Raw genomic sequence first — 203,404 nt, forward strand, 5'->3', positions numbered from 1 at the left:
AATGTTAAATGAAAGTATATTAACACTGATTTAAAATATGTAGACAGTCCTCGTTAAACATACAGTAAGAGAGTGAAATAAACGTGCATGTACTCGCCTACAACTTGCTGATTGTTACAAAGGAATCAAATCACATTCCTACTAGGCCTTTATAATATAAAGTGTGACCAAGCGAGGAGAGACAATTAGTCTGTGATTTCTCTCTCTCCCCTTCTGACAATGGCAAGCTAATTAAACTCCTGGCATTTCATATTCATGACTAATTAGCTAAACGAGATGGCAGCTCCAAAGTGGGCTGCTCTTAATTAAGCCAGAGAATTTGAGTTACACCTTGGTGCGGAGGTGTGTGTCTGTATGTACGTTTATTGTGTGTGTGTTTGTGCGTCTGTGTGCTTACATCTCGGCAATATTCACCTTGTCTTGTGCCCTGGCATTTTCCAAGACGCGGACCCATGTCTCAGCGGAGGCAGAGGGTAAAGGTCATTTAATGCTGCCTGCACTGTACAGTACACACCGTACGTGTCGTTCCATAGTGTCTCCAGTCCTATTTAGTGCCTCTGATTATCAGGGTGGTATTGTACAGTAACTTCTTTTACACAACAGCTTAAGGGATAAACTGTGGGAAACTTTCGCATCTATAGCAATTGCTATTGCTGCCTTACACTGCAGCATTGTGAAACACCTTTTAGGAGCAGTGAACACAATAGTTATAAAATAGAGTTAACTATACAGCTTAGTAGAACAAAAATAAACTCGAAAGAGTTGCTGCTGCTGGGCTGTGGTGGTTGAAGCTGTCTTCTATTACATGTGACAGATGTGTTACTAATACACCACAGAAGTTCAAGAATAGCTTCACCACAATGCCCAGCCAGCACAACCACGTCAATCTGATGCATCTTCACAACTTTGCCTGCAGGTAGTGTTACACCCACTAAAAACTGTGTTACAGCCATGATAAGCATGACAATAAGTAACTACTGAGGACATTTACAGCATTTGGCGCCGAAGTTTCAATCATGTGATTGTCTGACAGTTTTCACAAGAGAAGATATCGCAGCTAAATCTCTGCTGCTGTGCTAACAGAGATCAGACATCAGTATTGTTGAGGACGAGGTGAGCCTTGCATCTGCATCCAGGTGCTAGTTAGCTTAGCTTAGCACAAAGACTGGAAACAGGGGATAACAACTCATCTGACACTGTCTAATGGTAACATTCGTCTTGCAGCACCTCAAAAATCTTGTTTGAATCACACAAAAAACAAACAAACAAAAAAACAAACAAAAAAAACCATGACAATTTGTTGTTTTACAGTTTTTGTTTATGGGTTATGTAACTTCATGGAATCTCAGCTGGTTGCCTAGCAACTGCTCAATACAACAGACAGGCCCATAACCTTCAGTAAAACAGCAAATGGTCATTTTAACATGTCCATTGTTTTTTGTCACATATTTTTGAACTATTCCTTTACAGTTGTGGGATGTAATCACACAGCTGACTGTTGTTTTTTCTGTGCTTATATCACTCTGTCTCCATTAAGTGTGGTCCTCTGTGCCTGTGTGCCTGTATTAATTTGGTGTATTAGGGTTTATATGCCTGTATCCCTGCGGCAGGGTCCAACATGGCCATTAAATCTGAAAAGAAAGCCACTATTCTGTCAGCTCCACAACAGGATAAACACCTCCCTCAGGCCTCAGTCTGCTCCCCACACAGCACGGCTTAGGCGCACTGTTCAACCACCAGCTCCCATTTAGTCATACTGCATACTGCGTCTTTTTGGGTTGACTGTCCCCGACACGCACGCACGCACGCGCGCGCACACACACACACACACGCACGTATAGCATAAGGACTTCTACAATTATTTAGTGTATTGTTCAGATGAGAGAGTGGGCTGGATAAAATGAGATTAAAATCATGATTTCTTTTTTAGCTTACCAGTGTGTACTCCTTTGTTTTATATAACTATATTTATGTGTGCTTGCTTGTGTGTGTGATCTTTACTCTGTGGTGTAAGAGGCAGAGATCTAGAGAAGAGAGGAAAGAAGAAGAGAAAGGTGAATAAAGAATAAGACGAGAAAGGACAGGTACGTACAACTTTTCTCTCCCCCGCTCAGATTCTCTCAACCTCAGCCAGAAAATCCTCTTTCACTCTTTACAAGATTCCCAAATCCTGGATAAATCCACAGCAAGACATTAGTGCACTGCAAACCCCTCTCTGACTTTACAGAGATTTGCATCCTTCAAAGCTCTCAAAGCCTGTCTTCTTTCATGTGGTCCTGTTGGACAGATGCTGAACTACACGGCTGTGAAAATGGCACGAGCCCAATACCTATGTATGCATCAGAGCTGACACAGGTACTAAAAGCCATGGAGGTATTATTTCGTATATTTTACCTTTAATTAATTACAAATCATGCATGGGTGACCACAGGTGACCATTTTGCAAAGCATATCATAATATTTAAGAGTGAGTTTTCATGCTGTGGTACAAATATTAATGGGAAATTTACTTGAGACATCTGTACAAATGAATCTTTAGACAGCTTTGTTGTTTGTTTTTTTACATTATCACAGTGTGATGATGGGTGAAGGCAGGCACTGAGTAGAAGGAAACACCAGCATGTGTGATTTAGAGGAATTGTTTGTCATTTTGGGAAATCTGATTATTTATTTCCTTGTCGAGTAACTTAGGTTGGGTGTCTTACTCTGATTCTTTTTTGTCCTTATGCTAAGCTAAGGAGGACAAGATACCATATGTGGGTGCTGTCTTCTCACTAGGCAACATGCTTTTAGCCACCAGGAATGGGATGTAGATTTCCATCCACTGAATAAAGGACACTAAGCCCATTTGCAGTCTTTCTTTGTATCAGAGTATCTCTGCATCAATTCCAACAATCTTTAAAGCATAACGTGGCCTCCTCTTGTGTCCCTTTGAACCCAGGTGTGTTACCTAATGAATGAAACCTTCCAGGGGTCCCCTGTAATGAAAGGGGCCTGAGCAGGAGAGCTGTAAATAGTCAAAATTATAAAACCACACACTTCCTTAATAAAGAAGACTCATTTGGAGTTTTATGGGGATTACAAGGACAGTGCTTCCCCTTCTCCCTTTCTTTTATGTCATTAGCATGGCCACACACACACACACACACACACACACACACACACACACACACACACACACACACACACACACACACACACACACACACACACACACACACACAAACATGGAGCTTCCACTCATAATAAATAAATCTAAATTCATGTGGGTGTATACTCTGTAATATTATTACACCACAAAACTAGACTACTTGTGTGTTGGTGTGAATGTGTGTATATGTGTGCCTTTGCATGTGTTTGTGTTTGAGTGAAGGATACCATCTGTCAAAGGCTATTGGCTGCTGAGGCTGGCAGGCTTTAATCCACTTGTTTCTGCAGTGCGTAGATTAGTAACAGGTTAATGGATAGGCTGCCAATGTGGCACGCGCACACACACACACACACACACACACACACACACACACACACACACGCAAACACATGCACAACAGACTTTTTGGCAATACCACTAAGACAATCAAGGTCCAATAAAAGAGGCAGTTTTATAGAGAAGGACACCTTGAACGTCCCAGAGGAGACAAGCAACACACTAACAATGACAAAACACTAAGAGACACACCAGTCAAATCAAGCTAATTAAATTAGTGAAATGGCAAATTAACCCTTAAACTGTTTGAAAACTGATAAACACACATCCTTATGCTTTACACACTGCGCAGAACATTCTATTTAATCAGCATCTGATTACACTTACGTCCTCCTCTTTCACTCCCCATCAGATGGAGAGAGAGACAAGGCCTCAAAGAACAGAAAATCTCAGTGGTGATCAAATGTCTTGTCTCACTATGTCAGCAGCATTTCTTATGCTTGTACTGTAGCAGCACACAACCTGGCAAATAACTCCCATGGAGAGACGAATGCAGAATGTCTCGCATTCGCCAGTGAAAAAACATCTTTTTGCATTTTGTGAACACTGGCAGTGAACACTGCTGCAAGTTTTTGGAAATGTTTTCTTTCCTGTATCCGTGTGTATCTTTGTATGTATATTTTTCTGATTTTCACTGACATTGAGTGACAATGGTATATCACAACATTCAGCAAAAAACAATATAGGCACTGTACAATGACATCAATATGGGAGGGTTATCCATTTTAGTCCAATACTGCAGCTGTGTCCACAATTCACAATTCATCAAGATGTCCGTTTTAGAGTCAGATGCAGGTCTAATAAGACACGGTTGTTTTCTGAGCAGATGTGGGCAGTAGGGAATCTGCACATGATGACAGGTAACCAATAATATCCATGATATGTGCATGAGTGCGCCAGCCTCACCACAGCCATGCCAGCACATTTCTGACATTTTGTTCTTCACTTAATAGTTCACAGTGGAGAGACCTTGGAAAAACCTGACCTTTAAAAGTGAAACATACTGTTTGGAAATACCAACAATAAAGCATAAATATTACCTCTGTCTTGCTAAGCTAAGCAGCTAAACAGGGTTATGTTAGAATGAAACACATCTTACATCATGTATAGAGTAGTGCCCATTATCCATATACTGAAACTAGAACTAAGTAGCTTTATGCTGGATGACAAAACAAGAACAGGCTGTTTATCTATGTCCCTGTCTTCTTCATGCACTGGCCTCATCAATTGGTCATGATGCTAACATTTTGCCAGGGACACATAGCTTTACCCTCAGCCTTCGAGCATTATATCATGTATGTAACAACAAATATTTAAACCGCCTTTTGCAGGGTTCATGATTAAGAACAAGTCAGCTTGAAGCATTAAAAAGTCCTCCAGACACGGGGCTTTCTACCAAGTCATGGAGCTAACACTAGCTTAATTAGCTGGCTAACTAGCGGCAATTGTCATTTCAGCTGGCAAAATCGATGGTCGCCGGCTGGAAATGAGAAGCCTGCTTTTTTCTACCGCTGTGTGAAATCCAGGACCCAGTGTTTCAAACATGACTATGAATGCTGAGAGGTAAATGTTGCCACAGTTGACATTGTAAACAGAAATGGTAATTCAGGGAGTCACTACATGGTGTGGCCACAGGACCTCTAATTATGAGGGATAACACGCCGCTTGTGGTGTTTCTGTCACATGTGCAGACACACATGCAAACTCTGACACATCGCATATCTAAATATATCCTCAGTGATATGACAGTCATCGATCAATGGCAGGCTCTCCATCCACCCCTCACTGAGGAATGCAGCCAGCACAGGAATGCCTTTGTTGTCAACAGTACAGTGGGAGGAAACCTCACAGCTGCGTGTGGAAACTAAGACAAAAAAACATGCACCAGACCTAACAATATTGAATACATCAGAGCAAATACAGAGGCAGGAACAAAGTGGAGACAGAGGTGCCGTGGAGACGAAGTGAAGGCGGAGGATCAGTAGAGCAGCGCAGAGTGAATTTACTGAGGGACTTTGTGCCAACATTTCTCCCCTAATAAAGAGCATGTTCTCCTTCTGCCTCTCACTGCAGGCTTAGAGAGACCGGCTTTATTGGTTCATATCTGACTGACTGCTGCAGCCACAGGGGGAGTGAATGTGTGTGCGTATGTGTGTGTGTGTGTGTGTGTGTGTGTGTGTGTGTGTGTGTGAAGTTGATGGTCTGCATTTGCACAATATTGAACCCTCACTATATCAAACCTTTCATACGACTTGATGGAGTGGGAGCAAAAGCCCCAAGGACAGATATACACATGGCAATAAAGTAGCTTACTTTTTCAGTTAATTTTATGGCATCTTTGACATAATAGGGGCCAAGGAGGTGAAACTGGCTTAGTTTAAGGTTTGGGCTTAAGGAATTTCTCCTTTAGTATCCCAGTTGACTTCCTGCCGTGAGATTTGTTTAATTAAGTGGGTACTGGAGGCTTTGTGACCGACAACCAGTGGGGAAATAAAAGGAAACCCGTACACACAGGCACCTACCTGGGCTGTGCTGTTTGTGATGTGTTTGTTCTCAGTGTCTCTGCAGACTCCTGATGGCAGTCCCATAACCTGAGTGACAAAAAGATGGACAGACAATCAAGCAAGGCTTGACGTTTAAACTCCGGGGCAGCACCTGGATTGTTGTCAGTTTTGAGGTCAGTAGTTGGACATTAAATGAGGGGGCTTCGCTGCTCTCAGTTTCATCCTGTTTGCTTCTCTTTCCTGCTGTATCTGCTCTAGACAGTCTTTTCAGTCCACTTTGCCATCAAGCGTAATGTCACACTTTACTTTCCGGCATTCTTCTTTTTCATGCTGATTTACTTTTTCCAATTATCAGCACCTGAGTGGAGGAAGGGCTTTCTTCAGTGTGGTTGTGCTTCTGCAAGTGTGTATGTGTATGTATACATGTACGTGTGTCCATTCAAGCATCCTCACCTCCCTCCTCTGTATCACCACTGAAACTGATGTGCAACCATGGGGAAAATTAATTTCTTAGTACGTGAATCTCCTCTCCAACCTGCTTTCTACCTCCCTTGTCCAGTAACAGCTTCCATCTTCGCTACATGTGCATACAGAACTCATTCTTTCTCCGTACTCCATTTGTCAACAGCCTTTGCCGCTCTGTCTTGCATCATTTCTATCCTTAACCTCCATTGCTATTCACCCGCAGTCTCACCTGGCTGCATACATCAAGCTGGCTTTAAAACCCTCTTTTCCGGAGAGCTGGCTGGCTTTATTCGCCCTATCTCTGATGAAATTTGCAGGCTGTCAGGAGACTTGAGCAGGAAAGTCAAACACCAATCTGGCAAGCGTGTCCTTTCTACGGGAGCACATTTAAGATTTTCCCCAGGCACATACAGACTGATTGGATCTTTTGGTGTGCGGTAAGTCCTGCATGCAGATGATATACACAAACACACCCACACACATAAGCTACAGATGAGCTCACCACAGGCAAACTGGACCTGTCTTTGCTGCATTTGGTCTTACACATTCCCAAACTTTCTTTTCAACAAGCGCCTCTAGCAAATAAACCCAACACAAAATAATAAAGGTATCTCAATCAGATCAATTCAGTTTTATTACAGTGGTTCATTCATAATCTTGGCACAGCCTTGTTAGAGAATACTAAAGCTTTCAGTGCTAAGACTTGCCCCCTTTCTTTGTCTTAAGCATTTATTTCGTGTAAAAATTCCTCACTACTGAATACAGTTGAAACCAATGTGACTCTAAGCTTTTTTTTTTTTTTTTTTAACCAAATTATAAACCTCTAACACATTTATAGTCAAGAGGGGGTCTGTTTTAATCCCTCCAGAAAGTATGTCAGGTGGAGTATCAGTTTAAAATTGGCTTTCACCTGGACTAAAAAAGTACACGTCCTGCGTAGTGAGGACCAAAATAAAACATGATTCATTGTGAAACCAGACATTGTGAAAAACGCAGCAAGACTTGAGCAGCAAATCGATTGGGAGTTCTCTCGAGGACAAGCCAGTGCAGGAACTATCCATCGACACAGTGGGAAGTATTGAGTTTCTCACTTCACCACAGGGACTTTATCTTCCTCTGCTATCAGAAAGGAAACTCTCCAATAAGACGCACAAACTCGGTGTCCACCCCCATCTCTTCTCTGCAATTGTCGATCCTGCTGAATCCCTTTCAGTCTCTCTCATTTCTCACCTCCTTGTACTGCTTTTATCTTTTTCCTCTGTTCCAACCAAACTCACTCCTATTCATCAACTCTGCTGGTTGGGTCTTGGCGGTGTGCCATGAGAAGATCTGACCCACCGATCCACTTTCACCCATTTTCCCACAGTATCTCAGGAGTAGACACTTCACTCTTGTCTCAGTCTGCAACTGAACATATCTACAACTCCTATTTCAAAAAAGTTGGGACGGTTTTTCAAAGTGTTCCTGAGCCCATGTAGTAACATCCTTTATACAGTCATGTGTTCACAGAGTGGTGAACCTCGCTCCATCCTTACTTGTGACCAACTGAGCCTTTCATACCCAGTAATGATCCTAACACCTGTTACCAATGAACCTGTTTACCTGTGTAATGTTCAAACAGGTGTTTTTGAGCATTCCACAACTTTCCCAGTCTTTTGTTGCTCCTGTCCCAACTTCTTTGAAATGTGTTGCTGCCATCAAATTTAGAATAAGCATTACAAAAATCAATGAAGCTGATGAGGTCAATCATTAAATATACTGTTTTTTATGCTGTTATCAATTGCATATATGTCAAGTGGAATTATCAAATTATCAAAATCTCTTTTTTGCATTTTAGGCAGCGTCCCAACTTTTTTGGAATTGGGGTTGTATCTGAAGAGTGTTTCAGGTGCCGCCTAACTTCTGAAGATCACTGAGGCATTCAGCGGCCAGTATGGTGCAGCTGTGTTGCCATGCGATATCTTGAAACCTGCCCATGTACTGCACATCTATCCTTCTGTAAACACTACCGCTCTTGCTGTTTCACACTCAAACAGCTTTTGGTTAAAACAATAATTGTCTGTGTAGTTCGATGAGCTGACCATGACACTAAACCTCAATGCTCTGGATTAAAGTGTCCACCCACATGCCAGCAGAAGAAACGAAGACCAAAAATTCACAAAGTCTACAGATTCAGATGGCTAAACAATACATACATTCTACGCATAAGCATGCACAGATACAAGCACGCATATACATACATCCACACGCCCGCTTACATTCATTTCCATAACAGCGGCATAATCGCTGACATACATCTCCGACTGGTTTAATTACTCACAGTAATTAGCCAGAGGCAGGAGCTACCAACGATGCTCTTCTCTCTCTGTCTCACCTCTCTCTTCCTCTGTCTGGATCTTTCTCTCTCAAGTGCTTTCTGGCAGTGTGTATGTGAACCAGCATGCCAGTGTTGTATATAGAGTAGCACACTACTGCATTTTTTATATCATGACCAGTGACTGGCATCACTTAGCCCGCTTTAAGAGTTTATTCAAACGGTAATGTGACCCTATGAACCCCACAGGTACCCTTTTTTAAACTCTCTCATCCCCAAAACCCCCCAGCTGTGATTTCTTTGTTTTCGATTCCTCACCCAGACAATGTTTTGAGGATTTTTTTTTTTTTACCAAACCCTCATCACATCGATACAAGCAAACCCTCTTCCTCCCTCTCTGTTCAGTCTGCTAATTGAATTTGCAGCTGACTTTTAATTAAGAGCAGGGCTGATTTACATAAAGTCGGATCATTTGCATATGGTTGGCTGCCCCTCCCCCCTACATGTCTGAGTGCCTGGCACAGAGCCAAGAGCAGGGGTGGAAACTGACATCAGAGAGAGAAATAAGGCGGGAGGAAGGGACGGATGGAGGAGGAGAAGGTGAGGTGTCTGCCAACAAAGGAGAAGAGAAACAGCAGATGGGGGAAGGAGGAGACAAATGGGGGCAAACAACAACTCATGCCATGAGTGGGGGAGCAAGCGAGGTAGACACGCACACACAGTCACACACGTGCGCATACACAAAAAACAAATGTATGCACAACACGATCACCTACATGCATGCGCACACACGGCATCACAGCGGCACAAATATCTCCACAGATTTTGCAATCAACTTACCTAATTAATAAATTATTAAATAATTAAAAATGGAGGGATGCATGCTTAATAGTTATACTCATGTTACAAACAGGTGTTAATTGGTGGCACGTTGGGTCTATGCAGATGAGCTGGGCGGACTCGATAACAAGATATGGCGATGAGGTGTAATGCAGTGTATTTGTTGACTAACACCTGGGCAGCGGGACGCGGCAAGAGAACATGCACTCATATTAGTGTCTGTCTGTCGAAGTTCACATGGTAAAGACATACACAACTCAGCTTCTAGGTTAGCATTTGATATGGCAATCCACTTCCAAGCACGTCCTTTCCCCAAATGTGCTGTTACACTACTCATGCATTCACACCAGGATGAGTATTTGTCAAAATGTTTCCTGTCCAAAGGGCTTGCTCTGCTTTGATAGGTCATACCCATCACACTGTGCCAGGTCCGACCGCTAAGCATGTCTATATATATATCAATACCCATCCCATAATGCCTAGAGTGGTGTGTCTGTCTATCCAGCAATGCTGTTTGAGGCTAGATAACATACTTGAATCTGCAGTGCAATCAGAGTGTCAAAGCTGTTAAACATTGAAACAGCAGGCATGGAGTAATCTGGAGCATGTGCACAAGTTGATATAGTGAGTGTGTAAAACTTATGCTTTCGAGCAGACATACTGTATCCCCATAATCTGTATAACACTAAAACCTAAATTAGAAATACACTTCTACAGACACACAGCCATGTAGGCAAACCAACACAGGTTCTTTCCCTCTCTGAGTCGCCTGACTTCATTAGTATCCAGAAAGAATGCAGCTCATTAATGAATGTCATTAAGGCAGCCGGTGAAGCGCTGGGTGGCTGCCAACAGGACGACTGCTGGGTGGCATGTAGGGAGGGGACGAGCGGCGTCCAGTGCGAGTAGAGATGCAGCTGCTGCTCCCCCGGCTGCTCCCAGGGGAGATGGAGAGAGTTTGGAGAAAAGGAGTATGAGAATGTGGGGGCCTCAACTTATGAGTTGAGGGCACGGGTGTCCTTGAGGGTCAGGGGCCGTGGGTGCTGCAGCCGTGTGCCATCTTAATACTGCGGAAGATGGGGGCTGACAGACGCCATTTTGGAGGAGCGATGTATCGAGTCGCCATTTTGAAGTGGTCTGCATGGGGAAAATGGGAATTAATAAAAAAACAGCCTCAGATCATTCAAACATCTGAGCCACAGAGAGGCTGAGTGATTGACAGTGTCACGTCACATGACTGCAGGAGCGGTCAGTTTGACCTCGGATGAGCAACTGACTCCCTTCTTTTCCCAAACAAACAGAAAAGGAGCTTTTAGCTTTATCTTTTTTGTTTCTAACATGAGACAAAGACACCATCACTTTCTTTTGCATCTCAAAACTAATATCTAACACTTGAGAACAGAGCAAATATCCTCATGCTGGAGTCTGTGTTTTGGGTGTTTTCATTCTGAGTAATCTCAAATGCAGTGAAGCGTTTGTCTTGTTCTTGTTCATTCAACCAAACATCAAATCTTTTTTTACTCTTAAACAGTAAACCTACCGACATCAGCACTTTCACACTTGCAAACAATCACTGATAGACTGCTGCGGTAAATTAAAAGGGAACTATTTCTTCATAGAAAAAATGCGCACATCCAAAATGTCACCGACAAACTAAGAAACACAACTCCCTTTTAGACATGACAACTGTGCGTCTATAAAGTCACCCTTGATTTTCATGTTAATGGAATAAACCCATTAAAACTATAGCCGATTTCATTTCACACTAGTTTGTTAGCTCTGCTGCTCCAGTACCTCAGGACGCTGATGACGTCTGCCCACCCTCACGCTGATCTTAGGCCTTGTCTCGAGCTCAGGACCCATCTTCTCCCATCTCCTCTTACTAAAGAAGAAAACACTGACTTATGCATTCAAGTTAATTAGTGCTAATCAGCCATGCACTGACCAAGCAGACGGCCATTGATTTCAGAGGCTAATCAAGGAAAAGCTTAATGGCATGGCAATTAAAGAGCTCCAGTGTATGAATTACACCTGTGATTAAATGGTATGGGGATCCAGTGCCGGAGAAAATCATCTTAAGGGTGGTTTCCACACATACGGAGGATATTAGCTGATGAATTCACGCAGTCTGGTTGCTCATCTTATGCTTGTCTGCAGGCTGGGTCTGTACAATGTATTGATGGGGGAAAAAAACTGTAGTTAAAAGGAAAAGTTTAATAATAATACAAAAAAGTAAAAAAAAGAAAATCTGAGAATGTATATATTTACAACTTTAACCTTTATTTCTTTAAAATAAGATAAAGAAAAATTTGTTATTATCAATAATACAAGTACAAAAAATGCATCAGAACACAGAAGAATATACAGGACAGAGCATGACAGTGACAGCTTAGGGAATTATATATGGTTCAAACAGATAAAGATCCTTGGCATATTATGGAAAATAGAAGTAAACATGGATGGTCAATGGGAGATTAGATTTCTTTTCCAGATAAATATGGGGAAAGGATTGAAAAATGCCTAAATGTAGCTCAACAAACCTTCTCTTTCCAGTTTCAGCAAACATGCTAGCAAACGTTCCTCAATAAATAAGGCACTATGATGGGCCCAAAAGCAGAAAAAGTATGTGTCTGCGTGTGAATAATCTGAATAAGTGGACCACAACGGATGACAAACTTTCACATTTTATATCGTGCATAAATACTTATTCATCTTAAATCACTCTTAAGATATTTCTATTAATAAACAATGACATTTATTACTGGAAATTAAAAAGACGTCAAGGACCTGACATCTAACACGAACATTTAACAGTTAAAGCAAAAACACAGCTTGTGACAAAAAAAAAAAAGATAAACTCAAACATACAATGTGCTATTTGATAACCTTTTTTTGTTTGGATATGAGCAGAGGATTGAATGAGGCTGCATCACACAGACAGTGTGCTATGACTGTGTGTGTGTGTGTCACATGTTAGCAAAGTGCTACCCAGCACCCTTCCAACATGTTTGTCAATGACAGACTATGTAGTGATCAAGTGCAATAATGAATATCATCACTTCCCACATAGGTTGATACAGCTGTGTGCATAGAGACAGGAAACTGTGCTTCTGTTATGGCATGAATTCTTCTAAGCACTGCTAAAAACGACATCAAACTTGAAAAAAGTAAAAGTGGACGAGATTAACATGTTACTAATTAAGGCAGTTCTGGCACTGACAGATATTAAGTATCAGTCCGTTCTGTTTGGCAGATGCTTAATGTTTGGCACCACAAGTAAAACCACAAAGGTTAACAGTGAGATCTGAAAGCAGGTAAAAAAAAAAAAAAAAAATCAAGCTGCAGCACATTACAAAGAATCAAACTTCTCTTCACTCTCTTTGTCAGCAATCGTGAGAGGATAGTGTTTGTTAATGAGGCCATAAACTGATGTGAACAGTCCATTCAGCCACCAAAAGTCACTGAAAATAAAGTCCCTCTGGCAAGCTTTTAAGTTTCTATCCCACCTGTGAGAAGGAGATGGATGGAGTGGAGGGTTGGAGCGGTGGGAAGACTGTCAATGAAGGTCAAAGTCTCATAGCAAATGAATTACACCCTGCTGAGGTCAACTGCAGGGGGGCAGGTAGCATCTACATCTCATGGGCAGCAAGATGATGTTCTGGGATACCGTTGGCATGAGCCACCACTGTGTTATTCTCATTGAGGCGCCTCACGCGATACATTTCATAGTGGATGCTGCTGGTGATGTCCTTGATGTTCTGCATATGGGTCCTAAAAGAGAAACGCACATACACACCCATAAGAAAGCAGCAGAGGGGATGGACAAACCTTCACACCTTACTTTCTGCTGAAAGGAAAATGTTTGTCTGAGAGATCTCAAAATCCTGCTAGTCTATGAGTGTACACACGTTTGAAATTAAAAATATCAAATATTATATAATATTCTTTCATGTCATTTTTAAGATTTCTAAACAAGGTAATCGAACTTTTCTGTGGAACAACCATATCAGATGCAAATTAAAGCAGAGCATTTTTATACATCATGAAACATGTTTGGAGGTGATCTTAAAACACAAACTAACACAGCGACACAAGGCTGCATGAAAGCATTTAAGACAAGGATGTATACTGAGACAAAATTCCCTCACCTGATGAGGAGATCCCGTAAATAGGCAAACTCACAGTGGGCTATGTTCTCAACTAAAGGAGAGAGGAACGTTATAAGTTATCAAGAAAATTTGAAAGTGAGCTAAAACAGGAGACAGTCGGTATGACTGGTGAAAAAAGAACCAAAAGACAGACAGTAGGACAGCTGTGAGCTTGCTTGCTTGTTTTGCTGCTATAGAGTTTCCTAAACAACCCACTAGGTGGAGTCAGTGATCTCAGTCTGATGTTCTTGTACACACACAGATACCAAATGATGTCTCAACACCCAGATACCCTCAACAAATGCAGATCTCTGTTGCTAACTTCATCGACATACAATCCTTCTGAAATGAGATAAGAAATTCTGTCAGATGTGTGTGCGTGTGTGTGTCTACACAGCACACTCTACAGGAAATGAAACTTCCTTAATGAGACATTTGATAGAGGGGTGGTGCCTCCTGTCTGGAGTGGATAACATAATTAAATATTGAAAGACGAGTCCTGTAGTAAGAATGGGTGTTAACAAAGCACAGCACTGTACTGATACAACTGATAAAGCTAAATGGCAACAACAGAAGAACAAACCACACAGACAGTTGTAAATCTATTAGGTTTTCCACCAGGTTTTATACATTGGAACAAACACAACTACACCCATAAAGTCTTCCCCTCTTGAGTGTATCTTATTCCCTATGTGAGCATCCACAGTGTGTCCTTTGTGATGCAAATGGGGACGTGAGGGGTGGGGGAGCCAAGTAAACAAATCAGGCCTCATCAGACAGACTATGGTTGCTGGAGGGCTGAGTCAGCTGCATGGCACACGACTCCAGTCTGAAATCTGAATGTAGCATTGTTTTATTGACTGGCCAAGCCAGTGAGGTCTTCATCCATCTCCCTTTCGTCATTTCTAGGTCAGTTATGTTCATCCTGATTCTGTCCTGAAAGGGTCTTTCAAGACAAATTTAAATAGAACAAAGAAACAGAACTGAAATAGGAGGAAAGAAGGGGAGAGAGACTTGTACCTTCAATGGTTCCCCACTTGGTTTTCCTCCCCAGCAGCCTCCTGCCATTGACCTGGTACTCCTGGTCACTGCCCACCACAGCAAATGGAATCATCTCCTGCTCACAGATTGAGGGTCAACAGACAATGGAGTCAGAAATTAGTCCAGTTAAGTACATTACAAAGGACTCTGAATGGAGTGTGGATGGCAGCACTCTGTGGAAAGGCATGTCTGTGCATAAATAAGGATAAGAGAGTCACAGCTCCTGCCAGATATATCTGCTAGTGTCATATCTACTTTGAAATGATCCCCTCACCCTGATCTTCTCGTTGATCATTCTGTCCTCGGCATCCTCGTCAAATTCTTTCTGCGGGTACACGTCAATCCCGTTGGCTCGCAGCTCTTCCCTGATCTAGTGAGAGCGTGTTCAAACATGAAGAGAAACAAAACAAACTTTTAGCCTGCCACAGTTTTGAAAGGATACAAGCTAAGGCTTTTAATTGCAGGAGTAATTAGGCAGACATGCTTGATGCAGTCTTAAGAGACATCAAACAAATGCACCCAAATCTGCACAGTGTACGGATTAAAGTGGTATTAAGGCTAATCTGCCTTCTAATCTACTCCAAAAGTTTCGGCTTAGTCGTTAATTGCTCTCTGTGTACAAACAAAGCAGAAAACCTCACAAGATGGATGGCTATGCATAAACCCGTGCACCTGTCATGTACATATGCAAAGACACACACAAAGCAAAGCATGCACACATAGAACCAGGGGGAGTTTAACCTCCTCATTGCTAACGAGAGGAAGGGAAATCCTGAAATCCTTGAAGATACTGCCAATAAAAACATACAAATGAACGGCTGCAGCCTTAATTAACTGTGTAGAGGAAGCGTACAAAGTAGAGGGTGAAGAGTGGGACAGAAATACAGAGATGCTCTTGCTGGAAAGTACCAATGTTACTGACTATCTAGAGAGCAACAGCAGAGTGCAGAATGAGCCACCAAAGAAAACCACAGGCACTTATCCAATCTCTGTTTACTGTACCACAAACAAGAAAAAAGGAAGCATGAAGAGGGTGACAAAAATAAGATGTTTCTGATGTTAATCTAAGGAACTGAATGTGAGAAAAATGAGAACATTTAGATAAAAGATTAGAGAAACTTGTTTAAGAAAAAAAATTAAAAAAGGAAAGGGAGCCATAAAGATGTTACCTTCTTTTTGAAGAAGTCCCTCTCTTCCAGGGTGAGTGTATCTGCCTTGGCAATGACTGGGACGATGTTGACCACCTTACTGAGACGTCTCATGAATTCTACATCAAGAGGCCGCAGACTGAGAAGGAAAGAGACGGCATAAGAGAACGAGAGAGGCAGAGGGGAAACAGACATCTGATGTACAAACATGAACGGGAAACTGAATTACATGATGTGTCACACGAAACTCTTCCACCAGGGGGCAGATGTTCCTCACAACTGTCCCACATGGAGGAACCACTGAACCCACTAACATACAGCATTTACAGTTCCAACTGTTGCAGCCATGTCATACTCATACTATACAATGTGTGTGAACAGCTGCTTGATGGGGTTCAAAGGATTTGTGGTGGTTTTGAAGAGGTCAGGTCTTTCCCGCAGTTTGACAAGAGCATCAGCATGTGGTTACAGCAGTGGATTCTGGCCTGGCCAACAACGCTTAACAACAACACATGACAAAGACTGGCCGTTGTCAACAAGGAGTCTTGTGCACTCATGCAAGAGGTTAGTGAAAAAGACAAAAGTGCAAAATTGATTGCGTGCTCCCAGACACCCGCGCAGACTCTCAGTCTCTCTCATCCTTCCTGCCTCTCTCCCATTAGACTTTTTTAGGCAAACCCTGAGCAGCTGCTGGCCAGCCCATGTGACATCTGCAGTGTTGGATCAACATGAAACGTTGCTGGATGGGGCACAGAGACAGGGGGCCATTTCACACCAGCCCCCTGCCTGAGTAAAGACAGGCCATGACACAAAAGCGCAGCACTTGAATGGTGCTCTATGGTCAACTGTGTGTCTTTGTGTGTGTGCTGAAGCAAGGCCGACAATCCACAGCTGCTCAACGTTTTCCCAAGACCGGCCGCTGCACTCCACTAGAGTTACACAAATGCAAAAGCTGTAAAATGCGCGGAGAATCTATCACTTGATGGTGTGTGTGTGCACCCTGGCCCCAATTTCTTCGGCTGGTATACCCCGAACAGTGAGAGGCTGAATCAACACAGTGTGGACAGAAATGGCAGTTTAAGCACACAGCCAGATGTGTGTGTCTGTTAAGACATCCAGAGGAAACAGTGGACACTGGGCTGCTTCAGGGCCTGGCAAGAGTAGCCCATCTTTGCAGTGTGAGTGTGCATGTGTTCTGGGATATGCTACATCATGGTGAGCAGAAATGGCTGTTTATTATCAGAGGTAAGAAAGTGAAGAGGTGTTTCACATTACTTTACGCTGAAAATAAAAATCTGTACCAATATATGATCAGTAAGCACATGCTCAACAGACTGTTACTGCCAGTAACAATGGCAGTTGTTGTTCCAGTTGATGTATTTCTATTGCATTGTCACCAAAAGGGTAATTCAGGACAAGTCAACCTTTGTTATTAAATGACTTGACTGATAACCAGTCACCATTTGTTTTAAATTCAGTTTGTCTGGGGGGGTGTTTTCCTGCTGAGAGTTTGATGAGAAGATTGATAACAACTTCATACACCAAACATGAAGCTATTGCCAGGGCTGGCTAACTTATCTTAGCACAAAAACTGCAGGAGGAAAGAGCTAGAGCCTGGCTCTGTCAGGCAAGCTGTCGTAGTCTGAGTTTCTGACTTTGAGTAGGACTCTGAAGCAGTTTTCACATGAGTGATTCCCTGTTTTGTTTAGTTTCTCACCACAGGTGGCTGTAATGCGCCAACAAACAAACACAGCAATATGCCAACAAAGGCTGGGAAGAAGCCTGCAAGCTAGTGAACAAATATAAACAACACAGGGTTTGAAATACTTAAAACATCAGCTTTGCAAATATTTTATGAAGAAGGAATCCATCTAATGTTCTTTTTTATCGAAGGGTAATTGACGGCAGTGCTGATATCATTCTTAGGGTTGTTGTGTCCGGCACTGACAAAGAAGGACACATTAATATTCAGGCTTTCTTAGCTCTGTGTGTGTGTGTGTGTGTGTGTGTGTGTGTGTGTGTGTGTGTGTGTGTGTGTGTGTGTGTGTGTGTGTGTGTGTGTGTGTGTGTGTGTGTGTGTGTGTGTTTGTTTTCCATCTTAACTGAAGTGCACGTACATGCGCTCATGTGTTTATATTTAACTGCGTTTGCCTGCATCCTTACCAGTGTCCGGTTGGGGGGATGAAGTATATGCAGCAGTGGACTCTGGAGTCTGGAATCCTTTTCTTCCTGTTGATGTTGATCTCCTCCTGCAGGTATGCCTCATACTGGTCATTAATGAACTTCATGATGGGCTGCCAGCTAGACCACAGCAGTGATGAATTGAGGGAATGATGTGGGAGGAGATGGACAGACAAAAGAGGAAAGGAGACAGCAGCACAGAGGTGGAAAAGGAAGAGAAATGGTAGATTGATAAGAGTGACAGAACAGGAAAAGGAAATGTAAGACAACAGGAAAAGTAAAGAGACAGGGAGGGTTACAATCTGGTTAGACACAATTTAAATCTTGCTGTTCATGCAGTCTGTGTAATGATGGCAGAATTGCAGCATACCAGTTCTCATTGTTGATCTGGTCTCCAAAGCCTGGTGTGTCAATGACTGTCAGCTTCATTCTCACTCCCTTCTCCTCAATGTCTGCACACAGAGAAACACACAAGGTCAGCCAGAGCTAGCACACAGCATACTATGCATACCCTGCTAACCCTATCGCCAAAAACACCCTGAGCACATTATAAACACCTTAACCTTGATTATGCAGTTGCATTGCCTACAGCAAATTTGAAAACTGGGCTGTTTTTTGGAGGCAAAGGACACAGTATACTCGAAGATTGTTTCACCCAGTAATTAAAGAGAACTGGAATTTCTGAAAATACGAGCCTGATTCCAAACAAGTTGTGATGCTGTACAAAACATAAATAAAGCAGAACATGATCATTTGCTCATCCTTTCTGACATACTCTCAACTGAAAACAGATATAAAACAGAAGGGGCGAGTTCCATACCATGACTGATGGACTTTATTTCGATTGTTTTGGGGATCTTCTCCTGGGCCGTGGCCAGCACTGACTTGCGGCTGACTTTAGACTTGAACAGTGTGTTCATCAGGGTGGACTTTCCCAGGCCGCTCTGTCCTGTAAGCAAGAACACAGTCAGAGAGGCAGAGAGAAAGACACACACACCTTAAAAAGTTAGAAAAAATCTTACAATCTTCTACAGCGACCGCTTATGCTGCTGGTACCTCACAGTCTACACACTGTAGCAATCGTGCCATAATAAACCCAAACAAGCTTCAGTGATTATTTTTCATGACAGCTTTAAAACTCCCGGCTGTCAGCAGTCGGGTCGAGGCAGTGACAGGCTGCAGGTGTCTGTCTGCACAAACTCTGCCAGTAAAGCCATCGGTACGCATGACAAACCAAACACACCATCAAGAAGACAGATTGGACCAATACCTAAACCGTTTCTTCTCTAGGGCACTTGGGAGGCTTGGATTCATGTGCACAGAGTGACCAGAAATAAAGAATCCTCTGTAATGCAATAAATCCCGTAGAAAGACTTTTTAACTCAGGATGACTGAGTCAGAAATGAGAAAGAATGGAGTGTAAATATAAAAACTATTGTACCCCTTTTATACACACTTTTAAATAAACTATATGATAGCATGAATGGTTGCTGATAATTACAATAAAGTGCGTCTTTAGGTTTGTATTGCAGCTGAATGATAAAATACTCTCCACCTGGACAAGACAGGCAACTTTACCATAACAAGACTCCTCATTTGTTGATGATTATCAACTGTCTGTTTATATGGATGGGACCATCTGTGACCCCTGCACAACACGCTACCATCATCACAGATTAATGGAGAGGAGCTTGGAGGAGCCCACTGGGCTGTGAACACTCACAGTTCAACTTCAGGTTAAGTCAACGTCAAGACCTTTACTGATTTATGGAGATGCATGTCCAAGCAGTCAGCAGCACACGTCACATGTGAATGTGGGTCTTATTAACCAGTACGAAAGCCAATAGCTGCAGATTATAATGGAGAAAATTCATACTTCATAGAAGAACTGGCCATCACTATCACATATAAAGCTTTGGCAGCATTGATGCCACAGCTTCCACCATTTCTGCAACAGCTGTATGTCACAAGGTTTCTCGGGCCAAAACTCTCTCACTAACAACCGTCAGAACAAGTATGTGACGCTGAAGTCCCACGCTTGCTTATAATGGTACGTCACAGAGGTGCAGATTTTGTTTAAAACTGGGATAAATCTTGTGACAGCCTGTTTTAATGAGGAGGAACAGATAAAATTATTAGCAAACAAAAAACAACTAAACATCTTCCTAATACTGATACTGATCATGACCACCCAAAGTGTTCCATTGACCAGTGAATCATTTTTGCAAACAAAGAGGCTTATCCATGTCTTTGTCATCATCCTTCTTCTGTATTTTGCACCCAATGTTACCACATAAAAAAACAACAAGAGACTCCACCTGAGTACATTGCTTTTGCTGTTTGTCAAATGCTACTACAGCACTTACATCAAATCTCTGAAGAACTCTCTTAAACGTAAAGATATCAACCCAATCATCAAATTTTAAGAGGCATCACTCCTTCTGCACTCTCTCTTTCTAAGTGGCGGAATATAATTTAACATAGATAAAAAAGAAAACCACATGGAAACCAAGTTTGTTTAGTTTTGTTTACCATTGTCTCTGCAAATTTACACAACTCAATCTCAACCCCGAGGCGGCTTCATAAGCAAGATTTTTTTTTTTTTGAAGATGAAGCACAGACCAAACAGCGCTACATCATCCAGAGACACACAGTAAGGCGGCGGCGTGGGTTTTACCGTGGCCTGTCTACTGTTGAGCTGTGTGTGTGTCTGTGTGTGTGTGTAATTAGCTCCTGTTTTAAAGGTGTCTGATCACAGTGATGAGGGCTCAGTGAAAAAGAGAGTTTTAAGCCCTGCTGTGTGTGCCTGCTTATTAAAGTACGTTTGAGGCCTCCATTTTCTGTCAAAACCTGATTAGAGAGCAAGCTGTAACAGCTGACTGAAGATGTTTTGAGATACACATACATTTAAGTGTAATGGTAAACAGGTAAATACTACATGTAAAACGGACTCCTAAAATGGTCTGTACTTAATGACAAGGATCAGGAAATGAGAGAAAAAAAAAAAAAAAAAATCATCCTCATGATTAAAAACTTTTCACTGTACAGTATGTTATTATGCATGCAGCCTAGTCATGTCAGGTTTTCAGTGCAATCCCTTGCACTTGAGCTAGTGTAGAACATGCACTGCTTACCCACAACCATAATGTTGAGCTCGAAACCCTGCTTCATGGCCTTCCTCCTCATCTGCTCCAGAATGGCGTCAATGCCCACATAACTAAAGTCCACCGCAGGGCCCCCGGCCTTCTCCCCGTACAGGCTACCCATGGCTGGGGACACGATTGCATCCGGCACCACCGCCTCAGACATGGCACTGCTGCTGTAACTGGGAATCACCTCTGGCCCTGATTTGAAAGCGAAAAAGAGAGAGAAGGTAAGAGGAAATGAGATGAGGTGTAATATGAAGGGATTCAGGCTATGAAGGGAATGGAGGTGGAGAGAGGGGGCGGATAACGTCTGATTAGCAATGGTGAGAACATGAAAAACTAGTAAAGTAAGTAAGACAAGGAAGTGCATGGTAAAGTTTCATACTAGAAAACATCCACAAGACAATAAGCAACTGAGATCATAAGAAAACACAACCTCAACAAGCAACAACTCACAGTGGTAAACTGTCAAGCTGCTCAAGAGTCTCCAGGTTGTTACTGGTCCCTGCCAAGACATAGTCTGATACAGGACCACCATAAAACTGTGCAACTATGCTTTTACTCATCTCTGTATAGATCAAACAAACAACATATAATGTGGGAGTGAGCTTTAGAGGTTCTGTCTAAAAGACACGCTCAGACTGAGGCTTCCAGTCTTTATGTGAAGCTAAGCTAACATGCTGCTGGTTTCAGTCTTACAACTAACAGACAGACACAAGAATGGCATAAATCTTCTCATCTTACTCTCACTAAGAAAAAAAAGGAATACACATATTTCCCAAAATGTTGGATTCATTTAATTATCAGCAAAATCGGTAAACTGTCCGCTCATCAGTACTTTGGTTGCAGCTGCTGGAGAACTGGAGCCTAAGTGGGAGATAAATCTGCTGAGTTGTCTGCTTTTTAATCAAAAAACACACACAAACCTGTTAAAAACTCCTCTCTAACACAGACTTTGAAACAGAGGCGATGGCTGGCCTCATGCCAACAAAGCTTTTTGACTCAACAGAAAACTCGAAGAAAATATGCTCCGTACTATTAAACTACGTGGCAGGCGGTAAACCCTGTAGTTTGTTTGGACAATGATTAGCCTCATGTCCTTCAGTGGAATGCCTATGGATGTGTGTCTGATCGTAAGATAAATATTCGACAGCTGCACATTATGATGGCAACATATTTCAATATAATTTAATTCATTCACTCAGGTCAGTTTGCTGTTATGAATGTGCACACAGAAAGTGGCTGTAGCTCTGCTTAACAATGTGTTAAGTGCGTGTAGGTGAAGAATCTACACTGTGCATGTTTGTGTCTGTATGTACAGTTCATACAGCTGCTACCCCTCACAAGGCCTCCCTTTCCCTGGCTCTCCACAGTGCAGTATTACTGTCCTGTTAATGTGAGAGTGGAAAAGAGGCTGAAACCTGATCCACTCACCCAGCTAGCCTGGGTCACACACACGCATACACATACACACACACTAGATGCTTGACTTTTGTAGTCATGCACACTACTTTTGATCACATAGCTGATCTATAGACACACACATGAACAAGCACATGAAAACATGAGCACACACACACACACACACACACACACACACACACACACACACACACACACACACACGCACACACGCACACACACACACACACGCACACACACACACACACACGCACACACACACAGACCGTCAGCCTGGATGGGCTGCCAAGAATTAGAGAGCTATTGGATTCCAGCTCATGTACAAACTTTACTCCACAACACTTGGCCTGCCACGAGGAGAAGAAGTCCAGACAAGCAGCCAGTTCACTCCTATCACTCGGGCACCTCACACTTCAAACTGGCACTGTGGTGATTAATGGAAGAAATTCAGTGAAGAATAACACTGGTGTGGAAACTCAACACACGTTCGTATTCAACACTGAGTTTTTCTTTCATAATGTGCTCCATTGTGTGTGTGTGTGTGTGTGTGTGTGTGTGTGTGTGTGTGTGTGTGTGTGTGTGCGTGTGCGCATGTGTCTGTGCGCGCATGTGTCCCACCTATGGAAGCTGCTCTCCTGGCCTCCTTCACCACTTCCCCATCCTGTTCCAGAAGTCAGTCAGCAACTTACTGTGACTTACTGCCCTTTACCTCTCCCTCTCCACCTCCCACATTCCCATACCTCTGCTCATGTCTTTTTCTCTCAACCTTACCCTTTCCTCTCTCCACACTCTTTCTGTCTTATCTCTCTTGTCGTCAGTTTCCCCTCTCCACCCCATCTCTTTCAGTTTTCTATTGTCTCTCCTGTTTGACTCACCTTCCTCCTCCGTCTCCCACTGCTCATCTGGCTTTAATCTTGAACTCTACGTCTGCTGTCCCTCTTCTAAAAACTCCTGAAGTCACCTCTTTGGATTATCTTTATCTCCATCCCACACAAGCTTTGTTTCCTTTTATCCTCTGCTTGCCACTGTTCATGTCAATCCTTCTCTTCCTCTCTGCTTTGACAGCAGACTGTAAACAGAGATACTGGCCACAGGCTAGCACACCTTGACAAGCAAGGCTGAGCCTCACCTGAGGCAGGATACCAACAAAGCATCAAAGGGACGGGGGCAGAAAATGAATGGGTGACAGGCACTTGAGTTGTAGCCTCAGTGTACTCAAATATCATCCAGCAGCAGCGACACCTGCACATAAAATAACTCCTGTCCTTCTTCTCTTTCAAAATAATAGACAATCCGAACACACAGAATGTGAAAATGTCAGAGACATCTTTTTAGATCTGAAACATTGAATTGATTAATGGATTAGTTGACTGACGGATACTTAATATTCAACTATTGTCAATTATCATATGGACAGTTTTGAGGTGAAGACATCACCTTTGTGATGAACACTGCTCACTATTTTCTGATACTTTACAGAGAAAGTGATTAATTGATTAATCAAAAAATTAACCGATAGTGAAAACAATCATTTCTTACAGTCCAACATCATTTAGATTGCAAGATGCAGACCGAGCAGCAGCAGTGTAGGTTAAAAAGGGGAAAAAATAAGTGCTAATGGATATTACCTGGATTCAATTAATTCACCCCTGAAAGTTTTTTTTTTGTCATGACCAAGTTTAAGGGGCTCTGTGATCTGACCATCTCTGCTCAGTATCGTAACTTTTGACAGCCAATGCAGTACCCGTATTTGATACGAGGTCTTGCCCTGAAGTAAGTGCCTCCATTTCCAGGGTACTGAGAACAATGCTACCCACATCTATAGTGTTAACAAGCTGTCTGTTCTGTTTAACAAATAGTAAACACCCACCAATCTCCTGGTAAGGGTGGGAAAATACTAAAGCTTCCAAAACAAAGTGAAGGAGACAGACAGAGTAGTCCAGCTGTCCATCTGTTGGTGTATGCTGCATTTTAACTAGCTGGTTTCCCAGACAGAAGCAGCCGACTCTTCAGAGCATCGTTAACTGTGCTTCATGAATACACACCGCACCTTTTGCCCAAGTCAAGCCCAAGTAGAGTCAAACACTGTAAACGACTTGGCAAACACACAATACACACAAAAGGAACTCAAAGTCCTGAACCATCAACTGCGGGAAACCTAGCTCTTCTAAACAATGAAATTGAATCACTTTCATTTCAGGTAGTAAACAGTTTCAGTCCTGCGTCGTCAGTTTCAGTAAACTACAAATCCCACAATGTATCAATGTTGATACAACAATGTCAAGCTGTCAGTGAAGTGTACTGTACAGTAACAGTTCTTGCTTTGAAAGTGAGTGAAAGCAGACTGGTGTGGGACTCAGCGGTTGCCTATTTTAAATTACATGGACAAACTGACCATTTATCAGACACAGGTATTCATACTTTCAGCTCTTCCATGATGCCAAAGTGCTGCAGACCTATAATGGTTTTTAGCCAGTAAACACAGGTGTCAGGAGACAGCCGCTTGGAGCCTGACCCTATAAACGTTAGAAGACATTTGACCTCCATATGAAAAATATCAGGCTGGTGGACATAACCTCGAACCCTACCAGACGCAGGCCAGTCAAAACACAGGCCTGACAAAGTTCAGGTTCACACCAGGTCAAAATGGGATGACAACACACCACATGCCATAACTGAATGTTTGGATGACTGTTCTCACATGATTCAACTGGTTTTGGTATAAACATGGTAGCCACTGATTTTGTTAAATGAGCCTCTTTCAACCACAGGCCAACTGATCTGGCTCCAATATTTAGGCAACAGCTTGTCAAATGTGATGCTCAAGTGCCCACAATGTTTGAAATGAGCTGAGCTGAGTCCTTCTGACTGGTGACATAAACAAACACCAGCAACAACAACGGCTAACAAGACTGACTTTAAAGGTTTCGAAGTGTATATACATGCACACCTCAAAAACAACTGCAAAATGCAACTCTGTACTCTGAGTTTCTCTGTGCTCTGAGACTTAGACTGTTACATTATCAATCCCAATTTGGGAAACTATCTTCTCACTGGCTTGAAATGGCTCTGAAGGGAAAGGGTGACATCATGTATTTCTACACACCAATCACACTTCAATCATTTGAATCAAAACGTGATGGCATCTGTGGGGTTGTTTGCTTGTGATACCATCACGGTCAGTCAAATCTGACCAAACCACATCTACACAGTCCTGATGATGCAGATTTGCTCTGTTTTTGAGTGTTAAACACTTGCTAAATAACAACTGAGGACACTTATTTCAGAATATAATTTTTTATTGCTGCTTATCTAGTCATAAGTCTTTTATGTTGCAAAGAAATACTCAAGATTTAATATCGTGTTTTCACGGGCTATGAATCACCTCACAATGTCTTGCGCATCAACAACTTCTGCCATACATCACTGATTTAAGAGTGAATTTTCCCTCAGCTCTACTTTCAAAAGGGTTTTCCTCTGTATCAGGTCCAGTTATGGGATGGCATGGATAATGTATTTCCTCTGAGTCTGTAAGAAAGCAAAATTAATTTTAGAAACTGGAAAGCAGAGAATGACTCACTGGGCTTGCTGTGATCCTGTTTTCAATTACAGGCACTAGAGAATATTTTTTTTCTTGTTTCCAGAAGTATCGGATTACTTTGTTTTTTGTAAATATGGCCAGCAGTCTCCTATACCACAGAGCATTTTGGAGGGGAGAAAAGCGGAAAGATGAGAGCAAGAAGCAAAAAGGAGCATAAAGCTGAAGTCAAGAAGAGGTCGAACAAGGCAGGAGTGAAGGGATAGGCATGAGATAAAGAGGAGAAGCAAAAAGGAAGGGGACTATTGAGTGGAGGGAGGTAAAAAGATAAGGTCAGGATAAGAGGACAGAGGAAGGAGAGTGGAATGGAGGGGGAGGGAGGAAAAAGTAAAAAAAAATGTGTGGACAAAAAGCGTTTGTGATTTATTCCACTTTTGGGCCATTCCGCACTAACTAGACACAGGCCTCCATAGAGGGATGTAAATACAAGTTAAAACCAGCTAAATATGTCCCAGTTCCTTCGCCTTTAGGAAACTGACTGAAACTACGAAGAACTATGAAGAACACAGTGACTGTGTCGTCTATGTTTAGTGATGTGGTCAAAACCACTGAGCCATGCCTCAGCTGTCCAGGGTGTTGATCTTGACAGCGTGGCGAGCAGGTCAGAGGTCATGTTCCCAGTTTAGGTTGGAAAAGAATTGCGCTGAGGTTAGTCCCTGTATGACAAACCAGCGGTCTGACCTTCTGTACAAACTGACCTGAATCACAAGAGAGGAATCCAGAGAAAGAAAAGGACTGGAAACTTGGACCAAGAGAAGCTCATAGAAGAGTGATTCACTCACTGAACACTTAAAACTCTGATTCTACAAACTCTTTCTCTTTATGTAGACACTTTTACGACGGTGTGATACTGTGCGACACAGTATTTTCTACTATTTTAATGAGCCATGATATTAAGTAATGTTTTCTTTACCAGCACTCTGCTCGAAAGAAAACTACACAATAGTCTGTAAACACTCTCAAAAAGGATGAGTCATCAAGATGATGCCAGATTTTTTTCAAGAGTGAGAATACATGAGTCCTGAAATACATGGGAATGTCAACGTAATGGATTAACTAAACAAAATTGTCCACATCTAAACAGGCAGCGACAGAGATGTTGGAAAAAGTATTCATGTTATTGTGATATTTATTTTTGCAAAACACCTCGCCCTATATTATAATGTATTCACACTGCAAATGGTAAAGGTGGATTGCAGTTTCTGGCCACAAACTTCAACAGCAGTGACTTGAAGCAGACTAGAATATAACTAGAAGATAAATGTACTCACCATGCAAAATAATATAAACAATCACTTGGAAAGTGAAGTGTCTGCGGCTGAGCCTAACACAGGTCCACCACTATGCACAGTTCCTCTTAGTGGGGAGGCGGCTTAAACGAATGGATTTTATGTCAAGTCATTCCACTATTTGTCTGGGGCTCTATGTCAAACACACATTAGTGGACTGATCCACTAAATGGGTCATGTGCATCTTTGCTCTGGTCTAAAATCTTTTTATGGAGCCCTTTTTAAAAACATCTGCTCCCTTTGACCCTTATTTACATTCCCAGAGAGGACAAAGGAGGTTTGCTGTCGACTCTCATCTTAACGTGGCTACATTTGTTTTGATGGTGACACCAATGCTTCTTCAGAAGTGTGTGGGCTGCTGCAAAATCTATTCAGTTGGCTTTTCCTAAGAAGAGGAGGCTGTACAAACACGACTGAGAAACTGCAACTGGCCAGTAAATTACATTTAACCAAGCAGCTCTCCCGCGCAGAATCAATTAGATACCCCAGACCACATAGGTTTGGGACTGACCCAGGAGAACGACATAAACACACATATACACACACAAACATTTTTCCCACCCTCTGACAGTGAATCCCTTAATAAAAGGGGGAAATTGGAGTGGTGGCAGTGCAAATATGGTCTGTTGTGTTATTAAAGTCAGAGTGTTTGTGCAGCAAGGCCTGGTTCCCAGAGTCCTCATCGTTCAGCTCTCTGGAGAAATGTGCCCTTTGACCCCTGCAGGGTCCAACTTGCTCATCGTGTCACCTGGTTCTGGACGCTGTGTGTGCGTGCATGCATATGTCTGTTTCAGATAAGTGTATGCTTTCTTCTATTAATTACATATGCGATACATCTTGTGTGCACTATACAATATTGATGGTGACATCAATATTGTGACATCGTAAAGGTGTACAGTAACTACCTGTCACTTCCTCACATACATAAACAAATGCTACTTGATCTATAACTGTTTTCACGCAGTCTTGGTACTGTGAATCTACAAGGCCCAAGTTGTAACAGTGTTAAGATGCTACCGTTACTTTGCAGAGAGTTGAGAAATGTTTGTAAATTGCTGTAATGACAGTAGAAGCCCACAGGTTTGTCTAGACTGCCAGAGGAATGTGTTCCCTCTCCACATTGCGGTGGTGCACAAGAGAGCTGTTGTCTCTCTAGGCTCTTCAATTGCACTCTAACGGCGTGTAGCTCACAAGAAAAGGGTCCTTCAACTGCAACAACGCACATTTTGCCAGGTTTAATCCACAGATTATGAAAAACAAGAGTGCCTCACTTCACCAATCCAAGTCTCATTTATTTAATTTCGACATTTAAGGAAAACAATTCCACTCCAACATTACATTCCTCACATAAGTGTCGTTGAAACTGATTGAGCTCTTAAGCCTTACAAAACAACATTATAGCCCAAACTGACTGCTAAATGTTAACCCCTAAGTGTGTTTACAGAAAAGCTAAATGAATCAAGAAGTTGACAATTTTCTGAGGCAATTTTCTTTGCAAAGAGGCAGAATAATAACTTAGCTAGCTATTACCTGCTAGTTGCTCACTGACAGGAGTTGTTAAAGTCATTAGCCAGGCTGTGGTAGCCAGCCAGTGTAGTTCTTTATCTGTGTGTGGGTCAAAGTGTATCAGTGAAATGGTTGGTTGACAGCGAGTGTGGGTCCAAAGCACCAGGGGGTTCAGGAATCTGACCTCTGTCCTCACACATACCTCACATCAGGGACAACATCAAACTCATATAAAACAAGATTTTCACATGCTGTTACATGGCCTCGAGAAATGTTTCTACATCTCTCTTTTTTTAATATCTCAAAGGCCCACTGCTATTACTGAATTCAACATCATATAACATCAGGGATGATCTTAAACATACTGCTTGAAAAAAGAAAAAAAAACAAAACTGTGATACTTTTACCAGAGGGTTCATTGCATTCACTCATTCTAAGAAGACAACTTTCTTTCAGTATTGAGGCAGGAAGGCTTAAGGTCTCCAAGGCCACTAATAAAATGTTGCTGAATGTGCACAAACACACGTCCATCATTCTATCAACAACACGACCAGCAGGAGTCCTTGGGCTCTCTGACACACTCCACAATCTATGTGTGTGTAAGGCCCATTACTCTGGTCCTTTCGAGGCGCCAGGGGCCGTATTTATGGACTGTGACTGACCCACATACAAAGCTCAAAGAGTACAACAGCAGACAATACCTTCAGAAAACCTGACTACTGACTACAATCATTTGCAAGGTCCCAAAATGAGTTTAACATGATTTTCTACAGGTTAAAGGGTCCACCACTTAAAAAAAGGACTGTCGAGGGGCAGTAAAGTTTCTGCATTTTCCTGAATGTCAACTGAATGAAAACGTTTTGTTTCTGTATGCCCATGCTTTAAAAGGACAGTGACAACAAGAACACAACATCTTACACCTCATGTTTTACAACCCTTTCTTAGAACGAACACAAAATGCCTGTGTCCATGAACTTACGCACACTGGAAAACTCAAACTTGGTGTTTGAGAATGTACAACATGTCAAGCTACAGAGAGGAAACCTTATCATTTTTAAATTACAGAGCTCCAGTTACATTCATGACATATTTTGCATTTCAAAGCCATGGTGCTGAATTCCACAGCAGATGCATAATCTTCCTGCACTGACTTACTGGTTGACTCATAACATACACAGACACACAAGATACAGAAGGTAACGGTGACCTTTTCAGCGTCCCATCAAACCCTGGTGAAAGGCCACTGTCTGTTCTCGCCTGGCAATGCACAGGGGCCACAACAGAGCTCCTTTCAACAGCTCTGTGTGTGTCAGAGTGTGTGTGTGCATGCTTGTGAGGCAAAACAGAGGCGGGTGGCTCTCTAAAAAAGGTGAAGGGCAGTTGCTGTTTTCCATTGGTTTGATATCATCAAGAGAGCAATGCCTTGTATTCCCTCAGGTCAACTGCAGGCAACAAAGCCTGCATAATACAAGGCTGAGGCTCAGCTTTGTTCTAACTGCTGCCACATCAGCCAGTTAGCCAAGAGCTCACACAATCACTTTCTCACTTAAACGCAGACAGAAAAGCAGACATGAAAAAATAAACTTACAAGAGAAACGAAACATGTAGGGGATGAACAAACCAGCTCAAACAGAACAAAAACAGAGAAAATCCTTCGACTTTGGTCAAAATTTGATACATAGCTTTTCCCACTGGAAAGGAATGACTACTTTCCACCAATTACCATTAGCGAAGAGGACTCCCTCACTGTGCTTTCCAAAGCAGAAACTAAACTGAATGGTTCCCGTCCGCACTTTGTGGAGCCTACTAACCGCATGAGTGGAGGTAACCTTTCACTTCGCTGCGCACAAACACACACACAGACACACATTTCTGAGTGTTGGCTACGTGATCTGGTAAAAGATCACTGTGGATAATGTCAGGAGGGAGGAAACATTAAAAAAGGGAATTTTTCAGAGCATTGGGGCTCAAACATGACAGATCATCCCCATGTTAATGTGTATGTGTATACATACACATTAACATGGTGTGTGTGTTTGTGTATGAGTGTGTGTCACGCCAAGACAGATTGATTACAATGCTTGCCACAGAGCAGACACTCACACATACACACCATTGTGGGGATGAAAGGCATAGGGAATGCAAAACCTGAACAATAGTAATTATGCACACACACACACACACACACACACACACACACACACACACACACACACACACACACACACACAACTGGAAAACATGCTAAATCTGAACCATGAACATTAGCATATTAAGCTTGACACTTAATTGCTAAAAACAACAGTAACACATAAAAGCACACACATAAAAGCAGCTGAGCTCCTGAGTCAAGTACAGAAAGCATGCAGAGATGTTTATCAGGCACGTGGAAACAACAGATGATCAAATCTCTTCTTTCAAGGGAGAGGAGAAACATGCAACAACAACAACAACAACAAAAAAAGAACACAACAAAGGAAAAGACATGTACTCCCTCTACTTCCAACTTCTCTCTTGCAAACACACACATACACACCCACACTCTCCTGGTATGCAAAATACTCACCGTATGTGAAGTGTGAGTATGTATGTATGGGTCGTCCCGTACCAAAGTACAGCGCTCCAGTGAGAGGCCAAACTCTGCTGTGGCTCTGGAAGCTCCCTGCCTGCCCCTCCCACCCATGCTTGTCATGTGACTCCACACACAAGGCAACAAGACACACCCACTTCCTTCAAATAACTCCACCCCAGCAAAGAAAGAAATAAAAAGCAAAAGAAACTTCCGACATGTATGCACATAAACTCTATAAAAAAGTAGAGTTTCAACGTTTTGAAAAATAAATGAGCTTAATTTAAAGTGGTGGGGTGATTAGTTGGAGAGGAAATGGCAGTGACGGTGTTTGCAAGTATCTACACTGAGGTTGACTGGAGCCTTTGGGCCAGGTGAATGTCTCTCTCCTAAGCTCTAATAATTTACAGCCCTAATTACCTGGCCTGGCCCTCTCATCTGCTCCTTAGGCTGTGCATTCATTGCATCCCTCTCATTCTTCTCACACAGACCTGCGACACATGACATCAAACTACTTTGATTGCCTTTGTCATCACATGTGTTAGTGCTCTGATCAACTTTGCTTTTAGCTTTCAAGACACTATCACACACTTGAGGGCCCCAAACTTCCGGGATATTAGTATCATCCATGGATCAGGGCTGCACAGTTTGGGAAATATTTACTGGATTATGCAATGATCTTATGTGCAACATGAGCATTTTCTCAAAAGGAGAAAATGCTAAAAAAAAAAGAAAAAAAAAAAGTCAATGATCATGGTATTGCATCATTCCTCAGGAAATGAATTGACATTTTTTGGCAACAGTGAATAACCCCGCAATAACATCCTCACAAACACATTTCTAATCAACAAAAAACATAGCTACCATTTTGTAAAAAACACTTTTATTATCACTATAAAACTATTATCAACCAACACAGCATCATTTGTGGATGCAGCCATTTGCATGACAGAGCATACAGGCTGAATTTTCCAGCATCAATATATAATGTTTAAGAGAAGTAAGACAGTGTAACGATAGCAAAACTCAAAGGTGCCTCAACAGTTGCAGATTTTTTGTTGGTCAGAAATACAGCCTTCACTTATTTTTCAAAACCTGAGAGCGAACCAATTACTTTGGCTGATTACTGTTCTTATGGGGCACGTATATTTGTATGATTAAAGAGGAGAGGAAACAGCTGTCTCCAGCCTCATAGGAAGTGTAATTATACACCAGTGCAGGGGTTTGAGTGCAACCTTACAGCCACATGAGCGCGCACACACATGCACGCACACTCACACACAAAACAGCACCTGCATTCCTCCAAATAAAGAGTCATATTTCTGACAAAGCAGGTAAAACAGGCTGGAAAGATGGATTTGTTTCTTTCATTACATAAGATTTAGCTGCCAAGATAAACCTTTCTCCCTGCACACGCTGGCACCTCATTGTCAAATACCTGCTACACCCAGTGCAAAATTTACACCATGTCCATCTAACCAATCTGAAGCATCATCACGGGTCTTCTGAAATACACCAACACACGGTATGTTAACACACAGGATATAAAAAAACCCAACACACGTACGCACAAACACAGATGGCCTTGTAAGTGTGATCAAAACCAGGTCTCACCAAATAAGGAGTTAAAATAAACCCTTGTTATACTTAGTTTTACAATGTGGGAAATGGTACATTTTCCCCAAACTCAGGGCCCCCCTGTCTTAAAACTGGTCTTTGCCTTCCCTCTTTTCATCTCCCTCTCTCTGAAACTCCACTTTATCGCCCCAATAAAAACCTGGTGTTTAAACTGGCTGAAATGTAACACTGACAGTTACTAGTGGGTTTAGAAGCTACTGGTGAGTCTGCCAGTCTCTGCTAGTTGTGCTTTTAATCACCTCAGCTCAATTTCTGTGTACTTAGCAGCATATTCTGCTGGAGTTCTTAAAGCCTAGTGTGGCCCTTTCTCACTATGCTCAGTGCAAAGTTGTCCTGTGGAAGATGAAGACATGACCATAGTCAGATGTTACAACAGCACATGTGTCAATGCAAAACAACAAATTCAGTGTGTCATAGCACACGCAGCAGCTCTAGAAACTATGTAGTGTAAGCAGACAGCTGATTTTACAGATAGTATTAAAAGGTTAAAAAAGGCGTTTTCTAAGAAATAACATTTCCCTTCTCTCCCCTTGGAAGCTTTGTCTGAAAAGACTCCTGGGTGAACCCTGCATGCATGCAGAGTGAGCCAACCATTATTTGCTTGAGCCGACATAACTTGGCGTGCTCCCTTTTTACAGAGTTGCTGCCCTGCTGGGAACGTGGCCTTCTCAGATAAAAAGATCTTAATTTTGAGGAGACGGGGGATGGAGTGACAGAAAGCCAATGGCAGCTCTGATGTTTCTAGGCTGTGCTGAGCCAAGATGGTGTCATGTATTGGCAGGCAGAGTATAGGGCTGCCTGGCTGACAGCCTTCCTTGCAGCTGTCCAAGGTCTTCCATAACACAAACATGATAGATAGAAGTAGCATGACTCACTGGGTGCATTATATTAAATTCATCACTGTCTTGTCCTTTTCCTCTGCAGAAAGTGAAGTGAATGCTAAAATTTGTTCAATTTATATATTTGATAATTGGGTCAAATTCTGCTTCAATTCTGTCTCTCTATATTACAAGAGCACCATTACATAGAAATGTTTGCATGATGCTCTTGTGCTGCCCATGTGAAAGATGTGGGTGGTGACCACAAAGAAACCAAATGTTTCCTTTGTGTTTTTTTGAATCTCTCTCTGTCTTTCCCAAAGGGAATACCACAGCCTCCATACAGGATATCAAGAGGTCTGATCTGTGTGTACGCATCTGTGTGTGTGCTATTAGAGATGTCACATGAATCCACTTCTCCGGGAAGAGCTGAGGTACTTCCCCAGTTTAGAGGACTTAGATGACTAGTAAACAAAAACAAACAGCTTCTGCAGCCTCACAACGGCTCCCAGCACTGAACCATGTCATGTGCTGTATGTATACAAACACAGAACAATCCATCTGTTCTGCTCAAGCTCCAGGACTGATATCCTCCAGGTGTGTGAGCCCAACTACCTGTGTGACAGCATCTCCTGCTGGCTACTGGTAGAGTTGCAGCAGTGCAAGTGCAGACAGCTGAACAGAGCTATGGAACATCATAGTTACACAAATTTAGCAATAACTTGTTTTACAAACAATCAAAGGGAAGGCACAGAGAGTTGGCATACTATTGATATCTCTCAACTCTTACAAAAGGATGAAATGATCACCCCTTATAGTATTGACAAAAATGTACAACACTACAATGAAAACATAAAAATACTATCAACTTCCTGTAACCAGAAGAAATGCCAGTTATTCTGGTTTCATTTGCATACAAATAGTAGCGCCTGCTTCCCCACAAACACAGCCTTCGGAGACTTGATGGTGGCACAGTAACGAGGTGAGTGCTCTTATTTTCTGAACACTACTTTTGGATTGACCATAACACAATCTCTGCCATCCATTTTTGTCATCACCCTCTCCTTTTAATTGTCTCACTTGCCAGTGGCTTCTCTAATGTGTGAGTAATGTGTTCATGTCCTTAAAGTAATACAAAAAATGACTATGTGCTGAATTTATATGCCCTTTAGTGATTTCATTCATATAGATGGATGTTCAGAGCATTTCACTTTCAACAGGGTATCTCATTCTGACTACACAATTATACAATTGTGTCAATCAATGTAGGAACTGGTTGACCCCTTCCTTGTTGCTCTGGTATTTTAGTGTAGGATATGCTGTGTGTACCCTTGTCTGAATGTAGGGGGTATGTGGACAGTAGTGATGGTGGTGGGAAGCAGGCCGTCAGAAATTTTTCCTTATGTTCAAATCCAAATGTTGACAGGTATGCTCAAAACTGCCTCTGTAGTAGTTCCTGCTACAATAGGTGTGTCCAAAGCCAGGCATACTGACGGGGCTAGTACAAACAAAACATAGGTATGGAAATGCGTAACTGGAAAAAGTTGTAATGACAAAGAAAAAAGTAGTGGCACTAAAAAATATACTACAGGCATGAAAAGAAATCTAAACTTCCACTAAGGAATGAATATGACTTTATTTGGACCAGGTATGAACAATCTTATTAATTAATTTCATTTTGATAAGTTTTGCATTCTGCTGTGTTTTTCAGAGATACTGTAAGGACAGCCTGCACTGACAATGTATTAGCTTTAAAGAACGGGAATGTACTTCAATTATGGTCTTTGTATTCTTTCTGTAGTGTTGAAAACTGTATCGGACTCTTGACGGCGGCACACAAACGAGGTGAGCTCGTATTTTCTGATCACCAGTTTTGGATTTAGCATGACATTATTTCACATCATCGATGAAGCATTTAACTCAAGCCTCCTTTGTGAGAAGCTGTTCTCAACTTTGTGTTGCTATCCCTTCAATTGAACAAGTTAACACAGAGCTTTAAAATTAATAACTTTGGAGAATACTCATTTGATTCGATTAATCCAGGCTGCTGACACAACATATCAACTTCAGATAAAATTTGGAATACATTTTTGCACAGAACGAGGACTGTAGATATTGTGCCCCATAAATAGTGAGAGACACATGTATGGATTGAGAATGTACGGTTTGGATGAATAATGCCAGCTATAACTTTTTAAATATCTATACAGGATGAAGATGTCCAGAAGAGTCATGAGTTGCTGTGTAGTGCTGTTCCTTGCCCTGACCTCTGTATCAGCTGTACACAAAAAGCTCAATTCAATCACTGATTTGAAGAAAATCAACTTCGGTCAATCGGTGCCCAAGCACAGTCTTGTGCTCCTCCACTGGTTTGCCAACGAAGTTGACATTGACAATAATGTCATATGGCTGACCTTTGACCCAAACAATCAGGATTATGGCTCACATCATTATGGCAACTATGAGGAGCTGTTGGACCCATTGCCTCAAGGAAATATCAGATACCAGTACTACACTGTTGGTAATCTCTATCAAGGCAGGTCCATGCGACTTCCATCTTATGTTGTCAATCCCCCAAGAGAGTATGTGGGAGGAAACAGGGACAGGATTATAATAAGAGTCCAGGAGCAAAACACAGGACAGGCAGCTTTGCAGAGGATTGACCAAGTGTATATCACTCAGCATTATGACACTTCTGATTATCTGTGGACAAATTATGATCCAGATCATACCTACCAGATCACTACAGACCTCTTAAGAGAAATCAGAGAGTTTTCTGTGAGAAACAACCAAATGCCACTGTGGTATCTCAGAAACCGCTTTCAAAGTCATGCTGATGGTAACCGCATCAGAAACACATGGGGTAACCTTGCTTGTCTTGGACTGTTCTTGTTTATTGTGATCGAGGAGAAATACTCCTCCAACCAACCCAACAACAGACCAGGAAACAACAATCCAGGAAACAACAACAACAGATGGGAAATCAACAATAGACCAGAAATCTACTACAGACCACAAGCGTACAACAGACCAGAAATCTACAACAGACCACAAGCGTACAACAGACCAGAAATCTACAACAGACCAGACCACTGTGGTGATTTTGCTTCAGTGATGTGCTTTTTGTTTATTTTATTAATTATAATTTTGTTCAATCTATTTGCAAACAAGTGACAAGAAATGAGGACGACCAATGTTCCTACATATTGTCTAAACCAAGGTGTGATGGTGGTGCATTAAAACATGAAACCAGCACGACTCATAAGTCAATTTGGAATCAGGCAGATATGTATGCCAGGACAGTGACTTTAAATTTTGGTACTGAAAACAAAACCTAAACTGAAAAAGGAAACACTGGTTTTGAAACAACTGCATTGACACTGAAAGATGTATTGGCACTGAAAAATAAGAAAGTACAATAAAAGTATAACAACCCCGATTCCAAAAAAGTTGGGACACTGTCTAAAACATAAATAAAATCAAATGTGTTAACTTGCTAATCCTTTTGACAATTAATCAAAAACAGCACAAAGACATTATATTTGATGTTTTATCTCAACTTCACTGATTTTTGTAAATATCTGCTTATTCTGATTTGATGTCAGCAACACATTTCAAACATGTTGGTACAGAAGCAACAACGGACTGGAAAAGTTGTGGAATGCTCCAAAAACACCTGTTTGGAACATTCCACAGGTAAACAGGTTCATTGGTGACAGGTGATAGTATCATGGCTGGGTATAAATGGAGCATCCTGGAAAGGCTCACTCATTCACAAGTAAGGATGGAGCGAGGTTCACCACTTTGTGATCAAATGACTGTATAAAGGATATTACTACATGGGTTCAGGAACACTTTAAAACCTTTGCCTGTAACCATAGTTTGTTTTTAAATGATTGCATTCTGTTTTTATTTCCATTTCTGGTTTACTTTTTAACAGTCAATCTTGTAACTTTTTTGTCTTCATGTCAGTCTTTTTTAGTGTATTCACTAATTTTTTTTTTACATAGACAATTTCTATTGATTGACAGCGGATTTCAGTTTTAATTTTCTGTAATTGTTTTGGTGTGGAGGGGAGGGGTTTGAGGGGCGGGTAAAGGACCATGTGATTCCATGTAATTTGCATAGAATGGAGGCTGGCCTGGCTCCATAGTTAAAACACTTCAGCACCCCTGAACAACAGTCGAAGGCTGCTCTGTTGTTCTGTTGTATGCTTTGTTTTGCCTCCTTATATTTCATTTTAGCCCTGCAATTGACTCTGTTCAGGGTGTACCCCCGCCTCTCGCCAATTGTAGCTGGGATAGGCTCCAGCCCCCCGCAACCCCGAAAGGGATAGGCGGTATAGATAATGGATGGATGGATGTTTCATTTTACTGTGTACTATATTAGCATTTTTTTGTATATTTTGTTCAGTTATGACTGAGATATAGACTTTGGTATAACATGCTTGAGATTAAAGGCCAAATACTTCAAATCAACCATCTCAAACTGTGTGCTATGAAGAGCTGAGAGTCTTCAGGGTTTCAGACTTACAGAGTCATTCAACTTTATTCAGACTATAGGACCAGAGTAATAAATATAAGTGATCAGCACATCTTTTTCAACGAAGAGGAGGAGGTGATCAGTGAATTAAGGTGATGAGTGTTTGCTTAGCCTGAAAACTTGCAGACTTTGTCCAGCATGGAAACATTTGAGACAGCTGCTGTATAACACTTTGGGGTTGGACTTTGCCTGCTTACAAAACTACTAAAACATCACAAAAGATCAAATGGGAAGAATGTAAATTGCTCTGATAGATAAATGACACAGATTAGTGAAAGGTTTTCTGGTATGATATGGACACCCTGCACTGATAATGCATGAGCTTTAAAGAACAGGGGCCTCATTTATAAAACTTGCTTACGCACAAAACGGGGCTTGAAAGTTGCATACGCAACTTCCTACGCAAAGGTTGTAATTTATAAAAATAAACTTAGCGTGAGAATGTGCGCACTGGTACGCCAAATTTGATGCTTGCGTACAAACATTTTGGAGACGGGGGGAACTGGCGGTGCAGATGGTGAGGTGGTGAATTGAAGCCAGATTGATCTCATACATTTAATGTCATCACATATCAGACTTATAGACCCACGTAATCATAAACACCCAAGTCTGCAGTGTTATAGATGTGTTCCTTTAGTGAGCCGTTAGGCCTACTACTGTGGCTGTACTACTACTACTGTACTAATGCTCATATATCATACTTCCATCTTCAAATGATACAGAGTGGTGGATGGCACTGATGGATTAGTATTAATTGTGACAAGGTGTGTAACAATCATTCAATTTGCTGAGTAAGCATATAAATAGTGCGGTGACACTCGTGCGTAATGCTGCACAATGGATGCGCTGGCACTGCTGGAAGATCACGCAAATGGTAGGATCAGGATGGAGAGAAGATTTAGGCACCACGGAAATTTCCTGGCCCATGATGATGACTGGCTAATAAGCCGATTTAGATTCCTTAGAGCGGTGCTCTTGGATCTATGTGCTGAACTGAGCCCAGTGTTAGATAGACCCACCCGCTGGAACTGCGCCATCCCGTACCAAGGATCGAGGCTATCTTTGTGTCCAGCAGTGTGGACTCGGGTGTGCCCTTGCCCCCACCAGTAGCAGATGCGCTTCGACGGTACCATGCCACTTTCTTCTTGGCCTCCACCTTCACATCCGTTCACTTCTTTTAAATTTCTACCACAGATCGCTCTGTGACACTGGAGCTATTCACTGCGGTGACGACGTGCTAACACTCTTTATTTTTTTTAATTTCATTCATGATGCCATTACTGTGACCACCAAACAAAATATACTTTCTGGCCTCCACCTCACCCACAAGCACCTCGATTTCAGTCTCCTTAAAATTTCTTTTTCTTTTCTCTGCCATGATCGAACGTAAAATGCCATTGATCAGCAGGCATATTTATATGCAAAGACATTCATGAGGTACTCTGCATTGACCATTCATGGTAAAATGTGGGTGCGTTGGGGGCGGGATGTGAGGTGAATCCACCTGCGCAATCTTACTGGTGGAGTGTGATTTATAAAGGGAAAATTGTGTGCAGGTGTGAGTACGCACGGAAATCCGAAATTTTTTTGGCGTACGCCATTTTCAGCTTTTGGGCGTACACACACTTTTAGTGTGGATTCTACGCAATGTTTTATAAATGAGGCCCCAGGAATGTACTTCAATTATGGTCTTTGTATTCTTTCTGTAGTGTTGACAATTGTATATGTTTATTAATCTATACTGTGTCAGCCAGATCCATGTCAATTTCAAGAAAACTGGATGAGCACAAGTTCGATGTGTCAAATCATGAAGGTTAAGCATACTATTGATATCTGGTGCTATCAACAAATTAGTACTGGTCAAACATTGTTTTTTAACTGCTTAGATTTTGCACTGAATTGGCATGTTGTGATGTAGTAATAACCTTAAATGTCTTCAAAAACAGAGTCTTTAAAAAGTTTCAACTACTTTGAACCAGAATTTGTGCTAATACTCCTAAAAAGGGATGAAGATATCCCCCTTTATGGACGTGAAAATATTGAATAAATCAGTACTAACCTTTAAAAAACTGGATGTCCTGGTGACCCAGAGGTCTAAAACCACTATGTTAAACAGCTAAAGCGCCAGCAGTGCTTCTTTCGGTTTCGTTTCCAGAGAAAAAAAAGTAACTTCCTCTCTCACAAAAACACAGACATCAGTTTCTTGACGGCAGCACACAAACAAGGTGAGCTTGCATTTTCCGATCACTAGTTTTGGATTTAGCATGACATTATTTCACATCATTGATGAAGCATTTAACTCAAGCCTCCTTTGTGAGAAGCTGTTCTCGTCCTTGTGTTACTATCCCTTCAATGCAACTGAACAAGTTAACACAGAGCTTTAAAATTAACAACTTTGGAGAACTCATTTGATTCGATTAATCCAGGCTGCTGACACAAAATATCAACTTCAGACATTTTTGCACAGAACGAGGACTGTAGATGTTGTCCTCCCTAACTAGTGAGAGACACATGTATGGATTGAGAATGCACGGTTTGGATGAATAATGCCAGCTATAACTTTTTAAATATCTATACAGGATGAAGATGTCCAGAAGAGTCATGAGTTGCTGTGTAGTGCTGTTCCTTGCCCTGACCTCTGTATCTGCTGCACACAAAAAGCTCAAATCAATCACTGATTTGAAGAAAATCAACTTCGGTCAATCGGTGCCCAAGCACAGTCTTGTGCTCCTCCACTGGTTCGCCAACGAAGTTAACATTGACAATGATAATGTAATATGGCTGACCTTTGACCCAAACAATGAAGATTATGGCTCACATCATTATGGCAACTATGAGGGGCTGTTGGACCCACTGCCTCGAGGAAATATCAGGTACTACACTATTGGTAATCTCTATCAAGATGTGTCTGTGCGACTTCCATCTTATGTTGTCAATCCCCCAAGAGAGTATGTGGGAAGAAACAGGGACAGGATTATAATAAGAGTCCAGGGCAGGAACACAAGACGGGCAGCTTTGCAGAGGATTGACCAAGTGTATATCACACAGCATTATGACACTTCTGATTATTTGGGGACGCCTTACGACCCAGATCATACCTACCAGATCACTACGAACCTCTTAAGACAGATCAGAGAGTTTTCTGTGAGAAACAACCAAATGTCACTGCTGTATCTCAGAAACCGCTTTCAAAGTCATGCTGATGATACCAGCATCAGAAACACATGGGGCAACCTTGCTTGTCTTGGACTGTTCCTGTTTATTGTGATCGAGGAAAAGTACTCCCTCAACCAACGCAACAACAGACCAGGAAACAACAATCCAGGAAACAACAACAACAGACCACAAAACAACAGCAGACCACAAAACAGACAAAATCACTGTGGTGATATTGCCTTGATGTGCTGTTTTTTTATTTTATTCATTCTAATTTTGTTCAGTCTATCTGCAAGTAAATGACAAGAAATGACAACGACCAATGTTCCTACATATTGTCTAAACCAAGTTGTGACGGTGGTGCATTGAAACATGAAACCAGCACAACTTAAAAGTCGATTTTGAATCAGGCAGGTATGTATAGAGACAGACAATCTTGTAATTTTTTTTCTTCTTCATGTCAGTCTTTTAAGTGTATTCACTAACTTTTTTTCTACATCGACAATTTCGAGTGACAGTGGTTTTCAGTTTCAATTCTTTGTCACTACTGTATGTCTAGTTTTGCCTCCTTAGGTTTCATTGTATTATGTGCTATATTGGCTGTTTTTGTAAATTTTGTTCAGTTAAGACTGAGATATAGAATCTGTATAACATGCTTGCAATTTAAGGCTAAATACATCAAATCACCCATCTCAAACTGTGTGCTATGAAGAGCCGAGAGTCTTGAGGGTTTCAGTCTCACTGAGTCATTCATTCAACTGAAAACCTCCAGACTTTCACCAACATGGCACTGTTTGAGGCAACTGCGGACTGTGGACTTTACCTGCTTGGAAAAATTACAGAAACATCTCAAAGGATCGAATGTACAGAATATAAATTGCTCTGATGGATAAACGACAGATTAGTGAAAGGCTCTCTGTTCTGATAAGGACTGAATGCACTGATAATGTATTAGCTTTAAAAAGCAGGAGTGTACTTCAATTGTGGTTTTGTATTCTTTTTGTACTGTTGAAACTGTGTGCATTTCTAAAATTAAACTGTGTCAGTCAGACCAACCTCAGTGTTTTTAATGTCAAGAAAACAGGATGAGCATATGTTAGATGTGTCAAATCATGAAGACAACCTTAACTATTGCTGATTCTACAGACAATCACAGCAGAGGCACGTGCAGAGTAAAGCATACTACTGATATCTTGTGTGATCAGCCTTGAACAACAAATTAGTACTGGTCAAACATTGCTTTTTACTGCCTAGATTTGTCAATTGTTGAACTTGCATTTTGTGACAAAAGGTTCTTAAAAAAGTTTTGGCTACTTTGAACCAGAATTTGTACTGAGACTTAAAAAAAAGATTAAAATATCGAAGTCTATGGATGGGAAAATATTAGAAAAATCTGTATTAACCTTCAAAAAAACTGGGTGCCTTGGTGACCCAGTGAAAACCACCACATACTTGGATAAAATCTAGTTGGAGATCTTTTGTTGCAGCTCATCCTCATCATTCAACACATAATTTCTGGCACACACTACTGTGTTCTGACAAGTAAAGGCAAAATAACAAACTCACCACATTTATGAGGTCGATATCAGCATGAAAGACGTCAAAGAACAACAATTTGACAACAATATACCTGACAATATTTCACTCTACTTTAAAGCAATTGTCCCCAAAATTTGGTGATGACGAGCTGTGGAACATAAGGGTACGACATTTTATAGAAGAACAATAAGCTAGTTATGAAGACAGTCATGGTAAATATATGATGACAGTAAATATTGAACAGTGACCTTCAATGGAAATTACAACAACAATACAATGAAATTTTGAATTAAGGAATGGAAAACATAATAATACGAATATATGAGGCACTACAACAAATCTTGTTGTGCCTCACCCTGCAGTGCATTAGAGACACTCTTGTAATACTTCCTGTAACCACCAGCCAGGCTTGCATTGCTAGTTTCATTTCCAGTGAAAAGGTAAGTGAGCCACAGTTGCTCTCACACAAACACAGAGATCAGATCGAACCGATCACATATTTGATGGCAGCAGACTAACAAGGTGAGCTCTCTTATTTCCTGATGCCTAGTTTTGATTTACCATGACTTTTTCAAATGACTGGTGAAGCATTTAATCTTCTTTGTGAGAGTTCTCTCATATTTGTGTTAGTATCCCTCAAATGTTGTCTGTGGAGATTTCGTAATTAAGAAGCAGTAACTTTGGTTGATAGTCACTTATTAACTCAGGCAGCTGGAGCCTCATATTCACCACAGATAAACTTTGGAATACATTCTTTGCACAGAAAGAGGACTGTCCCACAACTCTTACTTTACAGTATGAGCATGAGGAAAGATGTGTTTCAGTGTTCATATGACCACCTGACTATTGTTTTAAGAAAGAAAAAAAAGAATGAAAAATCTTTCAGATGTTAAAATGCCATAGTTTCACATTTTTTAAAACATGGAAAGAATCAGACGCATCTCTAGTAAGAGACACATGTATGGATTGAGAATGCACGGTTTGGATGAAGAATGCCAGCTATAACTTTTTAAATATCTATACAGGATGAAGATGTCCAGAAGAGTCATGAGTTGCTGTGTAGTGCTGTTCCTTGCCCTGACCTCTGTATCTGCTGCACACAAAAAGCTCAAATCAATCACTGATTTGAAGAAAATCAACTTTGGTCAATCGGTGCCCAAGCACAGTCTTGTGCTCCTCCACTGGTTCGCCAACGAAGTTAACATTGACAATAATAATGTCATATGGCTGACCTTTGACCCAAACAGGGATTATGGCTCACATCATTATGGCAACTATGAGGAGCTGTTGGACCCACTGCCTCGAGGAAATATCAGATACCGGTACTACACTGTTGGTAATCTCTATCAAGATGTGTCTGTGCGACTTCCATCTTATGTTGTCAATCCCCCAACAGAGTATGTTGGAGGAAACAGGGACAGGATCATAATAAGAGTCCAGGATCAAAACACAGGACAGGCAGCTTTGCAGAGGATTGACCAAGTGTATATCACACAGCATTATGACACTTCTGAAGATCTGGGGACACGTTATGATCCAGATCATACCTACCAGATCACTACGAACCTCTTAAGACAAATCAGAGAGTTTTCTGTGAGAAACAACCAAATGCCAATGTTGTACCTCAGAAACCGCTTTCAAAGTCATGCTGATGATACCAGCATCAGAAACACATGGGGTAACCTTGCTTGTCTTGGACTGTTCTTGTTTATTGTGATTGAGGAGAAATACTCCTCCAACCAACCCAACAACAGACCAGGAAACAGCAGACCAGGACACAACAGACCAGTAAACAACAGACCAGGAAACAACAGACCAGGAAACAACAAACCAGGAAACAACAGACCAGGAAACAACAGACAAGGAAACAACAACAACAGACGGGAAATCAACAGCAGACCAGAAACCTACAACATACCAGAAATCTACTACAGATCAGAAATCAACAACGGACCAGAAAACAACACCAGATCAAAAAATAGATGTCGATGCGCTTTGGCGATCTGCTGTTTTTTTGTACTTCTTTCAGTTATATTGGCAATTGTTTTGTACATCTACTTTACAAAAGGCTTTGTCTAAACCAAGGTGTGAGGTGGTGCTTAGAAAGGAAGATGAAGACCAGTACCACTTATAAATCGGCTGGGAACAATGAATCGAGCACTTATGCATGGAGCCAGGACAGTGACCTTAAATTTTGGCACTGAAAACAAAACATTGGTATCGAAACACTTGCACTTACAATCTTATTTTGATATTTTTTGCAGTCTGTGACAATCTTGTGATTTCTTTTCTTCGTGTAAGTCTTCTTTTGGGTGGAGGGGAGGAGCAAGGAGAGTATGCCGATACACTTGTGATGAAAAGCCACCAATTAAAACAGCTCCTCTCAATCTGTGTGCCAAGAAGGGCTGAGAGTCTTCAGAGTTTCAGTCTTACCTTGTCAGTCATTCAATTTTATTTAGACTGCAGGTGGCTACGTTTGCATGGATGCTAATAATGTGATTATAATACGATTAAGGTTCTGTGGTCTGTTCAGGACAACCTTCACTGATAAAGTATTAGCTTAAAAAAATCAGGAGTATATTTTACTTATGGTTTTGTGTTTCTTATGTAGTGTTGAAAATTGTGTTATTAAACTGTAATGTATCAGTCAGACCCTGTCCATGTATCTGTTGGTGCTTTTTTTTTTAAGTTCAAGGAAACTGGATGAGCACGTTAGATGTGTCGAATTATGAATATAGGTGAGTGTCTGTGTTTTGTAACAGCATGTATGCCTCATGCAAAACACACACCCACACACAGATTAACAATTTATCAGCAAAACCATTTCCATCCCTTGTGACATGCACAAGTCCTTGTTTCTAGCCAAGTCCCAGGCAGGCTTATCAAAAGGCCTTTATGTTTGTGTGAAAGAGATGAATACTGTTGTAATGCGGTGAAACTAGGATAGCACTCAGCAGGCCAGCACAAGACCCAGCAGATCATAAGATAATGAGTCACCACTAAAAACTGTTGCAGATTCAGCTTTAAGAAAATACTAATCAAACGTTCCGCTCAAGAGTGATGGAGTTCAGAGCCAACTGTTAATGACAAACAGGCTCTGCTGCTTGAAAAAAAAGCTGACACACTTAATCGCCTATGCATAACATTTTCTCAAGTTGTGAAGACATGTTTTGTTTGATAACCAGGTCAATGCGGAGGAAAAACACCTTATTTCTGTCCCAAAATATTATGATTAATCTATTCTAAAAAGTGACATAAATTCTTCTTTTTATGTTCTTTCACATTTCAAACATTAGAGTAGCTCAACAACAGGATTGTGTTTGATGCAAGAATGTTATTTGCACATTGTGAAATGGATTATGTTGACATTCTGGTCTTGCAAGTGCTGTGTGTGGGCTCGGGCTCACACACACACACACACACACACACACACACACACACACACACACACACACACACACACACACACACACACACACACACACCTTTATATAAAGTGAAAATAAAGTGGTCTTGACCTTTGTGATCTTTATTTCACTATGAAATTTGATGTAAGCAGAATCAGAATTGGCTTTATTGGCTAATGTGTACACATACAAAGTTAAAGTAGCTTTAATCACTTGAGCCTTATTTATCAGCATTAATTATTGTTCAGACCGACACAGACCTAAAGCTTTACTACTGTGTTGTCTAAATGTAGAGGTGAGAAGATGAAACATGAAACTAGAAGTTCAGTTTTAAGCGTTACTTGACACCAAGACACAGCACAAATTGGAAAGTTAAGTCAAATAACATTAGCACAATGCTACATGATACACACTACAAGATGTATTGTATTTGTGTAAAGGTGTCTCACCCTGCCTTGTCTTACCATGCCGACCTCTGAGCAAGGGGCTTACTTTGCCTAAGCAAGCGCACACATCAATATCACCACCAGGAAATACCTGCAAATCCATCATCTTGCTATCCTTTTACTTTCACATGTGTTTGGATCACAGCCCGTCAGGGATCCATACTCCACAAGTCAGTCTTCCTTATTTAATTTCAGCCAAGTTTATGCTTGCAAAGTAAAAGTGCCTCTTCCCAGATGTTAAGTTGACTCCGTAATGTGTATCATAGTGGCCAAGACAAAATAAATCAAGGTCAAGGCATGGGACAGGAAACTAAAATGAGCAGTGTACAGAATGAATGGATGTGTGTGTCTGTCTGTCTGTCTGTCTGTCTGTACACAACATGAGATCATATCCTGTTGAAACACCACAAGACTGGATACAGCTGCTCATCATTATAGCCAACAAATCAACCAAAACAGAGCATGTCATTACAGCACCTTGTGCTTTACAGCCACCACAAAAACGACCAGCTTATCGTTTATCAGCATGTTCATCAGTCACCCTCCCCTGGGCGAGACATTCTTAACCTTGTCATCTCTGTGAGGATGAATGTACACACGAGACGCAAATGCACAAAGGGCCACGAGGCAGGTACAGCCTAGTGAAATATCACATGAGCCCTCAAGCAATAATCTAATGGGCCACACAAAATGTCTTCACCAGTGTCCCACCGGATACAGGGCTGAAACAAGCAACAGCAGAAGTAAACAACAGAGATATACAGTACAGTAAACTGAACACATTCCCAGTTTTCCCTTCTAAAAACTACAAAAAATATTTATGGAAAAATAACTACTTAGAAAAAGATATTCTCTGAATATATCTGTGCTGTGTGTACTTATTGAGGAAATGGAAAGTAAATTGTAGTTTTAGGCACGTCGTCAAAGCAGTGTGGTCTGTCGGTCTAGTTTTACTCCCAAATGGCTGGAGGTTTAAGTGGGCTTTTCTCATTTTGTTTTCTCCCTGCAGACAGACTTTACAAGAAATCGTGCTTTCTTTCTCACATGCTTTACGCCTCTCTCCATTTTTCTCCCTCTTCTCTTCTGCCCACTGACCTCTCTCTCTCTCTCTCTCTCTCTCTCTCTCTCTCTCTCTCTCTCTCTCTCTCTCTCTCTCTCTCTCTCTCTCTCTCTACCTCCTATCTGTTCCTCATTTCTTCCCAAGCTTCTTTCTAGGGCCTCCCTCCCTCCCTCCCTCTGCATGCACGGCTGAGCAGGAAGGTGGTAATCTGAGCCAAACGTGGCAGAAGTTGAGACTTAATCTGCTCACTTTTCACTTTCCTTCCTTTTCCTTCTTTCCCTTCTACTCACACAAGGCCACATTTCAGATATTCAGCACATATATTTGTTGACTCACCAACTGATTCACTAATACTGTGGTAGCTAGGAATCTATAGACAAGAAATGTCCTCAGCAAGGGGCAGATATAAAATTTAATACCTAGCTGTGTGCAAAGGAAGTGCGGTGAATAGACAGAGACACAGAGAGGCAACACACAGCATAAAAAGTGGAAATTGGAGGCTTTCTATTTTTATGTTTTACGACCTCCAGATTTGGAATGTATCACCTCCCAGCCGCCTACGCCTGGATACTACTCAGCCAGTGAGAGGAACCAATGAGCACAGCTGTCTCCAGATAACAGTGTTACTTACACACACACACACACACACACACACACACACACACACACACACACACACACACACACACACACACACACACACACACACACACACACACACACACACACACACACACACACACACACACACACACACACATACATACCATGGTAAAGATGAGCTACACTAATATGATAAGGGTAAGGGAAGAAACCACTACAAATAACCTGCAAAGCCACTGCATACAAACCAGCCTCAATTACCACATATATTCCCACTAAAATGACACCCAATTCCGAGCTCAAACTCTAATGAACTCCCTAACTCCCAGTCTTGCACACTGTGTGAGTCATTACACTCCACGGTAGCAAAGAAACAGGCGAAATAAACACACTGACAATTTAGGTATTCCATCCATCCATTGTCTATACCCGACTATCCCTTTTCGGGGTTGCAGGGGGGCTGGAGCCTATCCCAGCTGTCAACGGGCGAGAGGTGGGGTACACCCTGAACTGTTCGCCAGTCGATTGCAGGGCAACATGTACAAACAAACAACCATTCACGCTCACACTCATACCTAAGGACAATTTAGAGTCACCAGTTAGCCTAATGAGCATGTTTTTGGTCTGTGGGAGTAAGCCGGAGTGCCCGGAGAGAACCCACGCATGCACGGGAAGAACATGCAAACTTCACACAGAAAGGCCCTGCCGGGGATTGAACTGGCGACCTTCTTGCTGTGAGGCACGCGCACTACCTGCTGTGCACCGTGCCGCCCTAATTTAGGTATTTGTAGAACTTAACCAGTAATTCAACTACAGGTACAGAGTTTGTCCTGAGGGTGGTGCTAAAAGAAAGGTCATGGGGTAACCTTCCTTAGTAGGTTTCATTCACTAAGGAAGAGGAATATATTTCATGGAAATCCAGCAATTAGTTCTGAAGATGCCTTGCTGTGCACTGCAGGCTTACTGTACCCCAGAGCTAAGATTGTCCAGCTAGTGGCGTTTTGACAAAGGTCAGGAGGGGACCAAAATTATTCGAATCACTTTCTTCTTGGAAATGACAAAATTCATGTTAATGTCATGGCAGACAGGTCAGAGGTAACTTAAGGATGTCCTGATGCGCAACCAGACCTCTCATCATTACACCCTGCTAGATTTGGCCCTAAAAAGGAAAATAAATAAACATTCCTCCATCAGATTATAAAAGGCTTTGCTGTGGGATGACTGAACATGTAACATTCAAGAGCCTCGTTCTTTCACTCTTGACCTGGTCTGCCTGAAACAGTCCAACAGAGCAATGACTCACCAGCACGCGCTCACATCTCCCCGCAGTTATGGGTCTTTTCTTGATGTTTGGCCTCAGTAAAACCAAAGCGTATGGCACAAATTACTACAAAAACATCTGACACTCAGTTTGAGCTTGGCATCATCTCCATACTACTTGCTTGGGAGGTTTGTCAGCAGTAGCTACACTGTCTAGACAAAGACAAACTCTGCATTCATTTTAATCATAATATTAAAACATAGTGGTGGTGAGGTGTAACTTCTCACATTACAAAAGTCCTGCAAACAATGAACAGACAAATACTCTAGTAGCTACCAAACTTGCAGTGTCCCTATCTTCATTAAATTACATCAATGAAATTAAACCTCCCTTTTAGAAAATAAATAAGTAAATGCACATACTGCATATATAACATTTTAACCATCGGCTGATTCAAGTTCAAGTGAGATGGCCTATTCAGTTGCTTGCCTGTATGCGTTCGTTTTTTAACTGCTGTCCTGGGAGCAGCCCTGTGATTCTCATCATCACCCTCCCTGACCTACATTCACAGTTAGTCTAGACTGACAAGCTCAAAAGGACTTAAGTCTGTGCTCTTTGTGGTTGGTATTGTTACTTCACTGCTGCCTAATAGGTGTAATGAAAAGAGGAGAAATCCTGGATAAACGCAAAATTAAGTCAGTAAAGGTTTAGATTGGTGTCACACTGAATTACAGAGCTCTGTTTTATAATCAAAGTGTTCAATGTGTAAGTGTGGCTAGCAAAAGGGGACATATAATGTACGGGAATCAAAGCAGAAATATTTACATGTGATGTATATTACACATGTTCGCAAGCGCCTCAACAAGACTGAGTTCCTTACAAGATTAGGTTAAAATGAAACCTTCATTATCAGAAAAGAGAAATTGAGCAGCAACATGGAAAGGCAAGAATCAGGCGATTTCATCACAGAGCAAACTGGTGCAAGTTACTGAATTTAGAAAGACAGGCCATGTTGAAAGCGGATACAACCGAAGTGAGGAAACGCCACAGTCACGCAGTACTTGTATGTGTAAATGGGCTAAAATGGCTGTCTGAGCAGTTCACTTTGACACAGTTCGCCCTGGACGCAAGTTAGTTTAGAAAACATGCTGAACTGAGAAAGTACTCACTGTCTGTTGGTCGAGCTGTGGGTGGCTCCACAACAGGTGACTGCACCCTCTCCACCCTTGGCTCTGCCAGGGAAGGCAGGGGAGCACTAGGCGCTGGAGGCGGGTGGTTGTTGTTCTCCACAGCATTGCCTGGGACCAAACCATCTGGCTGTCTGAAGACAGGCATCTCTGGCCTCCTGGAGGCCCCCTCAACTTGGCTGAGGATTGGGGATGGGGGCTCTGCTCTTCTCTGAGGGGGTTCAGGGATCCTTGAGACTGGGGCAGAGGAAAGCTGGGCATCCATCCTCCTGGGTGGGGCGGGGGGCTCACTGGACCGTGTCATGCTGAGCTCTGCCCGCCTGTTTGTGGAGCTGGAGCTGGAGATGGAGTTGGAGGAGCTGTCCAGGGAAGTACTCCGACTGCTAAGGCTGACCTCAGGCCGTTTGAGGCCAAAGCGGGCGATGCCAGCACTGGGTGAGTTGTCAATCTGCTTGGAGGAGACCTCAATGGATATTTCTGTGCGGCGGGAAGAGGCTGTGTCAGAGTTGCGACCCGCTGATAACTCAATGCGCCTCATGCCGGTCTTTGGGGAACGTGGATTGGAGGACTCAGAGGGGGAAGATCTGTAATCAGAGTTGCGGGAACTCAGGTCGTAGCTCCGCTGGCTGGATGTGGAGGAGGTGGATGAGCGGAGGGGGTTGGTGGTCCGACGAGACAGGGGTGAAGGGTGTGTGGATGAATCTGTCTCCTCCACCTCAAATGACCGTTTCAGCGCTGGGAAAACACACAACATTTGTGGTCAGAGAAGAAACAGACGAATCTTTTTAAGAATCTGATTTAACAAAGAACAAAAATAATTTGTTGGCTAATTCTTTGTTGTGCAGAAGCAAATACACAACTAAAAATGAGAAGCAGTGAGCGCGACAGCCGGAAGCGATAACACGCTATCAAGAAATGTTGATCAACATGAACAAATAATGTGGCTCCGTTCAGGCTGACAGACCCGGGACCCTGCGTTCAGGCACATTTCACAAGTACTGTGGCAAGTCAGTGGAAAAATACGATTAAAATCATGAATGAAAATGAGCGTGAACATGTTAACCTCACCGGATTTGACACGCTTCACGTATCTCGATAGCATGGCGATTCTAATTTCTAATCCACTCGATGAAAATATTCCGTTAATCTCACCGAATGCGCTTTAATAATATCGTCCGGTACAAACACAAACCACTACCACTGAACGTAAAAAACGGCCAGTATTTATTCCTCTGCTTATTACACGGACATTTTCTCCTTCTTCTCACTATGCTGAGCTAGCCGAACACCTAGCGCACCTGTTGACATGACGACTGTCCGATTGACCAAGCCTCGCGAGCGCTCTAATTGATCGCGTGGCTCTTGTTACGCAAAGGGACGTTCGTTAAGGTGTTCTGTCGGAAAAGAGCCTAATTTGCTGATTTCACAGCTTGTATTTTATTTTACTTTTCAAACTCAGTATTTAGTTTTGTGTGTGTGGTTAATTCCATGTAAATGTCTGACATTTTGCTATTGCTTTGAAGAGAATTACTCTTGAAAAATACATTTAAATTTAATTTAATTGCTTTGAATTGGTTCCACCTACACATTTCTTTCATATTATGTGCCTAACATTCTCTCCCTCCCCCTCCATATAAATTTAGTGTGCCAATATTCCACTACAATCTTTCTGGTTTAGTTGTTGTTGCTTAATAATTTGTTTTCCTTCTTGCCACAGTAAGCTCCATGCCCGATGTGAGGCTGACACCTGGCTCACCTCAGAGACTGGTGCAACTACAAACCCTAGAGCAACGCGGTCTCTGTCCCAGATGAACACACGAGCCTGCATGTGCCGGCCTCTGGCCTGCTTCACTGCTGACAGGCCAAGCACCAGCATGGTAGAAGACCCTCTTCCTGGAACTTACTTTTCCACTCAGCAGCACACTTACTTTTTACATCTACTTAATATGTTTCAGCAGATTTTTGTGTCTAATATCAGATGGTCTACTGACAAACTGGGTGTCTAAATCAGTAAGATTGAGCTTCCTGATTTTCCTAGACATATCGCATAATATATTCTTAATATTTCTTACTTTGTGTGACTATGGCAATTATAGGACAGCAATTAATGACAAGTTTGAATTACAGGTCAATTCTCAGAACCCCCTTCTACCCCTGGAATGGGTGGGTCACTAAACAAGCATTCACACATTCTTTGTATATTAGGTCCTGGTCTAATGTGTCCTCAAATGTTGGGGGATGGTTTGCCGTGTTCTCAGTAAATCTTCTAAAATAAAGAAAACCATAAACATAAATTCTTGCATGTTATCTGTATGTGAATTTTGGCACTTCTTCATTACACCATAGACTGCTGACAGGAAAAGTCAGAGGCAATGACAAAAACATAGCGACTTAGATTCAAACTCTAATGGTATATGCGTGTAGTATGCACCACAGATCGTTCTATCTCTGACAAAAAGCTCTTTATGTTGCTCGCATGGAAAAACATAATTCTATTTCAGAAAACTGGCCTTGAAATGCTCCTGGAAGAAAGGGTTGTCAGTGTGCTCTGTGCTTCTTTAGGTATGAGAGATATGCACAGGAATGACACACCAGTCACAATTAAGTTAGATGTAAAATTCATAAAATTTGCTGCATGCAGTGCTGAGGACTTGAACTACTTTGAGACAAGGTCGACAGTTTCTTGTCAGTAGGGAAAGGAAATGAACCACTCATGGAGCAGCAAATTTACAGTAGCTATCCATGCGATGCTCAGCTTTTAAGGGCAAGAGCTTGAGCTGTGAAAGTATTTAAGTGTGCCACAGACCACTTAAAACTGTGTTTGACTGTGATTTTGATATAATGACCTGTTTGCCTAGAATCGTGCTAACTGTGTTGTGTGTGCCTGCTCTGTGGCGACAGAAGAGCCCAACACAGTGAGGTCCTCACAGACACTGTGGAGACAGAGGTCCTGTCAGTTGTGTTTCTGTCTCTCTCTCTGTATGTGTGTGTGTTTAAACACAGCTGTACAGTAAAGCAAACACAGCCCGGGCTGCCCTGGTGGGAGCCAAACTCTCTGCCTCTGTTAACGTCATACCACACTGCATCCTGGGATATTTGTGTGTGTGTGTGTGTGTGTGTGTGTGTGTGTGTGTGTGTGTGTGTGTGTGAATGATGGTAGATGGGGAAGTCACACATTAATATCTCTCTTTGTGTATTTATGCAAAGAAGATGGCACTGTTACTTTGCCTCTGTAATATCTCAATCACTATTAACGTGCCTGTATGTTTATGTATGCCTCCATGTGTTTGTGTCTGAATGGAAATGTGCGTATGCAGGTTTGCAATTTTTTTTTAATGTCTCCAAGCTGCTGTATGCTGCTCTGAGACAATACCCGCAAACACAGCCCTTTCAGCCGAGCTCATACCTATGAGCACCAATATAAACCAAATGTCATCCTCAGTCCTCTCTCTCCCCCGACCTCTCTACATTAGCTCTCTCTCCCTTTACTTCTCATTTAATCTGGAATTGAAACAAAATCTGCTTTGAAGATTTTTGAGCAGCATTTATTCTGGACACCATTTGATGCACTGTGAACTTGTTAGCAGACTGAGCAGCCAAATAAGGAAGGAATTGCAGCCAAGCATGGCGTTTTTCAAATAACAGGCACTGAAACATGGTTAAACTGCTAGAAAATCATATGATGATGACACTCTGTTCTCCAGTGTAGCATGTTAGACTACTGGATGAGCATCACATGGACATTCTCTATGCCTCTCTGAGCATGACAATAGATGAGTTGGACTGGCCAACAAGATTCAGTGCTGCCTTTTGTCTTCAGCTGCTGAGGGAAAGTGAGGAGCACTACAGTATTTTACAAAACTGCTCACTAAACTACGGAGTACAATCTCCAAACTGTGATTGTGTCACAATCAGACATAAATAGCTCTAATTCATATTGTGGTATATATGTGCACTTAAATTCTAATCCTTGAGATTTTCATAAAATCAAACCTTGTCTTTGATACTCTTTACGATCAGCATTTTGTAGCAACAGCCATTCAATGTATTTTAAATTTGTATTATTTCTCTAGATGGTAGTTATCATTGTAAACCCACCAGTCTGATGGCTCAAATTGTTTTCACACACATGGGGGATTCCCAGGAAACGAGGCATGCGTGTCAAACACTGTTTCTGTTTGTAATTCTCATTTCATCACAGTCGGCCTCACTGTTTACTGTTCACTCTCCCACAGACTTAACGGAGCTCTGTTAAGTTCCCACTAATGCGAACACAATATTTGCTACTGCTCCAACTTCATATTGGAAGCATTCAACTGGCAAAACACGGGATGGCTTTTATTGTGAAGCAGTCACAGGAAATGCAATGAATTTGTCACAGATCTGTGAAGTTAGCACCTCAAGGCAGCAGCCATTTTCAGCATTTTCTCTTTTTTTTTGTCAATGGATTTTTAATTTTTGTGAGTGATGGAATCAGAAGTCAGAATGAGAACTTGGATGAGGAGCTGCAGTGACAGGTTGCACACCTCCAACTCCTCATCAAAGCAACCAACAAGTCTGTTTGGCTGTACTGTAAACGGTTGCACTTCTGTTAAAGTAGCTGTTAATTGAGTGTTTGCTGCAGCATTAAACTGCCGGATTAACCTGTCAAAACTTTACAATAAAGCCAGTTTGAAATGTTGAGCAGTCACAACTGAAGTCACTCACGCGTGTGCACTCTCTAAAAACAGTCCTGTAGATGACCACAGTAGCCTAAAAAGACCATGCATGTCATAATGTGCTTTGAACCACTAAAATGAGAGCAGTTGGCCCTTAAATATAGACTTAAATCCCAACTCTGTTTTCTGGAGGTGTGTATTACGGATGTCGAACACACTTTCCATACCTCGCAGAAAAAAACTGAATTCCTTCTCAATAAACAAAAGAAAATCTTTCATCACATCCTAGTTGTTTTTAGCCATAGTATGGAGCCCCCTGATAACTCTGGGGTCTTTCCGGGGGTCGGCATCGGTGCAGGTTTCGCTCCACGTGTCCAGCAGGGAGGAAGAACTGCAAGGAGTAGCTTTAAAGCTTGACAAAGACATGCTGTGTTCGCTCTACCTCAGAGTGACCCTGAGTTCTTCCCAGCAGCTCCAATGCTGTTGGCGTCATTAGCAGGAAACCTGTCCTAGCTGGTGAGTATAGAGCGCCCTGATAATGCTGATAAGGATGGAGGACGGCTATCATCAGCCTCCGACAGGAGACACTTCCTCCCTCTAATGCACAAGCGCTATCAATGAAGCTCCTCATGGAGTTTTGCTAAGCCCATACTCAGGGGGTGTACACTGGAGCACATTAACTGTATCCAACTTATGACTTATAACTTATTCACATGCAAAAATACATCTATCATTATCATAATGAATGTAGACTACAATCATGACTCTTGCTAGTATCCACAGCTGTCAATCTAACATGTTAGTATTGAGAAATTTTGCCTGAAGTTTCTCTGCCATTCTTGTGCAATTACCTCACTACAGCTTTAGCAATAAATCTGCCTCACCTTGAGGAAGACTCCGGTCATATGTGCGTGCAAGCACAGTGCTCATGAGGAGGCAGGTATGGCAGACAAACAGACAGACAGACAGACAAGCAGGCCATCCAGTCATTTAATTCTGGCCAAATGAAATGACTGAATAGGCTTATTACCAGCCAACAAGTCAGATCAATTTACTTGCTTGATTGCTGTAAGGATGTAAAGAGAATTTCAACAAAAAGAAGAAACATGCTACTAAATTACACAACCAACTCTAGCTTTAATAGCACACTTTCGGTGCATTATGGGTTGCAGAGCAAGTTAACAGAGTTCCTGAAAAAAATCCAAGACCACAGCTAAGTGGCAGTTGCCTTATAATGACAGTTTTCATTTTGAAAGGCGTTTGAAAGGCGATCCCTCGTCAAATTTCTCACCACCACCATGAAACAGTTTTGCCCTACAAAACAAGGTGGGTCCCCTACTGTAGAAGAGATTGTTAAAACTGTTCTGTGGAGTGCCTTCGTATCCGAATGGTTACAGTGCATGCCACATGGCCGCATGGTCGCATCTGTCGCCATTTTGATTCCAGCTGGCGACCTCTCTTTCCTGTCATACCTCTCTCTCTCCCCATCCTCCTGTGTGCCTCAACCTGTCACTATCTAATAAAAGTAAAAAGCAGCAAAAAAAAGAGCAATTAGTGTCACAGCTGGTTACAAGCTGGAATGACAAGTTCTTACAATGTGTCAAGATTAAATGTTTCCTGTGGACTTTTTATCAATAACATTTTATGAATTACAAAGCACCTGTGAAAAATGAATACCTGTGGAAAAACACACCAAACCAACAGCTGCTCTAAATTGCAATTGTGAAGGTGTTGTATCAATAATCTGTACTTTCTATTTTATCTGTCCAACATCTCATGTCCTTATATGATCATTAAATCTTTAACTCCGTCTCATCATCGACTGTCATAACTTGTGTTACTGTGATGGGTTGGATCTGGAAAGATGGCTAGATCTGGAAAGAAAGAACCGGCTGTGCTCATATCCTCTCCTCAACTGCCTGCCCCGACATTTTCACCCACCACAGAAATCTACTCCTGTGGAATTTCCTCTCACTGGACCAGTGAATGCCCTTAACATGCAGACATACAGAGAGTAAGAGAGGGAAAGAGACCAGCAGCAGTGGCAGCTTCTTGGTACCAATGCTTGAAATAGGAATCAACTTCAGCCAATTATCTTGGACACAACGGCTTCATGGGATATTAAACAACTTAATGTCTCACAAATATAGCTATTTTCAAGTTGAGTAAGAACTACAAGGAGCTTTTGCAAGAGCAGACCTCTTTGAAGGAACTGTAACACAATGACACAGTATGAATGCGTGCGTGTGTGTGTCCGTTCTGCTGAGTGGAAAGCTCAGTGGCCTGGTCAATGATCGGTGTCGGTTTGCGAGGGTGAAGTCAGAGCTGAGGTCATCAACCTCATGGACAAGTAAAATCCTGTTTTCTATCGCTCTCAGCTCACTGGCATCATCAGCTAAGGCCCACTTTTAGTGACATGTCAAATCTGCACACTGTTGCACACAGATTTACTGTGTCGTGTACATAGTATATGTACATAAATTCTGTATTACAGTGGCAGTGGTTTGCACAAATTAGTGTCACATTATGAATAAAACGATCCATGTTTTTCTGCAGTGCTTTTTAAGAGCTCTAATCATTTGACAAACACATGATGTGAATATCAAAATATAATCTAATCATCTGTGAGCATGGAGGTTTGTCAGCATATTAATACCTCATTGTCTATGAACTATTCATAATATACCATGCACTTCTATATTAACTCATGAGAGCACCAAAAATGCAGCCATTGAAATAAATGGCTTTTCAATCATAAGCTACTCTGGAACGTAGGCCTGGCCTTTTTGTCTAATCTTCCTCTGCCACAGAGGTAGGGCAAAAGCTGTGCAAACATTGCCCACCTGGAATTAAAGTGAGACTATGAATTTTTTTAGTGAACTGCTTAAACTGTTGCACAGGCAGAGAAGAGTCAGTAAGTCAGTGAAATGACAAATCAAAGGTTTGCTAACATGAGCCATCATAAGCTACTAGTCATACCAGACCAAGTAAGGCTGTAGCAGTGAAAACCTCTGAGTGTAGCGCAGTAAGAAAGGGTGTGTTTTACTGCTTCTAAATTCATCTTTTCATTCATAAAAGCAAGATTGTGTTGTCTTATCTTTCAAACATTACATACTTTAAGATCAGCTGTCGTGAAAGTTAGCGAACTAAAAAGCACATGTTTTTTTGGAGGATGGACTCTGAGTGACATTTGCTTGATTACAATATGGACACAGTGAAAAGGCCGTGTGGCATCATAATAATAATATGTGTGTCCAACTTTCTCTCTTTGTAACAATGAGGTTTACAGTGAAAGGAGTTTCAAAGCAAATTTGAATGGAACGACCTCTAGACTTCAGAATTCTGTTATTTTTCAAAAGCACTTTGATATAATGAAAGTGGAGTTTTTAGAGTTTAGAATGAGGTTGTTTTTTTCTTTTTTAAAGCAAGTGAGAAAGCTACTCCGTCGCTGTAAGACAAGCACTTTCGAAAACTGATTCTTATCGACTTGTTGGCCGCACCGGTGCCTTGCGGCACTCACTGAGCCACATGGGGCCATACATCATGGTGCATGGTGGTGACACCAAGGTATCACCACACACTCAGCCTAGCCAGGGGCAACACAGACCATTGACAATCACAACAGTAAACCATTATGTTGGCGATGTCTGAGAGCATGACTGAGCCACATGGTTAAAGCACACTCTTTCACCCCTGATGCCTCTCTTTTCTGAACACCACTTATCGTTCTGCTCTGCTGCACTGTGTAAACCAGAGGTTTAAAGACAGAGAGCGAGGGAGAGGGAGACAGAGAGATTCACCATACATACCACAACAAACTCGTGTTGACAGAGGAGCAGCTCCGGACAAGTGTGGATGCGTTCCTAATGGCTATGTGTTTGTGAAAGACAGGAGACAGATAGCCAGAAAGACAGGCTGGGGGAGAGGTGTCGGCCTGTCAACCCCTCCTACCCTCCTCGCATCCACCAGCAGGCCAAAGGGAGAGAGGCTGAGGATGGACGAGCTGCTGAGAGAGGGAGAGGGGAGGCACAGCCGTGGGATGAGGAGGTGGAGGAGGAGGGAGGAGAGGGATGACAGGGGGAATCTGTGGGCCAGGGGTAGAGTCATGAAAAGGAAGAGGAGCAGAGGGAACAGAGGGGGGAGGTGTTCCAGGTGTTCCCCTTGCAGCCGTATGGTCAGTTGCTGTCTCCTGAGTGCTCAGCATACAGTATACACACACACACTTATACAGCCTCTCTATCATGCAGATTAGAGGCTAAATCAGTTGCACACTATCTTCTGACCCATCTCAGACTCGACTACATACATGACAGCCATAAACACACTAATGCATCTCAACCAAAGCGGTAAAAAGCAACAACTTTTACTGTGATTTCCCTTTCAAAGCACCACAGCCCACCGCAGAAAGTCAACCAGCCCTCTCACTCTCCATTTGTCCGGATCCGCTCGATTCCAATCAAACATGTGGAAACTATCTATAGTGTCCTCATGGCAGGGTTAAAGAACGCCTCGCTCCTCAGTGTGACAAGAAGAAGAAAAGCCGTGGAGCAGCAGAGCTCAAGACAGAAAAACAAAACACAAAACTAACCTTCAAAGTCTGATATGATCCCTTCCAAGTGAGCGTTGACAGTGGAATCAGACATTTTGGGGAGCAAGTGTGTATGTGCGGGTGTGTATAATGCGCGAGAGAGGGAGCAGGGTTCCCTTTCCCCAGCAAGGAAAAGTCTTCCTGGGGCGCAGTCCCGCTTTTAAACAAATCCCAAATTAGGAGCCTGTGCAAGAGAGAGGAGGGGAGAGGAAAAAAAACCCACAGGAGTTGAGCAGCTCACTGATCCAAAGCCTCTCTCTATCTCTCCTCTCTGTCTTACAGCAGCAACTTATTTTTCTCTTCTCCTCCTTCTCAACTTCCAGGGCTTGGAATGAGCGAGCAATGGCAACCCCCCACCCTCCCTCTCCTCTCTCTCTCTCTCTCTCTCTCTCTTTCTAGCTCGCTGTCTTCCCTCCCCCCCCATTTCTCCTTCCCTCCATTCCTCCCTCCCCTTCTGCAGCCGTCCTCTCAGACTGCTTCCTTTCTTTGAAAGCTCTCATTTTTGACTGGGTTGGTCAAATTCTACGCAAGCTATATTCAAACACACTTCCTGTAGGCCCGATGACATGACTAACACACTCTGGGCAAGTGATGAAACACAATGAGGATTTTAAAGCCTTACTGCATCCTGTGAGAACACAAATCAAGGCACTCACTTACAGACACATTGGAAAAAGGCAGGTCTCCATTCAAACATATCTTACAGTGGATGGAGTGAAATGTTGCAGTAGATATACAAATAAATGCAGAGTGGAGGCAGAAGGATACTATGGACTAATATGGTCAGGGCAGGCTCATGCAGGCGGTTAATACATCGTCTGACATGCTCAGTCGCTCTGGAGGCAGACATCAATAAATAAGTCGCCTAATGACTTAATGACCATGTGAATGAGCTTCTGTGTGTGGGGGCGGAGGGGGAAGGGTGGACAGGGGCGTTGGTCACAGGTCACAGGGCAATGGCGATGAACCACTGCTGCTGGCATCTTCACAATTAACCATTTAGCAGTGGTGGAAGAAGCACTCAGAGCTTTTACATAAGTAAGTAAAAGTAGCAATACAACGACGTTAGACACTCAATTCAATTCAAAATTTTATGGAAGTAAAACTACAAAAATATCAGCATCAAAATACACTCACAGTACAAAAAGTAAAAGTGCTTATTATGCAGAATGGCCTATTTCAGAACAATATATATCATATTATTGAATTATTTTTTACTGATGCATTAATACATACATTACTTTAATGCTGCAACTGGTAAAGGTGGAGCTACATTTTACTGTATATACTGCTGGGTAGCTTGTCAGTTTCTCCCTGGATATCACGCTCATAACTCTTCAAACTGTAAAGATTTACTGCTTTCAAAATAAGGGTAGCCCTATGAGACATCAACACCTGAGGCAAAAATGCATTTGGAGAGATGATAGAAAGTTGAGAGACATGTTGAAAATGATTTGTATTTAAGCTGTAATCAATCATTCAGGCTGGAAAGTGACAGGAAAATTCAATCCTCGCTAGTTGTTGTCCCATATGTGATTTATCATAAAATGTTTGGGACTGAAATCCTGCATGTCTGGCAAGCTTAGCGCCAATTTGTTGCTTACATTGGAATCCAAGTTTGCATTTTCTGTTGATGTGGGCATGTTTACCGATCATAAACACAGATGTGCGCAAGTGCACGAGCACACACTGATGCACAGATATCAAAACAAATATCAGGCTTTACTGTACCAAAACCTGCAATCAGATTAATCTTACGGCGCATTCCCCCGCCACTGAAAGTATGTAACCCACAAAGTTTGTGAGAAAACTCTCTAATCGTCAATGAATTTCTGGCCGACATGAAAACTGGATGTGGGCCTGGAATTTTTAAGTCAGGACAGGCGGAAGCTTCTCAAGTAGCCAGACTGTAAGGACACATAACTTTTGTCTTAATTGTTAGACAGCGCAAAGCAAAGTGTCCATGCAGACAAGGGAGATTTAATGTGCTGCTCAAAAGTTTTAGGGTGCTCTTCCTAATCATCCCATTGCCCCACCCAGATGTACACACATCTGTATTACATAAGCACATACTTCAAGTGTGTTTCCTTAAGGTATGAACCCCACAATATCTGACATTATGTCTCCAGTAGGGGTCAGCGTTGGTCCTATTAAAACATGTCACTGTGGGCAACAGTTTTAGTGGTAGCCGTGTCACTACCACACAGTAATGTGATCTGGAAACAGATAAAGACGGAGAAATGAAGAGAATCCTGCTCTGGACACACCCTTCAACCCACACACACACTGTCTCCTGCCCAACACATGTGTGCTAGATTCCTCCACTCCCTGGCACACACTCCTGGTCTGACACACACCGAGCTGCATGCAAACAGGCAACAAATATGTGTGCGGCAGATGCATGCACAAATACGAACATGCACAAACACCATGCATTCAGCCCAGCACCCAACCCTTTCACTAAAAGACACGCACACACACTCCTAGTGATGTAGCATGCAATGCACTGCTATGAAGACAGTTTCAATCTCCCATTAGCAGAGCATACCTTGGATACATTATCTAATCACCTAAATGTTTGCGCGACTGTAAAAGGTTACACAAGGTCATGTTGAAGCCATATATCAGCGCTGATATCTTTAGCTAATTATAGTGTGAATTCCACTACGCTGACTCTTCTTTCTGGTAAACCTTATTGCTGTGTCATGGAAAAAAGAAAGGAGGAGGGATTGCTTCTAAAAATCAAAATTGCTTCTTGTCAACGCTGATAATGAACTATGGGATGTAGAACTAATGCAGGAGTAACAGTGAGCATACAAAGTCATCATGAGGAGATAGAGATCCTATATGACTGTGATTCAAAAATTAGTTTTGAAAGTGGAAGTGATGATAACTGACATCTGTTAAATCCAGATAATGAACCTCTTGGGGTCTCAGGCTTGCTGTACATTACTGTAATGTATTTGAATAGGCAGCTGCTGGTGTTATATTGCACTGAAGCCCAGGGATGAAGAGAGACAGAAACAGCCGCCTACTGCTTAAAGAAACCCAGACCACCACGACTCTAAAGTGGGTCCTTCCCTCTTGAGAGCTGAAAAATGAGAGGAGCCGAGTGGGAGGAGAGGAGGATAACTTCTATAAATGGATGCCAGGCCGGCGTGGCAGTTGCTAGGGCGATGCCAGGGCAGCAGCAGGTTGTGAACGTCAGCAGCCGATCTAAACATGAACGCGCACACACAAAGACAGCAACAGGCCTGCAAGCCTCGGCGCCAGTCTGCCCCCCTTGACTGCGGTCCAGCCTGTGCCAGTGGATAGACCTCCTGCAATCTTTGGACTCTGCAGGGACGCACCTGCACTATTTTATTCATGACTACAGCTGCATCAAATTCAACTTACAATAAAAAAAAGCAACCTTATTTGTATCGATGCAGGAGAAGAACAATGTAATGGATGAAATACCAGATTTCGATGACAAATATCTAACCACGATTCACTGGTCAAATGTCTCTGCTGATTCAATTAATCGGTTTTCATCATCACTTAAGTGACAGATGGAACAGGGAAGAAATAAGACAGAGCCACTAATCACTAATCTGTCAAATTAAAGCTCTTATATAGATAACAAGTTTGTAAAAAATAGGTTTTCAAGAGGTGACGTGTGACCATCATGAGGCTGTTTTATATCGTGAATAACAATCAGTGTTTGATCAGGTCATGTCAGGTTTATAAAGTCATTGTTATTTCAAACATTCCCAGTATCAGCAACAGAGGAAACCCAGCTTCCTGCTGAGTTCATCCTAAAACAATAAAAGCTTTGTGGGGCTCCATACAGACGACTCACCCATGAGTCAGGCTGTATCAAATAAGCCATCTGGGAGAGGTAAAATCTGTGCGTGTTGTGTGTTGGCGAGTGCGTGCATTCATGTGTACATGTGTGTATATTTTGGATGTGACTAGCTGGTTACCTCAGCACTGTTTACATGGCAACCCCCATAATAAGCAGCTTTACCTGGCTCAGGCCTTCAGAGGGGAGAGACACATGGACAGGACATGAATGAGAGGAGGTGAAAAGGTGGGAAAAGGTGAGCCAAAGAAAGAAAGAGAGACGTGAAGTGACTCTGAGTGCCCCCATGGTTTTAATGGAAACTAGGAAGTAGGACCATTCCCCCCTGCTGTGTGCGAGAAAAAAAAGACAGAAACACAGAAAGAGAGCAGCTTCAGCATGAACAATGGAATCAGCAGCACAGGTAGTGTAAACATATCCAGAAATGTTCAAAAATGCAAACAAAAGAAAACTGAACACTGTGTAAGAGTCTGCATCAAAGAGGACCAGACAGTTTCATAATATTACCCCCACCCATACACACACACGCACACACACACGCATATGAAAACCCCTCATGTGGCCCCAGAGCCCACATGGTGAAGTAGCTTCGTCTAAAGTATATGCACAGCTGTAGTGACAGCAGCTGCCCTTAACCAAATGTTAAACAGCAGCACCCAGCCAGGCTCTGCTAACTTTAATCAAATACAGCACCTGTTGGAAACATGGCTCAACTGCACTGCATGTACACGCACGCACGCACACACACACACACACACACACACACACACACACACACACACACACACACTGGCATACCCCCTCAATTGCTTTTGCTCATTGGTTTTTCTTTGCAGTGAGCGGTCCCTGTGTGTGTATATGTGTGTGTGTGTGTGTGCAAGTGTATCGACTGTCTGCACACATGCTGCTGGCTGCATGTGTGTGTGTTCCCTCATGCATGGGATGGAATGGCTTGGTAAATAGAGAGAGCAGCTGTCCTCCATCACGGATGACTCTCAGTAGGCCTCTCTCTCTGTCTTCCTCCCACCTCCGCCCTCGGCTCCATCACTCCACCGGGTAATAACACTGTTTAGTGCGTCAACAAGCCAGCATTGTGATCGCCATCCTCGCTGCTCTCGCTGCACTCACATATTGTTCTGCTCAGCACGTTGCCACGGCAACCCACCCAACAACACCAACCGTGTCTCACCAGGAAGCGACACGGTTTGCAATTTCCTTCCATAAACCTATAGAGGGTCACATTCAAAACAAGTCAGCTGTGATGAAGAAAACAAGTCAGAAAATAGCCCAAAACAACACTTGTTGCCTTGTGTGAGTGTTCACAACTCAGAGAGGCTGACATAGAAAGAGAATTTTAGATTACTCAACTCAGCAGCTCCACCTAGTGGTGAAAGCATATCTTACACATCAAACAGAAAACCTGCAGCACGGATTCAAGATGACTGAAATCTTTCACTGAACTCATTGAGAGGTCTGAGGGTCAGCTAAGCTACAAGTCACGAGCCTGCGATTTCAGTCCATGGCGACTGTTACTGCGTCATACACACTCATCCAGCATCATCAGCTGACCTCGCTCTGACTGGAATGAATGAGCCCCTTTAGGCTTCATTCACAGTCTCTGTGTGGTTGATGGACAGTTTCCGTTGGGAGCGTCATCACTGTTGATTCATATGAGAAGAAAACACAGGAAACAAAGGGGGAGCCTCGCAAATCAGCTTCAACACCAGTGAGGGAGGAACATTAGCGAGAGGTGAATTGACCTAATTTAGCAGAGGCAGGTGCGAGGCACTGACGACACCTGGCCAGATAAGAGGACAGTTTATATTTATTACAAATAAAACATTATTACATGTGCCCACAGTTGATAGATGGGATTGATGTCTTTACTTTGCCATGAGCTGTGCACACATACACACACAAACAGCCTTTAAACATACATATACACATATTCCTCCTATTTGTGTACACATACGCAACAACAAACTGACCCAAAAGCACACAGCACACACACATGCAAATCAAATACACTGTGTATATGAATGTGTGTGTGAATGCATAAATACTTCAGTGAACGTTCACTCAAAGTCGAAACATACACAAAGTATGTCCTGCTGAAGCCATTACAGCTCCTTGGAGGAAGCACCTGGAGACAAGGGGCCAAACTGAGAGAGAGAGAGCGAGGGGGGGGGGGGGGGGAGGCAGGGCGATACCTGCATCACACACACACTTGTCAGTGGTCTCACCTTCATCCAGATTCCTCACAACGTGTTGGCGCTACAAACCCTGCTCAAACTGTCACAAACATACACATACACACACACACACACACACACACACACACACACACACGCTGCTGCAGCCACTTCACCAGTTCCACTCCAGCTATGTTTTTTTGTGCCCTTTTAACAACACTCACACCAAAACTCATAAAAATACCATTAAGAAGCAGACAGCACTGCCTCACTAATGACTTTAGCATAAAGTATGACACACACACACACACACACACACACACACACACACACACACACACACACACACACAGGCAAACTCTTATCAATTCAATATGTATATTGTTTAGAGCATCCAAAGGGGAAAACAACGCCAGAGGGGCAGAAAAAGTAAGGATTGTTATTTGCAGAGTCGGCTCTCTCTTTGCTAGTGGACTGAAGCAGGGCTTTCTCTATCCTGTTAGCTAAAGGAGGGACTGACTGATGGCCGAAGCGGGATCAGAGCCACAAGGGACAAGAGTAGTACTGTTCAAACAGAGCTTTTTCCTGTTTTCACACCAAAGAAGAATGGGAGAATGCAGATGGAGAAAAAAAGTGGGAGAAATGTCTAAGAAATAAGAGCTGCTTCTGTGTCACTTCACCACAGAATCAGCCCCTCCAGAGAGATGTTTTTACCAGCAATCTTACTTCCACGCAGTGATCGTGAAAAATGAACATGGGTAAAGACAGGCAGACAGAGACGGGGACTGGAAAAGAGGTGCTGACCTAGCGGCAACCTGTAAGGACAAAAACATTTAACTGGAAACAATGGGACAGAGGGGGTGGAGATGGTGGGCACAAACAAGACACAGAAAAGCCTGCAAGCATAACAAGCACAGAACAGATAAAGATAAATCAAAACAGGTCCGCTAAGCTGCTACACAAACCCTGCAGAGCTCCCAGCTCCGGCTCCAAACCCCAAAGAAAACATGCAGTCAGCAAACAGGACAGAATGAGAGAGTGGAAAATACCATAGAGGGGGAAAATAGAGGCAGGCTCTTACAGAACAGACACTCGATCACAGTGAAAAAGCTGATTGAAGGACCTTTAGCTGCACTTTGTTCTCCATTCAGAAGCGTGAACTCATCTGGGCTGACAGTTTCCGGAGAGTTTGTCTTACCTGAGAATTTGTCCCCCTCCATAACCAGATCACTCCCTCCACAGCCACATGTAGTGTCTGCTCTTTGACTCCACTCTCTCTCTCCCTCTCTCTCTCTCTCTCTCTCTCTGTCTGTCTTTTTTTGGACTTCCCTTTCTCTCGTCCCTCTCTCCCTCCCTCTGTTTCTCTTCCTCCTCTCCTTACTCTCTCTTTCCTTTTGGGCTCTCTGCTCTCCCTCCCTCTCCCCCGGTTTGATTCCTTCAGTGTGTCTTGCTAATGAATTCAGAATTACGACATCCCCATGTGCTGATCATATGTTGCATTCGCCGCTCTCTCTTTCTCGCTCTTACCCGCTCTTTCCTCTGATGAGACCAAAAGACTGAAGCAGCATTGTGTCTTGAAAATAGAAACCATTAGCTCTGCCATGTGACACGAACAGGCTCCTTACAGACTAAAATAACCGGCTGGACTTGCAAACTCTTCTGTCAGCTAACTTAAAAATGTTCCTTGTGTGTGTGTGTGTGTGTGTGTGTGTGTGTGTGTGTGTGTGTGTGTGCAGTGGCCCTTATTCATTTGATACCAACAGCAATCTTGTCAAGCTGGAGCGAAGGACATTCCACAAACTACTTCTAGACTTCCTCGCGATGAATCGCTCTGCCTTTGCAAGCGTGTGGAAGGATGACAGCCTGTTGAAATAATACTGACATGCAAAAATAATACAGGACGGAAGCGAGGAGGGGGGAACGCTATGAAAACAAATTTCCCAAAAATGTTTTCAAGGGTTAAAGCAGGAGAGGCAAAATGACAGCAAGAGCGCATATTGGAGACAGAGAAAGAAAGGGGACAAGTGGGTGTGCGTCTCCATGTTCAGGAAACTCAGATGACCTCTGGCCCTCGGCACGCCCCTCATGCTGCGCCAGGGGTCAGAGGTCACATGGCAAGCGTCTGAGCACTGATAGAGAGATCAAACACACTCAGACATGTCAGACTGACATCTTGTGCAACACTCATCGCTCCAGTGACCTCACGTATTGCATGGTGACCTCTGCGTTCCACGTGTTTGCACATTGTGTTTATATATCTGTCTCTGGTCATATCTTTATTAATTCAATAATTAAAGCCAGCTGCCTCATTTTGAAGCGTTTGGTGATAAAATAAGGAAAATGTGTACACTGGCGGCCCCTGATGGTCAAAATATGAAACTCTGATGGCCTGCAAGTTGCTATAAATAAACAGTTTACATTTAAGCATAAAATCTTGCTTATTGTGGATGAATGATAAATTAAAAAAAAAAAAAAAATCAAATCTTTAGCCATATTAGATGAGGTGAAAGGAAAATGTAAGTCTAGCTTGCTGAGTCCTGAAGTACAGTACCGTACAGTATCCTTAGTACATTAAATGTACTAACAGTAATAAATTTAATATTCATTGGTCACTGTTTGACAGAATAACCTTAAAAACGAGGTTGAATTGTCAGATTGATTGTGATCAGCACTAATACTGCGTGTGTCCAATGCAGCGGGATCTGCTGACTGCCACATGGGAATTTACTGCACATAGACAAACAATAGGGACAGTGTTGGATAGACCTGTCTGTGTTTATTTGTGTGTGTGTGTGTGTGTGTGTGTGTGTGTGTGTGTGTGTGTGTGTGTGTGTGTGTGTGTGTGTGTGTGTGTGTGTAAGTGTGTATGAGTTGAGGTTACAGTAAAGCATTCTTCCAAACACCCGCCTGCCGGCTCGTAAATCTGCCCCATTGGCAGATGTTTTGTGTGAGGGCATCTCCCTCCAAATGCCAATGAGCACGCGCGCAAAAACACACACACACACACACACACACACACACACACACACACACACACACACACACACACACGCACACACACACACACACACGCCCTGTGGCAACTGCATCAATGTCAGGGAGGTCTGTATGTACATCCTGTATGTGTGTCCACTGCATATATGCCTCTGCGTATGTATGTGTGTGTGTGTGTGTGTGTGTGTGTGTGTGTGTGTGTGTGTGTGTGTGTGTGTGTGTGCGTGTGTATGTGTGTGTGTGTGTGTGTGTGTGTGTGTGTGTGTGTGTGTGTGTGTGTGTGTGAATGTATACTGAAGAAGTTTACATTGACACACACACACAACCAAATATTCTACCCAGATACTCATTTGTTTGGACATAAACAAACACACTCAACCACCACGCTCAGTCAGAATGTGTTTGTTGTCTCGCTGCCTGTCGGCTGTCTGTGGGATGAATATACATCCTGGGGCCTGTTCCAAAAGATACATCTGTGAGTCCTGTAGTCCTCCTCAATGCTCATGCGTGTTAGCGGGAGGTGAAAAAATGAACACCAAAGGAAATGTGTTGCAAGTCACAGTCTACAAGACATAGCTTGTAGACATTCTACAAGCTAGCTATGTGTACAAACCTAGTGTGTGTGTGCGTGTGTGTGTGTATGCGTTTAAATCCCCCTCCTCTCTTCTGTTTCCCTCCTCTCTATGTGCTGATGCTGCAGAAGATGCCTCAGTGGTGAGCCACAGCTTCAGCCTGCATACCAATACCATGTATTAGCGTACGTGCACGCACACACGCACACACCCTTGCATGAGGACGCACAAACACGAAACGGCACAAATGACACAACTGTCAGGTTTCATCTATTTGTTGCATGGCTTGAAATTGCACATTAAAACCCCCCGAATCATCAGCAAATACAGAAAATTAAATTTTAGAAAGAACTGCAAAAATATTTGTTCAGTTAATATCGCAAAGCTGCTTTCACTGCTTCTTCTTGGTTTGTTTCTTAGGGTGTGGGTAGACGCAGCGTCGGTGCAAAATGGGAGTAGGATGCAAAAATAAAATCTTAAAAACAAAAAGTAGCAAATGAAGCAGTTGAGAAATACCCTGATACTCTGCAGTGACAGAGAAATTGCAGCTGCTCTTTTAATTAAATCATCTATTTAAATGACATGATTACAAAGACGCGAACGTCTTCTGGTCTTTGTGGGACACTGTCGTCTTTTTTACTGCGTCTGTAGTCTGCTGTTTACCTGTTATCAGCTGCAGTCTGGGGAGAAAACAGTACCTGCTCGGCCCTCAGTGTTACCACATCCCTTCTGCTGAATGTCAATGACCGTGACTTACGTAACACTTAACAGAAACAGTGAGTGATTAAGCGGAAGCTGGGAAAGGGGGCGTAGACTTTGACAGTAACCGAGTCTGAATGGACGACAGACACGTAGACATGAATCTGTCAGTGGCCTGTCTTTCAGATAAATGTATGCTTGTACTACTACAAAAAAAGGAACTGAATGTAGCATGGAAGGATGAATGGATAAATGTATGTACAGATGAAAATGACAGGGGTGCAGTCTACTTACTGGGACTGGTGATGCCAGATCCCTCTCTTTCTGGTCTCCTCACCCGAGCGCTGGCTGATCTTCCTGTAAATGGACACAAGGATGGAAAGACAAATGAGTTAAGTCAACAGAAACTGTACTGCAACCCGCAGATGTACCACTGCGCTTCATCAACAAGAGGTTCAGCATTAGAAAATGGTTACTGCACAAGGTCTGAAACACAATTTCCGATAAATACTTCACCTTCCTCAGTCCTATGATGGTTACTTTTAGAAATAATAACGCTTACAGAGGAAAAGCCTGAGTGCCACGTTTGGTTTCTGACTGTTCCAAAGGTTAGCTTTTTAGCTCATGTTCTGGATGGGAGCATCAGCCAAATCTTAACAATGCAGCAAAACATGTATAAGCACAAAGCGGAAACTCCACATTCTCCTCGAGGCCAAATCATCTACAGTTGTCAAGTGGAAAAACAAAGTCAACTGATGTTTGAAAGATGGCTATTATTGTTTGACCACAGAGAAACTGACATTTGGCTATTGGAGGAAAGCCGGACATCTTTTTTTTTGTCTCAGTTTCATTTGTGGTTTGTTTTTAGTTTTATAATAGTGCGGATGATGTGGAAATAACTCAGACCAAACTTGCATGTGGAACAAAATGCATGAAGTAGCATAGTAACAAAACGGACTAAAAAAGTGCCAGAGCAACGTACAGGATTAATGATCAAAGCCACTACTTTTAAATAACTGTCAAACAAATTTGTCAAAGTGAAAAGGCAGAGAAAAAGCAAGTAAATCAATATACTGACTGTAATTTCCAATAAAAGCAAAGACGAATCTGATCTCTGCGGGGAAAAACGTTGTAAGCCAAGTTTATCTTCTAGTATTGATTTCATCTTTTTGAAGGAGTGACAATTGTAGGGAACAATTAAGGATGAGAGGCAGATACGGAAAGGTCGAAATCCTCATTCATGCCCATCGAGCAGCCCCCAGCACCAACAGCCAGGGCCAACATGACGCTGGCTGGTTTAAGAATCACAGGAATGCCACTTCCTCTTGGCCGACTGTCTGGTCCCTGACACTAGTGGTATGCTCAGAGTAATCTCTCATTGATCGGCTCGTGTGTGTGTGTGTGTGTGTGTGTGTGTGTGTGTGTGTGTGCTTGCTCAGTTCTGCTGAATCACCAGCCATTGAATGAGGCAGGGAATGAGCCAGCACAGGGACACAAGTGTTTGTGTCTGTTCAGACGGGTGATTCAGCTCCATTAGAAAAACGGTGACGTCTATTTTCTGAAAAGTATACGAGTAAATGGTACATGTGACACACAAAAATCACAAAATTGTGTTATTCTTGATGTTTTCTGTTTGTATTTTTAGCCACAGAGTTGGCATGGAGATCTACAGACGGGCTGTCGGATGGTGAGTTGGTTGGGCTTTCCATCACTTTGTTCCAGACTGAAATATCTCTTCAGTAATTGGATGGATTGCTCTAAAATTTCAGGGTCCACAGACAATGAATCCTAATGACTTTGGTGATCCCCTGACTTTTCCCTCTCCAACAGAGGATTCACATTTCTGGTTTTGAGTGAAATGCCGCCCATTTGGATGAACTGTCAATTACGCTGATGATCCTCTTAACTTTTTATCTACTAAAAGCAGGTACAAATTTTAATAAGGCCAATACCTGCAAAGCTAATGACATTCCAATCAGGCTCATTTGTACTTTGTGTTAAATGCTAATTAGCAAATGTTAGACAAAGCGACTCAGCTTCTCAGAGCTGCTAGTAGACATTAAATAATTAGTCAACCTCATGTTAGCTCAGACTGTGAACAGAAAGTTGTCATTTCATTATAAAGTATGTTTCATGGAAGAAAAAAGTAGTTAAAAAGACCAAATATAGTAACCTTTACTTAACTGATAAGCTATTTATTAATAACAATGCTTGGTGTAGGGAATAGCTTGATAAAACCGTGAAGCTTAACCATTCCTGGAACAGGTGATGGCACGATAACCAGATGCTACACCTCTCTTACGTCAACCACGTACTAGTTCTTCTGTTCTTTCCACTTGCCCAATCCTCCATTCCTCTCCTGCATCAACCCAGTCAGGGCTGTTCACATGAGGTAAGTTCATCCGGTGGTGGGTGAGTCAGTCATCCCATCCTGTTTTTAAGTTCTTAGAAATACTTCCTACCGCAAATCAGTGTGCAACATGACATTCATTTTCTGCCAATAATGCCAGCAAACATAGTGGTTTTCTGCCTGTGTTTGTACTGGTTTCAACACAAAGACAGCTGGTTCGTACGTGCCACTGTATGACTGGAAAGCGTGACTAAAGCATCTGTGTGTGTGTGTGTGTGTGTGTGTGTGTGTGTGTGTGTGTGTGTGTGAGAGAGAGAGAGAGAGAGAGAGAGAGAGAGAGAGAGAGAGAGAGAGGGAGAAACAGAGTGTGAGAGTTTGAAGTTGGTCACCCTTTGAGGGATGAAAGCTAATAAAAGAAACTACTGTAAATGTGGTGATGATGAAATGTGCAGTGTTTCCTTCCCTTTGCTTTTCTACAGAAAATCCTTCAGTACCTCAGCGTGACCGTCTCGCTCTCCCTTCACAGACTGAGATCAGTATCCTACTATTTCAGCTCCACGAGAGGTGCAGGTGAGACCAAATAAATTAAGTCAAGAATGTCATTTGCTGCATCGTCAGTGTGTCCAGCAGCTGCTGGCATGCTTCATCAGAGCTGCGAGCTGCTTGTCAGACGGTCAAAAGCTTCTGAACTCAATCTGCTCAAACTTCTTCTCTCAGAGAAGAAACGGCTGATCAGTCATGTGAGTTAAATGTTTGCTACATCAGAACTCATTTGAAAAAGGTGTTTCCATCTCCCGTCGAGTGCGTTAACTCTTTTCTGTAAAAGGCAAAAACCACCTCATCTTTTTGAGAAATTGTGGACGTTTCAACAAATGATGCCTCTTCCGTCAACCTTTCTATTGTGATACTTCATCATACGCTTAAACAAATAGATTGATGGAAAAAAGGCATGATTCCAGGTTAGACAGCAGAGTCGTTGTAATGTGTTACAATCACATTATTCTTCTCTGCGCCGTTTGCTGGAGGGAAGATTGTGAATAAGAGGAGGCAGAGGATGGCTTAAAAATGTAGAGTATTGCATTGAAATGAACTGGTCAGTGTGTACAGGTCCAGATCAGAACAACCTCTCAGCAGCAGCAAACTCTTGACTTCTAGGCAAAATCATTTTTGTGACAGTGACCTTTTACCTCCAAATTCTAATCAGTTCATCCTTGTGTCCAAGTGGATGTTTGTGCCAGAGTTTAAAAAAGTCCCTCCAGGCGTTCCTGAGATACAGCATTCACAAGAGTGGGATGGACAGACAGACAGACAACCTGAACAACCGCTGCCTCTGGCCACGGCTGTCACCAGCACAGAGGCATACAAACATGCCTGTGTCAAACCAGTGGCAAAAGGCCATGTCCTGCTGTGGAACATGGTGAAAATGTCTGAGCTCCTGCAAAACAGTCAACCTGTCTGTGCAGCAAATAACACGGATTTAACTGAAGAGACGTCTGTCAGCATCGCGGAGGACATGTCTAAATGCTGCTCTAGTGTCAGTAACAGAGCGGCTTCTGACTTCAGTGTTGATTCAGAGAGGAAGTATTGAGTCAACCTCTTTTAACTTGCTTTAAGTGGAAATCATTAATCTTCCACAAGCAGTCTGATAGCACCATCGGTCCATTATGTGAGTGTGTACACATCTACTTGTGGCTTAGAGCGTTGAGCATATGGAAAAATGACAGAACAAATAAGACAGAGGCAAGTCTTTCAAGCCTTGAGCCAAAAAGCATGCCTGTACCTATTTACTCTTTTAGCTGAGAGTGCAGCTTGAGAGAGGTGAGGTGAACACACACACACACACACACACACACACACACACACACACACACACACACACACACACACACACACACACACACACACACACATACACTCTTACAACACAAAGTGCTTCACAGAGAGTAAGCAAAGTTTACCATAGCAACAAGGTAATGTGCCACAGAAGCCATAACAACACCGCAAAGTTGTGTTGTTGATATGTGGCATTGAACTGATATAATTCAAAATGGCCAGGAGCTGTGTGGTTTTAAGTGAGAGCAAAGTCCTGGCAGACACAAAGTAAATACACATTAGCCAATCACGGCGAGCTTAAACACAAACTAAAGGAGAGACACCTGATAAGTTTAACTGTACGCTGGCACAAAGGCGTGTGTGTGTGTGTGTCTACATGCAGAATCTGTGGATGTGCTCACCTGCTCAGTCTTGTCTTGGGGCCACACACACACACACACACACATACACACACACACACACACACACACACACACACACACACACACACACACACACACACACACATACATACATATAACAGCTTGAACAGGTTTCATAAAAATCTCCCAACGCTATGATCCATGTCTTTTTTCACCTCAAGGAGATTTGTATCTTCTGAGGTCATATTTGTCTTTTGACACTGCTATGTGTAACAGAGGTCATTGCATGCACATGATAGATGAAAAGAATGAAAACAGTGTTCATGCTAATGAACGGTGCTGCAAGTCACCAGAGTCAATGCATGACTGCGTGTGTATTTACTATAGGCCTCAACTGATTGATGTCAGTTGAACTGCTTTGTGAAGCCGTGTGTGTGTGTGTGTGTGTGTGTGTGTGTGTGTGTGTGTGTGTGTGTGTGTGTGTGTGTGTGTGTGTGTGTGTGTGTGTGTGTGTGTGTGTGACATGACCGGTCAAGTGCATGGCTATGCCTGAACAAACATGTCAACTGATTAGTTATTGGTCTCAGATGACTAGAGAAGGTAAACAGAGGGCAGAGGGTGCAGCACTTTAACATGCTTGAAACACAAGAGCAATCACACACACACACTCATGAATGAAGACCTGCAAACAGACACACATACTAGGGTGGAGTGATACATTAAGTTATCCTTTCTCGATCCCCATAGGAGAAGTTCTCTATATTTAACATGTCCTAAGTATAGGGAGCGGTGGGTTGCCAACTCCAGCTCTAAGCCACTTGGTCAGGGGCACTGACAGGAAAATGTACCTGACATCCATGTTTTTAATCCCAGAGGAACCCACTCAAACACAGAGCACAAAACATACACTGTGATGCATGCTCTGTCTCTTTCACACACGAAACTATCTGAGATTCTTGTGTTTGCAAAAGGAGGCGACGTGTGAGCAGGAGGGCAGAGGAGGTGAAGGATCCTCACCTTTCTCCTTTCTTGTCCTGCCTTTTTACCCTGTCGTCTTGTATTTCCACTTTTCCCTTTAGGGCAAGGTGGTGTTTTGATTTAAGCATTAATCAACTGTGCGCCATTCATTGCTGAAGTGAAGCTACAATGCCGTGATGGACGAGGTGATTTCTTTAAATCCTAATCAATAATAATCGCTGTCATTATATTCTGCCCACGGGTGTAAAGCTATCATCACTAAACACTGCGCTCTGTTAAATCTACTGGGTTTGTTTAAAAAAACATCAGGCTTTGTGAGATTTGTTAAATCAAACAGAGAAAACTGTGTGCTAGCAGGGCTGGGTGATATGACAAAATACTCTGTGAAACCTGTCTGGTTATTTTATCAGTTGATCATTTCTAAGATGAATTTTCTGAAATGTTACTAAATCACAATATATATCAATATTGCAATTTCTATAATACAGCTTAAAATTCTATTTGAAAACTCAAATGTAATAATGAATGTGTGGGTTTTTATGAGATGACAGACAGTGAGATAAGAAGGATGTTCTATACGTTCTGTGTTCCTATGTTTACAGGTCTTTATGTCTTTATTTCTCAACAACTCTGTATTAAAAAGCCACTTTGAGAGATCCAATCAAATCTAAAGGACCCATGTAACTTCACTTGGAAATACATCATATGATGAGACTAAAGATGCTCTAACTATGGACGATTATCATACATCACACTTTTCCTGTTGTGATGTATGTGAAAATGTTATCATTACCAACTCCTCCCTCCTCTTCTCTGCTCGTTGTGTTTTTATGGCCCTCATTACACATGTTAGGGGTATGCTGCAAACACAGCGTTTCACAACTCTGCCTGTGAAATAGCTACGAGTGGGTGGATGGGTGGAGGGAAAGAGAGCGAGCTAGACAACCATTTTTCAAGTTGTTTTTACAGCCCTGATAAGACCTTTACCTGGATGCATTGTTAATGATGAAGGACCGCACCGAGCACACCCACGCACCCACACACCGGCAGACTCATACGCACATGCGGTCACACATACACTCGGGGAAAGACATTGGCCATGACCCTGAACTGCACTCCTCCCAAATGAATAGCTGTTGTTCTGGCGCCAAAGGTATGAACCGGCAACACCTTTTCCTACCTCTGCGCTTTCAACACGAACCTATTCCTCAATCACCGCGCTCACTGAAAACCAACACTGCTTTGCCAAACACACAGCCACTTTTCTGTACTCTTCACAATGCAAACACAAGCCCAAATACATAAAAGTGTTTTAAGCCAGGGTTAGACAGGATACCACAGCAGTCTATAAAACAATACTGGTGCGACAGATAAGGATCAGCCTTCCTTCTTGCGAGGCTGTTAAAACCCACGCAGTCATTTAAATGGTCAATAGGCCTTTATGGGCTGAAACTCCCCCAGGAGACATGTAGTTACTGTATGTCACAGGTGAACAACTTAGAGGGTGAGCTGTATCTATGTGCATGTTCAGGAATCTGAGAGCAATAGAAAGAAAGAGATTTCAGGTTAATCAATGTTTTTAAGCATTTCAGCATCTGCGCTTTTGCAGGATTGTCCATGTTTGCATGAACACATGCTTTTACATATGCATAGGTTTGTTTATGTGCATGAAAACATTACTTTATGGCTGTATCTCTTTTGCAAAACTGAAATTGAAGTATGACTTCAGCCAGTGCTGTTCATTCAAGTCCCACCTCGTCATAATGCCATAAAGAGCGGCTGTCTTGAACGCATCTCTGCTATAAATGAGATCAAGACTTTGTACGCTGCCAGCAGCGAGGCTCAGTGCTACTAAGACCCATTATTGTTCTAATTCAGGAGCTCTATCTCCACGCCAATAGGCTCGCTGACAAATATGAATCACTGACACTTAAACTGGTTGCAATAAAATATTTATTCATGTCACAACAGGACGTGGCTACTCCTGCCAAATGGTGGAGTTGCTATGTCTTGTGTGGGCTTTGTCTCTGTGACCTACAGATTAGTGGTAAAGTCTTTCCCATCAAGTCTATAAATTTATCAGTGAACTTGAATTTAAGGTAAGTTTGAAGTATTTTAATTAATACACTATTTGAAATGCTGAAATACATGTGTGTCTGTGTCTGCACTTCATTATTGTGATATGCATCTAGATTCAGCGCACATGTTCCACCACACACCAGAACCTCTCTGAGCCTGCTATTATCTTTTTACAGGCTCTCTCCTGGCCTCAGGCCTACAGTACAGGCAGTCTGTTGTATCAGTTGACACCCCCAGCAGCAGCAGCAGCAGCAGGAGCAGCAGCAACCAGCATCACAGAGCTGCATTCTTGGCTGCAGATAATAAACACTGAGTGGAGTGGACACTTCAGAGCAGGCTCCACATGGCTGAGAGGGGAGGACCATGCACAGCAGAGACAAGACAAGGACTGTAGGTCTCCTGCAATCGGGGGAACTCCAGATTCCAGGGCATATCTATGACACTGTGTTTAAAAGACTATTGAGTAAAGTGTAGTACAAAGCAGTTAAGTTATTGATAAGTTTCAGCCCTCTACACAACCAGAGTGGTTTGCAATTAATAGGCTTTCTCTAAAGAAAAATGGCCAAAACTGACTAAGCTACGTCCTTTAGTTACTGTTGCTCCACCTGTCAATCTTCATATTCCTCATAAAAAAAATGGTAGACTTAGCTCTTAACCAAATTCTTGGTCATTTCTGAAACAATGGGTCTTTGATTTCAGCCAAGGGAAGACAAAAGCGGTCTTCCAATTCCTAGCCAGCGACTGAAATAACAAATAAAGCTCGCACATTAGCTCAGTGGTTGGAATCTGTGACTTTTTAATTTCCAGATCACTTATTTTAAAGCAAGAACTGTAAATTGGTTTTAAATATGCACTTGATGGCTAATACATGATATTCTGCTAAAAAGACTGGAAAGACCGACGACTAATCAGTTCATGATCTGGGTAAAGGACTTGAAGATAAAGGTACAGCATTCACCTTGTACTACAGTTTAAACCTAGTTAGTCCTTGTATTATAACATGTTATTTCATGCTAACATATCAAAGTTTAGCTGCTTTCCTTAGTTTACATACTCGGACAATGAAGACAGAGGTAAGATTTATGTGTTATTGTTCATATTTTGAAATAGTATGCTTCACTTTATACATCACAGGAGACAAGGCTTTAAAGAAATGTGTTTGGCTGAGGTTAGCAGGACAAAGCTGCTAATGGACGTGCTAATGTTTGTATTCACTCTGTTTAATCCATTCTTTACACTTTTTATTATGTAGTTAAGGTTTCAGGAAAGCTAAAAAACCCAACCATCCTCCAAACTCTTTGCACGCTCTTACTACAGCCCGACTGTATGCACACTGTTTCAGCATGTCCTGAAATCCAAAGCTAGTTATGGTTGCTAAACTGTGATTGGTCAATTCATAAAATTAAAACTTTTAAGAAGAGGAAACAGACACATGTTGAGCATGAAAAACTACACTGAACTCCACCCCTATTTTAGATCATAGAGTACTGTACGTGCATGTCCACATGTTCCAGTAGCTTATTAGTCCATTATTCACAGGCTTCTAGGAAGCCAAATTGAGGGTTAGACCATCCTCGGCATGCTCTGCGAGATGACAGGGCAAATATGTCTCAACACAGTTTATAGCTTGACTTTCAAGTTACCATGTAACAATAGCTCTGGGCTCCGTATCAAAGCTGCGTCGACTCTCCAGTATAAACAGGCTAAAAGCCGTATAACACAGCCCGGAGTGAGGCGTTTGTCACACAGGTAAAAGCAGAATTAGGTGTGTACGAGTGTGTTTTGAGTAGGACATAAAAGCACATACCAAGGGGGGAGTGTAGCCCATTTGGAAAATAATGGCTCTGTGTGTGTGTTGGAGTGGGCTGTTATTCATACAGGTTACTCATTGATCCAGACAACTTGAGGGAGTGGTGTACAAGGCAGGGAATGGCTCCACGAGCAGGGTTCAGCTGCAAGGGGTTGCATGAGTGAACGCAGGCACACACATGTATTCATATAAACAACCCACCCCCCTCTCCAAGCCACCCCCGACAAAGACGACACATACACACATTTGAGTACATAAAAACTCAAACTTCAGATGTGTGTGCGTGTGCCTGTGCAAGGATATTTGCGTGCAAAACACAGGCCGACCTTCTTCTCTCAAAGTCACCGCTCCACATCTCTGGTGCTTGTCTAAACACCCCTGCACATTAGAGAGGAGGGCATTTCACAACACACATCAGACTACACACACACACACACTTTGTTATTAGACTATTCCCCGGGTGAAGCTCTGACAAAGAATGTGACAGCTCCACACATGTCGCACAGCAGAGGGAGAACACACACACAGGAGGAGGAGAGGCGGCATGACCCAACATGCATTGGGCTCTGATGGAAAACCGTCGGACGCTCCATCGCACAAAGACTCAAGGAAGAGGAGCCGGGAAAGTCGGCATTCCGCGGGATATGGTTGTGTACACTGGACTGAGCTGGAGCTTAGAGGGAAAGGGGGGGCGGAGGAGGGCAAGGAGGCTCAGAAGACGATGGAAGTGATAGTAAGCAGTGCTGGAAACAAAGAGGGGGAAGAGGGGAATGAGAGAGGAGGAGTTGGAGGAGAAGAGAGACAAAGGAAGGAAGGGAAGAAGGAGATAAAGGGATGAAGTATCAGTCAGGCCATATACAGCAGTGATGGACTGCTTGAGGGTGACAAGGGAGCCCGAGTGGTTAGTGAGACCATCCTTCACACAAAAAGCTTTGATTCAAGCCTCTAGGCACCAATCCTTTCTCTGCTGAGGTGTCTTGGAGCGAGGCAGCAACATTAGACTGTACCTGCACAATCAGTATTATCACAATACAATAGTCCAGAGGTCTTTGATGAGCGGCAAACTGTCCAATATCCAGTTAACCTCTGTGTCCTATATAAGACTATTTCGCAATAAACCACAATCAGATCCAGACAGTTCCAGAATAAACTGATCCAATAGGTTTGTGCACTGCAGATTTGATGCAGATGCATAAATCAAGTCATCCTTCAGGCTGTTAGAGGGGAGGAGTGAAGGAACTGCACCATAAAACTGTCAATCAAAAGAGATTAACAAGGTAACTGTCTCATGATTGGAGTAAAAAAGTATACTTATACCAACTACAAATTCATCCTTGTTTTCTGCGGTGCGTTTTAACCGTCTGCTTTGTTGTGTTCTTCAGAGCCTGAAACAAACCCACACTTTGCCTGACGACTCTCGTGCTCGTGCCACCTATCTGTCATGATGTCACGTGTGTGACGCGACAGTCAACACATCATCTGGCATTTGGAGAAATGTTTTACAACTACAGATCCATGTGTGGGCCTTTTTTTTTTTTTTTTTTTTTGAAAGGCCACGTTCAAAAGACGCACTTTGAAATGCTCACACCTGTGGAGGAGCAGTGATAGACGTTAATGCTGTTAAACATTTACCCGAAATGATGTTAACCCGTTCTCTCGCTTGTTTCCAGCTCTCTCACACTAACCAGTGCTTTACAAGTTGGAGCCTTTTCCTATAATCAGGCTACAAGCACAGCCTGATGATATCTTACACAAAAACACTCGTTCAACCTTCGTCCCTTTATTTAAAAGCAGCACTTACCTGTATATGAAGATTTCCTCATGATTGTAGATGTTTCCCCTCTTAGTCGTTAAGTGGTTTCACAGCTGATAGAGTTGATGGGTCGCTCCGGTTTCTCTGTGGGTGCCAATGGGACGTTTGCATCCGCAACTTTTCCAGGTTGTTTCTCTTTGTGCGCTCCTCCTTCTCTCTCTGCGCCTCTTTCCACTTCCACTCCTGGACGCTCAGCTTTCCAAACGCACCTGGTCGCAGGTAAATTCACCACTTATTAAACCCGCCTTAATTTCCACCGCGAGACACTTGGGGAGACAGTCTGTTGGGAATGGATAAAATCACACCTGAGCTCCTGACGCACGCCCAGTCCAGGAGCGGGAGTGGTTAAGTGTACAGTAACTGTGGGGGGCTTTCACATGCGAGAGCTCTGAGGTGGAATAAAAGCATTTTTAAAGAATGTTTGATGGGGGCTTGTGGTTTAAAGGGGGCTATCTGAAGCAAATTCAATAAACTGGACAGCTCAGTAATCCTGAAAATAAGACATGCTCAGGTCTGGTCTGTTGCGCAACATGTAACATAACTTGGGCATGCGCGCACCCAAATGATAAATGTCATCCAACAGATTATCAGACTTGATTGTCATCCTTACAATTAGACACAGAAAATAACTCTATTCACTTTGTGTGTGTTGTGTGTAAAAGCGTATAATGTATGAAGGAGCTCGTGCCGCACCACCACATCTGTGTTGTGTGTGCGTGTGTTTGGCATGGGGTTGCGCGGGGGCAGTGTGTTTGTCGTCTAAACTCTGTGGTCGGGGTAAGGCCAGCACGTGTTGAGTTAGCTCACATCCATTCAAATATTAAGCTGCGCTGGCGCCCTTTAACCTTTCCGAATTCCGCGTGTCAAACTGTGACGACCTACTTCATGTTCCTAACATCTGAGTTCACATCCTGCCTCAGGGAACCGCAGGTCTGAGCTGCAGGGACCTCTTGTGGTTGCTGTCTGTCTCGTCCTCCTCCTCTCAGCACTGATCTCTGTGTCTGCTTTGACACAGCAGATCTCTGTATTATCAGGCATGTCCACCGCTCAATTCTGCGCCTTTCATCCAGGCAGAGTGACTCCTGTTAAAATAAATGGCACAATAGTTGATAGGTTTGTCCCTGAAGACAATTCAAAAAGCTAACACCCCGTCATTCCTTAGGGTCTCATCAGTGGGCTTTGGTTACATTGCTATGCAAGCGTTCACGTGATGCTTTCCCTAATTAAAATGTTAACATGAGGAAGTTTATGAGTGCGCAACTCAGCGTGGTGCTTCTTGGAACTAATCTGAGTTTACAAACAGGAAAAACCAAATTTGGCCAGAAGTAGCCTTCGAAATCAGTCCCTGATAATCAGCCTTTTCAGAGCATGAAAACCTGCTGATGTCTTGTTATTGAAATTGGACTGTGGGCGGATCTGCAAGCTGTCTGACACAGAAAAAAAAAAAAGAGCAAGATCTTGAATCAGAAAACAGTTGCACCTATTTATAGATACTTATTAAGAACCTTAAAGCAACAGCTTTGCTGAACAACTGCAACTCCCAAGAGATGGGAAAATCTTAAATGCTTAAATGTAGCTTAGCAGTAGCACAAGACGCAATGAGTCAGTAAACCGAATTGAGTAAAGTCAGTTATACAGAAATATTTACTTAAAGTTTGCTAACATTAGTTCATATTAGCACTATTAGCTACTGGTCATACCAGGCCGAGTAAGGCTGTAGCAACAAAGCCCCCGAGTGTACTGAACTAATGTCAGGCGGGTATAATGGCTCAGGACTTTAACTTGTCTTTTGTGGGAGGAAGGATGCATTGCTTCTTTTAAAGTTACGCCGTCTCTCTTGAAGATGCAGCTTTGCAAGGGAAGCGACAAAAAAAAAGCTGAGTGAGTCATTGCTGTTCTCAGAAACATGATGAGTGTACTTGTTGTGCAGCGGTCAGAGATGGGCCGAGCGTTTGTACCTCACTGTTAAAGGTTGATGAAGCTGTCGGCTTTGAGGCTTTAGGCTCAGCCGCAAAGATTAAAGACCAGTAACAAAGAATAAAGACATTCTCAGTGATCACACTCATGTCCAAGCATTTCTGTCCTAAGCCTCCACCCACATGGTGTTAAGTAGTTACTGAATGATTGATGATTGGCTGATTGGATGAGCACCAAAACAGTAACACAATAAAAAGACACATGGTCCTGAATAAGACAACGAGAATGATATCAGGTGACCTTTAAAATATCTTTAAATCGGAAGTCACCAAAGTGAAAAGACCATGCTTGGTCAGTTTTCTTTGTGTTCTGTAAGGCTTCAAATGTGGGAAGTCCTGCATCACCCGGCGCCATGAATCTCTCACCAGCAGCAGCAGCCAGAAACCTCACCATGCCCCTCTGCAGGAATTGGATAATATCCCTTTACTGCTGATTCAGAGGTTTGGTGTCTCTGTGTTCCAGATGTACCAAACTGCAGTGGCTGCCAGAGGCGGTCACATCACTGTAGGACTCCCGGGCCTGACATCACAATGGAGGATTACTAAAATATCATAGTATTACTGAGTAAAACCTAGAACCCACCAGAAATCTGAGGCTGCTGTTGACAATGCCTTTGTATTAACTTTTCACCTTCTATTGTTATTAAAGTAAAAAACAACTCAAATTTCAGTCAAACAACATCCAAGTCGCCGTCTAAACTCAGTCGAGCGCGGTTTCCATGCAGCACATCATCCACCATCGTAACGCCAAATGACGGACCCCGTGGTCTGACGTGGTGTCAGATCCCTGCAGCAGGGCGAGCATCCCAAACATCTGCAGCATTCGCGCCGAGGAGAATGAAGTCCAATGCTCAGTGGAGACACTTTGGCCCACATTCAAGATTCAAGAGGATGAGCATGTGCTGCATCAGCACAATGAGAGCACCAGAAAACCACACTGCTTGCCAACCGCTCAAAGAGGAAGGCTACATAATATTGTTGATCAAAAAGCAAGCTACTGTGCATGATAGTAACCTAGCGGCAAACACTGACACCAAGTCCTCCAGTATGGCAATCTCTTGAAAGTTTGCGTAGACTTTGCATGGAGAGGCTTGCCAGTCAGAATGGCTGCTGTAGCTTCGACATGAACAAGACGTGAGTCAGGCAGGTAAGAGGAAGGAGGTGTTCGATGAATCCTCTGTAAAACTCGACAGGGTTAGTTCTGGTGGACTGGGCTTAAGGCATCAATTAACGCATGCAGTTGCTGAAAATACTAATTTCTTCTACAGACATAATTCAAAGAAATAGGTTGCAACATAACATTACTCCTAAATATACCTATGCAGATATAATTACGTTGATATACCCTTTGGAAAAAGGAAGTTATGCTGTACATGCAAATTCAGCTTGATAAAGATAAAGACTGTGACCTATGCTGTCATATGTGAGGACACAGCCACATTCTGTTACTACACTAAAACACCTGATCTAAGTCACACATACTGAGTCTACCAAGAAATCTTTTAAACATTATGGGGCTTCTGTGGAAAACACAAATCAGATAGAAACCAACCACTTTGAGTCAAAAACTTTTTTTTTCTTTTTTCACACAGCATGTTCCTACACCTCTAAAAGCACCTGGTGACTGTCACAGTTTCCACTCTGACCTGTGTTACTGACAAAATCTGCAGCGGCTGATAAAAACATGAGGAGGGAGAGATGAACCTCTTTACGCTTTATAAACAACACCTGTGCATGTGTGTGTGTGTGTGTGTGTGTGTGTTTGTGTGTGTGTGTATGTTTGCTGGGAGGGTTACGCTAAATGTGGCTTCAAAGTAAAGATGCATTTCCTCTGTTTTTTTCTAAACATGCATCTCAACGCCTATTGGCTAGATTATCATCTCTTTCAGTGTCATACAGTGTTTTTGTACCTCAGGGTCTTACATACCTTATCATTTGGTGCTTCCTGTTACAAGTTATGACAGGTACACAAAGTGCTGCAGTTGCTCAGGAGTTTTCCACACTTGATAAAAATGGGACATTTGGGTTAAAAAAAAAAAAAAAAGATTCAAATCAGCCACAGATTAAGTGGCGACACTGTCGTGTAGATGTTCTTGACTTTGGCTGTTTTTCTTGTGCGAGGGGTGTCAAGTTCCGTTTTGTTTTTTTTGTCACTCACTGACCACAGTTTCCATTCCTTGCTGGACCCCTTACAAGTTGTTCGTGGTCTCCCTATACACACACACACACACACACACACACACACACACACACACACACACACACACACACATACTGAGACACAAACTGCACTCTCAGCCCACTGACACTTACCTCACATACAGATGTAAACACACATTTCACACTTTAACGCTTTGGCTGATCTTCGGCGCTCGCTCGAGGGAAAAAAAAAAAGTCACAGCTTGTGACCACACAGATGCAGCACACAAGTAAACACGCTCCGGTCTTGCAACCTGATTTTTTTTTTTTTTGTTTTTGTCTGACATTTTAATGTTGACTCACACAGTGTGTCTCTCAGGCCTGAGTTTGGAGGCAACTTGCCCTGACTTATATTGTTTGAACTGCTCCCTGATTTACAGTGTTTGAAGACACAGTGTTTGCATTAGTGAACACACGCACTAAGCTCGACTTGGCACAGGTGATAAATTACTGCGCTGTTTTTCAAAAAGTTGTTTCTTCTTGTGTGGTTCAACTGGGACTCTGAATTATCCTGCGTCATGGTAAAGGCGTGGTACGTCACTCATTAAAGAACTGGCCTGGCTGATGGGGGATGTGGTGGCTGAAGCTGTGAGAGAATTTTTGAACCACAGACATCCAGGTTTGCGACCAACTCAAGTCGTCACCTGCTCGCTTTTTCAGCTATCAACATAATTCCAGCGCTGCCGTGCCGCTAATCAATCATCAAAGTCTGAAGTCAAAGATCAGAGATAAGACTTGAGTGGTTCATGCTTCATGGCTTACAGATGATAGAGTGAACATTCCCCAGCAAATCTAAAAAATACAATGCTTTCCTAATTTCTGGTTGACCTGTTTTTGATCTTTTTCATTTATTTGTACAATATGAACTTATAATGTAAACTCACTTCAGATAATTTAAAGCCCTTTTTGTTTTTTTTGCATTGTGTGTCATTGAGGTGGTGCCGTGATCAGCGAGCATCGTGGTATTACGTCAGTCAGTTTCACCATTTCAGATAGTTCGCCACCCAAAAATAAATGATTTCAGACAAATTGACTGTTTTATTTATGCAGACAGCTAATTACAGTTATTATTGTTACAATACACAGTATTTATCGTTTATGGCATTCAAAAAATAAGAAATGACTGAAATTAAAAAAGATATATTTACATAGCGGACTCTCATGCCAAGGCCATGTCAGGGTACACTCATGTCAAGACGAACAGGCATTTTGTGCTTCTTCACTTTCAAAAGTAGCTGTGTTGTGTATTTTCATACATTGTGCCAAGCTGTTCACTGACGATGCACCTGTCCCCACGTTGTTTAGTAATCCATGCACTTTGCTGTCTCAGTTTTCTTTCACTGAATAGAATAGAGACACACAAGGCCTGAAGAGATGTCAGAGAGCATGTTGAGTTGCTGCGTGGCTTCAGATGCATCGCTTGCACCTTAGTGGTGCAGAGATGGAGTTTCAGGTTGCTTGCAGGATGAGATTTTTAGCGCCTCAGCGTTCCACGCATGTCCTCATAAACATCATTGGTGGTGGCGTGCCTTGGTTTCACTGTGCTGCGCAAAGTCTTTGTCTGGTAACAACAGACATTGTTGACAACATGTTAGATGTGGGGCTGTCCCAGGTGAAAAATATCATACTTAAATTCTACTTTTTGAACCACAACTTTGTGCTGTATTTGTTGCCTTCAAGTATACTTGAGTGTACTCAACTAGCCCTCGAGTAATACTCGAATATACTTACAATTATAATACTATATCATTTTTTTTACAAACTCCACCAGTGAAAATCAGGATTCATGAGCGTTCATTTGTGACAAAGTGTGACAGTGACAATAAACGTCAGCTTTGAAACAAACAATTGCCTCCATAAATAGTTTTACTATATGTATGTGTCAAACTGTTGTACTCTTATAGTACCATACTGTATTGTTGAGCATAACAAGAACGTGCTCTTTTGAAAAACAGGAACATGGAAACAACCCCCGAGACTCCGATAGGGCTTGTGAGTCATAACAAAATACAATCAAACAAGAAATGACACCTACACACACGCACGCACACACACACAGATATAACAAAACACTTTGGTACCTTGAGGATGATCCATATGAGGAAGCCCATGATGATCCCAAGCAGCACAGCGGCAGAGATCACAACAGACACCAGCACCAGATTCTTATTTTCTGGCTCACACGGCTTCACCGCATCTGTTATCAACACACAGCGTGTTTATCTGAGACTCAAGCTGTCAGGGCTCTCATTTTTCTCACTGCCTTAATGCTGTTGTCTTGTGTTTTTTCATTTGTACATGGCTCAGGTCACTTTGCATTTTGAGTGAAACTCTTCCAAGTTCCCTATAAAATTTTGTTTTGGAGAAGTTTGTGTACCAGCCCTCTGTTATTTGCCTTTTATTTAAATTAGGTAGTGGAGTCAAAAACAGTCATATTGGCAATGAAGTGGGTAGAAAGCAGGGATATAATTTAGTTTAAGTTGTGTGTCTGAGACTCAGTTACTGCTTATAGTAGTACAATATATTTACATCAGTTGCTGACTGTTACAATGCACTGTTGTGCCTCTACGTGCTTGTTAAATGGATCATTGTTAAATTGGCATTCAGAGGAAACTTCTGGCCTGTGGAAAGATGATGAAGTTGAACTGTAGAACTAAAGGTTTTGTGAGATAACATGTAAATTCATAAGGCTCACCTGTCACCACCAGGAGCACAGACCCTGCGCCTTTCATGCTTATAGGTCGACTGGACGTCTGGTCAAACTTTGAGTAAATGCACCAGTACGGTCCTGTGTCGGCTGAGGTCAAGTTTTTGATGAGTATGTCCATGCTGGGGAATACTCCGTGTAGCTCAAGTCTGCTCGTGAATTCTTTGGAAATGGTCTGCGTTTCTGAGTTGCTCTCTTTGAACAAAATCTCATCTTCCCCGAAGCCCTTCTTCAGATATAGGGACTCTTGGTCTTTGTCAGAAGATCTGCACTGGATAGTGACTGATCCTCCAAAATCTTTCCATACCACTCCACCACTCTCTATGCAGGTAGACACAAAAACAACTTTGTCTTATTTCACATTTGAAAAACCTTTATGAGTTCACCCCGCCGTACATCAATTAAAACAACACAGAGCTGTTTAATTCTCAGGCATTATTCATGTGATCAGTCTTACCTGGGCCAGTCAGCGCCGTGCAGGAGAGACAAAGGATGGTTACGAGCTTTAACCAGACAGCACACATGCTGACAGACTGTCATGCAGGGTTCACTTGAATTCTAACTCCTCAATAGGAAATGTGCTTGTTTTCACCCACATCATTCAGCACGATTACGAGCAACACGTGACCCACATCAAGGTGTTTGTGGGCGAGCAGCCGACGGCATGATTAGATGTCAGCCTTCACCCTAACCCTAACCCATCTACTGTAAAGAACAACTTTTCTCTGCATCAACCCACTTGTGCTGAAAGTGGACTGCTTTTATCCTCCTCTGAAGCATCAGGCAAGATTTTATCACGGTATGTTTTGAGAGCTTGCACCAGAGCGGCTGAGGCATTAGCAGAGGGTGAAAGTTCCCTGTTCTGCAGCAACAGTGCCTGTTAGCGGCAGAAGAAGAGGTGCTTGAAAACCAGTGGAAGAAGTATTAAGATCTTCACTCAAGTAAAAATACAACAATGTAAAAGTAAAGTAAAATCCCTGCATTCAAAATCCTACCAATTACTATCAGCTAAATGTACTTAAAGTACTTAAATAAAAATAAAAGGTTTTGCTACACAATATAATTTTTTTTAATATTTGAGAAAGTTTTACCCCTAAAGCTGTCAAATAAAAGTACAAATACCCCCAAAATAAAAGTAAATGTTACCAGTGAGAACCAGTTAGGTGCAATTCTGCTGTAAAAAGAAAAGCTTTTAGTGAAGCTAGCTGTCACAAGCACTGGCTGTGTACTGATAATCATAACTGCACAATATACCGTATGTTTAAAAGATGAGCTTACTCTGAGAAGATGCATTCATATACAGACAGCAGCGGTGTGAATGCCAGCCAATGCCGTGTTTCAGATATAGGAAGAGAGACCACATCCCTGGCTCAGTATACAGTATCAGCAGGCGTGACATAAACCAATACTAAATTAAAGGGTCAGTAAAAAATGGTTCAGCAAATTCATGCATGGCATAGAATATCTTATCACCCTGAAAGAACATGAAAACAAAAACTTTTTTTTTTACTGTCTCAAAAGCAATTTTTCCCACATGACGCATACTGAAAGTGAAGTTGAACGCCAGACTGAGACCTCTCTGAAGCAGCAGACACAAAGGGAGACATCAGCCCAGCCTGATGTGTTTTTCAGAGCTTGCACCACAGGGATAGGGTGTCAAAGCATATTCCACAGCGAAAAGTAGGTCAAAAGTTTAGTTTTACAGCGTTTGCATCGCCCTCTAGTGGCAGAAGAACAAACATGTGTGAGTGTTAACCATTTAGATGGAATATACCTCAATGTTAAAACCTAATTAACATTAATAATCAATATATAAACTTTTGATAAATGTTTTATTAAAGCACTGCAGATATAAGTGTTTCCTGTATGTGTGTATAAATTTGCAGCTGTAAGTCATCCTGCGGGCACTGATGGAAATAATGGAGGTTGGTGTACAAACAGAGAATGAATGACAGAAAAGTGTAACTGTTATAGGATGTAATAGGATACATGGAGAAAATGCAAGTCAGTGCTGTATTTCGGATCTATAGGAGGATAAACCACTGGTTCAGTACATCTCAAGATATGACAGCAAACAGGTAAGATACATTGAAAGGGTTGGGTTAAAAAAATGAAAATATTTTCTCACACACCCTCTAACACTGCTCATTTTATTCCCTGAGATTTCCGGATTGAAACACTGAGATGAACTAAGCCAAGAACATGAACCTACAGTTAAAATGGCCACACATGAGCCTGTTTTTTAACCAAAACCTGAGCTCAAATTTGTTGTGTGAAGGTGGCCCACCTCTGATTACATTACCATTTCCTCACTGAAAACCATGAAATCACATGGACTCTAAAATTCACTCAGGCGTGTGATCAGCCAATCTCTCACTTTATGAAGCAGAGTATGAGGTGAGAAAAACTGAATAAATACAGCATCTGTTTGCATCAATTAATACTAAAACAAAAAAAACCCCTGCACATATCAAGACACAGTAAAATCACAGGGATGTACATATTGCTGACAGGACTTTACGGCACTATTCCATACGTAAGGTGACCATCATTGTCTGATGCTGAAATGACCTCAGCAGACTCCATTAACAAGCCTCTGTCCTGAGGGGACTGAAAGACTCAACATCAATAACATCAATAAAGGCTTCCACAGTCTTTGGAGATAAATTCAAAAACACACCCACCTCCTGCTCTCTCTGCCTCCCTCTGGGACAGAATTAAAAAGGTCCCTGTCCATCCCACCGCTCTCTTCCCCCCCCCCCGTCAGCTCCCCTCCTCCAGTCTCGTCCGGCTCAGAAGGTGCACTGTGAGCCAGAGCAGACGTTGCGAGGAGGGCTTTTTACGCTCCCTTTGTTACTGCGGAAACAGCCCAGTCCATTTGCCAACCAGTGCTTCCTGTTTAGGGCTTCTGGTGGACGGGAGGTGTTATGTGTTTGTGAGCCTGCAGGACAATCAGGAGGCTCTGTCTCTGGTCACAGAGAGGACAGGAAGACAACAACAATAGAACACGGGAGACCATTAACTTAATCATTTCATTTTTTCTTTATAGGCCGATGATAACAGAATTATTAGTTAGGATACTAATGGGTAGCATTGTGTACTCGTGCCTTTCCTCCAACAGTTCCTCTTCCGCCTCCTGCCTGGTACTTGCTGAGTCAGTGCAGTATGAATGTGGCTATTGATTGATTGATCGACTGTCATGCCACTCAGAGATGACTCACCTCATTTCCCCAGTTCGTCTCAACACTCCGGCATTATTGTCCTCTTGAGACGTCTCACAGGCCTCATCTGGAGAGCACACGGCGTAATGACCCTGTCAATGAGCGAGCATGCTTACGCATTCATCTCAGATAGCAATTAAATGACTCGGCATATGGCTGTGGGGGGAGGACAATGGTAATCTCCCGTCTTTCTAGAAAGATTAGTAGGATGATCGAGGGGGATAGAGAAGAGAGTCTGCTTCTAATGTGGGTTTACTGATTAGCTGTTGACCAGGACAAAAGGGCCAACCGCGGTGTTGCATTTGTTTGCTACAACCAGGGACGGGGATTTGGAAAAAAGGGAGAAATGTCATCGTAATGACCCAGAGCGACACTTTGACAAAGCGTCCGAAGCTCAAACTTATTAAAGATCATTTGAAATTATTAAACAAATTCAAAGGAAAAGCAGCAAGTCATGCTGAACGAAACGAAATGTTATGTATCAGTGTATGATGAAGGTCACCAATTTTCTGTCAACTGACGAATCAGCTGATGGTTTCAGCTGTACTTGTATACTGTGTGCTGCTCGATAGTTTACTTGTTGTTTTGTTATCAATTATGACAAAATGCAGTTTGTAAGATGAGTAGTTGTCTCATCTTATCTTATAATCTCTTTGTATGTTTTCTGTGTAAAAATCTTATTTTGTAAAGTAACCAGTAACTTGAGCTGTCAGATAAACAGCACAGTATAAAGTACAGTATTTCCCTCTGAGTACATGTAGTAGTTGAGTACTAACTCATAGTACAGTACTTGAGTAAATGCCCTTAGTTAAGTTCCACCAGTGGCCACAGCAGCAACAACAATAACAAAAATGCAATAAGTAAGAAGAGGACTGAGGAAAGCAGCAGAGATCCAGGCTGGCTCTGTCTTGAGGTATAATAAAAGGCACAGGACTTTCCCTGCGGGTACAGCACTTACTGAAAACAAGCCTTCATTGACTGCACTCCAGCGTCCTGGCATTTCTCCAGGGCAGGAAGTTCTTTTCCTGATCTTGAGTGACCTCTGCATGCCTTTCACTGCAGATGAGGGCTTAAAACACACTGCTGCACCACGAGCCGCTCAGGGTTTGGCTCTGCAGGAGCTCCAGTTGTAGCTCAGGAGGCTGAAAAGAAGGAGACTGAAGCTATTCTGATAGCAACTTTTGTTCGGCTCTTCCTTTTGGTTGACACCCACGGTATGAAGCTAGTCTGCAGGTATATGAAGCACAATTTAGTGGACACTGTTTGGTTGAGCACAGCATGAAAACTTGCAGAACAACACTCAATTTCCGTCATTCCCTGTACTTTCTGAGGAGTGTGTCACCACTGCTAAAAGATGATCTGCCCTCTGGGCCCCTTCAGCTTCACAGTAAGAGGCTTACAAGGACTAATCAAGTCAACAATACAAATCAAAGTCGCAAAGTTAAGACAAGATGACTTCAAGTCCAAGTGATTCTCGGTCGACGAATGATAAGAAGTGACATTCATAACTATTTATACATTCGCTGCCAGTGTGAAGGTGTGTTATTTTTTGTCAAAGAGGGTTGAAGAAAATCTGTCTATAGCCAAGAGTCACCACCTCTTGTGTAGTGCTTGATTCAAGGAATAACTCATAAGAACTTTTAACTGTGCTCTCTAAACATGTGAAAATATGAGGAGAGACAATATTGGACAACTCTGATACACATAACAGGTGCTGGTTAAGAACAATTGGAGCACTGTGTCCACTTTGCGTGCTCCTCACGGCGCTGAAGACGGCAGCAAACTCAGACAAGCATTTCCAAATAAAGCCATCTTTGAGGAATGCTGCCCATGGTAATGTTTCACGAGTAACATTACATCTCGCATGAATCACATCACCTTTTGAATCCAACGTTCGGTTAAAAAAAATCCCGGCTAACATTCTTGACAAAATGCAACACCTCTCTGACATAAAAAAAAAAAAAAAAAAACGCTGCGAAGAGGGCCAAATATCCAGCGTGTGATGTCATGACAGATAGCGCAGTTTCTCTTTTGGCAGAACTGGAGGCAGCTTTTGCGATTACTTTGGCTGGGCAGGTTTCCAGTCCAGAGCCTGTCTCTGCTCTCAACGGTCGCAGTCTTCAGGCTCCATCTCACTGCACATAAATAATATTCAGCTCCATGTGGTGAGACGTTCATGCACATGAAAACTGAGGACAAGCAACTCTACTGTTGATTTTATGCTGACATTTTACTTCATGGTTGCTATTTTATGCACGTGACTAATGACTAGCAATATTCACTATGACAAGACTATGACTACATGAAAAAAAGAATCAGCCACAGGAAATTCATATCAATCTTTATTGTATTTAGAAATCCACGCATCAAATCTTTTTTATTATTTTTTTCCTTTACCATTTACAACAGGGGAGAATGAGGGACAAGCTAAACGTCATGCCTTTCCCAGCAGGCGCGATGCACTACAGGATGGGCTGAAATGGGAGGGTGGGGGGGAAGGAGATACATAAAGTGCTTTTGTCAACAGTTTTCTTCTTTTAATAGAAAAAAGGATCAAAACGAAAGGTTTGAGGGCGGAGGGAGAGGACACGGGGGTCCGTGGACGTGACGTGTGAAGTAGGCGAAGGAGGGAGGGAGGGAGGTGACAGGTTGATGAGGAGGAAGAGAGTGATGGGGGGTATTTATCTTTAAAAAATAAAAAAAGCGCTCGAATGAAAAAAAAAACAAAACAAAAAAAAAGAAGTGGTCTCAACCCAGGATGAGGCTGGACTTGCCACCGGGTGGGTTTCTTCGGCTGCCCGTGGTGGCGTTGGCGCCATCCGACGGGTCAGAGGGCTGTGGCATCTCCTTCTGCTGGTCTTGCTCCGGCTGCTCCGCGTCGTCAGGACACTCTGCAGACGCACCGAAGAGACGTTTGACGCGTTAAACCAAACAATCAGAGGGTTTCTGGATGATGACTTCAGGGCCTTAGCTTTTCTCCTAAATTATACTTTTCAAAGACAGCTGCTACTCTTGTGTTAAAACAAAAAGCCAGACCGATCTTAACTAAACTTTGACTTCACTGCTTTTTGGTTGTGAAGGCTGCAGAGCTTGAGTGAGGGTGGGCAGTTCTGTAATGAAATCACAGTGCTGAAGCACTGGGCTCTTGTTGTCCATTAGTACCCGAATTACTGTAGAAATGTGCAAATTCAAGAGGACTTTTTCCAACTTAAATGTCACAAATAAGGTCAACGCTTTATTTCATTTTCTTTTTTTTTAGGCTGAATGGACTCTGAAATGTTCTCAGCTTGATGTAAGATCAAGTGGAGGGCTGCTGTGACAGCTGCATAAATGAGACTGGTGGCACAGATATTGGGACTGCCTGGTCAGTGAGCATCCAGGAGCTCCCATATTTTAACTATCTGGGCCAGATTCTCTCTGGCTTTTTCCAGGTGCAGATGTGGCTGGGGCTACAGCAGGTATATGGTATGAAAACTGTCAGCTATCATTCCAGGCACATTTGCTTATCTACAGTATTTAAGGCTTCTGTATTTGGCATTATCCCAAAAAATATTTAAAGTTTATATCAAGTTCCATGTCTGTCAGGCCATAACCACCAACTAAACTAACTAACTAAAAACAACAATAACAATACTGTAATACCATATAAGACATTGAAAATCTCACACCGTGGCAACCCCAGATGTGACACATTCTGGCCCAAACACACGTGCTGTATTTATCAAGCAGATGCACCTGGAGCAGCAGTTTACAAGTCATCTGTGTTCGTGTTTGCCAGGTGCGCATCTCTCCTCATGACATGCATTAAAGGGAGGATGCTGCACATAATAGCATGTTAACACAGGATGACTATGTTTTCCACTGGATTAACTATTGGACACAAAACAAAAACCTGAATTTGAATCTCCTTGTTGATTAATGTTTTTATTGCCTAAAGTAATTCATTATTCTATGAGTAATAGCAGATAGTAGCAGTTTCTTCTCAGGCGGACTTGAACCATGGCCTTGTTTGCTTGTTTCAAAGAAATGTGTGAAATGAAACATTACTCGTCACACCGTGTTAATAAAGAGGCTGAAGCCCTCAGTTATTTGTTGATGGACATACAAACGGCAATACGCGCATATAACACACTTCAGAGTGCACATGCACATTCCAGTCATATTCAAAAGCAGCAGCAAATAAGTGGTCTTTGATTTCTAAATGTCCGCCGAGATGTGCGGTCAAACCCTCCATTATCTGTGGAGCCAGCCACTCTCTCACAAAGGTGCACCTGGAGGTTAATAAAAAGCTTTTCATACTAAGTGAAGCCTGCCATCAAAGAACAGCTGCTTGACTACAGACCATCATGCCATCATGACAGGGGAAAAAAAACATCAAAGAGATAATGCGATGTTGAATTAGAAAGGGAGATTGTGTGTACTGTATCTTTATGGTAGTGTAAAAATTACGGTATGCCAGCAGCATGTGGGGCAAGACCAGTCACCAGGCAAGAGAGTGGAAATACCTGATTGGTTATCGTGTGCCATGGAGCTGTTTCCTGAATAATCTCAGTCATGGACTCAAGAGCCTCTTTATAAACAGTTCCAGAGTCCAGGATACTTACCATCATTTGCTGGTTCTTGGCCATTTTCAACCTACAAAGAAAACATGAGACAATGATATCAGCGATTGTTACTTAACCAAAGTGACTTTTTTTTTGGCCCCTCTTCCTGTTTTCCTGCATCTAAATCCCATCACTTCTACCTTGTGACAACACAGTGACCTGAACAAACACAGTCTGGACTCTTTCTGCGAACTGTTGTTACTGTTGCAACAAAGCCAAAACACAAAATAATGCAGAGAAAAATACTTCTTCATCCAGAGGCTGAAGCAGCAGCGGCTTCTGCGCCATAACCAGCTAATTACCAATTACCTACTGAGCTCTCTGACCCTGAACATGTCATATATTCTAGTAGATAAGTCATGCATTTATTTACCAGGTAGACCCTTGCCCTCGCATTACATCTCATTACAGATACGCTGTTGACTGTTTCTTTATGGCTCTGTCATTTCGAAAAAAAAAAACATGCAGCCATGTCAGGCGGCAGGACTGGCACACTCCCAGAGTAAAAATTAAACCTCCATAGGGATTACAAACATCAGTGGAGAGTATCTATCAAACAACATCCTGGGTCAGTTTCAAATAGATGGATAAAATCATCCTTCCCCCACTGAATTTTCCACTGAACTGTTTGGAATTATACTTAATCTATGACTGTGTGCTTTACGGCCCCCAAACTAGGCTGTGGCTCTGTTTTGGAAACAGCGCCTGTCAGACTCAATGAGAGGTACCTCTTGTCTCTGGGTCCAGACCAAGGCTGCCCCAGAGTTGTGGATGGTGGTCAGTTCCGGTTGAGGGTTCTTGGGGAAGAGAAGAGGCTGCTGGCACCGCCTCAGTGGGGCTGAAGGCTCCCCGCACAGGGTTCCTGTGGGTGCCCCGCCTGGGAAGGTAAGAGTGAGACGGATAGAGCAATTAAGCAGAGTAAAATACATGAGCTGTCATGCATATTTGTCCCTTTTTGGCCAGCGGATTAAATTGAAGCTAGACAGGAAACAAGAGACAAATGATGAGACATGACTAAGGCATCAGAGCAGCAGAGTCATACCATATGGACACTAATCCAATTAGCTGCAAAGCCACCCAAGACCCCGATGTTTCTAACACAAGAGCCTAACCGTGCTCGCCACAAGATTCATCTTCTCAGATTTGATAAAACATCAGCTTTTAGAGGGAATTGGTCTGAAAAAACATGAGGCAAAATCACTGAGAACCAACAGGAAACATCACCAAATCCGCTTGGGCGTCTGCAACAGACCCAGAAACACAGTGGAACACTTCCAGGCAGACGACCTGATTGCCAAAACTCACATAACCCTGTAGCGCCTGCATTCTCCTTTAGCAGAAAGAGCATTAAAGCACAGTGTTCGGCCCACTGTGGCGAAGCTGTGCTAACCAAAGCCACATAAGGTAACAGCCCAGCTCTAGCCCTGAGGGCCAGGGAGGGGACAGGCAGTCTTTGTCATGAGGGGAACAACGCTGCTGAAGAAGCAGAGGAGTGGCCATTGTTGTTAATAGACTGAAGTGAATCAGCACTGTTGAGAGCCTCTATCACTCAACAAGGGCTCCTTCATTATTGGCTTCACGCTTCCCCGTCTGATCAATCCTCTGGACAGTGAACAACAAATAGCAAATGGAAGAGGATTAAACTAGATTCATGGGCTGGACACTGATGCATTATGTTATCATCACTACGGCACATAACCTTCTACTTAACCTTATAGATCTCCTAGGCCCATGATATAAATGTATGATAACACTGACCTCACCAGTCAACAAGCTTGGAAACAGGAACAGCAATCATGCAGCTGCTGATAGTCTTGGCTTCCTCTCTGATTACAGAGTGCTCCTCATGCGGCCAGAAGCTGAGGGCACCTTAACAAACCAACAGCTCTGCTATCTGAAAACCCTAAAACCTGACTGCCAACCTGCTATTATGAAAAATAATAAGGTACTCTTAGTGGGAGCCATGAAGACACTTTTAGGTTTGTTTACTCAGGTTTTGAGATGTCGGTTTCTGCCATCTGCCCAAGACTATGACAGTAAATAAAAAGTGATTGTTCAAAGCAAGAAAAAGACAACGCTTGAAGAACTCAACAACAGGTCTTTCCAGACCTGACATCTTAGTCACTCTGGATAATCCACAGACCTTGCTGTGAACAGTTCTCACCGTAAATATGTGTTCAAACCATTCACAGTGAGGTCTAAGGATTATCCGGACTAAACTGGACCTAAAGTCAGGGAATGGATATTTGAATTCTGGTTGACCATAAACTCCAACTTAAGCTCTTCTTACAGCCAATGTAGACCTTCAATGATCATGAAAATTCAGCTTTCCCAATGGCCCAGTGGTCTAAGGTGTGTGGCACTTAAAAGGGACAGTTGAGCAATAGCAATATCTGTCTCCAGAAATCATAACCCAGTTAGTTTCATGTGGGAACTATTTTCTTTCTACCATTCTACATCCGCCAACCACATCACGACGTAAAGGGAGGCATGCCCTTGTCTGACACTGCTAGCTTGTTGAGATCATTTATATGCCAGCTAAAGTTACACCTCAGCCGAGGAGGACGGCATTAATGTTTAGGACCCGCGCTGTCATGAGCCTCTTGTCCATGAGTAGATGCACACCTACAGAAATACGGTTGTTGGGTGTAGTTGCAAAGACAGAAACTAGTTCCTACATGACACCGCTCGCAACGAGGTCTGGGGATTATCTTGAGTAACCGATTTCTAAAAAGAGACAGTTTTCAAATGGATTTTTACAGCACATTGAGCAACATGAGCCAAGTATCGTTATATATTCGAGGGAAGGCAGACGCCCTTTCAGCTGATATCTCCAGAACTTGGCAAGTCACACCAGAACAATCTAGATGGATAAAAAGCACTACAGGTAAGAGGAAAAAACACATTTTTAATTTTGGGATGAATAGTCCATTTAAAATACAACATTTCTACTTCAAATCTTCTCCAAATGTCCTGTAACTCTAAGGCTAAATGCAAAGAAGCATCTTCTAATTTCTGCAGGTCTTCACAATGAGACATCCCTTCAAAACAAGGCTGATGTTACAGCAGGGGTGAGGCATGGATGTGTGCTGCAGGACAGCATTCACAATGAAGTGCATGTTGTTCTAGATGGTCCAGACATGTATTCGGCATATAAAAAGGTGCATTTAAAAAGGATTTTCAGAGGACAGCGTGCCAAAGCAAACACACCTGCTCATCTAAAATAGGAGTTCATACCCAGTCAGACAGACTGCACAATGCTTATGAAACCTGTTAGAGTCATAAAGTTTGCTCATTCAGGCAGAAAGAAATATGCTCATCCAGTTGTATCCGGGACAACTATGGAAAGGCTCTCCTGAACAAGACCCAGACCCAAGTGAAACAATGCAAGCAGGAAAAGGCTTTGCTGTGAGCAGCTGCAGAGGTCAGAGGATGAAGTAATGATTTCACTGTAAACTCTTCATCATCCACGCACACAAAGAAGATTGGATACACCACGTTAACAGTCTTCTCTAAAGTTGCCAGTGTGAAAACGTGATCTCTGGCTCGTGAGTAAGTTCAAAGCCCTGAGCTGAAACAGAATCCAGCTGCTGTGGGGTTTGAGTTTTCCTCTTTATGCACTTCATCAAATCTTTGAGCCTTAACCAAACGCTGACTAGCTGGGATAAAATGGACATCCTTAAATTACAAGCATTAAAGATAATGCACACTGAAGAGTGATTTATGTTTGGCTAAAGCTTTATCTTGCTTATCGTAAACATATCCTGGCAGGCACAATAATGTCAGACTGCATTAATTTTTCATTCAAGCTCCGTGGCTGTATGTTTGCAGTGACCTTGACGACTCAAAGCCATTTACAGGTCTCATGTCCCCCTCTGCTGCGTCTGTCCGCCGCTCCTTGTGTACTCAAAATAAAACTTCCCTCGTGTCTATACAAGGCCACACATTTCACCAACTGACACATTTTTTCATATTTCTTTCCATTGAGGGCCGATCCTCATCCCATTTAACAAAGCTTGGCTTCAAATTACCCTTATCCCAGTACTGCGGGGCTTTTTGGCTATTGCACTTGTGGAATGTTCTTTCTGACAACCTAAATGGAAAAATACTAAATAACACTCAGTTTGTATCTTTTCCGAGCTCAAGTTAGAAGAACTAATTCCACGGTACTCGGTGCTTCCATGGTGCTTTTTGCTTACTTAAGGCGTCTGGTAGTTCTGTCTAGTTTTGCACAATTGAAGTTGCGCTTACATCAGTTCTTACCTTGTGCAAAAATTAACATTAACTCCAAACCCTGTTGTTTCTATTCAGTTGGCTTTGATACTGACACATGGAAAATGAGCTAAAATAGAGTGATAATAGATTGAGTTACTGGGCGGATTGTTCCTCCGATGAGCATGGGGGTCCTCAGGTTCTGCAAAGATGCTGGAGGCCATCTTGCTCTTGCGCTGGGGGGTTGTGTTGTCATCTGTGCCGAAGGACAAGCTGGAGTCCCCGCCTGGCGGTCGTAGTACCCTACAGATCAACAAATGATGGATTATAATGCCATTTGATTGACATTGTGCTCTCATGCCCACTTTTTAGGCACGATTAAAAAAAACCCTGTGTCACATGCCACCGATTAGCTGCACTGTGTGTGTGTGTGTGTGTGTGTGTGTGTGTGTGTGTGTGTGTGTGTGTGGGGTAAAATAAAATCAATAGTCAAATATAACATGAGAACGCCTCAAGCTACTTCCAGCCTCCTCTCTACTCCACCCCAACCCTTTTATGTACATACCACACGCACAAAAACTCACAAGCTACCAGCAAGGTCTCTGCTCTCTAAGCCCCGGCTGTCAGCCTGTCAGACAGGCAGTCACAATCTCTGCCCGGCAGCTGACTCCACTCGCATATAATCACAGAGTTAGCTGGCTAGCTGCTGCCTCTTCTCAGCACAGATTCCTTTGCAGTGACACAAGCGGGGTCCGTGTCAGTTCCTGGTTTTGCATTGTTGCTCCATTATTAAATGAGCAGATTAAATCCGAAGCCTCCTTTGGGTCAATACTACACAACAGAGGTGAAAAGTCTGCGGTGCACAGCGAATGTAGGTCATCTGATCAGTAGACGCTTCTAGAAGAGTAGAGCAGGCCTGCATGCAGACCGACAAAGCCCACTTTGCACTGACATTCCTCCCACCACAGGCTGAACAAAAGGAGCACGATAACGAGAATGGAAACCCTTTTCCTCGCCGTGCTGAAGGACAGTTGGGGTGGATGACAAAAACTGATGTGTTTGCAGCGGCCCTGCTGGGCCCCTCCCTCTTTTTTTCCAGCAAACTCTCTTCTCCTCAGTGCCCCTGAAGCCACCAGCTGACACACTGAGCAGCTGTCCAAGGGCCAGGCAGGCAGATGGAGTCCAAAAAACAACCCTGCTCTCCAAGCACAACTACAAAAGAAAGCAAGCAGAGGAGGCAAATCCACGCTGGGTGGACTGCAACCACCTGAATTTTCTCAATCAATTCTTCGTCACACTTGGCTGTGACAGTAATGCCTAAACCAGACTTCACCTCCCGGCCAGAGAGGATGAGCTCATGCTTTCCACACGGATTGCTATTGGGGGGGGGAAGCTTTTAACTGCCTGGCAGCAGACCCCACCCTAGAATGAAACTGCAAATAATATCAATGAAACGGCATTAATGCTGAGAAGCTTAAAGGCAGCTTCAGGCAGGTGGAGCTCGGGCAGATGTAGCTGAGCCAAAGCCAAAGATGGCATGTCTGATAAGGCAGGGCAGGAGGCTTTTGATGGCCTACTAAGATTTTAGCCTCATTCTGCTCAAATTGCTGCCGTACGGATCTCCTCCGTCGACCAGCAGCAGAAATGACCAGCAGCTCGTAAGGGAGGGGGGCTTTAAGGAGCAAAAGCGAAGCGATAAGGAAAGATTTACAGGCTTAACCAGCTCAAAGCCCCCACCCAAGCCCCCGCATCATCCGAAAACAGCATGCGGCTTCAAAACGCTTTCAGACTGACCGAGATCTGATGCGATCACTCACAAAAAGCGAGTAAAGTTACGACTTTTCCTCAAAATCTGGCTGGTAGGCCCTTTAAAAATCACGCAACGTTACTGAGCCAGACATGGTTTCGAGTTGCTTTCTTTACATTGTTTTCACTGCAAAAAGGGGGCAGGAAAGCATCCAGACGAGACGCATCACTTACTGGAAAGCTGTGACTGCGTGTTTGGAGGATGAGTGGCCCTCTTAAGGTGATTTCCACGAAGATACACACTGTTCAAACACTGTGCGTCAAACAATAGCGCAGACATATCTACTGAAACTTCAAATGGACACCATCCGAGTTTCTCCAAACTTCCATTAGCCGGAACCATCATCGATAATGACATATGCAGACCAAAGGAGTCTCTCTGCAGTCAATCACATACTTGGACTCTTGGACTCTTGAGCTGTGTCTCTGCTCCTCTACCAAACCCACAGATAACTCATTCACTAACGCTGTAGGTTTAACATTTCCAGCAGCTCCAAGAGCAGCATTTAGGAAGCACCCGGAACTACAAAAAAAAGTTATCTTGTGGTCGACCACAGACAGTTGAGGGCTAACGTTACGACCATTTCTCCCAGAAAATAGATGGAAAACATCCCCTCGGGTTTTCTCCCTTTTCCCTTACACTCGCATGTCTAATGACTGTCCACGCTCAGACAGGCTAGCCGGACTAACTTCATGTCGCTAAAGGCGGTGTGCTGCATCAGTCACCCAATAAGATTAACTTAATTGGCGAGACGATGTGACACTTTAGCTAAATCCAGAGAAATCCCTCGCCATGCCACCAGCGTGCTAATGTGAGGCAGCCTTTGGGCAAACGCAAGAAAGAGGCGTTTGCTAGCTCGGAGGCTTCGCCCGCATCACACTTCTTTTGTTCCTCCATGAAAGGGTTTCAGCTTCTTTTACCTGGAACTGCTTTTAGCACCGGGGCTCATTCCTTGGAAGGTGGTGGTCGTCGTCATCTTTAAGGAGTATTTCGATGTCTTGGCAGTAAGAAATTGTCAGTGAGAAACTAGTAAAAAAAAAAAGTCCTCCTCCTTCCCCGCAGAGATGCGACAGGATGTAGACTCCACCCGACACTGAAAAACATAACGAAGACCAGATCCGTTGGTTCTGCGGTGCCAGCCCATGAGACCCATCCCACCAGCGTTCGGCCAGCTCTGATTGGACAGAACATCACAGAACTCCTCTCTCATTGGACAGAACCATAGAGATCGCCTCTCTTGTTGGTGGCAGGTCTCGGCTTCATGTCAGTGTTCAGACAGTCGCGTCCACATCCTTGAAGGTTTTTTCCCCCTTTATCTGATCAATCAGCATTGATCATGATAATCTGCAAAGTTTTAAAGGGTTAAGAAAAAGATCCTGGGAATTCAGACTAAAATTCCTGTCTGGCCTGTGGTCTTGTTACACTTCCACAAATATATTTTATAGTGGTTGTATTTGTGCCCAGACAGAGAGACAGACAAAATTAATGGAAGTTTGGAAAAAGACAATAGCTTTATTTTAACAGGCATCTTAAAAGACAATACAGTCATTTATTTAACTGAAACATCTCTTCAGGCTTCCCAAAATGTAAAACTTGGCCTAGTTAAACAATCAATCAAAACATTTCTCTACACATCCACTATATAAAAATGTAGAAAATCAAATATTTATTTCTGATGATGACAGAAAACAAGTGACAATCCAGCCCCATTCCCAAACTGGGTATACAGTTCACTAACACGAACAGATACGCTGGACACTGACCGAGCCAGGAGCAACGACATTTGATCAGTTCAGTCAGTTTTATTAATTGTCACTCTATAACCAGTCCTGTCAGTCTGCGACCTTAGAGGAAGCCCTTCAAACTGCAAAGGGAAGTCCTGAACATTTATCACAATACAGCATGAATAAACAAAATTCAGGGTGATCTGGATGTGGTTTATGTACAAAAACAGAAAAGTAACAAGGGCAAGGATGACAATACTATACAGCAGTTATGTGTGGCAGAGAAAAGACGACTTCTTCTGCGTGGAATTCTGTTGAGACAATAGGACAAGTTGCAAAGAAGCAGCCGCTGTGTATCGCAGGCTGGGAAGGTCGGCTGTGTTAAGGAGGAAAATGGTGATGCGTGTGGGTGATTAAATCAGGCCTCCCGTCTGTTGTTGAAACACGTCAATTGTATCTTCATCTTCCATTTCCAACTGTTAAGAGAGAAAAAAAAAGATTTAAAAGTGTGTCACACGACAGAAGTGTCTCTTTTTGCTGTATTTCAAAGCTAACTTGTCTGCATCTTGTGTATTTATTTTAATTTAACTTCATATTCAGTCAATTATCAAGTGTACCGGCATCTGTTGAGCGTCATATTCAAGTTTAAGAACAAGCTAACCAAAGTTTAGCTTTGTGTGTTCTGTCGGCCTGAAGCATCTACACGCTCCCCATGCCGGAATCTCCTAAACTGTGATTGCACAAAGTCCTTGTTTGTGTCTGGTTTCAGCCAACAGACACATCTACCACATACTGGGGTGATCTGCAGTATATTTAGCTTTTCTCCTGTATAATGTCATTATCATTGTTTCAGGACTTTACACTTACCTGTGCTGGTGTGTCTGTCTCATTTATTGGCTGTCCATCAAATCTGAATCTGATTTGCCTCATTGCAAGTCCCTGGAGACAAACAAATAAAAATGTTTGTTGTTAATCAAGCCTTCACCACCAAATTGTTAAACAGACGGTGCATACCAGACTTTGACCAACTCTTTGAACACCCAACAGCCACTTTAAAACCATTTTTTAAACTTAAACCATTATTTTCTTCTGTCAACTTGATGTAAATGTGATATAAAATTTAACGGCCAATGGAAAACATTATTTTTTAACCACCAAAAATGGAGATTCACTGTGAGGTTAATGCATAAAACCACCAGTTTTCTATTTGTTTTCACTGTAGCTTAGTGGGTCTCAACAAATAATGGGTTAGCGAAGGTGCTACTAGTAACAATATAGAAATACATTTAATTGTGCAGTATATTTCATCACAAAGTTATAAAGTCACATACAAGAACAATACATTACTATTATTTTGGACAAGACAAAGAAAAAGTGGTTTGACTTATAAAGATGCAACAAAATTAATTAGACAAGCCACAAAAAAAAAAGCAAATGTTCAGTCACATACTGCACATTTTCATGGAAACGTCTATTCTAAAAGCCAAGAATATAATATAGATGTTATATTTCTAACATTTTAAAGCAATAACTGTCTTGTTTAACATATGCCTGCTGAAGTTTGAGGGTCACAGAAAAATGAGTTACTCTGTCTGCAGTGAAACACGAATAAAGAAATAATGAAAAACATCTGGTTCTCAGTGACTTTTAAAACTGAGCTGCCTGACAAACATGTTTCTTTTGCCCTGCTGGCAGTTGGAGGAACAGACAACACTGGTGTTGGGTTTCCATTCTTCCACACACTCATTTGACTTTCAGATAAAAGGGGAATATCAGAGGTTGTGTTTCATTAGATTTTCTCTTCTTCGCCTTTAAGTAAACATACAGGCTTAAAATTAAAATTAAAATCAAACCTCTGCTTTGTTTTTCTAGCCATGACAGTGACAGTAAATCCCAATATTAACTCACTGGAATAAGTCATAAGAATAAGTCAGCATTCCTGCATCCCATTATAGGAAGTAGCCTGGCAAAAAACAAGTTCAGAAGTGATTTCGCTCATAATGGCTGATGGAAAAATTTAGACATCTTTTGTGATTAATATGTGGAATCAGAATGACGAGCAGATGAGACGAGAGAGGGAAGATTTGCATTGACTCCATAGCCCTGATAACATTGGAGCAGAGCTGGATCATAGTCAATAAACAATGAACATCTCTTTCAGGAAGAAATGACTGAAAACATGATAGCGATGAATATTTTTAGGCAGCTTTATGTGATCTACTGAGTTCTCCAACATAGCTAACTGTGACCTTACCATTAAGTAAATACCTGCAGTCACGTCAAATAAAAACCGGCCAAAAGCTTTTTTTTTAACCACACCATTTACAGTATGTGGTAAGTAGGAATTTTAAATTTCCCAGACATAACGACTTGTTTGCTTGAGGTTAGCGTTGCATCATTTAGAGCACTGTGCAACAAAAGCTGAAATTACCATTCACCAAGTGTGAAAGGGCTGAAAATAATTATTCTTATCGCAGCCTTTTTAGTCTTCAAACAAGATTAAACATGTGCATACTTCAAAGCAGCTGCTTTGAACCATCAAGCAGTTCTAATAATTATTTCCATATGATATAAATGCAGCATAACTTAGCAACATGGCTCTTCCAAGGCCTCATCCACGCTGTCTATGCAGTCGGAAACAGACTCCTCTAGTGAATGGCTACATATTCAGGCCTGCAAAGTCTCTGCTATGTGAAAAATATTCCACTCTGATTGGTCTTTTTACTGGCAGACATTTTGACATGCCACGGCAGGAAAAGCTCAGGATAGTTAATAGTGTTATTAATGGCTGCATTATAGTCAGGTGTGCCAGTTCCAGGGCCCCAGTACTGTACAAGCTGACTCACTGGTGTGGCTTACTGGGAAACTTAAATGGAAGGGAGCCATGAAAAAGCCGTGAAAAGGCCAGTAAAGAGACAGCAGGAGTTTTGCTAAAAATTGAATCAGTAGTTGCATTAAATGCAAAGGGAGTGAGTAATAGTGGAGTTGCTACACCTTTTCGATTCAGAAAAATTAAGAGAGTTGTCAGGGGCAGTTCCTCCCTGCAGACAACGTAGTCTCAAAACTAGATTTGATGGTAAATCTTAAGAGGAAGTATCCACATGAGAACAACATGATGTTATTTTCTGCACGTGTTGCACAAATCAAACACGCACACTACAACAGCTCTGCACCCCCAGAATCACTGCTTCTGTAGTAAATCTGTAGCACCACCCTCAGTGTTCACAGTCAATCAGCGGTGATGGTGGTGTGCTGATGTTGCGCCGTGCCCACCTGTCTCTCGCAGTAGGCTTTCATGAGTTTGATGAGCGGCGTGTGTCTTTTGATCTTGAACTGCACTACAGATCCATCCTGACCCGCTACCTTCAGGTTTATGTGTTCGTTGTTTTCTGTCTTGACTGCTTCCTGCAGGATGAAGTCAGAGAGAAAAACAGTTCACATCAGTACGAGGGCAAGCAGAGCTGGAATAGTTAGATACTGTAAGCAGTCATTTACCAATGAATCATCGACAATAAGAAAATATATTGGCACGCTCTAATTTGACTAAATTTGTCAATCAGGAGAAGAATTTAATTCCTGGTTACAGTTTGACAGATATAAACAACTGCACATTTACTGCAGCCACTGATTCGATGAACACCTACAGGTAAAAGGTTACTTCAGGGTGGATGAACTTCACCTACAACATGTCATTCAGGTAAGTAAGGAAGTATGATTACATACTGTGAGTCAAAAGAGATATGAAAACTGGCTTTGCTCTAGAGTTTAGTGCCTCTGGTTGACTTATAAACTAGTGCTGACAACATTGCAAATAATACTGAATATACTTGATCTTTGCATCAATGTGATAAAATATTTAACTCACTGGGTTAGAAAACAGACATTATCATTCAGTTTAGTTACGCTAAGGTGTGGTTTTTAAATTGCATTTCCAGAAAATGCTTTATAGCCAACTTGCAAATCCTTCCTGGGGCACATTTTGCTTTTGTTTACCTTCTGCTTCAGTGTCTGCAAAGTTGACCGCAGCCTGATTCAAGCACGAGTATAACAAAAGAAGAGACTGTAGTTTTAGTGGTGGCAGTTCTTACTGGCACACCACATCTGAGAGCACAAACTTTCTCCCAGTTGCATATATGAACACACGCAAGCTATTAGCAGCATAAGTCATTGAAACACATAAACAGACGGTGGTAAATTGGGGCATGCACTGAGGATGACACCAGCTGGCTGGCTGTGATCAAGCAGAAAGCGACCTGCGCGCCTGTGGATGCGCGTTCACAAACCTTCCGGTCTATCAAAGTAGGTATAGCTAGTAGTTGAAATTTAGCTCTCAACTTTGACAAGGTTAAGAGAACATGTGAAAATGTCCCATTTTTCCATGAACATCTATGCCACATATCTGGTGAAATAAAACGGTATATTGATACAATGTGGAGACACTCACCTTTGGTTTTTCATCAGCCATGGTCACTCTTTTGGCGCTTCTCTACCCTGCCACACAAAGAATACGAGTGCGCGCACGGTTAAATCATTCGAACCTAACGTGCGCGGTCACGAGCCAGTGCGCGTCCACAGCAACGGGCTTTGACTGGCTGCAGGTAAGCACGTGGATGAAAGCGCAGTCTGGGCATGGGCGGGAGAGTCCCAGTGCGCGTTAAAGAGACACTCAGCAACACATGAACGCGCACAGCGATGATTTTCCTTTCGTTGACAGGTTTGTAAAGGAAAATGATCGCACAGCATACACTTTATTACCCTGCTACCCTCTCATCAGTGTTGCAGGGTTCAGTCATCACCATGATAAAGTGCACATACTGGTAATGTAGTATTTGCACTTTTTGTTTTTCTTTTTTAACCCCATAAATCCCAGCGGCCATCTTGTTTTTCTGTGTAATGATGAAGAACCACTATAGCTACATTAAAAGGAAAACTTTTACATTTAAAAAAGTGTATTTGCATAAGTCAAACCAAAACACTGATTCGTTACAGATTCCAGTGAAACTATTTGTATGTTTGGTTTGTACATGGATAACAGAAAAAAAAAAACTATTCCCATGTTTTGATAATTCAGTACTTCCGTTTTGTATGTGAACCTGGTTCGCAAGAGCTTTAGAGTTACTGATTAGCAGTATTAATGTACTTATTGATGATGTATTTTATAGTTATCTATCTGTATTTCGAAGTAAAACCAATACGAGCCAAACATAGTAGATGGAAAAACAGGCAAGAGGAAGGGCAGCCCTTTCGTGACGTCATAACACATGCGCCGCAAGGGCTACCGAATGAACCAGTGAGGCGCGTAAGCGGCACGGCACCTGTAGTTCATGGCGTGAGGTGTTTACAGCTGAATATTTAATCATTTCATATATATTATTGCCGTGATTACATTGTTCCCTGATGGAGGAGGTGGATGTTGAGCCGGCAATAACCGTAAGTAATTGCTGTAGCTTAGTTTTCTCTCTTTTCTCCCACTGAATAGTATTGCTAAAAAGCTAGCTAACTCTATCGCAGCAACGTAACTGGATGTCTCTTACTGTAGTTAAGTGAAATAAGTATTAAACACAGAAAGTCCCATAACGTTTGTCAGAAAAGTCAGACATATTAACGCTTAATTACGAAATCACGTAGCTACATCTTAAAGCGTGTCAAAGGCTTCAAAGTAGTAAGAACATATGTACAATACTAGAGGACTAGTTAGACTATATTCCAACTCTATCATTGGGTAATTAAACTAGTAGTCTACTTGCATCATGAGAAGGGCACAGGTACAGAGTACAGTTTAAGTTGATATTAAGTTGGAAATTGTGGTTATATTACAGAAAGCACAATTTAAGTAGACAGTTTATATCTTTGCATCACCTGTTTTACTGTAATTTCTCTTCTTTAAATGCAGAACATTCCTGCAGCCAGTGATGGGACACATTTGGGATTTGCATGGGGACCTGGTGATATCCTCGTGTATGAGACCCTTTACAAAGCATCAGGTATGTGTAGATATTGATACAAGCCCCCATCTAAGGTTTCACACTCTCTCGCCCTCGTTCTTGCCTAATGTCACTCTTTTCTTCTCCCTGTCCTGTGTTTTCAGGTGCTGCAGGATCAGGATGCTCTGTCATCCATGAGGTCAGGAAAGACGAGGACATATATTCCCCGATTTTACGCAAGCTCTTCAATGAGTCACATCTCATCTTTGTTGGCCTCCAGACAATTAGAGAAGACCTCCCCAGCAAGAATAAGAAACCCCAGTAAGGACACATGATGGACAGATCCTGTCTTCCTGTGCATGTCACTGTATTGCTTTTCAGTACCATATCCTTGTTGCAAAAGGTAGATGAAGCATCCACGTAAATGAGCACATATCATGATTTGTTTCCATCTTGCTCCTTAGATTTGTCAGCGTCAGTAAGAACTATAGATCTGTGATACGAGCCTGTATGGAGGAGCTTCAGCAAGTTGCAGGTGAGAATTTAGCAATAAAATGTTGATATTCTAGTCTTCAATGTGGTTACTCGTGCATCATCAAATTGAACTTTGACTCTTCTCTGCAGTTTCTACAAAAGTTGCAGAAATGGCTATGCAATATGGAAATCAGGTGTGTACTTCTACTGTATGTGTGTGCCACACCATGCAGGGACGTAGCATCCTTAAATGAAATGTATATAGGATGCCATCTGTGTATCTTTTTCTGAGTATGGCAAGGCAATAATTCACAATTCATCAAGTGAATTCACAAGTAATGCACAATTTGTAATAGTAAGACAATGAATGCTAAGCTGCTAAGGTAGAGGAATACACTTTAACTTTTGACTGAAATTCACTTTTGCATTATTTTGGTTCCATTGACATGGTCCTAACTTGGTCTCTGTTTTGGTGTGACAGGTGTCCATCCTGTTGGCCATAGAACTGATCTGGAATCTGTGTGAAGTGCTGTTCATTGATGCTGCTCCAGGTTAGAGTTTGACTTTGCTTGTAGTGAATCACCCTCTTTATTTTAGTGATACATTTTATAAGTTGACTTTGAGATTATGAAATGTGTGTGTGTGTGTGTGTGTGTGTGTGTGTGTGTGTGTGTGTGTGTGTGTGTGTGCATGCATGTGTCCTCAGCGGGTTCCCTGCTGCTCCACCTTCTGGACTGGGTAAGGTTACACAAGGCTGATGTGGATGAGAAGGCCAGAGAAGTGCTGCAAAGTGAGAGCCCTGCTGAGCACCATGACTATTGGGATGTGGTAGGTGCAACACACACACACACACACACACACACACACACACACACACACACACACACACACACACACACACACACACACCCTGATTTTGAGCAGAGATGCTCTCTTTGAGAAAACCACCTTACTGAAATCTACGTTACCACGTTTTACATGTGAACTGTGCAGGTGGTGAGTTATGTGCTGCAGGGCAGGCTGGAGGAAGCCCGACAGATGCTGGTGAAGCAGGCCACCCTGCAACCCGCTGCCAGGAACATGTACAAACTGATGGACACTCTGCTCAGCAAGATGCCCTTCTACAATGTAAGATCATCCTCCAGTGTGTTATCTCATTGTGTATCTTTAGTCGACCTTGGGAAGATGGTATTTGCATGTTATTTTATGTTCTCCATAGCCAGAATTAGTTCACACATGGTTTACTTGACTGATTAGTGCCGGATTATTACAGTCACTTTTACATACAAACACATATTGTTTAATGAACAGATCATCATGCAAACCTGCTATTTATGTTCATACAACACAGGGATGAGTTCTGCATAATGCAGACTTAGAGACCAAAGCTTATAAACCAACTAGTTGAGACTTCCACCTCTGAACTGTCTGTTCTGTGATGATCCTTCAGCCTGGTGGCACCCAGACGCTCACAGAGTTTGATGTGAAATGGAGACACTGGCATGAGGAGGTGGACCGCTGCCTGCAGGACAACTCTTTTGCTAGCAACAAACACCTGGAGCTCATCTGCAAGGTCAGTGACCTTTTCCCCCGAGCTGTTGTCCATCTACTTCTTACATGTATAGAATATGTAAAATGTTATCTTTTGTATATAGGGCTTATCTGGGTACATGGGCCTTTTCCTTTTTTTCTTTTGAAACTGTAAAAGATGCACCTAGCTAATGCTTTCACTGCACTGTCCTTTCACTTCTTTTTAGATCCTAGTTGGGGATGAAGACACTTTGCTGGAGCACAAGGAACTGCTGAGCACCTGGTACCACTTCTTGGTCACTAGACTGCTCTTCTGCCACCCCACAGTCAAACCCACTGAGTTACACTACTATGCACAGGTAAGCTAAACTACCTGCTGCTGCACCTCTCGGGATCATACTCACTGCTGCTACATTCCTGTTATTTACTGGGTGTGTATGTGTGTGTGTGCGCTACAGTCATGCATGACCATGTTTCTGGACCCGAGGAGTGTCCCAGAGCCCCTGGACAGCATCTTACTGGCTGCCTTTGAGTTTGACATCCATCAGGTCATCAAGGACTGCAGGTAACATGCATGATTACATCCATCTGTACATACACGTATACAGTACACGCAAGCCAGTACGTCTTTATGTCAGCAGCACTTTAACTCTTTTCCACGTGTCTCCTCAGCATTGCTCTCAACAACTGGTGGTTTGTGGCCCATTTGACAGATCTGTTGGATCACTGCAAGCTCCTCCAGTCTCACAATCTACAGTAAGGACTCTGTTTGGTGGCGTTTGTCCTTGCGTAAAACTTTTAATCTGGAGAGAACAAGATTGCACACTTGATTAACATATATCATGTCCCTCTCTGATGTGTGTGTGTTCAGTTTTGGCTCCAACTTGCGAGAGTTTCTCCTGTTAGAATATGCTTCTGGTCTCTTCACTCATCACAGGTATGTTATCTAACGCTCACTATGCTGATTATGCTTCTGATAAAGAAATTCTGTTAATGTCTTTCTTTGTGTGCGCTTGTGTGAAGTCTGTGGCAGTTGGCCGTGGACTACTTCGACCACTGCCCAGAGTTTGGCCGCGTCTACCTGGAGCTGCAGATTGAGCGTGTTCCTCTGGACACGGAGCGCAAAGCACTGAAGGTGCTCAGGATCTGTGAGCAGAGGCAAATGTCAGAGCAAGGTGACTCTTTCACTCTCAGTTCACCTCTTATTCTCTAGTCTTGCACAAACACAGACATTAATATAATCGCGTTTTCTTAAATGTAGTTGGGCCTGAAAGATTTTAATCTCTTGCCCTCTTCCAGTGCGGAGTATCTGTAAGATCATGGCTATGCGGGCCCTGAGAAACAACCGACTGGGCTCGGCGCTCTCCTGGAGCATCCGCGCCAAAGATGCTGCCTTTGCTACCCTCATTTCAGAAAGGTGACTTCCCTGAACAACACACTTTTATTGTTCGAGGTGTTTTGCAACACGGCCGATGGCTGCACTGAAAAAGGCCTTTTTAAACTTTTGCCAGATGAACACTGTTCTGTAGCACCGAACAAGGACACGCTCTTGTATCATCCTCAGACTTAGAAGTATCTGTGTGTGTGTGTGTGTGTGTGTGTGTGTGTGTGTGTGTGTGTGTGTGTGTGTGTGTGTGTGTGTGTGTGTGTGTGTGTGTGTGTGTGTGTGTGTGTGTGTGTGTGTGTGTGTGTGTGTGTGTGTGTGTGTGTGTGTCAGGTTCTTACAGGATTACTGCACCAGAGGGACCTTCTCTGATTTGGACCTTATAGACAACTTGGGTCCAGCAATGCTGTTGAGCGACAGACTCACTTTCCTTGGTATGAACAAACAACAACAACAACAACCACACACACACACACACACACACACACACACACACACACACACACACACACACACACACACACACACACACTGCAGTAATGATATCACTGCTAAACTTGTGACTCACCCCTCTCACAAGTTAAGTTCACACATTAAGTGAGAGAACATTGAGGCAGGGCACATCGTCTCCTGGACTTCTTCCCTTATCGTCTGTCTTAGGCTGTCACATGAGCCTCAGAGACATGAGTGCACACAGAGCTATAAATAAAGCTATGAACGGCTTAATGCAGCAGCATGTGACGCCGTGTTTTACTGGAAGAGTATCTACAAAGAGAGAAAGCATTTATAGATACAAGTACATGTAAAGAAATGGTCTTTCTGTGGGTTATGTCTGTTGTGAACTCTCTTAGTTGCATCCTGCAAGTGTGTTTGTGTGCCTGCTGACTGCTGAGTCCTCACTCCTCTTCATCGGCCTATAGGGGCTGCAAATGATCAACGAGCCCTTCAGTTTGGAATATTGTTTCCGCTTGGGCTGACGGAGCAAAAGGCATTTTTGGCTAGGCTAAAAACAAGGCTGACCTAGTCTGTTGCAGACCACATTTGACTCAATAACTGACATCCATAGAAAAGTCTGGTCTCATCTTGAATGGGAGCATTTGCAGATTAGTTCCATATCTGATATGTTATGATCCACTAAAGCTGGGCATGATATGAGATGAATAAGTCCTTGTTTTTGCTATCTTTGTTGCCATCTCGAGTGTAAGCCTGGCAGAGATCTGCCACTTATCTAGTTTAGAAATAGACACGTGTGTTTTATTAAGAAGTTAAGCAGTTCAGGATTTAGTGTTTGACATTTCATTGCTGAAAAAGGAGCATGCTCAAAGTTTTTGGTGGGTATCAGTGAAGTTTGGAGCACTGCAGGAGGAGTGAAGACAAGAACAGATAAGAAGTACAGATTAGTAAATATGTGACTAATTCATTTAGGTGAGAGGTAACATGGGCTCGTGTTACAGTCTGAACATCCTGATCTGTCGCCATCCGTAGGGAAGTACCGCGAGTTCCACAAGCTGTATGGAGAGAAGCGCTTCAGCGAGGCCGCTAAGCTGCTGCTCTCCCTCATGACGGCCAAGATCGCCCCCCGAAGCTTCTGGATGACTCTGCTGACCGACGCCCTGCCGCTGCTGGAGCAGAAAGAGGTCGGTCGCCACAGAGTGCTCACTACACTGGATTTCACTGTAATCACAAGATATTGGTTCAGTTCAAATAGAAGTAACAAAAGTAGTAATAATGCCAGTGACACTGATAACAAAACCAGTACCAATATATAAGTACAGTTTGCAGTACAAATATAGAAAGCTAAATAAATGGATACATATAAGGTAACTAAAAAAAGTAGAAATACAACAACTTAACACAATAATGATCACTGACCCGATCATGTTACAAACCCTGATTCATATTGGTCTTATAAGGTCTCAAGAAGTCTACATTTAACTTGTTGAAACCTGCAGGAACCATGTTGAAATGTGCAGGACAGACTTACGTCCACGTCAGGTTGTTGGTATAAACCAACAGTGGTTAATTTGGTCTCTCCAAGTACAACAGCATATGGTTTTAGTTTGATAAACATCTGTCTGATTTGTAGCAGATTGACCCATTTCTGTGTTTATTTGTGCTCATCATGTCTGGGAATTGTCTCACAGGCCCAGAGAACTTTGTGTCTGTGACTGGATGATAAACGTGTCCGATCAAGCATTTTCAGAGTCTCAAGACTAAATCTCACAGCGTTTTCTGCTGCATTCTTTTGCCAAAATGAATTTTCGAGTGAGAAAAAGCATGGACAAAAGTGGAACATATTTGATCTGTGGTGTTTGGTCTGTGGTGACTTTGTTTATTGATTTTTTTTTTTCTTTTGTTTTAAAGGTGATCTTCTCAGCAGACCAAACCCATGAGCTGATGTTCTGTTTGGAGGAGCTCACCTCCTCACTGAACACCACCGCTCCCAGCACAGACAGGCCCATGCAGGTACACATCTCCTCACACAGCCTTAATCCTGCCCAGGTGACTCTGTTGTTCTGATGCAGTTCATTGTTGTCTGAGAAACTAGCTTTTAGTTGAAGGTGCCAATTTTATTTTTTTTTTATTTTTTGAAACCAGTACAATTGTTGGTCTCAGCTGCTGTTGTCGTCACTACCAGTCTTCCTTCAATATTCACTATTCTAACACCGATAAAAACAATGTAATTCAGACACCAAATTTATTATTTACATTTGAAAAAGTTGTGGCCCCAAAACAGTAAGAATTAAATGATTAAAATCTCCATTTAGTCGACATTCCCACAGTGTTTCATGACAGGGGAGAGTACTGTTGAAACCATTTCCCCCCAAACTCTCTCTGATTTGGTGCATTTGAGCTCTTTCAATGGTGCATTCTTCAGGTCTTTCTTTGGGTAATATGTTCATCTGATACTCCAGCAGTGCTAACCCTCGACTAGTCTTCTGTTTCTATGTAGACGTTTTAAGTGTAGCTTTGCTAAAGCAACACGTCTATTAATTGCAGCTTGTTGGAGGCATTATTGTGCACTTGACACTGAAACAGGAACCTGTTCCTGAACTGAACTTCCAGTTTCGTTCACCAGTGACTGCATGATGCCTTATTTTCCCATTTAACTGTTGCTCAGAGGTATCTATGCCTTTGTCTTCCCTCTCAGTTGTGCAGTGTTTTGGTCTCCATGTACAAAACATTACTTTTTTCTGCAAACCCTTCATGCAAAATACCTATTTGCAAAGAGGTCTTTCTACAACCTAAAAGCTTAAAAGTTGTCCTCTCAGCCACCTGACTGTAGTAACAGCAGTGTGTTTCCTCTTCAGTTATAGTGCAAGGATCTGCCACAAGGTTACATACAATCCACCACACGCGTCATTTGAGTGTTTCTGTCATTTCAGGATGAAGACATCGAGCTGACCAAAGTGGAGCTCCTGAGACTCGCTCTGGCCAGGAATCTGGCCATGGCTATAGTCAAAGAGGGAACTGTGGAGGCATGAGTGGTGACTTTAAAAAGAACAGCTCTTTTTGCATTTTTGTACTGTACATATCTTTCAAATGATCAAAATGTGCTCTTTGGTAATAAAATACTTTTCACGATGTATATCGTTCAGCCGAGTTAAAAAAAACCTCAGTGTCAGACATCCACCGGAAGAAAAATTTATTTCATGCAGCAAACACATGGCACATCATACAGTATGTACAGACCTAACACTCCCAAAATGTACACATCACATGTTCACGTAACTTGCCATACAACAAACGATAGGTACATTACATACTATGTACATTACACACACGCTTCTATACATCCCACATGACAAGTTGAGGACTAAGGGAGGATCAGGTGGTCCGATGCATGAAAGTTTTACTCCCGCTGCTGCACACTGGAAACTTATTTGCCCGGTGACAGATTTCACCTTCAAGCTACCAAATTTAAATTCTAATTTTTCAGTTCACATTTTCTAGGCTCAGTGATGCACTGAAATACTAAAACAGAAAATAAAAAATGACAAAAATAGTCCCAATACTGACACTGGTAGAAGAGTCAACATCTTTAAATACAGAACAAAAACAAGGATACCCAGTGCTAAAACCACGACTGAAACGTTGACTGTCGGCAAAAATTTATTTTCAAAAGAACAAAACTAATATGAAATAAAACCAGTTGAACTCAAGTCAAAATGAAATACTTGTAATTAGAAATGACGCTATAAAGTGCAGCTGGTTGCCTTTACAACACAAAATTCAATATTGTTGGTCCACTAATGTAAAATAGGGCTAAATTAAGTTACTTAACCATCATGTAATAAATACAAGGACACTCAACTATCTTCCTGCAGCAATGACAATGTGACCGTACATTTCACTTATTTTCCAGTTTAACTCCATCCTAACACAGCTACTAGATCCCACTTTCTTATGTCTGGATGTATTCAAGTATATTTGCTGCGCGCTGAGCGAGCGCTCAGCCGGAGGAATGAATATAAGCACAACCGTCGTCTCTTAGGCTGTTAAAATAAAGAACCAGTGTGAAGGAGTTAGTGGCACCTAGTGGTGAGGTGGCACATTGCACCTGAATACACCTCACCTCACCCCTTTCCAAGCCTATAATGCCAACATACCTCTGAACATTATATTCCTTTTCTCCCCATAGATCCCCCTGAACCTTAAACACTGGTCCTTTACGAGGTTAATTTGTGATGCATCCCGTCAGTCTGAGGCTGAGCCCTAATGCATTGATTATTTACAGTACATTCAAAGCCGCTGTATTCATCTGGGGAAAATCCGTTAAAATATTTATCTCGATACCACCGGCCTGTAAACACCATGGCCGTCTCACTTGCCAGTGTATATCTTTAGTTTGTTAGCTATCTGCAGAAACATATACAAGCACTGTATAAATAAGTGTCTGCTGTTAGCGTCTCGCTGCCAAGAATAACAAAGGCCAAAACAAATGAACAACTGTAAGGAATGTGAAGCTGAAGGTAGCACGGCATACCCCCTCACGGAGTATGAACCAGTCTGTCCCTGCTGAGTGGTAGCAGGCCTGCACGCTGCTATAGATGACCCCAAGTCTCTTGTGGGGGGAACTGGTCGACCTCTCCGACCTCATTGCACAGACGGTCTCCGAGCGTGAAAGCCAGCTTGTAGCGCAGACGCACCTTCTCCTGTGAAGACACACAGACACAGATCTTTAGGCATCATCAGGTGTCACCAGCGATGGGATCGTGGGAGCTGCCTTCATTTTTAAACAACCTCCACTGCCAATGAAAAATTGTGCTCCATCATGTGTTTCCCCAGACATTATAGTAAGTAGAGGATGTGCTCAGGGTGAACTTGCTCACATCTGTGAAGAGAATGGGGCGCCAGTGGTGAACCTGCCAACTCTCGTCTTCTCTGGCGAATGCCAATCGAGCTGCACGGTGCTGGGCTGTGAACACAGGTCGCACTAGAGGACGCCAAGCCCTCATGCCACCCTCATGGAGACAGTTTGGTCAGAAAAATGCACACCAGTAGCCTGCTGGAGGTTATTTTGTAGGGCTCTGGCAGTGCTCCTCCTGTTCCTCCTCACACAAAGGAGCAGATACCAGTCCTGCTGCAGGGTTGATGCCCTTGTACGGCCCTGGCCAGCTCTGCTAATGGCCTGGTATCTCCTCCACTGTGCAGCCTGACTGGGCTGCAGGTACTGCCTCATGCTACCAGTAGTGACAAGGACACTAACAGAACTCTAGAAAACTACAGAATAATCAGTCAGGAAGGATAAGGAGAGAGGAACCGTCTGTGGCCACCACATGCAGAACCTTTCCCTTTGTGGGGGTTGGATTGCTTTTGCCTCTCTGTTGCACCTGTTGTCACTTTCATTTATACCAAAGCAGGTGTGACTGAGTCACAATCATTCCTGAATGGACAGAGTGATATCCCTGAAGTTTAACTGACTTGGTGTTCTACTGTGATGATTGTGTGTTCCCTTCATTTTGTTAACAGTGTAGTTCTCCTCATTTTCAGACATTTAATGCAGAAATGTTGCATTTTATGTCTGGTCGAGTTATTACGTCACCTACCTTTGTTGGATTGGCCAGCAACATGATCTGGGTAATGGAGGCTGGAGGTAGGATAGGGTTAAACGGTGCCAGTTCGGTTCCTGATGGAGGCTGCAGCTTCACCTTCATTGACTGGTGGAGGATGAAAGAAAGAGCCTTTATTGAAGGATAAATTCACTTTTTTTCCAATTCTATCTTTATGTTTCTGCCGACAGTGCTTGCTTACTGAGGGTGGCTGAGGGGCAGGAACACAAAATGTCAATTTTATATATATATATATAAACACACACTTAACTCTGAAAGGTGCCTGAACTCAAGAATGTATTTTTACACAGAACGAGGACTGTGGATTTTGCCATCATTTTAGATAAATTGGGAACAAAAAAGGCAGGAGAGGAGGTGCCAAGGAGTACTGAGACAACGACAGCATAGCAAATATAGGAGGATACGAAGCATTTGAATGGACTGGAGTAAATATGTGTACCTTGGGGACAGCAGCCTGCAGTACCACATTGTGAACAGGCAGGGGTGCTGTGTTGAGCATGGACACCACCATTACCAACACGTCAGGCCTGCCGGGGGGACAGTCAGACGCAAAGTTGAGGAGCATGCGAACACCGTCCTTATCGTAGGCCGTCACAGGCAACACTTTACCTGAGGACAGACGGGCAACAGCCAATCAGGAACAGGCAGACGTGCTATTCAAAGAGTCTATACCCAGATATGTGTTTTCTTATCATTTGTTTTAACCCATGATTCCTTGCTCCCCGCCCTCTCCTGTCCTTACTCGGTCTGATGGCCTCCAGAGGGACGTGCACATTGCTCAGGGAGATGTCTATGGCTCTGGCCGGGCTGCCCTGGAGAGGAGGGTGGCAGGGGGACAGAGAGCGGAACAGCGGGCTGCCCGGGGCTGAGCCCAGGCTCTGGGCCTTGGCATGGGACAGAGCAGGAGAGCCGGGCATTGTAGCCAGGAGAAGAGAGGGTGAGGAGGGACAGCCCTGCCCAGGTACAAGGGGAGGTGCTGCCACAGGTGTCCCAAAGCTGCTTCCTCTGGATGTCATCTGGCTGGACAAACTGAAAATAACACTTGATGGATCTCTATGGGACCTTAATGCACTTAATGATGGGTCAAGTAAGAGCATAATAAGAGCAATGGAAATATACTGGGTTTGCCATTATTCAAATTGATTTCCAGTTACAACAGCGTATATAACCATGTACCTCTTATGATCTGAAAAGCCAATCATGGCCAGCTCTTGCAGGTTCTGGAGACTGTGTGTGGCAGCAGCTGGTTCAGGTGGGGGCCCCACTGGACCTGAACAAGCTGCACTGCCAAACATATGCACACTTGAAGCTGGAGCCTGCAGAGGAGATGTGCAGACATTATTTACCCTGTCCCATGACAAACTGACCAACACGCTGTGGTTTGGTGAGAGCTGCTCATGAGTACCTGCAGGGAAGTCCACTGATTGGACAATTGGCTCAACTTGGGTTTTGATTGGCTGCTCAGAGAAGGGGCCGGGTCATTCAGTCCTGAAAGAAGGTAGAAACGGGAGAAAGTCTTTTGTCTCATGTGCTTCACTTGAAACATTTTTTACCCGTGATCCCAGCTTTTATTTCAGTACTCAGTAGAGCTCTTCCTGGTGGACGGCTAAAGATACGGCCATTAAATAAGATGCTACAACTACAGCTTTAAAGCTCACTAATCAACACATCATGTCTCATTTGTTCTTGTTTGTTTAATCCATACAAAAACTTCAATTCACTGTTTTGCAGGGGGTTATAATGCCAAACTACCTCCTAATAGGGAGCAGTTTCCAGAAAACCAGTGGAGACTCCATGCAGTTACTGGTCCGGACTGAACAAACAAGCTGTCACATGTTTTTTAGTGAGCTTTAAAGGTGCTGGTAGGAGGATTCTGTTTATATTTGCCAAAATGAAAGAACTGATCCTTTAACTCCACCTGGAGTCTTATGTCTTACCTAGAGACAGCAGCTCATCATCAAGGAGAGAGAGTGCATCGGAGGCCTTGTCGAGGGGGGGGTGACTCGGGCTGCTGCTCTGACTACCATGGGAGCCGGCCAGGCGTTTGGGAGGAGGAGGCAGGATAGGGATGGAGGAAGCCAAGGGATTGCTGGAGACTGGATTTGAGGACAGGGAGGGATGGGCGGCAGGTTGAGGGGGGCTGGGAGTGTCAAGGCCGGCGAGGTCGATCAGTGTATCTGTGGTCTCTGTTGAGTGACAAAGAGAGGAAGATTGAACACAGCAGAGGAATTAATGGCTGGACCATAAAGCAACCACGTAAAATGAACAACCATGCGGATAGTTAGAAAATGGCTCTCACCACTCTCACTGTGACCATCTGTAGATCGAGGCTCTTCACTGTCACCATTGATGGGCTGCCCCTCAACTATCTTCTTATAGGAGTTGATGACCCTGGAGAGGTCATCACTGGCCTGCAGGATGTCACCTGAGGAGTCACAGGTCAAAGGTCCTCACAGATTATGTGCAAAGAAATTATCCAAATGTGTTTTCAGATAAAGGAAACAGCAAACTAACAAACCTAAACTGGTGTCATTGTCCTCTGTCTCTGTGGCCATTTTGAAAGCAGCACGCCTCAGCTTGTCACACCGCTCATAGAGTTCCTGAGAGGAAATACAAAGGAGGCTCTGTACAGTTCAAATACAGCTTTGACACCAGCTGGTGTGTACTGGTGTTGTTTCAATTCCAGTGCTTACTGAAAGGTCCAATGTGTAGGAATTATGAGGATCTATCAGCAGAATAATAGGTATATTTTCATGAGTGTAAAAGCACCTGAAAATATGAACCGCTGTGTTTTCGTTACCTTAGTTTGAGCCCTTTATATCACAGAGTGAAGGAAATAAAAACACAATTCTTATTTGAAAGTGGCTACACACTTTAGAGAGAGGGAGAGAGTGTGTGTGGACACACACCTTAATGATCTCCTTGTCTGAGTCAGTGGAGCTGTCTTTATTGTAGTGGGACAGCATCTCCGTCAGCAACTTGACGTTGATGTTCACCTCCTCCAGGGTGTGTATACGCTTTGTTACCTTGTGCACTCGAGCCTCGTCCTGACAAAAACAACAAGACACAAAGAATACTACACTTAGAAATGGCAGTATCATACGAAGAGGGCTAAAGTAATATCACCCTGACAGAAACTCAAGAGCAAGAGCAGCTTGGTGGTATATCTGAAATGAATGTGATGAATAAATATTCAGTTCTGACATCTCTTACCTCTTTCACCATGTTTTTGATTAATCTGTTGGCTTCCTGGAGGTCCTCTGGATTTTTACTCCGGAGAAGCTCAGCAAGCAGCTAAACATAAACGCACACACACACACACACACACACACACACACACACACACACACACACGTTGTGTTTCCTTATTTCAGTACATTACACTAATTTCCCGGAGACACACCCTAACCTTAAACTAAGTCTTCTCCAAGCAGCAACCTCTGGCACTGACGAGTGAAGCCACCGCGAAAGTGTCAAAACTGCAGTTCCTCAAATGGCCACTTGAGGCTGGCTCCAAAAGCGAGTCAATCCCCATAGACCCCCATATTAAAAAAATACACAAATTTACAGCAAAAATAAACATGTTTGATCTCCATGGCCAATGTTCATATAACTCATTTGTAAAAAAAATATATTAAGGCTTGAAGTTGTGCATAATTATGGACATGGCTGCTTTGAGTGACAGCTAATCGCTAGGTTTCAGCAACCAGGCTTCATTCTGCACACTTCAGCTCCACCCCTGCTCCACCTCTTTGCCCATTATTATTATACAGCACGGAAAACAGCATTACTCTACAGATACTGTCTTCCTTCGATCGCTCACCTTGCCCATGTCCTCGTTGTCAAACACCGGATGTTTAGGTCGTGTCGGAGGAGAAGGAATCAGAGTCCTGTCCAGCGGTAACTCCGGGTCACGTGTCACAAGGCCTGGTGAAGAGAGGGAGGACTGGACTGATAAGACACCTTTATGACATGCATTTTCACGTGCATTATGCTAATTGTCTCAACACACCCTGTCTTCTCAGCGTCTGGTAGGCTTCGCTGATCTTGGCCTCATTTGGAAAAGCCACTGTCCAGCTGTACAGCATCTCCACAATCTTCATCTTCACCTTCTCAGGTGCACTGTCACCCATGTACTAAACACAGGGGTTGATTAAAGAGAGGCTGGATAGCAGGGCATACAGTCAGCACACCTGTGATTTGCATGAAATATAAATTTGTAATCTGCTCACCTTTGGAGACACCACTTTAATCAGCTCATTCAAGAATCTGTATTTTCCGACTTCATTATGAAACCTTCTCCCGCAGTTCTTCATACATGCCTCCAATACCTGCACACAAAACCATTGAGGTTAAGCGTCAGCTTCAGCGGTGGAGAAAAGGCTGCTTGTTGACATTTAGGTGAAGCATTTCTTACTGTCAGAGCCTGAAGGGCTTCCCATTCTTGTGGAGAGTGGATTTTGTGGACAAGCAGAGGTACAGCTATTTGAGGGCTGCAAGAATAAATTCCAGATGAGAAACCTTTTTCTGAGGTGACTGACAAAATGGTCCGCAAATATCTCACAGACATACCCTTCCAGTTCCTTGTTGATCTGATCACAGAAGCCTATGATGTACTCCCAGTCCTCCTGTCTGTTTGTTGGATGAGTGGCTTTATCTGTTGGAGAGAGACATTAACTGTCTGAAGAGCATTATGCTGTGCGACATACATCTGAATACACATTACATCATACTCTGAATATGGCTCCCTCCTTGTCTTGTGACCAACATCACAATGCAGTATTTGTTTAAATCCTTCCACTTTGTAATTACTGATGTAGTGCTCATTGTGCTGACAGTGCTGCCCATTCATCATTCACACGAAGCTGCTTTCTGTCCAACAGCTGCAAGTATGAAGCTGTACTGAGGGATACCCATCTGTCAAGCTTCAATAATCACTGCACACACTGAGCTGTCACAGGTAAATGTGACCCAGACAGTGTTTATTAAAGCTCTCCACCCAACCTGCTAATGATGCAGATAGCAGACTGTCAAGCAGGACCCTCTACTAGCAGTGAATCAGGCGGAAAGCGGCTCTCAGCGCGCTGACAGCTTCTGTACTCACGGATTTACTGCCCTGTCACCCGGAGCAATATGTCGAGCTAATTATCTATATTATTTAATTCATAAAACGGGATTAATCACTCACTAAGCCAAGATTCAAGCGACTCCCCTTCCTGGTACGCCATAGCACTAAAAACATCGCGTGATGTCACCAGCGTGTGCGCGAGAGTCCAACATTATTGTTCGGAATTATTGCGAAAAAACAAAACACAGCATCAGCCACTGTAAAAATAAATAAATAAACAAAAAACACATTTTCCCTTGGTGTTGAAATTAAAATCTGGCGAATGAAACGCTGGCTTTTAACTCTTCTCGAAGGCATGTGCAGGACATACTAATCTGGGGTCCTAACCGACATTCACATTTTCAAGATGGCGGCCTCCATCACAGGATTATTAAAACCTTGGACACCAAGGTAATTGTCATTTTTTTCAAAGACACAAACAATAACAGGTGGTGTTAGCTGTCTAGTTATTGTTTCCGTGCTATAAGTGCATGTTTCCTGCAAGTCAGAATGAAAACGCTAATGGAAATTGGTTGGTTGCATAGCGAACTAGCTCTTATGCTAAATATCAGCCCCCAAAGATTAGCCAACACAAATGTATAGCGAGGACGCAATAAACACGTTCTTCATTATTAATCCGCTAATGTTTTTAATGTCGATTTTTTTTTTTAACCTGACAATAGATAATTTTCTCTGTAAGGTGTCAAAAATAATGACATTCCCATCTCACGTTGACAGAGCGGAGTCATGTCTTCAACAGGGCTGCCGCTAAAGATTATTATTTTTCTATTGTGGATTGTTATTTTTTTTCGTTTAATTAACTACATCTACAAAACATCACATTAACAATGTTGGAAATGTTAGAGGAACAGTCCAAAATCCAAACTTATTCTATTCATAATGATAGAAAACTGGGAAAAGCAGCAAGAGACCAAAGATTTGTTGGCAATTAATTTTCTTTTGACCGACAAGTTATTTCAGCAAAAACATCAGAACTGATAATACAGTTAAATATGTAAAAGAATTTTGATCAATTAGATCAAATTATTCAGTTAATCTCCTGAAGGTTTTTTTTCCTTTAACTAATCATTTGGTGTCTGAGTCCAACTTGTAGTCTTAAAATTGTCTGTTGTGTCCAGCCAACAGCCAAAACGTCAAGGAAACTGAATTTACTATGAAAGCAAAACAAAACAGCAAATGACCAAATTTGACCATTCACAGCCAGTGAATCATTGGCACTTTGTGATTGTTGCTGATTTATTAATCAGGTCATCATTTTAGCTCTCATTCACACAAGTGCCAGGTTTTAAACACACATAAAAACTCTTCTGTATCCTTTTTTGCAGAGTGTTCCTGGTTAGGTGGAGCAGATACAACCCTTACTACCTGGAGCCAGAGGTCAGGAAGGAGACCTACAGCAAACCAGAGACAGAGCTGAGCGCTGAGGAGAAGGAGCAGCGGCAGCTCAAAGCAGTCAGACCCATCAAAGCAGCAGCCAGTGGAGTCACCAGCTCGGTTTTTGACGACCCAGTCATCAGGTAGAACAAACGCATCCCAGCTCACTGCAGGATGGTGTAACATGTTTAGTCAAAGCTATGCATCTGAGAGCTCATGTGAGGTGATCATTTCTATTTTCACTTTTCAGTAAATTTGTCAACATGATGATGAAACACGGAAACAAGGTTTTGGCCCGAGAGATCCTCACAGAGGTGAGAAAGTGAACACTGCTCATAATCTCTGGAGATTTGCTGTTGGTCTAACATTAAGGGACTGACCACAAATTGTCTTTCTGCTTCCAGACCCTGGAGGACATAAAGAGGAAACAAGTGGAGAAATACCACAAAGCTCCAGAAGGGAAGAAGGAGGAGATTGAGTGTAACCCCTATGCCATTTTTCACCAGGCTATGGAAAACTGTAAGCCTGTTGTTGGGCTGGCCACCATACAGAAGGGAGGAAAGAACTACCAGGTCAGTGATGAGGCAGATCAGTGCTCCTTTGTTGTTGATCTTGTGCCACCAAAGAATAAACATAAAGTCTAAATATGTTCTGTTTGATTCCAACCCAGGTGCCCATCCCTCTTTCGGACAACCGACGCCGCTTCCTCGCCATGAAATGGATGATCACAGAATGCAGGGTCAACAAACACAGACGCACGCACATGTATGAAAAACTTTCCCAGGAACTGTTGGCAGCCTCTATGAAGGAGGGCAACGTTATCAAGAAGAAGTATGAGCTGCACAAGATGGCCGAATCCAACAGAGCCTATGCTCACTACCGTTGGTGGTAGAGAGAAACTCTCCGGACTGAAATGCTGCCATTTCAAATGTCTCTTCAGACTGACAGACATTGTGTTGGCTACAACACGTCACGGAAGATTCAGTGACGCGTTTTGTTGCTCAAAGCGCTATTGGAAATCGTGAACACCATGAAAATCCTGTGGTGGAAGGACTGTGCTGTAAAACGTGCTGTAGGAAGGTAACATGGATTACTTGCATTCTGTACAATAAACAGCCGCGCTCAGCTGGATTGTTAATTCACACCCAATAAACACATAAAACTGGATTCATGAAAAACGTCCAAGATTTATTAGAACAAATAAGTTTGCATTAAATGTGCAACCCAACCGTGAAAAAATGGAATTGAGTAATGTAAAAAAGTTGCAACAGTGTAATAAAATATATAAACATATATTACAGTCAGTACTGTGCGCCTCAGCGCCTCGTTTCTACAACGTTCCATCCTGGTTATTCCAAACTGAACTAGGATCAGTTGGTCTGAATGTGGTTACAAACATTTAAGCTTATACACAAAACACCAAACACAACTAGAAAAAACAATTCGAGGAGACATAACGTCTTAATTCCTGACCATGGCTGGGCTTTTCATTAAATTCTTTTTATTTCTACCTAACAGCCGTCTGGAGGGGAACAGAAACAGTGCGGATTTCATACAGTTGGAACTCCTGTCTTCAATAATGATGTGTTGATGATTGGCAAGCATCCAATTAGCTCGCTATCCGGTTTAATTTACAACATTCCACTTTCTATTTCTACCTACGTTTCAGAAGAGCTATGGCATCCTTTGGCGGAGTTTCACACAAAGTATTGTGTGAAACTCAAACAAAAAGGAATTGTCTACTAATTCATGGCTATATACTGGAGAAAACATGCCTCCTATTGCCATTGTCAGCTACACAGAGTGTGCTGCTCGCCCCATCGTTACAAGCTGCAGCATTAAAATGATGTACAAATGAATGGATCAATAAATGCAATCCAATATTATAATCTGAATGATTCTGAAATGGGTCATTCTGCAGAATATGCACTTTTATATTCAGTACTTTAAGTAGCTTTGGAGGCTTATACTTTTATACTTTTACTCAAGTAAAGATTTGAACGCAGGCCTTTTACGAAGTGGTATTACTACTTTTATTTAGGTAAGTGATAGGTGTACTTTTTCCACCATTGTCCTCCAGCACTTCAACTACAGATTCAGAGCTTTGGCTTTGTCAAGTGTCCCGTATTGGATGATGCTGTTCTTGTTATATTGGCACGACTTGAGTAACAAACAATCAATCCAACATTTATCAACTATCTGACTGATTTATCTGTAGAAACAGTTTAAATATGAACTGTGACCAATTTCTTTATAAGTGGAGCTGTAAAAAAAAGAAAAGAAAAAAAGGATCCCTGAATTAAGACACAATGCTTTATCTGGCCACAGAAGACGAAATGTAACAAATCAGTAATACAGGAATCTTACAGGACAAAGGGTTAGGCAAAAAACTCCTCTGAACTGCATTTCAAACCTTTTGTAAAGTTTAAATTCTACTGCAAAATAACTAAATAAGTAAAATATTGATTTTCAGTTCAATTAAAATGTTGGTCACACAACAATAAAAAGTAAAGCAAAGACCAAATCAGCTTGCACCTGACTGGAATGTCTGTTCCAAGCCCTTTGGTTCTGGTAAAAAATAAGTTGGACTTTGAAATGTTTTCTCAAAACAGGAATGCCTGCAAGATTAAAAAAAAACAACAACAAGAAAATAAAAAATCTATTCAGCTTCTTGAGTTGTAACCAGACCTTAAACAAAGTCTACCTGAATGCGGCTAAACCTCGTTAACTTCACTTCAACTCCTTGTGAACTATTGCACGTTCCACATCCACGGCACCATGTCTCAGTAATATTATCAAACGCGAGGAACAGTCCAGCAAAATGAAAGTCTTTTTACAGTTTATGAACCGCACTCTTCACAAAACCCTCTACTGATTTCCTGCAGGATGTCGCTGGTTTTATAATCAGTGGTGACTAAGGAGAGGTATTCAAGGTGCTTGAAGGTTGGCGAACGCACCTGCAAAACAGCTGTTCAGCACCCTTGTCCTTGCAACAACCCTAGTCAGCAATTTCACTGTAGTAGTACTTGTGGGCAGTACTGCTGAGCAGCCAGCCACCGGCCCTGAACTCCAGGATTTCCAGCAGCAGCAGACGGGCCATGGATGAAAGGCCCTCCTGGAGCAGGAAGCCATCGCGCAGCAGGAAGAACAGCTCGTCCATCCGTTGGCTATTCACCTTCTCCAGCTGCTCTCCGATGCGATGCAGCTGCAGCACCAGGCAGTCCACCTGCACAGGGAGGTGGAGGACATGTCAGTAACTTGTAGAAAACTAAAAACACCCTCGTGAAACACAAACTCTGCTTTAAGTGTATTTTAACTTGAAATTTGAATATTCGGCAGTATAGTTTACAATTACCAACTTAAAGAGTACAACAATATACACAAAGAATATTAATGTATTCTTCTGTATGACGTGGTTTACCCAATAAGCATCTAACAAACAAAAGACGATTATAATTCTTTCTCACCTCCTCCTCATTCATAAGAGCATCTGGTTGGGCCAGCCTCATCAGACAGTCAAACACAGGATGGACCAGGGCCACCATCGGCATATTGTTCACCTAAATGTAAAGACATACGTAGTATTTACTAGGGCTGTGCAATATGATGATTTATGTTTTTTGTCACAAATCACGCTCTTTAAAGCATTTCTTGTCGTCATCTGGATGCCGCTTTGCATTCTTCTGCACCACATGGATCCAGGCAGGAAATATGCATGAAAGCAAAACAAACAAACTTGGAGGAGAGTGAACATGATAGAATGGGGTAATTTCAAATAATAGCGGGACTCCTACTGGGGGGGTGTACTATGAAGCAAGTTCAACATAGCCAGACTTTCTTTGTGTGAGCTGGCTCGACAAAACCTAAAGCCCCAGTCAGAGATGATGGGTATCACAACAGTGGTAAACTTTCTTGGTTTTCTTCATCAGGCTCTGTGCTGCTCTGTATTCACGATGAAGACATTATGATAACACGATGAAGTTTGACATATCTGAAGGTGAAACAAGACTAGCTTACTTTGAGGTAATCAAAGATGTTGCAGATGAACGTGACATAGCACACCCACTCCTGCAGCGAACGCCCCCTCGTCTCCTCGCGGTCCTTGAACTCCTGCTGGAGCCGGTTCAACAAGTTCCTCCTGAACACATTGCCATTGCTCTGCTTGGCTTCAGCCTGCATGATGTCACCAAGAGAGGCCAAAGAGAAGGTATAGTATGAACAAAAAGTCAGGAAACAGTGGTGTAGTTAAGCTTGCTTAGGAGCCTCCTGTTGCTCAGGTGTAAACTACCAGTTAGGCATTAATAAGGTAAGAGGATTAACAATTTGGTTAAAGAGACTCAATCAGATGTTTTAATCCTGCTCTGGTTTCTTTAATCCCTCTGCCTCTGTGGTGCTCAGTGTCTTGATCAAACAAACATGGCCAACAACTACTGTGAAATGGTGATGAACAGTCAGCTCATCAAACAGCACAGACCTGCACAATGGTGTAGCAGATGCGTCCGGCCTCTTTGCTGAACACGTGGTCCTTTAAAGACTGATCCATGATGATATTGGATACCTTCTCCAGGTTGACTGAACTTGGGTCTGAAAGAAACAAAAAGATGCATTTACATTAAGATTGAAAAATATCATTACCACAGTGAATATTGAGTGGTCGATTATTTTTCAGCAACAGGTCTATGCAGGTAGATTTCAGAAAATATTTGAAATGTTTGCAGCATTGACATAATGCTGAAATTCCTACAAATCAGTAATAATAAGAGGACCTTTCAAGGCTGTTTTCAGCAACATCTGGGTGTCCAGGTCAAACGACTGGATCCTGTAGTCCTCAGTAGAGTTTTCCATGATGGATGACAGCAAAATACACCTGAGAGCTGTCACACTGTGAAAACCAGACAAGACTTTTTACTGCATTATAGGGTGGGAAAAGTATGAAAGGTGGTTTAAAATAAATGCAAGCTTTTCACAAACAGACTGGGGTTCTGCTTCAAGCCTGGACACTAAATACATTACAGACAGAGAGGACACAATGATTTGTGTGACAACAATAACTGCAAAATCCTGTGCTGTCATCAAACTGGCTGCTCCCCACAGCTCATTCACTGGGGGATCGGAGGGATTACTCAGGTCAACCAAAAGGTCACCTGATACCCCAAATCAACAGATTTATCGCACAACACAAGAACGAAGTAGTCGTTTCATCAGTGAGGTATTAATGCCAAAATATTAGCCGCTTTCCCGCTACAAGTAACTTACACCAATCGTTACATGTAACGAAAGAGTTGACGTTAGCTAACGCGACATGTAACGTTAGCTAAACGGCAATTTGAGTAACGTTATTTCACTGGGTTAACGACAGCTAATGTAACTTAGCGTTAACACAGTTTCGTTGTTTTGTTATCAACACGCTAACAGCTAATATTAGCACAAACAGTGAAACAGTGAATTTGCTAACTACAGAAATAACCGAAACCGCTGAACGTTAGCGTTAACGTTAAGACGACTTAGCGTTAAGTTGTAAACCTCACGCTAACTCACCTACATTTACGTTACAACCGCTCGCAAAAGGAAGAAACTGGTTAACATTAACTGCATATCGAGTTGGTAGAAAAAACAGATGAACTCACTTACTTACATTTCGAAAATTATGTGCGAAATTGTACTTAAAATTTACGCCAATTCTTTATATCAAAGCCGGTCATACCACTTGGGTAGATATATGCAAACGTTACTCGACACAGCCTCTCAGAGCTGAAGAGTCACGGCAAAATAAGCACCCGCCCCTCTCTACGGCGACGAAAAAACACGAGGGAATCGCTGGTTCACGTGGTGGTTGTGTTACGTCCATCAGTGATACATCTTGCTGTGATACTTCTGCTTTGAAAGGTGGAGTCATTTACGTCAGCTAACCCGGAAGCAATATCAGCAAATTTTAGCGTGCCATGGACACTTATTCGTGTCCCGTTAGTGTCGGATTGTCCGCGCCAAGAATACATACTGTAGCTGTAGTTTTTATGAGGGACTTACTGTTGTAAGGTAAGTGTTTTTCTATCTGTCACCACTGTAGCCGCGTGCTTCGGTGCAAAGGAGACAGCTGTGTTCTTAGCTTACCGTAGGCAGTCCCAAGGTCCCACTGCATGTCCTCTACATGCTGTGACTATTACCTTCTGTGATCCTCAGCGTGTTCCATGCCTATTGTTAGTATTTATACTGTATATATGACGGGCTTTTGTCTTGCTGTTGAGAATCTGACAGTATTTTAGGTTTAACAGCATTATGTAAGATCTCCATGGAGGCAGATGTGCCACAAACGCCTGAAGGAATTAATTATTTTTATTGTGTCATGGAAACAACTACTGGTCTTACAAGACACCGCAAATGAACACAAACCAGATCCTGCTTGTTGAAACAAAAAGTGAAAATAAAATAATAATAATAATAATAATAATAAATAAGAAAATTTCGAATTTTTATTTAGCAGATTGAGATTTCACATAGAAAACACGAGTGTATAAAATATGATGCAGTTCAAAATCTCAAAATCGCTTTACCTTGACATTTAAATGCTACTGACAATTTAATGCATTTATAATATTAATCCGATAGATGTATATTTAACATTATTGTATGTCTGCTTTTGCTTAAGTGTAGGATCTGATCCCACCACTGCTATATAACACGAAAGAAATCAGAATAAATATTAAGTAAATATCATGTGAGTGTTTCAGGGTTATGGTGAGCCACTTCATGGGAAAATCATTAATCATCATAGTATGTAGTATAACAGAAAATAATCACACAACTCTTTTACTGAGCTAACATTATGAAACACAAATTATTGATGGTTTCTGTCTGCAGCATTAACAGTAATATTGAGGCTGTGGAGACATGGTGGGCTATGACCCCAACAATGAGGATGCGACCCCCACTCCAGAAGAGGCGGCCCTGGCTGGGTCAGCTGCTGGGATGGTCACCCGAGCCCTCATCAGCCCCTTTGACGTGCTTAAAATAAGATTTCAGGTGATGATGTGTCTGTGAATCGAATCCTTTTAAAAGAATCATTTTTCAATATTTTCACATTTCAAGCTGTTAAATATAACTTCTGATATTTGAACAGGATATTAAAGTGTAAACTTGTGCTGTAGAAGTTAAATGTGCTGTTAATGCTGTTTGTATTCTTTACCCACAGCTGCAGATTGAGCCTGTGTCTTCACAGAGGCCGGAGGGGAAGTACCGCGGGTTGTTTCAGGCGTCCCGCTGCATTCATTCAGAGGAGGGACTCTCTGCTTTCTGGAAGGGCCACATCCCCGCACAGCTCCTCTCCATCTGCTTTGGGGCTGTCCAGGTAGAGCCTGTAAACTGTAAACTACATGCACACACAAACAAGGAAACCTCTTAAAACTATCTGACCGTAATGAACCCATTACCTGTATTTACAGGAGTTGCTTACTTGTGCATGTGTGCTTTGCAGTTTACCAGCTTTGAGTTTCTGACTGAGGTGGTCCACAAGACGACGCCATATGACAGCCAGACAGCAGGAGTTCACTTTGTATGTGGCGGTTTGGCTGCCTGCTCTGCTACAGTGGTCTGCCAGCCTCTGGACACGCTGCGGACACGCTTTGCCGCTCAGGGAGAACCCAAGGTAGCACTCGCCGCTGCTCCACTGCTGGAGCTGTCAGAAAGTTTCTGCTAGCAGACAAAATTCCTCAACTCAACTCGCAGTCATAGTTCTTCTAGTTTTTTCTTTGATTGATTTGATGAGTTGATTTTATTGAGAAAACTGTCCCGCGTTCAGACAGAAACCAAGCCATAGAGCTGAAAAGTGAAGCCAATGTGTACCGTAAACCTGCATTCTTTCGAATGGCCAGCAGGAGGCTAATTGTATGTAAGCTTATGAGAAAATAACCCCATTTCTCGATGCATTTACTACAGTTTCCTGATGAGTTTATGTTCTAAGTCACCAGTTTCAGGTCTTCTTCAATAAAGCATAATGTTCATTCTTTAAGTTGCAGTCCCATTTGGACTAAAAAAGATGGTAAAGCAGGGTATACTCAAGGGTGTGGCTACCTTTTCATTGACAAGTCGCTACCACCACCTCAAAAGGTATTCCACAAACCAATGAGGGCCATCATGGTCACTTTATTTTTTACAGTTTCTTTCTGTAATGATGCAAATTTGATTAAACTTCATACTCCTACAGCGTATCTGATGGTCTTGAAAATTCTTAAAAGCTGCGAATTCAGTTTCCTCAAAAAAAGGCCTTAGAAAGTCTTTTAAGCCTTAATTTTCATTCACAAAAGTCAAATATTTTCTCTTGCCTGTTTAGTGAATAATAATTTGTATGTGACTGTGGCTGCCTGGAGACGTTACGCACCTATAAACTAAAATTAGGACTGCTGTGACAGTGGATGGTGAACACAGGAGGCTGTTCAGTCCCTTTTTTTGAGTTAGAGTTTTAGTCAGCACCATCAGACCTGTAGCAAACACTGTCACAACAGCAGCTGGGAAGCTCACGGACTCATAATGAGCAAGTGCTAGAACTTAACTGAACATCCATAAGTCATGTTTAATTGCTGCATCCATCTGTTTTCTGCTGCTTATCTGGGTCCAGGTCTTGTTAATTCAGTTATGAAACTATTGCTATTTACTGCTGGGAAGTACTGAAAAAAAAGACATATAATTAGCTTTGTCCGGTATTTAACTTCCTGTGTTATGCTTCATCTGTCCTCTCAGGTGTACAGCAACCTGCGACATGCTGTGTCAACGATGTTCCGCTCAGAGGGAGTTCTGACATTTTACCGCGGCCTGTCTCCGACACTGATGGCAGTGTTTCCTTACGCTGGGCTGCAGTTCTTTTCCTACAATGTCTTTAAAAATCTGTTGGCTCCACCACCCAAAACTGGAAACTCAGGAGGTCAGAGGAGGTCAAACTCATCGTCCTGCCCGTGGCGTTTATTTCGCACACATGTGAAGTGTTCACTTTTTATGTCCCCCTTCAAGGAAACCTGAGAAGCCTGATCTGTGGCAGTGGAGCTGGAATGATCAGCAAAGCAATCACATACCCCTTTGACCTCTTCAAGAAGAGACTGCAGGTGGGGGGCTTTGAGGCGGCTAGAGTCCACTTTGGACAGGTAAGCTCCTCCGCGTCGTGTTTCACATGTTCGGAGCTCATATTTTGGGTGTTTAAGCATCATCTGTTTCTCTCGTGCAGGTGCGGAGCTACAGAGGCCTGGTGGACTGCATGATTCAAATAGCCAAAGAGGAGGGCATCCGAGGCTTCTTCAAAGGCCTCTCGCCCAGCCTTGTGAAGGCTGCCTTGTCAACAGGCTTCACGTTTTTTTGGTACGAATTTTTCCTCAATGCCATGCGAAACCCCCAGAGGAGACGGACAACAAACAGCCTCACCAAAGACTTAGAGAGATGATGAAGGGAAAAAAAAAGGAATGATGGCGCAATCATGCACATGGGAAATGGACTCATTCCTTGTTCTCTGCTAGCACTTAACACATTTATCAACAGAGTCGATGTTCTGTGGCGGTTTCTGTGGTGTTTACATGTAAGGATGGAAACGTAACCTCATTTTATTTGTCCTTGAGCTGTCGTTGCACCTTGTGTTGTACAAGCATTGAATTTTTAAAATGAATTTCATGTTTTAGGCTGAATTTCTAGATGCTTTTAATGTTCATGTTACAACATTTTATGTTAAAAACTGAACTTGCACATCGTAACCTCCGACTTTCTTTATCGACTCATAACCTTGCCATCGTTGACTCGCATTTCATTAAATTAAATTGGAAGAGGAATATTCAGGAAAATGTGCTTTGTGGTTGTACTGTGTGAACATGTAAGTGTAATATTTATTACATTATGTATTGTGGTGGGCAGAACAGCTTCCTGTTGACTATAGGCCAAATGAATTAAGAGTTTAGTGGGTTTGTCCCGCTAAGTGAAACTCTTAAAAGTGCCTACGTGTCTGTCCAACTGTAACTGTCAGGTCATTATTTTTAAAATAAAAGTTTTTCTAAAGACTGACTTCTGCATGGTGCTTTGACAAGAGGACACATGAATGTCTGAGAATCACAAATGGCAGCCAAACGTCCCTTCTTGTGAATTCCATTCAAACGAATGGTATTAACAGAGCCTCCACATAATAATGGATACAGCAGGATTTAATTTAATTTACTGAATACAAAACCCATCAACAATATGACTGAAAAATGAAAACAGCTGAAATGAATAAAGCAGCAAAACAACATGCAAACCACAGTCCGTAAAAAGTCAGTTAAAACACGACATTGAGTACGAGGCTGAGATACAGTAACGAAGAAAGCACTGAGAACATTTAAAATTCACAAATATCTAAAAGCAGCCTCTGGAGCCGAGATCATACAGTTACAGAGATCGTTTACAGACACTGAGGCTGACAGAACGCACCATAATAAACACTTAAAGAAGATAGAGAGTCCTGTCCTTCAAAATGCACAATATGATACTCTTTTTTTAAATACTGACATTTTACCAGTTAAATAATGTTCATACAGTATTTACAAGAATACATAATCACCTTACAGCTGTCTGTGAAAACCATAATACTCAACTGATACAGTGGCGAATCTGTCAAAAATCCCCAACCGCATAAATATGTAGATATGTTAAACCACAAGCTCCAGTTAACAAAGCCAGAGACTCTGACACTTCACGCAGAAACGAAAACAAATTCTGTACATGTCAAGTGTATGTGCACTGACCAAATATCAACATGTCTTGTCAACACACCCTGAGCTTGGATGAAAGGAAGGTGACGCTCTGTGGGATTAAACTTTTTCAGGAATGTACGCTACACTCAATCTGACTAATTGGACTCCACACTGTCTGGTGCACGGTGCTGGTGGTCTGTTTTCCGAGGAGGAGGGAAGAATGAGGAGCCTCCGGCCGCGTTTGGACTCTCAATGGGATGCGCTGTAACCTTTACGCCTCGTGGGACTTTTTGCTGTGGAGATCAGGCTGCCTGCCTGTACGTGTAAAGGCAGCCTGAGAGCTGTTGGCTTTGCTGTGACACCGGCGAGTCAGCTGAAGGTGGCTGGGATCACCAGGACAGCGAAAAGTCTCCTTCACTTCAGCTGACTGAGGGGGCATTGTGGGATGTGCTGGGCAGGCATCCTCCACTGATCCACAGGTCGAGGGTGTTCACCAGTGGCAAAGCCCCGCTCTCATTCTGGCTGTGGACTGGAGTTCCAGGAGAAAAAGCTGGGCAGTTTGAAGATTGAATCCCTACGGCCGGGGTCCGGCAGGGTCAGGGTCTCCGGAGCGGACTTCTTCCTGGGACGCTCCTTCGGCACTGACAGGAACTCAGGGGCTTCTGTGGAGAGGGGGGTGGATGGGGCACTGTTCGGGCCGCTGCGGGCGCTGGATGGCAGGGGGGTCTCTGAGATGCAGATGGAAGGGGGGAAGGTGCCAATCTTCAGGTTGGTGGCTTCTTGTGTGGCACGCTCGTACTCTCTGACTTCCTCCATGGTCATGTCTGTTGGGATGGAGGCATTACACACTGTTTGGTCTGATTATGACAAAGATGGTTCATAATTTAAATCTACGGAAGACAATGATACAATATCCGGTGTAGAAAGTGGATTGCTTAGGAAATTAAATGGACGGCGCCTATCTATCTTTTCTCTACCTCTCCCTTCTATTCTTGATGTTGAAACAAGTAAATTTCCCCTGTGCGGGATCAATAAAGTCTTATCTTATCTCATTTATGGTTAAGCTTAATTAAAAAGTGCAATTATTGTTAAAGTGATTCTATTTTAAGTACTGAGAAGAGCAGACAAAATGAATATTGACCGTGACAAATCAATGATAAAGCAAAGGCAGGTGGACTCGCTGACCAGAAGCCTCATTTGAAATATTTGTGGTAATCATTTGAAAACATCATTGCAGTGGTGGTTAGTTTTATAGTACCTGCTACACACTTATTCTTTGATTTTACACCGTTGATTCGATGTATTCCTATGTATTCTTCAAACAGAAACCTGAATAGCATCAAAATGTTGTGAGTGCAAAGATCAGAGAGGGTTCCTGCTGTGTAGTTCAAAACCAATATGCATCACATGGCTGTCCTTGACGCGTTTCAGTGAGCTCAAACATAAAAATTCCCCTTCTAGACCCTTTAAACTTACCGATCCACTCATCCACCCAGGCAAAGGCCTGCCTGTGTCCTAACAGCAGGACATCTCGAATCACCTGAGCAGAATTAGAAAAAATAAAGAGAGTGAAAGAAAGCAAAGGAGGCAAGATCACAGAGGAAAGAAAGGTAGAGAGGGATGGAAGCAGGGAGGAAGACAATGTTTATCAGAATGAGTTAACTCTGAAGGCTGCAGAGTTTTTAAGATGCTCACCACTGGAAGACTGTGATTAATATGAGTCACTCCCTGTGTGTAATGACCCTGCCTATGTGTGTATGTGAGAGAGAGAGAGAGAGAGAGAGAGAGAGAGAGAGAGAGAGAGAGAGAGAGTGTGTGTGTGTGTGTGTGTGTGTGTGTGTGTGTGTGTGTGTGTGCACGCCTCTGGCAAGGAGAGTACAGGGGCAGTTCACCCCAGGGACAGATGCTGCAGAGGGCTAGGTGAAATGGGTTTGGGAAATAGGAGAGAGGAACTTTTCAAACTGTGCAGCAAAGGTAAAGGGAGGAGGTGCAAGGCAATCTGTAGGATGTGAAGAGGCCACATACTGTTGGAGGCGAAAAAAGAATTGGATGTCACATGTTTTGTGAGCAGCAAATGAAACACCTCTGGCACTGACACTGACCTTCACGGGTCAAAAATTGTGGAAGGAAAGGGTGTTTCTGAGTCTACAACCCAAAAAAAAATCACAAAAGAACTTTTTCATCCAACCTTGTGAACAAACTGCTCCACACGTGTCTGCAGGCCCCACACTTCAAATTTGACCGTGACCAGTTTGTAGGAGCACATGATGGGGTCTTGGTTGTTGATCCATCCTTCCTGCAGGAGGCCTCGGTTGGTCTTCTTCGACTTAAAATACCGCAGGTCCTGCAAGATCACGAGACACCAGAAAAAACGAGGAATTCCTCCTCAGGATAAAAAGATTTGCGTGAGCATGTCTGCAAAAGGGGAAGACCAAACATCCACATAAAGCATTCGCTAACTGCTTTGCAATTTCCAGTCATTTCTGTGTCTGTCTCTCTCACTCTCATACACATGTACAGATACACAACCACACACACAAATAGACACACACACACGCCTCTGGTTATAGGACAGGATCACCTGCATTCATTGCGAGCATCACGCAGAGCGCAGCCAGGCTGCACAGCAGGAGTCTCTAATCACAGCCTTTACGTGCATAACTCACTGCTCCCTATAGACTAATTACGCTGTAACGCTCATTTGTCTTAGGTCATGTGTCTGACTGTGAGTGTGTGTGTGGGGGCGATGCACAACTCTGCTGGGAAGGCACTTGTGGCGGAGGTGGAACAGGCCTGTTGCATTTGTCTGAGCACAAAATGTGTCACCAAGTTTCTGGCACACAGAGATTTAAAAGATGAGGAAAGTTAATGAGAACGTGTCCTTTTTAAAATGTTATTTCTGGTGTTAAAAGTGATAAGTCACTGACATAGAGAGCTTTTTTAAAATTTGATATACCGCAGTATGACTTACATTTGCAGTAACGTCACTACAGATGCCCGCAGCTGTAAAATTCTGATTTAAATGGAGATTTTTTTGGGAGATATGCTTATTCACTGAGAAGATTGATGCCACCCTCCAGTCTAAATATGCGCCAGCAGCCTGTTAGCTTAGCGTAAAGACTGGAAACAGCCTGTTGTGGTTTTATGGGGGATAATGCGCAGGGTGCAGTAACTTCCTGAAGTCCCTGCTGGGCGCCTGGCAACCTTATAGTGACAACAAAACTCCAGGAAGTGACTGCACCCAGCCAGGAAATAGTCCAGCAACTAATTACCCTCCATTAAAACAACAATGTGTTGATTTCAGACGTCAGTTGTCGCACAGATGATCTTTAGAGCTGTTGGTATGCAAATTTTGTTTCCCTTGTTTCTACCTACTACCAGTGTTTGTACTGAGCTAAGCTAACTGGCTGCGGCCTGTAGCTTCACACTTAGTGTACAGACATGAAAGCAGTATTAAAGTAGTAAAGCACATTAATCTGTGTCTTGTGTATTAAAGGTGCAATATAAGCGAAGATTATTTATTTATTTCAAATTTTTTAATATATAAATGAGTCTTGAGAGAGTATGAAACAAGTATGTCTGACGATTCTCTATGGTGAGTCCAGCACATAAATAAAAAGATAATGCACGCTATGAATGCATCGTTTTCAAGGCATCCAATCATGCTGCTGATGTGGTTCAATCATGTGTGATACTGGTATCTGTGGTGCATCGTCAGGTGTTACTCTGGTGACTCTCCGAAACCCATCGGTCTGTAAAATTCAATGATCACAAGATCCATTTTTAGCCCTGGACAGCATCTCTGAGCTATTCTTAGCTCTGATGAAATAAGAGCAGAAGACCATAAATCCATCTGGCAGATGTGCATGTGTGTGTGTGTGTTTGTTTGTGTGTGTGTAAGCAGGGGGTGTCAATAATAAAACACCACTGCGGTGACATCATGACCCCTCTTGATTATTAATAGCTCAGCTTTTTATCGCCATCACACCCTGATAGACGGGCGCACACGCGCGCATACAAATGTCACATCATCACAGCTAATGGCCGTCACCTCCCCCCACACAAACATGCATTTTCCATCACTCTGAGGAAGCCAGATGGCCAGCTGGTGGTCAAAAATGAGCCGCTGCTGCTAGAGAAAGATCGCACACATCCTTCTTTCCACCTTCATCCAAGACACACAAACATAAACTGTGTGTCCTGAGGTCAGTGACTTGATGCCCCTCACCTCCGACTCCTTGTAGTGGCGCTCAGGGATCTCATCATAGGCGATGTCCACGACCCACACCTCAGTTTCCTCTTCTCTGGGCTCGCTGCCAAAGATCTGAGGAGCAGGGAGCAATTCGATGTGTGAGGAGGACAGTTAAATCAATGCTGCACTTCAGGCCTTGACAAATGTTGTGGGATGATGTGCTGTGATTTCCCCCGTCACTCAATGGTTCAAAGACTTTTTAATTTCCTGCTGGTCTTAAAAGTACATGATGAGCTGCCTTCTTCCCTCCTGGCTTTACCCTCAGACGACACATTAAACAAACTGTGAGGGTGAATGTGACTCACGCAGTCAGTGACACACCGTGAGGCCAGTGATTTCTTCCTGTGTCTGACTCACACACGAACACCAAAGCAGTGTCGGCTAGTTATCCGCTCCTTTCTGAAAAACTTTGCCGCTCCTGCGTCACAGAGGACCGAGCAGGCTATGTCCTATGTCCTTCAAACCTTTATGCAGGTGTAGTGGAAGGAAGACAGTGGGAGGGACGAAAAGGTTTTTAAAAGAGAAGAATTGAGGAAGAACTGTACAAATGGTGAAGGCGGCGGGAGAAAGCGTAAACCTAAGAGCAGAAGGAGCAAACACTTGTATTTAATTCAGTTGTAAAACACCCCCGCTTGTTACGGTCAGTTTGAAATGTGTAATCGCGACCGTCTGTGAAACCATCACAATAGGTTTGTAACTCCCACGAGTCACCACTAAGTGGGGCTGTGGCCTTTCGTTTTCAGCTGCAGTATTGATCAGGTAGTTATTGCATAACCTTCAGATTTGCCCCAGCTGCCAGCAAAGTGTTAGGCAGCACTGAGGGCGAGGTGAAGAGCAGGTTGAGTGCTTTGACTGATGATGAAAGACCAAACAAAAGCATGTGTAACTTGTCACATGGAGAAAGTCAGCATTTAGTTTACCTTATGCAGTAGTTTTCTTCAAAATTTCTTTGCTATTATTATTATTGTTATATGACGATCAAGACATCAGATAGCATTGTAAGACATGAGCTGTTGAAGTAAAAAAGAGATTTACTTCCAGCAAGCTGTTAAGCTTGTGTGAGCTACCTACCGCTGAAGGCCAATGAATTTGGGAAAAACTCTGACAGAGAACTGATCACGCTGTGTGTAAAAACTCAGGATTGAGAACATAGCTGACTGAGGGCTAAATCATATCCTTAACTTAATAAAAAGATGAGGGAGTAAAAAGTGTTTAACAGGGGGCGGGCAGAGGTACAAGACAAGAGTGTGAAACGCTTAAGAAACAAACAAAGCACCAATATGTTGAAAAGCCACGCTGAGATCCCCTCTTCCTTTGTCAGATCCACCCACGCAATACCCTCTCAACCACATCCACTCTGAGCTCCACTCACATTATCATTGCTCCCTTTGTTGTCCTCGTATTTGGTCTCTATGTGGATGGAAAACTTGGGCAGGAAGGAGCACTGGAAGGAACAGAACAGACAAGACAGTGAGGAATCGATACGCACAATGATAACTTCTGTCAACTGATCCACAGTCAGACTGATGACATGTCTCTACGTCCACGTTTATTGGCCAAACCAGATGAGCAATCATGATTATTCTCTCACAGTGCTGATTTACAGCTGCACCGCACATGCTCCCTTAAACACAACACTTTGATTAGATTAAAGCTTAACACCACCAATTATTATAAACCCAGAGTGGAATACTGGTTACATAAGCTGCTGATGTACAAGCTTATGTGCAATATATGTGTGTGTTCGTGCGGCACAGCAGGGCAGAGACAGAACAATGAATGAGGAATGAGATATAGGGCGCGATGCTGGGAGCTCAAGGTGAATACTTAGGTGTGGAGGCACAGAGGATTTAACACATTTCAATTTATTCTGGTATCATTTACTTTTGCTTTTCTTACTTAAAATGACCGATGACATTTCTACATCTCAGACAATCACTGCTAATTGAAACAAGACTTAGGGTCTAAAGCCATGCAACCGACTCTGTGAGGCTGTACTTACACACAGTGGTGCTATGTGTCGGCATGCTAACATGCTCATGCTACGCAGGTATTTTGTTTACCGTGTAAACACATTAGCTTATTAGCATAAAACAAAAAGTGTTTTTAGGCCATGCCATTTGTTTCTCAAAGTATCAGACAAATGTAATTTTTGACATGGTCATGATGCTGGTTAAAGTGTCCAAAGTGATTACAATTCACCCTGAGGGGAACACAAATGTGTACATGCAATCTGATTATGACTTTGTAACGTGGCTGCTTTTGTGGAATAACAAAATCCTTGTCACCGCCAGTAATTATCCTCATCTTTTGCATCGCCACCACCCACCTTGGGCTAATCATAACAAAACATTCCCAATCTTAATCAGTCCCATGAGTCAGCGTGACTACACAAGCACCATCCACAGAGACTATAAATACTTAACTTATAAGTGGGTCTCTGTCTTGCTGGGGCTCTTATCCAAATCGTGATGATTGCTGATTTGAGGATACTGTGGGTGGCTTTGTCCAGCATATTTTTTCAAGAAACTCATTTTCAGCAGTGCACATCTTCTTAATATTAGTCAGAAAAAGTTCCTTTCACATCAGCTGGCGTGACATTTCCCCAAACGCCCAGCTGCTCCATGTATCTGTTCAGCCTGCAGCTGATTTCATGAGCTGCATTGATGTTTCCTTGCTGCCTTAGACATAAGGTGGGCAGGTTAATGTTCCTCTAATGTCCCAGAGCAAATCATTAGTGCTTTCTCTCAGTCATCCCCGTTGAGAGCTGTGGGGGGTTCTTAATGCTTTTAAAGGGAAATTTGCTTGATTAGTTGGTATTGACAGGCAGATTGGTGCAGCAGAGATGCAGGGGTTGAGGAAAGACCTCGGCCTGAGGGTGGAGCTCGCACAAGTCCACTTTACATTTCAGCCTTCATCTACTGTCAGGCGCTCTAGAGCAGTAAATGAAACAATCTGATTTCAGATGCAAGCGGTTGAAATGAGGTTCCTTCGCAGGGTGTCTGGGTTCACCCTCAGGGACGTGGTGAGGGGCTCAGATATCTGGAAGGACTTGGAGAGTTACTACCCCCAGCACTGACCCACAACATGACAGAGGGATCACACACACCACTTGGCCTGGGGTGTCCAAGGAAGAAGATCAAGGTTACATTGCTTGGATTGCTGTCACCATGACTCTGACCCCGGTAAGCAGTGGAAAATGAATGTTGATGCTGATTACTACACTAGGTTACACTTATGTATGTATGTAGGAACAGGCATAAAACTTCCTGTTTGGATTTAAATAATAAATAATATTCAAAAGAAGGAAACAGCTAATGTGAAATTGGGGCAGGAGATGATACTGCACAAGTGTTTTGATGCACAGCTGATACAAACACAGAGTGTGACAGATGGTGCAGCAAGACATTTGTATGTCACGGTGGAAGTAACCATGAATTCCTGCTGGAGACTGGATTTTATCAGAAAAGGCACCTTACATATATGCCATCCTGTGCCAGCAGCATTCAGCAGCAGGAGTAGCCACTCTCACCTTTAAGCTCTACCACAAAGATTTACATATCCGCTTTTGGATCAAAGTGTTTTTCTTTTTGTATGTGTGATTTCGTGTGAGCATGTGAAAGAGTGCAGCCACAATGAAGCTACTCACCGTGTACTCTGACCACATCCCCAGCAGAGGCCATCATTGTAATGGACAGACATGGGAGGTGTGTGACGGGGGGCAGACAGGGAGAAGACAACAAAGGAATGAAACGAGTATGAGAGAGATGAGGAGAAAACAGAGGAGAAAAAATAATTCAGTTCAAAATGGAAACAGCACCATTAAGCCTCAGCAATAGCACTTTAGTCTCAGCGAAAGCTCATGAGAGGAGCCCATTTTGTTATGACACAGTCCCATTTTTTAAATGTGTGACACTGATCATTGTTATATGCGCGTGGTCCTACTGAGGGCATGTTTAGTCACATGTTTTTGTCACATGGACGACGTCCCTGTGTTTCTCTGCATGCTGCAGTGCTATTGAAAGTTCAACATGACCATGGAGCAATGTGACATCTGCAGACTGATTGTAGTGTATTACTTATTACTTACATACTGAGTTCACTTTTTCAAAACTCTTAACACAGACAGCACAACAGAAGTCAGTGTGAACTAAACAGTGGATCATATTTCATTGCTTTGACAAAAAATGCACTTAAACTCATCTGCCACCAAACCTCTGTGCATTTACACTCCATTATGTACTACTATAAAGGCTATTTATGTTCAATACCTTCCATGACACAAAATTACCTAAAATTGGACTGCAATGTCTGCTAAGTCTACATTTAAATATACAAAAACAGAGCAAGCGCAGCTAATTCCCAAACATAATCACCAAACCAGCTGATCATGCTTTTCGATCTCATGCCTTGTATATACTATAAGGGTTTGGATTGAGTATTTGAGCCAGACACAGAGAGGCTCCATAGAGGGTCCTCTACCCCCCCCCCCCACCCCCCCAAGAGAAATTCTTTTCCTCAAGGAGGTGGAAGGTTTATGACCATCAGCAACGTGATCAGATGTCCCTCTCAAATGAATGTTGGATGTATATCTGCATCATCCTGACATAAGGTGTGATGTGCATGACACACAAAAATAAAATGAAATAATACAGACAATAGCGATGCGTATTGTAATGCTGCTGGTTGTTAGACTTGTTCTAAGTCTCAAAGTGTTCCTGTTGGGATACAATGTTGTCAGCGTTCTGGTACAAGACTTGAGTGTTATGTTGTATTAGTGTATTTTGGGTGTGAGATCAACAGTCATGCTGAGCTGAACGTTGGTAAACAGAAGAGTCTGAACAGCTTAGAAAAAGGGAACTCAGTACAAAGATGTGTGTGTTACCGAAAAACAGTAAAGCAGTCGTGCTGCTGCGAAAAGTTTGTCACACTTTCAAAGGTTGTCGGCAGACTCGGTGACTTTAAAGGAAACAGGAATTCCTCTACACAGCACAGGATGTTTGTGTCAGGTTTGTTGTGGACCCTTCAAAACCGAAGCATATTTCAGTCTGGTATTAGCGGATGATAAAAACACCTCTTAAAGCGTGTCAAAAATCATATATGATGAGCTGCAGAAAACAGGTTCAGTTCTATCTTATGTAACACATCACAGCATGGTGTTGCAAAGCAGGAGCAGTCCACTAAAATGTGAATTGGAACCTGTTATTTTGTGTGCTGGTTTCGTGTCATACTTAAGTCGCTGCTGTGTGATGCAAATTACTGACAAAAAGGTCAAAACGCATTTCACTGTCAGACACAAACTGCAATCAAAAAGCACACCGTGACTTTGTTTTAAACTCACAGTCATGTTTAGCCTTTCACTTCACTCGTTATCTTCCAGTAAACCTCCCTGTCCTCTACATCGCCTCCACCATCCGTCCTGACCTCTGTCCCTCCCTCACATCTGCGCACAGTCGACTGTTGGATAGAATATTGCGTCCATGTGCTTTTGCCCTCCCAATGATCCCATCCCAATGGCTGCCAGCAGTCGAGCAGAGCCATGTTTGTAGAGGGCGTGGGAGTTTGTGTGTGAGTGTGTGTGTGTGCATTGTTCTAGTACAAATCAGCAGGAAGCCATGCTATTACAGAAAGAGGTCCTTATTCAAAGAGACAGCGGTTGTGTACTTCTTTTAAACCAATGCTAATTTTTGTTAGATAACATAACATTCGGACAAATCACATGCTATTTCATGAATGTGCATACTTATTGATTGTAGATAAAAGCACAAGGTGTGGAATTAAAGCCTTACCTGTGATAGTATATGGGTAATAGTTCCAAGCCTTTTCTGTGACATAGAAGATTTTAGGGACCACTGCTCTGGCCCAGCTGGGCAGCTTGCTGAAACACAGAGAAAGAAGAGTGGACGGATTTAACTCAATCCTCTGTTAAAGTTGCTCCACTCTTTTCCTTTGGCCCTTCTACCCAGAAACGGCAATGACAAGCATCCAGCTGTGTGGAGCCATAATGGAGGCCATGCAAGGCAGCCATGATGGCCCCCAAGGAAGTTGATTACACTGATTACAGCCTGAACCCTGCAGTGGAGTTTCATCGGAGCTGGCACTGTGACAGATACAGAGAGGGGCACAGAGGGCGCAAAGTACAGAGAACTAGCTATTACTCAGCACAAATGGATTCTAAATGCTGACAGTTGCAGCCAAGTAGCCGGGCACCTTATTGGGCGTCCAATCAAAATGGAAATGATTCCTGAGGAAGGGGAACAATGGGGGACAAACTTTGGCTAGCCGGGGGGAAAATGGCCAAGCCACAGATTTGAGACATTCACAGGTGAATATAGCACCATAACTGGACACAAAGCCATCACTTTAAAGACAGTTGATTACTTTACCTCCCACATTTTCACCCTCCTGCCTTCTTATTTTGTGTCTCGCAGCTGTGATTGAATGCAGAGATTATACTGAGAGTCTGTATGGACCACTGGGACATGAGACAGACAGTTCCCTCTGGTCTCTCTCCAATAGACTGTCAAACAGCCGGAGGGGGGGGGGATCCACACACAGCAGACTGGTCACATGTCCTCACACTGCCTTAAACACAAGCCACACACACACACACACACACACACACACACACACACACACACACACACACACACACACACACACACACTGCAGCTATAACATGGTAACAGGTGGTTTGTGGGTGGAGAGAAGCAGGCGCGACGTCCGAGAGTGACTGCTCAAATTATCCACCACTTACACTGACCTCATCTGTCTCTGCCGACACACACACACACACACACACACACACACACACACACACACACACACACACACACACACACACACACACACACACACACACACACTTACGCACACAGTAGTACTACACTTTCCTCTTCTCAGAGTTTGCCAGTGACACTTCACATTTCCCAAAGGCCCACTTACTTGTCACTTGTGACCACTGAGCCTCACCCTCTCTGCCTCTCACTTCCTCCATGTGTCTTACTTTAGGGGAACGCGTGGCTAAGCTGTCCGTGACAGTATTCGATTCTGCTTAATGTGGACTCATCTTATCGGCCGTCTTATCGCAGCGGAAGATGAAGACATAGAACTGAAACTGGCCATAACGGTTCTTCAGTTTGAGCATTACAGAACTTGATGAGTGGAGTAAATGGTGCACCAAGGGACAATGTCATAACCTATCTTCACGATAATGGGCCTCATTATCATAAGGATTGGTTACAAAATTGCTCTATACTCCTAGAACGCAATAATTAGTTTGCACCTAAAATGGTCAAATAGATTTAAAAGCCTATTCTATGTGATAGTTTATGCATACATTACTAATATCTTGTCGCTGCAGTGAGCTACCATACAAGAAAACAGCTACCTCCTGTTCCGTTTCTTGTGCTGTTTCTTGTGTAAGCATAATAGTTTAGTCACTGCCGTTCGCTGTCAGTTTTCTGTCTGACAGTGTGAAAGTCCTGGAAAGAAAGCAGTGCGTCAAGTTGAGTTGCCCTGCAGGACTGAACTGTGAAACCCTTCATTCGTTAAGGTCCCGCCTAAATGCCCGCACGTCCCACCTTAGTCCAGTGGTCCACGTGGACCAGCACTCTGAATCCATACCAGCTCAAGTACCGCAGCTGACCCTGTGCTCCAGTCGGTCTATGGAAATCAATAGTTTCAAATCACATTATAAGAGTTGGCTGAATTGATGGATTTGGGCTCCTGCCAAGTGTTTGGTATGGATTTATTGAACCCATTGACTGGGCGATGATAGGCCTACTGTGTATGACTGGCCATGAGCAAAGTGAAATATTACTGTAGAAGTAAGCCATGAACTGATTAATGCACACAGTAACAAAACAAAAACAAATTCTAGTCCAAAGAGAGAGCCAGTAAATAATATGAGGTCGGCATGAGCATGAAGTCTGCAGATGGTGTTTAAATACGCTCTTTATTAGACACTGCTGTGCAATCCAACTCAACCGTTCTGCCATAAAATCTTTTATGATGCCTGTTTTTGTTGTACATAGAGGTGGTAAATCATATATCAGCATTGGCATCATGTCGGTGTTGTTGCACTGGACTGCATTATAATAAGAGGTGTTTCTAATCATGCAGTCCAGTTCAACACCACCACTAATTATGATGAGTAATAATGTATTATGAGCATTGCAAAGACAGACATAATGGCAGGGCTGCTGCATTAAATTGTGTACCTAACATTGAGTGTGTAGAATATTATCAATATATGCTGATATTAATTTGCAGGCATCTCTTTAAAATTCATGCTTCAGTTGTCTCAAACCTTTAAAATTATTCTCCAAATCATACACTGTGTTTGTCTCCATCCCAGCCTTTGCAATTGTTATAGATATAATAAGGGTAAGGTTGACCTGGACTCACCTCATCAGCGTCCTCGGTGAAAAGTCTGAGTGTCTGTAACATTTTGTACAAATATGACATTTTTTTCCCCGCCGCACAGAGAAAAACCTTGCAGGTGTGTAACGACGGGGTCACAAATGAGCGTGAGGAGAACACATTCCAGACTGCACGCAGCAGCTAATTCAATCTACACAACAGAAAATCATATGCTCAATTTCATGCTTATCAGGTTTAACAAAGTGCAGGGCCAGCTCACAGCTAGAAAATAGGCTTGGAGAGAGATGAAAAGAGACGCCTAAATACATTTTTCCCTGCTCATTCCTGAAACTCAGCAGCAATGCAGAGTGGAGCTTGCTAAACCTCATGTTATGTGTAACCTTAATATGTTACCATCATGTGCTTTGTGTGAGTATACGCTCAGCTCTTTGAGACAGCCTACAGATGATGACATGAACGAATCATTAGACACATAAACCAATGACTAATCTAAAGTCAGTGTCACGTCATCTCTTCAAAGCTTTATAAGCTGTGAAATGAGGTAACTTGGTGACAGAAAGCTGAGGATTACGAGTGTGAGATGAAATATTAAGAGAATATAAAGTGTTCAGCAGAATCTGTGGGCAGGTTTCTCCTTTTGGGATCAATGGAGTATCACATAAAACACGCAATAACTTACATCGAACATGTGTTACATGGAAGGAGGAAGGCACTCACTTGTTGAGGTAAATCCGTTTCTCTGTGAACTGGCCCGATCCGTGCACGGGGTCCTCATACGGCTCATTCTGGACCACCTCCACCCCCTCCCCTCGTTCACTCTGTTCAAGACTGTGTTTACTGATCATATACAGCTGGCCAATCCGGTACTGAAAGACAGACAGGAGACAAACAAAGGCGCTTGATATTAGATTGTTTTATTAAATCTGTCATCCTGACACCAGCAAACATCTGGAGTACGACTGTGAAGCTACTTTGAACGGAAACAAGATGCTCTTGCTTTAAGTCCAACGACTGACTCAACAGTATCATTTTATAGCTGTCATAAAAATAGATGCAGGAGGGAAAATACCTGAATTATCACTCTCACTGCGCTGCCCTGACACCTGGGAACAGTCGCCAGAGTAAAGGAAGGATGTGGGATTAGCAGCTGTCTGCAGCATAGTGACAAAGGCTTCATAGCAGGTCTGGACCGAGCAGCACAACAATAGTACCAGCAGCACCAGTAGCCAGCTAGGTGACCCTATCCCACGGCCCCTCGCGAGACATCAGTCAACACCCACATCTTTCATTCCTCAAACCACTGACTGACCCACTTGGCCCAATGACAACATCACTTTTGGCCGCCCTGACAGGCCGGACTGGGGCGTCACACGGAAACTATTTTCCATACATTTGGAAAACGACAAGCGCTGGAGCGAGAGTGCTCCAGGACGGAGATTTCCGATTACTTGGAGGCCTATTTCCGGGCCGGGGAAATCGATCCGGCCATGATGGTGACTTGTAGCACTCGGCTGGAATGCCAAGGCTTCGTGTGGGACTCAACTGCCAAACACACACACATAAACAGAGCTCCAACCAAGGATAGCTGTGTTAAGCTAATGGAAAAAAAGGACAAGGACTGCCTGGGATCCTGACTTGACTCTACATCCAGCCACAAAAAGCAAGGAATGGAGAGAGGAGAAATGTGATCGTGCAGTGGAAATAAAAGCAGAGCCAGTGTGGACCGGTAAACAAGCTCAGGGTGTAAGTTCTTATATCACAATGTCAAATTTTTCCATCTGCCGACCATGACAGAAAAGCAAAGGGGCTGGGAGAGTATTCCCAGCTGGAATGTTGATGGCGGTGCGTCTCTGCCTGAACAGCTGCTGGAGTCTGGCATAATTTTTCCGCCGCAGTGAACCAGTCACAGGGCAGGCATAACGGCACACAAAGCATCCGTCGACTAACTCAGTGTTTTGGTTTTATGACCCTCAACTTCACAGTTTTGGTCGAGTCTCACGGGTGTCATTTTCAGAGGCAACGACAGCTTTTACAAAAATTGATGGCGCACTACCTGCCAAGCCTCAAACAGCAGACAGACAGAACGGTGAACATAGTGGAGCATTTAGCAGCTAAAGAGACAGATATTTCCCTCAGGAGTTGGTGGTGATCAAAATAAAATAAAATGATGGTGAACATTGGACTTTTGTCAGAGGTACACAAAAACAACTGCCTGAATGAATCCTAATGTTGCTCTGCTTCCATTGAATGTTTGCCAATGCACTGATACTCCATTATCCATCAGTATAGCTTGAAAATACGTCAGTTTTGTGTTTGCGGCTCATTGAGCTCCACACAAGGGGCCAAAAATGTATTAATGCAGGTTGAAACAATTAAAAAACTGCTCTAAACTGCTAAAAGTAAGATGAAATCTTCAATCAAGCATATATATGCTTGTTTTTTGTCTGACAAGATAAATCTTCTTACCAGGCAGTTTTTCAATTACGGATTAGGTTTCAAACTTAGTGCTTTAAGACTTTCCAAAACTATAAAGCTGCTTGATCAACACTGACAAGAACAAACCTGCTTTGTGGAAGTCAGAATTTCTTTACATCCAGACAAAAGCACTTGTTTTTTAGTCTGGCTGCACTACTTTTAAGATAACTGTGGCTTCTTTGGGGCTACGTATTTTAAGTCTTTGTCACTTTGCTAAAGTGAGTCAGTTATTTGAAAGGTGAAATAATTGTTGTAAAATTTACATTATCTTGTCCACCTCTTGTAATGCACTACAGCGTTGCAGTATTATTTGTTGAATATGTCAAGCAATATACCGTGAGTGTCATTCAGGCGAGAGAGATGGAGCGTGGGGGAGTTCATGATGTTCAGACAGCAAACACGAGGACGCGGCTGATCAATAACTGCACTTCCACAGATTCACGTTTGGGCAAAACAAAAATGAGAGAACAGCATACGTCAGTCTCCCTGTTTGATGAAAAGCATCAAGGCAGACTACCCACTCGAGAGGACCCCTGAGTGCCACTCTGATCACACTGATGGCTGCCAACAGTAATGTATTAGCATTAAGCACCATCTTTCCTGTTTCCCCTTCATTCAGTCAGGGCTCAGGCGTATTGTGTAAACATGCCAGCTGCTGCAATGTTCTTCCTACCTGCCATTGTATTCCTGACGGCTGTTTACCTGCGAGCTGGGGCTGATGAATGAGAGGCTGTTTTCATTGTTGTCTTTGGAAATCTTACGGGCACTCTAATGCGAGCAATTAGTCACTGCTCACATCAGAGCGTCCATAAATAATCTCTTACTAGCTCTCTTTGTCTCTGAAGAGAGTAGAGCAATTGAGCAGGATGGAGAGCTCTGTCCTCCGCCATATCCTCATTACAAAAACTCAACTAATTGTCAGAACTTGAAACTGACCGATGGCAGAGTATCATGGAGTATTATCATACACACGGAGCTACACTTAACGGCAGTTATTATGGGCGTCTGACAGTTAAAAGACCACTTTTAACATGGAGACCGGCAGGGCGAGCTGACCCAAGACAAATAATAACACCAAAAACACATGTGATTTTGGCTCTTCTGCTACTTTCCTTTCAGTCCCTTTGGGAAACACCTCTGTTTTCACATCACAAATTCAATATGATGATGTAGCAAAAAGTGCAAAGAAAGAAAGCTGGAATAAACTTGGGGCAAAGAGGAGGAGGAGGAGGGCAGAATTTTGGGTAAGAAAAAAGTTCAAGGAATATTTTGACATTTATGGAAATATGCCTCTTTGGTGGAGGATTAGATGAGAAGATCAATAGCACTTAGCGCAAAGGAAAAAAGGAAATTAGAAATGGGTTAGAGCCAGCTAGCCTCGCTAATCGCCACGTTACATTTAATCCTATTCAAAAACAACAATTCACTGTTACTGCTGCAAGCCAAGAGGCATAATCCACGGTCAAATGGTGAACTGACGGGTTTACACAAGCACCAACAAAGGACATGTAACGTGTTAATTAGTGAGCTTTAGAGGTGGATGTTGTTACTTTTGGACAGAGCCAGGACAGCTGTTTCCAGTCTTAGCTTAGTGCTATGCTAAGCTAACAAACTGCAGGCTGTAGCCTTATAGTCCAATAGACAAATATGACAATAGTATCAATAATCTCACCCAAAGCTGGACTTATTCCTCTCTGAAGAAACCTAGAAATAGAAGGGTGTTGTGGGAGTGATTGACTTGAGAATTTTGTGTCCAATAAATGCCAAAAAAAAATAACCCAAAACAACAAAAACAATAACAACAGCAACAAGGAAAAAAACTACATAGCATAGCATAGCATAACTTAAAGATGAAAGTACTGAGCCTATTATGTGATCAAACTGTCTCTTTCTGCCTCTCTGGTTCTGTCTTCTCACACAACAGCAGGTGGTGGGGAGCTGTGGTCATTGTCCTGCAGCCAAGAAGTGTGTTAGTGTGAGTGCAAGATAAGAGTCCTGACAGAGCACACACACACACACACACACACACACACACACACACACACACACACACACACACACACACACACACACACAGGACAATACTGGGCGCAATGCAAACATGTAATTAAAATTCAACCACAGACAGAGTAATTAGTACTGTGACTGCTCTGCATTCTTGAAGAAATGACTGTGCCCCTGTTGAGATGAATAGCTTCTGCGTTAAATGTCCATTTTGGGCCTGTGAGTGTGTCAATGAGGGAGAGAGACAGAGATGTGTATGTGTGTCCATGTGCGTAGGCAGATCGTCCTTCATCTGACTCAGTACTCACACAAAGGGGATAAATAAAACATCACATTGTCACAGTTATTGGCCCAGTTCATTCGGTAACCCATTGTGTAATCATGTATATGTGAAGCTGTGATTTGATTCACATTGTGCACTATTAGAGCCTTGAGTTCAACATACCATGTGTAAAACCGAAAGGCTCCAGAGTTATTCCTTACAAAATACCATACTCTGTTGTGTCCTTGTGCATTCCATCTTGCTTTATCTCATCTGCCCATATGGTGAATAAAGCATCAGAGGGTGCACACAGAATAATCATGAAGCCTCTCATAGCAGATGCACACAAATAGTAGCCAAATGAAAATTTCAACAGACATATTCATATATGTTGGCCAAGATGTTTCCTGGTTTATCGAACCATATGCTAGCAAGCATATTCCAAAATCTGGACCACAAATATGTAAATTTCTTGGAATGAATAACACTGCAGCAGCAAATGAAACTTTAAAAAAACGTGAGGTTAAAAAAAGTTATTTCCTGTCAGTGTTCACATCTTGTTCCCTTCTACCTCCATATGCACTGGACCAGTACACCATACACACAAAATTACACAGTAGACTGGGAAGAATTAGGCTGTAAATTGCTTTTACATTGTAAAAGACCCATAATCACCTGAATCTAAAGTTAAGGACATTGACTGACATATTACATGTGGATCCGCAGGTGCACAGCACATATTTCTACAGAGCTGGCTGCAAAAAAACAGACCAAAATCTGCCAGCAGATGAAGCAAGAACACATACAACACTGCATCGTGCCTTCAGGCAGTGTGAGAGAGCAACCTCCGTTTACTTCTTCATCTCACAGACTTAATGAAAGCAGCCAGCATCATGGTAAACAGACGACTGCTAATTATCAAACACAGAGATCACAGAACTCCATTAAAAATACAAGCAGGAGGCCTGGTGGCCGGCACAGAGGCGCACGAGCTCATACACTGTTATGAGTGACATGTTCTGCAGGGCAGAGCTGTGTCAGGGGTGTGGGAGTCCCACACGGGACCTCTGCTGAAAGAAACGTGCAAACAGGATGGAAGTCTTATTTAGCTGACACTGTGGTGGGCATCCATGTTACCATGTTAACATTCCTGAAGCCAGTGATTTGGCTTACAGCCTGACCTCACCAATCAACTCATTTCTACACCAGACAGCAGAGATATAAAGGGAAGCCCGCTGAGCTTGTTCAGGCACAGAGCAGCTTCAGCTCTGCATCAACTGATGTTTCCGCAAGTATTCCTGCGATGCTGCTGCTAATGATTACCAACACCTCAGGACACATTTATGGGCCCATTTTTCACAAATGAAGAGAAAACAAACAGATCCAGAACAGAAAAAGGAAGGGCCACATCGGACGACCGCTGAGGACTTTCTCCCACACTAACAATCATTCCAACCTTAGCTCGGATGAGGTTACCTCACTTTGCAGAAAGTCGTTCAGCCTCGAGCTCTAAATCAGTGCTTTTTAACAAGGACTAAAGGGCAACACACACACACACGCACACACACACACACACGCACGCGCGCTGCTGTTTCAGCAGAAATGCTCCTGAGAGTGAATGCATACAGTATGACCGATCGCTCCATTTCACACTGATTCAGCAAAATGTGAAGGTCAGTGTTAAGTCCCTGTAATGGTTTGATAAATTCACATGCTGTAGCTGTGGTGGTCACATAGGCAAATGAAGGAGGCTGTCAAGGATGGCGGCCGGCTTAGGCTTGGGGGAAGCAGTGTGTGTGGTGGTACTTGGCTCAACACGAACGTATGCCGTAACACACAGGCAAACAATTGCCTTTCCTAATTTCATGCGTCAATCAGGCAGTCCAGCAGCCAATGGGGCATGACAGGTCTGACAGCAGGTCAACCTGCTGTCAGTGCCTTTTCTTCATGAACAACAGCAGCTTCAGATTCCCGGAGGCTCATGTTCAACTGCTTGCTCCCTCGTGTCAACCTAAGCAGAATGGTATTTTCTAGACTGTACAGTCTTGAGATACAGCAAATCCTCCTACACAAGATATACAGATGTAGTCATGTGTCCTTGTCAACAAGTCCTAGTCATAACCAGTCGTAGTCATAACTCCATAAAAGCACTTAAAGTCTGAAAAAACTTCTTAAAGGGAACATAAAGGGAAAATTGAACGGGAGATGTAAATCTCTCCTCTAGTGTCATAAAATCACCCATTAGAGGACCTGCATGCATCTTCAGATATAACACAGACTGTGTAAGTATCACACGCAGGATGCACAGCAACAACATCAGAAATCTATACAGATGCTGGTTTTGAGACACACCTCAGTACAATGGAGGGGAATTTAATGTGTTTTGCCAGGTGAAAAACATTACATAAACTATGTCAAAGACATGTGGAGGGGTGTAACTTATTCATTCTGATGGCTGCAGGTGGGAGCGAGCACTCTCCCGTTGTGCTCCCCTCCTCATCCATCTCTTCTCATCCCGCAGAGGTCACTGAACCAAAGATTACATAACGTCAAGATCACTCACTACAGATTACTCCACTATGCATCATCTCTACTCCCCGCCTGGCAGCACACTGGGTGTCCTACTGAAGTGGCGTGTTCATATGCATGCATGTAACAGGAAAGACCAAGAGCGAGGAGAGAGGGATGGGAGAGGGCTGGTGTGCAGTGTGAAGGAGAGGGGGAGAGCTGACGAGCAGGAATGAGAGAGCAGGAGAGGGAAGTGCTGCAGAAGAAAGATGTTCAGGAAACTGAATGTTGAGCCATTACATAAGAGGATTTGATTGAGGACAGCTGTCTCACTCTTGCCCCCCTCCTCTTCGCATTTATATGACGCATGTCACTTTCTCCTTTCACCTTTTTTTTCAACATTTTTCTTTTTACATTACTCTGCTTTCCCTCTTCCTACTTTTTCTCATGTCCCCCTGTCTCTGCCTCTTGTATCTACAGGCCGGGTGTGACAGCATCATTATGTCAGACATTCTTCCGATGCTGTAGCGACTGAAGGCATCGCACCCATCTTACTCAAACCCTACAATAACGGCTTTGAAAATCTGTCACAACGAACAACACGTTAGAGCTCAACTGGGCTGGCAGTGGCGGCAGTATATAATCATGCTGCTTTAAAGCACTCATTGATGTGACAAATGCCTGCAAAATAAGACAATTAAACACTACTGGATCATGTGTTATGTGTATGTATTGTGTCTAATTTTGACTTTGATTTCACACCTATGCCCCTTTTTTATTCCTCCTCCCTACTGTGTGTTGTGCATGTTTATGTGTGTTTATTTATATTTTTCAGATTTCATCTAATAGTGGAATTTTGCTTTGGTTTATGACCAAATACCTGCAAAATAATAATACCCTCAGCAATTTTAGCATGCTAACAAGCTAACCTAAGATGGTGAAGATCATACCTGATAAACATCAGCATGTTAGCATTGTGAGCAGGTTAGCTTACTGATGACAGCATTTAGCTAAAAGGACAGTCTAAATGAACCACGAGTGTTTTTCTTAAACTTGCATGTTCAAAAGCTAGCAGGAAAAAGACGTTCTTTTTGCCATTTTACCTTTGATGTTTAACTGCTGACGCCCCGTGATGCTGGTTCATTTAACATACTGAGATCCTGAAGTGCAGGCAGTGCTTTAGTGATGATTAGAGCCTTTAAGATGGGATCGATATTTGTGTGATGTGAGAGTTGGAAGAGATCAGAGATACTCACTGTGAACTACTAAGAGAGAACAGAGACTCACGCAGAGGAAATAAAATTGAGTTACGACTTGAAAGAATCAATGAATGAAGGCTACATGCTGCCAAAGGCTTTTGGTTCACCATCGAATGGCGCTGCTAGATTAAATCCATTTCCTCATTCAAGTCATAGGGGTCCGGTACACACACACACACAAGCACACATTTGGGAATGGTTTGTGATGTTCAGTTGACTGTAGCAACGAGAAACATGTTGTGAGCGAACTGACATATTGAATAGAGCGATTTAATTAAGAACAAATGGAAATATGGATTTTACTTAGCTATCCAGTCTGTTTAATATAACTCCCTGCAAAAGCTTAATTTAAAGTCAGTAAAAGGCAGGAGCAGGGAGAGATCAATCAATTCCACCCCCACCCCACCCAACCCTCATGGGGAATAAAGAAAAAAGCAAAACCCACAGGTGGATGCTAAGGTGCAATATACATTAGCAGCCATGCTCATTTTGAGCGATTTGATTGCAGTAATTTGTGCATAATATGCATGTGTGAGCATACACACACAAACACAACTCATTTTGGAGCTGTGCTCATCGTGATATTAAAAATCATTTATTGTACCAGCAATATTCTCAGTCAAATATTCACCTCTACTTTTTCAAAGAACTCAGTTTTGAGGAACCAAGTGATTTTTCATTCACTTGGTTTATCAACCAAATGAGGTCTGAGTCTCCCTCCATGTTGCATAAGGCTTTTGCCCCTCTGTTCCACTCTGGAGTGTTTCGGTACACTTTAACTTCTGGTAGCTTGGGGAAAACCACCTCATTTATTATGCATAGATAGAGAGAGCACAGTGTACTTCTTACAGCTGTGCTGAGATAGAGAGAGATGAGGAAAAAGTGAGCATGAAAAGCAGAGCAAAGGAGGAAGAATGCGAGAGAAAAGGATTGACCACAAATGCTATCTCTGTTTTGTCGCACATGTAATATCAGCCTCTCCATCAGCTTCCTGCCGCCTCATATCTTCTCTGTGGTGGAGCCTATAACCCAGAAAAGCTGCACATCTTGGAAAGAGCAAGGCAAATGCTAAACTGAAAAAAGCCTGTTTAACTGGAATGATGATAATCATAAATAAAGATAAGTTTGATGAGATTGCATGTCAAGAAATGGGTTTGGTTCTTGTAATGCTTTGCAGCCTACCAGCAGTGGTTGGTTAAAAAAAACAACAACAACAACAGGATCCTCCCACCCTTGGAATAAAGCAATGTGACCAAACATCCTCACTATATTACTGCATTTCACTCTGCTTACACAAGGCACTGTAACAACCAAGGATTTCTGGTTTGCCAACAATACCTGTGACAAGGTTATTTCCTCATTGTTGTGAAAGCGAATCAGCTTATGTTCTGGAGATTTTTTTTTTTTTGGCGCTTGCCTTTAGCGATGGAGACCTTTGACGGGGCAACCCTGCAACTGGTACATTTAGCATGGACCGCTTTCACTCAGATTTCACATTTCACTCAAAACCACGAACAGCAACTTCATGGTGGTCAGAGAGGAAAAGTCAGGGGATCGTGAAAGTCAGAGGGAGCCATGAATGTTGGTACAAAATAATGTGTCAATCCATTAAGTAGGTGAGAACTGAGACCTTGGTTATCACTTGAGTCAAAGCATCCATAGCTGTGACAACAATCTGTACATCAACTCAGCAACAGCTATTTATACTTGTAACAATTTCATGAAAAGATTGACCTTTTAAGATGCAAAAGGAAAAAAAAACTTGCATCCTGCATCAATGCAAACTGCTCCTTAGATCCATCTGTAGTCCTCTCTAGTCCTCACTGAGAAAGATGAGATTTGTCAAGGTTGGCTGTGTTCGATGCAAACTTTCCTGAACGCAACACAATAACCACAACCTTGACATCCCATCAAGATCGTTTTTTCATGTATTTTTTTAGATTTCTTTCTGTAAACACTAAATAAATGATCCAGAATTGTACGTTATTTTGATTACACGCTAAAATGCACCCAATGTAAGAAAAAGGTTACACAACTAAATATCATATAAAAAAACCTTTTGTCTAAGTGTGATGTTGACACGTTATTATGATTAATTTGATGAAAAGACTGCAATATTTAAAGCGAGTTTGATTTAAATATGTCGATAAGATTGAAGTGAAAGTGAAGGCAGATGTTTTTGTAAATGTTCATTTAAATGTTCAATAATCACGATTAATAATTCAGATAATTTAACCGTCGTGCGACCACGAACCACACAGGACTGAATGAAACGCCAACGCCTGGCCTGGCTGAGAGCGAGCAACCTGCACCGTAATGACAGAAGAAGAGTGCTTCCCTTCACACCTGGAGGCTGGCACCCACGGGAGGCACCTGGGGGAGAAGACTGGGTGCAGCTCAGACGGGTGCCTACAATGTGACCGCGTAAACAGATTTAAGTCCCCATAAATCAGTAATACACGTCCGCACACTCACACACCTGCAGGATATTCAAATACAATTACAAGTGAATCTTGAGTAGCACTCAGACTTTAATCAGGCAGAAATTGAGCGTTTGATCTTGAATTAAAGCCCTAACTAAGAGAAAATAATTGGATTTTTTTCCCCTCTTGAAATCTGTACCAACGCACTTCTTCCACAAAAGCCTTGGAAAAGATTCTCTTTAACATCAACTGGGACGTACTCATGATTGTGAGTGTGATTTTTCAGCCCACGGATCAAAAGATTTCAATTCAAAGATGATGTCAAGACCTTCTGAGGCTTAAATTCAAGTAAAAACGTACCAAAAAAAATCAGCAAATGTGGAACTGTGAAGAGTTTTTCCAGCACCTAAGTGGATGAATGAATGTCTGGCGCTTAACAGTCACAGCCTTTGCAGACAGCACACAGCTAATATGACACACTGTCATGCCTTCACTGCTTCTTCCAATCTTGTAGCTGACACACAGAGCAGAGAACAAAGGGCAGCTGGTGGCAAGACACCAAAGCTTATAATACAATGTGTTTTGATGTGTGGAGGCTCTCTGCTGGGACTGATCTCTGTGTCAAATGAAGTTCCCGCAGAAAGACAATCCCCCTCAAAAAGCCCCTGTACTTCAACACGACTGTCAAGTACAACACAATTGAAGAGAATTATGTTTGTCAAAGGCCACTTTATGCCAGTTTTAGTCGGACGATGGGTGGAGGTATATTAAAATGTGAGAATGCATCGCTACAGCACATGGGAGCAAAACTGCTTTGCTCCAAGAGATGTGGCTTCTTCAACCCTCACGCTGGAAACTGTTGATCCTATTGGTGTGTTTAAAAAAATCAGGTTAACTGAAAGTCGACTGTGAAGTGGAGAAGAGAAAGACGGGAGACGTGGATGCAAATACGTCCAGTCGTTCGGCTCAGTGCAGGCTTACGTCAAGACAGCTGCAGAGTTTTACAGGCAACCTCTCAAAGGCGCACACACACACACTCACATGATCTTCACAGGCATTAAGCCAATGATATTTTACTATGAGAGCAGTGTCCATGACCTCTGTGCCAAAATAGCCATCACACAAGACTAGTGTATGTCAATAAAAATGCTTCAAGAGCTGTGTGTGAATAGAAACAACTTGGCACTCTATATTTCACCTTAGAAGCAAAAAATGATTTTGGGCACAAGGTCACGTCATGTGTTATGTTTGTCTAGAGAAAGATTGGGGAACATTTGGGGAAGAGGGAAAATATAACAACTAAATAGGGCTGAAAGCAGCTCCTGGAAAAGTCGCAGCGCTGCAATTAAATACTAATTTGGAGAGCGGAGGATAACTCACTGGAGTCTGCTGACAAAAGCAACAGATGCAGAGGGAGAGAGAAGAGGATCCATGCTGCTGGCCACCTGCACACATGGCACTAACTAGCTGCCCAGGAACAATGAGTCAGAGAGAGCAGGCAGGAACAAATACACAGAAAGAAGAAAATATTGTGTCAACTGCTGACAACACAAAGGGAAGGACACGCAATGTGAAGGATGCCATAATCACCACATTTTCCACCAGATGAGAGAATTTTCATTCCTTTTGACTTGGTGATTTGAAAAATTTATGTCATGCAAAAGCTTGCTCAAATCGCTTCTTTTGAGCACATGCTTGCCCACATGAGTTCAGTCAAAGATGTTCTCCCGGGACGATGTTCTTCCGTCTGTCTCTGCCGGTTTTCTGACGCATGAGGCGTCTTTGTCACACGTGAGAAGAGGTGACATTTACCAGTTCATTGAGATAAAAAGAAGAGCTACTTTTTGTTCCTTTGGGATGCTGCAGCCCCGTTTTTCATCAGCTGTTCTCAGTTTCAGGTCTTTCAGAAACAATAAAAATCATTATAGGTGGTTGAACATTTTAATGAGAACGTCGTAATGTGAGATGAGAATGACTGTTATTAATTGCCCTCCAGCAAACATGTCTGTTGCTGCTGTTTCTCAGGAAAACCAAACGGCTCCTTGGGTCAGTTGGGTTCAAGTCTAAGCACACACACACACACACACACACACACACACACACACACACACACACACACACACACACACACACACACACACACACACACACACACACGCGCAAACAGACGGCCACTTCATCATCAAAGAGATTTCTAATCAGCTGTGAGCTGCTGATGTTCCTATAGCAACCAGGGACACGCCCACATAATGCAGATGGGTATGGACATACGTTTGTGTGTGTGTGTGTGTGTGTGTGTGTGTGTGTGTGTGTGTGTGTGTGTGTGTGTGTGTGTGTGTGTGTGTGTGTGTGTGTGTGTGTGTGTGTGTGTGTGTGGCCATTTTACAGTGAAGACCTTTGACATGCCGAGAAGGTTAATGGCACATGCACTTATTCCCCACCACCACCAGAATGAGAATGCTACCATGATTAGCACCTTCGTCTTTGTGAATTCATGTGATGAAGAGGGACAAGGTGCAGATGCAGATCTCAGAGTTCAAAATGAAATTGTGATTCTCCAGGATGCACACAAGTGAACACAAACCAGTCTCTGAAAAGGTTTGCAAACGCGTCTACCTCAGCCGAAGACTAAGACATGCAAACCAGGCAGATTTGATTCCTGTTTTTACTTAATATTCAAGGCTGAATATGAGACTGCATTGCTTGTTAAGGTGGAAGCGCATTGGGGGAATCAGTGTAATTTTAAATGCAGAAAATGACTGATCCACGTCACTCCCCATTATCATATAATGAGTCTGATCACATACATCATCACCAATCAGAGTGCACCATGCGTCCTGATACACTGTGATCACATTATCGTGCCGCATGCCCAGCTGCTCCCTCGCTCACGCTGCATCTTTTCTAAGACCTGTCCCATAACTCTATTGACACATTCACAGTGTGTCAGGGCAGCTTCTATTCTCAGTAGCTATTGTTTCTCCTTGTTTAGACAGGATGTTGACAGTAAGTAAGGTTTAGGGGGACAGGAAGAGAGGAGGCGGTATACCCGGAGAAAGGGGTGATTAAGAGTTTCCTATTCTGATGAGGTGAATGATGTTAGCTGCCCATTAAAGTGGTGGGAGTGCAGCCTGATCTGTGGCACGCACAAACATGTGCTTGCTGCTGGCACTGTCGGTATCAGCTGCCACAGTCTGCATCAGTTGTCAAAAATGTGATTTTGACGCACACAGGGGGTCGTAGGTGTTAATCAGGGGGTGGAGACCCTCTGCAACCCCCGCATTTCACACATCTGCCTCAATTTTCCACAACCTCAGCAGCACTCTGCTGCTGCACATCCTACTAGACTGCAAAATAAATAATGTATCAATGAGGCCGCTCCCTGGAGTTAAAGCAGTGTACCTGGGTTCTTGGGGAGCGTCAGTGCATGCGTGTCTGCGGTGTGTGCAAGGGAGCATTAAAAATGTGTCTGCTTTCTCTAGCCCCACAGGACCTCTGCTTGAGGCTCAGTGCTGCAATGTGTGGCGCTTCAAAGACAGCGCCAGAAGCAGCAGCAACTGGGCACAACAGATGTCAAGCTGTGGCAATGACATGGGCTACGGGAAGAGCTACTGGCGGTGATTTCAGTTCATTTTCAAGTTAACGATAAGATAAGATGAGGTAAGAGAGAGAGAGACGTCTTCTATTGGCCACAAAACTGAACTTTGCTGTGGCTTTCAAGTGTGTGATGGAGCCAGAAGACAACTGTCAGACGGCTGTTTTATGCACTGCTGTTTTGGAGAGTGCGCTGATGAATTGCTAAGACATACCTCCCAAATGTAGCACATCAGCCCTCTTTCTCCTCACACGCAGCTTGTGTACTTTCTACCAACAATCACACAACATCAGTTTATGTATTTTTCATAAGTTTTTTCACCTGGCAGGCTTATCTCATCGATGATCCTTCTGTGCCTTATCTTATTAATACTTAACACCCTCAGTTACTGCTGGTCATGGCTGAAACAGAGAGCTTTTTTCAGCAGACCGCATTACACTTATTAAATCCATTTACAAGCCATGTTATATGAAAACCCCTTAAATCCCAATAGTAAAACACCTGCATTTTAAAACATAAAGAGAAAACAGAAAACAGATTTTCAAGAAGATGCATGTACATGTATTCCAGCTCTCGCTCTGCTGTAAAACGTGTCTGTGGTGACTTGCCACTGCTTCACTAATCCAGTGCACCAAAATCTGAATCCCCTCGTCTCATCAGAGGGTCACAAAACATGCCAACACAAACACACTGAGGTAGCTCATTAAAATTATGTAGCCTGAAGAGAAATATTGTAGAAATTGCCTTAAATTGCACAATGTTCTCCAAAAGATTAACATGCTGAACACAATTTAAAATTCTTTGTTGCAAGATCTCAAAATAATGTATTAGGGAGAAAACAGCAACAGCCAGATGCAGATAGAAGGGTTCTCAGCTGGAGAAGCACAGAAAATTAGCTTTAATAGCGGAAGCATAATCTGAGACAAAGTTTGTGCGCAACCTTGAAAATACCGCCAGGGTTTCAATTATCCACACAGCGGGCGCTGTCCTATGCATCAGCAGGCTGGCAGCTGTATAACCACAGAAGTCAGGCGAATGGAGGCAATTCAAGTCATGGTATGTAGATAAATGATCACACTGACGGCAGGTAGAGAAGTGATCAGTAACAACGAGCGGTGGAACGCAACTAAGCCATACTGAACGACTGCACGCTCAGACGACTAAACACAGTCCAACAGAGAAACACGACCTGTTACTGGAAGACATAACGCGAAGAATGAGAAAGAGAAGCAATCCGTGTATTCTTGCCACGAACTCTCTTTCTTTCATTTAATGATTAAATCCACACAGCAACATTGAAAGAGTTACAAATGTGCTCCAGATCAGCACTCGTTGAGCAAATGGCATATGGTCCAGCAGCTGAGTGAACGCGCTGAATGAACTATGACAGATGTGGACTGATGGGTCTGTTGATTTGACAGTGATGCTCCTCTACATCACTGAGCATCAGAGGTGGTCTTACAGGTGGCATTAGAGCTTTTTAATGAAGATCCAAGGCCAATCTGATAAGTGTCTTAAATGCTGGCACTGCCTGAAAGTGGAACCAAGCTCCATTTTAATGACGCGGGGGGCTAATTTACACTAGCGCCTTTAGTGAATGATGAGGGCGAACTGACACCTCGCCTGTCCGCGCTGAGAAAAGGTGATGCTCTCGTTCCCTCGACATATCCTCCAAAGCTCATTATTCAGGAGCTGCTCAAGCAAGCCGTGAGAGTAATTCAGCCACTGCTCAGGTGCAGACAAGACACTTTCTGTTCTTTAACCGGTGAGTGGTTGATTAATTGCAGAGGAAATTGTGTGGTAATTGATGAGGCAGTGAAAGCTCTGCTCAGTGTCATCTGAAAATAAATGTCAGAATGAATCCTCCATAGTTGTATGTGAGATTTGTTTTAGTGGGAACTGAAGACATCATTAGATAATAACCAGGCATAGTAATATATACCTGTGGGGGGGACACTTGCTTGCGCTGCTCTAGCTTCGAGGCATATTAGAAAGAAGATAGAGAGAATAAAAGTAATGAAATAGAAGCAACTAAACTAGAGGGCCTCAATATCAGTGCCTATACAGATGCTCCTGAGAATAATCGATGTGCAGAACAATTACAGTGACCAAAACACACCATGCTGACTTAAGCAAGACAGAACCCAAAGCAATCAATCACCTTCTCAACACACATGCCTCCTCTCCTCTCTCTCTCTCTCTCTCTCTGACGTGTAGCAGACGATCTGAATAAGCATGTTTCTCTCCATCTGGTGCATGCGAGCCAGGTCACTGTCTGGCTGAGCTACAAGCTCCTCAGGGAACATCGAAGGAACAGGCCTCTCATTAGTCAGAGCACCGAGTCTCCACTCTGGGGATGTAAACAAGATCTTGGGTCTGGGCCTAGACGTGCTGTGGGGCATCTCAGAGTGCAGGGACAAAAACAAACATATGGAAACCCCCAGAGACCGACCTTACACCGACTGACGTCACCGTGATCAAAACAGGTGTTTGTCTCTCATGCTGCAGTAAGAAGATTCCTTAGACGCTTTGCATTAGTGCAAGCATGAATGCAAAAACACAGAATCATTGCGAGAGAAACACTTGTGCATCTGCGTATAGACATCGTTATTTTAGGATTTAAATGCTTCTTTCTTTTTATCTCTGTGAAGTGAAAGTCCCCCATCAAACTATGTCATATATGGACGTTTGACAAAGAATATTCAGATGTAGTATGAACGAAAAGTTACGCGTCATAGCAGAATGACACATGACAAATCACACAAACACATGTACAATGTGGACAAAAACATCAGGGCAACAGTATATTCAGGTTATTGCTTGCATGAAAGAAAAAAGCACTGCAGCTTTAGTTACAAGTTTTTAGTAAAAAAAACAAAAAAAACAATGAAAAAACCTGAATTGCACTTCGACCATGAGGAGATGATGTATCAGTGTCTCCAAGTGCTTCAACTTAATCGCCATTCGAAGTTGAGAGTCTCCTTAAGGGCGTGCTGGTGATGCAACTTAACTTTTAGCTGTCTGGTCATGTCTTCGTGCACTTCACTAAGAGACTCGTTTATCTGAAGAGGAGCATGTTGCCCTCACGCTGCAACGCCATTCCAGGAGACAATATAACCAAGACATCAAAGCACTAAGTGAATCATTACTCATCATGAATGCAAGGGAAAACGCAGTTTACTGACTCTGTGATGATGCGTTATCGTGCATCCAATTTTCACAGGAGTGCACAGAAGTCGAGATATGCAATTTGCACCAGTCCAGATGACAGCACCGCTGAAAGATATTGGCCACGCCATTGGTTGCTGCTGCACTGACACAGGAAGGAGCAGCAAATGGTTTTCATTTCTCATTATATTTGCATTAGGAATCCATTTTCTGGACAGAAGAAGGGGAGATGTGTGAGTAGAGATTAGACATGTTCATTTGTACAGTCAATGACAGATCAATAGATTAGGTTGGACCCCATTATTATCATTACAACAATAGATGTAATAGCCTTTAGCTGGCCGCAGAGCAGCATCTTCCATCACCACTGAAGCACAGCAGGAGCGGAGCAGAGGAGCCAATCAGCCTCAGGACAAGATGTGATAAAGCAGCATCCTGGTAATTATAAACATGAAACTCACAGAAACTACTTAAGGGTGAAAAGCAGGACGATCAAGCCAGATAAGGATGAATAGGCTTCAGGAGAAGCTGTTCAAATCTCTGATTAAAAGTTCAGATAACTTCATCCTCATCCAACCTAAGACCACAATAATGGGCTTTGCTTGACTACAGTGAGGGATCGAATATTCACACACAGCACAACACACTAAAAAACACACTGGCAACACACTTACTCAGAAGTGAACTGGTTCTCGATAAGGGGCAGCTCCTGTCACATCATCAGCTGGGTTAAATGGTGTGTAAAACCAACATCTGTTCATATTCAGGCAACACTAGAAAGAATCAGGACACTATCTGCTTCACAACAGGAGAGCAGGTAAGTGCACACAGTTACAAATGTGTTACACTTTTTAAACATCACATGCCAGCACCGTGTAAGAAAAGTACAGACATGAAACGTGGGTGCCCATTCATGCGATGAATGTCACTTCATTCAAAGGAAGCATGAGAGCAGATCAAGGACCGAGCAAAAATCAATGCAGCGGAGCACTGAACGTTCAAGAAATACTGTGTCTTATTCGCGTCGTAAAATGTGAAAACGCAGCAGCATTGCTTGATCGTGGAGCTGCTTCCGTGTCACTGTGACCCGAGGGGAACTTCAGCCAACAGATGCTCCTCTCCCTCACCCTTTCTTTCACACTACCCATCCCCAAACACAACTACTGCGCGTAAACGTGTCTCCACAATGAAACAAGGTCAGAAATGTGAATTAAGTCTGCATTTTAGCCATTTAGCATGAAGACAGAGTGATATATAATGCACGCCACAGTGCATATGCATTCATTCCTGCAAGGAATACAAAGGTTACACTCCTTTAATAGGTACTAATATGAGTCCCTATAATAGGTGACCAGGGTATAATATGTGGCTTTTGGACACAGAATAAGAGTTGTGAACAGAGCATGAAAGCATTCTCTTATCTGCACTTGTAACCACTCACACAGCATACAATCACAATCCAAACACTCAAGGTAAAATAAATCCACGATTTGTCCTTCACTTCCTCTAATAATCACACAATCCCCTCTGCTGCTGCTGCACACAATCTTTCTTACAGAAAATAGCACGACTTGTCCAGAACACAAAACAGTAGACTGAAAGAGAGACAACAGCAGCTCCACCCCGCGGTGGCTGCCTTACCGCACCTCGGCTGTAGGAGCTCAGTATGTCCTTTGGTGCAAAATGATAAGCGCATTACTGATAACTTTGCGACAATCAGCTCCACAGCTAAAAACTACAGCATATCAAACAAAACGTGGCAAGCTGCAATTCTGCAGCTGGTGGTCATTGATTTGTGATGGAAGAGAAGACAATCAGCAGACAGACAGGATGCAAAACATTATAAAAAACCAAGATAAACTTCACCTACCTCCTCCACTGTCAGAGGCATGCAGATGCGGTACTCCTTCATCAACATAGTCCGTGCACAACGGTGATGGCAACACAGAGGAAGGTGCAGCTTGTCGGATTTGGGGTCTTTGAGGGGGCGATCTTGCAAATCAGTTGTTTAATTGAAATAATTTGTCCAGCAAACGAGACCACTGAGACGAATTCACTAAACCCCGTCCTCACTTCTGCATCAGCAGCACCTGCAACGATTCTGCTGTGCCTACGTGAGTCTCTACACACAAACACACAAACACACACAGCAGCACCAAAGTGCAAGAGGGTCTTCCAAGGGCTGCAATAACCCTGCTGTAAAATCTGCCGCTGTCGGTTTTCTAAACTACTCAGCCAGCATCATTTTTTGCCTCCGGATAACGCCTGCAGCTGTGGAAAGAGTCAAGGAATCAAACTCCAAACAAGTCGCTCGCAACAGCAGCCGCAGCTTCATGCGGCTTCCTCTAGCCGCCAGGTCAAGGATCGAGCTCTCCGTCGCTCCCGGGCTCTTCAGCTCTTCGTTTCACCGTGTTCACTTGAAAGCACTTCTCCAAATCTACGAGCGTGCCTCGTGGTCCTGCGAGTTTTCCTGACAGCTCCGTGCATGGATGCGCAGCCGTTTGGAGCAGCTTCGTCAAGCGACCGAGGGAGAGAGAGACAGGAAACAAGGGGAGGATTTGACCCTCACTGTAAAAGCATCGCAATGAAAAACGATGCCGCCTCTGAGCGACTGTATAATAAATATGACAAATAGTATATGTGTATTGTTGCTCCTTAATCTGAGTACTACTCTGAATCAGTATTTGCCTTTGCGTCAAACGTGATCTTATTTTGAAAAACCCGTTCGGAAGTCTCGCGTGTTTTTCTGTCTCATTTAACACACCGGAGCTCTCCGCACAGGCGTAGATAATGAGCTTCAGGAGCTCAGTGATTTAAACTCACAAAAACGGGATGATAACCTAAGTTTTAACCATTTATGCTATGTGATATTGTGGCATCTATGTCACAAAACCTTGGCGGAAGTATGCTGATGAAATATAACAACAATTATTCTGAGAGCCACACAAGGTTCATACATAATCTATATAGAACATATACAGTACATATAAGGTCTATATTAAAACATATAACATGGTCTATGGTCTATATACAGTATCATTAGGTTTTTTTTCCCCCCCATGATGCTCTCCTCTAAATGTCATGGTTGTGACCATATACTGTATACAGTCTCTGGATCTGATCCGGGACTGAACACAGCTGACCCTGGTTCGTGACTGGAGCTGGCCATGGTTCTGAAATTCACTCATGAGTTAAAGCTCTCTGTTTAAAGTGTTTAACATATGCCTTGGCCAGCTGGAAGTGTGATTTTAAAACAAAAATAAAACCACGTTTCCCTCTCAAGTCTTCAAATGTATTCATGAATTGCAGAGCTAAAAAGACAAAGCATGCGTCTGAGGATGCACACCAGCCACAACCTGGCAACCCACAAATTCTTCATATGAATGGTTTATAACTGATCTGTGAAGAAGGTGGTCTGCACACTGTATATGCTCCAAGAAAATTTATTTATTAAGCAAATAAATTTTCTTGGAGCATATACAGTGTGCAGACCACCTTCTTCTAATATCTGTTACATTTGTCTAGCACCTGTGGATTACTTGCACGGATGTGCGCACTTTGCTTCCTTTTTTTATAACTGATCTGTAAAATATTAATAAAGATGCGTAATCCATGTGTAACCATGTAGCCACCATTCGCCCTGCTCTTCCAGCAGGTAAAGTTACTTGCAGTTATGCTAACATTAGCGCGCTAACTAGCTAATGCTAAAGCTATTTTTAACTGTTCGAGCCATGTGCGGGGTCACTTGCCAGTTGCCAGGAGGCGTGTGTTTAGTTTCTAATTTTATCTTCTTATATATATATGGGTTTTTTTGGTCTTTCAGCAGAGTATTTTCTTTTGAGGAGGTGTTGTCGTAGTTGGAAAAAAACCCGTAACGTTAATGTTATACTAGCTAACGTTACCTAGCAATCTCGGGAAATGTTTTTGTTGAAACTGACCTGTTTGCTCCTTTAATAAATGAATCTGATACAAACCCATGTGGAAAAAAAAAAAAAAGAAAAAAAAAAAAAAAGAAGAAGCAATAATAAGGTATATTACTGGACACTCACCAGGATCTTTTTTCCCCGGAGGAAAGTCGTGTTATCCAGGTTTACTTGTTGAAGTTTTATATTGTGCTTGTTAGTCTCAAATCAAAAACTTCCATCACGTCATAAACGGGGCAGAAAATCAAAACATGCAATACTGTTTTCAATCGGCAGATGGCAGCAAAGATCTTCATATCTGATCAGAGGCGAAGGCAAGGTAGAGGTGAGGAAGAGGAAGAGGTGGCAGTTTTTAAAACTTGTTTTTTCATTTTTCATTTACACACAATAAGAAAAGGCTTTTCTGGTTCTGTCATGATGTTCAGCACAATACAGTCAAATTTCTAATTTAGAGACACTTATTTCTATCACACTTTTTTATTTATACTTGTATATACTTACTGATTGTCCACCTTGTCTATTTTTTCTTACTGATGCTGCTGTAATTTGGAATTTCCCCTTGTGGGACTAATAAAGGTATACTGAATTGATATTTGTGTTATTTACTGCAGGAAAGGTCAACAGCATGTGTGTGTTTTTATGTAAGTATGCATTCATTTTATGTTGAATTTCATTAGGTACGCATGGCCAGCTGCTGAGCTCTAAGTAAAGTGACTAAATGAATTTTTAAAACCCTGAAGATTTGATCATATGCTGCACAGTATGAATTATCAGTAAGAGAAGAGAATATCATATGATGAATTTGAAGATGCAGCATGTATTGGCTATAAGGTTATATATTAAAACTAGGGTGAAAGTCATGACAGTTAAGATTCATCCAGACTAGTACACATTAGTTTTGTATAAATCACACAGCAGCAGACATTGTCATTGTCATTGTTGTTGCTGGTGGCATTCAGAGTTAGTGAGCTAACTTTTCCTCCAAGTTGTAAAGGAAGGAAACAGAAGTTCTTATGTCTCAACTCAAGAGGGTGCAATGCACTCGCATGCGTTGTGTATCTGAAATACATTTCTTACACTGTTAATGTCACAGAACAAGACAGCACAGAGGCACAAGTACAGACACAGAATCTGATTCATGCACACAGTACATCACAAACTACCACAAATATGAAGGTCTGCATGTGCCATGATTCGAACTGCAACTCCCACACAACTCTGCAACACTATTATTAAAAGCACACTGAAAAACTTTCTGCACATACAGTTACTGTTGTGATTCTGAGGAATTTTAAGTCAGGACGAGTGGTGCTGAGCAGCTGAAAACAGCCAGGTAGAATGAAATATATACTGTATATATATATAATTAAATATATAAGTTATATTACCTAAGCCCCTACAACACACTCACTTACTGCAGACACAATACATGCACACACACACACCCACATCACAGATTTATTAAAGAGCAGTTGACTCTGTTTGCTGGGTGATGCACTCTGTTGAAGTTACAGTCTGAAATCTCTCCGACAGACTGTTCTCCAGCTGAATTCATTACCCGCACACAAGGCAAACGCTAACACATGCACACACAGGAAAACAAAGGCAATTTTTGGTCCAAGTTGCCGTAAGACATTATGCTAAGCTGTTTGTAGTGTCAAACTGATGACGCCTGCTACAGCAGACGCATATATCAGACGCACGCACGCACGCACGCACGCACGCACGCACGCACGCACACACACACACACACACACACACACACACACACACACACACACACCAACTCTGTTTATTCCAGCTGGTATCAGAGTGTCGGCAGAGAGGAGAAACTGTTGCTAAGAGACCTGGCTTCCTCCCCTCTTGCCGCTCAGCATCATTAGTTGGCCTTTACTGTCACTTTCCCAACCTCTCAGCCCAGTCAGTCCAGTGTTACTGTGGAGAAAGGAGCTTTTTTCTCAGTTTGTTCAACAGTGGGGACTGGGCGGGAGCCAAAATTAATAAGGGGTTTATTAGAGACATCGGTCAGGGGGAAAAACACTGGTGTTAGATGGGCATCACAGGCCGGCTTAATGATTCCATTACATCAGTGTTTCCCAATACCAGTCCTCGGGCCCCAATGCCCTGCATGTTTTAGATGTTTCCCTCCTCCACCACACCTGATTTAAATGATCAGCTCGTCATCAAGCTCTGCAGTGGCCTGATAACGAGCCACTCATTTGAATCAGGTGTGTTGGAGCAGGAAACATCTAAAACATGCAGGGCAGGGGGGCCCGAGGACCGGAGAAACACTGTATTACATTCAGGTGAATAGACAGAGAGGGCGTCTGGGGGGGGGGGCGGGGGTGGATGTTTCTTTACACTTCATTTGTGTGAAATTCTTGCCACTTTAATGGAACATGATTTAATCCATGTGAAGTTCAAGATGGAGCTTCTGCTTTTGAAAATTAGGCTTTTCAGCATGCACATCAAGGATTTTGGTTCAGCTCGCTCAAAACTATGACTTCTTTGATCCTCCTGTTGCCTGGTGGAAAATTTGTCCGTGGGTTGTTCTGCTTTTCATCTTACTCTGCTCTTGCTGAGAACACATTAGAGGGCACTGAAAATCCGGACCAAGTGTGGTAACACACATTTAATGGCCCTAAATAATATTTTTTCTTAACCTATCATGATTGAGGGGGGTCACACAATAACAAGTATTAGACCTCTGCAGTTTCGGTGCATTTCACAGGAGAATTCTGTGTCTCTGTATTTCTCTGTGCTTTTCCCACTAATGTGAAGTGAGCGGGGCTTCACTTGTCACCCGTCCATCAGATGTCCCTTCACTTTCCATCCCGTCCACATCACCTGACTGTCCCGCCCATCTACACACCTGTTCCCACTTCCTTCATCTGCTCTGCAGGTGCCTGGCCTTCCCCACCCTCCTCCTCACCTGAATCTCATTTCCTCGTCAGCCCCACAGATACTTAACCAGCCCATTCTCATTTGTACTTTTTCAGTTGCAATGTTGGTTTCTTGCCTTCTATTTTTGCTTTTGAGTATCTGCCACTTGAACATTGACCTGAATCTTCCTTCCTTCCTGCCTGCCCACTCGCCAGCCTACCTGTATCAATACCTAACTGCCTACCTACCAGTACCTGCTTGTAAGCCTCTCTTTATCAGTGCATCACTGGAATCATCCTGCCTGTCTGCTTTTCTGCATTTGGGTCTAATCCTGTTGTGACAGAAGCTCACTCAGGAGGAGAGACATTTGGATGCTGAACCTTTGCATATTACAAAATAAATAAATGATGAACAGCACTGTTTGGTGTAGAACAGTGGAGACTGTCAGGTATTGGTCAGATGGGACCCATCTGCATTAAATATGGTTTCTTTGTCTATCATTATGAAATTCAGTGTTTTGCTATCAATCATTGCATCGTAGCAGGCTGTCAGCTCAGGTTTTAGTGCCACACCAATCACTGGCCTCATATCACCTTACACAACTATGATTTTTAAGCAGTGAGGCAGATTTTAAATTTGGGAAAAAGGGAGCACTGGCATTGGATATCAGAAATGATATGAGAAGGCAAAAAGTGGGATTGGGGCAACCCCACACAAGCCATTAGGACAATCCAGATGAATTCAATCCACAACTGAAAAAAGGCCCTGCACAAATGTTAATATCAGCAAGACAATACAGTCATCGTGACTCCACATCATGTCTGAACCAGACGTTGAGCACCATGTATGCCTGAATCGGGCCTCTGCAGATGGCCAGTTCATTAGGGAGAGAAGATGGGTAATAAAGTGACAGGAAGGTGTAAGGTGATTATGTCACATAATTATGAAAACATGGAGGGTGCTGTTCTCAGCTGTGTGTGCTTTCACCACAGGGATTCACACATGTGACTGCCACTCATCTGCATATGATACATGCATGGGCACAGACATATACAGTATACACAGTACACACAGCCCATCCCCAGTGTTGGGGAAGCTATTTTAAACGTAGAGCTTTGCAAGCTATCAATACTTCACACCGTAAGAAGTTGAACTACAGTAAATCTTCCCTTGGGAGAAATCTAGTCTGTTTAACTAAAGCTACTTAGAAAAAAGTAAAAAAAAAGAAGACAATGTACATGTGATACAAAATTATAAGCAGGATTACTCACGTAGCCAGCTAACTTCTAAACTAACATGCAACAACTTCTCTGAAGATTTGTTAGTAAATAGCAATTATGAGTACTAATTAACACCTAATATATTTAAATGACACTGTGCACAGCACCTTCACAGCAGTTAGGATGACAGAAAAGGGGGGTGGGACTGGTCAAAGGGGGCTCATCTACTATAGAGAAGCAATGATAAAATTAAAGAAATAAACATAGATTCATTTTATGGCCAAAAATTGTTTGTAGCTTCAGTAGTTCACAACAACAACAAAGGCAAATACTAATAATTCAAAAGCTTTAATCACTATGCACACGTGAATGTATTTGAACTACCAGCAAACTACTGCAAAGCTAGTGCAGTTAAAGTACTTCTATCTTCTTTACATGTAGTTTTCCTCAACATTACCTACTCCACACTGTGTGTAGACAGACTCTCATCCGCACAAAAAAGTACCACAAACCTCAGTACACTTATTCCATCACACTCTCTCCAAGCTAGCTGTCAAATTCAGAGTTGAAAGACGACATTAACAGTGACACTGACAGCAATTTTGAAGACAGAACACCTTTGAGGGACTGTACGAGTTGAGGTGATGAAGTTTGTCTGTGGATAAAAGCTGTCTGGCTCTGGGACTGTCAAAACAGCACCTTCTGCAGTAGCACCTGTTCCTTGCTCTTTGAGGCCAGATGTTGTTAGACGTCTAAAGGGAAGTGCATGCGTTGTAATTAATATAGAGATTAGGGGATGTCTAATCAGAAGTACGACAAGCATCCTCTCATAATAAATGCTGCAAGATAATTCTCTGCAAGCTGAAAAGCTTTCATAAGGGCGGCTGTGTTGATGTGCCATGAATAAGGAAGATTACTGTGGGAAGGAGCGGTACAGAGCACGTATTCACAATCAGAGAGAAAAACCACAGAGAAAACATCAAGCTGCATGTCCCTTCATCGCCTTCTAATGTGGATAATTCGCAAATTGAGGGTGAGATTCAGACAACACATCGCTCACAAACGCTCTTCTTCTCCTGCCACATCTGCGCTCATCCTTATCAATCATGTACATGCGACCCTTTAGAGTGGAGATTGACGCTTCCATGTCAACACCGTTTCCATGGATACGCCGAGATCCAATCCACTTCTCGGTTTTCCCTAATGCTGGTCCACAACCCAAACATGCACGGTAGGGAGTGGTGGCGCTTCAGGCCCAGCATTACCGAGAAGAAACATTTACCAATCCTGCAAACGAGGCGCCCATAATGTGCCTTGTTATCCGGGTAATTTGAACTTCCCATTTCCCAATCTCGTGGGTCAGACGGCCATCGAGGTGTCATGCACATTTCATTTAGAGCAGAAGATTGTCTCTTGCATAATGTATAATGAAATCTGAACTTATTGCCAGTGGAGAGATATTGCAGTGAGAGATGTGGCATCTTTTTTCATTTGTGGGGCTCAGCTTGCATTTCTCCTCTAAGATTAAACGACAACCGCTCAATATCACAGCTATTAGAGTGTGATGGCGGAGGGAGACGAGCACTCGGAGATGTGCGCGCATGTGCATATGTGTTTGTCTGCTGTGAATGTGTGTGTCCCCGTGTGTATGTGCGCCTACTGTAGGTGCTGGTGCGCATGACTGTGTGTGTTAATATTTCTGACGTAATGGTTTTGCTTTGTCACGGTGGCCGTAGAGCATTTTGGGGCTGCTGATCATCCTGCTCATAGCCAAGCTGCTGCCTCCATGTCACTATGGAGACACTGGTTGCTATACATCAGCCAATCAGGACACAGTAGGAGATGTTAAAAAGTCGTCCATGTAAAGATTGTCTGTGTTGTTCGATGTTTGCTCAGGAAGTTGTTCTGTGTCGGTTTGTGTTTCTTTCTGCCTCTGCCTGTTCTTCGCAGATCAGGAACAGACATGGCAAAATTCAACACGATGTTCTCATTACTGGGACAAAAGTTTCCACCACCAGTTGAAGCGGAGAGGCTGTTTTCTCCATGAAGAAATCTTTGAGAAAAAGTGCAGCGTGCCACATTCTGTTGAATAAATGATGACTGACTTGGCACAGTTCATTTAGAAATTAAAATTCACGGTTGGATGAAATTATATCTTCTCTTTCTGTCTCCGTCAGATACTTTAGTCTCATGCTACGAGTCCACTGAATTCAGATCACTTGAGGACAAACTATGACGGTGAAGTGAGCTTTAACCATCTGTTATGTTACCTGAGAAAGGAAACTAAAATATATGCATAAACAAATGAATTTATTGACAGCTAAAGATAAATAGCTCACAACAAATAAAATAACCATTAGTTTAACAAAAGCCAAGATTGAAACATGGCCCACACCCACTGGCACCCGTCACGACTTTCCTCATTGCCTTTACCTCCAGACCCTGATGAGATACTGAAGGCACCTGTGTGAGGAAACGAAGACAACACAAAACCACAATGAGTAACACTGTCCTAAAACTGAGCTGAATAATCACATAACTTAAAAGCGGCTCAGCCTTTTATCTTAATTTGCCTTGGGTTTTACCCAAACTGTCCATTACAATGTGAGTTTATGGTTAAACCTACTGTATGTATGACCTGTGTTACTGTAGTGTTACTGTGTTACTGTAGCTCTAATATGTGCACAAGTAGATTTTCCTTACAATGTTCATCAGCGTATCACAGCAGGTAACTCCAGGCAGGTAAATTGTAATGAAACACATGGATGACAAAAATAAGACAGAGGAAAAAAGAGTGTCTCTTAAACTGTCACAAACATTCAGAGGATTGTGGTTGCTTTTAAATGATAGTCACGGCTTGAACAGAGGCAGAATAGCAGGAAGAAGATTAAAGGAAAATGGAAGAAAAGAGAAGGATCTGAGGGAGAGAAAAGGGATGAAAAGGAGGGAGTGGAAAGAGTTCAACCAAGTGAGTTTGTGAGAGAGAAAGAGATGGGAAAGGTGAGTTAATGATCCTTCAGATGAAGGCTAATGAGTTCATCTGAGGGGCTCTAAGGTGCTGTCTAGACCGTGATGAGAATTAGAGTCTCACACACACACACACACACACACACACACACACACACACACACACACACACACACAGGTTTTCATCACTTTCGAGGACATTACACAGACTTACATTTTGTCCCCACAAGTAAGTCGAGTCCCCATGATATGACTTATGTCTCTACAACATGAGTAATACATGCCCCCCCACCCCCCAATACACACACACACACACACACACACACACACACACACACACACACACAGCCTTGTCTTTGTTACATTGTAAGGACTCAAGACAAGAACATGCAATGTGGGATCCACCCTTTCTGAAGGTTGTACAGCACTGAAAAAAATCAGGCAGTATCCTGGAGTGGATACCAACACAGCTGTCACTTCAAATTATCAATCAGAAAAAGTAAATTCCCTCACCTGACCAGATCCAGCCTTTTGGGGACTTGTCAGGGTTTTAGTCATATGTGGGGTCAATATACACACTGTCTGGGTTTTCTGTCTTTGTGGGTTTAACACACAGTCAGGTTAAACTTACTTTGTGGAACATGTCTGACTGTCAAGGTGAGTGAACTAAGCATGACATTCATCTGCTGGAGCCTGGTAAGTTGTGTCAAAATTTAGGTTCTTAGGTTAAGTATTTGGAATTGAATACAATATTGTTTAAGTCTTAAGAACTATTTGTGCTACTACAGTATTATTATATTGTTAGTCTTTTAACCTGCTGTGACACTTGGATTTTGTGGTCAAATTGTGTAAATAATAAACTTTTAACAGCCAGACATGTCAACCACTGTCTTGTCATTATGTCCTGAGCATTAAAACCTTCTTATTATAGTTAGAGTTCTGGGATATAATTCATGATTAGAATTTCCTTCAATATGAAACCTTGTATTAAGAACTCATAAAACGTATCACAATTTAAAGTTGACATTATTACAGGACAAAAGTCCCAAGACTGTGTAACAACATCAGTCTGATAAAAGTATTATTAATGAAAACTGTCAAACCAAGATTCTTCAGACTCTCTATACACATGTTGCTGTACTACCACTACAATCCTGTATTTATTAATTTTGCTGAATTCAACAGATGTTGCTCCACAACTTAGGATGTTGGATGAATTTTAAACATCAAAATCTTTATTAGAATGTTAAACATACTACACTTTTGTGTGCAATTATTCAAATATTAAAAGTATCGAACAAAATTACTGGACCGCAGGTTGGACCAAACAACAATAAAACTAAACACACATGCGAGACACTGGTCTCTTATCCCTTATTATCAGCGCTAATTTAAAAAATCTCACAAAATCAAGGCGTACGGTCTCTAAAATAAAAAAAAAAGAGCATCCACTTGCTGCACAAAACCAGAAACACTGAACAGTATGCAAACCTTCTTGTGTTGCTAATGATCAATGTAATGTATGAAAGATACAATGTAACGTTGTAGACATTAAATGATCATTTTAAACTTTGTTCTTGAGAGCTGTGATTCGATTCTTAATGTAGAACTTAATGGCTAACCAATCTCTATTTTTGAGAGCTTCTTTTTCAAGTTTAAGGCACTTATCACAGTCGCTTTTCCCAGGGACACGACATGAAGTGATGAAGAACATCATGTGCTTCTCAACAGCACGGACCTCCTCTTTCTCCCACATTCTTCTCTTAAAAGTTTGGCGACCTGTAAAACATTCAGTAAAAAAAATATAAATATTTGTGTTTCTCCATGATAGTGTTTTTTGAGGAACAAAGGCCAAGGATAAATTAGGGGGTTCTTGTGTGGGTGCGACACTGTCCATAGTATAAAAATAGAGTGGAGGGGATCCATAGACAGACACATTATGTTCAGTTTTGTGTTTTTAAATGTGTCTTTTATCCCTAATTCCATTTCCTCCCATTGTGTGCAATCCACAAACAGAAGGAAAAAAGTGGAATGAAGGGCAATCAGTGAGAGAGAGCTGCAAACAGCTGTTTATACACGCTCATATCTCACCCGGTGTTGCACTATTCTTTGTAACCCATTAGATTATAGGACCTGCAGTGTTGGAAGATGTACTCAGATTGGGCTGCATTAACTCATCTGTATTAATGATGTACCTTCTTAAAAGTATTTAAAAAATCAGACAGAGGGACAGTTAACCACAAAAATCAAAATATATATTTTTTCCTGGCCTGTAGCGCTCTTTATCCAACTAGATTACCTTAGCGTGAACTGCAGAGTTTTGGAGATATTGCTGTAGAGATGCCTTCTATGGGACTGCCTTAAACATAATGGAACAAGATGGCACTAGTCATGATAATCCCACCCCCAGCCCCAGATAGCCATTGTTGTATGTCAAAATACAAATAACTTGTTCTAAATTGGGGTCTCGCTCTAAAACAGCCCTGAAACAGCCTTGGTCAAAAAGGGGTAAATTAACAACTCTGTCATTGTCACTCAACATTTTGTTGCTGCATCCACTGCACAGTGCCATCTCCAGTGACAGCAGCCTGTCACTGAGGCTGCTCCTCTGACAGACTGAGGAGGTTGTTCCTCCCCCATATCACGCCATGTCCTACTTAAAATTTGTGGAATATGCTGGAACTTATGAATTTCCCTTGTGGATGAATAAAAATCTATCTATCTATCTATCTATCTATCTATCTATCTATCTATCTATCTATCTATCTATCTATCTATCTATCAAGCGGCGTGAGCTCTGTTTGTTAAAGTACAGCACAATAAAGCACCCTGACTCTCAAACATTACATCAACCATACAGTAAAAAGTTGACCTAAAAACATTACCTCTCTTCTTTTTTGGCGACTGGCCGCAACGAACTTGTGAAGGTGTCGTGGTGTCCTGCTGCGGTGCTGCGTCCCTGTGGCTCACATCTGGCACTGTCGTCTCGTTCTCTTTCCTCTCACTAAATGTGACCGGACTCTCTGAAAACCAGAAAAAGAGAAATTACTAACAATATAAATTATTCAGTATTAGCCACACCACAGTGCTGTTCTGAGTGAAACCTAAGGACTGACATATATTAATGGACTGGTATTGGCTAAATTGAATCTAACCCAAATCCAATTCTACTGTGTTCTACTGTTTTTTGTCCACCTCAGCCTGCTACTGTTGCCACACTGCTCTCCTTTACAACAGGACTCACAGAGGGAACATTTCGCTGCACACAAGTGAATATTTGTGTTTGAATATGAAAAATAATTAATGACTTTTGACTTCTAACACTGAGGTTGCACAAATTCTCTGAACTCCTATTGTGCTTATCATTAGTACAACAATGTACAAACAATCAGCTAGCAGCTCCTCACATTAAGTCATATCATATCAGTAAGTTTATCAACTTAATCCAGGACCTCCAGCACCTGAATCGTAGTTTATGAAAAGTATGATCTGTCAGGTACATAAGGACTCAGGATCAGAGCTAAAAACCTTGATCAGGACATCCCTTCAGTACAGTGAATGGACATCCATTGCATAAGCATGGTCACGTTTAAGACCATATGAAAATACTTACCTTGAGAGTCTGACTCGCACACCAACTCAGCATCGCTATCCAGATGCACATTCTCTGCAAGAAGGTGGGGGGTTGGGAGAGGGGAGAATTACTTAAGTGGAAGCAGATTGCAATTAATTTAGTGATGCACAATATGGATTTCAGTCGATAACAATAACCCATAATTATCTGCTTCTCAGGGCTGATACCAATTAGATAACTGACATTTTCACATTTTTGCATCTTAAAAACACGTTGATAACCTGTAGTTTATGTACACCTGAGGGTAAGAGAGGCTCAGATGTAGTGAGCAAAGATGGATGATTTAATATTTCACCGCTCTGACCAAATCATAACTCTTTTATATTGCATATTTATCTGCTTTTGTATATTTTGCACTGCAGGAAGAATATGCAGCTAAGAGAGTGCTATTAAATGTATTTTCATTGTTCATGTAACAGTGACAATAAAGAACTATTCTACTCTATTACAGCAAAAACAAAGAACAGTTCAGACTGTTAATTTGTTTTTTTTTTTAAGCAAAGTTAATCCAAAAAAATTAATAAATAAATAAAAACAAATATATTTCGCCATTTTTGCCTAAGAACTGGAATTAAATGATGTGACATAATCTGTCAAATTGGATATTACTACAGCTAATATTTATTGGCTAATATACACCAATAGTCATATAGCCTGATCAGTTGATCAGTTCTGATCAGTTCTGACATGTTCCAATAAAGCCCAAGAAAAACACGTCAACACACAAATTTTCTACTAGGCAGAAAATGTTAAAAGATAAATGATTAGTACCCTCGGGATCAATGCTGATGTCTTCCAGAGTCTTGCCCTTGAACTCTGACAGGCGTCCCTGCTCCAGAGCCATCAGAACTTTGCTAATTTTAGCAAGTTGGAGGGTGCCCTCAGGAAGTCTATAGAACTGCCGATGCACCCTTATATCATGGCCAAGAAAATCAGCTAACTGATCCAGCTCAGTATTACTGAGATTGAGAACTTGAGACAGAGTTCCTGTTTGTTTACGTAGTTTAGTAGAGGTGAGATTTTCAGGACTTTTTGCACCACAGATCTTGGCAAAGTATCGAAGGCAATCAGACCCACGGTAGCAGGTAAAAGCTGACGGTCTCGCAAATAAGTATCTGTTGTCCTGAGGAACACCACAATCCTGCCGTTTGCTGACAAGGAGATCCAATGCTTGCTGCATTGCTGGGGTCAAAAGCACAGGGACCTTTCTTCCTCTTTTTCCTCTTATCTCTATCCTCCTGAAGTGTTGACAGAGTTTCTTTTCTAGGTCCGAAAGGGCTACATTCACATCTTCCTGAGGTTCAGATGGATTTTGAGACAAATATGCAGAGAGGGGCATTTTTGACACCTCCCCTGCTCTCCGTCGGTTGAACAAAATGACTTGCGTCAAAGTGATCTTTGCCAGCTGTATCCATGTCTGCATGGATGTCTCTGTGGACAACTTACTGTGACAAAGTTGTTGTTGCACATCTAAATAAGAATGGAGAGTCTGGACATCTTTTGTGAATGGAAGTAACAGTGGGGCATTCCACTTCGATTCCTGAAGTGTTCTCAGTGATGCAGCTGATATCAGTTCATTCCATCTGGTTGCGTACACTCTTCGGAATGCTCGGGCATCTTTCGCTGTATGGTAGTCGTTCTGTACATTTGCATGGCTTTCAACAAGCTCTGAAATCTTTGTCAAACTGTATCCAATTTTGAGAGCAAGACTTGGGCACTTGTATGTGTTGGTTTCACTGTCGTGGCCCGCCACATGTTTCACGGCTTGAACAACATGCATGAAATTTGCAGGTTTGATATGGTCTTGAATGCTTGTCAAAGGAGTGATTTTCCTTGAGCATACCAGAAGCCTTCCCAGTTCTCTCAGTTTTTGCCGAATGTATTCATGTTTGCCAACATCATATCCAAGCCTGTTATACAGATGCTCACCAAAGTCCATGATACAGACATCAGATTTGACTGCAGAATAAACTTCATCTTGGACCATATTGTTCACCAGCTTCCAAAGTCCTTCTTTGACACCAGGTGGTGGAGGTACAGCAAATGCACAGAGGGCCTGGACACGGGATTTGCCAGGTGTTTGTGGCTCATTAGGCTTGAACTTGCAGATCATCATGTGCCGCCAAAGGGCTTTCTTTGAGTAAAAGCCTTGACAATATGTACAATGGAGGTAATTCTGTGCTTGAGAATCCTGTTTTGGTTGCTTGCGAGGAACAAGACTTCCAACACCACCACGTAATACGTCAACATTGTGTGTAAAGTTGCCCCTATTTCTCAAATGTTCAAGATGCAATCGTCTTTCTTTGGATCCTTTTGGGAATGACAAAGCCTGTGCAACCTCTGGCTCATCTTGATGAGCACGCTCCAAATGCCTTGCCATTTTTCCAATTCCCAAATTACAGTATAAACAATATTGCTTTTTGCTGTATTTTCTTGACCCATTCTCCCCTTTATAGACAGCAGGTATGGTGAGTGAACCATCAGACACTCCATCTTTTGTATGGAGGGAAGAGGTACTGTCTGGAAGATTTTGCTCCAGATCCGGTGTTGAGTCTTCTAACAAGGCTTCAGTGTCTCCCCTTTCACTCTGTTTTGATGAGTGACCACTACTGGTTCGAGTTCTAGGACAGGATACCGCGCTTAAACGTTGCCTTTTACATCTCTTACCAGAGCTGCTTCCTTTTCTGGAGGGTGAGCGTCCTCTGTTAAAGCACTGCTTTGAAGAGCCACTGTTCACTTCTGTTGATGAGACACATCCATCTCCAGTGTCATCCATCTTCCTTAAGTTTGGCCATTGGAGCATGCTCTGTTTCTGGTCAAATGGCTCAATAACGTCGCTTGTGTCTGTACCATCAGAATTATACGCACTTGTTTCAGGAATATATTCCTCTCCACTGTCACCTGAGCTGTCATAAAGCTCATCGGAATTGAAATGAATCTGGTCCTTCATCTTCAGAAAAGAAAAATGTAAATTACGTTACAGTTAGCAATCTAATTAAATATTTATTATGCACACTTTACACAAGATGCAACTATTAGTAATGAAACGGGCACATGCATTAAATGTTTTCCCACATCGTGTGGCACTTACCTGAATGCTTTTTGTCCTCCTCAGCTTTGGGATAGAATACTGGTCCCGTTTAGAGAGGCTACACTCAGAGTCAGAACTTGGATGCAATATCTAGATTGTCCAAAAGAAATGTATGCAATTGGAATTTGGATAATGAATGAAAAGAAAAAACTATGAATAACACAAAACATGAAAATGCTGCAATGTATTAACATCACAATACCTGACCACTAGTATCCAAATGGACTGGACTTGAACTCTTAGCTTCATCAGAATCCGTGTAGTTTACAAGGGAAAGGCTCATTTGAACTTTTTTCTTTGGAGGATGAGGTTCTGGTTCATCTGAGCCCTTTACAGAAAAAAGATAAATAAAAATAAGCACTGTGTATCTATATATATATATGCACACTGACAAGCATTTGAAAAACTTTGAAATCACCAAAAAATTTTTTTTAATTTTTCATAAAAAATGTAGACTTTCATTATGTGAGGTGACATTGGATTTATTTTGGTATATATTAGTGCTGTCAATCGATCAAAATATTTAATCTCACGAATGCTATAGTTAACTTGGGATTAATCACAAATTCATCGCACATTTTTATCTATTCTAAATATTATATTCTAAATTATCACTTTAATACTATTATCAACATGGAAAATTGGATATGCTTGCTTTGTGCAAATGTTTTTTTATTGAAAACAATGTGTAGTTCACACGAACATTCTCACTTTGAGCAGTCATTCACAGTTGAATGAATCAAATCTCACACAATTTAACACTGTCAATAAACAGATGACAAAAAAATAAATACTTGGTTAAAAAAAGTCCCTTCAAGAACCCTTTCTATGGGATCAAAACAAGGTGATCCAAAATAAAGTCACCAAGTGCACATCATTGTAAACTAGGACTCAGCCTATAGTGCAGTTAAACCATGGCTTAAACTTTCCTTTTTTAAGTTTTCTTTGAACACACAAGCAGTCAGACTATAATGCTATTCTGTTTATTCACCAGAGGCTTAAATGTTTAAATGGTCAGAAATAATAAGATTAATTGCTTTCATGGTGATGAAATGTATCAGTTTCAGAAACATAACAACGACCCCACAACTACAAGGCACCTGACAAGTGTGTGTGCGAGAGACTGAACTACATTCATTGACCAAAACCAGCAGGTGCTTACACTGACCTTAACACAGCTGAAATGTACCTTCAAGTGCAAACACTTCAACAATTATTCATAGAGAAAAAGCTTAAAAACTAAAGTAAGAACAAGTGAAAGACACGTAAAACAATTCAGACAAAAATCAGTACCTGCATCTGGGAGCATGGAGATCCCTGAGGGGCCTGTTCGGCAGCTGTGGAGAGTTCAGCCTCAGAGGAGGCACTGGCAGTCAATTGTCCAACCTGAAGAATAAGTTTAACATCATTTCAACTCAACAACAATGACTACAGGCAGATACAAAAGACAAAATGTTTAAATGTTTCCTGTATCTGACTCATAATCATTCTTACTTTTGATACTTTCAAGTTGGCTCTGATTTCGGTCAAAAATATGTCCCCTAACTGGAACCTCCTCAGTCAAGAACAAGTAAAGGTGAAGTCTGGCAGGATAAATTGACCTGTGACCAACTGCTGCTTTGACTTGTAGAAGGCAAACTGAGCTCAGGTTCAAGGATGTGTGTCACACATGGAGTTTTTTAAGTTTATGGACTCAAGAATGAAATGAATGTAATTAGATATGCACAATATTATTCACTTGGCGTGGACCCCACAACTACATGAGACCTGACAAGTGTGTGTGCGAGAGGTGTGTCTAAAAGCCCAAAGACTGGACCCCACAACTACAAGACACCTGACAAGTGTGTGTGCAAGAGACTGAACTACATTCATTGACCAAAACCAGCAGGTGCTTACACTGACCTTAACACAGCTGAAATGTACCTTCAAGTGCAAACACTTCAACAATTATTCATAGAGAAAAAGCTTAAAAACTAAAGTAAGAACAAGTGAAAGACACGTAAAACAATTCAGACAAAAATCAGTACCTGCATCTGGGAGCATGGAGATCCCTGAGGGGCCTGTTCGGCAGCTGTGGAGAGTTCAGCCTCAGAGGAGGCACTGGCAGTCAATTGTCCAACCTGAAGAATAAGTTTAACATCATTTCAACTCAACAACAATGACTACAGGCAGATACAAAAGACAAAATGTTTAAATGTTTCCTGTATCTGACTCATAATCATTCTTACTTTTGATACTTTCAAGTTGGCTCTGATTTCGGTCAAAAATATGTCCCCTAACTGGAACCTCCTCAGTCAAGAACAAGTAAAGGTGAAGTCTGGCAGGATAAATTGACCTGTGACCAACTGCTGCTTTGACTTGTAGAAGGCAAACTGAGCTCAGGTTCAAGGACGTGTGTCACACATGGAGTTTTTTAAGTTTATGGACTCAAGAATGAAATGAATGTAATTAGATATGCACAATATTATTCACTTGGCGTGGACCCCACAACTACAAGACACCTGACAAGTGTGTGTGCGAGAGGTGTTTCTAAAAGCCCAAAGACTGGACCCCACAACTACAAGACACCTGACAAGTGTGTGTGCGAGAGGTGTTTCTAAAAGCCCAAAGACTGGACCCCACAACTACAAGACACCTGACAAGTGTGTATGCAAGAGACTGAACTACATTCATTGACCAAAACCAGCAGGTGCTTACACTGACCTTAACACAGCTGAAATGTACCTTCAAGTGCAAACACTTCAACAATTATTCATAGAGAAAAAGCTTAAAAACTAAAGTAAGAACAAGTGAAAGACACGTAAAACAATTCAGACAAAAATCAGTACCTGCATCTGGGAGCATGGAGATCCCTGAGGGGCCTGTTCGGCAGCTGTGGAGAGTTCAGCCTCAGAGGAGGCACTGGCAGTCAATTGTCCAACCTGAAGAATAAGTTTAACATCATTTCAACTCAACAACAATGACTACAGGCAGATACAAAAGACAAAATGTTTAAATGTTTCCTGTATCTGACTCATAATCATTCTTACTTTTGATACTTTCAAGTTGGCTCTGATTTCGGTCAAAAATATGTCCCCTAACTGGAACCTCCTCAGTCAAGAACAAGTAAAGGTGAAGTCTGGCAGGATAAATTGACCTGTGACCAACTGCTGCTTTGACTTGTAGAAGGCAAACTGAGCTCAGGTTCAAGGACGTGTGTCACACATGGAGTTTTTTAAGTTTATGGACTCAAGAATGAAATGAATGTAATTAGATATGCACAATATTATTCACTTGGCGTGGACCCCACAACTACAAGACACCTGACAAGTGTGTGTGCGAGAGGTGTTTCTAAAAGCCCAAAGACTGGACCCCACAACTACAAGACACCTGACAAGTGTGTGTGCGAGAGGTGTTTCTAAAAGCCCAAAGACTGGACCCCACAACTACAAGACACCTGACAAGTGTGTATGCAAGAGACTGAACTACATTCATTGACCAAAACCAGCAGGTGCTTACACTGACCTTAACACAGCTGAAATGTACCTTCAAGTGCAAACACTTCAACAATTATTCATAGAGAAAAAGCTTAAAAACTAAAGTAAGAACAAGTGAAAGACACGTAAAACAATTCAGACAAAAATCAGTACCTGCATCTGGGAGCATGGAGATCCCTGAGGGGCCTGTTCGGCAGCTGTGGAGAGTTCAGCCTCAGAGGAGGCACTGGCAGTCAATTGTCCAACCTGAAGAATAAGTTTAACATCATTTCAACTCAACAACAATGACTACAGGCAGATACAAAAGACAAAATGTTTAAATGTTTCCTGTATCTGACTCATAATCATTCTTACTTTTGATACTTTCAAGTTGGCTCTGATTTCGGTCAAAAATATGTCCCCTAACTGGAACCTCCTCAGTCAAGAACAAGTAAAGGTGAAGTCTGGCAGGATAAATTGACCTGTGACCAACTGCTGCTTTGACTTGTAGAAGGCAAACTGAGCTCAGGTTCAAGGACGTGTGTCACACATGGAGTTTTTTAAGTTTATGGACTCAAGAATGAAATGAATGTAATTAGATATGCACAATATTATTCACTTGGCGTGGACCCCACAACTACAAGACACCTGACAAGTGTGTGTGCGAGAGGTGTTTCTAAAAGCCCAAAGACTGGACCCCACAACTACAAGACACCTGACAAGTGTGTGTGCGAGAGGTGTTTCTAAAAGCCCAAAGACTGGACCCCACAACTACAAGACACCTGACAAGTGTGTATGCAAGAGACTGAACTACATTCATTGACCAAAACCAGCAGGTGCTTACACTGACCTTAACACAGCTGAAATGTACCTTCAAGTGCAAACACTTCAACAATTATTCATAGAGAAAAAGCTTAAAAACTAAAGTAAGAACAAGTGAAAGACACGTAAAACAATTCAGACAAAAATCAGTACCTGCATCTGGGAGCATGGAGATCCCTGAGGGGCCTGTTCGGCAGCTGTGGAGAGTTCAGCCTCAGAGGAGGCACTGGCAGTCAATTGTCCAACCTGAAGAATAAGTTTAACATCATTTCAACTCAACAACAATGACTACAGGCAGATATAAAAGACAACAAGTAGTTTATGGACAGAAAAGTGATAGTAATGTAATTGCATGTGTACAATATCACAGGGCTGCAACTAACAATTATTTTCATCATCAATTCAAACAGATTATGTTGATTATTTTCTCAATTAATTGATTAGTTGCTTGGTCCATAAAGTGTCAGTTGTTTTTTCTTATAAAATTACTCAAACTGCTTAATAGATTATCATGTTGCTAGCGACTAATTTAATGATCATTTAATTATCGCTAATTATTGATTAAATGATTTAGCGTTGCAGCTGTACAATACTATTCCCTTGGTGTGTACAACTACAAGAGACCGGAAAGTGTATGAGAGAGGTGAAGTTGAGGTAAATAAACCTTTTACTACATTGTATAGATTAACCTTTACCTTAGAGAGAGTAATGCTCTCCTAAACCAAGCAAAACTTGAAATAATGTTCACATTCATGCCAATATGCACTGCCAACAATCTCTCTTCCACTGAGTGACATTCAGCACTCAATTTTTACAAACCTGTTTCCTCCAAGGCCAGCCAGTTCCTCCATAGTCGTATGCTATCTCTTCTCCAGGATGAATGTCCCTCAGAGCAAAGAGAAAGAGATGCGGCTTGCCCTCTATAACAACCTTCTTCATCTTGCAGTTTGGATGGCAGTGGTCATCATTGACAAGCCTTCCAAGACTGCCATCTTCTTGAGCTGCATCAATACTTCAAATATACATCACTTATTAGGCTCCAGAAAAGTATAACATTGATTGTATGTAATCAACAATTTACCATCAATCCTTAAAAAGGAAAACTTCAGATAGGATTATCAAATCTATTTGAGCAAAACAGCTCTAAATAGTGAAATTATCTTACATAAACAAGTTACGATTGGAAATAACGTGACTAATGTGTGCAACACAGGTTACATTCCTAATGGTTATAGTTGCTTTGCTTAATTATTAATTAGTATCACAGAGTTATCTGAAATATGAAAAAAAAAAAAACACTTGTTCAGAGATGTAAAATTTAAGCCTTACCACCATATTTTTTCTCTCCAGAAGAAGTCATACATGAAGACAGCACATTGACCATGATATAGCCTCCTCCTACTTTGTGATTCTTCAGAATTTATTAATTCCCCTCTGTACTCCACCACAAAGTCTCCTTTGTGGAAATTGGCCTTGGCAAATACCCCTCGACCTAGTGCACAAATACAGATACCATTACACTGTTCAGAGCTTTTCAGTCCAATTTTTTCAATTTCCCTCAAAGCTACAAATAAGAGCCATACCTTTCATAACACATCAATAACCACATGACAGGATATCACCCCATAAGCAAATCACAATAAATTCCTAACTTTGCTTTGGTTTTGTTTGTGGATCCTCCTAGCCCACTGCATTGGGAAAAGGATTCAGCCTTTCTTTAGGCACTTCAACACAAAGACAACTGTCCATGGTATTGAAGATGGGAGAATAAAATGCATTAGGCATGCAACAATTATAGATTTTGATGGTACGATTATCGTCTTTAATCATGGTTTCATGATCAGCATGATTATTGTGCAATAATTCACTTCACAACACTACTAATCTGATTCTAATGTATAAAATCACTCGAGCATTCTTTAGAGATTCCAATGTGTTATTTAGTGCTGCCTTTTGAAATACACTTTGCGCAGTAATCAAATAATTATTGCTGAACTGCAGCAGTAGCAGAGGTAGTCTTTGGCCAAGTGAATGACAAAAATTAAAATAAATCCATGCCAAGCTGAATTGTCATTGTCCTGCAGTAATGACATGTTGAAGCTGATTTTTTGCAATTTTCAAATAAAGTATTATAATGATGTTACATTACTGTTTTACACATGGTATATTAGGTGTAAAACAGTACTACAATGCAGAGTGTTTACTCAACACATGTGGACGTATCATTAAATGGTCATTGACTGAAGCAGTTGAGAAGACAACTGTTGTCTTCTACAGACCACCTGCTGCTTTGCTGCTGTTTATTTACGTTTCACTGAAAGCCTAACACTCACCGCTACACCATTGATTATAAGTGACACGTTTATATTTAATTCCTTAGTATCTTACCATGAACATAATTTAACTCAGTTATTAAGAATTACTTTTACTTGGGCAAGTAAATGTGGGTGCTGATCCCACAGATGCTGCATCAAGTTTGATGTGTTTGATGTGTTCGTCTTGAATAACTCCTTGGTCATTCTCGGTGTAGCTGAAATGCTCCCACGCTACCCACACAGGATTAAATAACCATGACATTTTAAAGCTTGATTAATAGAAAAAACAGTTATCATCGCTGCATCCCTAAAATGCACTGCCATACTCTCTGCAATTTTCCTTTTCTTGTCTTTGTACTAGTAAAAGGTAAGCTGTGATAGAACTGAAAATTAAAAACAAAGTGTAATGAAAACACAAACGCCATACCTTTATAAGAGTTGATGTATTTCACTTCCAACTCTGCTGTCTTGTCCAGGCCCTTGGCAGCATGTTCTTGGGCATCTTGTAAAGGAGGTTTCCTGCGTCTTGCTGCAGCCATCAGTTATCCTACAATCAAATCCTTTTTTAATGTAACCAAAGCCCCAAAAATCTGACACTTTATCAAAATTATTTATATATTAGACAATCACAGTTTAGTACATTTGAGCAATTATAAGTGGTCCAGTGCACTTTCAAGTGTAAGAAAATTTATAGATGGGTTGAATCATTCCCTTTAACAAAAGCCAAATCAGGGGGTAGCAAGAGCCATTGGTGATGCCCCACCACACCCCAATAAACAATCAGCCTCCTAATTCTTACATGATTTGCCATACAATTTTCATTATCCATTAATGTTGATTTTTTTCCTAAATTAAACAATTGTCTGTCAGTTAGTGGTTGAGACTAGGAATGTTAACAGTTAACCGGTTAACTGCCGAGTTTGTTTTTGGCAGTTACGCAAGTCGCCTAATTTGCATACAGGCACACTGTGTTAGTGTCTAGATTTGAGAATTTGTTTGCATTATTTGTTCACTGTGTACGACTTAACAACAAAAAGATCAGATGCAGTAATAGCCTAACCTTCTTCATTTAAAAACCATTAAAAATCAGTGATCAAATGATCAGTTACAGTCTAAAATCCTTCTGTCTAAAATCCTTCTGTACACCTACAAGGCTATCCATAGCCTCGCCCCTCCTTACCTCTCCGACCTTCTGCACATTGTCACTCCATCCCGTGCCCTCAGATCTTCCTCCTCCCTCCATCTCACTGTACCCGCTGCCCGTCTTAGCTCCATGGGGAGCAGAGCTTTCAGCCGCTCTGCTCCCCAACTCTGGAACTCACTGCCACCTGACCTCCGTAACTCTGCCACCCTGCCCATCTTCAAATCCAAACTCAAAACTCATCTATTCAGACTTGCCTACTTTATATAAACTGCTTCACACGATCCCCCCTCCCTATTTATTGTATCTTGTTTTTTATCTTGTATTTTATATCATTGTTTGTATATTTTCTGTACAGCGACATTGGGTGTCCTGAAAGGCGCTATCAAATAAAATGTATTATTATTATTATTATTATTAATGTTGCTCTAAATTATTGTGTACTTTTAACCCTTCAACGCATGCACACTTTTTACTGTTTTCTGCAAGGGCGCCTCAGGCTGAAGTAGTTTAAAAGGTTGAATCGCTTAAAGTGGAAAAAAATAAGAATATATATTTTTACAGCAGTTTTTGGGGAGTTTTTTGTCATTAGGGACAAATGCGTTAGTTTACTGAAGGACCTCTTAATTACTTAACAAATCATCCCTGGCGTGTCAAAAATAAGCGGCCCTGTCTCGTCAAACCACTTTCACCATTAATTTCATGTCAAATCAGAATTAATCCCTCCTTGAGTGACATTAATCACACACTTGTTTCGTGTTTTATTAAGTGAAGCAACGATGAAACTGACCAGACTAACCACCATTTTAACCAGACACGTGCCAGCAGCGACCACACTGTTAGCCAATTAGCCAGCTAGCCAATTAGCCAGCTAACTTGACCTTGGTAGCATAACGTAGCTGTCCCTCCAGTTGGCTTACTAACTGTTTTAAAACGTAACCACCACCGTTACTAGCAAGAAATGATAACTGTGGTAATTCACTCTTATCTTAATATTCACGTAGCATAACTTACCTTTTTACAAACACTTGTCCCAGTCATCCGCACACACCAACACGCCAATGTAAATTGCTCCTCCACACGTTCCGCTCCTCACGTGAGTCGGGTCAAGGAGCGCTTGTTTTGGATAGTAAGCACATCCTGTAAGGGTGGTAATGCTGTTGTATGTAGAACTCCGCCGTCCGCCAACGCAATCTTATGAGGGGCCGTACAAGCCATAATTCATTCTGGCCCTCTCACGTACATTCTCCTTTCACATACACATATTTTTACTCTCACATTTATTTATTTTCATTTTTGCACCCACACATTTTTATTTTCATATTTATATATTTTTACTCACACATTCATACATTTTACTCTCATATTCATATATTTTCATTCACTCCTTCACACACTTTACTCTCATATTCATATATTTTCACTGACACATTCATACATTTTCAGTCTCATTGTGATAAAGTAGCTACAAGTCTGCATCCCTCCTGTACTAGTGGAGAACTGTTATTCTACCTTGCCTCCATTCCACAAGAGGTGCTACAGGTAGTTCAGGCTTTGTACTTCCTCCTTGCACTTATTAATAGATGTCTGGAGATGGACATTCTCCTTTTGTTTCCAAACACTTGAGCTTGCACTGAGCTTTGAGCTGTCTGTGTTTGCCATGTGTCTTTTGATCAGCTTTCAATATAAGTAGCCTTCCTCTCCCTTTTTGTTATCATGATATGTTAAGAAATTATATCAAGATGAAGGATAATCTGCCTGCGATCGACTGGCGACCAGTCCATGGTGTACCCCGCCTCTCGCCCATTGACAGCTGGGATAGGCTCCAGCCCCCCCGCAACCCTGAATAGGCGGTATAGAAAATGGATAGATGGATGGATGGATGGATGGATGAAGGATAATCTGCATTCTTAAACGTAGTTGTTGAATGTGATTTATGAGTTTGACATTATTTGAAAGCAGAATTCATGTTGTTTCACCATTTACTATATCCTGTTTCTTTATTTAGAACCATGGCAATCATCATCATCTTCATTATGTTCCAGTTCAAACCCTTGTTCATAACACTCATATTTATATATTTTCACTCACCAATTCATACATTTTGCTCTCATGCACATGTGGCCAATGTATATTTAACATTATTAATAATATATATATGTAAGAAGAAAATGTATGTATGTAAGAGAAGAATGTATGCATGTGTGAGGGAGAGAGTATAATAGAAAAGGAAATACAGTGGAAACAGAAGGCAGGTCATTTTATCGCACTGTGATTGACTGAGAAGTTAGACCAGGGTCATGTTCAGGTCAGATCAGCATGGACAGGAGAGATGAGGCAGGTGTGCTGCAGCAGGCCATTGGGGTTTTAAAATATATTTTATCTTCCCCTGAGACTGTCACATCTTTGTCCTTGTCCATTGAGCAGCAGAGAACAGGCTCATCTGCACCGAACGTTACTCGCAGCGCAGTGGAAAGTGAGATGAGAGAACTTTTCAGGCCTCGCAACTCCCAAGTCGCTTCAGCGGGCCAAGCAGCTAACATTACACAAGGCCACCCTGTTCGAAAAACCAGCATAGACCAGCATCATTTCCATGCTGGTCTATGCTGGTTTATGCTGGATTGATGCTCGTTTAGCTGGTGAGTCAACATAGCTATGCTGGTACACCAGCATGGTGTTGCTAACGCTGGTGGACCAGCATTGTGTTGCTAACAATGCTGGTGAACCAGCATCAAAACAAAACATATGCTGGTATAACCAGCATACCCCATGCTGGTTTTGCTGGTGGCTAGCTTGTGCTGGTGCTGGTGGCTAGCTTTCAGGGAAGCTGAAAGCTTTCAGGGAAGCTGAAGCATGCCCCATGCTGGTTTTGCTGGTGGCTAGCTTCCCTGAAAGCTGATTAATTTCAGGGAAGCTGAAAGCTTTCAGGGAAGCTGAAGCATGCCCCATGCTGGTTTTGCTGGTGGCTAGCTTCCCTGAAAGCTGATTAATTTCAGGGAAGCTTTCAGCTTCCCTGAAAGCTTTCAGCTTCCCTGAAAGCTTTCAGCTTCCCTGAAAGCTAGCCACCAGCACCAGCACAAGCTAGCCACCAGTAAAACCAGCATGGGGCATGCTGGTTATACCAGCATATGTTGTGTTTTGATGCTGGTCCACCAGCATCATTAGCAACACAATGCTGATGTACCAGCATACCTATGTTGACTCACCAGCTAAACCAGCATCAATCCAGCATAAACCAGCATAGACCAGCATTGAAATGATGCTGGTCTATGCTGGTTTTTCTAACAGGGCAAACTGGTGGATTGCGGCAGTCTTTACTATATCAGACTCAGCAACACTTTGGCAACTGGAGCTCCCAGGCACGGAAGAGGTGAGAACAATGTACATGGCAGCTTAACCGGAAGTTATCAACCTACTAACTGAAAATCCTAAATCTAAGTTTGCTAATTTAGCAGCACACTTTGGCACCACAGTCAATGCTGTAGTATTAGTTAATGTTTTCAAAAAACATGTCCGTAGTAAAAAATATTAATGGTTAAATTAAAAATTAATCAAATGACAGACAATATCAGAAGCTATTTTGTATTTATAAGCTGTTTTTATAAGAGGGGTGTCGATTTGTTAGTTTTTAATAGGGGGGGATGGTCCAGTGGGATTTTGTTACAGAGGTGGCTTGGTCTGTTGGTGTATTGCAGCACAAATGCTATATTATATCAATATTATAGGAATACTACACAAAGCAGTGTGTCAATAATCCTCTCACTCTTCTGCGACTACATGTTGCTATTTGTCATTTTGAGGATGAAGATGACACTAGGATAGACCATATAGACTACAATATAGTATAGATTTAAGTATTTATAGTATATAGGCTAGTTTAGAGAATATTATGGATCCGAGACGAACAGAACGGCGAAACTGAGAGAAAAGAGTGCAATCACAAATCCGTCTACTACTACAGGGCCATGGATTTATCAATACGCAGCACAGGTAGGCTACTGATCTTCCAGAGCCATGGTCAGGGTCATAGATTCTAACTTGCACAAAACTCAGTCAGATAAAGGATGAGTCAGCAGACTAGACTGACATGTTCAACTAAACAACCCCTCTGCCCCTGCACTCTGCCCATTACTAGGGGACGGAGAGGTGAGATGGCAGGTTACAAGGGGAATGCATTGTGGTAATTTTGTTAACAAGTGGGATGGCATCCCCCCTCATCATCCCTCAAATTGCTGACTAAATGATGCTCTCTCTCTCTCTCTCCCTCTGAGGTTACATTACTTTTGACTGAATATCCTTTATTAATGTATGTAGCAGTAGCTACATTACCCGAGGAAAGCACTGGTTAAGGTTACTGTTATTTTGGTTAATAGATTTAAGTTGATGAGCTTAATCTTGCTAGAAAAGGTCAGTCAAAGTCTTTGTTGTGTATGGGTCAGTACTACAGCATTGTAGAGCAGATGAGGATGGACATGGCTGACACTCTTGTGTAATTTAAGTTAAAGCTATTCCTGCATTACCTCCAATTTGGTACCAATGCGTTGTGTAAAGTGTAGCAAATTACCCTCTAAGAAAGACTAACAAGGGTATAAGAATGGAAAATAAAGATGCATTGTTCTTCTAATAACTAATAATTCTAATAACAGTGATATGGCTTCACCTTAGATTGCGGTACAGTTTTCTTCTAATGAGCAGCAAATTACCCTGTAATAAGGTGAAACTATGTTGAATAAAAACCCACTCAGTGTAGTATCTGATTGTTTTATAAGCTGTGTCTGGTATATATTGTAGTTGCTTAGATTGTATAAATAGCATAGGCCCTCAAGCTATGTTGGTGGCATTAAATGTGGTGTTTAAATATATTTGGTTGTACAGTGGCTAATTTGGATTGAGTAAAATACAGAAGCAGGCTCAGTCATTCCATATCAGAATATTGTCAGAACTACAGACCATTGTCACATTGTTCAGCCCTAAGTGATGGTAACATTAGCAACTCTTATTGCCTTGTTTTAAGTAAAAACAGTATTATTTTAGCTTGTTGTAGGAGAGCCTTTTATGCTTTCTACATCTATGTTCTTGTTTATGCTCTTGTTTTGATAGGAGCGACCGTTTTGTCAGCATAAGCCCAAATGTGAGACTAGTGCAGAGGCAGAAAATGGCTGTTTTCCCTCCACGTTTCTGTCTGCCCCTGTCTATCTGCCTGGGGGGCCCCTATCGTCAATGGCAACCACCTCAAGTTGCTGTGGCAACCTCTGAGCCTCAGTCCTTCTCTGAGCACTCCTCTGCCACACTCACAAACACATATGTAGCTTCAGCTGCAGCTATGTGACTGATTCAAATGATCAGCTCGCCATCAAGCTCTGCAGTGGCTTGATAACGAGCCACTAATCTTATCTTACTATTACTGGTGAGTTTGAAGTGTTACTAATGTAATGAGTGATATTGGCCTGTTAGCATTAGCCACAATGCTAACAGCGGCTAATGCTAACATGAGGTCCTATGAACTTGTTGGTGCATACAGGTTTGACTTTTCATATCAGGTTGTTGTGCTAATATGCTAATGATTAGCATGCTAATGCTAACATGCTAACCTACAGTAAAATGATTCTTAAATGCATTCTAATGGTGTTTCCCATTATTTTCCCCAGGGGAAATTGTCTAGTTGAAAGTTTTTTCAACTCTAATATATTGACTGCTTCTCTATTTCTTGAATCTTCAACAAATCTTGAGATCAGAAATCCAGATAGAGTTTGACTGTGATGACGAAGTTCTCCATATAGCCTCTCTTGAACAAATTAATCTATAGCTTGTCTTTATTTTCAACTTATACTCAAAGAAAACAGGATGACTTTGAATAACATCATTGTATAGTTATGCTATTTAACATCAGGATAAGATGAGCAAGCCTTGCACGTGTATTTCCTGGTTTGAGGATGACTAATTGTAATTTGGCTGCTTGAGCATGCTCAGTAAGCCGAGTGTGTGTGAAAAGTGTGCTTGTGCATTACCAGCCCCGACCACTAGAGGCCGATACTGAGTTACTTCTGCTAAGCACACTTAAGCACACTGTGTTGGTAAAAGTGCATTGTGAGGTCATGCCTGAAAACTTTACAGGGCATTATTTTGACCTTCTTTTCACTGAATTAGCTGTTATCGTTGTGGGGTCCAGGATTTTGGACCCCACAAAGATTTTGGACCCCACACTGTGACTGTGCTGTCAGGTGCTGGACCCCACCATGTGATAAAGACAAACACACACACACACACACACACACACACACACACACACACACACACACACACACACACACACACACCTCCCCTCACCCCTCCTCTTACATCTCACCTGTGGAGTGGGAACAAAGACACACCATGAATTGATGAGTTCCTTCCTCCGGCATTTCTGAGTCGAACAGCTTGTCTCTAGCTGTTCAGGCTCAGGCACAGAATTGAGGTTGAAGTTTAAAACTCAGGTGTTGCAAGAACCTCTTTGCATTTTACCTGAAACTCAGCTGCCTTAAGTTGTTTTAATTTTCACTTTGTAATTGATTGACAAGGACAGATAATAACAGATTTTTCTGGTTTACAAACAGCAGCTTTTGAAACAAACCATTGATTTACCCACTTCCCAGATTGCCTCTGACATTACATTTTAGGTGGAAGGCAGTGATGATGATAGCGGTGGTGGAGGAGGTGGAGGTGGGGTGCACTGCAGCCATCTCTTCATTGTAAACGATTTGTCTTTGATAGCCAGGCTCACTCACCTGCATCAGCCCCAAATGCAGCACATTAATAATGTAGGCACATCACTCCTTCAGGGAATACCAGTGATTGGATGGCTGTCGCTTGGGGAGCTCCACCTCTTCTGTGCCACACCAATTAAACATACTGTACATATATGCACACACACACATACAGATGATTATACATGCACGTCACATTTGGAAACACATAGATGTGAGGAGGTTAAGACATGGGACACACACGCACACACAGCTACCCAGACACAGGCAAACGTGACTCTCACCGTCTGTGACATGTGTCTTTTTCTTCATGGACATGCTCATCATTTGTCTAAGTCCATCCAGAGGAGATAATGGGCTGTATAATGACACAGAACAGCTTTTTTTCTACATGTCTCTGCGCATCACCATTCAAATGACCACGATAAAGAAATGTCCACCAATAATTAAGCATAACAGAACAGGAGAGGTCTCATTTGTCACAGTGTGTCAGCTTGACCTCAGAGTAGGACGCAACACAACCCTCCAATTTGATTTTCTGATGAGAGTGGAGCTAAGAATGTATCACATGTCTCTCAGTGTCAGTCTGTCTTTTTAGGTGCACCCAAAAATTTGGATGCTGTGTAACACGTAAATAAAAGCAGAATGCAGTCATTTGCAAATAAACTATGTTTTTACTGACAACAGTAACAGCCCATGTAGTAATATCCTTCATGCAGTCATGTGTTCACCTCTCTCCATCCTTGCATATGAACGACTTTCAAACCCAATCATGATACTATCACCTGTCACCCAATGAACCTGATTACCTGTGGAACGTTCCAAACAGGTGTTTACCACTTTCCCAGTCTGTTGTTGCTCCTGCCCCAGCTTGTTTAAAACACGTAGCTGTCATCAAGGGGAGAAAAAAACACATTACAAGACCTCAGAATTGTACATAAGTAAATAAACATGGCTACTTCCCACCACTGTATACCTGTAACTAGCTCATCTCTGTTTTGTGTAAATGTCATAACTCTATAAATAGAAAGCCCATTGTATTGCCACAGTTTAAAATAGCTTGCTTTCTTCTGACAGCCAACATTTTAAGTCATAAAATGTCATGGCCGATTCCTTTCAAGGTGAGAGAGTTAGGATTGTAGAAATTTTCTAAACACAAAATAGAGCTATGAAAAGTACTAAGACAGAATGACAACCTGGGCACACACAGCACTCCAAACTGTGACGCACAAACTTGATGCAAATTAAGGTTAAGTAAAAATAAAACCTGTGCCAACACAGGATTGATCATACGTGGGTGGACAACCAAGAATACAGCAACATGATGGAATAGTGAGCCAGCATTAATCCCATTCACAATTTCTTTATTGGATGTCACACAACTAACAACTTCTGTCAACCTGGCAACAGCTACGCATGTTATGGAGGAAATGCCCTTTAGCCATGGCTGCCATGGCCCGGTCGCAGAACCAGAGGAAGCTGTGGGACATCTGATGGACGTGAGGGGAGGATGTCAAGCTGAATCAGGACAGAGCATTTAGCGACAGGCAGTGTCAGCCTCAGTAACACACAGCTGAGAGACGACGCTGTGTTGTGTTTGACCCTGAAGAAAGTTTGGTTTTGTGGCAGACCTGAAGTGAACATCTTTGTGTCTCTCCTTTTGTTCAATGACACAAAAACAAGTGAATGACGCTTCATTTTGAATCCCACAGTCACCAAACACAACAGTGTCATCTCTCTCTGTCCTTCTTTCTCTCTTTCTATCATTCTGTCTTTCACTCTCCCTCTCTCACTGTCGCCATGGTGACTATGAAGCTCAGACTAAAAAGCAAAAGCATATACTGTATAATGAGAAAAATTGATATTAAGATTGAGAAAACTTTGGCTGTACTTATGTGCTTTCCTCCCACGTCGCCCATGAGTGAGTCACAGGCCTGCATGATGGAGATGAGAGCTTTTACTGAGCAAGTCAGAGAAATGGTTGTTCTGCAAGCGTCATTCAAAGGAACAATTAGACACGAGCAGCATGGTGCCGCTCTGATTGTCCCGTTTTTTTCATAATCTAACCTGAACAGTATGGCTCATAGTATACTTGTTTTCTTTTTTTAAATGTTGCCTTATTCTTATCTCTGTGATAAAATTCAAGCGTACAAATAGCACCCACAAGCTTAACCTGTCTCAGCTATTTAGCTACCGTTAGCATTCAGCCTCTTTCTTCAATTCAATATTCCTTTATTCATCCCTCAAGGGGAAATTCCTTCCTTGCTAATATTACCTTTTAATCATGTGACATGATAGGATAGGAAAGGCCCATATTAGTTGTGAAACGTCAACGCACATCTTGGACACATTTATTTACACACTGGAAGTAAAACGCAGTGGATGTAGTCAAGCTAGTCAGTGTAACTTTGCTAACGTCTGTGTCTCTTCATCTGACCTCAGCAACGTTATGCAAGTTAATGTTATGGGACATTAGGCTAGACATGCCTGTGCATTATGTCACGTTTCATCACAAACTTGTTTACATCCAGTACGTTTTACAATCTAAATAAATGTGTCCAAGGTGTGCGCTGATATTACTTTACGCCTTTTCTATCGTATCAAAGTGTAATGTTAGCTACGAAAAAGATGAATGCTAACATTAGCTGCTGTCTAACTAAAGTGTGTTGTTTTACCTTGAAATATGACTGGGCAATAATCAAGAAACAGTGATTCTTTACATTTACACAATGTGCCACCTGGAACACAGCAGTACCGCATTATCCTTTCCGTAACAGCATTTTTGCTTCCCACCCTGAGCCTTGCGTCAGAGGAAAATGGCCGCTGTGTAAATATGAGATCTCAAGTACAAATTTCTGTACACAAACAACAGCACTGGCCTTTGTTCACAGTCACAACAAATTCTGCCTCATTCTCAGGATGTTTTCTCATGGAAATGCTTTCACTCGCTTTCTATTATTTTCTCTTCCAGCATCATCAACTGTGTCTGAAGTTAGATAACTGGAGTGACGTAGACAGCGAACTCCAAACTCAAAAGATGAACAGAATGAGCCAGGACAGTTTGTTTTTTTTCTCCGTAATTCATTTTAATCTCCTGTTCTTGCTTCATTTCCTTCGGAGGTAAAAGTGAAGTAAATGACAGCATGTACAACAACAAAATGAAGGACAAAAAAACTTGGACAAGGGAAAACAAAGAAATCACTGTCACACTATTGCTGTTTGCCAAAGCTCCTAAAAAAGAATACCTTTCCAAAATAGGTTGTTGTCTCCGTGATTACCCGTTTCTGTTCAGCGTGAGTACTATTCATTTCTGCTCTTCCTGTCTCTGCTCTTCTCTTACATAATCGAAAACACATTATGGCAGTGCTCAAATCTATTATTCCACAAGGGCCGGACTGAATAACGCCTCCATGCTCATCATTCTTAACAACTGTTTCCTGTGTGTTTGCGTGTGTGTGTGTCTTTGTCTGTCTGTGTGTTTTGGGCAATTATTGCCTGACCTTTTCTTCCACCTCTCCTCCCTATTGATTGTGAAAACAGACTTGGATTAATAATTCACAAAAAACAGTGGGAGTTTTGACTACTCCTGTTGCCCATGGCAGCAAGACCAGAGCATGTTTGTGTGTGTATGCATATCCATTTGCTTGCGAGAGCTGTAATGGGCATTTGTGTGAACCTGCGGCTGTTTTTAAATTTGAAATGCATATTTTACAGCAACTTAAACCCTCTGAACTCTAAGGCTACTGATATCACGACT

At 42.4% G+C, this 203,404-nt stretch overlaps 12 protein-coding genes across 16 annotated transcripts; 5 read left to right on the forward strand and 7 right to left on the reverse strand.

Annotated features, from left to right (window-relative positions):
- Positions 1-11,876: 11,876 nt before the first annotated feature.
- On the reverse strand, positions 11,877-82,377 carry septin9a (septin 9a). 5 transcript variants are annotated; one of them, XM_070981212.1, is made up of 12 exons: positions 82,076-82,377; positions 71,157-71,219; positions 51,298-52,050; positions 21,263-21,472; positions 18,949-19,077; positions 18,499-18,580; positions 18,111-18,248; positions 15,969-16,086; positions 15,074-15,169; positions 14,779-14,875; positions 13,759-13,810; positions 11,877-13,381 (listed from the first exon to the last, which is right to left on the reverse strand). In XM_070981212.1, exons 1-12 carry the CDS (start codon positions 82,095-82,097, stop codon positions 13,240-13,242), a joined length of 1,902 nt encoding a protein of 633 aa, XP_070837313.1. In that variant the 5' UTR covers positions 82,098-82,377; the 3' UTR covers positions 11,877-13,239. The 5 variants fall into 5 exon arrangements, with proteins under 5 accessions (XP_070837313.1, XP_070837315.1, XP_070837314.1 ...); XM_070981214.1 differs by lacking the exons at positions 71,157-71,219; positions 82,076-82,377 and adding an exon at positions 67,796-67,951; XM_070981213.1 differs by lacking the exons at positions 71,157-71,219; positions 82,076-82,377 and adding an exon at positions 60,562-60,699.
- Positions 41,199-42,452, forward strand: LOC139343088 (uncharacterized). The gene is made up of 2 exons (XM_070980488.1): positions 41,199-42,041; positions 42,436-42,452. Exons 1-2 carry the CDS (start codon positions 41,237-41,239, stop codon positions 42,450-42,452), a joined length of 822 nt encoding a protein of 273 aa, XP_070836589.1. The 5' UTR covers positions 41,199-41,236.
- Positions 44,381-48,862, forward strand: LOC139343090 (uncharacterized). Its single transcript, XM_070980492.1, has 2 exons — positions 44,381-45,335; positions 48,795-48,862. Exons 1-2 carry the CDS (start codon positions 44,384-44,386, stop codon positions 48,860-48,862), a joined length of 1,020 nt encoding a protein of 339 aa, XP_070836593.1. The 5' UTR covers positions 44,381-44,383.
- Positions 82,378-87,283: 4,906 nt separating the features above from the next.
- On the reverse strand, positions 87,284-89,529 carry LOC139343926 (uncharacterized). Its single transcript, XM_070981770.1, has 4 exons — positions 89,427-89,529; positions 88,958-89,290; positions 88,344-88,459; positions 87,284-87,823 (listed from the first exon to the last, which is right to left on the reverse strand). Exons 1-4 carry the CDS (start codon positions 89,491-89,493, stop codon positions 87,737-87,739), a joined length of 603 nt encoding a protein of 200 aa, XP_070837871.1. The 5' UTR covers positions 89,494-89,529; the 3' UTR covers positions 87,284-87,736.
- A 4,990-nt stretch (positions 89,530-94,519) lies between these two features.
- LOC139344049 (jupiter microtubule associated homolog 1-like) lies at positions 94,520-103,917 on the reverse strand. Its single transcript, XM_070981964.1, has 5 exons — positions 103,734-103,917; positions 101,167-101,309; positions 97,523-97,671; positions 96,795-96,825; positions 94,520-95,081 (listed from the first exon to the last, which is right to left on the reverse strand). The coding sequence occupies exons 1-5, from the start codon at positions 103,787-103,789 to the stop codon at positions 94,939-94,941; spliced, it is 522 nt and encodes a 173-aa protein (XP_070838065.1). The 5' UTR covers positions 103,790-103,917; the 3' UTR covers positions 94,520-94,938.
- A 384-nt stretch (positions 103,918-104,301) lies between these two features.
- Positions 104,302-109,053, reverse strand: LOC139344050 (small ubiquitin-related modifier 2-like). The gene is made up of 4 exons (XM_070981966.1): positions 108,982-109,053; positions 107,811-107,942; positions 105,405-105,476; positions 104,302-105,013 (listed from the first exon to the last, which is right to left on the reverse strand). The coding sequence occupies exons 1-4, from the start codon at positions 109,000-109,002 to the stop codon at positions 104,951-104,953; spliced, it is 288 nt and encodes a 95-aa protein (XP_070838067.1). The 5' UTR covers positions 109,003-109,053; the 3' UTR covers positions 104,302-104,950.
- A 754-nt stretch (positions 109,054-109,807) lies between these two features.
- nup85 (nucleoporin 85) lies at positions 109,808-117,436 on the forward strand. Its single transcript, XM_070981963.1, has 19 exons — positions 109,808-109,967; positions 110,431-110,521; positions 110,626-110,782; positions 110,926-110,996; positions 111,086-111,129; positions 111,417-111,486; positions 111,642-111,763; positions 111,929-112,063; positions 112,386-112,508; positions 112,693-112,824; positions 112,924-113,030; positions 113,138-113,221; positions 113,337-113,402; positions 113,489-113,640; positions 113,765-113,882; positions 114,183-114,283; positions 115,335-115,486; positions 116,214-116,315; positions 117,236-117,436. The coding sequence occupies exons 1-19, from the start codon at positions 109,935-109,937 to the stop codon at positions 117,332-117,334; spliced, it is 1,959 nt and encodes a 652-aa protein (XP_070838064.1). The 5' UTR covers positions 109,808-109,934; the 3' UTR covers positions 117,335-117,436.
- Positions 117,437-117,479: 43 nt separating this feature from the next.
- On the reverse strand, positions 117,480-125,350 carry gga3b (golgi associated, gamma adaptin ear containing, ARF binding protein 3b). Its single transcript, XM_070981962.1, has 17 exons — positions 125,112-125,350; positions 124,496-124,580; positions 124,341-124,416; positions 124,156-124,254; positions 123,936-124,059; positions 123,747-123,850; positions 123,137-123,217; positions 122,833-122,970; positions 122,442-122,523; positions 122,223-122,348; positions 121,861-122,109; positions 121,329-121,411; positions 121,100-121,239; positions 120,666-120,952; positions 120,363-120,532; positions 119,900-120,010; positions 117,480-119,005 (listed from the first exon to the last, which is right to left on the reverse strand). The coding sequence occupies exons 1-17, from the start codon at positions 125,149-125,151 to the stop codon at positions 118,895-118,897; spliced, it is 2,106 nt and encodes a 701-aa protein (XP_070838063.1). The 5' UTR covers positions 125,152-125,350; the 3' UTR covers positions 117,480-118,894.
- A 23-nt stretch (positions 125,351-125,373) lies between these two features.
- On the forward strand, positions 125,374-127,718 carry mrps7 (mitochondrial ribosomal protein S7). The gene is made up of 5 exons (XM_070981967.1): positions 125,374-125,441; positions 126,377-126,568; positions 126,676-126,739; positions 126,830-126,997; positions 127,096-127,718. The coding sequence occupies exons 1-5, from the start codon at positions 125,398-125,400 to the stop codon at positions 127,315-127,317; spliced, it is 690 nt and encodes a 229-aa protein (XP_070838068.1). The 5' UTR covers positions 125,374-125,397; the 3' UTR covers positions 127,318-127,718.
- On the reverse strand, positions 127,595-132,178 carry mif4gdb (MIF4G domain containing b). Its single transcript, XM_070981968.1, has 6 exons — positions 132,061-132,178; positions 131,192-131,307; positions 130,900-131,009; positions 130,443-130,598; positions 129,893-129,985; positions 127,595-129,651 (listed from the first exon to the last, which is right to left on the reverse strand). Exons 2-6 carry the CDS (start codon positions 131,268-131,270, stop codon positions 129,424-129,426), a joined length of 666 nt encoding a protein of 221 aa, XP_070838069.1. The 5' UTR covers positions 131,271-131,307; positions 132,061-132,178; the 3' UTR covers positions 127,595-129,423.
- Positions 132,179-132,319: 141 nt separating this feature from the next.
- On the forward strand, positions 132,320-136,458 carry slc25a19 (solute carrier family 25 member 19). Its single transcript, XM_070981003.1, has 7 exons — positions 132,320-132,461; positions 133,284-133,445; positions 133,615-133,770; positions 133,897-134,067; positions 135,159-135,339; positions 135,426-135,556; positions 135,637-136,458. The coding sequence occupies exons 2-7, from the start codon at positions 133,314-133,316 to the stop codon at positions 135,847-135,849; spliced, it is 984 nt and encodes a 327-aa protein (XP_070837104.1). The 5' UTR covers positions 132,320-132,461; positions 133,284-133,313; the 3' UTR covers positions 135,850-136,458.
- A 118-nt stretch (positions 136,459-136,576) lies between these two features.
- pitpnc1a (phosphatidylinositol transfer protein cytoplasmic 1a) lies at positions 136,577-170,135 on the reverse strand. The gene is made up of 8 exons (XM_070981002.1): positions 169,324-170,135; positions 150,477-150,625; positions 147,159-147,252; positions 142,747-142,818; positions 141,351-141,446; positions 139,311-139,466; positions 138,599-138,662; positions 136,577-137,946 (listed from the first exon to the last, which is right to left on the reverse strand). The coding sequence occupies exons 1-8, from the start codon at positions 169,369-169,371 to the stop codon at positions 137,636-137,638; spliced, it is 990 nt and encodes a 329-aa protein (XP_070837103.1). The 5' UTR covers positions 169,372-170,135; the 3' UTR covers positions 136,577-137,635.
- Positions 170,136-203,404: the final 33,269 nt, after the last annotated feature.

This window comes from Chaetodon trifascialis, chromosome 15, assembly GCF_039877785.1.
Source record: "Chaetodon trifascialis isolate fChaTrf1 chromosome 15, fChaTrf1.hap1, whole genome shotgun sequence".
NCBI lineage: Eukaryota > Metazoa > Chordata > Actinopteri > Chaetodontiformes > Chaetodontidae > Chaetodon > Chaetodon trifascialis.

What these genes read in the sequence shown, in the direction of transcription:
- LOC139343088 (XM_070980488.1), top strand. Translation starts at nt 41,237, where the DNA reads ATGAAGATGTCCAGAAGAGTCATGAGTTGCTGTGTAGTGCTGTTCCTT.
- LOC139343090 (XM_070980492.1), top strand. Translation starts at nt 44,384, where the DNA reads ATGTCCAGAAGAGTCATGAGTTGCTGTGTAGTGCTGTTCCTTGCCCTG. An exon ending in CACCAGATCAAAAAATAGAT is followed by an intron (nt 45,336 to 48,794) that starts GTCGATGCGCTT and finishes TACGACCTCCAG; the next exon opens with ATTTGGAATGTATCACCTCC.
- septin9a (XM_070981212.1), bottom strand. Translation starts at nt 82,097, where the DNA reads ATGAGGAAATCTTCATATACAG. An exon ending in CACAGCTCGACCAACAGACA is followed by an intron (nt 21,473 to 51,297) that starts GTGAGTACTTTC and finishes CTTTCAAATCAG; the next exon opens with GGCCAGAGGTGATTCCCAGT. An exon ending in CAGATCAACAATGAGAACTG is followed by an intron (nt 18,249 to 18,498) that starts GTATGCTGCAAT and finishes GCTGTGGTCTAG; the next exon opens with CTGGCAGCCCATCATGAAGT.
- LOC139343926 (XM_070981770.1), bottom strand. Translation starts at nt 89,493, where the DNA reads ATGTGTGCTGTCTGGTTAAAGCTCGTAACCATCCTTTGTCTCTCCTGC. An exon ending in CACGGCGCTGACTGGCCCAG is followed by an intron (nt 89,291 to 89,426) that starts GTAAGACTGATC and finishes CTACCTGCATAG; the next exon opens with AGAGTGGTGGAGTGGTATGG. An exon ending in TGTGCTCCTGGTGGTGACAG is followed by an intron (nt 88,460 to 88,957) that starts GTGAGCCTTATG and finishes TGTTGATAACAG; the next exon opens with ATGCGGTGAAGCCGTGTGAG.
- LOC139344049 (XM_070981964.1), bottom strand. Translation starts at nt 103,789, where the DNA reads ATGACGACGACCACCACCTTCCAAGGAATGAGCCCCGGTGCTAAAAGC. An exon ending in TCGGAGGAACAATCCGCCCA is followed by an intron (nt 97,672 to 101,166) that starts GTAACTCAATCT and finishes TTACCTTCCCAG; the next exon opens with GCGGGGCACCCACAGGAACC. An exon ending in TCTGGACCCAGAGACAAGAG is followed by an intron (nt 96,826 to 97,522) that starts GTACCTCTCATT and finishes TTTTCTTTGTAG; the next exon opens with GTTGAAAATGGCCAAGAACC.
- LOC139344050 (XM_070981966.1), bottom strand. Translation starts at nt 109,002, where the DNA reads ATGGCTGATGAAAAACCAAAG. An exon ending in TGGCTGATGAAAAACCAAAG is followed by an intron (nt 107,943 to 108,981) that starts GTGAGTGTCTCC and finishes TTCATCCTGCAG; the next exon opens with GAAGCAGTCAAGACAGAAAA. An exon ending in AAGCCTACTGCGAGAGACAG is followed by an intron (nt 105,477 to 107,810) that starts GTGGGCACGGCG and finishes GTTTGTCTCCAG; the next exon opens with GGACTTGCAATGAGGCAAAT.
- nup85 (XM_070981963.1), top strand. Translation starts at nt 109,935, where the DNA reads ATGGAGGAGGTGGATGTTGAGCCGGCAATAACC. An exon ending in CAGGTCATCAAGGACTGCAG is followed by an intron (nt 113,031 to 113,137) that starts GTAACATGCATG and finishes GTGTCTCCTCAG; the next exon opens with CATTGCTCTCAACAACTGGT. An exon ending in GCTACCCTCATTTCAGAAAG is followed by an intron (nt 113,883 to 114,182) that starts GTGACTTCCCTG and finishes TGTGTGTGTCAG; the next exon opens with GTTCTTACAGGATTACTGCA.
- gga3b (XM_070981962.1), bottom strand. Translation starts at nt 125,151, where the DNA reads ATGGCGTACCAGGAAGGGGAGTCGCTTGAATCTTGGCTTA. An exon ending in AAGCCCTTCAGGCTCTGACA is followed by an intron (nt 124,255 to 124,340) that starts GTAAGAAATGCT and finishes TTTTGTGTGCAG; the next exon opens with GTATTGGAGGCATGTATGAA. An exon ending in GGCTTTTCAGATCATAAGAG is followed by an intron (nt 120,953 to 121,099) that starts GTACATGGTTAT and finishes TGTTATTTTCAG; the next exon opens with TTTGTCCAGCCAGATGACAT.
- mrps7 (XM_070981967.1), top strand. Translation starts at nt 125,398, where the DNA reads ATGGCGGCCTCCATCACAGGATTATTAAAACCTTGGACACCAAG. An exon ending in TTAAAACCTTGGACACCAAG is followed by an intron (nt 125,442 to 126,376) that starts GTAATTGTCATT and finishes CCTTTTTTGCAG; the next exon opens with AGTGTTCCTGGTTAGGTGGA. An exon ending in TTTGACGACCCAGTCATCAG is followed by an intron (nt 126,569 to 126,675) that starts GTAGAACAAACG and finishes TTCACTTTTCAG; the next exon opens with TAAATTTGTCAACATGATGA.
- mif4gdb (XM_070981968.1), bottom strand. Translation starts at nt 131,270, where the DNA reads ATGGAAAACTCTACTGAGGACTACAGGATCCAGTCGTTTGACCTGGAC. An exon ending in TCTGCTACACCATTGTGCAG is followed by an intron (nt 130,599 to 130,899) that starts GTCTGTGCTGTT and finishes GACATCATGCAG; the next exon opens with GCTGAAGCCAAGCAGAGCAA. An exon ending in ACATCTTTGATTACCTCAAA is followed by an intron (nt 129,986 to 130,442) that starts GTAAGCTAGTCT and finishes CTTTACATTTAG; the next exon opens with GTGAACAATATGCCGATGGT.
- slc25a19 (XM_070981003.1), top strand. Translation starts at nt 133,314, where the DNA reads ATGGTGGGCTATGACCCCAACAATGAGGATGCGACCCCCACTCCAGAA. An exon ending in TGCTTAAAATAAGATTTCAG is followed by an intron (nt 133,446 to 133,614) that starts GTGATGATGTGT and finishes CTTTACCCACAG; the next exon opens with CTGCAGATTGAGCCTGTGTC. An exon ending in TCTGCTTTGGGGCTGTCCAG is followed by an intron (nt 133,771 to 133,896) that starts GTAGAGCCTGTA and finishes TGTGCTTTGCAG; the next exon opens with TTTACCAGCTTTGAGTTTCT.
- pitpnc1a (XM_070981002.1), bottom strand. Translation starts at nt 169,371, where the DNA reads ATGTTGATGAAGGAGTACCGCATCTGCATGCCTCTGACAGTGGAGGAG. An exon ending in TGCCTCTGACAGTGGAGGAG is followed by an intron (nt 150,626 to 169,323) that starts GTAGGTGAAGTT and finishes TCTGTCTTTCAG; the next exon opens with TACCGGATTGGCCAGCTGTA. An exon ending in ACAAAGGGAGCAATGATAAT is followed by an intron (nt 141,447 to 142,746) that starts GTGAGTGGAGCT and finishes CCTGCTCCTCAG; the next exon opens with ATCTTTGGCAGCGAGCCCAG.